The 233333-nt window shown below is 43.0% G+C and overlaps 4 protein-coding genes across 5 annotated transcripts; 2 read left to right on the top strand and 2 right to left on the bottom strand.

The window, feature by feature from the left end:
* Positions 1 to 13976: 13976 nt before the first annotated feature.
* LOC311243768 (intraflagellar transport protein 81 homolog) lies at positions 13977 to 67706 on the top strand (the record flags this gene model as incomplete). Its single annotated transcript, XM_084333110.1, has 18 exons — positions 13977 to 14120; positions 14273 to 14376; positions 14497 to 14677; positions 21690 to 21779; positions 22230 to 22295; positions 22601 to 22711; positions 24726 to 24810; positions 26247 to 26410; positions 26566 to 26661; positions 32038 to 32184; positions 50926 to 51075; positions 53108 to 53236; positions 64655 to 64744; positions 65600 to 65686; positions 66787 to 66858; positions 66941 to 67026; positions 67270 to 67315; positions 67515 to 67706. 18 exons carry the CDS (start codon positions 13977 to 13979, stop codon positions 67704 to 67706), a joined length of 2040 nt encoding a protein of 679 aa, XP_084189236.1.
* A 7939-nt stretch (positions 67707 to 75645) lies between these two features.
* LOC311244928 (sarcoplasmic/endoplasmic reticulum calcium ATPase 2-like) lies at positions 75646 to 142391 on the top strand. 2 transcript variants are annotated; one of them, XM_084334631.1, is made up of 21 exons: positions 75646 to 75781; positions 75948 to 76138; positions 77427 to 77444; positions 77555 to 77637; positions 81487 to 81591; positions 86848 to 86986; positions 111534 to 111614; positions 112182 to 112267; positions 112363 to 112827; positions 121921 to 122009; positions 124930 to 125032; positions 125742 to 125873; positions 127446 to 127565; positions 128040 to 128258; positions 128398 to 128733; positions 128871 to 129091; positions 130811 to 131013; positions 131553 to 131638; positions 134636 to 134769; positions 135234 to 135351; positions 135545 to 142391. In XM_084334631.1, exons 2-21 carry the CDS (start codon positions 76021 to 76023, stop codon positions 135812 to 135814), a joined length of 3126 nt encoding a protein of 1041 aa, XP_084190757.1. In that variant the 5' UTR covers positions 75646 to 75781; positions 75948 to 76020; the 3' UTR covers positions 135815 to 142391. The 2 variants fall into 2 exon arrangements, with proteins under 2 accessions (XP_084190757.1, XP_084190756.1); XM_084334630.1 differs by having other exon boundaries at positions 75652 to 76138.
* Positions 142392 to 143385: 994 nt separating this feature from the next.
* anapc7 (anaphase promoting complex subunit 7) lies at positions 143386 to 164621 on the bottom strand. Its single transcript, XM_084335837.1, has 11 exons — positions 164431 to 164621; positions 160887 to 161073; positions 156291 to 156410; positions 151849 to 151960; positions 151497 to 151650; positions 151255 to 151397; positions 150214 to 150331; positions 146394 to 146590; positions 146028 to 146252; positions 144961 to 145111; positions 143386 to 144084 (listed from the first exon to the last, which is right to left on the bottom strand). The coding sequence occupies exons 1-11, from the start codon at positions 164529 to 164531 to the stop codon at positions 143895 to 143897; spliced, it is 1698 nt and encodes a 565-aa protein (XP_084191963.1). The 5' UTR covers positions 164532 to 164621; the 3' UTR covers positions 143386 to 143894.
* A 12139-nt stretch (positions 164622 to 176760) lies between these two features.
* Positions 176761 to 204114, bottom strand: LOC311223201 (tudor domain-containing 6-like; the record flags this gene model as incomplete). Its single annotated transcript, XM_084307962.1, has 6 exons — positions 176761 to 176766; positions 189765 to 189844; positions 195525 to 195585; positions 195702 to 195779; positions 197790 to 197875; positions 198306 to 204114. The coding sequence occupies 6 exons, from the start codon at positions 204112 to 204114 to the stop codon at positions 176761 to 176763; spliced, it is 6120 nt and encodes a 2039-aa protein (XP_084164088.1).
* Positions 204115 to 233333: the final 29219 nt, after the last annotated feature.

Genomic DNA, 233333 nt, shown 5'->3' with positions numbered 1-233333 from the left:
TGTGTCATCATTCTGGAGCCTTGCAGCCCCCATGGAGGGCTGTGGTCTCCAGGACTGTTCCTCGTTCTCCGTGTGTTCCTGTCAATAAATACCATCGATTGACTTCACATTTGCTTCCTGACTCTCTGTCCAGCTGGCTCATACATATCAATCCAAAGAACTCAGTTTTATACTATCAAATGGAGGCGCTGCTGAGATTGATTTGGGCCAGCTGGCAGGCACCAAGAACGGCCGCTGGTGCTTTTTCTTCAGTGACAGAACGAGAACTCCTGACATTAGAAGGAAACATGGAGAATGGCAAGGAAGACGTTGCAAGAAGATCCAGACATTCAGCAGCTGTCTGTGGCACGTCTTCAGAATCAGCTGTGGCAGAGAGGGAGGTCGGCAGACAGCAGTCTGTGCTGGTCAGGAAGGGGCTCTCTCAGGGGAGAGATGCCAGCAGCAGCCCCTGAGACCCAGACCACCAGACTGCCCTCGCCGTCCTCCGTGGAGACCAACCTACAGGCTGGAGGAGGAGGCAGCTAAAGCCGCAGGGGCCAGCTAAGCCCCATATTTCCTCCACCCAGCAAGGCCAAGCACCACAGCCTGGTAGAGATCATCTACGACGAGAAGGAAAAGACAGCAGCAGGAGAGACACTGCGGCAGAGCTGAAGAAACAGGGTATCAGTTGGGGAGAGGCGGAGAAGACAGCCCAAAAACACTGAGGCAGACCACCAGAAGAGACACCCTGCCTTGGAACCGCACTCTGGAACCTCTCGTTCATAAAGGGGACCTCTCGTTCATAAAGGAGACCTTAGCCTGGGAAGGGAGACCTGCATGCACCTCTGTTGGGGGAAGGGGGTCCGTGGGCGAATGCAAGGCAGCCAAGGCTGGTTGGTTCGACGTAGGATCTACCTGAACCTTTTGGGGGGAGGTGTATCCTAAGTAAGGGAAGGAATGCATCCGAACGGAAGGGGTGTACCTGAGTAAGGGGGGTTCAGGGTCAGGTGTAGTTATTTTGGAGGTTGCAAATCTGTGTCTCTCTTTTCTCTCTCCCTCTCTCGCTCCCCCCCTCTTCTCTCTCTCTCACCTCTCTAACTGTTGTTTAGTTTTCTTGTGTTTAATGGTTGATAATCGGCAAGTATGGTCCATTAATGAACTGTTGTGTTGACATATTTAATTAATGTCAAAAGAGGGGTTGATAGGTATTTTCAGTTCATTAAGGTCTAATATTTTACATCCAGCTCCTCTGGGTGCATAGGTCTCTGGAATGTGGCCAGGGGGTCCGGTGACGAAGCCAGCCAGGAGGCACCCAGGCCAGGCACCCAGAAATACTTTGACCTGATAATAATAATAATAATAATAATAATAATAATAATAATAATAATAATAATAATAATAATAATAATAATAATAATAATAGATTGAATTTGTAATGCGCTTTTTGTTCGCTGGGATCCCAAAGTGCTATACTACAGGGTTAAAACTGTTTTTTTTTTTATCCACTTTTTCTCCCATTTTCTATATTTTTCTCCCATCCCAATTTCGTATCATCCAATTCAACCCTCCCCTGTCACGGACGCTGTTTCTTGCCTCCCACAAGCCGGCTGCAATGTGGACTAAGTCATACATAGCACAAGTCCCCTCCGGTACTTGAGGTAACAGCAGTCGCATCTTTTCACCTGCGCAGCTCGATCTCTCAGTGGCGAGGAGTAACGCGTGGGAGGCTCACGCTGCCCCCGACACTTCCTGATTCTACTGCGCAGGCGCACCAACCGACCTGTAGGAGTCGCTGTCCACAACGCCCGATCCCCACCCATCAGTTTCCCACCCCCTAATACGGCCAATGTGTATTAGTACGGACGACCAGCTAAACTGAAAGCAAATGTGGAGCGCTGGGCTCGAACTGACGAGCCCAGCGTCTCCAGCATTTCGTGGCGAGCGCCTTGCCCACTACGCCACGTAGCCGCCCTGCAGGGTTAAAACAGTTAAAAAATAAAATAGTTATTAGTAAAACAAATAAAATATAGAATAAAAATAAGATAAAAATAGAACATAGTTAATTAAAAACATAGTATAAACAGAAAATTTAAAAACAACGTCCAGATTTTCAGGCCTGCTTTAAAATAGTCCAGGCTCTGTGGTGCCCGCAGCTGGATGGGGAGGCTGTTCCACAGGCGTGGTGCAGCCGTGCAGAAGGCTCGGTCACCCATGGTGCAGAGCCGGATGACCTGTGTGACCTAATGTGCATGCATGGCTCTATCGGTCCTCCGGTCACAGGCCAGTGAGAGGAGCAAGCCAGATTCATCCTTAGACTACCATATACGACCAAGCCTGTCTGATCATTTATTTATTAACCAGTGGCTCGCTAAATTTGGAACCCACATGGTATAAAAGCATGGTTGTGTCATCATTCTGGAGTCTTGCATGGAGGGCTGTGGTCTCCAGGACTGTTCCTCGTTCTCTGTGTGTTCCTGTCAATAAATACCATCGATTGACTTCACATTTGCTTCCTGAATCTCTGTCCAGCTGGCTCATACATATCAATCCAAAGAACTCAGTTTTATACTATCAATATAGTAAACAATGTGTATTTATTTTCAATAAAAGTTGGTGGTCGTTTTTGGTTACACACTATGAAACCTTTTGTGTTGCACCTAAGATCTATGGTATGTATGTACCTCTGGTCACCACATTAGTAGAACACGTTAATGAGAAAATCTAGTCCTTAGTTTGTAAATGGTTTTGTCACATTACATGGGTACAAAGCAACTTAACCTGTTGTGTTTTTGGTACATGTGTCCTACGACTCTACGAGTGACACTGTTCCAATTGTTTGAGTATCTCCCATCAGAAGCAACCTTCCTTCCAAGTTTCAAGTTTCTTTAATAGTTGTCATACAGAATACTTTTATACAAAATGCTTCTTACTGTTACGCTCCAGAGACTGTGCTAGACAAGATAGTATGAAATAAAATAGTATAGCATGTAAAATAGAAGTAAAAAAAAAAAAAGTCACAGTGTTCAGTATAGACATATGTACAATGTTCGATGCAGAATAGAAGTAACTGAGTTACCATACAATATACAATATACTATGCAATGTACTAATACAATACTATATAGTGCAGAGCAGAAATGGGATGAGGTACAATTTAGGTACAATTTACAGTAAGGTGTACGAGTTGTAGTGCAAATCCTTTACCAATAAATGTAAAGTGTGTTTAGGTGATCTAAAGTGTGGAGAGTGGGTGCTGCAGTGTGTTGTTTGTTTAAGTGAGTGTGTGCGTGTGGGTGTGTGTGCTGTGTGCATTTGATGGTTGTTGCATAGTGTTTATTGTTCGTTGAGCAGCCTGATGGCCTGGGGATAGAAGCTTCTTCTGAGTCTTTCTGTGCTCGCCTTAAGACTCCGGTATCGCTTGCCTGACCGCAGCAGTTCAAAGAGGCAGTTGTTTGGGTGGCTGGAGTCCTTGATGATTCTCTTAGCCTTACCCCTGCACCGCTTGTTGTAAATGTTCTGGAGGGTGGGAAGCCCCCCTCCAATTGTGTGTTCGGCTGAACGTGTCACTCTTTGTAGTCTGCTACGGTCTTGTGCAGTGCTATTCCCAAACCAGGAGGTGATGTTGCCAGTCAGGATGCTCTCTATTGTACATGAGTAGAAGTTCTTAAGGATCTTCTGACTGACTTGGAACTTCCGTAGGCGCCTGAGGAAGTAGAGGCGTTGTCGTGCCTTCTTCACAACACTGTCAATGTGTGTGGTCCATGTCAAGTCCTCGGATATGTGGGCTCCGAGGTACTTGAAACTGTTCACTCTCTCAACCGGTGCCCCGTCGATGCTGAGGGGGCTGTAGTCCTTGACCCCCGACCTCCTGAAGTCCACAATCATCTCTTTTGTTTTGCTGACGTTCAGGGAGAGGCAGTTCTCCTGACACCACTGTGACAGATTCTCTACCTCTTCCAGGTAGGCCCTCTCGTCGTTGGCAGAGATCAGGCTTACCACTACTGTGTCATCAGCAAATTTGATGATAGTGTTGTTGTTCCGCTGTGCCACGCAGTCATGTGTGTACAGGGAGTAGAGGAGGGGGCTCAGAACACAGCCCTGGGGGGCCCCTATGTTGAGCGTGATGGATGAGGAGGTGCAGTTGCCTGCTCTCCGGTGATAATACTGTTCCGGGTGCTTCACGGATCCAGAACTGAAAGAACATCTGTACCGGTAGGTTTTGGTGGCCCACCACTAACTTCAAACATAATTTTTCTGCCTCCACTTTGACACATCTTTGAGAATACACTTCCAATCAATGTGTCTAAAGATAACAGCAAACAAAGTGTTGTACTTGAGATGTGGCTGCATTTTGGAATTCTATGGGACCTCCATTGGTTCACACAGGGCAGTGACTGTGCAGATGAACTGGTCAAATATAATTCTACTGGCTTCTATTTTCTACACCATTTCTACCACCCTAAATACGATATGTTCTTAATACTTAAATATTTTTTTACATTAAAACTCAATTTGAAAAAAGTCTGCATTTTAAATGTAAGACAGGTGTTAGCTTATTTTTACATCTGTATTCCTAATAAATCAGACTTGTGTGGTGAAATAATTTATGACTAAAGGCTTATTTATTGATGTATTATAAACATAACTTATGTGACTGGATATCAATACCTCTGTCCATCAATAAATCCCTTTGTCAATGAGGGGACTTCATTCCATATAAGTTAAAGGCTCTATATCAGCAGTTAGCCTGCAAATACAATTGAAGTGGCTCCAACATAGCATTACCAAGCAAGCAGCCTTGTTGTGTTATAATGTAGTGTTGACTTTCCTTTCTAAAATGAGGATGTTTGCAATATGACTTATATATGCTAATTGATTTTGACCAGATTTCCTTGAATAGTGGGTATTCCAAGCATTAGGGTCTAAAATCCCTTGCATGTCTTCCTTTTATTTACAAACTGGGGTAAATGCTTCAGATCAAAACAACAATACACAAAATGTATTTCAATTCTGAACTTCTGGTTATTATAAACCACAAAAGCTTGATCCACCATGCTTACCACAAACACAAAGAAAGATTTGGCTACTTCCCAGTGTTCTCTGCTCCTCGATGGTTTGACCCCTCTCTCAGCACCCCCCACCCCCCACCCCCTCCCTCAGTAACTCAATATATTGCTGACAGCCATAATGCCACAAATGTGGAATCTAGAGGGCAGCTTTATGTATAACCGGGCAGTGTCTTGTTATTACTGTCCAGGGTCAACCTTGTGTTACTTAGGGCCTCATTGTGACATGTCAACACACATGATGCATGACAGTCCTGTGAAGAACCTGTGAATGTTGCCACATGGGGTATCTTTTAACCCACTGCCCTTTGCTGACAACTCAATTTGGCTGCATTTACAGTTGCAATTCATTATTTATTGGGGATGTATGGTCTTCTGACTAAGACTACAGCTGGTTAGTACTGTCAGAATATGTACTTGTTCTCTTGAGCTGGTATGGTGATAATGACAAAAACTCCCAGTCACAGTTATTTGTGGCCTGCTGTGGGCACAATTCGTATTTGGCTCAGCAGAAATGAATGTCTACCTGTATATGCTGCAGCGCACCCGGTCACCTTGGGATTGATTAGTTTCCTCTTGTGAAAACTCATCATACCCTGGCCTTTGATGTGTGTAGACATGAATGAATGAATGAATGAATGAAAACTTTATTTAACAGATTGCAGAATGGGTACAATACAGTACAGCTCAATACATACTATTGTTAAGGGGATGCAGACCAGAGAAAGACGTTTGTCTTGTTTACATCAGGGTCCCCCATTTTCAATTCATAGTGACATTTATGACATACACAACATACATGACATCATGACATTTATGGCATAGGGACATACATGACATACAGGTATATAGTACTGTTACATTTGTGACATATATGATATGCAAATATACAGTACTGTTACCCATAGATCCTGACAGAGTATATACATATGATGGGGAGGAGACTGTACATTAGGAGGGGGTGGGTGGGTGGGAGAGAAATATACACAGTGGGGAGAGAATACATACAGTGCTGAGGAGACTGTACATTAGGAGGGGGTGGGAGAGAAATATACATACAGTGGGGAGAGAATATATACATACGGTGGGGAGGAGACTGTCTATTAGGAGGGGGTGGGGGGGTTTGGACATTTACGGTGGCCAGTTTCGAATTGCAGCCTCCCGTAGGTGCTCTTTTAGAGCGGTTTTGAATGTGGGTAGGGATTCACATTCCTTTACAGCTGTGGGTAGGGCGTTCCACATTGATGTGGCATAATTGTGAAACGTGTTTAGTCCCTTGTTTGAGCCGAATCTTGGTTTAACATGATTTGTTGAGCTTCCTCTGGTGTTGTGGTCGTGGTATTCACTGACCTTTGGGAAGTATTTTGACATGTACAGTACATGGGTACCTTAGTCGTATAGTGTATCTTGTAGACCAGGCCCATTGCAAGTTGCTGTACTCTGTCGTCTACTCTAAGCCATCCTAGGTAGTCAAAGTGGGTAGTGGTGAGGTGGGTTCTAGGAGTAAGGTCAAGTAGTAGTCTGACCAGTTTGTTTTGTGATGTTTGTAATCTTGTTTTTAGCGCCTTTGAGGTGCTTTGGTACCATGAGGTGCAAGCATAGTCGTAGTACCCTTGAATGAGTGCTCCTGCCAGAGTCTTCAGGGTATTCTTGTTTACCAGAGAGGAGATCCGGTACAAGAATCGAGTTTGTTGGTTGACTTTTTTTATTACCTTGGATGCCATTTTGTCACAGGAATGATTTGCCTCTAGGATGGACCCTAGGTTTGTAATTTCATCTTTCCTTGTGACAATATATGATATTCTGTACCCGCAAAAAGCTAAAACAAAAGGCTGGCTGTCACAAAACAGTCACATCTAGAGACCTCAAAACCTACTCTAGCGAGGCCTTTAACCTTGAACTGGAGAGCCTGGACTGGACAACATGACCCCCCTAAGAACCACCAGGGTAAAAAATCGCGCTGAGCCGTGGATGCACACTGAAATACTGTCCGCTATGAAAACCAGAGACACATTTTTTTTCGTAAAAGTCAGTCAAAGCTTACCAAAAGCACGAGCAGTGAACTCCAAGCCCATGTGACTGAACTCAAACTGGAAAGAAACAGACTAAGAAATGACGTAAACTCCATGATCAAAACTGCAAAAAAAAATCATCAATGACAAAACTGAGAAACAAAAACAAACCATGTGAACTTTGGAAATTACTCAATAATCAACTAGGCTGCAGTAAAAAACTTAAAACCAGATTCTCAAACATAAACATAAAGACGGACAACACGCTCATCACAGACAAGCTGGATGTAGGCGGAGCTCTCAGGTGGTCAGGGAGACCATTCCACAGCCTGGGAGCAGCCGAGCAGAAGGCCCGATCTCCCACGGTGCAGAGCCTGGTCCTGGGCTGCTGATCTCCCACGGTGCAGAGCCTGGTCCTGGGTTGCTGATCTCCCACGGTGCCGAGCCTGGTCCTGGGCTGCTGATCTCCCACGGTGCAGAGCCTGGTCCTGGGTTGCTGATCTCCCATGATGCAGAGCCTGGTCCTGGGCTGCTGATCTCCCATGATGCAGAGCCTGGTCCTGGGTTGCTGATCTCCAATGATGCAGAGCCTGGTCCTGGGTTGCTGATCTCCCATGATGCAGAGCCTGGTCCTGGGCTGCTGATCTCCCACAGTGCCGAGCCTGGTCCTGGGTTGCTGATCTCCCACCGTGCAGAGCCTGGTCCTGGGCTGCTGATCTCCCACGGTGCCGAGCCTGGTCCTGGGTTGCTGATCTCCCATGATGCAGAGCCTGGTCCTGGGCTGCTGATCTCCCATGATGAAAACCAGAGACACATTTTTTTTCGTAAAAGTCAGTCAAAGCTTACCAAAAGCACGAGCAGTGAACTCCAAGCCCACGTGACTGAACTCAAACTGGAAAGAAACAGACTAAGAAATGACTTAAACTCCATGATCAAAACTGCAAAAAAAAATCATCAATGACAAAACTGAGGAAAACAAAAACAAACCATGTGAACTTTGGAAATTACTCAATAATCAACTAGGCTGCAGTAAAAAACTTAAAACCAGATTCTCAAACATAAACATAAAGACGGACAACACGCTCATCACAGACAAGCTGGATGTAGGCGGAGCTCTCAGGTGGTCAGGGAGACCATTCCACAGCCTGGGAGCAGCCGAGCAGAAGGCCCGATCTCCCACGGTGCAGAGCCTGGTCCTGGGCTGCTGATCTCCCACGGTGCAGAGCCTGGTCCTGGGTTGCTGATCTCCCACGGTGCAGAGCCTGGTCCTGGGTTGCTGATCTCCCATGATGCAGAGCCTGGTCCTGGGCTGCTGATCTCCCATGATGCAGAGCCTGGTCCTGGGCTGCTGATCTCCCATGATGCAGAGCCTGGTCCTGGGTTGCTGATCTCCAATGATGCAGAGCCTGGTCCTGGGTTGCTGATCTCCCATGATGCAGAGCCTGGTCCTGGGCTGCTGATCTCCCACAGTGCCGAGCCTGGTCCTGGGTTGCTGATCTCCCACCGTGCAGAGCCTGGTCCTGGGCTGCTGATCTCCCACGGTGCCGAGCCTGGTCCTGGGTTGCTGATCTCCCATGATGCAGAGCCTGGTCCTGGGCTGCTGATCTCCCATGATGAAAACCAGAGACACATTTTTTTTCGTAAAAGTCAGTCAAAGCTTACCAAAAGCACGAGCAGTGAACTCCAAGCCCACGTGACTGAACTCAAACTGGAAAGAAACAGACTAAGAAATGACTTAAACTCCATGATCAAAACTGCAAAAAAAAATCATCAATGACAAAACTGAGGAAAACAAAAACAAACCATGTGAACTTTGGAAATTACTCAATAATCAACTAGGCTGCAGTAAAAAACTTAAAACCAGATTCTCAAACATAAACATAAAGACGGACAACACGCTCATCACAGACAAGCTGGATGTAGGCGGAGCTCTCAGGTGGTCAGGGAGACCATTCCACAGCCTGGGAGCAGCCGAGCAGAAGGTCCGATCTCCCACGGTGCAGAGCCTGGTCCTGGGCTGCTGATCTCCCACGGTGCAGAGCCTGGTCCTGGGTTGCTGATCTCCCACGGTGCAGAGCCTGGTCCTGGGTTGCTGATCTCCCATGATGCAGAGCCTGGTCCTGGGCTGCTGATCTCCCATGATGCAGAGCCTGGTCCTGGGCTGCTGATCTCCCATGATGCAGAGCCTGGTCCTGGGTTGCTGATCTCCAATGATGCAGAGCCTGGTCCTGGGTTGCTGATCTCCCATGATGCAGAGCCTGGTCCTGGGCTGCTGATCTCCCACAGTGCCGAGCCTGGTCCTGGGTTGCTGATCTCCCACCGTGCAGAGCCTGGTCCTGGGCTGCTGATCTCCCATGGTGCCGAGCCTGGTCCTGGGTTGCTGATCTCCCATGATGCAGAGCCTGGTCCTGGGTTGCTGATCTCCCACGGTGCAGAGCCTGGTCCTGGGTTGCTGATCTCCCACGGTGCCGAGCCTGGTCCTGGGCTGCTGATCTCCCACGGTGCCGAGTCTGGTCCTGGGTTGCTAATCTCCCATGATGCAGAGCCTGGTCCTGGGTTGCTGATGTCTGCCGAGCCTGGTCCTGGGTTGCTGGAGGAGGTTGGCTGTGCCAGAGTAGAGGATTGGAGGGTGAAGAGTTCCTTAGGGTAGGGGGGGAACTTCCGTGAAGACACTGGTGGGTGAGGAGGGACACCTTAAATACAATCCTGTATTCCACGGGGAGCCAGTGCAGTGTTTTGAGGATGGGAGTGATGTGCTCATATTTGCACACCCTCATCAGGATCCTGGCAGCGCTGTTTTGGACATACTGAGGACATAATGAGAGCTAGAATAACTGGACCACATGATTAGAAAACGATGTCCTCAAAGAACTCTAAACCCACTGGCTCAGTGGGAGTTTTTTTAGTGCATTAAAAGTGCTTAATAATCCTGCAGGAAACATTTTAAGAGATTTATAATATTACGACAAAATATTAAAGAGATTCATTAATTAAAGAGATTGCGGGTGCATTTAACACATTAACTGCCTTTTAGTCTGGATCAAGGTCAGCTGGGGCAAGTGAGCACAGACATATCTCATACTAACATTAGACGAGAGGGTGATTAGAGTGAGCCTTTAGTGTGCTTTTAAACTACAGTATGTGTGTTTTCATATCTCTACTTTGGTGTCTTTAATCCTGAAAATGAAAGTGAAAACCACTCTGAATCTCTTATGAAGACATATTTTGCATTGTAGACCTACCCAAATCTCCTTGGACACTGTTGTCATGTGAGGTCCTACTGGAGGTAGTGGAGTCTCCATCACTGGGCCAGATCTGGCCCGATTTACGCACCCCGATGATGGAGGCCTCAGACACCACCACCTGCTGCTTCAGCCGTTTCTGAGACAGGGGCGTGGGGGGGCTGCTGCTGTCATAGGACTGCTGAGAATGCTGGGAGGGCGAGCGGCTTTTCTCCCTGTACATCTGGTAGGCAGTGGGACTGGGAGATACATGGCTGGACTGGCCAGAGGAGAAGTCCTCCTCGCTGGAAGTAAGGTTCTCATTAGAGCTGCAGTCTGGCGTGTAGCCACCTCCCATATCGTCAAAGCCACCCGACTGGTTTCCTGCAGTCACCTGGGAGAGCCTCCTGAAACCCCATTTCTGTCCATCATAAGTCTTTCTCTCCTTGGCCAGCAGAGTTTGAAGGTAAATCATCCGAAAGCGCTCCTTGTTCACTTCCTTCTCAAAGTGCCTGATAGACGTCTTGCATTTGTCAAGCTCCTGTTCAATGTCCCCCAATGAGTTCAGCTCCATGCCAGGAGGATCTGACTCAGGAAACTGGGCTTTCCATGCTTCCACAAACCCCACCGGTTCAACCATAGTTGTTGTTAGTATCTAATCTGAGTATCTAATCAACTGATATTACAATCAAATAATTTTCTAAAGTAAGACTTGAATATAAATGTATACAACTCTTGCCTTTCATTATTTATATATATGGTTCTAATAATTATTGTGAAGCGTTGTTTCAGACAAAAAAGATCTGCTCGAATAGGAGAATTTGTAATTCTTTAGCTAAATATATTATCTCTCTGCTTTGTTTATACAACTTTAATAACAACCATAAATCCATTAGAGAATGCAGTTCTAGCGCATGTTCAGAAGATCCATAGACGAGGTCCAAGAAAACAAAACTTATCCTTCTCTCTTTCGGTATTCCCCACTCTTCACCGTTGCAGTTGTATCCACTCGTGGTCCCATGTCTTCTTCTGTGTGTCTTGATGTGGGAATGACTGCCACTGATATTGTGCCTCTCAGGGTTGGTGCATAAAGGGGAGGGTCTATGTGGATGTGATTGAAGATTGAAGCTACTCAAGACAACTCTGGATACAGAGCTGGAGAGAGATTTGACTACACACCGTAGTCAACGAAAGGAACTTGCTTGCTATTAATGAAGTAAATTGTTAAAGCCGTGAAATCCGCCCCACGACAGTGAACAGTGTTGATTTGCTGGCAGCGTTCTTGTAACTGGTTGTTTGGATGCAGCAGCTGGGTTCGAATAAAATTTGACAAGTTGTGCCAAACCAATTAGGTTATAAACACAAGATCGTTGTTGAATGTTAGTTAACGTTAGCTGTTAAAAATCTGTCCAAAAACTAACATTACCCAACATCAACCCGACACTATTTAATTAATTCTGGACATTGACTTTTGTGGTGATGAACAAAATAACTCATCTATGTCGCATAGAGTTGGGGCAGTATCTTGGTCGTTTCTAAACTTTGAGCACACGACTTTTTAAATGGATACAATTGAACTGAAATGGCAGAATGTATGTCGCCTTTAAAAAGCCCTCATCTGCAAGAGTCACTTGAAAGTGTCGCCATCTGATGGACGAAGTCCAAACTGGTACAAAGGGGTGCGAGGAATATAAACATCATACATGTATGTGTGTGTGTAGTTGCGCTTTAAAATTCAGTTGGAGATTCATATTCTTAGCTAATGGTTGTGATTTTGTACGTGATTTTACCCCACCCCAGGCCAGAGACCATGTTTTGGCCAATAAATGTGGGAATCTGCACATCTGTGGCGCAAAAGTGCACCCGTGAAAAATATCGACATTTCGGCTATTTCCTGTTAGCAACCAGCTCGCTTGTGTCTGGTTACCAAGACAGACGGAGTTTCACACCAGCGAACCACTCTCCTGTTACAAAATGTTAGTTAGCTAAAGTTATTTTAATATTTCGTTTGATACTCCAGCCAGGTGCTTAGTGTACCAAGTAGAATGCATCCATTTAAACGTATGTCCACATTTTAGCTAACCTTAATACATAGCTGTCAACATTGGGATTTGAAAAAACTGGAGATTTCGCCCCCGCCCCCTCCCAATGTAGTCTCCTCCCCCTCGTATGTATATATTTTCTGTTAGGATGTTTGTTGACAGCTGCTCTCTGCTGAGCTGCCTCGTCGCTGCCATCTGCTGGTCAAAACCTGTATGTACCCAAGGACTGGGTGAACTACTAATTGCTACATTAAATTAATCAGATACCTGGTTGAAAGTGAAATGCTGTGTACATCCCTGCATTAAATGAATGGAAGTGTCAGTGTTTCTGTAGAGGAGATGGAACGCCTGCTCTTGTCCACACTGCGCAGCCGTGGAATCGCAAGGCCATAGATTTAGAATAGATAGAAAGGGCACATTGTGGTGTATCATAATTAATTTGTTGAATACAATAGGATTTTTATAACGTTGACACACAAATTAAGGAATATTTACACTAAGTTCTCTTTTACCTCTTATTTAATTCATTCATTAATTTAATTGTAGGTACTGTTTATATTGTACATAGTCCTGTGTTGTATATTGTGTCCTATGTTACTTTTGTGTTTATTGTCTCTTTCTATATACACCGTGGGAAGGGGGGCACGTAATTGAATTTTTCTGTATGTCTTACACAAATTGGAAAATGACAAAGTTGACTTTGACTTTTAACATGTGTCTATAGTGTCAGACACTAATTGTAATGTTAAAAAAACGGATACTGCTGTAATATAAAGTGAAATTCTACCATGCCTCAATGCATCAACTTTAAACATACACTAAATGTTAATGTTAGAAATGTTAATTTCCATTATTTCCACCATGTGCAACATTTCCTAAGAACAGCAATGTCCATTCTATCAACTCCAAATCTGTGCTATGAGCTCAATTCTCCCGGTGCATGCAGAAGTAGAATTGCTGTCTTGTTTTGATCTTTTTTTTATTAAAGTAGTTTTGACATGTGATATAGATAAAGATATTGTTTCATTGTGTATTGATTAACTTTACATTTGCGCTTCATTACTTTACAAAAGTTATACTGGCACATGGGTCTAATACAGCAATGGATTATGGGTAAATGCAACGTTAAAGCAGTGCTAATGTAAGATTGACTTTACATTAAACGAATGACAATAATATAGTATAAAGTAGGGTATTATTTGGACTAAAGAATGGTGTTGTCTCACCCTACTCGCATGTTGAGGGAGAGCACCATACATTATACCCGTCCCTGAGAAACCACGGCCGAGAGTGAGCTCTCCGGGAACAACCCCACTTTGCCCGACAGTTTCTCAGCGACCATCTCCATGTCTCACTTCCTGTGCTAACGGTCGTCACGGAGGGGAATTGCAGCCATTTCGTATAAATAAATAAAAACTTGGAAAATATGGGAAGATACTTTAACGGGAGGACGGCGTGAGAGAAGGTTGAAATATGAGAGAATCCCGGGAAAAACGGGAGGGTTGACAGGTATGCCAACACGGTACTGCTGCCCTGTCAGACGGCTTGCTAGCTAACGTAACGATACCAGTGCTGGCTAATCATCCAACTAGCTAGCACAGAGGAAAACGACAACTATTTACATAAACCGCGCAAGTACATGTTAAAGTTTCCAAGATGAGTGAACAACTTAAATTTATTGTTGAGCAACTCAACAAAGACCCGTTCAAGAAAAACTTCAACCTCATCACGTTTGACTCCCTCGAACCTATGCAACTGCTGCAGATTCTTAATGATGTCCTGGCTGAAATAGATCCAAAGGTGGGCCAACCTCTTTACCCCTCTAACTAGTGAATATGTAGTCTTACGTGTGATATTCACAATCAATGTCTGATAGCCAAAGTACATGATTCACACTTCTGACATACAGATACACTACAGTGTGTCCAAATCATTTCCCTATCTCTTTTCAGCAAAGCATTGATATCCGAGAAGAGATGTCTGAGCAGACTGCAAAGAGAATGTTTAATTTGCTGGGGATGCTGAAATATAAACCCCCTGGGAGTCATTCTGATGTGTAAGTATATTGATTAGTAAGTTGTTGAGACCTCAGGCATTCCCAAAGCATTTGATCGTACCCATGCTAAAGCAGAAGCTTATTTTTGTTTTTCTTTCTTTTATCACTCATCTCATACAGGAGCAGTTTCAGACAAGGTTTGGTTATAGGTAATAAACCTGTGATCCACCCTATCCTCCACTGGTTGCTACAGAGGGTCACAGAGCTAAAGAAGAGAGCTTACCTGGCCCGTTTTCTTGTTAAACTGGAGGTGCCTGCAGAGTTCTTACAGGACGATGTCATCATTGACACTCATAACCAGGTTTGTCAGCATCTTACCCGACACCCATCATGTTGTTTCTCTGCTAGTCAATGAATTAGGTATGCACCGACACCAGTAGGGGAGAGTGGGGTAATTTGTGCCAAGGGGCAAGAAGTGCCACCCCTGTTATCTATAAAACCATAGAAGAAGTTGGTCATGTGACAACATATATATTTTTTGTTTATCTACTTTTTTCTCCCATTTTTCTATTTTTCTCCCATCCCAATTTCGTATCGTCCAATTCTACCCTCCCCTGTCTCGAACGCTGTTAGGCCATGCCTCCCACAAGCCGGCTGCAATGTGGACGAAGCCTTACATCACGTGTCCCCTCCGGTACTCGAGGAAGCAGCCGTCGCATCTTTTCACCTGCACAGCGCGATCTCTCAGCGGCGGGGGTCTGCGTGGGAGGGACACGCCGCCCCCGTCGCTTCCTGATTCTGCTGCGCAGGCGCACCAACCGACCTGTAGGAGTCGCTGTCCACAACGTCCGATCCCCACCCATCAGCTTTCCCACCCCTAACACTGCCAATTGTGTTAGTATAAACGACCAGCCAAGCTGATAGCAATGCGGAAAGCTGGGCTCGAACCCAGCGTCTCCTGCATTGGTGGCGAGCGCCTTGCCCACTACACCACCTAGCCGCCCCGTGACAACATATTTTTGAAGAGGCATCCATTTCACTCAGCCTGCAAAGAAGGGAGACACATTTAAGCACATTTAAGTTACAAAAACATGGTTTTGCCCTCCAAAGTAAAATTTGTATGATCAAGGTTTTTTTTATTGCTGTGTTTGAACAATTATAGACAACTTTGAAAACAGTTCACACATGTTTTAGTGCTTTGGTAAGCTACACCATGAGTCTATACAGTTAGCATGATGCTAGCTCAAAACAGCTTGGGGATGCATTTTTTTCAAAATGGTAGGCTTGGGGTGATTTGTGCCAAAGGGCCTGGGTTAAGTTGTGCCAGGTGTTCTGTTTGTTAAGTTGCCCCAACTTATAATTATTAACTATATATATTACTTTATTGTATTTTATTGTTATTGTACATTGTAATCTTACATATGATCACTAAAACGATTGATATTCTTAATTTTAGACCAAAATCCATCATGCCACGCAGATATACAAACGGAAGACAGACAGGGTTTCAACTCTTGAGAAGTTGGAAAGAGCAGTGAAAGAGGTGCGACACAGCTAACCTAGACTCTTAAAAACTGTCTTAGGGACATAAAAAGCTGGATGGCCCTCAACTTCCTACAGCTAAATGAAAATAAAACAGATCATTTTGTTTGGCCCCCCCTCTTCCACCAAAACACTCCAACAGCCTAGGACAACTCTCCACCCACCTCAAACCCCACGTCAAGAGCCTGGGTATAATCTTTGACCCAGAGCTCAAATTCGACCAGCAGGTAAATGCCGTAGTAAAATCATGTTTCTTCCAACTCCGCAACATCACTAAAATAAAAACAATCCTTTCACCCGTCGACCTGGAAACAGTAGTCAATGCATTCATCACTTCACGCCTTGACTACTGCAATGCCCTCTACACCGGCATCAGTCAGGCAGCCATGTCCCGCCTTAAAATGGTACAACATTCGGCAGCTAGGTTCCTTACCGGCACCAGAAAGAGAGAGCACATCACACCAGTCCTAGCCTCCCTACACTGGCTCCCAGTCCCACTTAGAATAGACTTCAAAATCCTCCACCTCACCTTTAAGGCACTATAGGGTGCAGCACCCCTATACATCACCGAGCTCATCACCCCTTACGCAGCACCCAGGTCACTAAGATCCTCCAACCAGGCTTGGCTGGTCCCCCCCCCGCACCAGACTCAGAAAGAGGCGATCGCTCCTTCAAACCCACTTTTATTCCCTAGCCTTCAATTAACCCTGATTCTCCCACACCCTAACTCGCACACTCTCATGCCCCCTCCCTCTTGTATCTCTTCTTGTGCTCCTCTGTCCCCTGTGTGCTATACTGTACTTTGTGCTCCCCTATCCGCTTGTTGGCCCACCATTAGCGGGAGCAACGAACACGTCGGATCATGCCGCCATCTTGTTGGTCCCCGCTTACAAACAGAGATCACGTGACGCCGTCGTGTCACGTGAGGTAAAAAAATGGGACGACCAATCAGAGGCCACGCTTCAGGACGCACTAGACGTCGCCGACTGGGGAATATTCGAGAGGAGCACCAGTGACGTCAGCGAGTTCACAGACGCTGTGGTGTCATCCATAACAAAGAACAAAGAAGCTTCTATCCCCAGGCCATCAGGCTGCTCAACGAACAATAAACACTGCAACAACCATCAATTGCACATAGCACACACACCCACACACTCACTTAAACAAACAACACACTGCAGCACCCACTCTCCACACTTTAGATCACACAAACACACTTTATATTTATTGATAAAGGATTTGCACTACAACTCGTACACCTACTGTAAATTGTACCTAAATTGCACCTCATCCCATTTCTGCTTTGCACTATATAGTATTGTATATTAGTACACTGCATAGTATATTGTTATATGGTAACTCAGTTACGTCTATTATGCATCGAACATTGTACATATGTCTATACTGAACACTGACCTCATTTTTTACTTCTAATTTACATGCTATACTATGTTATTTTATTTCATACTTATCTTGTCTTGCACAGTCTCTGGAGCGTAACAGTAAGAAGCATTTTGTATAAAAGTATTCTGTACTTCTGTATGACAACTATTAAAGAAACTTGAAACTTGATAGTATTGTCCCCACAAAGAAGGCGAGGGTGTTCCCAAACCAGAAACCATGGGTGGACAGCACTATCAGAACAGCCCTGAACTCTCGCACCACTGCTTATAACCTGGGCAGAGAGTCAGGAAACATGGAAGAGTACAAGACAACAGTCTACACTCTGCGCAAGGCTGTTAAACTTGCTAAGAGGACGTATGCCGACAAGATGGAGGCACAAATGGCACAGAATGACACAAGAGGCTTATGGCAGGGACTGAGGGCTATAACTGACTACAAAGTCAGCGCCCCCTCAATGGGGAGCGACGACGCCTCCCTTGCAGACCAGCTCAACACCTTCTACGCGCTGTTTGGTGCAAACAGTGGCACTGCTAGCCCAACGGCTAGTGACGTCACTGGTGCGCCGGCTGTTGTGGAGGGGGGGGGGGCATCCGCGGGGGGGCGGGGACGCTCTCTCATTGACGGTACACAGTGTGAGAAGAGCATTTATGCAGGTGAACACCAGGAAGGCGGCTGGCCCAGATGGAATAACAGGACGCATACTCAAGTCCTGTGCTAACCAGCTAGCCCCTGTGTTCACCACCATATTTAATCGATCCCTGAAGAAGTCAGTGGTCCCTGCCTGCTTCAAGATGTCTACCATTATCCCGGTACCAAAGAAACCCTCCCAAGCAGGTCTCAATGACTACAGACCGGTGGCACTCACCTCTGTGGCCATGAAATGTTTCGAGAGGCTGGTCAAGGATCACATTTGTGCCTCCCTCCCCAGCGATATGGACCCTATGCAATTTGCATACAGGCCAAACCGGTCCACTGACGATGCGGTCTCCCAAGTACTGCACAGCACCCTCTCCCACCTGGACCGTCAGAAGGGGGGCTATGTGAGACTGTTGTTCATTGACTACAGCTCAGCGTTCAACACCATAGTCCCCACCAGACTGGTGGACAAGCTGATCGAGCTGGGTCTGAGCTCCGCTCTGAGCGCCTGGGTACTGGACTTTCTGAGTGAAAGACCCCAGGCGGTCAGGGTGGGGGGTCAGACCTCCAACACCATCACCCTGAGCATCGGGTCCCCCCAGGGCTGTGTTCTGAGCCCCCTGCTGTACTCACTATACACACACGACTGTGTGGCCAAGTTCAGCTCCAACTCCATAGTGAAGTTTGCAGACGACACAGTGGTGGTGGGGCTGATCTCGGACAACGACGAGAAGGCCTACCGGGAGGAGGTTGAGGTACTGGAACGCTGGTGCCAGGACAACAGCCTGCTCCTGAACATTGGTAAAACCAAGGAGCTGATCGTGGATTATAGGAGAGGACAGCAGGAGACACACACACCACTGATGATTAACGGGGCTACCGTGGACAGGGTGAGCAGCTTTAAGTACCTGGGGGTCCACATCTCAGAGGATCTGACATGGTCAACACACATAGACACAGTAGTAAAGAAGGCGAAGCAGCGCCTCTACCACCTGAGACAGTTAAGGAAGTTCAGAGTATCGGGGAAGATACTCCAGTCCTTCTACTCAGGAGCTGTAGAGAGCATCTTGACCGGAAACATCACTGCCTGGTATGGAAACAGCACGGCACAGGACAAGAAGGCCCTACAGAGAGTGGTGCGCTCAGCCGAGCGTACCACGGGTATTGCACTACCTCCCCTGCAGGTTCTATACAACAAGAGATGCAAATCCAGAGCCTGCAGAATAATGAAATACCCCCACCACCCCAATAACAGCCTGTTCCAGCTGCTGTGGTCAGGCAGACGCCTGCGAACCCCAGCTACTAGGACAGAGAGGCTTAGGCTCAGCTTCTTCCCCCAAGCCATCAGAGCCTTGAACAATGAACATTGAGTGCCACAGAACACTGAACTATCCACACATGAGCACACACACGACACGCACGCTGTGCACGCTCACACACTAGCAGCCACTTTAACACTTTAACATGAGCGGGCACACACTCATGCCGCACACACCCACTTATGGCCAAAAGGAAAGGCCACTTTAAATTAATATAACAACAGTAACAGTGTATTGCACTACCAAAGCTACCTAGCATGTCCTATATGCTCTGTAAATAACTATGTACAGATACCGAGATGTCACACCATGTTACCTGTTACCTGTTTATTGCACAATGTTGTTTTTATTGGAATCTATTATGTTGTACCACTGTATTGCACATCGTTGCGGGCAAGACCACCCGCATTTCATTGTATACTTGTATGCCGTGACAAATAAAACTCTTGACTTCACTTGACTTGTTGTCCTATTTTCTGAATGTACTGTCCTGTCCTGTTGTGCCTTTTTGTATTTGTGTATTTTATATTAGGACTAGGGCTGACCTTCGATTTTTTTTGGCAATCGAAGCTTCGGGGCCGAGCTTCGATTTTAATTCGAAGCTTCGAATTAAAAAAATAAAATAAAAAATCTTTTTTAATTTTTTTTTTATCTTTTGTGGGACTTGTACAGCACTTTGGTAAACTTTGTTGTTTTTAAATGTGCTCTATAAATAAAGTGGATTGGATTAATGAATTAAGTAGCCCCTTTCGTGACTGTGACGCAGCCAACAGTGTGATTTAATTCACGGTGGATCGCTGTTGTCGTTTGAACAACTTCAGATTTCATGGGAACTACCAATCCCCCAAATCAAGAATGTTTAAGATGAATGAAGTAAGATTTTGATTATTTGAAATATGGCCTGTGTAGACTAAACTATGCACAGAATTATGTCAGTCTACAAGGTCCGGATTCTACATGGTCCGGCAATGTAGACCTTATAGACTCCACTACAGACCAATTATCAGTGAATGTTCATGCATTTTTAAGAAGGGCTACTTCCACAAAAAAACAAAGAACTCACCAAAACATCTCAGTAGCACCTTATCTAAATGTTCTATTTCATATATGGAGATTCATATTTATTTATGTATTGCATGCATTTCTACATTTTATTTCCTATTTTGTTTATTCATCCCAGTATCTTTCTTTCTTATGTGTGAAATTCTACAAGGCATTTACATTCACATTTACATTTAGTCATTTAGCTGACGCTTTTATCCAAAGCGACTTACAAGTTCTGTACGACAGGTCATCAGGAAGGATACAACTCTATCAGCTGAGTAACAATATTCATCAAAGTGTTGCGTGTTACAGTGTAGGTTAGTTTATTAGGACAAGTGCATGACAGTAAGGTTAGTTAGGGTTAGATTTTTTTTATTTTATTTTTTAAATTTTATTTCAGATAATGGTTGAAGAAGTGCGTCTTTAGTCGCCTGCGAAAGATTGGATGGGATTCGGCTGTCCTAACTGGGGTGGGTAGTTCATTCCACCATTGTGGGGCAAGGACTGAGAATAGGCGTGTGTAGGTGGTGTATATGTGTTTGAGGATGATATCCTTCAAACAGGCAATAGTGATGATATAATTTGGGCAGTGCTGAGCTGGGTTACTTTCCTCCAGTATGTTCGAAGCTTCGAAGTATTTAAGACAGCCCTAATTAGGACATTGATTTTATGCTTTGATTGTACAGCACTTTGGTTGGCTCTTGACCTTTTAAACGTGCTTTATAAATAAATTACTTGACTTAACAGGGGAAGACTATACGTCAGGTTGGAAAGGAGATGAACATCTGCAGGATGCTTTTACCGCTTTTGAGATTAAATTATCTGTTTTACTTTAAATTATCAATGGCACAATTTACCCCAGTGTATTCTCTCTAATGTCACAACTTACCCCGCACCAGGGGCAAGTTGTGCCACAAAACCACTTTTTTTTCTAAAGCTATATTTCTGAAACAGTTTATTTAAGATCCAAAGTGATTGTCCCCAGGGATGCACAACATCCTAAACTATATGTACATATTTTAGTTGGGGGCATTACTGTAATCCCCTTGCTTTAAAGGCACTTTAAGTTAAATTTGGCACTTCTTACCCCACTCTCCCCTACTGGTATATGGGATATTGGGGAGATAATAGGGCGGCTATGCACTTTTGGCACATTGAATCTCTATTTGAGAAACATTTATTAAATCGGAATAATCTCTGTCCAGCGACCCCAAATCAATGGTCTTAAGTACTGTCCAATAAGAGCATTGGAATGGATCGGCACTTGGTATCACCACGTAAAGTTTAGGATTCACAATCGGTATCGTCAAAAGGGTATGGGTGCATCCCTACTTTGAATAGTACATGGTACATTGTAACAACAATATGAAATGGGTTATGAAATGGAAATTGTATAACAGACTAAAGAATAATATTGTGCATTTACAGTATGAAGAGCTGGTGGATGGATTTAAGACTTATCACAAGGAGTGTGAGCAGCTGAGGACATCAGGCTTCTCCACAGCAGAAATCAGAAGGGTACAAATTAATAGAAGAAGATTACTTTATTGTCAATTAACACCAGGCAGTTGACATTTGGCTTTTCGCATGTCTCCCTAGATACACGGCCCCTACACATATATTTACCAAAATGTTTGTGTGAGCTCTTACACCCAAATGAGGTTTATAGTATTACTACAAGGTCTGAACAAGAATTAAAAGCAAATTTGGGTGTAAGAGCTCATACAATAATTTTATGGCCTTGTAATGTCCAGAGTCCCATTCATTGTCTATGGTTTAGCCCCAGATTTTACATCCCAGTGACATCATTGATTGGAGGGTTCTCTCTCTGTTTTCTAGCTTTAGGATAGAGTGTAATCAATCATCTTTTTATATTTTATTTTGTAAGCTAGGTTGTTGCAATACCCAGAAAATGCTCATACCAGCAAAAATGTTCCCTGAAGCTATCCGTCTTCTCCCCAACCATAGGACATAAGTGCAATGGAGGAGGAGAAAGATCAGCTCATCAAACGAGTGGAGAGGCTGAAGAAGAGGGTAAGTCAAACTGTCTGAGACTCATAATGCCCGGGAGTCCTTGGGATTCACTGAGGAATGAAAACATGACCTCTAATATATTTTAACAACTTCCTAACGTAATGAGAGCAGCCAGCCATCTGACATACCCAAGGCTTTACCCCTTCTACCAGGCTGTAGAGTGATGGGGTGTTGAATTAGTGGGTCTTACTTTTAGGCCCTGCCAGAAGGGGAAACTTGAGTCGGTCAGAGGTGTTTCGTTATTCCTGCTAACCCTGTGTTGTGCTCTTCTAGAATGCTATCACCTTACCTTGTGTGTCCACTAGGTGGAGACGGTGGCCAACCATCAACGGATGCTGGACATGGCCAGACACCTCCGTGTGGAGAAGGAGAGAGAGGAGTCACTGACTCAGCAGAAGCAAGAACAGAAGAACCAAGTACATTTTCTCAGTTTGTTTGTTATAATTGATCATTTTCTGTCTTTGGTATGTTCTACTGGTCCGTTGGCATTCTATATACCAAACAAACAACTTCATACAAACAACAAGAATACCCTGAAGACTCTAGCAGGAGCACTCATTCAAGGGTACTACGACTATGCTTGCACCTCATGGTACCAAAGCACCTCAAAGGCGCTAAAAACAAAATTACAAACATCTCAAAACAAACTGGTCAGACTACTGCTTGACCTTACTCCTAGAACCCACCTCACCCCTGCCCACTTTGACAACCTAGGATGGCTTAGAGTAGACGACAGAGTACAGCAACTTGCAATGGGCCTGGTCTACAAGATACACTACACGACCAAGGTACCCATGTACATGACTAAATACTTCCCAAAGGTCAGTGAATACCACGATCACAACACCAGAGGGAGCTCCACAAATCATGTTAAACCCAGATTCGGCTCAAACAAGGGACTAAACACGTTTCGCAATTATGCCACATCAATGTGGAACGCCCTACCCAAAGCTGTAAAGGAATGTGAATCACTACCCACTTTCAAAAACACTCTCAAAAAACACCTAAGGGAGACTGCAACTCGAAACTGGCCCCTGTAAATGTCCGAACACAACCCCCGCCAACACCCCCCCCCCCCCCCCCCCCCCCAACCACCTCCAATGTACAGTCCCACCCCCACCTACCCAATCCAATGTACAGTTTCTACGCCTAATGTATATACTCTTTTCTTTCTGGACTCTTTTTGTATCACAAATACAGTACTGTAATTGCAAATCTGGTATGTCATAAATGTATAGATGTAGCAGTACTGTCTATCTGTATGTCATGTATGTCATATATGTTACGATGAATTGGAAATGGGGGACCCTGGTGGAAACAAGACGAAAGTCTTTCTCTGGTCTGCATCCCCTTAACAATTGTATGTATTGAGCTGTACTGCACTGTACCCATTCTGCAATCTGTTAATAAAGTTTTCATTCATTCATTCATTCATTCATCTGACTGTACACTAGAATACTGGAAATGGGCCAACACCTGTGCAGCGTCTTGTATTAAATGAGCAGGTTTTTCCCAACCTCTATAGTCTTAACATTACAGTGATGCTCAAAGCATTTACACCATCTTCTTTTCATGCTATAACATTGTGCTGGTTTGGTGCGGCTAGGTGGTGCAGTGGGCAAGGCGCTCACCACCAATGCAGGAGACGCTGGGTTCGAGCCCAGCTCTCCGCATTGCATTCAGCTTTGCTGGTCGTTCATACTAATACATTTGGCAGTATTAGGGGGTGGGAAGCTGATGGGTGGGGATCGGACGTTGTGGACAGCGACTCCTACAGGTCGGTTGGTGCGCCTGCGCAGTAGAATCAGGAAGCGACGGAGGCGGCGTCCCTCCAAAGCGCAGACCCCCGACGCTGAAAGATCGCGCTGTGCAGGTGAAAAGATGCGACGGCTGCTACCTCGAGTACCGGAGGGGACACGTGCAATGTATGGCTTTGTCCACATTACAGCCGGCTTGTGGGAGGCATGGCCTAACAGCGTTCGAGACAGGGGAGGGTAGAATTGGACGATACGAAATTGGGATGGGAGAAAAATAGAAAATGGGAGAAAAAGTAGATAAAAAAAAAAAATACATTGTGCTGGTTTTCCTTTGAGATAATTGAAGCAGGTTGATGTAATTGCAAGTCAGTGCCACGACGCCTTCAATTAATGTTACAGACCGTGTTGCTGGTGCTGGTTCTGCACCCCGACCTGGAATGATCATAAACACCATTAGAAGTAGTTTGCAACCGCAAAATCATAGCTTTTTGGTCATGAAAGTGTATGGCGGGCAATAAAATGTTGTTTATAGGGCACCAATATGTGGTGAACGGGTATTAAAACCTTTCAAACACATATTCATAAACTGAAACCTAGTATATAAAATAAATGTAGCTAGCCATTAAGTTTTATGACGCTGCACTAAAGGTGGTTGTCATTTGCATGTGCTCAGCTGTTCCAGGCAGAGCGGAGACTCCAGAGGTCCCAGCAGCAGGTGAAGGATTTGCGGCAGGCAGCAGCAGACGCCAAGCCAGAGAGTGAGTAGCCGTGTTCCACTGTCTCCGTCACTGTCTCCGTCACTGTCTCCGTCACTGTCTCCGTCATGGCCACAGCTGGGTGGAGGTTCAAGGACACAGTGAGGTGTTGGAGGCAATAAGCCTCTCGGTTAATTGACTCCCATCTATTAAGGCCCTATGATTATGGTGATACTTTGAAGTGCTCTAATAGAGCTTATCCGGTGTGGAATCTGCTCTTTGTGTTCTTGTCTGGCAGTGGGCTGAGTCCCCATCCACCGGAGAGATTTACACATTTACAGGTTCCAAAATGGCCAATGCTAAACTAATCAGGAGGGGGCTGTGCAAGTGAGCTTGTGTACACAAAAAAAACTCTTAATAAACTCTGTAAACCTCAGTAAACAATAAAACTCTTAATACAACTCGGTAAAGAAACTTGCAAAGAAAAAACCGCTTTCAACCGCTTATTTATTCTCAAGAATACATTGGTTTGCAATGTTGACGAGATTACAGGTATATTAAAACACAAAATAATACTTAAAGTAGTGTAGGGAAGTAGTGTAGTACATTAACAATTAATGTTGTGCAAATTAATATGGATACATCTTGCAGTCAGTGAGTAATGTACAGGTACTAGACAGAGTCCTCCTTTAGGATCCAGATGACTTGTGGGTAGTAGCTTCTCTTGAGCCTCTCTGTGTTGTTGGCCTTAAAGCTGCGGTAGTGTTTGCCTGACCTCAGCAGAGAGAAGCGTCCATTGTTCGGATGGCTGGGATCATTTATAATTCTCTTGGCCTCAGTCCTGCACCGCCTGGTATAGATGTCCTGCAGGTTGGGGAGTAGTTCACCTCCGGTGGTACTCTCAGCCGAGAGATGTGTGTAGTCCATGTCGGGTCCTCTGAGATGTGTGTAGTCCATGTCGGATCCTCTGAGATGTGTGTAGTCCATGTCGGATCCTCTGGGATGTGTGTAGTCCATGTTGGATCCTCTGGGATGTGTGTAGTCCATGTCGGATCCTCTGAGATGTGTGTAGTCCATGTCGGGTCCTCTGGGATGTGTGTAGTCCATGTCGGGTCCTCTGAGATGTGTGTAGTCCATGTCGGGTCCTCTGGGATGTGTGTAGTCCATGTCGGGTCCTCTGGGATGTGTGTAGTCCATGTTGGATCCTCTGGGATGTGTGTAGTCCATGTCGGGTCCTCTGGGATGTGTGTAGTCCATGTCGGGTCCTCTGGGATGTGTGTAGTCCATGTCGGGTCCTCTGGGATGTGTGTAGTCCATGTTGGATCCTCTGGGATGTGTGTAGTCCATGTCGGGTCCTCTGAGATGTGTGTAGTCCATGTCAGGCCAAGGTACCCAATGTTGCTCACCCTCTCCACTAGTGCCCCATTGATCCTGATCACAGTCACTGTTTTTGAGTCGAAACGTATCGGAGAGTGATGACAAAGTTCTCATTCTTTCAGGCTTAATGAAGAGACTAGAAGAGGAGATCAAGATAAACTCTTACATGGTGTTGGATAAAGTCCCCAAGGAGCTGGAGAGTAAGAAGCGCATGGTGAAGTACCTTCAGAAAGTGGTGTCGGAGCCCGCCATGGGCCAGGCCCATCTCCACCAACTGGACCACAAGGTAAGGAATATATGTGTGATGGTCAACAAAGACTCGATGCACGATGTGTTAATGCCATGTGAGAGAATGTCATACAGCCTTTATTCTGTTTGTAGATGTTTTTATCAGTCACCACCCGTTTGAAACTTTTGGTTTGTTTGTCCCTAACCTTGCAGATTAAAGAGGTCAACGGTCAAATAAATCATCTGATTGAGAAGAGGATGATGAGACATGACCCCATGGATGACAAGCTGACCCTTTTCAGGCAACAGGTGATGCCTTTCTTCCGGCTTTATGTTCCTGTGGTCCTTCTTTGTTTTGTGTGAGCCAGACACTTTAATGTTTTGTCACCAAAAAGTGTATTTATGTTTCTGACAAAAATATTTCAGTGGTTTGATTTGTACCCTTTTTATCTGCTGCTCTAGTGATACTGTTGTTCTGCACAACTGTCATTAGTTCCTGTTTCATTAGTTTATTTCCACATAATTTCTAATTCACAAGCAGCGCTTACTGTACTGCAACAATAACCGCAACATTTGGATGGTGTGAACTCCTGTAATTAGTGATGCACCGATGTGAAAATTGTGGCCGATACCGATAACCGATATTAATATTGCTGTTCTGGCCGATACCGATATTTACCGATGTCGATATCTGTATAGAAAACACTTTTTTATGATAATCAAATAAAGAGCTATTTTCCAAAACGCATAATTTCTTTACTTTTGTAACTTATTTTCAGAAATGACTGATATTTTGAAACTATTTAAGGCCAAAACATGTAAAAAGATTTTTTTATTTTTTTTTTAATATCGACCCTATCTTGATATCGGACCGATACCGATGTGTAAAAAAACTGCCATATCGGCCGATATTATATTATATCGGCGGCCGATATATCGTGCATCACTACCTGTAATGTTACTTCACTTTAAGAGAAAGGATACAATTACCCTATTTTACTCTGACGTTACTATGTAAATGGTGTATTTAGCAAAGGGGGTTAATTAATGGGGATTTAGCATTGTTTTGCTAAGTAAATCACTACACCTTGTTAGATCCTGATCAATCTGGCCAGTATCACGTCTTCGTCTGTTTGGCTCTCCATCCACTCCTCTGCGTTGTGTAATTTTAATGGTCCTGACGTCTCCTATACTGGCTGATATAATCCTTATCTCTCCCCGCTAGTACGATCCGCAAACCATAATAATTCTCCACCTTCGTAAGAATTCGACACTTTGACAACGTGAAATACCTTACAAGGAGAAGCATTGTTTATTTGATAAACAGAAGCCTCAGCTCAGATGTTAACAGATTGTATTGTCCTTGAAAAGTCTATTCTAATGATCTTTCGGTGTGTTCAGTCTATCGTCCTCCTGCTATTCAGTCCAATGGTGGTCAGGCCTGGTCTTTAGCCTAAACCCTCCTCGCGTTAGCCGAAGCTAATGATGATGTGTCATTCTCCCCCCCCCCCCTCCCCCCCCCCTCTTCGTGATGAGAGGAGAGAGTCTCTTGGTCTCTTCCCTCCTGTGGGATTCGTTTCTTTGGTCTGCCTCACACCCGGAAACACTGTTCGACTTATAGATCTTCGTCATATCAACAATAGCCCCGCCCCTCTTCTGGTTGTCATGCGACGCGCTGTCATGACAACCGCTAATAACCTTTCACACATTTCAAAACGTTTCTACTGTTTCATTAAAGATGTCACCCCTCTCCCTCGCTCTCTGGGCCCACACTCGCTCTTATCAATGTTGTGTCTTAGATCGGAATGTCAACATCCCCTGCTCAGTGTGCTGCTATTCAGTCACCCTGCTCTACTGAACCACCGTCTCCTGCCTCCACCGTCAGCATGCACTTTGACCTCTCTGGCACCGTTACATGCTACCATCTCCCCCCAATCTATACGTCACATACATTGAATAAACCCTGTTTCTCTCATTCACCCCTTTGATTCTTAATCAACCTTCAGAATCAACAGACTACTTGGTTTTTCAATTAATTATACCCAAAAATAGACTGTGGTTGAAGCAAACCAACCTCATCTCTTGTGCACAAGAAATGAAGACGGCCCGCGGTCAACCCAGTGATCTTGCTGGCTGATGTCCGTTTGCGCCCCCCTTTGTGCACAAAGGGAACCGAAACAGACCACCAACAACATCCAACGACTCATAACAATTAGGGCCCCTCTGTCTGCTCCCAATAATTCTATCCTGTTGTTTTACTGTTTTCCCTCTTATCTACCTTCTATATATATATATATCCTTCTATACATATATCTTATATATGAATCCTCCATCAGGTGTATTTTATATCTCATACTCCTATCAATTATTATCAATGAACACAGGACTTCTCGCTGCCGTCTCGTCTCTCGATCCCATGATTGACTCTGAAAGGAAGTCCCTGTTTGTCCATGATTCATTCAATACACCCGCCCATGCTCTGTTGTTTCAAAACGCCTCAAAACAGCGTCTCCGCAGGAAAGCCCCCTCCGATGTCCGCCTCGTTCTCCCCTGGGCAACACCGCCTGCGACCGCTGGATTCCGCCCCCGTCGGCCGTCTCCGCACCGTTGGCCGTCTCCGCCCCGTCGGTCATCTTGGTTGAGGCTCGTCTCCACCGCCATCGGCCCTCTCCAGACTCTGAAAGCAGAAACACCACGCCAGCAGTTTTTCTGTACACTCGACCCTGTGTTTTCTATTAGTCTACCGTGGCTTTGGGCCTGCAGCTCGTTCCATGGAGTTATCTCCAGTTCTCTATATTTTTCCTCTGCAAGCCCCTGCCATGGCCACGCCCTTTCAGACTGTTGGACGGTGTGAGTGTCCTACAGCCCATGGCGCTATTTGTTCTCTATTAGTCTCCCACCTTCTCAACACCCATATCTGTCCTACAGGGCTGTTCCCTGTTTGTTGTCTTCCGGCGTGACACCCGCAACTAAACCGATTCCCACTTTTCGACGCACTATCTTCATCCCAGGTTGGCCCCTGGCACGCACCAGATCTTCTGGTGACGTGTCTTCAAGACTCTGCCTATTTATTAGGTGTGAGAAGGCCCCACTGGAGATCGAACTCCCTCTTCTTTCATAATTAAACTTATTTAATTAACCGCATCTCATCTCTGTGCAATTCTTATTTAACCCATTCAATAATTAAACTATTTAATTAACCCGTATATCGATATTATTATTATGATAATAACATACAACAGAGCATCGCTCTAACATACAACAGAGCAGGTTGGTTCCCTGCCCCTAACTCACATACACGTACTCGTACTATTATCTAACATACAACAGAGCTGTCCGTTGCTCTACCCTACACGGGGCTGTCTCCGTCGCCCTGGAGCTGTACGTTGCTCTACCCTACACGGGGCTGTCTCCGTCGCCCTGGAGCTGTACGTTGCTCTACCCTACACGGGGCTGTCTCCGTTGCCCTGGAGCTGTACGTTGCTCTACCCTACACAGGGCTGTCTACGTCGCCCTGGAGCTGTACCTTCGCTCTATCCTACACATGGAGCAGTCCGTTACTCTGGAGAGGTCCGTTGCTCTATTCTACACGGAGCAGTCCGTTGCTCTGGAGCGGTCCGTTGCTCTATTCTACACTTTGAGTTCCTTTACAAAGTTCTCACATACACCACCGTGTATACACACAAGCAGTTGGTAATTTGAAAAAATTAAACTCCTTAATTAAATTAAACTCTCCTAACTGGAAACACTAGCATTACTATAAAAATAGCACCCTTTTTGTACTCAATCTGGAGTCACTCCCCCACCCCGCCACTAGATGGTCATAGAGACCTATATCTGAATATTCCCCTATGGGTAATGGAAAACTCCCCAGCACTACCCCCCCTCCGCCACTAGGTGGCGACCTACTCCTCTATGGTGTTTTTAGTTGACGTGTCACTTCCTGGTTCTTATCTGTTGTTATCTCCTCGTGGCTCACGGCCATCTTGTCTCATCCTCCTCGTGGCCCTTTGCGGCCATCTTGTCTCTGTGCCTATTTCTTTCCCACTGTCCCTTTTAATGCCTCAAACATTCTCTCGCTACCGACCACACCCGTAACGTTTGTTCACTGCTCCCTTCACGTCACAGTCCCGCTTCCCGCTTTCTGTGTTTTGAACAGTAATCAACTAAATACGATGTTGCCCCTTTAATTCACTGTGCTCTGTAGATGAGACTCTCGATTTTCCTGTCCCAAAACACACTATTACAGCTGGTGTTCTCTCTGTGTCAAACTAATTACGTTTACGGATGCACTATTGTTCGTGAAGTTGTTGAGAGACTCACTTTATCTTTTCACCGTCAGTTCTGGTCCATGGCGCTGTTTATCTCTCCGGCCTTGCTCGGCTCGCTCGCTGGCTTGGCTCGCGTCCATGGCTACCCCTTCACGCCTCGGCACTGCACACAGTCTCTTCCTTTCAAGCAACTTCAAAGCAAGCAATAATCCGGGACCAAATGGCAACAACTGTTAGATCCTGATCAATCTGGCCAGTATCACGTCTTCGTCTGTTTGGCTCTCCATCCACTCCTCTGCGTTGTGTAATTTTAATTGTACTGACGTCTCCTATACTGGCTGATATAATCCTTATCTCTCCCCGCTAGTACGATCCGCAAACCATAATAATTCTCCACCTTCGTAAGAATTCGACACTTTGACAACGTGAAATACCTTACAAGGAGAAGCGTTGTTTATTTGATAAACAGAAGCCTCAGCTCAGATGTTAACAGATTGTATTGTCCTTGAAAAGTCTATTCTAATGATCTTTCGGTGTGTTCAGTCTATCGTCCTCCTGCTATTCAGTCCAATGGTGGTCAGGCCTGGTCTTTAGCCTAAACCCTCCTCGCGTTAGCCGAAGCTAATGATGATGTGTCATTTGGTCTGCCTCACACCCGGAAACACTGTTCGACTTATAGATCTTCGTCATAGCAACGATAGCCCCGCCCCTCTTCTGGTTGTCATGCGACGCGCTGTCATGACAACCGCTAATAACCTTTCACACATTTCAAAACGTTTCTACTGTTTCATTAAGGATGTCACCCCTCTCCCTCGCTCTCTGGGCCCACACTCGCTCTTATCAATGTTGTGTCTTAGATCGGAATGTCAACATCCCCTGCTCAGTGTGCTGCTATTCAGTCACCCTGCTCTACTGAACCACCGTCTCCTGCCTCCACCGTCAGCATGCACTTCGACCTCTCTGGCACCGTTACATGCTACCATCTCACCCCAATCTATACATCACATACATTGAATAAACCCCGTTTCTCTCAACCTGAAATTAAGAAAATCATTGTGACAGTGATTTGGTCATTTATCAAGACCGCTATTGTTGGCTTAATGAGTGAGCGGTATTTACCCCCCTTCATCCTCAGACAACAGCAATATGCATTCTGTCAATCATAGTGAAATAGGCCAGTTGATATGAACATTATTTTATATGTCCAGATGTTTCAATGACAGAAACTGAAAATTGGTGAGATGTCTGAACTGACTCTAAAAGTAGAAAGAATTTAAGTGAAATATTGCAAATGGCAACTACACAGATGTCTTACTTACTGCAGTATAGAGAATTCCCTCCTGTAGCAGCACTCACAAATGTTCACCTCCACACAATTTGTAATTGATTGTATCCTTTGTAATGTGACTCTCAGGCCTCCATCATCATACGCAAGAAGGAGGCGAAGGTGGAGGAGCTGCAGGAAGTGAGGGAGGAGCTGGCAGCAGCAGATAGGGAGATGGCCCAGAAGACCAGCCAGGCACGAGACCTGGATGGAGGCGAGGTTGTCCCGGGCGATGAGGTATACAGGTGGATCTGTCATACCGCTGAGTTTTGCCGCTTTCATTACCACACTACAGAGAGGGTTAACCTTTTCATTACCACACTACATAGGGTTAACCCTTTCATTACCGCACTACAGATGGTTAACACTTTCATCAGCAACATACAGTGGCTTAACCCTTTCACTACCATACAACAGGGGGTTAACACTTTCACTACCACACTACAGAGGGTTAACCCTTTCATTACCACACAGCAGGGGTTAACCCTTTCACTACCACACTACAGGGGGCTGACCCTTTCACTACCACACTACAGAGGGTTAACCCTTTCATTACCACACCACAGGGGGTTAACCCTTTCACTACCACACTATGGCACATCACTGTCTAATCAGGGGTTCCCAGAGTTTTCAGGCTGTGACCCCCGAAATAACAGTGTCAGAGAGCCGCGACCCCCACTATTATAGGAGGTAAAAAAAAATTACAAAAATAAAAAAGCTATTTCATTATTTTTTTTTTTTAATTTTTTATAAAAGGAAATGTATGGTTGAAACATGCAAACGTTAAAACGCACACACACTAATAAGCATTGGAAGCTTTTAACCAGGGCCGGACTGGGGAAATCATTCAGGCCAGGAAATATAGTGCAAAATATAGCCCCAGTCAGGCCACTTTTTAATTAAGCGGGGGGTCTCGGGGTCCCCCACCAGGACGTTGTTTGTTACAAACACTTAATTTCCTGCATTCTGGTGCAGGCATTTTTTTAATTTGTACCCTTTAAATGCCAGTGTTTGTGATGGCATCACAAATTATTGTTAAAAAACAGGCTAGCATATGTATGATTAGCAACAACACTGATTTTGATGGATTTTCAGTTTTTTTGTAATGTCAGATTGAAAAAAATACTCACTGTTACCATAACGGACTAAATTGTCCTCTTCAAAAACGCCATAAAAATATGACTGTTGAAATAATTTACCACTTTTTCTTTCATAAATCTTTTATTCAACTTCAGCCCTGATCATAACACCACATATCCAATTCATTTTTTTATTCTAACCCTTTAAATGCCAGTGTGTGTGATGGCATATATTTGCAATATATCAAATTTCTTTATTTTTCTGGGGGGGATTATTACAGGCTAGCATGTGTCATTGATTAGCAACAACACTGATTTTGATGGACTTTTAGTTTTTTGTAAGGGTCCCACCTCCAACTTGTGTGAGTTGCAGTGATCTCTGCAACTAGAAACACTGGCCTGTCTTGCTTCTAAGTTCAGTGGCCTGACTGCATTAACAAATAAAAATAATTTAAATTTTTTTGGAAATCATCTCGCGACCCCCCACTTTGGGAACCACTAATCAAGAGTTCTCACCCAGTAGTCTCACCTTGGTGTAGACTAATGGGGATCCACAATAAAACAATAAGTTCACTGTATTAACACATTGGGCGCCGGGCATTGTGCCCATCATTATACCCAGTCTGCCAGCGCTGTAAGCCTATGGAGATGTTTACTTTCTTTGCAGGGCTATAACTTTTTAAATATTATAGCTATATCTGCATTACTATGGCCCATTCAACATCGATTATCTATCGTTCCGGATGTGGGAACGTTATATTTTTTCATTCATACATTGTTGTGTTAATACCGTCTAGAACAGTGTTTCTCAACTGGTGGGCCGCGACCCAAAAGTGGATGTGTGAAAAAAAATATTTTATTTTATTATATTTTTTTGGCACTACCTATCTTTGTGAAAGTGGGTTCTCAGCTCTGGTCCAGCTGAAGATAAAGCAGAGGAACAGATGGACATTGAGCATGACCTCAGAGTTGCTTTGTCTACCATCACCCCAGACTTGGAGACTCTTGTCAGGAGCAAACAACATCCCCAGTTATCCCATTAGTTCCCTGGGATGTTAAGCTAAGTAGTCTGCTAAGAAGGATATATTATTTATTATTATTATTATTTTATTTCATTGTGTTTTTAGCCCTAGTTGCACTTTTGTTGCAACCCCAGTTATCCCATTAGTTCCCCCAAACTTACTGTAGGTCTGTTATGTTAAGCTAAGAAGTCTGCTAAGAAGCATAATTATTTATTATTATTTTATTTCATCTGGTTTTTTAGCCCTAGTTGCACGTTTGTTGCAACCCCAGTTATCCCATTAGTTCGCCCAAAATTAGGTCTGTTATGTTAAGCTAAGAAATCTGCTAAGCTTATATTATTTATTATTATTTTATTTTATTTGGGTTTTTAGCCCTAGTTGCACTTTTGTTGCACTTTTTGTGTTTATTTCATGTTTTTAACAGTGCATGAAAGATTGTGTATTACTGCAAAAAAAATTTGGGTCGCGACTTAATGACTAAGGAAAATGTTGGGTCCCGAGGCTAGACCAGTTGAGAACCACTTGTCTAGAATATAAGTGTTTTTAAGCTTTTCTGCTGTAATTCCAAAAACGCTAGTTATAGGCCCTGATGCATATGATAGATTATCGATTGGCGTTTCTTTCCTATACACGCTATATTAAAAAATTCAAATGTATATGATCGGTATACATTATGCTTCATCATGCGTGAAGGAAAGGGGGGGGGGGTCGTTTATAATTCCTTGATCGTCAGTAACGGCTTTATTTAGTATGGGTTGATATATTGATCAGACTGATTGCAAACAAATAAATGGACAATCGGGCTGAAAATAACGTTAGTGTCCTCTTACCGTTCGCCGATGAGACTGGAGGAAAAAGATCCCAATTATTTGACGTCGATCTCCTAGATCCATTTCCGGTTTGTATGGCGCAATAAACGCCGAAATCATATAGATTATTGCGTTTCGAAAGCGATCCAAATGCACTCGAGTGTTTGTCTGGACCCACGTAACAAGATATTACTGACGGAGGAATTTCCTCGATTCACCGGTCGCCACTTCCGTGAGTGTAACTCGCCCGACCATCCACCAGGCGGCGGTATTGAGGCGTTGCAATCTCAGACAGGGTGCCGCTGCAGTCCGGAGGGAGGCTGGATGAATTATGAATGCCATGGCGAAAAAATTAAATATTGATCCCAAAAACAATTTACGCCATTTATGGCGCACAATGTGTTAACCATTACATTACATTTACCGTAACACAAAACATTTTCAGATTAATTTGAGTTTTGCACTAGCATTGGCTCTAAAACGACATAAGTTCTAAGACTTGTGAATCCCAGACGATTTCCGAAGCCCAGTAAGTATGAGAGGCTATTTCTGCTCCTTATGTACACAAAGAAGGGCTTACTGTCTATTCTTTTTCCTCTTGCTCTCACATTCCCACGTGAGGCTATAAATGGAACACAACAGTGATTCTCCAGAACAAGCGACGGAACTGGAAAAACTGTAAAATGTTAGGCGCCCCCCTCATTTTGAGTGTTAATAAATCTTCTAGTTCAGTTCTGTAAAACATGCAAGCCAAACTGCTGTGTAAATCCCTTCATTCTACATTTAAAGTCCACGATGAAGACATGTTCCTCTCATGAAGAATACATTAATGTATATAATTCTGCATTGCCACACTGTGGAACAAGAACTTATTTATTTTTGCACAAAGCCAGCACTGTCTTGTGTTAGAGCACTTTTGCATACAGTAAGGTCAAGGTTAAATAGTGATTGCTCTTCACATCCTTTATTGTGTTTGAACCAACCATTCGCTATAAACAGGCCTATATTAATAATGGTCACTGATGGACAGAGCCAGACACACGCACACACACGCACACACACACACCCCATATGTCTATACTGAACACTGTGACCTCATTTTCTACTTCTAAATTACATGCTATGTTATTTGATACTATCTTGTCTTGCACAGTCTCTGGAGCGTAACAGTAAGAAGCATTTTGTATGAAAGTATTCTGTACTTCTGTATGACAACTATTAAAGAAACTTAAACTTAACTTAAACCCCCTTGCACTGTGAGCTGGCCAGGCTGCAGAGACCCAGGAGTCATCAAAGCATGTCTGAAATAGCAATGACTTGCTCTCCTCTGTGCCCTGTGTGGGAGTGGGGGGGTCATCACCTCTGGATAGTGTATGTGGGGTTAGGAATGTTGTAAAAGGTGCAGGATGTACATTTGGGGATGCTTCTAAAATGGAATCATGAATTGAGAGAGATTGATAAATATAGTTCCTCAGCTAAATCATGATTGTCAAAGATGATAGACCAGGGACCTTTCTATGGTGCTTTCAAGTGTCTGGATCTGACATCAAAAAGTGTAATTGGTAGCTTGCAACTCAAAGCTAATCTCGATAGCACAGCTTGTGTGTAGCTCTTGTGTGGCTTGGCTGCTTTGAACACATTGATTTTGGTGTCATTGTGAAACATGGATATCTACAGTAACAACAATTTCAGAACCAACAGGTGTTCTCCCAGAGGCAGCAGATTTCTTTAGAAAATTACATACTGCACCTTTTTAAAGGTAACATTTAGTTTTATTTTCAAAAATGTTACACAGAGCCAGTTTTAAATATATAATTTTGAACAGCTTGTTTTTAGGCTTGTTCATTTGAAGACTTTTTAACCCTGACCAAACACCTAAATAAGATTTCAGATGGGCCAAATCCACGCATAGACCAGGCATAACTATTTCCATAATATGTCCCCTTCAAACTAAGTTGGGTTTCTGAAATGTAAATCGCATGCTCTCCGACAGGTTTGCTGAGAAAGAGGGCAGTCGAGTTTGTAGATTAATGTTGTTAATAGAATGGATTAGTCACTTATCAGTCTCCCCCTTGCTGATGTGGGGTTCTTGGCCACGGTGAAAACGATCACCTTATCAGAGGTATTTTCCACTCTGCTGGTGATGTGTCGTCACATCAGCCTACAACTGCAGGGCCTCTCTGAGAGATGACTGCTCAGCTGGTTACATACATACTGTAGAACAATTGTACAAACTAGTCCATTACTTCAATGTTGGTTTACTTGTCTCAGTTCAGTTATAACCCCATCTTTTGATCTAAATGACAATGAAATACAAGCTTATTTAATTTGTTGTGGAATTGGATCAATCAATTATGCAATTATGCACATGGACAGATCTTCACGGTCAATATATATTTATTAAGATCTAAGATTAAGATTTATTAAGACGGAGGAATCAAAGACAATTTGAAGAGATCAATAAGCCTGGCTAAGAGGAGTATGCTGTCTGGCCACCGGAAGCACATTAACCCCCCCCCCCTTTCCTACAGGGAATCTAGCAACCTAGGATGGTTTTAATTTTTAATTTAAATTTTTTTAGGGACAACATACAAAAAAAACATTAGTCCCCGAAGAGAAAAGCTTCATTGCACTAGATTATAGATTTAGCTATTTTACATCTCCAGTGGGATGTAAGGTTGGGGGTCATGAGGGCGGAGTCTTACTCGGGCAATGGAATATGGGAGGAGGCAGAAATTCCCTAGAGTAGATTAAGATTTGTCATGTTGCTGCTGTAACGCCTGCATTTAATTATTCACAGCATTTTCATACACTTGTGTGTGTGTGTGTGTGTGTGTGTGTGTGTGTGTGTGTGTGTGTGTGTGTGTGTGTGTGTGTGTGTGTGTGTGTGTGTGTGTGTGTGTGTGTATGTGTGTGCGCGTGTGTATGCGTGTGCGGCGCGTGTACATGACCTGATCGACCTGCTGGTTGATTTAGCAGCAGTTGTTTTTGGGACATAACTGTAGGTGACAAGCATTATTCGGTCCCGCAAATTCCCCCTCAACCTCGTCTGCCCTTGATGTCCCGAAATATACAAACCACAAACTCTCGGCACACAAGCCTTGTATGTCCCAAGTGATACAGAGCCCATTCTCTGGTTTCTGCGACTTATTCTCCCATGCTTGTGTGTACATTTATAGCCGTGCCCCACTATGGAGGAGTCTCATTGTGCCACCCACAGAAGAGAGTTGAAGTGAGAGCCGTGTCCAGAGGGACAGCCGTTGTTGCGTCTGCCAGGCGAAGATGTTTGTTCTGTGGTATTTTGTATTTGGCGCGGTGTGCCTGAGTGGATTGCTTTAGCGTTTCAGACCATAGTGATGTCCGTCAGGCATATCAGCTTTAGGCGCTCCACCCCTAATTATTCCTCAGGCTCCAACCCTGGTTAAAACCTTTTTTCTTCTCCAACTGCCTCTCGCATTGTTCCAGCAGTGCATGTCACCAAATATAAACGAACGTTTCTTCCCCGCCTTCCCACTTCACTTTGTAAATGAACAGAACCCTGCAAATATCATCATTTTGTACACCACCACAATGGATTTTAAATGAAACAATCAATATGTGCTTTAAGTGTAGACTTTTAACTTTGAGGGTATTTACATCCAAATCAAGTGAACGGTGTAGGAATTACAACAATTACTATATGTGCCTCCTCCTTTTTAAGGGACCAAAAGTGATTGGACAATTGGCTGCTCAGCTGTTCAATGGCCATGTGTGTGTTATTCCCTCATCATTTAATTTACAAGGAGCAGATAAAAGGTCTAGAGTTAATTTCAGGTGTGGTATTTGCATTTGGAATCTGTTGCTGTCAACTCTCAATATGAGGTCCAAAGTTCTGTCAGTGAAGCAAGTCATCATTAGGCTGAACAATTGAAACAACCCCATCAGAGAGATAGCAAAAATATTAGGTGCGGCCAAATCAACCGTTTGGTACATTCATAAAAAGAAAGAATGCACCCGGAAGACCACGGAAAACAACTGTTGGCCAGATCAAGAACACTCCAGGAAGTAGGCGCATCTGTGTTAAAGTCAACAACCAAGAGAAGACTTCACCAGAGTCAATACAGAGGGTTCACCACAAGATGTAAACCATTGGTGAGCCTCAAAAACAGGAAGACCAGATTAGAGTTAGCCAAAATAAAAAGCCTGTACAGTTCTAGAACAACATCCTATGGACAGATGAGACAAAGATCAATTTGTACCAGAATGATGGGAAGAGAAGAGTAAGGAGAAGGAAAGGAACGGTTCATGTTCATGATCCAAAGCATACCACCTCATCAGTGAAGCATGGTGGTGGTAGTGTTATGGCGTGGGCATGTATGGCTGCCAATGGAACTGGTTCCCTGTGTATTTATTGATGATGACTGACTGCTAACAAAAGCAGCAGGATGAATTGTGAAGTGTTTTGGGGAATATGATCTCCTCATATTCAGCCAAATGCTTCAGAAATCATTGGACACAGTGCAGATGGACAATGACCTGAAGCATACTGCGAAAGCAACCAAAGAGTTTTTAAGGCAAAGAAGTGGAATGTTATGCATCACCTGACCTGAATTGAAATTGAGTATGCATTTCACTTGCTGAAGACAAAATTAAAGGGAACTCTCTCATTGACGGAACACAGCGTGAGATTCGCATTCATGGGTGTGAATACTCGAAAAGCAGCTGGCCCAGATGGGATAACAGGACGAATACTTAAGTCCTGTGCAAATCAGCTGGCCCCAGTATTTACATCCATATTCAATCTATCCCTGGCTGAGTCCGTGGTCCCTGCCTGCTTCAAAATGTCTACTATAATCCCTGTGCCAAAAAACTCCTCTCCAGCTGGCCTTAATGACTATAGACCGGTGGCACTCACCTCTGTGGTCATAAAATGCTTTGAGAAGCTGGTCAAGGATTACATCTGTGCCTCCCTCCCCAGTAACATGGACCCATTGCAGTATCGCATACAGGACAAACAGGTCCACTGACGATGCGGTCTCCCAAGTACTACACAACACACTATCTCACCTTGACACTCAGGCTATGTGAGATTGCTGTTCATTGACTATAGTTCAGCTTTCAACACCATAGTCCCCACCAGACTGGTTGACAAGCTGATCGATCTGGGTCTCAGCTCCGCCATGAGCGCCTGGATCCTGGACTTTCTAAGTGACAGGCCCCAGGCGGTCAGGGTGGGTGGTCATACCTTCAGCAAAATCACCCTAGTATCGGGTCCCCCCAGGGCTGCGTTCTGAGCCCCCTGCTGTATTCACTGTACACACATGACTGTGGCCAGGTTCAGCTCCAACTCCATAGTGAAGTTTGCGGACGACACGTGGTAGTGGGGCAGATCTCTAACAACGACGAGAAGGCCTATCGGGAGGAGGTTGATGACTGGCACGCTGGTGCCGGGATAACAGCCTACTCCTGAACATTGGTAAAACCAAAGAGCTGATCGTGGATTTTAGGAGAATACAGCAGGGGACACACGCCACTGTGGATAAACGGGGCCATCGTGGACAGGGTGGCGTCTATGCTTTTACCAACGCGTTCGTGTTTCCAGGTTCCCGTTTTGCGCTCTGATTGGCCAGGTCATGTGACATGTGCGCCAATCGTGGGACGGCAAGTTCTGCGCCTATTTCCGGGTCGAACAGCCTGCAAACTACCTAACGCCTAGTTTATCACTGGTTAAGCTTAGGCGACTCTTTCGAAGTTGGTTAAGGTTAGAGTTTGGAATCAGGGCAGGCGTTCTATTGCCATGCTCTAAGACAAACTAACCTTAACCAACTTCGAAAGAGCGCCTAAGCTTAACCAGTGTAGAAACTTGCGGTCCCACGATTGGGCGTACATGTCACATGATCTGGCCAATCAGAGACGTGGAAACACAAATGCGTTGGTAAAAGCAATCGGGCGACAGGGTGAGCAGTTTCAAGTACCTGGGAGTCCACATCACAGAGGACCTGACATGGTCTACACACAGCTTCTGTGGTGAAAAAGGCGAAACAGCGCCTCACCTGAGACAGCTAAGGAAGTTCAGAGTATCGGGGAAGATATGCCACTCCTTCTATTCCGGGGCTGTAGAGAGCATTCTGACTGGAAACATCACTGCCTGGTTTAGCACGGCACAGGACAGGAAGGCACTCCAGAGAGTGGTGCACTCAGCAGAGCGTACTACGGGTATTGCACTACCACCCCTGCAGGATTTATATAACAGGAGGTGCAAATCCAGAGCCTGCAGAATTATGAAAGACCCCCCCCATCACCCCAACAACAGCCTGTTCAAGCTGCTGCGGTCAGGCAAGCGCCTATGGTCACACGCTGCAAGAACAGAGACTCCGGCTAAGCTTCTTCCCCCAGGCCATCAGAACACTGAACACTGAACTCTCCACTCACAAATACACATGAGCACACACAGACACACACACACACACACACACAACACTCATGCGGCAACCGCTAAAACTATCACTTAAACAAAATGTCACTTTAAAAAATAGAAAGTTACTTTAAAGGAAGGAGGTACTAATAGTATAGTTTAGATACATTAAGAGTTACAATTGTAAATTGTATATTGTATAGTAGTGTATATAGGAACCAGTTTCTCAGCAACTCAGCATGTCTTCTTTTTCTTTTTTTCTTTTTTTAACCATGCATATCTTGTGTCTTACCTATTTAATTTTTTCTATGTTTATTTTTTCTATGCCTATTTTATTGTATTTTGCACAATCAATGCGGGCATGACCACCCGTATTTCACTGTATGCCCTGGTATGTATGTGACAAATAAACCTCTTGATTCTTGAATACCTTCAAATTAAAGCTGAAAGTCTTGAAATTATCCATTGTGGTGGTCTACAGAGCCAAAATTGTATCGATGTGTGTAACTGAGGGGTACAATTCCCTGACTGTATTGATAAGTATGGTATCATTAAACCACTACCGCTTTATGTACTTTAATTACTGGCCATACAGTACATGATATATAAATATGATGAACACTTCCCACAATGAATCGGTTCCACACAAATGGTAATTAAGTATTTATTGCAGCAAAAGGTACATAATATACTTCTCTATCTTACTTTGGATGCGCTTATAAGGCAAAGGAATGTGCGTAGGCAAATCAATAATGAATGTCCATTCTCTGGTTACGCAGGAGGTAATTATACAACCTGAATCTTAGGGAATTATATCTATGGTACACTAGTAATATATAGCGGGAGATACTGGAAGGGTCCCCCCGGTTGTAAGCCAGCAGGGGTAGAGGATCTGTCGGTAGTAGAGAGTCTGGTCAACGATGACTAAAGAGACTCCAAGTACAGGAGACGGTGCAATAGTCTCTTGATCCACAGACGAATACAGCTGTTCTCCGTAGACTGTAGCTCCACAGTGAAGAAAGCTAGCCGGCCTCAGGCTCTCTGAGGCGCAGACTCGACGTGGCTCCTCAGGGTAAATCCCACACGTGTAGGCGTCGGCGATTCTCCGCTCCATAAATCACAGGACCAAAACAAATATAATCCAGCCGCAAAGGGCTATGTAGTCGTCGGGCAGATTAATCCAGTGTACATGTCCACACGGTTCTCGTCTAGGTCTCCTCGGGTGAAAGCGCCATGAAAGCAGCCCAGCCTTGATAAGCACTCTAGCTGGTACGAGGAAGCGTTGGTGATGCTGGTCACTGTAGAACTTTAGCCGCACGATACACTATACACAAATAGACTATTACTGACTTAATAGAAATATGTCGCACTCGACGGTATAGCGCCAAACTCTGACAATTCAGCTATTAATTCGCACGCGGTCTCAATGCTCTATTTGGGGCCAAACAGGCCATACTTCACCGCACGTTGTATCGTGGGTGAGGCTTCAACTTATTGGGTAACTCTACTTCTGTATTCACCTGCGCCATATTTATATGCACGGCGAACAATCTAGTGCCAACCTCATTTCTGTCTCGTATCCCTGGGCAAGGCCGGGCATGTACAGACATGTCTTGACGGTGGCTTTGAACCTGACTCTGGAGGCACGGCCCCGGCGCCTGTGGACCGCTGTCCAATAGGAGAATGAAATATTATGGTCTGTAATAGGCTAAAGGGATATTCCGTGTATATGTACAAGGAATATACAAGGGATATCAAACGATATACAAATACTATGCAATATATATCAATCAATAAATATATATATTCGGTTTAATCTGATCCTTTGTAACAGCCGCCTCCTAATTAGTCCCACCTAATTAGCTAAGCAGAGACAGATTAACCGCACTGTCCACTACTCAATGTCTGTTGTGAGGGGTCGGGCAGTTCACAAAGTCATGGGGTCATGGTCGTCATCGATAGTATCGGGGAGCCTTGGCAGTTATATTAGCCTCGCCACGGGTCGGGTGTAGATCCGTCCTTGGACGAGCACTTCGGCTGCTCGGACCTTTCCGTCGGCACCGGTGATCACTTTGCTTACGCGGCCAGCCGGCCACATAGCTCGGGGTAGTGACTGGTCGATAATCATGACGACTGTTCCTTCTGTCAAATTGTCTCTCTCTTTCACCCATTTCTGGCGGGTCTGTAGAGACGGTAGATAGTGGAGTAGGAAGCTGTTCCAAAACTTGTCAGCCAATACTTGACTGTACCTCCACATTCTTCGGCCGTTCGCTTCTTCAGGCCTGTACATTGTCTGTGGTAGCGCAGGGTCCAGCCGCCCCATCAAGAGTGTGTTGGGGGTGACTGGGTCGACATCTGCTACATCACTTGAGACGTAACCGAGGGGCTTTGAGTTCAATACTCCCTCGATCTCCGTGAGGACTGTCATTAGGACTTCTTCCGCCACGGTCTGGGCCCCAAGCACGGCGTACAGGGCTGTCTTTATTGAACGTACTTCTCGTTCCCAAGTTCCACCGAAGTGAGGTGCGTTCGGGGGATTAAACTGGAAGTCAATCTGGGATGGAGCGAGGTGGGTCTTAAGTTCTGGGCCCATAGCTTGGAAGCTCTCTCTCAGCTCTCTTTCTCCGCCTTTGAAGTTTGTCCCGTGATCAGACAATAATATAGATGGTTTGCCTTTCCGCGATGTGAATCTTCGGAAGGCCATAAGGAATGAGTCTGTGCTCATGGTTGGAAGGAGTTCTATATGCATCGCTCGGGTGGTCATGCATTTGAATACAATACCCCACCGCTTCTCGGTTCCTCTTCCTTTCTTTATATACAGCGGGCCGAAACAGTCCATACCGGTGGAGTGAAAAGGCTTGTCGCCGAGTCGGAGGCGACAGGGAGGTAGGTCAGCCATCCGGGGTATACTGGGCTGCGCTCGCCACTTACGACAGTCTAGACAGGTTCGCTGGAAGCGCCGCACTGCTTCTCTCCCTTGCAGTATCCAATAACGACGTCTGATCTCCGCGAAGACTCTCTCTGCCCCGGCGTGATGCACATCCTCGTCGTATTTCTTTATGATCAGCTCTGTGACCTTGTGTCGGCTGTTTAAGACTATCGGGTACTTGACGTCATCCGGTAAGTCTGGAGCTCTCCGCAGACGACCACCCACTCTGATGAGACCATGGGCGTCGCTCTCGGGGGCTAGGTGGAGCAGTCTGCTGTCTGATGGGACGGGCTTTGCTCCCTGTAGACAGTCTAGCTCATCGGGGAACGAGTCTCTCTGGGCTCGTTGTAGTAGAAGAAGTTCTGCTTCTTCGTAGTCAGCTGCTGTAATGTCAGTAGTGAGCTGAACCTCTGGGTGGTGCCACAGGAATGTCTTTAGCTGCGCACTCTCTAGGGTGAGGCAATCGTCTATGTCGGGGTCTGTGGAGACGAGTGTGTTCAATCCACAGAACATAGATTTCTTGTTTTCGGCCTCCTCTTTACTCGCTTCCCGTGGGGTGGGTGTAGGCCACTCTTCTTCCGGAAGCTTGAGGAACTCTGGCCCGTCACTGTATAGGTTGTGACGGGTGAGGTCATCCAGGGACATTCCCCGGGTGATGACGTCAGCTGGGTTGTGTTTTGTGTCCACATACCTCCAGCTCGCTACTTCTGTTAAATCTTGAATCTCTGTGACTCTGACTCCCACGAAGACCTTGTATCTGCACGAATCAGACCGGATCCATGTGAGTACTGTCGTGGAGTCTGACCACAAGATTGTTCTTTGCACCGGAATGGTGAGTTCACGTTGGATTAACGTGGCGAGTTGCGCTCCTGCTAGGGCTGCGCAGAGCTCTAGACGCGGGATAGATTGTTGCTTTCGTGGGGCTATTCTTGAGCGAGCCAGGATGAAAGCAGTATGTATTTCTCCTCCCTCCTCTCGGGCACGCAAGTAGGCCACCGAACCGTAGGCTACTTCGGAGGCGTCGCTGAAGACGTGCAGGTCCATCTGGCACGTCTCCGGCCTCACTGTGGGTGGGAAGTAGCTGCGGCGTATGTTGACACCTGGGAGTGAGCTGAGTTCCGTCTCCCACTCTCTCCATGTGGATGCAAGGTGTTCGGGTATGGGGTCGTCCCAGCCCTGGTCCTTGTCCCATAACGCTCTTACAATCATCTTTGCCCTGGTGGTGTAAGGTAGAATACATCCCAACGGGTCATATTGTCTGGCGAGTGTTCTGTATACACTCCGTCTGGTGGTCGGTAGTGCAGTCGACCTTCCCTGCTTCTTGGTCAGGGGTGTGTGTTTATAATGGAGCGAGTCTGTTTTGAAGCGCCAAACTAGTCCTAATGTCATTTCTTGGGCTTCTCCTGGGATGGTCGCCATCCAGGTCTCGCTGCTTGCTGCCTTGTCCTCGGGGGAGAGGCTGCGCAATACTTGCGGGTCGCTGCTGGCCCACTGCCTGAGATCAAAGCCGCCTTTGATCAGGGAGGCGCGGAGCTTGAGTAGAAGGGCCTCGGCTTCTTCTGGCGTCGAGACGCTTTGCAGACAGTTGTCCACGTAGAAACTATTTCCTACACTTTGTCGGACCTCTTCATCAGCTGCTGGGTCCTCTGCGACGTGTTTTTGCAGTGCAAACGTAGCACAGCATGGGCTGCATGTGGTTCCGAAAGGGAGGACTTCCCATTGATAGATGGCTGGTTGCTCATCCCCGATCCTCTCTCTCCATAGGAACCGCAGCAGGGGCTTGTCCTCCTCCACTAGTCTCACCTGCAGGAACATCCCTTTGATGTCGCCGCTGATGGCCACCTTGTCTTGGCGGAAACGTAGTAACACGCCTAGTAGAGAGGGGCCGATTGTTGGGCCGGGCAAGAGCTCTTTATTCAGATTTTGTGATCCGATCTGGTAGCTGCAGTTGAACACAATACGATCCTTGCCGTTGTGGTGGACTTTGTGGTGCGGCACGTACCATGATTCGGTCGTCTGATCGGCCTCTTTAATGTCAATTTTCTTTATGTGTCCCGCTGTGATTAGCTTGTTAATCTCAGCGCGGTACACCGTCTCTTGAGCGGGGTCTCTGGCTAGGCGCCGCTCTGTGTTCAATAGATACCGCTCCGTCGCTTCTTTTGGGGCGTGGAAGGTAGGCATACCCTCTCGCCTCAGGAGTGGAGTTGCGTATCTCATCACTCCGTTGACTTTGACTCTCTTTGTCCCCTGCTCGAGGAGGGCTATAGCGTAAATGTCTTCCTTGGAACGAATGTCTTTCTTTTCGTTCTTAAAGGGCATTGTCTCTAGTGTCCATAGCCTCTCGACATGCTGTAGGAGGGTGGTGTCTTCTTCTGTCACTCTGGAGTGGAGGCAGTTAGTGGCTGCTGTTCGGTTAAGAGACTTAGCGAGGGGGCCTTGTAATGTCCATCCTAGGCGGGTCTCGACTGCTGCAGGACAGCCTCTGGGCCCTGTGTGGACCCAGTCTATCGGGACGATGAGGTCTGCATGGTCGGAGCCTATCAGCAGGGTCGGGGTGGCACCGTCTATGAGCGGTATAGGTAGTTGACGCAGGTGCACATATTTATCCATCAGCTTGGCGATGGGGTAGGTGTACTGCGACAGGCCTATTTCTTGGCTGGTGAAAGCGTTAGTAATCCTATACCGTCTCTCTGGCTGCCCGCTTGCTGCGATAGTGAAGGAGACATTCTCGCCCTTTATCGTCTTTAGATCTCTTCTTATTGTCCGAATCGTCATCTGGTTTTCGCTCCCCCGCAGCCCCAGCTGGGCCGCAGCGGACGCGAGGAGAAGGGTCTTCTCTGACCCGTCGTCAAGGACGGCGTAAGTGTCCATGACCTTATCTTGGTAACTCAGTGTTACGCGGACCACCTTTAAGAGCACCCGGGCGCCCCCGCTGCTGGCGGGGTCAATGTACATAACACTTGCCTTTGTGCTGCTTGAGGGTGCAGGCTTTCTTCTGTTACTGTCGTGTAGGACATCTAGGTGGGCTCCGTCACACCGACTACACCTCTTCTTTAAGCGGCAATCGGCTGCCATGTGACTGCGCGCACATCGGTAACAGCGTCGGTTGGACTTTATCCATTGACTCACCTCGTCGGCGGTCATCTTCTTGAATGTGTCACATTGTGACAACCAGTGTTCCTTTTCGCAGTACGGGCACACCATCTTCCACTTCTCTTTCATCGAGGGGGTACTGTGGTTCTTGCTGCTCGGTACTGATTCTGATTGGTGCATGACGGTCACCAATCTTCGGCCATCGTTTGCTCTCCTAGGTCCCTCTCTGGAGCTTGGGGTGCTCCGCATGAACGTATCCAACCGTAGGCTGTTGACTTCTCTCGCCAGGAAGTCGGCTAGGTCTAGGAGGGATGGCTCGGGACCGTTAGGATCACGGTGGTCTCTTTGCCGCCTGAAGCGCTCTTGTCGGGCGGGCGGAAGCTTCTCTAAAATCCTCTCGACATTAGAGTTCGCGTACAGTTCGTGCATACCCTTTTCTCTTTGCGCCCCCAGCATCCCTACCAGGGATTGTACCTTGATAGACAGGTCATCTAGTGAGCGATTGTCTGTGGCTGGGGGTAGGCGGTCAATATGCCTTATCTCTTGTATTACGTAGTCCCATATGCGTCCATATCTTTGGTCGAGTGCTGCTAGAGCCGCTGTGTATGGGGTAGTAGAGGTGGCATAGGCCAGCGCTATATTGTGCGCTCGGGGCACCTTGAGGTGCTTCAGTAGGATAGCATACTTGTACGGTTCATCAGCTACATCGGACATCATTGTCTCTAAGCACATTCGTAGCTCCGTGTACTGTGCTCTGTTCTCGTGGGTGAAGTCCGGAAACGTCGGTGTGCCAATGTATGATGCCATGGATGGCTGGCACATCGGTGAGCGTTGGAAGAGAAGCCTCCTAGGCGAGTCTCCTCTTACGCCTCTTGGTGGGCTGGTACCTGCTGGGTACCATGGCCCGCGTATCCAGGTGCTGTTCCTCGGGGCTGGTCGTGCGTCAAGCTCACCCGTGAATTGAGTCGGGGGTCTGTAGCGCAGAGCCGCGGGGGTAGAGCCTGGGCTGTACTGGACCTCCTGATCCTGTGGAGTACTGTGCTGCTGTCAGGCTTGACTCTCCTCCTCTCCCTCTTCTTCTTCCTCTGGCAGGTCCTCTAGATCCTGTAGTCGTCTATTTAGCCTCTCCGCGGTGTAGACCGTTTCTTCCTTGTAGCTGGGTCTCACTTGGACCGGTCGGGGAAGGGGTTCGGAGGGGGGTATAGGCTCTCTCTGGTGGTCGGGCTCAGGGTCGCTTGATCGGGTAGGGGAGGGTGCCCTTGACCCTTGTCTTGACGAGGCCCTGGAACCCCGTGCGGAGGGAGGGGGTGTTGCCCTGGTGATCAGCTGCTCCATTATCTGCGCTTGTAATCGGTCGCGCTCGGCTTCGCGCTTGGTGAGAGCGAGGTCGCGCTCTGCTTCTCTTTGGGCACCGGCAGCGGCGCGCTGGGCTTCGGCGGCGGCACGCTGGGCTTCGGCCCGGTCCCTTACCATATTCTCTTCCGTCTGAAGGCGTCTAATCTCTAGACGTATACGATCTTCGTCGCTCCGTTGCTGCGCTTGAAGGCGTTCTCTTTCCATGGAAGAATGTTCGCGCTCACTAAGCGTCTGTGCTTGGAGTCGATCGCGCTCTGTTGAGGCTGCTAGGCTGGCGAGGAATGCCTGTGCCAGCATCTTGTCCGCCTCGCTGGGGGAAGACGCTGGTTGAGGTGATCCGCTCCTGGCAGTACTCGTTGGGGATCTGTTCTCCTGTGGCGAGTCCTGGAGATCCATCTCCGGGGTGCTCTCCTCTTCTTGTAGCGGGTAGAGTTCCATCCCTGGAGAGCTGTCTTTATCCTGGAGCTCTCCGGGGACTACTTCTTCGATCTTGGCGGGGGGTAAAGTCATGTCGGGTCCCTCCTGGTCCCTACCGTGAGCTTGGTCAGTTACGTTAGAACCCACTAGGGCCTCTATTGGCGGGGTAGCCTGGTCGATAGGGTCGGACATAATTTTACTATCTACTTTTTCCGCGTTTACCGTCTGTAGAAAGCTAGGTAGTATATTGGCAACGTAATCCTCTAAGTACTGAGGTGTCTGCCGTCTACGCTGCGGGCGATCTACTTTAGGAGAACCGTTTTGTGGAGTGTTCATCATAGGCCATGTCAATATTAATACCACTATATTAATATTACACTAGTTACCCTCCGGCTCGAAGGACCAATTGTAACTGAGGGGTACAATTCCCTGACTGTATTGATAAGTATGGTATCATTAAACCACTACCGCTTTATGTACTTTAATTACTGGCCATACAGTACATGATATATAAATATGATGAACACTTCCCACAATGAATCGGTTCCACACAAATGGTAATTAAGTATTTATTGCAGCAAAAGGTACATAATATACTTCTCTATCTTACTTTGGATGCGCTTATAAGGCAAAGGAATGTGCGTAGGCAAATCAATAATGAATGTCCATTCTCTGGTTACGCAGGAGGTAATTATACAACCTGAATCTTAGGGAATTATATCTATGGTACACTAGTAATATATAGCGGGAGATACTGGAAGGGTCCCCCCGGTTGTAAGCCAGCAGGGGTAGAGGATCTGTCGGTAGTAGAGAGTCTGGTCAACGATGACTAAAGAGACTCCAAGTACAGGAGACGGTGCAATAGTCTCTTGATCCACAGACGAATACAGCTGTTCTCCGTAGACTGTAGCTCCACAGTGAAGAAAGCTAGCCGGCCTCAGGCTCTCTGAGGCGCAGACTCGACGTGGCTCCTCAGGGTAAATCCCACACGTGTAGGCGTCGGCGATTCTCCGCTCCATAAATCACAGGACCAAAACAAATATAATCCAGCCGCAAAGGGCTATGTAGTCGTCGGGCAGATTAATCCAGTGTACATGTCCACACGGTTCTCGTCTAGGTCTCCTCGGGTGAAAGCGCCATGAAAGCAGCCCAGCCTGGATAAGCACTCTAGCTGGTACGAGGAAGCGTTGGTGATGCTGGTCACTGTAGAACTTTAGCCGCACGATACACTATACACAAATAGACTATTACTGACTTAATAGAAATATGTCGCACTCGACGGTATAGCGCCAAACTCTGACAATTCAGCTATTAATTCGCACGCGGTCTCAATGCTCTATTTGGGGCCAAACAGGCCATACTTCACCGCACGTTGTATCGTGGGTGAGGCTTCAACTTATTGGGTAACTCTACTTCTGTATTCACCTGCGCCATATTTATATGCACGGCGAACAATCTAGTGCCAACCTCATTTCTGTCTCGTATCCCTGGGCAAGGCCGGGCATGTACAGACATGTCTTGACGGTGGCTTTGAACCTGACTCTGGAGGCATGGCCCCGGCGCCTGTGGACCGCTGTCCAATAGGAGAATGAAATATTATGGTCTGTAATAGGCTAAAGGGATATTCCGTGTATATGTACAAGGAATATACAAGGGATATCAAACGATATACAAATACTATGCAATATATATCAATCAATAAATATATATATTCGGTTTAATCTGATCCTTTGTAACAATGTGCAAATATTTATGGACCTGACTGTAGGGCCTCCTGTATGTGGCAAGCCCATTTCTTCTTTCTTAAAACTGTCATTTACTTCAGACAATACTTGCCACAAAATATTTTCTAACCCTATTTTCTAATATTGTCTCTTAGTTCAAGCGCTTGGTGGGGAAATTGCGCAGCAAGGGAACTGTGCACAAGAAGAAGCGCCAGGAGATAGCCGAGCTGAAAGCGGAGTTTGGCGTCCTGCAGCGGACGGAGGAGATCCTTAAACAGAGACATGAAGCCATCCAACAACAACTGGTAATAACAAATAACCATACCCTCTCTATTCTCTACCCCACAGTATATCCATCATACTCTCCCCTACTCTCCATATTCATGTTTCAAGGCCGCTATCAAAAAGGATATATTAGCCTTTTGAGATCTTGTAAATTTGTTATGAAAAGCAGCAAGCCACCATTCCGTTTTCTTTACAATTAGCTTAGTTACCAGGACAATGAGCTAGCAGAGTAGATTTAGCTATAGATGCATTATTTATTTGGTTCGTGGCAAATAATCTTTGCCACGAAGTTCAGCGACCAGAAATAAAAATATGACGGCGAAGGTTGGCGGGACGAATAAAGTGAATAGATGAATGCACGTGAGATTTTTCTGTACTGTCCCGACTTGCTGACGCCCTCCTGGCACAGGAAAGGATACGTTGTTGCTATTTATGATGGCTGCATCTGCTCCCCTCTCCACTATCCTACACACCCATGAATGTTTTATCCCTGGTCACAGTGTCTCGCCGCTCGGCACAAGCCCATTCCTGTCCTGGGTAGTACACACATTCCAGTTTATCAGTGGCTGGGCTGTGCATTGTACGTTGGTCATTATAGTGCTTTTTTGGACCGGACAGAAGGAATCAAGTTACAGTTGGCAGGAGGAGTACAGTTGCAGGTGAAGGGAAGGATTCAGTGGGGAATGTAACTACAGAGGTCATCTACAGTGCAGGCCTGCTCCAGATAGCTGTTCACATGTGGGACAGTGTCGCGTGAACCTTTTAGGATGGGATTAGGTTCTTAGGGCAGCCTTGGGTGACATTACGGTTTGCTTATTTTCATACACACCACAGCTTTCACACCCTTGATGTACAATAGACCACACACGAATATGCTATCTCATCCAGCCTGGCTACACAGGGAACAAAGTGGCCTCTAGTCCCAGGTGTCAAGCTGAGCCTGTCCCTGTGAACATAACCCTTCAGTGACTTCTCAACACTGCAGCGGTGACGGAGCCAAGGGTCAGCTGGGCTCCACACTTAAAGGAGCACTTCACCAACTTTTAACCTTAATCCTATTGTTCTGTTGTGAGGAGGACATGTGATCATCTGACACGTCCAACGTTCTGTGTCTCAAGAGCTCTACTGCATTGGTACCCCCGAGAAATTCCTCTGGGTGGCATCACTGAGAGGAGAGCGGACCTCTAGCGAACTGCAGACACTATTTCCTCAACTATTTTCAACTGTAGTAGAACCAACTGGGGGAAGGTTGAAGAAATGGTTGAGGAAATAGTGTCTGCAGTTCTCTAGAGGTCTGCTCTCCTCTCTGACGTCACCGGGAGGAATTTCTCTAGGTGCCGATGCGGCTGAGCTCTCGTAGACACGGAACACGTTGGTCAGTTACATGTCCGATTATCACATGTCCTCCTCACAACAGAACCATAGGATTAAGGTTGAAAATTAAAAGTGCTCTTTTAACTGTGTACATATAATGCTAAGGGTTTCACTTTGGAGATGTTTTAGTTTGTAGTGGTTTTTGCAACTTGGGAGTGTTTGACTGTACAGATTCACAAGCTACGAAAACCATAAACATTTTTGATGGTCAGTGTTTTGTTGAGGTGGTGGTGGAAAAATACGATTAATATAAGAATTAGGATTCTATCTTGTTTTTACATTTTAACGATTGTTAAAATTGTTAATTTTTTAATTTTTTTTTACTAACCTCAGTCAAATGGGGAAAGTAACTAAAATCTGCAATCTAGAATAAAATCTATGCATGTATTGAATCGAGAATCTAATGGTTACACCAATAATCTAATTGTGAGATTCCGGATTCGGTGCACCTCTAGTACTTTTGAGTTATGAAGGTTAGAAAAGGATTATTTTCCACTTGCAAGTCAAATGTTTCAAGAATCGTATCTGCATAGTGTGATTGTTTGGGGCATGGATCTCTCTCTCTCTCTCTCTCCCTCTCCCTCTCTCTTTCTCTCTCTTCTCTCTTTCTCTCTCTCTCTCTCTCTCTTCTCTCTCTCTCTCTCTCTCTCTCTCTTCTCTCTCTCTCTGTGTTTGAAGCAATCCATGGAGGCACAGAAGGGGATCTCTGGGTACAGTGACACCCAGGAGGAGCTGGAGAGGGTGTCGGCCATCAAGAGTGAGCTGGACGAGATGAAGGGCCGCACACTGGACGACATGTCTGAAATGGTGACTAACTCAAAATACACACACACACAAATAAATCTTATACTACTTAAAGGTGCACTATGCCGTTTCAGAGGAGGGGGATTTGTTTGCAGAGCCTGCAAAAGACATGTACTGTAATTCGTAGAATTATTCTATCTTGTGTTCTCATAAATGAAAACAAAATATAATTTTTAGGCACTGTGACCTAAACGTAAGCCTAGAATATGTTTGTTAACAAAATTGCCCTGCCTTGTAAATGACAGCAGTGAAATAGTAATTTCTCAGGTAGCTTAAGCTTCAAACGGTGTTCCAGGGATCCAATTTTCCTCTGAGATGTATCCAGTTGTAAAAATATACCATAAAAAGTATTCACTTCTCTGACTCTCACAAAATTACATAGTGCACCTTTAACAGGTGCTAGGCACATCAACACAAAGCTCCCAAGTAAAATCAATAGAGCCTGTGATCCTGGGTTTATTTTTGATATTTTTTTTACATGACATAAAACTAGACACAAACATTAACAGTAAATATCCACAATAAATCACAGGATATACAGTCCATTATTTGGATCAATATAAATGTAGGTTACAAGATATATACATAATACTTACAATACAATACAATACATACATGTGCTTTTGCTCGCTCTTCTTCCCCCCCCCTCAGGACCCCCCTTGGATAATCCATCCATTATTTAGTTTCTAACCAAGGATTACAATTCATATGCTAACCTTTATTCCCTCCACCACCTCTAACCAGATTGCAATGCTGGCTTCATTGACACCTAAAATTCTTGCGGTAGATATCTCTAGATAAATCACATCGAGATAGGTAAGAACCCATACCTTCCGGCACATTTTATCCGGTTGAATCCAGCGTGATGCTATCAGCTTTTTAGCAGCCGTAAGACCGGACAAAATTAGTCTCTTTAGCTGTATAGAGGCTGCTAACTGAGAAACATCATTCAACAACAATACAGAAGGCAGTACAGGTATGTTCAGAAATAAAAATTCTGATAATTGCGTGGTTACTTCTTCCCAGAATATCTTAACGGGGGCATTCCCAATACATATGCATAAATGTACCGATATCACCCCTTAGACACAAGGAGCATAGAGAGTCTTGTTTAAGCCCCATTCGGTTCAATCTTATAGGAGTCAGGTAAATCCTATGAATAAAATTAATATTAATCTGTTGATGATCTGGGTTGTGTGACGCTAGTCTAACGTTTGCCCAGACTTCATGCCAATCTAAATCTACTTCCAAGTCTGGTATATCCTTCCTCCAAACTGAGTCTAGGGGAAGGATTGCATACGAAGACGTAAGTACCGTACTTTTCGCACTATAAGCCGCACCTGACTATAAGCCGCAGCAGCTAAATTGAATGATGTGTACATATATAAGCCGCACTGGACTATAAGCCGCAGGTGTTTTAATGTTTAATTACCATATGTAATTAGCTTTGGGACACAATACTGTCGGACAAATAACAAGCATTAACTCATTTACAAGTTGTATTAAGTTTAGCAAATAAGGGAACAGATAAATAACATTTCAATGCAGTCAAAAAAGCAATATTTAGATTGGTCTAAAGTTTGGTCACGTCGAGTCACATATAAGCCGCACCGTTATATAAGCCGCACCGTTATATAAGCCGCAGGGTCAAAAAATGGGGAAAAAAGCCGCGGCTTATAGTCCGAAAAGTACGGTAAGTGATGATAAAAGTCAGATATGAAGCCTCTCTGTCTCCCTTTCATAAAATAATTTGTGATATCTGTGGTGCTCAAGTGGTATCTTTAATGGGACTCCATGAGCCTTCAAAGTTGCTAATAACTGTATATAGAAAATAATAAGTGGAGCTGGTGAGGTTAAATTTGTTATGAATATCTTGATAGCTACAGAAACCCCGTTCGTTGAAGATATCTCCCAATGTATGTATGCCCTGCTTTTCCCATTTGGGATATCTGATAGGTCGTTGTGCAATAAGGAGTGCATTGTTATTGAATAGGGGAGAATGGCTATGCCATTTATGTTGGTTAGTAAATTTTTTCTGTGTGTCACGCCATATCCGAATCACATGTGTAATAAGGGCCAAATTTCAAGTCACATTGCTTAATTGATATTTTGGTGTATACTATATCCTGCAGTCTATGTGGTGCCACTATGTTTTCTTCTAATGTTCTCCAGGATACAGATGCTTGAGAATCAAACCAGGTGATCAGTGGTCTTAAAGAGAACGCTTTAAAATAGTGGTGGAAGTCTGGAAATGCTAAACCTCTGTCTGCTTTGTTTCTCTGTGCGTGGATCTTTTTATTCATGGAGGTTTGTTCCAAATAAATGTATATGCGGTGGAGTGTAATTTTTTCCAGTAACCAGCAGGGGGGGGGGGGTAACGGTAACATTGAGCTAAAGAAGTTGATTCTAGGTAAAACATCCATCTTAACTATTGATACTCAGGCCTGTACTGAGTTTTAAAGTTTTGACCACCTGTCAAAGTCATTTGTGATCCTATCTTGGAGTCTTGTATAATTATACTTCACCGTTTGGCATATAGTAGGGAATATTTCAACTCCAAGACATCTAAAGTGTTCTACCATTGGTATATTTTCTGGAAGGAATGTAGCCTTCGCAGAGACATTAAGTGGAAGGAAGGCCGATTTTGGCCAGTTTATCCTAAATCCCGATAGATTGCCAAAATCATCAATCAGCTTGAGAAGATGAGGCAGTGAGGTGGTAGGGTTTTGCATGAACAATATTACGTTGTCCGCATATAAACTAATATGATGCTGTGTGCCCTTAATTGAGATTGGCTCTATGGATTGGGATTGTCTTATATACTGTGCTAAAGGCTCTAAGGATAGAGCAAATAGTCCGGGACTAAGAGGAGAGTATGGAGGTGAATTTACCTGTTATAATCATGGCCGATGGGTCTTTGTATAGCACTTTTATCATATTAATGAATCCGTTTCCTAACCCCATCCTTCCGAGGACTGCCCATAAATAAGACCATTCCAACCTATCAAAGGCCTTCATCGCATCCAAGGATAATACAGCTGTAGGAGGCACGGCATCCTTGCTGGCGTCTAACACATGTAGTAACCGTCTAATATTATCCGTGATCAGGCGGCCTTTTATGAAGCCAGTCTGATCAGGATGAACTAAAGATGTCATATGCTTTTGAAGTCTGATGGGCGTCTATACTTTCCGTAGCCGCATTTCTGCAGGACGCTCTCTGATTGGCCACTGACTGACACTCTCTGATTGGCCACTGACATGTTTGCCCAATCGCGTGACGAGCTGGGTCTTTGACCATTTCCGCGTCGAACCGCCTGCAAACTACCTGGCGTTCTATCGCCATGCTCTAAGACAAACTCTAACCTTAACCAACTTCGAAAGAGTGCCTAAGCTTAACCGTCGAAAGAACTTGCCGTCACGCTCTAAGACAAACTCTAACCTTAACCTACTTCGAAAGAGTGCCTAAGCCTAACCAGTGTAGAAACTGACGTCGGCCAATCAGAGAGCGTCCTGCAGAAATGCGGCTACGGAAAGTATAGACGCGTCTGATGGCTAATACCTTAGCATACAGCTTGATATCGGTTCCGAGGAGGCTTAAGGGTCTATAACTACCACAATAGGTGGGGTCTTTGTCTTTTTTAAGGAGGACAGATATGAGTGCAATATTGTCGTTCCTATGGAAATTCCCCTCTTCGATAGAGTATAAAATCATATCAAGTAATAGGGGTCCAATTACATCCCAACATGAGAGGTACAGTTCTGGAGGGATACCATCCCATCCAGGAGCCTTACCACTTTGCATTTCAGATATAGCCTCCCTAAGTTCCTCTAGTGTAATAGGTGTATCTAACTGTTTAGCGTCTTCCTCTGAGAATTTAGGTAGGTTAATTTGATTAAGAAATGTATCTAGTTTATTTTGATCGAAAACCATTTCTGATTTGTACAAGTTGGAGTAAAACTCTCTGAAAGTCTCGTTAATTTTTTTGGGGTCTAACAAGTCCTTGTTGGTCCTTAATAGTAGGGATATCTGCAAATTGTGCGTTGGATCGTATCTTCATAGCTAGTAGGTGACTTGGTTTAGAACCATGAAAGTAATAATGTTGTCTTGTGCTGCGTATTTGAAATTCAGATTGTTGTCTTAAAATGGATCTTTTTTTAACACATTCATTTGAGACTCCAATCGAACAGAGTAGTTGCGTTGTAAAGAGGAGAATAACGACGAGTAAAGCGTTTCCAGCTCTACCAATTTGGAACAACGATTCTTGCAAAGGTTGGAGGCAAAGACCGTAGTGTAATCCTTGATAAAAACCCTTTACCGACATCCATAACATTCTGGGGTCCTGTACCGAACCCGCATTACTCCGCAGGAATTTAATAAGTTCAACTTTGAATTGTATAATGTATTCATTGTTTTTCAGCAGTGTCGAGTTAAATCGCCATCTTGGGGCTCGGGATGACAGTCTACCAAATGATCCTTTCGGGAGTAAATAGCTGTGATCTGATTGGGCACCATTTCCACGTCATAGCTATCAAATAGTCTAGGGGATGCAAAAACATAATCTATTCTGGAAAATGTCCTGTGTCTTGCAGAACGAAAAGAGTACTCTCGGGCCGTTGGGTTGAGTAATCGCCATAGGTCATTTACACCTGTATTCTTGGCCCAATCCTTTAGTGCATTAGATGCATGTTTCTGATCATTGGAAATGGTGGGATTAGATTTATCCATCAAGGGATCCCAAATAGCATTAAAATCCGCGCCAATTATAAATGAATACTCAGGAAGGTCCAACATTGCTCTAGTGAGTGTAGCGTAGAAGTTAGCGTCGTAAAGATTTGGGGCATAAGCTGCTACCAACGTGATTTTCCTGTTACTGTATTCTATTTTAGCAATGGTTACTCGACCATCCGCATCAGACCATACGTCCAACAATTCAATATTCAACTTCCGTTTTGCGATTATAACAACCCCACGGGATCTCGTTCCAAAAGATGAGTAGCTAATGTTATGATATATTTTGTCCGCCAGTTTTACATTGTCAGCCACTAAAAAGTGCGTTTCGCTTAAAAGAGCCACATCAACCTGTTTGCTTTTCATCAGTGTAAGCACGCTTTTGCGTTTATGTTGTTTGTTTAGTCCCCCAGTATTCCAAATCATTATATTCAAACTAGCCATAATCTAAACATGTTGCTGTATTCTTGTGTATAATTCGTCTGGAGTACCAATTCACAATAGATATATATCCAATTATTGAGGTCCTGTTGAGAGCCGAGCTTGAAAACACACATATAAACCCATACATATAATCCCCTATTCCCCTTTCCCTCCCTCCCTTACACGACCAGTCAGCCCAGAATGAGCCATTTATCCTTAACTTTCCTATGCAAATTGCCATAGGATCTAAAACTCTTAATTGTACCTTAATAGAATGTCAACCGTGGCTTAGCCACTCCCGTTAAAATAATTAAATAAAAATATGCCTCAAATATCATAGTATATTCACTTAAACCTTATACGAACATGTATAAGTTAAAACACACCGAAGAATAAAAGATGTATAGAACTAAATTAGAGAAACCTCAAAGAGTAGAGAACATTTGCTTAAATCTTAAAATAACTTTGCCAAGCTTAAAGGGGAACTCCACTTTTTTTGGAAATTAGCTTATTTAACATCTTCCCTGGAGTTAGACAAGAAGATGCATACCTTTTTTGTCTCTGTGCGTGCATTTTAGCTTTGGGAATAGACGCTACGTTAGCATAGCTTAGCTTCATCACTGGAAGTGAGGCAGGACAGTAGCCTTACAGTGCCTTACAGTGTATTGCAAAGTCTGACATTGACCAAACTTGGTATGCATGACCTTGGTGGGCTCTAGGTCAACTCCTGAAAAGGGGGTCAATGTCAGACCTTGCAATCAAAAGTTAGGGGGCGCACTGAAATTATGGCAAGGGTTATTAGCCCCCTAACTTTTGATTGCAAAGTCTGACATTGACCCCCTTTTCAGGAGTTGACCTAGAGCCCACCAAGGTCATGCATATCAAGTTTGGTCAATGTCAGACCTTGCAATACACTGTAAGGCACTGTAAGGCTACTGTCCTGCCTCACTTCCAGTGATGAAGCTAAGCTATGCTAACGGAGCGTCTATTCCCAAAGCTAAAATGCACGCACAGAGACAAAAAAGGTATGCATCTTCTTGTCTAACTCCAGGGAAGATGTTAAATAAGCTAATTTCCAAAAAAAGTGGAGTTCCCCTTTAAACACCTAGATGAAAAGGAAGGTTTTAAATACTTGTATGCAGTTCGTCCCCCAAACAGGGGTGGGCAGTATTCCGCTGTAAAGGCTGTTGTTCTTCCGGATATGATTCTTGTGTATGGTCACAAATTGTTGTTTATGTTCCAGGGCATTCTGTATGCCACAGAGTGTTATTATTCCAGAATATTCCAATATGACTCTGAGCGTTGAAAAAGTCCAGAGTATTCCAAAATGTCAACAACATAGCTCCTCACATGACTTGCATAAAACCCATAAAACTAGCGGGCCCAAACAGCGAACCTTTACAAAAATACAGTATCTAGCGTCACATTATTAACCTATTTCTACATCAATGTTATCAAAGTTTATTTAACGCAGTTTTTGGTGTCTAAGTTATAACGAAGTAATAAAAAAATAAAAAATAAATAAGAATAAGACATAGCCTCCTCCGCGTAGTGGGTCCCTCATGTAATCCTCGGCGTCTTCAGGTGAGGAGAGCTGGACCCTCATTCCATTTTTATCCATGATGGAAAGTTTCGCAGGGTAGCGTAGTGTGGGTTTGAATTTTTTCTCAAAAAGATGAGACATCACTGATTTGTAACGGGCTCGTAGGGTTACAACCTCGCTGCAATAATCCTCGTAGAAATACACTAGTTTCCCGTTGTGTTGCAGAATACCCCTCTTCTTTCGTGCCGCCCGGATAATCGTATCTCTTATTCCAACTTGACGTAGGCTAGCAATAATTACCCTCGGTTTATTGTTGTTGTCGTCTCGAATGCCAATTCTGTAGCGCTGATCCACTATAGGTGGTGTAGAGAGGATATCTGGTCCTAGAATTTGAGCTAACACTGTCGCGAACGAGTCGTGTGTGCAGTTAACTGATTCATCCAGACCCACTATACGGATATTAAATACGGGAATGATGTTCGATTTCGAATATCTTAGCTGTTAGCTTCTCGTTGTTGTCATATATCTTATCCGCTAGCTAGCTTCTCGTTGACATCTTCTATCTTCTCCGTTAGTTCCACGATGCTGTCATGTAAAGCCCCATCGTCCCTAACGAATCTCAGTGTGTGATCGACCAAGGTGACCAAATCGTAATGTGCGTTCGATATGTTGATAGCGTATGTTGATAGCGTCAACAATTAGCGTCAACCTTATCAACCTTAGCGTCAACCTTATCAACCTTATCGGTTAAGGTCTTTATTAGCTTAGCAAGAGAATCTATGGAACGGACAAGAGAATCAATATCGGTTGAGGTGGCGGGGATGGTGGAAGTCTCAGCTGTTCTTTTCTCGATTTCTCTTGCTATATCTCTCACGGAGCTCGTATCCACAGGCGGATCTTCTGTAGTTAGTTTGGCTCTGCGTTTTCTTTCCGCTGTTTCTTTTCTTGTTGACATCTTGATTCTTTCTGTCGATATAGTTAGTTGAAGATCTTAGTTGATATATACGTCGAGGTTTAAACACATTGGTGTTGTAAAAAGTGGTTTTTGAAGCAAAAATTTAAATAACGGGAGAGGAGCTCTGACCAATGCGACCACTACATGCTGATGCTAAACCGGAAGTCAATCCCCGTAAAAAGTATTCACTTCTCTGACTCTCACAAAATTACATAGTGCACCTTTAACAGGTGCTAGGCACATCAACACAAAGCTCCCAAGTAAAATCAATAGAGCCTGTGATCCTGGGTTTATTTTAGATTTGTATTTACTATTATTATTTTAGTATGTATGCATGCATGTATATCATGCCATGGTTGCATATGCACACTTTCACACACAATGTATATTTATCCCGAAATTCTCCAGGGATATGAGAACCATTTTTGTTTTCAGGACTGCTCTTCTGTAAAATACAGCTCAAATGAGTTTAAAAGCTCAGAGCACATTATGAGTCCAAATTCAGACCACTATTCATTGTCAATAGAGGAGCTACATAAAGTGATACATGATGACATCACTGATTTGATCTTTGTTCTAGCTGTGAAAGAGAGGTTTACGGGCTGTTTGCACATTGATTGAATGGTCCAAGGTCATAGGCCTAGCACACTGTATCTTAAAGGGGAGATGAAGCGTTAAACAATATGAGCCTAGTTTGTTTGTTGTGTACCTTGGGTAAGACATGGTCCTATAATCAAATGTGAAATCCTGCTTATTTGTCTGAAAACTCAAATGTAATTTCCCCGTTTTTGCCATGGGCGCCGCCATTTTAGATTTAGCTGGATGGTGACGTCACAGTGATAGTTTGGGCTGGGTCCCGGTTTATAGTGCTGGTTAGATAGCTACGTAAATATGGAGTGTCGTGAAAGTCAGTCAGTAAATTGTCAACCAAATGTAACGTTACCTACAGATAAAATATATATTGTATGCGAGACTCCCCCCCCCCCCCCCCCCCCCACCCACAGTCTGAGTCAGCGATAGTTCAACTTGACTAAGGTATTAGTTTCCTTTTTTCCCTCCCTCAATAATACAATAATATGTTATTTATGTACGTTATCATTATGTAAACAAATGCACATATGGATTGTTTGCTGCAACATTTCTGAATGAATTGAAGGATTAATAAATAAGCAGATAATTAAATTAGATGTCCATAACATTTGTGTTTTTAATTAGCATAGCCTAAATAAATATGAATTCAAGAAGTTAAATACTGAATTAACGGGCTGAAAGTTAAAACGAATAAAAAAACAATTAGCCTATTTAATAGGCTAAACACTGCGTAAAATATAGGCTAAGCGGTATGGCTATAGGAGGCTATAAACTTTGTTTTGGCTTCTTGAGTTCACATTTCTTTGGTTTGCAGTGGTGCATCTGCGGGCCAATGTTCCGAGACATATTACATTTTATTTGTTAGGCTATTTGAATACACCAGCCCTAAATGGTGGATTCAAATAGCCTAACAATTATACAAATATAGGCTAAACATGCGTAAAAGTGCAATGTTTTTTATGCTGCGCTGTGACAGCACTCCGTCGTGACAGCCAGCTGAAGCGCGTGGGAGCAAAATCGAGACACATAATCGATTGCAAAAAGGTGGCCCACGCTCTCATCTATGACCGTGAATATTTTCACGCGAATCGGAATCACTTTACCGTTTCGGCGAGTTTTTTACACGCTGTCGGCTTTCCTTTTCTAAGCATTTTCGGGACTAGAAGTGGTTGAGTAAAAGTTGCGGAACGCCCAGATGTACCCACGGTAGAAAGCTCGCGTGGATCCCATAATAGGCTCATTTAATACAGCGTTTTTAAAATCACGTTCACCTGTTACTTGCCCTTCTGCTCTACGGCAGGTGTCTGTCCTCCCCGAGCTCGCCTTAGGACACCTGCGTTACCGTTTGACAGGTATTTTCTCTATATATATATATTGTTTTATTTGTAAGATATATATTTACTGTTGACCTGATAGTGTTTTATTGTTTTATTGTTTGCCTGTATATGCTCCTTGTATCGCCGCTGCTTACAGCTCTCATTGGAATGGAGACAAAGTTATACCGTTATTTTTGTATACAGCCGAGCCACTCAACACATATTGAACGGAGAAATCTCAAAGATGACAGAGCATACATATGCAGCATCCCCCTATTGGGGTTGCTCAATGCTGTGAAATATTACATAAATGTGTTTTTATGAATAACGATATTTGAGGAGCCTAATAATATGAGGCATCGATCTGCCGACGGCGACGGGTAGGGGATAACGGAGACAGAATAGACCTTTAGACTGAGTTCGGTTGAGGCTGAACTCGTATAGCAACCAACAGACTTTAGGTGATAGCCTAATCTATACCTTTCTGTTGAACTAATTCTAATTATTAATCTGGACCTTCAGAACATGCAGTATTATTAATTTGCTCAAATGTCGTGGCCTCACACAGTGCCAACTGCAGGTCTCGCCATCTCAGGAGCCAACTGCAGGTCTCGCCATCTCGGGTGCCAACTGCAGGTCTCGCCATCTCAAAGATGACAGAGCATACATATGCAGCATCCCCCTGTTGGGGTTGCTCAATGCTGTAAAATATTACATAAATGTGTTTATATGAATAACGAGATTTGATTTGAGCCTAATAATATTGCTACAGTGTGCAATTCTCTGAGGTGGGAGGCTCCGCCTCCGGGCGAAACCATCTCCATGACGTCGGCAACAAAATGACGGCGCACATGTTGATTTATGCTACATAAATGGACATAACAAATAGTTTTTTCTGTGGTTTATCTAAATACTAATTTGATGCTATGACTATGTTTATATCGCTATGCTTCATCTCCCCTTTAATTACACCCACACAAAGCGCAAGAGGGTATTTTAATCACGTGTGTGGGTGTGTGTCCATAACCATGATATCTTTTTCCTATCCGATTTAGCTCAAACTTGGTGGGTAAGTTGAGCCAACAACCTGCACTATTTGATTTATCATTTATCATTCATAGGAAATTACTTGAATAAAAAATTTGCTTTCCTCCTTTTACCCCGTTTGTCTGCGCTCATCTATTTTATCTACTTCATCTAGTTCTCATCTATTTATCACTATGTGGCCAAAGATTCACACAAATAATTCCCTTTTTATTTTCATATAAAGAAATCTATTGTTTTCTGTTCCTGGAAAACGTACCTACTGCATGTTTCTCTGCACACTGGGTGTACCCCTTAAAAATGTCCAATACATTTCGATTTTGAACTGCGCCCTCCAATGTGTGGGTACTTTATGATGTCAATAAAACTTCAATCAAATCGGCCTCCCACCCCACCCCAAAAGTCTGTTGCATTTGGAAATACGTCAAATTGCAGAAGCTCATAGTACCATAAATGCAGTTTCTGTAGATCTTTAATTAGCTCAAAATATGAACCTACTTTATCATTCTGTCACCCTGTTGCACTGAGGCCCAAATGGAAGCCAGTTGCGGCCGATTAGGCTGTGGTCCAAGATGTTTCAGAGTTCCTTAAACAGTAGTCAGGGTCTGTGATTCGGTTGTTCTTTTAGGCTGGCGGTTTACACATTTGGCAAAAAGCAGGCTGTTCTTAATAATGAATTCCAACATTTCTGGCTGGAAGTAGATTTCCACTCTCCTCTAGAGTGGCTGGATACTTCTTGTTCAGCTCAGCCACATTCCTTTTGGTAGACACAGGGCAGGATAAATCAGTGAGGTTTGATGTTCTATTTGTTCTTTTTCAGGTTAAGAAATTGAACTCTATGATAGTAGAGAAGAAGTCTGCACTGGCCCCGATGATCAAGGAGCTGAGGCCTCTGAGACAGGAGTGTCAGGTGAGATTACTGTAAAACTGCAATGTCACATTAAAGAATCATCACAATCTATGAATTCACACGCTATTACTAGTAGTAAGTCAAACCATCATATGAAAAGGAGCTTTCAAAAGCCATTACAAAAGATAATTTCAACACATAAGGGGGAAACCCGTACAGGGTCTCTGTGAGTCAGCGGATGATGACTTTGTGTGTAATCATGGCAGAATCCATTAACAGTGATTTGCACACAGTCCATAAATAACATGTATTGTAGGGCTTGGGAAAGCCCCCCACATTGCTTAGTTAAAGCAGGGGGCTTATATTTTCCAACATGTGCTGCCAGAGTTGTTCAGCCATCTTACTGGCTAATATGCACTAATGATGACCGCCTATGTCAGGAACATATAAATAGACTTTGCAACAGTGGGGCTCCTGCTCTAGCATTTTGATCTGATGTCTATGTGAATCAGTTTACATTAAGTCAGGGGTCGTCTTTTTGTTTATGAGAGTTTCTTTTGAAAAATGTAAGTTAATGTTATGTGTTATCTAAATGGTAAATGTATGGGGTCTAATCTGAGCCATTTAGGCATCAAGTTGGCCTAACCATACACATGGAGTATGCATACCTAATAAAGGTATGCTATTGAAATTGCAGGATTGCAGGCTATATAATGCATTATTAGCAGGCGTTTTAGGTCGAAATGGGTTAAAAGCAGGCAGTGAGCTCCCGGTAGTTTGCAATCTACTGGTTGGAGACTTCTGCATTAAGTACAGAATGTAAATTATTGGATAGGTGGACACACTATGTATATTTCTTTTGTATTTTTATTCATCTGTTCTTTTGTATGTCAATGGGCATTCCTATCGCAACAGGAGCTAACTCAGGAATATGAGGCAAAGAAGACCCACTATGACAGCTGTGCTGCAGGTCTGGAGAGCGACCGATCGAAATTGGAACAGGTATGACTTTTGTCTTCAAATCAATTTATAGGATCAATCCGGTATTTATAAACCGGGACCCTATTTTTTCCATAATTTGGGATCTAAATACGTAGGTCTAATAGGGACAACAATTTTGGAATTGGTCCAGTATTGAGTGAGATTGCTTCAGCCGGCAGCTGCTAAACGGGCTGCAATGTAATCCTTGGGGCATTTGTGTATGTCAAAGTACGGCCACTAAAAGTGCATGTTTTTGCCACTGACAGGCTCAGGCTATGCTAAGTGTCTTCTATTTCTTTTTATTACCAAAAACATAAATCTCGCTCAAAGAGAAGTCTCACTCTGAAATCACGAGAGGAGTTTGTTGTTGCAGGAAGACTGGAAACGTGAGTGCGAGTTGGAGAGAGGAAGAGTTTGTTGTGTTGGAGAACAGAAAGTGTAGCGTTATCTAAAAGATATAAAACTATACGTTTGCACATATCCTAATTGTATCAACAGAATGTCATGCCAGTTTTCATACACTGCCTTTGTTGGATAGGGACACGCTGAAGTTGTGGCTAGTTGTGCTACAAATGGATGAAAACACTCCTGTCCGTACACTGCACCTTACAGACCATCGAGTAGTGACCAGTTTGACCGGAGAAGAAATCCTATACCAAAGAAAAATGCTATTCCAAAAATGTTTGTCCTGCACACCTACGCGGCCGTCCCGGGTTCGCTTCCTGCTCCCGGTGACATTTGGCGCATGTCTTCCCCGCCTCTTATCCCGTTCATCCTCTCCTCGTCTGTCGGCCATGTCTGACCATGAAAAGCAATAAATGCTCAAAAAAAAATCTTAAAAGAAAATGTGTCCCTATCAGCCATTTAGACCCCAAATGATGGAAGAATAGGGTCCAGGTTTAAAAATACTGGAATTACCCTTTAACATATATATCAATTTAACCATACAGGAAAAATGCTGTGTTGATTCATTCAAATTAATTTATATTGATTTACCCTACATTCTCACCTTCTGAAATGTATCTTCTTTTCCGAACCAATCAAATAGAATAGGCTCTTTGAGCCCAAAAGACATTAAGTCCTTGTGTGTATTCACTACCAGACTACCTTTTCCTTTACAGGAGGTGAAAGCACTGAGGGATGAGGTGGCCCAGGAGGAAAATCGATACCATTACATCAATAGCATGAAGGAGGTAAGCAGCTTGAGAAACAAACTACCTCTACCCCCCTAACAGCTCACCTGTAAACCTGAACCCATGTATCCATTCTCCACAGATCGTTGAGACGCAAATGCAGCGTGCGGTGGATGAGACGAAAGTCTACGTGCCCTCCGATCCGCAAGAGAGGAGAAAGGCCATCAGGTGAGCACGCGGAGCCCAGTCTGCCAGCTGCTGTGGAGATGACACCTTGTTCATCCTCACACGCTCCTGTTACAACACAATCAGGCTTGTGCTACTGTCACTTCACACCGATCTACATGTTTGGTATTACACCTCATGAAATCCAGATAACGCTTTGGACATTTATCAAATCTTTGATTCAACCTGATCCATTCTGATTTCATTTACACTGGCAAACATCTGAAATGTGTTTTGTTTTTTTAGGGAAGTTTACATGAAGAACATTGCAGAGCAGGAGTCACTGGGCAAGGTGAGCAGAGTGTGGCTGTTCCTATGAAACATGGTTGTAAGTTGGAGAAAACATGTAAAAGGACTTGGTAATCAAAAACAAAGGACAATCTGATTTTTTTTTAATAATTTTCTTTCTTTTAAATAGTAAATCCAAGATGGTGATGTAGTCCTTGCTGTGTAAGGTTTTCATGTCTGCTCTCTTTCTCTCTGGACCACAGAAGCTGCGTGAGAAGCAGAAGGCGGTGAGAGAGAGCCACGGCTCCAACATGAACCAGATGAAGCAGATGAAGATGTGGCGCGACCTGGAGAAGCTGATGAAGTGCAAACGGCAGTGCTTCATAAGAGCCCAGAACCAGGCCTCCATTGGCCAGGTCATCCAGGAGGAGGGAGAAGATAGGCTGGTGCTGTGAGGATGCTCCCTGCTAGACAGAGTCATCTCCTGGGGTACCTTTAGTTCACCAGAGACGTTTCAGTCATCTCACTATTGTATGCCGTTATCCAAACTATTACAAGACACAACTGATTATATCATATTGATAGGTATTTTCAGTTCATTAAGGTCTAATATTTTACATCCAGCTCCTCTGGGTGCATAGGTCTCTGGAATGTGGCCAGGGGGTCCGGTGACGAAGCCAGCCAGGAGGCACCCAGGCCAGGCACCCAGAAATACTTTGACCTGATGACCTGTGTGACCTAATGTGCATGCATGGCTCTATCGGTCCTCCGGCCACAGGCCAGTGAGAGGAGCAAACCAGATTCATCCTTAGACTAATTATGACCAAGCCTGTCTGATCATCTATTTATTAACCAGTGGCTCGCTAAATTTGGAACCCACATGGTATAAAAGCATGGTTGTGTCATCATTCTGGAGCCTTGCAGCCCCCATGGAGGGCTGTGGTCTCCAGGACTGTTCCTCGTTCTCCGTCTCTGCTGGTCAGGAAGGGGCTCTCGGGAGAGATGCTAGCAGCAGCCCCTGAGACCCAGACCACCAGACGTCCCTCGCCGTCCTCCGTGGAGACCAACCTACAGGCTGGAGGAGGAGGCAGCTAAAGCCGCAGGGGCCAGCTAAGCCCCATATCTCCTCCACCCAGCAAGGCCAAGCACCACAGCCTGGTAGAGATCATCTACGACGAGAAGGAAAAGACAGCAGCAGGAGAGACACTGCGGCATAGCTGAAGAAACGGGATATCAGCTGGGGAGAGGCGGCGAAGACAGCCCAAAAACACTGAGGCAGACCACCAGAAGAGACACCCTGCCTTGGAACCGCACTCTGGAACCTCTCGTTCATAAAGGGGACCTCTCGTTCATAAAGGAGACCTTAGCCTGGGAAGGGAGACCTGCATGCACCTCTGTTGGGGGAAGGGGGTCCGCGGGCGAATGCAAGGCAGCCAAGGCTGGTTGGTTCGACGTAGGATCTACGTGAACCTTTTGGGGGAGGTGTATCCTAAGTAAGGGAAGGAATGCATCCGAACGGAAGGGGTGTACCTGTGTAAGGGGGGTTCAGGGTCAGGTGTAGTTATTTTGGAGGTTGCAAATCTGTGTCTCTCTTTTCTCTCTCACCTCTCTAACTGTTGTTTAGTTTTCTTATGAGTGTTTAATGGTTGATAATCGGCAGTTGTGTTGACATATTTAATTAATGTCAAAAGAGGGGTTGATAGGTATTTTCAGTTCATTAACACTGGATGCCGGGGCGGTCAGGTCAGAGATTGTGCTCGTCACCAATGCAAGAGGCTGCGGTCTTGACTCCCGGAGAGTCAGCATTGCCTTGGCTTGGGCTGATCGCTATACTAACTCGTTTGGCTGAGTTAGGGGGAGGGAAGCCGTGGGTGGGAAGCCGTGGGTGGGTCCTGGGCGTTGTGGACAGCGACCCCTACAGTTCGGTCGGGGCGCCTGCACAGAGAGGGTAGGATCTGGAGAAAGTTAGTGTGACCTTCCACACGTTACACTCTCCCGGTGAGAATCTGCGCTGCCAGGCTGGCTGCCGGCTGGCTGCACATGTGTCGGAGGAAAGCATGTGACAGTGTCCGGCCTCCCGGACCAACAGTAGGGGGGGTGCGCAACAACCAGGAAGGGGGTTGGGAATTGGCATAATGACTAACAGTGAGATGGGAGAAAAATAGGAGAAAAAAAAGGAGGGGGAAAAAAGAATAAAAAAAAGATAAAAATAAAAACACTTTGGATGCCACGCCTCCCTGTCTCAAAACCTTGTTGCGTGCCACCACCCTCTTCAATGATAGCGCTCTCATATTTGCGAACGCATAAACTACATCTTAAATTATGGCTATGTGTGGGCGGCTACGTGGCGTAGTGGGCAAGGCGCTCGCCACGAAATCTGGAGACGCTGGGCTCGCCTATTCGAGCCCAGCGCTCCACATTTGCTTTCAGTTTAGCTGGTCGTCCGTACTAATACACATTGGCCGTATTAGGGGCCGCCTGGGAGAAATGCGAGGCCCTGTGCGAGATTTAAACGCGAGCCCCTAAAAGGATATTCAACTTTTAATGGAAGAACAAAACAGAAGGAAAAGATAACTTCACAAAGGCAACATGAATATACATAGATCCAAAAGGACAAAGATCAACACTTAAATCCAAAGAGAAGAGGGTCTATACCAGAGAAAACAGCTAAACAGCATTCAGCTAAATAGGCTAGCCAGGTACTGACACCAGGCCACACACAGCTTTGGCCAACGGCCCAACGCTACCCAAGCTACACAAACGACCAAGACAATTCACACACAGCACATGTCGTATCTCCAAATGTTGTGAAGTAACATATGTTTTGCCTGGAAAAAAACATCGTTATTAACAAAACATTCGGGAGGGGAAGGAAGGAAGAGTGGGGTAATGTCATGACATCTTACCTGCACGAGGAACGCAGGGCGAAAGGCCGCAACACAGGTCTCCACGTTGACAAAAGGCCTCTCGCTGGCGGGACAAAAAGAAGCTATGGCCGGAGCCTTGTCATGGTGCAGGCCCGACTACATCTTCTGTCAAAGATGATGTCGTAGTCAGAGTGCCAGAACCCCCTGCTATTCTCACGGCTAATGTCAATGGTCGTAGCACAAGCTAACAGCTAACTCTAGGCTAACTGATAGCATCAAACTAACGTTCCCAGCCGAGCGCAGCCGGCAGCTAACGTCGTAGCTAAACAGCTAACTGGCTAACAGTTAGCTCAACCCGGCTATCGCTAACCATTAGCTAACGCAGAAGCAAGCTATGCGGCTACCACTGAAAAACTGTACAACATGAGAAAAGCAATACAGGTGCTGACACCAGGCCACACACCGTTAGCTACTAGTACTACAACAGCTAGTCGGCCAGTTTGGCTCCAGAGAGAGAGAGAGAGAGAGATATCCACGGCGGGAATAGAATAGAGTGCATTAAAAACTCACCAAACGTCCAAGAGGATGGAGACAACCGTGTGGAGTTGACGAAGTTCATCTGCCGAACGACCATCCTCTTCATCTTGGCATAACAATGCTGCACGCGCTGTCTCTAGGTTAGCTAACGCTAGTTAGCCTTTAGCTAAGCTAGCTACTAGCCGACATCATCATGGCTATATCCCGACTGAACCACACTTAATATTATAACGTAGCTAAAGCTAACTAGCTGTCCCTGTCTTTAGCCGGGATGGCTAGCCTGACTGAACTGTCTAACATGCAACAACTTTCATCTTCAGTCCATCTGCCGAACGATGTCCTCTTCATCTTGGCTGGCATAACCTAGGCTCCAATGCTGCACGCGCGAAATAGTCAGACGCTAGTGATGGGTCGGTCATGAGCGACTCGTTCATAAGAGCCGATTCATTGCCGTGAGCGTGAGTCGAATCGCTCACGTCTGGCAATGAGTCAGTTCACGCCCCCCCCCCCCCCCCCCCCCCGGCACGCACACAGACACACACAATGAACTCAACAGACGCTACCTTACCTGGCTGTAACCCCTCCCCTCATTGAAACCAATTCAGAGCCTCAGAGCCAGGAACGTGTCTAATGTGAAATATATAAGCATATAAGCAAAACTAGATTTTAGGTCTGTGATGAAAAAGGGCCTCGCGGGAAGGGGGGCCTCGCAAAAAAGAAATTTTAATTAAAAAAAAAAATTAAAAAAAATTTAAAAAATAATAAATAAAAAATATATTTTTTTATATTTATTTTTTTTTGTGCGAGGCCCCCCTTCCCGCAAGGCCCTGTGCGACCGCACTGCTCGCACACCCCCTGAGGCGGCCCTGGCTGTTACCTCAAGTACCGGAGGGGACTTGTGCTATGTATGACTTAGTCCACATTGCAGCCGGCTTGTGGGAGGCAAGAAACAGCGTTCGTGACAGGGGAGGGTTGAATTGGATGATACGAAATTGGGATGGGAGAAAATATAGAAAAATGGGAGAAAAAGTGGATCAAAAAAGAATTATGGCTATGTGTCTAATCTGGCCGTCGCTTATCAATGACTTTTTTGCAGTCAACATTGTCGAAACGGATTGTTTTTTAATCGGTTCATTTCCGTTTTATACCATTTTGAAAAAAACGCTTGTTTCTTGAAACTTCCAGAAGATTTCAGAAGATTCTGTGATAAACGCCCTTTACTGTAATACACAAAACACGTTGTCATTTTTCGGCCTATTTATGAATCGTTCTCAAAAGATTATTCCAATTCCTGATCGCCATTCCAAATATCGATCACGTTTATTTATCCAACGCTGGGTGGTCGAAACACCGATTCCACGCTGTTCTGATGGTCCAGAATGAATCCGATCGTCTCGGGTGACTTGTCTGAGAAGTAAAATGAGGCTAGATTGATGAAATATGAATGGAAATCGCTAATAAAAAAAAACGATTAAAAACGAGATTTCTCATGCGCGGTCAGGTAGCGGAGATTGCGCTCGTCACCAATGCAAGAGGCTGCGGTCTCGACTCCCGGAGTCAGCATTGCCTTGGCTTGGGCTGATCGCTATACTAACTTGTTTGGCTGGGTTAGGGGGAGGGAAGCCGTGGGTGGGAAACTGGCGTTGTGGACAGCGACGCCTACACGTCAGGTCTGGGCGCTTGCTCAGCGGAGGCAGGACTTGAGGAAGGCAGTGTGACCTCCCACGCGTTACACTTCACCAATGAGAGCCCTCGCTGCCAGGTGAAAAGAGAGCCACTGGCTGTCGCCGCATGTGTCGGAGGAAGCGTGCGGATACTTCAGGGTTCCCTTGTACCGACCAGTAGGAGAACATGCGCACAACAACCAGGTAGGGGAGTGGGGGGAATTGGCACAATGACTAAATTGGGACGGGGAAAAAACTAAAATCGGAGAAAGAGAGATACAAAAAAAATATATATAGATTTCTCGTCCGTGGCACTCAACGGTCGGCATGAAATAACGAGAATTCTCGTCCGTGGCACGTTACGGTCTAATATTTTACATCCAGCTCCTCTGGGTGCATAGGTCTCTGGAATGTGGCCAGGGGGTCCGGTGACGAAGCCAGCCAGGAGGCACCCAGGCCAGGCACCCAGAAATACTTTGACCTGATGATGATAATAATAATAATAATAATAATAATAATAATAATAATAATAATAATAATAATAATAATAATAATAATAATAATAGATTGAATTTGTAATGCACTTTTTGTTCGCTGGGATCCCAAAGTGCTACACTACAGGGTTAAAACAGTTAAAAATATATATATATAGTTATTAGTAAAACAAATAAAATATAGAATAAAAATAAGATAAAAATAGAACAGTTAATTAAAAACATAGTATAAACAGAAAATTAAAAAAACAACGCCCGCAGCCAGCACAAGAAAATAAAAAAAATTGTGCAGAGCCGGATGACCTGTGTGACCTAATGTGCATGCATGGCTCTATCAGTCCTCCGGCCACAGGCCAGTGAGAGGAGCAAACCAGATTCATCCTTAGACTATATACGACCAAGCCTGCCTGATCATCTGTTTAGTGGCTCGCTAAATTTGGAACCCACATGGTATAAAAGCATGGTTGTGTCATCATTCTGGAGCCTTGCAGCCCCCATGGAGGGCTGTGGTCTCCAGGACTGTTCCTCGTTCTCCGTGTGTTCCTGTCAATAAATACCATCGATTGACTTCACATTTGCTTCCTGAATCCAAATAACTCAGTTTTATACTATCAATATAGTAAACACATGTGTATTTATTTTCAATAAAAGTTGGTGGTCGTTTTTGGTTACACACTATGAAACCTTTTGTGTTGCACCTCAATTATACTAAGATCTATGGTATGTATGTACATCTGGCCACCACATTAGTAGAACACGTTAATGAGAAAATCTAGTCCTTAGTTTGTAAATGGTTTATTACATGGGTACAAAGCAACTTAACCTGTTGTGTTTTTGGTACATGTGTCCTACGACTCTACGAGTGACACTGTTCCAATTGTTTGAGTATCTCCCATCGGAAGCAACCTTCCTTCCGGTGATAATACTGTTCCGGGTGCTTCACGGATCCAGAACTGAAAACATCTGTACCGGTAGGTGTTGGTGGCCCACCACTAACTTCAAACATAATTTTTCGGCCTCCACTTTGACACATTTTTGAGAATACACTTCCAATCAATGTGTCTAAAGATAACAGCAAACAAAGTGTTGTACTTGAGATGTGGCTGCATTTTGGAATTCTATGGGACCTCCATTGGTTCACACAGGGCAGTGACTGTGCAGATGAACTGGTCAAATATAATTCTACTGGCTTCTATTTTCTACACCATTTCTACCACCCTAAATACGATATGTTCTTAATACTTATATTTTTCTACATTAAAACTCAATTTGAAAAAGTGCATTTTAAATGTAAGACAGGTGTTAGCTTATTTTTACATCTGTATTCCTAATAATGAAATAATTTATGACTAAAGGCTTATTTATTGATGTATTATAAACATAACTTGTGTGACTGGATATCAATACCTCTGTCCATCAATAAATCCCTTTGTCAATGAGGGGACTTCATTCCATATAAGTTAAAGGCTCTATATCAGCAGTTAGCCTGAAAATACAATTGAAGTGGCTCCAACATAGCATTAATAGAATAGAATAGAATAGAAATACTTTTATTATCCCGTGGGAAATTTGACACTGCAAATCGCTCAACATTTAAACATTTAGACAGGACAGGTCACAAATTAGAATAATAACACAAATCAAATCAAGTTGCCTAGGATAAGAGTAGAGTAAAATAGGATAAAATGAAAGAAATAAAATATACAGAAATAAATACAGTAAGAATATACTGAGCATACTGAGCATGGGGTAAACAATTTGGTCAATATAATTATAATTTAAATCTAACTAAATGAAATATGAAATATATATTCCATTACCAAGCAAGCAGCCTTGTGTTATAATGTAGTGTTGACTTTCCTTTCTTAAATGAGGATGTTTGTAATATGACTTATATATGCTAATTGAATTTGACCAGATTTCCTTGAATAGTGGGTATTCCAAGCATTAGGGTCTAAAATCCCTTGCATGTCTTCCTTTTATTTACAAACTGGTAAATGCTTCAGATCAAAACAACAATACACAAAATGTATTTCAATTCTTGTTCTGAACTTATGGTTATTATAAACTACAAAAGCTTGAACCACCAAGGTTACCACAAACACAAAAAAAGATTTGGCTACTTCCCAGTGTTCTCTGCTCCTCGATGGTTTGACCCCTCAGCAACTCAATATATTGCTGACAGCCATAATGCCACAAATGTGGATTCTAGAGGGCAGCTTTATGTGTAACCGGGCAGTGTCTTGTTATTACTGTCCAGAGTCAACCTTGTGTTACTTAGGGCCTCATTGTGACATGTCAACACACATGATGCACGACAGTCCTGTGAAGAACCTGTGAACGTTGCCACCTGTGGGGTATCTTTTAACCCACTGCCCTTTGCTGACAACTCAATTTGGCTGCATTTACAGTTGCAATTCATTATTTATTGGGGATGTATGGTCTTCTGACTAAGACTACAGCTGGTTAGTACTGTCGGAATATGTACTTGTTCTCTTGAGCTGGTATGGTGATAATGACAAACTTCCAGTCACAGTTATTTGTGGGCACAATTCGTATTTGGCTCAGCAGAAATGAATGTCTATATGCTGCAGCGCCAGGCTACTTTTCAAAACCGTGAGTATTCTTTGATCCGGTCACCTTGGGATTGATTAGTTTCCTCTTGTGAAAACTCATCATACCCTGGCCTTTGATGTGTGTAGACATCATCCGCCCAGTGGTGTTACTCCAATTTCAGAGCATATGGGAGAGGGGCAGTAGTGAGGCACTTTGATAAAACCTCAATATCAGGACACTGTACTGCCACAGCAGAGATCTGCGCCACGGTGAGGAGGCAGACCAGCGTACGTCGAGGGCAGCGGATTGGACTGGGTGAATGCAGTCCTCGATAGGAGAAATTGCTGCATACTCTTTTCCACCATTTTTTGGAGATAAGGACACTCAAAGTAACCATCGAGAGAGGGAAGAGGTACCTTGCTAACGCAAATATTTCTCGGGATTTTGCCTGGAGATCATTTTAACACGGGGCGGGGGACACGTTTCAATAACGTTACCAATCTACGGTCAATTGCTATCGCTAGCTGTATTGAATGAATTCATATTTCTCAGTTGGCAAACTATTTCTTCTTTTGAAGGGTCGCATTTTAAAGAGACGGGTTTAAACGGAGTATTCACGGTAAACCTGTGGGTAGGAGTCGACCGTCCACCATGGATAACACTCATACGAAGAGTGTTGAAGAAGTTTACAGTTATTTCTGCGTCAATGAAAGCACAGGACTTGCCTTGGACCAGGTGAAGCGACAGAAGGAGAAATGGGGCCTAAATGGTACGTTAAATGAAACGAGAGTCTAAATATAAGTGTAACACTGCCCGGAGTACTTCCTTTGACCAATTAGCCCATAGTCATAGTGCACAATGTAAGTGGGGTAAATGTCACCACCAACAACATCATCTACCGCTGGCTTGTTCATTGAGGGCTTTGGCTGTGACGTCATGACCCTCGTGGGTTTCCACTTCTCAGTCTTTTTTTCTACAGTAACAAGCCAGTCATCTCTGGAAACATTGTCACATTGTTGAAAGTAAAATCTGAAACACTTTATAGCCGTGTCTCTTCTTCTGCAGTGAGGTATATAGCCTTCAAAGCGCAGCCATTAGGGCTTTACTTCACATTACATGAAATATATAAACTACGACTAGAAAATAATAATCTAGCACAGCATTTATAAATTCTTTTTTTTGGGGGTGGTCTTGAGGGCCAGACCAGAACGTTATGATATTGTTACCTTCAAAGACATTCAAGCCTTGCTTACATTAAAAACGGATAACTTTTATAGTAGATCGTATAGAGACGAGTCTATTTTGAGCAAATGGCGAACCCGGATCAACAACTTTCCAGGGACTGTAAAATCACCCCTGGACCGGAGTTGGAGGAAAGAGTCCTAAGAAAAGATGATATTCTCAGAATATCTGAGAACTAAATGAGTTTGAACTCATCCAGTAGCCATTTCAGGATTAAGACCCCAAAACTATATACCCCCAGCCAGGGCCAGACCAAGTATGTATATATTATCTGTTAGGATCTCTGTTTAACAGTACTGTATTGTATATATTTGCATATCTTTTATGTCACAAATGTAACAGTACTGTATGTCATGTATTGTCATAAATGTCATGATATATATCTGTATGGCCCCCGAAATGTACAACCCCCCCCCCCTCCTAATGTAGCTACAGTTTCCTCCCTCTCGTATGTATATATTTTCTGTTAGGATTTGCTGTTAGGATAACTACTGTATATTTGCATATCTTGTATGTCAAGAAATGTAACTACTGTACCTGTATGTCAGAAATGTCAAGTTATATATCTGTATGTTGCGTATGTCATTAATGTCATTATGAATTGAAAATGGGGGACCCTGATGTAAACGAGACGAAAGTCTTTCTCTGGTCTGCATCCCCTTAACAATTGTGTGTATTGAGCCGTACTGTATTGTACCAATTCTGCAATCTGTTAATAAAGTTTTCAATCAATCAATACCTTTCAAAGCTTCAACTGATTATCTCCTTCCCTTCTCTCCTCTTCCTCTTTATGCTCTTTGGATTGACCCACACAGAGTTACCTGCAGAGGAAGGTAATCACGGATACTCTTAATTTAAATATTTTATGAAGATTTAACAATATGGTGTTATTTAATGATATGATGGATTGTTACTGTGATAACAACAATTTGCTTTTCCACAGGCAAATCTCTATGGGAACTTGTTGTTGAACAGTTTGAAGATTTACTTGTTCGAATTCTTCTGCTGGCCGCATGTATATCTTTTGTAAGTAATGCACTTTAAAAAAAAAAATGTAATCCTGACTGTCATATGTAATTTCCTCTTTCTCTCCCATCTTCCTCATCACTAAGAGATGATGAAAATTGATTAAAAAAGAAAGAAAGAGATGATGATATAATCTAAAGGTCAAGTTAGTGCACTGTACTGCAGACACAAAGCCCCTCATCGCCTGAAACACTTGCCGTTATAAAGCTAGACGGTTGGGATTATCACTGCGCACCAGGTTGAGGAATGGAAAGGGAAGCGTTATGCATGGCGGCATATTGTGTTAGACGTGTGAACAGGGAGGGTGGACGTCTTCATTTTGTACATCTGAGCTGGGGTTACACTCACAGGTTAGGAGGCCAAACAGCTGAGGAAGCCTGCGACTCATCTAAAGGAATGGTGACGACGGCAGTTGCTTGTAATGAGTTGCTATCACCATGTGCCAAGTAAGACATTTGAGTCGTCTTGCAGCGTTGCTGTGTAATGACTTCTCCCCCATACCTCTTCATGGTCACTGCTGTCCTCCCGATAGGGTCTAAGGGGGTCGATATTGAACTGACATGAGGTAATGGCATCGTCGATGGGTTGTACTAGAGGCCCATTCACAGGCTCAGTCGATTGAAAGCGGCAAACTATTTGCTGTGGAATCATGTGTAGGCTACATCCAATATTGATGGCTGTACACTGCCCTACAAAGGCAAAAGGCAGTAACTTCAGTTACTATACAGTACTTTCCTTTTGTAGGGCAGTACTGATATAGTGCCGGGTATTAGTACATACTAGTGGTGGGACTTGATACAATTCATTTATCTAATTAATTCGAGACTTTATAGTTAATTAATCACATTTTAATCGCATATCAATATTTGATTCGAAAAAAAGCAATTTTGTTCATTCAAATACATTTTGGTATACGAGTGAATCAATGAATATACATTATACATATGTTTAAGCAGCAAAATCCTGTATTGGCTACTACACAGACCAACAGATCAATGCAATTTTTTAACAAAGTGCAGCAATTTTAGGAATAATATAATATAGCGCAAAGGACCTTTTGTAAACTCAAGCACTTTCCAGGTAAAAGTAAAACGCAGTACTTTCAAGTACATTCCAGAACAGTTGACCATTGAATTTTTTTTCTTTTCTTTTCTTTTTTCTTTTTTTTTTATCCACTTTTTCTCCCATTTTTCTATATTTTCTCCCATCCCAATTTCGTATCATCCAATTCAACCCTCCCCTGTCACGAACGCTGTTTCTTGCCTCCCACAAGCCGGCTGCAATGTGGACTAAGTCATACATAGCACAAGTCCCCTCCGGTACTTGAGGTAACAGCAGTCGCATCTTTTCACCTGCGCAGCTCGATCTCTCAGTGTCGAGGAGTAACGCGTGGGAGGCTCACGCTGCCCCCGACACTTCCTGATTCTACTGCGCAGGCGCACCAACCGACTTGTAGGAGTCGCTTGTTCACAACGCCCGATCCCCACCCTTCAGTTTCCCTCCCCGTAATACGGCCAATGTGTATTACTGCGGACGACCAGCTAAACTGAAAACAATGTGGAGAGCTGGATTCAAACACGCGAATCCTAGCGTCTCCACACTGGTGGCGAGTGCCTTGCCCACTACACCACCTAGCCGCCTTATTTTCTTTTATTTTTTATGAACAAACCAAACTAAGAAAAAAAGTAATTTGCGATTTATTATACTTTATACTTATAGCACATGCATGAGTCTGGTCTCCTTTGAAAGGTAACATTCTTACACAGTAAAGAAAAATCATCATGCGATTAAATACATAAATATTTTTTACTTTAAATTCTTTCTGTAGTTAATTAATCTAAATGAATGTGATAAAGTCCCAGCCCTAGTACATACACATCTAGAGGGATACAGGTGTAGTGGTAGTCATACACATGTGGAGGGGTGAATGGAATTTCTAGGTTTCAGGAGAAGGGGTCTCCTTTTGTAGAAGGAGGGTTTCTGTGATGTGCTTGTAGGCTGGGAGAGCTGGTATGTAGAACTCAGTGCCCCAGTCAGGTGATAGGAGGTGTTAGTGGCTGCTGTCTATCTGATAGTGGGGACAGGGCACCACTCAAGACCAAATTTGGGCCCTGCCCCTCGGTGGAAAGGCACCAGTCAGACAAATGCACACACCCCACCATATGATTAGATTGGCCCAAAGCAGGCTCTTATGTAACAACACTTCCCCTGGTCTGGTATATAGCAAGCGATTTATTTTAAGGATGAGAGGATGTACAGATGTGTTCTAAAGAGTAACATGGCTTTGGTCCAGTTAGGAAAAAAAGTTAAACACAAGATATTGCCCTGGCTTGACGATTACCATCACTCAAAACGTCTTTCAGTGCTTTTCTTGTTTGCATGATTCTGCTTTGCACTGAGAGAGCACAGTCATAGCGTGCACGCTCTCCTATTTTCAGGTGATTTAGATTTGATTAAATGTATTGTCATTGCGCATGTACAAGTACAGAGTACAACAAAATGAGGTTTGCAATCTAACCAGAGTGCAAATGGATAAAAGGATATGCGGATATTATCTATATGAAGGTATATATTTGATATTCTATCTTGTGCATGCAAGTTAGACGAAGAGCACATTGTGGTCTGGTTGGCTAGAGTAAATGTTTGGACTGTGACACATTCCATTATGTATCTAATGTACGGTATTAGGCCAGCCCTCTGTTGTAAGGTGTTAACATAAGTGTCAAAGAGTTATATTTATAATGCAGTTCGTGCCGTTCGAGGGTTCTTTGGCCAAGCAAGTGTTTTTGTTTTGTGAGTATAATGTGCAAGAAAATTAATCTTATGTACCGGTAATTTCATGTTCCGATTTTCCTAATACAAGAAATTATGATAAATGTGTGGGCTGATGCAAGACAAATTAAAACAAACAAGCTCTGCCTTTTGATATTGTGCTGCTGGCAAACAGACAAGCCTCCAGAGTGTTGGACAGCATGCATATTTCCCACACACTACATTCACTTACAGTACATTTGATTGAGTATTGTGTTTTGGTTACCCGATTTTCATCAGGTATCCAGTCCACTATCCTATGATACCTGCAGTCAATAAAGCTGATAACAAGTGAACACCGTGTACAGGACCTTTGGTATGATACCTACTAGGGATGCACCGATCCGACTTTTTCAGTCTCGATACCAATTCCGATACCTGGGCTTTGGGTATCGGCCGATACAGAGTACTGATCTGATACCCATTATTCAATTATAATATATAAACTGTATGCCTCACTGTGTGGAAGAGACTGGGATCATTATTTTGTGCAAGGCAACATCAGGCTTGACTTTAAACATTACATTCCTAACTTGGTGAAACAAAATGTAACAAATTAACACATAGATATGTACTGAATTGTTATTTATTATATTATAATAATTTTTTTATAACCGATCCAGCTATTTTAGTAATCAGGGCCCATATCAATATCGGTGCATCCCTAATACCTACAGTACTCTCCTCCAATGCACCTATCCAAGACATACAAACAGGTGTGCCGAGATGCACGCTTTATAGTGGTCTAACGAAGCAACCTCACAACGATTAATTTCGATTACGATTCTTCAGGCAATGATTCAATGCATCATGAAATCGCTTCATTTGACCACGTTCGATTCGATTAATTTTCAAAAAAAATTCTATCGGTTAATTCCCCAAATATTTATTAATACACAAATGTGGCTGGGGGAACTGATTCACTCAGCATGAATGGACTAGGTCAATAAAAACAATACAAACACAAGATGGGTAATGTATCTTATGCTGCATGAAATGTCTAGAACACATCATGATATGTTTGCTGTATGTTTTCAGGTCTTGGCCTGGTTTGAAGAGGGAGAAGAAACTATCACAGCCTTCGTGGAGCCTTTTGTGATCCTACTCATTCTTATAGCCAACGCCATTGTTGGTGTGTGGCAGGTGAGAAATGTTGAAATATCTTTTTAATTAATTTTATATTTTCTCCTGAAACTGCAATTACTGTGTTATGGTCCCAGTCACTTTACTTACTTACGCCTGCGACCCCTTCTGGGGCATAGGCCGTCAACAAGTGATCTCCAAGCATCTCTGTCTTGAGCTGTTCTCTCCAGTTGGTTCCAGGTCATCTTCATGGTCTTGGTGTCTGCCTCCAGGTCTCTGCGCCAGGTGTTTCTTGGGCGGCCCCTTTTCCGCTTGCCCTGTGGGTTCCATGTTAGGGCGTGTCTGGTGATGGTACTTGTGGGCTTTCGCAGGGTGTGGCCTATCCAGCGCCATCTGCGTTTCTTAGTTTCTTCTTCTGCGGGCAGCTGGTTTGTTCTCTGCCAGAGTTCGCAGTTGCTGATGGTGTCTGGCCATCGGATGTCGATGATCTTCCGCAGGCAGCTGTTAATTATTATAAATAAAATAAGAAATAACCATTCAGTACATTTATATCTATGTGTTAATTTGTTACATTTAGTTTCACTAAGTTAGGAAAGTAATGTTTTAAGTCAAGCCTGGTGTTGCCTTGTTGCACAGAAGAATGACCCCAGTCTCTTCCACACAGTGACAGTGAGGCATACAGTTTAATTGAATGACTGAAGTTTATTTTCTGTCTTTGTTTACAACAAATCAAAAACACACTTGTGATCCTTTACAATTCTTAAAAACAAAATATATTTTAATAATAATAAAAATAAAAAAGACGTGGATAAAAAAACAAATTTCTTAACTTTTTTGTAAAAAGAAAAATTGGACAATGGGTATCGTATCGGTATTGGCCGATACCCAAACCCAGGTATCGGGACTGAAAAAGTCGGATCGGTTCATCCCTACTGTTAATGAAGACCTGCACTTTCCTGATGGTTGCAGCTGTAGTTCTCCACGTCTCTGCTCCGTATAGTAGGACTGCCTTGATGTTGGTGTTAAAGAATCTGACTTTGGTGTTGGAAGTCAGTTCTTTTGAGCACCAGATGTTCCGTAATTGCACGAATGCTGCACATGCTTTCCTCATTCGTGGTCTTACCCCTGACTTGAGGGTTCAGAAAATGCCACTAAAATAGGCATTATGGGTAGAAAATAATTCCCCAGAAAAAACTACTTGTATCTTAGCTTACACTGGCTTATATACTGGCCATGTCATAATTATCATATTGTGAGTTAACCTCTTAAGCCCTAGCCCTATTTTCCCAAAATCCGCCTAAAAACACATACTTAAGTAAATGGAAGATTGCTCCACTTCTACAAGGTCTATTTTCATGTTCTTGGTGGACATCTATCGATCTCGGGTAATGGATTCCCAGTGTCAGAAATATTGTGTCTCTTACTAGGCGTGAGTAGATTGTAATGAACCAAAGGAGAATATACAATTTATTTTTTCATCTTTGACTGTGAATAACACCATGCTAAAATTGACCAGACATGAACATTTTAGCTCATTCAACACCTTCTTGAGATCACGTGTACACAGAATCTAAGCAAATGAATAAAGTGAAGATGATTAAACGTAAGGTTTTGTAGATACAGTACTGAATTCTGCCATCCGGACACATGCAATTTCAAATATGATTATAGAATATAGAATATCAGGCCTATAAATCACCTTATTATAGCCAAGTCGCACATCTATGGATCGGCCAAATCTCCCCTTTCCAATGGCAGAGTTCAATCTGGATTTGGTATCACCAGGCGTGCATAAAAAAAATCTACTGTAAGTACAGTTACTTGTTTCAGGGGATCAACCAGAACGGTTTGGGCTTATTGCATATATTTTATCTATGTTAAAAGACTGGATTATCTTGGAAATGGACGATGTTTAGCGTGTAATAAACTACAAACTAGAGTGTGTGGAAACAAACTTTTACATGTTGGACTAGAAATAGTGTCTGTCAAATGAGCCATACTATTGTCTCCATAGCTATAATATAGAATATACAATAGTGTCTGTCTGCAAAGATCGTGAAATATCACAAATGGTCATGAAAAGCTGGCGTTAGACAGTGAAGGATGGGGGAAGCTTATGGCACCCAATGTGTTAAGAGGTTAAACATTTTTTTTACCACAATATCTTTTGTCAAATTGCCCAATGAAGCTGCCTCGCAACATTTGTGCCTGAGGACTTAAAAAACATCTCCTTCCCTGGGCAGAATAACCATCAGACGGAGATAAAAATACCTGTCTGTCTCTCTTCTCACTGCTGCTTGGCAGACATTTTAAGATCCACACTCCACACCATCTCCTCTGGAGAGGAGAGCACGAGACGGGCCACAGAAAGTGGGTCTAGAATGTGGGTCATTGACAACATTTGAGAAAGCGAAGTCATTTCCCTGTGACACCAAATTCCAATTTTAGCCACCCCCGATTTCTGTTTCATTGTTCAAACACATGGACTCAAAAGTATTGCACTGAAACAATCTTGATCTGAATGTGTTAAAAGTTTATTTCCAAAACCCTATCGGCATCTAAACTGCTGGGAAAGTACTGGTCTGTCAGTTATTGGCCTACTTTGCAGACCTTACTGTCATTTGTGGTTACACCCTATAAACCGCTACTTGGCTTGTACAAACAACAAGCTGCTGTTTTCTTTCATGTGGTTACATTGTTTCTTTGTATAAATAAATAAATAAATATGTGTGTCCTAGTGATGTCACGATACTGGAATTTCGAACTTCGATACGATACCTTGAAAAGTATCGATATTCGATACCATTTTCGATACCATGGGGAAAAAGGTTCAATCTTAAAAAGTAAAAAAAAAAAAAAAAATACATATATATATATATATATATATTTCTTTTTATAAATGTTGCTTTTGTTGCTGGTTGATTCTCCTCAGCTTCTCTCTGGTACTATAAGAGAAGATAAATATAACACTTTTAAAACCCTTTGTTTATCTTTAGATCACACATATAAAAATAACGAAATGATATAATCTTAGAAATTAAGTAAAGTTAATAGTACTGCGTGTTAAGCATAACAGATTGATTGATTGCAAATTGTATTAACAGATTGCAGAATGGGTACAATACAGTACAGCTCAATACACACAATTGTTAACACTTTGGCTGCCATGGGTTAAATTCATTATCAACCGTAGGTTGCCGGCTCTATTTGTCTATAGAGAAAGTCCCCTTCTTTGCAGGGCTATAACTTTTTAAATTCTATTGCTACATTGCCATTATTAGGGCCCATTCAAAGTCCTATATGTATTGTTCATTGTGTAGCAACGTTAAACTTTTTCATTCACATATTCATAGTAAAGTATGGTCTAATGTATAAGTATGTTTTCATCTCTTTCTGCAGCTTTCTCCAGAACGTGATCTATAGCCCCAAATACATTATATTGATGATGCAATACAGTTTTATGGCAATCAGCGCGATATAAAAAATTCCAACTAGACGTACTTCTAGAAGTTACTACACGTCATCTGATGTTGACCGGATGGGCTAGGGGGCGTTTATAATTCCGTGGGCAGCGTTATACCAATCATCTAATGTGGGTCAAATGTTGATAATAGCAGTTAGTATCGAAGACGGTAACTTTACACGCTATAACTCACCCCAGTCTCTGCGCGCCGTTGGGCGATCATCGTAGAGTAGAAATTTTATCATTATGGGATGTAGATTTACCCGGTCCATCTCCAGCTTGTATAATGGTATATACGTCCAAATCATGTTTATCGAGTTATTGGCAATCGATCGCTATGTAGTGTGACGAGCCAGAGTCCTGGGACATGTACCGAGTGCCCGGAAGTAATACGGCCGTCCAGCACAACCTCTACGGCACTTCCTGTTAAGCGATTGCGCCGATCGGCCACCAGATGGCGCTCCTGAACCGCCAGAGAGCTCAGTGGGTCCTCCTGGTGGATCTCAGGCCAGCGGAGGGGACATATGAATCCGATCCCAGATTTTTGAAATATTGATATTAAAGACGCTGTAAAGCGTCTTCGGCAACTTGAGCATGGCCGGGAATGACGTGTTTAAGCGTTTCCCGGCACCCAAAGTGTTAAGGGGATGCAGACCAGAGAAAGACTTTTGTCTTGTTTACATCAGGGTCCCCCATTTTCAATTATCATAACATAATGAATTTTTTTTTATTTATTTATTTTTTATCATTTAATTTATTACCTTTTTTTTCAACTGCAAAGTAAAACTTTGTCAACATGTTTTATCTAATAAAATAAAGTTCAGTCTGTTCATCTCACTTCAATCATTTTTATTGCAGAACATGGTATTTTCTCAAGCAGACAGATGTAAATATACTGTAATCTGTGTTGCATGTATACCTGACAAACTGAACTGTTTGTATTACCGTAGTCATATTCCAACTTAACTGAATGCACGTGTGTGTGTGGACTACTGTACTATTACAGGTATTGAAATGAACAATGCAACTTCCTTATACAAAAAGAAAATATTATAAAAAAAAATATATGAATAATTAAATATCGATATTGTGGGAAATTAGTATTGAAACCGTTTTAAATATTCAGAATCGATATGTATCGAAAAATCGATATTTTTGACAACACTAGTGTGTCCAAACCAGTATTTCTGTTTACTGTGAAATGGTACAAATGGAGAGAAGAGAGGGGTCCTTTTGGGATTGAATAATTTGGAGTGTACTGTACCGTATGTGGTTCCATAGATCTGATTGTCCTTTCATCTGTGCATCTCTGGTTAAATGATCATGGCATCATTCAGATTTATGGTGCTATAAAGACTCGCTGCACATTTTTGTAATTTGAAACAAGGACTCTGACTGTAGACTCTAAATGGGTACAATTACATGGAATAAGTGCAAAAAGGCATTTAAGGAGGCTCTCCCATAAAGAACAGGAAATTATGTTGTTGTCCATCCCTGTTTCAATTGGCTCATGGACTCTTTGTAATGATGAAACGGGCGAGTGAGGGACTTTAGAACGAAGTGTTCTCTTGCAAACTGATAAACACTTGGCATGTGTGTTCGCATGTGCATGCAGGTACTGTGTGCGTTCATATTTAACCGGCCCAGTGAACATGGATGACCCGTGAAGCAGCTCCATGTGATGCAGAGTTGTTGTCTTTTTCAGCCAGTTAAGAGAAGATCTTGACTGGCTGACGCATTCAGTCTGGCCAAGGCATTGACATCCATTCATTAGTTTATGTAACATTATTAATCGGTATGCTTCCAAACAACTCCGTTATAGCATCAACCTCCATCATTTTCGTCCTCACCAGGAACGTAATGCAGAGGACGCCATCGAAGCCCTTAAAGAATATGAGCCAGAGATGGGTAAGGTGTACCGCCAGGACAGGAAAACCGTCCAGAGAATCAAGGCCAAGGACATCGTACCTGGAGACATAGTGGAAGTTGCTGGTAACGAAACTCGTCCATTTCTCTCTCAACTCTGTATTCAGTTGAGCTTTGTTATGCTTTTATATTGGCAAAAGATTGTCTCTGTTTAAGACACGTTTCCATGTGTATATTTTGTAATGATGAACATTGTAGCAGTGGAGAAGAGGGTTATCCATTAAAGGTCCTGTGTCTTATAAATGGCCTTTTCCAGTGTTTAGCATTGTTTTATAGCAATGGGGGTTAGTATCAATGGGTCTGTTTCTCTAATTACCATTTTGGCGGATTGCTCTAATTCAGTTGAGACAATCTCCTCCCCCAGTGAATTAGGTCATTCTGATTTGACTCGCAATGCGACGTAGCAAGGAGCTGATTGAGCTGATTGTGATCTGATTAGCTCTGTGGTTGGACCCAATGCCGGCTCTGTGGTTGTAGTCACCGCCCACAATCAACAATTCGCTCAACAACAGAGCGAGTGGAATTACTTCCTCAAACAGAGGGTGCCGACAGACAACAGAGAACGAGAGAGAGGGAGAGAGAGAGAGAGGGACCGCGCGCAGGAGTTTGTGTAAATGTGTGTGCGCGCGGTGATGGTTCTTCTCCCCGCAGTCGGGGGCACTCGCATATCACTGTCAAAATATCTTTGCGCATGCTCCCACGCACACGCCCATATTCCGATCCGTGCAATAATATTCACAGGGGTATATATTGCCATTTGAAACAAGTTACCAATGCATTGTCCCGTGGGATTATGCCCCCCGCGGCGAAATTAATTAGTATCCCCCTCAATCTTTCTATCTCTCTCTGTCTGCCAGTCGCAGACTGTGGGTGACTGTCACTCAATGCGCTTATGGGCGGAGCCCAGCCCAAAAACGGCTTGAAATCATGAAGTGGAAAAATGCTGCTTTAGAGGGGCGGCTAGGTGGCGCAGTGGGCAAGGCGCTCCCCACCAATGCAGGAGATGCTGGGTTCGAGCCCAGCTCTCGGCGTTGCTACCAGCTTGGCTGGTCGTTCATACTAATACAATTGGCAGTATTAGGGGGTGGGAAGCTGGTGGGTGGGGATCGGATGTTGTGGACAGCGACTCCTACAGGTCGGTTGGTGCGCCTGCGCAGTAGAATCAGGAAGCGACGAGGGCGGCGTGTACCTCCCACGCAGACCCTCGCCGCTGAGAGATTGCGCTGTGCAGGTGAAAAGATGCGACGGCTGCCTCCTCGAGTACCGGAGGGGACACGTGATGCAAGGCTTCGTCCACATTGCAGCCGGCTTGTGGGAGGCATGGCCTAACAACGTTCGAGACAGGGGAGGGTAGAATTGGACAATACGAAATTGGGGACGGGAGAAAAATAGAAAAATAAGGAGAAAAAGTAGATAAAAAAAAAAGAAAAATGCTGCTTTAGAGTAATTGATTAGAAATAGAAAACAATGCATTTTTTTTTTACTTTACAGATGGCAGTTGAGACTCACAGGAATTGTGTAAAGTTGCCCAAATAGTGAAAGGAATAGCAATGCATGTCCCCTTTAAACACACAGCACTATTTAACTGGAAACAAATACTGCTAAGTCAAGCTTACACAGTTTTTTCACTACAATAGAAGACTAATTACTGTGCGGCTAGGTGGTGCAGTGGGCAAGGCGCTCACCACCAATGCAGGGGACGCTGGGTTTGAGCCCAGCTCTCCGCATTGCTATCAGCTTGGCTGGTCGTTCATACTAATACAATTGGCAGTATTAGGGGGTGGGAAGCTGATGGGTTGGGATCGGATGTTGTGGACAGCGACTCCTACAGGTCGGTTGCTGCGCCTGCGCAGCAGAATCAGGAAGCGACGGGGGCAGCGTGCCCTCCAAACGCAGACCCCCGACGCTGAGAGATCGCGCTGTGCAGGTGAAAAGATGCGACTGCTGCTTCCTCGAGTACCGGAGGGGACACGTGATGTAAGGCTTAGTCCACATTGCAGCCGGCTTGTGGGAGGCATGGCCTAACAGCGTTCGAGACAGGGGAGGGTAGAATTGGACGATACGAAATTGGGATGGGAGAAAAATAGAAAAATGGGAGAAAAAGTAGATAAAAAAAAAAGAAGACTAATTACTCAAATATATATATTATTTATTTCCCCTTTCTGTATTTTGATGGTTATTTAGCCTTAGAGCACTCTTGAAAAAACAGGGCAAACTGGTATGCAGGGAAAACTGATATGCATAGCTTGGGTCTCTGGTAATTGTCTCACAAGCATCATGTTCCATGTTTATTTGTCAATTCACTGGGGGAAAAAAAGAAAGTGTTTCAGTCTTTAATTAGGATACTTTTAATTGTGACAACATTTTGTTGATGCTTTTATTACCAAGAGAAGAACCAAAGCATGTCTTTCAGTTTCAAATGGTTCTTTGACTAACGTTAATCTCAGGCAAAATAACCTCCTGAATATCGCATGAAAAAATCATGTTTGAATTTAATTCGCAATTTAGTGTTTAATGAATATGCTACCAAGAAATATTTTCTTTTTTCTATACGTGTACGTGTCGTTTCCCCCTTTTGTGTGGTAAAATAACTCCCTCAAAGCTCTTGTGCTTTGATAGGATGGCCTTGGGTTGCTAGTACTTAGTACTAGCCACTCAGGTAAATGCTATCTATAACCCAGCATGTCGGAGGCGTGGCCAGCCAATGTGTTAAATTTAGCACAAGCACCGTTTGAGTTCCCCTCTCCCAGTACTCACAGTATGAGAGTGGAATATTTTGAGATGTTCCTATTAACCCCATGTCTCAAAGGGCTGGACACTAGCGGTGCTCATCATGTCTGTGAGGGATAGGGAGAGGGGATTCTGCTGCCCAGCACAGAATTGTGTGTATTATGTGTACAACCTTGGATGAGGATCATGTGCAGTTGTTGTTCTTACTCCACTTAAACACGTGGGCGCCTCTTTTATGCCAGGATCAGACTACACGAATTCAGCCAGACTTTTGGCATGATTTTTGTTGTGGCCAACACATTTCCAGCGTCGCTGCCCGATTTATGAATGATGAACGGCCGTGTTTACCCCTTGTAGTGTGGCATAAAAACAGTGATGTGGCATTTGGTGACGCCCCACCGAAAAGTGTAGCATGTTCGATTTCTTTCTTCTAGTGTGATAATTCTTTGACTTTGGACAGGGTGCATAGCTGTAGCTGGAGTGCATATGTTCCCCAGCCATAGAAATTAAAATGTGTTAATCTTTCTGCTAATATGGGTTTCAAACGTGTCAAATTCCTATATCATCTATGAACGTAAATATCTGCAATAATCCAGGGGCAGCAGCATGTTGGAATGATGGCTGCCTAATATAAAGCTACCAAGCGAGACCTATGCATCCCCAACAGCAAGTGACATCATCCACCCTGTTGGATTCTGACAAACCACAATCAGCCACTTATCACCTCTTCATCTGTTGGCTCGTGTAGTTTCTGCGTTGTGTTTATTTCTCCGACGTCTTCTCATACTGGCTGTACATCGTGGTCATTCCCCTTTAACACTTTCCGTGCCGGAGCTCGGTGCCCCAGAACCTCCTTGAATGCCGTGACCCACTTCAATGTTAGCATTAAAAACGCCTAATCTATGTTTTAAATTATGGCTATGTGTCTAATCTGCCCGTCGCTTATCAATGACTCGTTTTCCAGTCAACATTGTCGAAGCGGATTGTTTTTTTATCGGTTCATTTTCCTTTTATAGCATTTTGAAAAGCCCTCGTTTTCAAGGAAAATATAAATATTCCATGATAAAAGACATTTACTGGAATATTCTAGAATACACAAACGTCATTTTTCGGCCTGTTTATCGTTTTCAAATAAACGCTAGATTATCGATAGTATATGTGTACGTATGCACGCTATAGAGGTGATCTGAAAAATCGACTCTTATTTCCTCATCAGCGATCGCGCACAAACAGACACATCACACATAGGGCAAACGCTGAGATCTCAGCGAATACAACTCTGATTATCCCAAGACTGGTCAAATAGATTCCTTACCTCAGATCAGATGTTCTCCAAAAAGATCATTCCAATTCCTGATCGCCATTCCAAATATCGATCACGCTTATTGATTGAGTATTGGCTGCTGTAAATATATATTTCAGTCTGATTCCCGTCCCGCGATGACTTCCATGTTGATCAGACTGCTCGCCAGCACAAGGAACCAGCTGGCTCCGCCCCTACATATCTACAGATCCCAGGTCAGTCTTAGCGACTGACCTGCAGTTACACAGGGATAGATGATAGGGGGCGCTTTTTTCCATTCTGAGCTCCTGTAGGGGCTGCTGTACCAACGGGAGACTCGGTTGATGAAATATGATTTCAGATCGCTAATAAAACGATATTTGTCGTCATCGGCACTCAGTGGGGGGTCTAATAAAACGAGATATGACGTTCCTGGCACTGAAAGTGTTAATGCAATCCGTAATCATAATAATTCACCACCGTCAGACATGTTACCTTTCTTGGAACACGTTGTTTATTACATAAACAAAAGCCTCAGATGTTACCCATTTCTTATTGTCCTGGAAAAGTCTTTGATGGAACACAACATTCATTATTCTATCGTCTCTTCTGCTGTTAGTCCAATGGTGGTTGAGGCCTCGTCGTGGGCCAAAACCCTTCTCTGTTAGCCGAAGCTAATGATGATGTGTCACTCCTCCATTGCCCCCCCCCCCCCCCCCTTTTTTGCGAGGAGAGGAGAGAGCCGTTTCAAAGTCTCTGATCAACGCTTCTCTGTGTGGTTCGTATCAGTCTAACTTACCCCGGAAAGAAACTCTCATCATAACGTCTTCTCCCTAGCAACGGGGGCTCGCCCCTCTCCTCGTTACTATGTGATGTGTGACGAGCTGTCTTTGACCACAGCTATTTGACCCAGATCACTATAGCAACCGCTCAATTGTTGATATTATCCCCCCTAGTTCTCTCTGTTCCACCCAGCTGATAACGGCCCTCTGTCTGCACAGTTTTGACTGGAGACACGCATACATGATGATGATGATGATGATGATGATGATGATGATGATGATATTATCCTCTTAAAACTCATCTATATAGGTTATAAACCAAATGCAAATCATACCCCAACAGCAAACAACATCATCCAGCAACATAGACCACGCATTTCATATTTATCATATTTATATATATAATAGACTTGAGAAACGAGATCTGGAATATGGGCCATTTTGTAGGAGAGACGGACGTGAGCATTTATTTTAAAGGATTTGTTTCTGACTGGAAAACTAGTCTTAGTCATGTTGATGCACTGCACAGCATGAAAATATATAGAATAAACATAATGTGAACAATTATTTATTACCAGTGACATCACAAAAATAGATTTTGTTTGGGGAAGCTGCACAGCCTATGAATAGGGGCGCCAACGGAGAAGTCCAAACCAAACCCCTCCTCCACGATCCCTGGTGAACCTCGTGCCAAAGCGGCATGCGGCGATCTGCCGGGACAAACGTCTAGTGCGCCCTGTCTCCAAGCCAAGACACAGCAAGATTTTATGATGCTATGATAACCCAATCATGGTGACCATTGTGAAAGACGAAAATATCGTTTAGTCTGATCCCGGCATTAGATACAGCCTCAGTGACTGTGTTTCCCCCAACACAGCTTGCGTGAAAGAGCCTGGAATGAGTCATCCCACTGTTATCTAGTCAACGTATAGAGCTGCAATGCTAAAAAGGCTTTGATTGTTTTGAGAGGAATATTCCCCAGAGCAACTGACTGCAACTGTGTGGAGGACGGATGGCACCAGAGACCCATGTAGCGCAGTCCGTGAAGCGCTGGTGTTATCATGATACTTGGTTTAACCCTAAGCCCACCCAGGCGATGCTGTGTTTTACTGTATATAGTGGCAGGTTTTATTTTTAGCCCACATCGCCTGTTTAGATTATGGAATGCCTTTTATTTATAGCTGGCAGTGACACTAGTGAATATGACAGGTGTCACACAGGGACATTACTGCAGTGTGTGACGTGGAGGAAGCTCTCCACGGTCACCTTGACGAGGACAAATATAGCATGGAGTTTTATCAGGGGAAATATTCCATATGGGGGGTTCTTTGGTTGTAAATGTTTGACATTTTGATGCTGGGCTGCAGGTGAGGCTGAAAAGACGATGACTGGGTCAGTTTACGTAGGTCCATCACATTTGGATGATGATATCACTTGACCTTAAAGTGAAGGTCACCTAGGTTTCTTTTGCCACCGGCAGCTGAAGCCTTGTTCAGAAACGCCAGGAGCATATCACCTCAGCTTACTTACTAAATCCTCCCAAAGCTCCTTCATATTGCTTCTTGCCAGGCTCTTTTTATGAATAATATTTCCCCAAAGCTCCAGAGTGACCCCCTGCCAGGCTGTGGGGGAGGTGGGGGGGGGAGGTTGATGACGCAGATGCCAGCCAGCTTACCACTGAGCTGAGGCAGAGGACACTGACACAAGCCCTCTGTGACCAAGCTCAGCCTTGAGAATAATAGTTTCGCGCCAGTCTCTGGCCCTGCCCGTCAGGGTCATTCACCCTGTGGGCCCTTGACACTGCCTTCTGTTCTTCAGCCCACAGAGGATACGAGACACACTGCTTCTTATATGGGAAAATGTGTTTTAACATCCTGGTTGTCTGGAGTATTTGTTTCTTTCATTACTTTGCATTTCTTTGTCTTGTATTCATTTTCAGCTTGCTGCACTCTGGCTCTAGGTCCTTTCTACATGATTTTAGTTTGTCCTTGTACAGCCCAAGCTCTCTGACCTTGACAGTGGTGGAGAGAGTGATGCATGGCTCCTCTGTGCTGTCTGGGCTGTTCTGCAGCTCTGTCCACCTCCCTGACTGCTCTCATAAAAGAGCTGCCTGTCCCTCCACTACACTGTGAAACCTGACCGTTGCCGTGATGCACCTAAAACTAGCCCAGATCCTTCCCAACTGTCATTGACTGTACCCTGAAGAGCTTAGATTAATGAATGGATCTGATTAACAACCATCTGGGTTTTACATTTGACACTTTGTGTGAAGTCTAATCTATTTTTGCTCCAGTCATAACATAGGTTAGTGTAGATGGAAGCTTCTGAGGCTGGCCTCCTCACAGGGCAACACCGCGGACTGGGCTTGGCCCCTGCACCCTAGGAGGTAGTGGAGTGGATAGTGATATGGGGCCTATGTGGGAGGTTGTGGGTAGGATAGGTATTGTGTAGAGGGTGAGATGACCTTGTAGGGAAGTGATTGTGGATAACGAGCCCACCCCCACCAAGCCAACACACTGAGGCCCTACCCATTGGCACCCTCACCCTCTACTGCCTGGGATTCCAGACACCCTGGATGGCATGCAGAATTTTATGCAGCCTGGCCAGCGTCTGTTGTCACCGGGGGGTCTTTTTGGCCAGTGTCTGGTCCAGCCAGGTGTTGGGTGTCCCCAGCCTGTCGGCAAGGTGGACCAAAGTGCCTCAGTCTTAAATACCGGGCAAGGAGGAATCTGAAGCGAATACAACTCTAATGTTGTAAAGTTCTTGACAACATTCACATGAAGTCAACATCTCCTAAATCAACCTCCAGCTAATAACCATTCGTTAAGCTACTGTCAGTTTTATGCCAGATTGTTGTCGTGGTGTAACACTCCAGCATGGCAGCCTAGTTAACCTTGATTCATGTCCCGCATTGACAGACACTAATCCCTGTTATGCTGCCTGGTTCCAGATGGGAGGAGGCTGTAATGGGCAGATATGCTGGTCTGACCCTCAGCAGGGTGTAAAGAGGGGGTCCAGTCCAGTAATGAGAGACTTGTGACCTTAAAGGCCAACTTGCAGGTTAAACCCTACTCTGCAATTATGGGTAGTTTACATCATTGGTATCTAATTTCATTATTTATTTTTTTCCATTTGACGCCGGAAATGCCACTCAGAAAGGGTTAAAAAGGTCCACGCACGAATAACATGCACGGAGCAAATGAAAAATAATCAGACGCTAGCAGGGCTGTGACGTCACTCAAGACAACTTATGCCTTATGCCCGTCCGGGTCATAGTACTACTGGCTATATGGCTCTGGCTAACGTTACCCCGCAAACGTTAGCATTATGTCTACTGTCGTGAACCATTTTAAATCGGGCCATGTAAAAGAGTTTGGGGAACGAGTAAAATGTTCAGGTCCTCTTCTCAGACCTGTGAGGCAAAGCACTGCACGCATCATGCTGGCTAGCAAGCTACACGTCACGGCATGTTGATACGATAGCAGCCCCTCGGATAGCACTCGGTGCATCACAGTCACGAAAGGGGCTACCACGATAGCTATTAGCTAACTAACGTTAACGTTACAAGCTCAAACACCTTATAACTACTACTATTGTCGTGTCCATAAGTTCCCTGGCAGAATACTTGTGAGGACAAAGGTATACAAAGAGGAGAGATGTTAGGAGTTTCGAGAATGCTGGCTACCAAGTTAGCTAACTTAGCTACTAACGTTATAAACACTATGTACAACGACACAATGATTTACATTATTACAAATATGGTAACGTCGTTGTGGCTTTTACAAATAGTGGTTAGCTTTAGAGATGAATGGCTATGATCACGGAGCAATAGTGTTAGGTGAAACAGAGACTAGCTCCTCGGCTAGTAGTAGCAAGGCTCTCTGCTTCCTGCCACTACCTGCTGTGACTCTCAGAGCCCCTCGCTGCCCTGCATCTTGTGTGACGTCATCATTAACACATCCTGCGCCAAAAACGTCGTACAACGTGATTCAAGGTCATGCTAATCCTACCATTCCACGGCGTACAACGTTATTGAGATAATATTTAATTTTTTCGCCATGGTATTCATTATTCCCTCACGGAGCCTGGTCTGATACAGTGGGAGCCTGCACAACTCTGCAACGCTTCAATACTGCCGCCTGGTGGATGATCGGCGAGTTACAACCGGAAATGGATCGAGTCGATCTCGGTGCATCTGGCAAATGCCTCTGGCACTCACATATTGTTGTGGGACTCTAGACACACGTCCGTGTGTAGCGATCACTGCCATAACGCAATAATCGATATGATTTGGGCGTTTATTATGATTATACAAACCGGAAATGGATCTAGGAGATTGCCGTCAAATAAGTGGGATCTTTTTCCTCCAGTCTCATCAGCGAACGGTAAGAGGACGCTGGCGTCATTTTCAGCGCGTTTGTTTATTATTATTAATGCAAACTGCTCTGATCAATATATCACCCATACTACATAAAGCATTTACTGACGATCACGGAATTATAAACGACCACCCCCCCCCCTCCCGCATCCGCGCATGATAAGTCATAACGTTTAGGATCATGTACAGTTGAAATTATAATAATATAGCGTGTATCGCCAACAAAAGGCAGTTGATCATCTATATATGCGTTTATGCCTATAGCTCACGTTCTAGGAATTACTGCAGAAAACGATAAAAACATATTTATATTCTAGACGGTATTTTCGTATGAATCTATGAATGAAAAAGTAAAACGTTCCTACATCCTGAACGATAGATAATCGATGTTGAATGGGCCATAGTAATGTCAATTTAGCAATACAATTAAAAAAGTTATAGCCCTGCAAAGAAGGTAAACATCTCCATAGGCTTAGACTGGTGGCAGTGATCATACATTGATGGATATAAGTGTGGCAGTTAATGTGTTAAGATGACACACGCACGTTATGAACCATGGATTAAAATATGCATGTGCGTGGAGGTTGTGGTTTGGTCGACAAAATGTTTGATAAAAAACGCTAAAACTGGGTCAATTTCGATTTTTTTTCTCCTCTTCATGAAAGTCACCGTTGCCCTAGTGACATTGTTTATTGAACAAAAATACAACCTGCAAGTTGGCGAGAAAGTGACAGACACATTAGTACCTTCGAAGCCCCCCCCCCCCCTGGTAAAATGATGAGTAGGAATTAAACCAATTTTAGACCATCAAATATTATACATTGGGAGTTTTTGGAAGTGACAAAGCCACTTTTGAAAATAATTGCAATTTGTTCAAGAAGACGGTACCTTCAGGAATAAAGAACGAGGACGCTGCACTCTCTCCTGCTTCAACACTGGACCGTTCAGGCCGAGCGGCTTCTTGTTTGACCTGATGACATGTTGGAGCAGAAAAAAGTGTGCAGGTTCTTTGTCCTTTTTATTCAGGAATGAGAATTGTTGCCTCTAAAAAGACAACATTTCACAATGTGATGGGATCTGACATATTTATTTGTCCTTTTTAAATTAGCTTGATATATTTGGCTGTAATGCCATTGCCATCTTTCTTTCACCATCTGTAAATGATCATATCAGAGAGTCATAAGTAATTTAACAGCTTCTACATTTGTAATCCTAAAAGCAGGGAGGTGCAGGGAACGACTGACCCAGCAGCTACTTTCAGTATAGCTGAGCCATGCTAGCATAGATTTTGGCACAAGCAAATTACACAATGAATAAACCCTTTTTGAGTTATATTGAAGCCTCAAGATGTTAGTAGCATGGTGGTTAAGAAAGTGAGAGTATGAGAATTACACTGGATATGACATTGACTCCAGCTGTGTCCTATCTCGCCTGTGTCTACATTTTGTCTTGTTCTTGACTCTGCTAAGCGTCCAACTCCATTTGACCAGAGGGGCTGCAGCAACACATCCTGGGACAAATTATATTACTATGGCAACAGAAACGGTTTCACACTATGTAGAAGCCCAGTCTACTGTTTAAGATACTTAACAGATGCAGTCAGGGCTCCTGAGGAGTAACAGAGAGATGGCGAGGGCGCTCTAGTAGCACGCACACCATGTATCGCGAAGCGGCCGCCCCGGGTTCGCTTCCCACTCCCGGTAACTTCCATTTGTCGCATGTCTTCCCCGCCTCTTCTCCCGTTCATCCTCTCCTCATCTGTCGGTCATTGTCTGACCATGAAAAAAGCGATAAACTAAAAAATTAATCTTTAACAGAGAGATGGCGCTGACACGACCAAGTGAGCAGCATGAGTTTCAAGTCTAGGGGGGGGGGTGCTTTTGCTGTCGCAGCCCCTGACCTCTGGAACAGCATCCCCACGTCCATCAAATCTGCCCCCTCCATCGAGTCTTTTAAATCTAAGCTCAAAACTCACCTATATTCCTTAGCCTTCCCTGACTCACTCCCTCTGACTCTTGCCTTGTTTGTTTTTACGTGTTGTTCTGTTTCTTTGTTTGTCTGTTGGTTGTTTATTTTCTGTTTATTTATACTTTAGGATTACTTTATATATATTTTTTGCTACGTGACCCAATGTGAAGCACTTTGGTTGACAAGTGTCATGTATAAATGTGCTATACAAATAAATTTGATTGATTGATTGCAATCATGTGCATGACTCTTTAACGCAGCAGAGATGGTGTTGCGTGCTGTGAAGGGAGTGTTGTTGGAAAGCTGTAGGATGGGGCACCTGCTGGCTGCTTCTGAAATAGCCTCTTTAAGTGGCAGGAGCTCAGCCTTTTGTTTCAGCTGCCATCGGCACACAGGAGTGTCCTGGCCAGTTGCAAAAAAGCCTAGCCAACCAAAGCACACGTCATTCAGCTATACACCCAGCAGGGGCCTGTGCCGGTCAAAGCTGTCTGCCCTGTTGCCGTGGAAGGCTTGCTTGCTGTTAAAAGTGCGCCCCTGGGAATCCTATCTGACATGGTGTCCCACTCTTCAGGCTTAGGCCTCTCGTGGCAAAGCCTTTGTCACTCAAAGGCATGGAGTCACTCATTAGTTGCTGAGTGCATGGGGGGAAAAGGTGGTTCCGTTTGAGGAGAAGGCTGGACTGCTACCAAGTAGGATGTTGACATTAAGCCTTAAGGGGCAGATGATGTGCTTACACGCTTGGTTTAGTGAAGGGCCTGCAGTGGAACCACAGCGGCAGGACAACGCTAGTGTGTCTCACACTAGTTTTTGCACAAGGCTCGTCATAACACAAATACAAGTGCCATTGTTGGCAGCCTTTCCCATGTTTCTTGGCTCTGCCGACCTTCCCGCCCTTCCTCTATCTCTCTCGGAAATTATGTTTTCTCAAAAAAAAAAAAAAAGAGAGAATGTAATGAATGACACAGGAAGTGTTATGCAACCATCTAGGATACAGCTGTTAAGTTTGTGGCGTCTTGTGGAAACATTTGAATGTGTTCTTGTTTTTTCCTCCTGTTGCCAAAGCCAATCCATTTCATCCTTCCATCCGCAAAGTGGACTGTGTGACCTTCTCGGATGCAAGGGTTCCATGTGCACATTGTTCCACATTTAAACGGTTGAAAGATGCGACTGAGCTTGACCCAAGTATTTCTCAGAAAAGCCGTCACTGATGCCCACGGACAGATCAGCGCTCCTGGCACCACCATCCGTACATTATTTGACACGCATCCAATTGTACACCACCTTCCCTGTCTCTCAACAATGGGGGGGGGGATAGAGTCAGCCCTCGGGGGAGCCAAGGCTGTGCATATGGTGTTGTTGGTGTTGAGGCTTATGTGTCTTAAATTGGAAATATGCGAAAAAGCTGAGAGACATCCACTTGCTAATTGAGGGGTTTTAAAGACAGTGGTCTGAGGTCCAAGAAGGTTTCGGGCAAATGGAACTTTTTCCTTTTCTGTGGAGGGGGCAGTGCTTGGGTTTTGTCCTCCAGTGAGTGATGGTGGCTGGGATTATCTCCCGCCTCTTCCTGTGCTGTGGGGATGACGGGGAAACAGCTGCCATCATGTGTCCACATTTAAACCGATCAGCGCATTGGGGAACATATCGAAATAGTTTTCCCATTTTTGGCCAGGCGCATTGTTGGTCCCCATGCTATTCTCCCCTCCTCTCCCCGTAAGGGCACAGGCTGGACTCGGATCAGTTTTCGTTTCTCCCTGAAAGGGGAATACTGAAGAATAGTTGAGTAGCCGATCTCTGGCCCGGAACATTTATCTTCCCATCTCTCCTGATTTCTAGTAGTTCTTGTTCTTCACACAGCTTGGATAAGTTATTCACTTTCACTTCCGGTTTCTCCGGATGTAGGAAAATAAGTTTATTAAGTCAGAAGTTGGACATTTTTGTTTTGTAACAAGTATGCTTAGTTATGTCTCATCTGCTAAGTCAGTGGGACCTATGTATGAGGCACCAAGTCAAACACTGTTTGCATTTTCAACCAAGCAGTAGCACTAGGTGTGTCATCCTTGATAACACCTTGACAGAGTCATTTCCCATTAAATCTAGAGTAAGACAAGGCTGCATCCTCTCCCCTATTCTGTTCCTGATTACCATCGACTGGGTTATGCGTCAAACTACATCAGACCGTCCCCGTGGAATCCAATGGACCCTGTTCTCCTTTATGGAAGACCTTGACTTTGCAGACGATCTGGCAGTCATGTCATCCACTCGTAGCCACCTCCAGGAGAAGTCTGACCGGCTAAGCAATTATGCAAAGCGAACTGGTCTCTACATCAACCAGAAAAAGACCCAGGTGATGTGCATCAATGCCCCAACAGCACCTCCAATCACCATCGATGGAGAGGCGTTGGAATGTGTAGAAGACTTTACATACCTCGGAAGCCTCATAAGCAGTGAAAGTGGAACGCAAAAAGACATCAAGACGCGTCTCAACAAAGCAAGAGGTGCTTTCAGCCAACTTCGCAACATCTGGAAGTCTAAACAATATAGCCTTAAAACCAAACTCAGGCTCTACAACAGCAATGTTAAGTCTGTCCTGCTATATGGCTCTGAGTGCTGGAGAGTAACAAAACAGGATATGAGAAAGGTTGACGTCTTCCACAATAGCTGCTTACGTAGGATCTGCAACATCTTTTGGCATCTCGAATGAGGAACTTTATAAGAAGACGGGCAGCTTGCATATGTCCCTTGAGATAAGGAGACGGAGGTTAAGATGGCTCGGTCATGTATTGAGGATGCCCAATGAAAGGTTACCCAAAGTTGCCTTGAGATGGACCCCAGTTGGGAAGAGAAAGAGGGGTAGACCAAAGAACATCTGGCGAAGGACAGTGATGATGGAGCTGAAGGAGATGGGTCTTTCCTGGGACGAAGAGCAGGCCAAAGCACGAGACAGGATTCAGTGGCAGTGTATGATTGTGGCCTTATGCCCCAGCCGGGACGAAGAGGATAAGTAAGTAAGTAAGTAGCACTAGGCCTATGTATACAGAGTATGTATGGGAAAGTGTGCCACAACCCGATCTGTTTCCCTAGAGTCCACTGCCTTTATGTACTATTAGGGAGCTGAATTGGGTCACTGCAATTCAGATGTGCCCAAATTAGTATTTTCCTTTGAGACAAGCCTTTTATGGCTCACAAGTCCTCTATTTCCTTCTCTGGCTGTCTTCCTCCATCCCCTACAGCAGTGCTTCTCAAACTTTTTCTGTCGGGCCCCCCTTTGGCGGACCAAAATATTTATTTATATATATATTATATATATATATATATATATTTTTTTTAATACATCTCAAGGCCCCCCCTGTCATGCCTCTGCGCCCCCCCACTTTGAGAAACACTGCCCTACAGCAATAGGTTCAGCCACTTTGTGGCACAGCAAACAACCCTGAACTGAGCTGTGCTTTGTCAGTTTATTACACTGATGCTAAGCATGTGCATCTGTAAATCAGAGTACAACACAGCCAAAATAAAAACCAGTGATATACCAATTAATTGCCAGCTGATTAATGGGGCTGATATCTGGCATTTTTAGATTAATTAGCCAATGGCCGCACCCACCAGGGTGTTTTTAGGGTTAGAAAACATTGGGGGCTTCAGTTATTTAATTTAAAAAAAAATTTATACACAGAAATACGCAATTTTAGAGTAATTAGAGACGAATACTGAATAACTAGATTAGAGTTTTTTAAAGTGAGGTCCAGTCCATGAGAGGGATCTGGGCAGTCCCCATAGAAAATTCAAAGTTAACAGGACCAAATCATCAGTTTCTTATTTATCTATCCTTTATTTAGCCAGATAATACATTGATATGGTCAAAGAGGCCCCAACGAGAGTACAAATATACATATATACACATACATACATACATACATACATACATACATACATATATACATATACATACATACACACATATACACCAATAACAAAATAAAAACTGTTAAGAATCATACACATTGCAGGGATGCAGTGGTGGGTGGACGGGGTGCGTGAATATTAAAGGCAACCAACTTGTGTTCGGCTATTCTCTGATTGGCCCCGCCCCCACGCGCAGGCAAGCGCAGTCGTCCCACGTCCCAAATGAAATCCAAGGAGCGCAAGCGAGCGGCAGCGCGGGCAACCAACTTGTGTCAACCAACTTGTGTTCAGCTGCGGTAACAGTGGAGCGCTATGAAATGCGCTGAACTAGAAAGCGTAACGTTATTATGTTTCGCGTCACTGTACACCAGATTCACTTGTGTATAAACAAAGCCCATACAGTTATGAAATGCGCTGAACTAGAAAGCGTAACGTTATTATGTTTCGCGTCACTGTACATCACTTCAGCTCCAGCAGCAGCAGCAGCACCGTTGTACTACCAGATTCACTCGTGTATAAACAAAGCCCATACAGTTATGCTCATATTTTGCGAATGCATAAACTATATCTTAAATTATGGCTATGTGTCTAATATGGCTGTCGCTTATCAATGACTTCGCGACAGCCATATTAGACACATCGCCATAATTTAAGATATAGTTTATGCATTCGCAAATATGAGAACTCTGTCATTGAAGTGGGTGGTGGCACTAACAGTAGCGATTTTTATTGTTTTGTCATGACCAAACATAATCCCAACATAGATAGGAGGTGTACTGTATGTCAAATGTCGGTCATGTGGGCATGGTGGAAGAGTTTAGTACAGTCACACAACAGAACACCAGTGGCATTAACCAACAAGGGCGCTCCTCTCAAGAGTACCTGGGGGAGCCTCATGCGCATGCGCGTCTGCCGCGTCTCGCCGCGTCTCTCGAGTCTCTCTTGCCGCGAAGGGCGTGTGCTAGTGGATTGATTGATTGGCCGTGTGGCCAATCAGAGAAACGCTGAACGAAAAGCTGAACACAAGTTGGTTGCCTTTAATATTCACGCGGACGGGGTACCACGCCGTCCTAGTAGTTCGCTGAGCAGAAGTACGCGCAATCGCGCACAGATGTGTATGCGCAGTCGCGCACGGATGTGCACGCGCGCACACACAAAAATGCGTTCACAATTGTCACTGGACTCGTCAAGCCGTGCGCCAAGTACCCGGCGGCCGGCACTTATTTATCACCTAGACTTTGCATAATAATAGGATACCGATAGCATAACAAAGAACGAGAAGAGCCAAACCAAAATACAAGCCTGTACCAATTGGTGGGGGTTTGCTTGAGCTGTGGAACCTCTCACTATGTGACAATGGTCCCGACTGGAAGGATCAAGGATGAGGCATTAAGTTGTGCTTCAGAAGGAAACTGTCCTTCTGTAAACTAAGTTACATTGTTAATTTAGTTTGTATTTACTTTTCTAGTTTAAGTTCATTCAATTAAAGAAATTGTAACTACAATTACATTTAAAACATTGTTTGTTTTTCAACCATATCTGTTGACAATATAATTTCTTTATATATTGAAGGCTACATCCTGCTACCTTTTTCAGCTTCTCTATTTCAGGGCAATATTTACAAAAACTAAACTAAAACTAGTAATTTCCTATACAAACATGTTTCCTACTATTTATTCTGCATAATAATAATCTGTTCTGTGCGCATGCACGCGTACCCGCGCACGTGGCGTCCGGGCAGTTCCCATATTATGACTGCACATAAGCAAATAAACAAACAAACATTATGCACAGCCTATGTACAAAAGAAATAAACAGTTAATCTCTAGTCTTTACAGTTTTCTTCGATTGCATAAACACTCAAATCAAAAGTATTACACAATTATCAAAACCTTACACTCAAGGAGCAAAACATAAGCCCAGATTTGCACCCCTATAAGCACAAAGTCATGCTCACACTTTTTGCAAAACAATACACACAGTGATTTGCAAAACACTAAACACACTTGCATTACATTACACATAGAATGTCAAATTACCACACATATGAGCCAATTGGTTAAACACAGCAATCAGATGCACAAACACACCATTGCTTAATTGTAGATACACCAATCAGGTTTAAGCACTATAAAATGCAGCAGGTGAGTTCACCTGTCTTCAACCAAAATCAAATCAAATCAAATTTATTTGTAAGGCCCGACAACACACGTTAATGTCCCCATGGGCCGTACACGTCTTCTTTAAACAAGTCAAGAAGAAACATAACAATAAGTCAAGAACAGAACAAGAACACCATAAGGTCCAACAAATTTAAAATAAATGCAAATAAATGAAAGAATGCAAGCACTCCCAGACATACCCCACGCGAAGGTAAGGAAAAACTCACTAAAACCTAACAATAGGGAAAAATGCTCCACAGGCAGTGTGGAGGAGAGAAACCTTAGAAGGGCCATTCAAGGGGGGGATCTCCCTTCTTAGATGTCAAGTTTTCAAGTTTCTTTAATAGTTGTCATACAGAAGTACAGAATACTTTCATACAAAATGCTTCTTACTGTTACGCTCCAGAGACTGTGCTAGACAAGATAGTATCAAACATAGTATACATGTAATTTAGAAGAAGAAAAAGAGGTCACAGTGTTCGGTATATACATATGTACAATGTTCTGAGTTACCATATAATATACAATACTATGCAGTGTACTAATGTACAGTACTATCTAGTGCAAAGCAGAAATGGGATGAGGTACAATTTAGGTACAATTTACAGTAAGGTGTACGAGTTGTAGTGCAATCCTTCATCAATAAATATAAAGTGTGGGGAGTGGGTGCTACAGTGTGTTTGTTTAAAGTGGGTGTGTGCTATAAAGTGTGTGGAGTGGGTGCTACATGTCGGTGATAGTAGTGTTGCAGACTAACAGTTGGTAAGCATGCACTCAAGTGTGTAGTGAAACACAGATGAGTGCATGCAATAGCAACTGAACATTTTAAAAGATTAAAGATAGAGCTGATAGTGATAGCAACTGAACATTTTGAAAGATTAAAGATAGAGCTGATAGCGAATCTATTTGAGGCACAGGGGCGGCGCAAAGAGGGTCGCGTTCTCCCCGTCTTAATCACGGGACATTCAACACTCCGGTCATTGCTCCGAGACAGCCGGAGACAGGGAGATAGGGGGCGGCGCAGAGAGGGTCGCAACCTCCCTGACATCATCGCGGGACGTCCAGCACTCCGGTCACCACTACGAGGCCGCCGGAGACAGGGAGACAGGAGGGCACGCAGAGAGGGTCGCATCCTCCCGGCCTTCATCACGGGACGTCCGACACTCCGGTCAGCACTCCAGGACAGCAACTCACAGGGAGACGGGACAGGCGTTAGACAGCTCGCGTGATTGTAGTGGGCGGACATAGCAATAGATACAAGTGGTAAGCATTATGTGAATAGAGTAGATATATGAAGTAAGCATATTATGTGAATAGAATAGAAGTACTTAACCCAGCAATGAAACCGCGTTGACAGGCCAGTTGAAATGGAAGGAGAGTGAAGTACTGTACACAGAGAGAACGTCAAAATATACAATACATTCACCAAACACTACACAAGACAACCAATGATGCAGACTGATGAAAATATTAATTTTCTCTCCATACTGGATACAGTATTTTATGTTTGTCTGATATTTGCTGAGCTTACTGTGTTATGCACACTGTAGTAGCATGAAAACTGGGACATGTTTTGTTGTGATTCTCCATGTTGAAATGTTGACTGATTTGGTTATATGGAGAGAAAATTCATATTTTCATCAGTCTGCATCATTGATTTGGGTATATGGAGATAAATAAATTATATTTTCATCAGTCTACAGCATTGGTCTTGTGTAGTGTTTGGTGAATTATTGTATATTTTTATTTGCACATTCTCTGTGTACTTCACTTACAGTACTCTAATCACTGAGAAGTAGAATTGCTAAATGTGTTTTAGGTTAAGCACAGCAGTGTCAAACAGAATTAAGTCATATGAAACGTGTGTTTCATATGGTAACAAAATGTAGTTTTTATAAATTAGTGTATAGTTTGTGTTTAATTTAGCAAAGGATCTGAGGTGTTCTGATAATTGTGTGTGGTTGTGCTAATTGTGTGTAGTGTTTTGAAACACCGGGCCCTGTTTTCAAAATCGTGCTTAAGCAATTGAAGAAATTATATACCGTACTTTTCGGACTATAAGCCGCGGCTTTTTCCCCAATTTTTCGACCCTGCGGCTTATATAACGGTGCGGCTTATATGTGACTCGACGTGACCAAACCCAAAAATGTAAAAATCTAAATATTGCTTTTTTGACTGCATTGAAATGTTATTTATCTGTTCCCTTATTTGCTAAACTTAATACAACTTGTAAATGAGTTAATTCTTGTTATTTGTCCGACAGTATTGTGTCCCAATGGTATAGTAATTAAACATTAAAACACCTGCGGCTTATAGTCCAGTGCGGCTTATATATGTACACATCATTCAATTTAGCTGCTGCGGCTTATAGTCGGGTGCGGCTTATAGTGCGAAAAGTACGGTACATAATGTTTCAGTCTTCTCATAAAAAAAAGATTAGATTTTGGGGTATTTTCCTGCCTTTGGTCCGCTTTGCATTCACATCTCAAATGAACCGCAGCAGGGTTCACTTGCAAGAGTGAATGAGCTTTCACACCACCCCAAACCAACCGGACTAGCCCCGGAAGCCCAGGTCTAACGACGCCACTGGCGCCCACGTGGCTGATTAACAAAAATGTATGTATAATTCAAATTGAGTCAAGTCTTATAGTAAGAAAATGCTATTCCTAGTTGCCAGTTGTAATGTTGGCTAGTGCAAACCTAGTTGTCATCAACCAGCTAAACTAGCAAGCTAATAAATATAAAAAACATTAGAGTGAATTTAAGTTCATCAATTTTGTCTTTGTTTTTATTAAATTGTATTTTATTGGATCAAATAAAATGATTATTCATTGCATCGGCCATTGAAAAAAAAACACATTGGTCAACCACTAATGAAAACTCCCATTTAGTAGGCCCCTAATTTGTAATTTTTGGGTGATAATATTGGTGATACCGGCTGTACGATACTTCGACAATACCTAAGGATTGCGATACCAAACCTTGTCATACCAAAGATTCTGAACTGAAGTATCAAAATGTATGGTCCAGCATCGTGTGTTGGTTACATTAGTATTAAAAATGCCATGATCCCATTATCCAAATGTGATAACCTGGTTAAGGATCTGGCTTGGAGCCAATTTTCTTTCAACATTTCCTTCATCACGGCATGAACTTGAGTATCAAAAAGTTTAATTGTGGTACCTACCATGATGACCTTTCCTGCGATAAGATTTATCTTCAGCTAGCGTGCCGAGTCCCTTATTTTACTCTATTTACACCCACGACTTCACCGCAGTCCACCCCGGCAAGCGATACCGGAGTCTTATGGCGAGCACAGAAAGACTCAGAAGGAGCTTCTATCCCCAGGCCATCAGGCTGCTAAACGAAAATAATCGCTAAACGAACAATAATCACTATGCAACAACCATCAAATGCACACAGCACACACACCCACACGCACACACTCACTCAAACAAACAACACACTGCAGCACCCACTCTCCACACTTTAGATCACACAAACACACTTACACTTTATATTTATTGATAAAGGATTTGCACTACAACTCGTACACCTACTGTGAATTGTACCTAAACTGCACCTCGTCCATTTATGCCTTGCACTATATTGTATTGTATATTAGTACACTGCACAGTATTGTATATTGTATGGTAACTACGTCTACGAACATTGTACATATGTCAAAACTGAACACTGTGACCTCTTTTTTTACTTCTAATTTTTACTATGTTTTTATTTCATACTTATCTTGTCATGCACAGTCTCTGGAGCGCAACAGTAAGAAGCATTTTGTACAAAAGTATTCTGTACTTCTGTATGACAACTATTAAAGAAACTTGAAACTTGAAACCCCAGCAACACCATCATCAAGTTCGCTGACGACACCACCGTGGTGGGCTGTATCTCAAAAGGTGACGAGACCGCGTGCCGCGATGAGGTAGAGCAGCTGTCAGCCCTGTGCAAAATCAACAACCTGCATCTGAATAAGCTAAAAACCCAGAAGATGATCGTGGACTACAGGAGGAAGAAGACCGACATACAGCCACTGTACATCGACGGGGGATGTGTGGAGAGAGTCTCGGTCATCAAATTCCTGGGTGTCCACCTGGAGGATGACCTGACCTGGAGAACCAACACCAAGGCAATCGTGAAGAAGGAACAACAGAGACTCTACTTCCTGAGAATACTCAGGAATTACCACCTTAGACAAGACCTGCTTGTGTCCTTTTACAGCTGCTCCGTGGAAAGCATCCTCTCTGAGCTTTTTTGTGTTCATCCTTGGCAGTATATCCCGACTGTGCTCTTCTGTCACATGTTTATTTTTTATATTGTCAAATAAAGTCATTCATTCATTCACCTACTCCTGCATCAATGTATGGTTCCTCAGCTGCACAGCCGCAGAGAGGAAGGCGCTCCAGAGGGTCGTCAACTCGGCCCAAAAAATCATTGGATGCCCTCTCCCCTCACTGGAAGAACTCTATAACTCCTGCTGTCTTAAAAAAGCAGTGAAAATACTAAAGGACCCACACCACCCTGGCAACAAACACCTCATACGGCTGTGCGCGGGCAGGCATTTTTCAGGGTCATGCCCACCCGGACTAACTGACTGAAGTTTAGTTTTTATCCCAGGGCCATATATGCACTAAACTCAGCTCAAATTTAAAACAACAATCTCCCTACCCCCCCCCTGCTAGAAAGTCTGCCCATTTCCATTATTCTAAGATTTTCTGGCATTTAGGATTTGGCAAATTTGTCTTTTTAGGATTTATCTTTTGTATCTTTAAATGGCATTATAGTAAACATGTGTAGGTCCCTCTTTTTTTTAAACTTAAATTTTTATTAACAGTTTTTAGACAGACAGCACTTACAAAAAATAAATAATCAAAAATAAAGAAACTAGCATCACAATAAAAACAAAAAGAAAAAACAGTGCACATAAATATTTACATGGGTATCATGGTTAGTTGTCTGGTTCCCCTACAGTTGTTTTCTAGGTATTTGATACAAAGGCTGATTGTGTATCTCCCTTAAACAGGCATAAACAGGTAATTCCTACTCAAAGATGATAAATGCTGACTAAGGCTTGTATGTGTGATCTGGATCCAGAGACCCTCCTTGAGCTTCTTTCTTCCCTTCTCCTTCGTCCTTTCTTTTTTTTTTCTCTTGTTTATTAACTTTCACTTTGCCTTTTGGTTCACCCATACACAAACCACATCATCCCTGAATATTTAATATCACACCGTTAAACAGACATAAATAATAAGGTATAAAAACATTCAGCAATTGTAATATCCCAAAAAACAAAATAGAAAATACTAACTAAAGCACAGGTGTGTGACATGGGTTCATAGACCCTCCTTGAACATCTTTCCTCCTTTACCCTTCGCCCTCTTGTGTTGCATTTGGTTCTTCCTCTGTGATGTCGTTCTCGTTCCTTTTATAATCCTCCCACTTTCCCCATCTTTCCCCAAATTTCTCTTCCTGTAACCTCAGCATGTGTGTTATCCTTTCCATATCCTGTATTTCTTCCACTATTCCTACCCATTGTGCTATTGTCGGTGGGTCTTCCTTGTACCACAGTCTCGTTATTGCTTTTCTGGCCGCTATCAACATTATCTTTATTAAATATTTGTCCCCCCCTTGTATTCCCTCGTGTGTCAGGTCTCCTAAGTAAAGCACCAGTCCTGTTTGTGGTAGCCCGTATCCTAATATTCTGATCATTGCTTCCCCTATCTCCTCCCAATACCCCTTCAGCTTCTGACATCCCCAGAATATGTGCGTGTGATTTGCCCCCTCCTTCCCACACATCCTCCAGCATGCTCTTTGTGTTGGTGCATATTTTCCCTTCAGCTCTGGGGTTATAAAGAATCTGATTATGTTTTTCCATCCAAATTCTTTCCATATTCTCGATCCTGTTGTTGAATGTTGTACCTCGCATATGTTCCCCCATTCCTTCCCTGTTATTCCTATCTCTAGTTCTCTCTCCCATTTCTCCCTTATATAATCGCTCGTGTGTCCCTTGCTGGTCATTATAGCCCGGTATATTGCTGATATTACTCTTCCTTGCCCCCCTTCGTATGCCCATACTATCATCTTTATTATTCCATTCTGTTCCTCGTCTTTGGCCCCCCTTATTTCTTTGTTGTAGTAGTCTCTAACCTGTAGATATCTGAAGTGGTCCCTGTTTTCTAGTCCAAATTTCTCCTTTAATTTTTGTAGTGTCTGCATTTCTCCCTTCTCTATCATTTTGCATATCGCTGTTGCCCCCCCCCCCCTCTCCCACCTTCTGAATCCATGGTCTAACCTCCCTGGTTTGAATCTCTTGTCATGTGCTACCCATCTCAGGACCCCTGACTGCTTCTCCAATTTGTGTGTTTTTACTACTCTGTTCCATATGGTCAAGGTGCATTTGGTGATTGGATCTAATAGTCCCTCTTTTTCTTTAAATAGTTCCCTATCTCCCACCAGAGCTTGTACCTTGTATCCCTCCCCTTCTTTTTCAATGTCTTTCCATCTTGCCTCATATCTGTCGTTACACCAGCACGTCACTGCTCTCAGTTGTGCTGCATAGTAATAATCTTGTAGGCTGGGTACTGCCATCCCTCCCTCTTCCTTTGGTAGTTGTAGTGTTTTATATCTGACCCGTGGTCCCTGTGTCCCCCCCTGTCCCCTGCTGGTGGGTGAGGGGTAATTGCCCTCCTAGCGAGGGGCCCCCTCCTGACGGCTTGGGGGTTTGAAACCCTTACCCCCAATCGCTCGTCATATTTGTCCAGCTTTCTTACTGTTTTTTTTTGCTTTCGAGCTCCTGGTCAAAAGCGCTCTGTCCTTCCTTTTGATCAAAGACCCTCTTTTCTTGGTCCCTCTCAATGTGACTCATATGTTTCATTGTCCCTCCTTCCTCCCATATCCGTGTGCGGTGTCTCCCGTGTACCCTTATTACTTTCTTTTCCTCTCCTCTATATTCTATGTGATGTCCATTTATCCCCTTAATCCCTCCCAACTGTGTTACTCACAGCGTGTGTCTATGTATCTGTTTCAGTATGTTCTGTGTCTCGCCTATCTAACCTAGTTATATTTCCATTTATTTCCTCCATCAGCTTGTGTATTATGTGTCCATGTATACGTTACGTTCATTTCTATATCCTGCCTCTACCTGGGAATGTGTGCTTATGATGTTATTTCAGTTTCTATACTTTGTCTCTATTTGAATAGTTTTTTCAATCTCTTGTGCGTGTACTCATCCGTTCGCCTCCTCCCGCCTCCTCTCCGTCTCTGGCCTCCTCATCCGTCTCGTGTAGGTCCCTCTTGACTGTCTGATTCTGATATACTATATGTTGTGTATCCTATTGATGTGTATGGAAAGTTTCAAATTTGTATTTCTAATTATGCTTCCATTTTCCTTTAGTCGGAGACAAGGTTCCCGCTGATATCCGCATCTGTTCAATCATATCCACGACCCTGAGGGTAGACCAGTCCATTCTGACCGGTAAGACACGACCCTGAGGGTAGACCAGTCCATTCTGACCGGTAAGACACGACCCTGAGGGTAGACCAGTCCATTCTGACCGGTAAGACACGACCCTGAGGGTAGACATCATCTGACTACTGCTGTCAGTGTTTTTGTCAATTGGTGTTTCTCAGTTGCCCTTGATAACATTTAACTTTGTGGTAAAGGTTTTATTGGGAATTGTATTTCATAGATGATGCATACTAAAAAGTGAAGCCTAAGCATAGACACAGAGCTGTGTACAATGCCTTACCGGTATCTGTAATTTCTCCCCTCATGCGAGTAAGTACTTGGTTTTAGGTTGCTCCATGTCTTCATACCAAGGCTTTAAATCCACCCGTCCCCCTTATAATCAGAAACTTAAAGGAATTAAACGAATATATGTAATAAATGGCTATACATGCATATTTTTCTCAGGAATTAACAAGTATAATGTGACAACAAAACATGCAATAAAACACAGTAAAAAAGCTCAACAAACGGTAAACGTGCTGGGAATTTACAGTGTAGGTAATCTGACCGGTTGCTCTGTTGTTGTTTTTCTAGGCGAGTCCGTGTCCGTGATCAAGCACACTGACCCAGTGCCCGACCCGCGGGCCGTCAACCAGGACAAGAAGAACATGCTCTTCTCGGTGAGCTACAGTCCTCCATAAGTCCTCATTCATGACATTTGATATGTGCTTAGTGAAATTCACATAATTTGTACTTGAACCAACTCTGTTTTCAGGGCACCAACATTGCAGCTGGCAAGGCAGTGGGCGTGGTGGTGGCCACCGGTGTGAACACGGAGATCGGTAAGATCCGTGACGAGATGGCGGCGACGGAACAGGAGAAGACCCCCCTGCAGAAGAAGCTGGACGAATTTGGCGAGCAACTGTCCAAGGTCATCTCGCTGATCTGCATCGCTGTGTGGCTCATCAACATCGGACACTTCAGCGACCCCGTCCATGGAGGCTCCTGGATCCGCGGAGCCGTCTACTACTTCAAGATCGCTGTGGCCCTGGCTGTGGCCGCCATCCCTGAGGGTCTGCCCGCCGTCATCACCACCTGCCTGGCCCTGGGCACCCGCCGCATGGCCAAGAAGAATGCCATCGTCCGCAGTCTGCCCTCTGTGGAGACGCTGGGCTGTACCTCTGTTATCTGCTCCGACAAGACTGGCACCCTCACCACTAACCAAATGTCAGTCTGCAGGGTGAGTCTTATGCACACACACACACACACGCACGCACGCACACACACACACACACACACACACACACACACACACACACACACACACACACACACACACACACACACACACACAGACTGTACCTGGTGTATTGAGAGGTTTGGTTGTCTGCAGTCTGTCATCTTACTGTAAAACTTCATTTAAAAAACAAGTCCCAATTACATGCAGAGTCTATAATTCTGGCAGGGTATAGCTACACGTTTGGACAAATAAAGGCAAGTCTCAATTAGAAGCCAGGTCTAAATTAATAGTTTTTGCGGTTAGCACAGGTGCAGTTTTGTTTTTATTTTCATCATTTGCAATACTGAGTCACTGCTGACAGTGCTGAGCAAAACTGGGGAAACGCAGCAGTGAGTCATGTCAGTTATCTCTCTAGTCATCTCTCCCCAACTGATTTGGCTTGATGCGCAACTTAGGTTAGGCTAATGGTTAGCTATCATTACATGGGTGTCAATCACCGTTAACAGTAGCTAACATTACCACATCAACCCATATAGATAGGTTTGTTGGTGATGTCTGGACAGACGGATCTGATCACTTGCAAATAAACAGTGCGGACAGTTAAAATATCTGATTTGAGAAACAAATTACACTTGCCTGCAGTTTGAACAAAGCCTAAGTTGCGCATCAAATAAGCCAAATCAGCTGGGGACAAACTGCAGGCAAGCTGTAATTTGTTTCTCAAATCGGATCTTTTAACTGTCCGCACTGTTTATTTGCAGATCTGTCTGTCCAGACATCACCAACGAACCTCTCTATATGGGTTGATGTGGTAATGTTAGCTACTGTTAACGGTAATTGACACCCATGTAATGATAGCTAACCATTAGCCAATGCTATGTAATGTTACTGTAATGTAGTTTGCCTAACTGTATAACATTAATGATAAAATAATAAACCGAACGTGAGACGTGACATATTCAGCCACAACAACTTTTACTAAGTTGTAAAGGTAAAAGCAACTCAAAGGGACAAATGCCTCCCTAGCTACTTCTGTCTCATTTAATTTAAAATACAACTGAGGCTTCCCTAATTTACAATCACGTCGAGTGTACATAACAGAAATAAGCATTAAAGTTTGTAAAATCACACGGCAAATAAAATCATAACAATAAGACGACAAGATGGAGTAGACGTAAGCAAGGATAACTAATCATTTAAAAGACATACAACTTGATTGACAAAGGTTGGAGATCAAGGTCTTAAACGCTGCAACAGAGGAGAATCTCAAGCTTTAAGGACTGTTGAGTTTCATGCACTAGGGGTATTGTAGCGAAATGCAGATTTACCCTGTTCCGAGCTAACTCAGGGGATCTTAAGGACCAGCCAGTCACTAGAAGGGGTTCCATAGGTTCCAAAATTCCATTCTAATAATGATGTAGTATAAGGAGGTAGCTAAATAGCCTTAAAAATGAACAAATACCAGTGTTTGTTGTGCCTCTCTGTCAGAGAGGGCTAACCAACTTTCTTGTTCAAGTTCAAGTTTCTTTATTAGTTGACATGCAAAAATACAGAATACCTTCACATGGAATGCTTTTTTCTGTTATGCTCCTATGAGGATCGTAGGACGCTTGGATCATACACATACAGCTCATTACAGTAATATTCCACAATTATTACATTTTAGATAGTAATAATGGTACAGAGCCTTGAGACATATGCGTATTCACCACCGCAAACAGACTGGCAGCCGTCATAGGCAGCGCCATGTACGGAAGGAGGGGGGAGTGGGTTGGGGTTGTTACAGGGCTGGATGAGACAGTCTTAGGCTCCCCCCCTCCAGCGCGCGTACTAGTCGGCTGCCGTCACCATCGTGGGAGTGGCGCCGGGCGTACACGCGGGAGGGGGGATTGGGTAGGGATTGGGGGTGGGGGAAGCCGCTTGCCACTCTTATCTCCCAGAAGGCCTTCGACTCCAGCAGCTCATGGTTCGACCTTGGTCCAGGAATTTGTTTTGTCTGACTGACTGGCACATTTATCCCAGCCACGTCACTTTAAATTTGATTTGAATAGAGTGAAATATAACTCTATTGATTTGAGTGGAGTGAGTTTTAACAACTCCGTCCAAATGACTGAATGCATTATTAGTCCAAGTGTCCAAGTGTCTTAATCAGTTCATTTGGTAGGTCCTGTGCGCGGTAAACAGATCCAAAATCTTCTTATTGCAGTCCAAAAGCTTCGATAATCCAAAAATGACCACGTCTTCAAGTTGGTAGCCCGATTATGATGTCCCAATAGGCAGAGAGGGTTAGCCTTATTCTGCTTCTTGAAAAAAATATGCAATCCACTGATTAGATCCATTTAGAGTTGATTTGAGTATAGTCCGGCAACCGGCACGAAGCAGAGCATAGCAGCGTCGGGCTCCATGGAGCAGTAGAGGCGGCGGTAGGAACGGCCTTGAGGAGCCTGGGGAGAGGAGAGAAATGCGACTGTCTCTGGGAAGGGCTGGGAAGGACACAGTGATGCGTGTTGTATCTTATCACCAGTGATGAATCTGAGGGCAGAGTGATAAAGAGTCCAAGGATTTAAGGGTTTAGGCTCTCAATGGCTAACTGTACTGAGTCAGCAATGCAATACACAACAGTATCATCTGCATACAGATGGAATTGACAATCATTCAGCGAAGACACTATATCATTAAGGTCGCTTTCACATATAGTTTTGGTGGACTGACTGGACTCGGTGCGGTTCTGGTGGTGAAGTTGCAACATTGTTGCATTCTTCATTTGGTTCGCCTGCGTTCACATAGAAATCTGTGAGGCGCACCGAACCTTCTGAACAATGTCACGCGGTCGAAAAGGGCGCTCGGCTATTGGACAGTGGAAATGTGTGTGTGGCTGCGAGCCCGTGTGCGCGTGCGTGTGTGTGTCTGGACTGCGAGCCCTCCAGATCAGCGGAGAGCCCTCCAGATCAGCGGAGGCGAGTTTTGACATGGCATTGATCCATTGTTCTATTGAAGCACATTACCACCATCCTCTCGCTAAACAACTTGTACCACGTTGTTTTTATGAGTGCCCACAAGTAGTTGTTTTATTAATAATATAATAAGCCGCGTTTTTTCTTCCTTCTTCCCAAGATGCACAGATATATAGATATATAGATAGATAGATAGAGAGATAGATGCAGTGTGGTTGTTTTGCAGTGAATGAATGCTGCGAGCAGTGGTAAGGACCGGTAATAATAAGCACTTCCTATATTTGGTTCGCGTTTGGTTCGATGAAGCCGAACCGAGACCTATGTTTTCAGGCGGACCAGAGTTTGTGTGTTTGGTCCGCGAACCGAGTTCGACGCGCATTCACACAAATCCGAAAAACCGGACTATCGAATTCTGGTCCGATAATCCGGACCAAACAGCCCCTGTGTGAAAGCGACCTACTATGAATAGTGAAGAGGACAGGACCTAGAATTGAGTCCTGTGGCACACTTTTAGTTATTGATAAAAATTCAGATTGGGCATAACCTGACTTTACCTGATTGATAATCTTGGAACGCATGCATTTCTATCGAAACCAATAGAAGCTAAGCTTTTTAAGAGTAAATGGTGATCAACTGTATCAACAGCTTTTGATGGATCAATAAAGAGGGAAGCACAGTGTTTCTTCTTGTCTAAAGCCGATAGTATGTCATTAGTGACTAATGAGATGGCTGATGTGCTATGGTTGGCTCTGAATCCAGATTGGTGTGGGTTTAGTACAGAGTGATTTTAAAGAAAGGACTTAAGTTGATTATTCACTAAAGACTCCCAAGACTTTCGCTAAGCAGAGTAACTTTAAGATAGGACGGAAATTATTTAAATCATCTCTAACACCACCTTTTATGCAACAAGATCACATGGGCAGATCACATCCAGACACGAGGGAATCTTCCCATTGAGATAGAAAGATAAAAAATATATGTCAATTGTAATTACAGGAGCAGACACTTTTAGTACACATTATCCTCACCAGTAGAGTTCCTGGGATCTATGGATTGTAGCCCATCTCTCTCTCTCCCTCTGTACGTTCAATGATTTGAAGTAGCGTTACACTATAAAAACGAACTGGATAGTGATAATAAATATTTCACTTCATTAGCAAAAATATTGTAAAATCTGTTTTAAGCTATTCTCCCTCATGTGTGTGTATACATTTACTATAGGCTACTCTTTTTGACATGGCTAATTAGCACAATCCTGATTCCTGAGCCTAGTTTATTCAAAAAGAAGATATTGATGTAATGTATAGCCTATATATATATATATATATATATATATATATATATATATATATTAGTGCTGTCAATCGATTAAAATATTTAACTCGATTAATCGCATGATTGTCCATAGTTTTGCGATTAATCGCATTTTTTTTTCTACCTTAACACTTTGATGACCGTTCGGCGCCGTCTAATATGGTGCTAGAGGACCAAGGTTTGTCAACAAACTGATGTACTTTCAAAGAGCTTTATATATCATTTATAGTATTGCTATCTGTCCATTCTCATTGTCACTTGAGTGCATAAACCGTGCCTTCATAATGGCTTAAAGAAAATAAAAATCCATCGGTTGGTTGTCATTTTATAGCGTCGTGAATATAAGGTATAACACACTTTTCGTCTAGGCTTTTTTCCCGGGAGCTAGATAATAGGCTAAACGTTGGCGCTGTTATATCAAACGCCATTTCTGCTGTATATATACGAATGAAATAAAACAAACTGCGTAGCATCCAGACTATTACAGAGCATCTATGGATGAAATGGGGGCAGCGGGGAATGCCGATTACTATTATTGATCTGCAATACAGTGTGCGTTCAATATAGCATTTTCATTGACCAATCACGTTACGTTATAAAACAATGTCCAATCCAGCTGTAATTTGGGGTAATATTATCCTACCTTCAGGCCATGTGATCGCCGGCAGCATTTCCTCACCACTCATCGGATTCTGGTAGATCGATATGCACATTGGCTAATCATAAATCCCATTATTCCACACTGAAAAAAACGCTCGCCAAACTAATCCAAGATGGAGGATGTTCGGCTGGGATCAGGGAACTATGATCCGCCCACAGAACTGTACTTTAAAAAAAAAATGTAATTCACAATGATACTGCAGTGGAGCGATCGCGCCCCTAAGCGGGTTTGGCCGGTACTGCATGTTTCGAAAATCAAATATCTGAAAAGATAATGGTAGTGGATCGGGTACCTAAGAAGCGCTATAAATATGGAATAAAACAATAACAACTCGTCACGTATATACTCGTGGCTCTGGTCCACATCGCGCTTTTTCAAAACACGTATGTACTCGTGGACGGAAGCCATAGTGTTAAACGGATCTTTTTCAAGTTCCAAGTTTTAATACTCTTATCAACATGCGAGTCAACAAATGCTTGCTTTATGCAGCCATTTAACACAAAAGGATGACCCTCATGCATTGCAAATTTGCATCAAATTCAAAACAGAGTGATGCACAAAATAACTTAAAAGAAAATAATGATTTAAAACGATGAATAAAGTGTGCATGAAATAATAGGGGAAAGAAAACGTTAGGAACTTGTTACATTCACCCACACAAGGGCTGAGTAATCACACCCCCCCTCTCTCTCTCTCACACACACACTCTCCCAGCTCTCTTTCTCTCTTGCCCCTTCCTCATCTCTCTCACCCCCCTCTCTCTCTATATATCTCACACACACACACACACACACTTCAGAAACAAACATAGTATCAATGAGAGCATCAACAATACACCTGAGTGAAGTCTAGTAAAAGAAAATATATATTTCTTAAAAGTTAATCGTGAGTTAAAGAAAATAGTGGCGTTAATAGAATCGGGCGATAACGCGTTAATACTGCGTTAACTTTGACAGCCTTAATATATATATATATATATATATATATATATATATATATATATATATATATATATATATATATATATAAAAAGATTTCATAGTAACAGGCAGATGCTATATTATTTCAAGATAATAAAGTAGCTATAATGAGTCAATAGATAAAAAGCAGTAATGGAATGTAGGTTACTCACCCTACTCATGTACAGTAGGCATCCACACTACACAGCATTTATAGACATAAATAAACTTCATGGCTCATCTCCTACTCTGGGTATTCAGTAGGTGGTGTCGAAGAGGCCTCTACCCATGTGACTTGAGGATATTAGTAAAACATTTTGAAATATTAAATTGCAAATACCGGTAGAATCAATTGTTGTTGGTAAATTAATTGTTTAGATTAATCGATAAAATAATTGACAGATTAATCGATCACAAAATAATCGTTAGTGACAGCCCTAGCAGTGATTCCCGCTGCATGTTAATACTTTGGGGGGGCCCCCAAAGTATAATGGCTCCCCCCAAAGTATAATTTGTGTGTGTTTTTCTTTTTAGAGTGAGCACTCATTTGCATTACCATAAATTATACTTTTTGATATAGATCATGTTCTGTTGGTTTGTGAGGATGTTAATACACACTTGGTAAGATGTGTGTATGAAAGAAGACTACAAAAAACAGCAGTGACTGCTCTCAGCTGTTTAACACTTAAAGAAGACCTAGACACCATCACCAGTTGTAGGTTGTCTGAAGTGCAGTGTTACTATGAAAATTCACTAGAATGCAGGATTCTAGTTCTGCAGGTCGTCGTCCCAAAGTATATTTCATTTCTGCGGGAATCGCTGCCTAGTGTAATACTTCATCATGTGAAAAGGGACGAAAGGAGAATTGAGGCGTGTGATCCACGGGACTCACACAATCCGTGTCTATCAACATGAACAGGAATAAGTCTGAATAAGGAATAAGTCTATCAAACAGGTGCCCAGCTACTGCAAAGTGCTCATTAAATGCAACACAAATTTAATTCTGGCTAGAAATTGTCTAATACTGCCGTCACCAATAAGCAGACCTGGAACTTTATAAAATGAATGGAGTGAGACGTAAAATAGCTTAAACTAGTAAAAGTAGTGGAGCAACAGATTTACCATGTTTAGGTTCTACGGTCTTGCCATTTTAAACTCAATGTCATTGAGCTGATCTTTTAAAAAATATATATTGTTCTATTTTGGGTGCATACTTTCTGACTATTTACAGTCAACGAAGGTAAGCTGGGCTAACGTTTTAATTCGTTTTGACATCAAATTGAGAAAATATTTGATTTACAATATTGAAATTGACATTCCTGATATTAAAGCAGTTGATTGCCATTGCACATGTTGGTTTGACTTGAAGGAGGTGTGTTGAGTTTTAAGTGAGGACATTGCCTCCTATAACTTTTTACAGCGTTTATCCCTCTTCCTATATATTACCCTCTTTGGCACAATGACCAGGAAGGGAATTGGCATAACAACTAAATTGAGGGAGATGGGAGAAAAGGTAAAAAGGCACCAAAAAAAACAACACTTCTCCTCGTCATCACAACAATGCTCACTAGTACATAATTTTATCAACTACAAATATACAGGACGCCTGCATGACAACAGTCATTTAGGTACTCACAACGAGTAGCACACTTATAAGACTGAGTGAAACTGCATGACGTTGGTGCTAGCATAGCCATTTGTTACCAGAGTTTGGCCAGGTTGAGGTTTTGAAACCTCACTATCCCAAACTCCACTATCATGATTCGTAAATTTATGTTTTTCGATAACCTCTATTTTTTGGTAATATTCATACATTTGGTTTAAAATAAACAATTTGATGGCATTTCTCATCTTTGCTGAGCAAAAGTTGTTGACAAAAAAAATGAATGACCCCGTCTCTTCTAGACACCTGTCCCAAATATAGGCCGGTCATATTTAATGATTTGAAGCAAATAAAAGAGCGACCTATTCATTTCTGTTTTCCGGGTAGTTGGGCTCCCTGGCCGGTGTTTAAACACTGAGCAGGATGTTCTTTGTTGAGGAGAATAAAGGCAGCGTGGTGCTACTGCTGTAATCTACATTCAGCTGTTGGATGACTTGCAGTGCTGCTGTTGCATAACTGACCTTGCGTCACCGCCGTGCTGCAAAGCAGCCAGCCTGTAGTTCCTTTCCCTCCCGGTCTGTGACTGGCACCCCAATGCAGTACGCTCCCACATTATCAAGACATTCCTGCATTTATTAATGTTTAATTATCATTGTTGTTTATGCATACATCTCCTTGGCTCAGTTCCTTCTTTTAGAATTTCTGAAAATGACCAGCGGCGTTACTTTACATCATTTATCAAATATATTTTCACAGCTAGGTGTTGCCAGGGGACCTCATCATAATACATGTTACGTTTGCCTCGGTACAATAGTATTAGTATTTTCAACAATACACAGTTGCCATTGGAGTTTAAATGAATTGCGATGCCTTCCATTCCTGGCACAATATCCTGTATATCCACAGTGACATAAGCCTGTGCGTTTATTTTATAAATGTTTTAAAGGGCATAACCAGCATAAAGGTGGACATGTGTGTGTGCCAGAAATAATTGCAATAGAATGCAAATGTTCCATAATCATTAGACATCAGAGCTCCAGTCTTTTGGCTGGACCAGACCAGGACCCGTCTGATTGTCATCACACGCACGCTTGTGCTTCCTGTGGGAGCAGGCTGAGCCCCAGCAGCCTCCTCTGGGTGCCACTGATCTCTTTCCTTGGACTTCCTGACAGCTTCCACTGTTTACTCACATATGAGGAAACCAAATATTTCCTTTACTGCAAGCAGCTAGTTGTTCATCTTGGTCATCACACACTCTAGAGGAGCATACACACACACACACACACACACACACACACACACACACACACACACACACACACACACACACACACACACACACACACACACCACACACCACACACCACACACACACTGCAGACTGATCTCATGTCTTTAACTCCAGAGATACTTTGGTTCTACTGCTCAGAGATCCAGCAGGGCTTTCTCTGGCGTCTGCTGCCATCTACTGAGTCAGTGACAAAACGAGCCAGCTGGCAAACGAGCAACCTTGTCCACACAGTAAAATGACTGTGTGGACAAGATCAGAGGTTGATTGTTCTGTTATAAACCATGTCCGTGTCTGTATGTCTTGCTCTCCAGATGTTTATCATCAATAAAGCTGAAGGAGACGGCTGCTCTCTGAATGAGTTCACCATCACAGGCTCTACCTATGCCCCAGAAGGAGAAGTGTAAGTACTCTATCCCCACTTTAAACGCATGCACACAAAACAATTGTTCTAAATCGAAGGATTTGCCCTCAAGCACTTGCAAAAAGATTCAATTAATTTATTTCTCAATGGATGTGTTTTTACTTTCAAACTGATGCTTTTCTGAAATATAATGCTTGTTTTCTGCTCTCTTTTCATCTTTTTACATAATGTATAAAGCATTTGTTTTAAATATAAGCGTTTAGATTAACTAATTTCTTAAAAGCATAGTTGACTAAGCAGGTCAAATAGGCCAAATGGCTGAGCAGCAGAAACACTGCTGGAGTGAACTGAAATTGTAGGCTGATAGAAATGGTTGTTACTGGGCGCTTACATCAAATTTGGTAAATCCGAGACAAGGTTTTCAGCACCATGGAGTGCAGTGCGCCATATAGGCCTTTTGAGAAATTCAAATTTCTTGCTAGACAGCGCTGCTTAGAACCTTCTGACAAAGAGAATGTTTATAAAACTCATGGCATGTCAGATTGAAATTCGCTTTGACGTGAAACCCACTCTTTGCGAGATCCACGCTCCATCAAATACTCTGGTCCGTTCACTCACCAGTCCGAGTATCAGCTGTAGCGCAGAGGCCAGTGAAACAAAGTGCCGGGATGTAGTTACTCAAACTGCAGCCAACAACACGGCTCACAGTAGCCAGCAGTTTGTTGTCCCAGTGAGAGGAGGCGCTAGCGAGCAGGGAGATGCTGGTGTGCAGAAGGCTGACTATTCTGAGAAATGAATTCAAATGCAAGAAAGAATAATAATATATTTGATTTGTAGTGCGCTTTATAGTTGTGGAGCAAATTTCAAAGCGCTACATTTTAAAAGAGACATAAAAACTAGCAAGAGTAAAAAAGAGAGAATATAAAATAAGCAGGACTAAAAGTAGTAAGGAGTCAAAAGAACACTAGAAATAGTAAAAGAGTAAAAAAGAAAATAAATAAGAAGGGCTAAAACTGGTAAAAGAACATAAAATGTGTGGAGCTAAAACTAGATAAAAACCAACAAAAGGCTCTATTAAAAAGGTGAGTTTTGAGGCCCTTTTTAACACTTTGAGTGCCACGCCTCTTCCGGGAAGTTAAGTCCTCATGCCACCCATTAAATCAATGTAATCAATCACCTTGTTTGTAGAGCTATAACCATATTCTATATTATAGCTATGGATACAGTACTATAGTCATTTGACACTGGGTTTCTTCTGGTCAAGATGTAAAAAAGAAAGAAAATGTCCATCCATACGTTCCCGTGTTATACCGTGGTGAATATAAGTATGGTTTTAGAGCGGTCTGGCATAATTCATGAAATGCTGGGTTATAGCCCTACATGTCGATTACATTGTAGACGCTAGCGTTCCTCGCCTGAACCCACTATTGTTCCGGATTCAAATCCACATATTATCGTTTCTGATTATTCGAGCGTCGGTAACGGCATTCGCATTGAACACTAAAAACGGTTATCAGCCCGATCGCTATGAAAGCATTGCAGGATAAAGCTAGAATTGACGTCAAATCGCCCTTACCTTTGGCCGGGAGTAATCGAAAAAGAATATTCCAATTTTGTGATCGCCATCTGGTAGATACAATCCCCATTTGCTCGACGTTATAAAAGACCATAACATGGATCGGGCATAGTTGACGGGCTTCGATGTAACCAGCAGAACTGAAGAAAATATTAAATCCGAGACCTGGGGTCATTCCACAGCCCAGGATACAATGTTAGGGGTGATGAGTTCTCTTTTTCTTTTTATTATCTTTTCCCCCCTCCTTTTTCCGTTTTTCTCCCATCCCAATGTTAGTCGTTATGCCAATTCCCAATCCCCTTCCTGGTCGTTGCGCACTCTACCCCCTACCGTCGGTCTGGGAGGGCGGAGACTATCACATGCTTCCTCCGATACATGTGTAGCCAGCCCACCGCTTCTTTTCACCTGGCAGCGCGGACTCTCACTGGGGAAGTGTAACGTGTGGAAGGATCACACTACCTTCCCCAGATCCTTCCCTCGCTGTGCAGGCGCCCCGACCGAACTGTAGGAGTCGCTGTTTACAACGACCCGTACCCACCCCACCGGCTTTCCCACCCGCTGACACTGCCAATTGTGCCAGTATGGACGGCCGACCAAGCCGGAGGTACCGCAGCTGGATTCGATCCCACTGTCTCTGCGGTGGTAGACAGACGCTTAGTCCGCTGTGCTACCCGGCCATCCGGGTGATGAGTTCTTTGAGGTAGAGGGGGGGGGGGGGGGGGGGAGCCAGTGAAGGGACTTGAGGATAGATGGAACCATATGATATGAATGGGCGATAAGTCGTATCAACTCGGGCGGCTAGGTGGTGTAGTGGGCAAGGCGCTCGCCATCAACGCTGGAGACGCTGGGTTCGAGTCCAGCTCTCGGCGTTGCTATCAGCTTGGCTGGTCGTTCATACTAACACAATTGGCAGTGTTAGGGGTGGGAAAGCTGATGGGTGGGTCCTGGGCGTTGTGGACACCGACCCCTACAGTTCGGTCGGGGCGCCTGCACAGCGAGGGTAGGATCTGGAGGGAGGTAGTGTGACTTTCCACACGTTACACTCTCCCGGTGAGAAGCTGCGCTGCCAGGCTGGCTGCCGGCTGGCTGCACATGCGTCGGAGGAAAGCATGTGACAGTCTCCGGCCTCCCGGACCAACAGTAGGGGGGAGTGCGCAACAACCAGGAAGGGGGTTGGGAATTGGCATAACGACTAACAGTGGGAGAAAAATCGGAAAAAGGAGGGGGGGGAAAAATCGTATCAAATCCGGGGATACAAATGAACGACCAGAGGTAGAGACGTGAAAAGCAGAGGTAGGGAAATCCCCACCATCCCCTCCTGCAAATCACACCCTGTATATACATATATATACACACACACTGATTCTCTATGCATGCCCCCAGGTTCCAGGATGGTAGACCAGTGACGAGCTCCCAGTACGATGGTCTGGTTGAGATAGCCACCATCTGTGCCCTGTGCAATGACTCCTCCCTGGACTTCAATGAGGTCAGGACTCCCGCCTGCTCTTCACCCTACATGCTGGGTTTCAATGGAAATTGATAATAAGGGCATTTGGGCTGGGGCAATAATTCAATATTATGAATTATGAAATGATGATACTGTTGCTTGTTAGTATATATAATGCTACACATTTCTGTTGGGGGGAAATAATGATTACAAGAAATTGGGAGTTTTGGTTTGATATCATATATATATATATATATATATATATATATATATATATATATATATATAAACTAAAAGGAGAAAACCTTCAAGGGAAAGAAGGGACCGCACACTCCACAGGACTCGTTTTTGCTTATTTATTGTTTGCACAACGCGTTTCGCTGTCGCTTCCTCAGGTGCTATGCTAAGCACCTGAGGAAGCGACAGCGAAACGCGTTGTGCAAACAATAAATAAGCAAAAACCAGTCCTGTGGAGTGTGCGGTCCCTTCTTTCCCTTGAAGGTTTTCTCCTTTTAGTTTATTTATCTCTCTTGCGCTGACCTGCACCTCCAGTCGGGGTCCAACCAGATGTGCACGAGTCTTATCTAGTTTAATATATATATATATATATATATATATATATATATATATATATATATATATATATATATATATATATATATATATGGATCAATAAAGGAATGTCTTATCTGATATAAAATGTTCCTAGTGATTAGCCTTTTGTTAACATGTATGTTGTTGCTGTCAGTCAAAGGGTGTGTACGAGAAGGTTGGTGAAGCCACAGAGACTGCTCTAACCTGTTTGGTGGAGAAGATGAATGCCTTCGACACAGACACACGGAACCTGTCGAAGATTGACAGGGCCAATGCATGCAACTCAGTGAGTTAGAACAACTCTCTTTTTACAATGATGTTTTGGATTTTGCTTATTGTGGAATGTTACTGTAGTATAGTTTATTTCAGCTTCAGATGTATCATTTGATTTGTTATAACTATCTTAGTGCACCCTCTCTGAGCACAGCCAATTCTCTGTATGTTGAATGAGGGGGTGTGGATTTCTGTTAATTGAAAGGAGATATCAAGTTGGTACCCTACTGTAATACATGAAGCTTTCAAATGTAAACCAATTCATGACCCCTGTATGATCAGTTGCTATGAGAGATTAACATACTGGGTTAGCGGGTGATTAATTAATTGTCACGGTTTCTGTGGATGTTTTCTAGACACTAAAATTGACAAGATTTGCAAACTAGTTTCATTACTTGTTTGTGGACTAGCTAGCCGATATCCTTTACAACTACAACTACTGACAAGGACACACAGACGGAGGAAGACTAAAGATAGGCTGCCTGTAAGACATAAGCTATACTAAAACACAAGAGTGATGGAACCTTGCCTATACTACTACCTACTATGCTACTATGTCTATCCTACTACATACTATGATAATATGTCTATCCTACTACATACTATGATAATATGTCTATCCTACTACATACTATGATAATATGTCTATACTACTACCTACTATGCTACTATGTCTATACTACTATGCTAATATGTCTATCTATACTACTACCTACTATGCTACTATGTCTATATACTACTATGCTAATGTCTATACTACTATGCACTCAAGTCTGTAGCACTCAAGTTAAACACTGTTTTCACGAACAATCTCACCCTTAGCTGCCAGAGTTGTAACCTTCCTGCTGACTTGTTGTACAGAACTTGTAAGTCGCTTTGGATAAAAGAGTCAGCTAAATGACTAAATATAAATATAACTGACAGACTGACTGATGGGCCAATCAGGGTAGGAAGTGGATTGGATATCTGAAATAGCTTGATTATGTTGATATCCAGGGGGATGGACATCAAAGGGCTTTAGTCATCATTTTCACAACATCAGCTCATTCATATTTCAGCAGAATGGCATACAGTATAGTTGTAGCTGCTGAGGTAAGTGTAGTGCGTACCAAGTAGTGCCTTAGTCCAGTGTACCATAAGGACTTGTACTGAATGAGTTAGAGGAAAGTGTAGTGAGTATCTTTCCAGTACTAGTGCTTTAGTCCAGTGTACCATAAGGACTTGTACTGAATGAGTTAGAGGAAAGTGTAGTGAGTATCTATCCAGTAGTGCTTTAGTCCAGTGTACCATAAGGAAGTTGTACAGAATGAGTTGTTTTCGCACGTGCAATTTGTCACAATTCTAATTAAATGGAATGGAATAGACTGAGGGACACAAAATGGCTGTGGATAATATAGTTAGTAGCTCTACACTGAATGTCTTCACAAGATGTGACAATATTAATACCCTACAAAGTATAGACTAGTGAAAGTCAAATTGTGAGCAGATTATTGAGGCTGTAAACTGGAATTGTGTGTAAAGTGGCACAGGGTTGTGTGGAAATTTAAAGTAGTGCAAATAACGTGTCTCTTTGTTTTGGTTCCAGGTGATCAAGCAGCTGATGAAGAAGGAGTTCACCCTGGAGTTCTCCAGAGACAGGAAGTCCATGTCGGTCTACTGCACCCCCAACAAGGCCCGCTCCTCCACGGGCAAGATGTTTGTAAAGGTAGAAATACTTGTCTCCTTCCTTATCCTATATTACTGCTCTACTAAGGCGAAACACAATAACAGTAGTTCAAATGATAACAATGTTTTCAAAGTTTGTTTCCTGTTTCACAGGAAACCTGTGGTGTTGTTGGTACAAAAGTAATTCATAATATACTTGCCGTGTTTTGCCATAGAAAAAGGTGCAATGCCACAGCTCATTGGCCATGGTTGTCATTTAATGATGATAACCTGCTATTTGATTACAATCACCTGTTTTCTACCAAGATGTCTGCGATCAAATACTGTGAATAGTCACGGCTGGACAGGAGATGAACTTAATAGTAATTTTTCTTAGTTTTACTCATGCAGTTACTGCTGTTTGACTTTGTAGGTCAGTGTAGTTTCTATTCAGAACTTTTAAACCGTACAGTATTTATACTGCAGTCAAGCTTTTTCACTCTGTCAACCTTCCACCATATTCTCTGTCCCCCAGGGCGCCCCAGAGGGAGTGATTGACAGATGCACCCATGTCAGAATGGGCAATAGCAAAGTTCCCCTCAGCCAAGGAATCAAGGACAAGATCCTGTCTGTGATCCGCGATTACGGGACGGGCCGCGACACCCTGCGCTGCCTCGCTCTGGCCACACGAGACAACCCGCCAGATAGGGATGACATGCTGCTGACCGAAACGGCCAAGTTCTCAGAGTATGAGGTGAACCTTCATTTCAATGCCGGTGTAATCATCATAACCTGTAAAATAACGTTGCTCTGGTATGTTTGATCATGAAAAGGGAGACCAAGAAAGTATTGAATGTAGCTAAAATAGTTGTGTTTTATTTGTCTCCGGCCAGTCTGACCTGACCTTTGTAGGCTGCGTTGGTATGCTGGACCCACCCAGACAGGAAGTGGCAGCCGCCATCAAGCTGTGCCGTAAGGCCGGCATCCGTGTCATCATGATCACCGGGGACAACAAGGGCACCGCTGTGGCCATCTGCCGCCGCATCGGCATCATAGGCGAGAACGACGATGTCTCCCGCATGGCTTTCACTGGACGCGAGTTTGACGACCTCAGCCCTTACGACCAGGGAGAGGCCGTGACCCACGGGCGCTGCTTTGCGCGTGTCGAACCTTCCCACAAGTCTAAGATCATTGAGTTCCTACAGAGCTTCGATGAGATTACGGCGATGGTATGCACACCATTGATTATCCTTCTTGGTCGCTGTATTGTTTTTGCTGTTGATATGATGGCGTCCTAGAGCATTGCCTATTCCCTCTTCTGAACTTGTGAGCTGTGTACCAGAACTGATGCCCTCTTCCTCCACAGACGGGTGACGGAGTGAACGATGCCCCTGCCTTAAAGAAGGCAGAGATCGGCATCGCCATGGGCTCTGGCACTGCAGTGGCCAAGTCCGCCTCAGAGATGGTCCTTGCCGATGACAACTTCACTTCTATCGTGGCTGCCGTTGAGGAAGGAAGAGCGATCTACAACAACATGAAGCAGTTCATCAGATACCTCATCTCCTCCAATGTGGGGGAGGTCGTCTGGTAAGTCTCCCCTCTGGGATGGGTGGGAGCACCTTCTCATTGGTCCTCCTCCATAGGGTATGTTGTCACCAGCATGTACCGATACCACGTATTCACTAAACCTTTTAGTAGTAACCGTGTACTGATCCAATCCATTACTTCTACAGAACCGTATAGGTGTGACCATTAGTTTGGGGTCAATGGACAAAAATGATTGAGATTGAATAACCTGCTTCTCCATTAGAGATCTAACATGCCTCGTATGTGCCAGAATTGTAAAAAAAAAAAAAAATCCACTTTTTCTCCTTATTTTCTATTTTTCACCCATCCCAATCTTGTGTTTCCAATTCTCCCCTCCCCTGTCTTGAACGTTGCTCGCATATGCCCCCCACTGGTCGGTTGTAGGGAGGATAGAAGCCTTGCATCACGTGTTCCCTCCGGTACACGAGGAGGCAGCCAGCGCGGATTCTCATTGGCGAGGTGTAACGTGTGGGAGGCTCACACTACCCCCGCTACTTCCTGTCTCTGCTGTGCAGGCGTCCCCCAACCGACCTGTAGGAGTCGCTGTCCACAACGTCCAGCTTACCACCCATCGACTTCCACCCGCTGACTCTGCCAATTGAGCCAGTATGAAGGCCGGCCCAAGCCGGAGGCAATGCTGACACCTGGATTCGAGACCGGAGTCTCTTGCATTGGTGACGAGCACAATCTCCGCTGCGCCACCCAGCTGCCGCAATTGTCGAAAATTTTTAAGAAATTTTTATAATTATGTTTTATTTTTATTTTATTTTTATTTCTTTTTGCGGGCGGCTGGGTAGCGCAGTTGAGAATGCACTCGCCTACCACCGCAGAGACTCTGGGTTCGAATCCAGCTGTCAGCGGTACCTCCGGCTTGGTCAGTCATCCCTACTAACACAATTGGCAGTGTTAGCGGGTGGGAAGCCGGCGGGGTATGTATGTGTCCTGGTCGTTGTAAACTGCGGTTCCTACTGGTCGGTCGGGGCGCCTGTTCAGCAGGGAGGGGATCGGGAGGAAATAGTGTGAACCTCCGCATGCGTTACATTCCCCCAGTGAGACTCCTCGCTGTTCAGGTGAAAAGAAGCGGCTGGCTGACTCCACATGTCAGCCAGCGAAACACAATAACAGTAGTTCAAATGATAACAATGTTTTCAAAGTTTGTTTCCTGTTTCACATGTGGTAGTCTTCACCCTCCCTAGGCCGACAGTGGGGCTATGCGTGCAACGACCAGGAAGGGAATTGGCATAACGACTAAATTGGGATGGGAGAAAAAAAACGGATAAAAAAAAGAAATTATGTTTTTTCATCTCCATTTCATTGAACTGTAATTAAGGATTCAGCGTCCTCTGACATCACTGGTGGCCATATTCAAACTTAACTCTCAATAAATGTCGAACTAAATTAATGTACTGAACCAACGTTATTTTATTTCCATTCCATATGAGGAATGCAAAAAGAGGAGGTGCTCAAGGAACACGGTGCTGGACCCCCTGGTCAGTTTGACGGGCCACGTACGTCAAACACAAGAACATCAAGACCAGAACAGTTATGAACATAATGTGTGCAAAACTGTTCACGGTTTTGGGAGATGTGTGAGATTATGTGCAAAATAGATCAACATTGTTTGTCTGTGTTTTCTGTTTTGGCCTGGCGTCTGCCTGATATGGGATTCTAGTATCGGTGCAACCCTTATTGTCACTAACAGAGTATCTCTCTGGGCAGTATCTTCCTGACTGCTGCATTGGGCTTCCCTGAGGCTCTGATCCCAGTTCAGCTGTTGTGGGTCAACCTGGTGACTGATGGTCTCCCTGCCACGGCCCTGGGCTTCAACCCTCCCGATCTGGACATCATGGACAAGCCACCCCGTAATGCTAAGGAGCCCCTCATCTCTGGCTGGCTCTTCTTCAGATACATGGCCATCGGAAGTAAGTTAACGGTACCTTTTTCAACAAGGCAACACAACAGAACAACGTACCCAGCTAATTCAGTTGTCCATATTACCAAGTACGAACCAATTAGAAAACCTAGAAATCAATATGAGTCGACTATTTCAATTAGATTAATTCTGAGCCAAAACATACAGCCTCACACGCATACAAAACGTACAGCCTCACACACATACAAAACATACAGCCTCACACACATACAAAACATACAGCCTCACACATACAAAGACATCCCCTAGGATGCTCTTGCCATCCTTACCATGTTTCTGAAGCTGTTAAACTAGCGGCTCCAGGTTGTACATCTCCATGACAGGTTCAAGTTCACTGGTAGAAGAATTTTCATGTTCACGAATATGAATAAAACTATTAAAATCCCTTTTGATGTGAGTTTTTTTTCATCTCCTTTTTTCCCTTTTTTTTGAGAGGGAGAGAGAGAATGTATGTCTTTGTACTTTGCTTCATAGAACTAGATTGCTTATGTAATGTATGGTAATGAGCTATCTGTGTCTTTGCGCCAGGCTATGTGGGTGCTGCTACTGTTGGAGCTGCTGCCTGGTGGTTTACCGTCTCTGAAGATGGACCACAGATCACCCTGTACCAGCTGGTGAGTGGTTTGTGTGTCTGACGCCACAACACCACAAAACGACACAGAAACACAACACCACAAAATGACACAGAAACACAACACTACAAAACAACACACCTCTCATTTCAGTAGAGTACACGTACAAGTGTTATGATTATTGATTTGGAAATGCCAATGCCAGGTACATATTTACGGTTTTGGAAGTGTGACAAGGATAGGAAGTGGGATAGCAGAATGGCTGGATAAAAGAGGCATATGTTGGCGCTAGAGCCCACAAATCACTGTTGCTGTTTCAAAGAGGTCATATTATGCTTTTTGTGTTTTCCTCTTACCTTTTAGTGTGTTTATATATAGTAGCTGGAGGAGGTGCATGTAGAACATCTGCAGAGTTACAAAATCCAGTCCAGCCAAATGGAAAAGACTGCTCCTGTGGGCGGCTGGGTGGTGTAGAGGTCTCTGTTGTCCCTGTGAACACTATTGGCAGTGTTAAAATACAAAAAAATAAACACTGCCCCTGAACGGCCTGAAACACCTAATTTGTAGTTCAGCCTTTCTTGCTAGAATGCCTTGTTTTTAGTCCATAATATGTTTTTCAATGTGGCAGCTCGTTCATAAACGTATTGTATGTTTCAAAATAATATTACAATATGTTTCTGACAACATTTTAGGTGAGATTATGTACCGGTAATTGCTGGATCTTCATTTATATTTGATCTGCAATGCCTAGTTTGACAGTTTGATCTGAAGTTTGTGAGATGGAAGCTTCCATTCAGCAGCAGCATCCCATTTACATTTGAAGAGACGGAAACCAAAACACAGCCTGTTTCAGGCTGAGTGACACACAGCCTGTACAGCTATAACTAGGTGCTTTTTGACCATAAAACATGTTTGTAAGTAGACCACGAAAATATTAAACTGGGCATAATATGGGTTCTTTAATGCATTCTAGAGTCACTGCGAGTGAATCTCCCAGTTTAATCCCTACCCATCCATGAGTGGAGCTCTGAGCTGGGTGCATACAGTGCTGACAACAGTGCCTATTAACATGGGCACTGAAGTGAAGCGGTGCCATTCTGCATGAGGTTCTGTGCCCATCACGCTTCCAGTCTGTTTCAAGGGTCTGGGTGGGATGCTGGAAGCCGATAGAGAGCCATCCCCCAACCAGATATGAAATATCGCCCTAGGATCATCTGTCATTTTTGAAACTGTGAATTCAGAAAAACAGTGCAGTGCCTTTCTATTTCCAATCGGTAATCAGATAAGATGATCCTTTATTAATCCCCTTGGGGAAATTTGGGCATCAAAGCAGCATGGGGGGGGGGGGGGGGATACAGGGTGGGGGATACATAGCTTCACAGTCCTATACAGTCCAGTATCTATATACACTACAGATACACTTAAAGTATAGATACAAATACAATATAATATAAAAAAGTACAAACGCAGGGCGGCTAGGTGGTGTAGTGGGCAAGGCACTCGCCACCAGTGTGGAGACGCTAGGATTCGCGTGTTCGAATCCAGCTCTCCACATTGTTTTCAGTTTAGCTGGTCGTCCGCAGTAATACACATTGGCCGTATTACGGGGAGGGAAAACTGAAGGGTGGGGATCGAACGTTGTGAACAAGCGACTCCTACAAGTCGGTTGGTGCGCCTGCGCAGTAGAATCAGGAAGTGTCGGGGGCAGCGTGAGCCTCCCACGCGTTACTCCTCGACACTGAGAGATCGAGCTGCGCAGGTGAAAAGATGCGACTGCTGTTACCTCAAGTACCGGAGGGGACTTGTGCTATGTATGACTTAGTCCACATTGCAGCCGGCTTGTGGGAGGCAAGAAACAGCGTTCGTGACAGGGGAGGGTTGAATTGGATGATACGAAATTGGGATGGGAGAAAATATAGAAAAATGGGAGAAAAAGTGGACCAAAAAAAAAAAAAAAGTACAAACGCAAGTGAAACGGAGGGCTAGGGCCTCCACAGGGTGCGTTTGATAGAGCTGGCGGACACTATGGGGTTGTGACTCCGATTAAAGAATCACACAGAGGCGTGCTGCAGTTAATGGTTGTATTTGGGAATTTGCATGTGTGTGGTTGTCTACAAAGGAATACAATACAGTATACATTAGTAAACACAAAGGAACACAATACAGTATACATTAGTAAACACAGTAGTGACGTACATAAACATAATGTCATAAACATGTGGTCTATAGCTACAATAATATTCATTCGTAATATAGTGCAACTAGTAACTAAGACATTCACTTAACCAGAGTTATTATATATAACCTACATAGCCTATGCAGGGAATTACTCATGCAATGCATGTAAACAATATAGGTAGGCGGACTGTAAACCAGGTGTAAAGATACATTCAATTCACTAGAGGTAATGAGTGAGTTATAGTTATATAGCCTAGGCTAGCTAAGCTAACCATGCAGCACATCACTAGCAGAGGCAGCCTAGGCTGGCTAACATGCGGCTAAGCTAACGGCGCAGCCTCTCGAGAACAGAGATAAACAACGTCAACAGGAATGGATCAATGTGAACATACTGTAAGTGTAGAGTAAGCTGAGTGAATGAATACGCAGGAACTAAACATAAGTACTGTACTCACGTGTCATTTACGCACACGTTCCTCAAAGGGACAGATGTTTCTACAGCCGCACCATCAGGCAGCAACACGGAGACCAACTCGCCCACGTTAGAGGGAGAAACTCTTAAAGGGCCAGTAACCTTATCAGAAGACTAGAGTGCGACACTAGCTGGGGCACATCACGCTGAATGATTACACTGGCATAAATCAATTACCCTTTCCTGTCAACAACAACATATTAAAGGGCTATTACAGAACAAAGTAGTCTTATTAACAGGGCTTTCCTACAGCAAGATAGTCCAGTGAGAACTAATACCAGACACGTATAGGTGAAGCTCTACTACATTAGATGCATGTTGTTTCATCGCATCGCCTTCCTTTTCTAAATGTTCTGCCCTCAACTGACTCCTCTCCTCCTGTCCTTCAGAGCCACTTCCTCCAGTGCTCCCCAGACAACCCAGAGTTTGAGGACCTGGATTGTCACGTGTTCGAGTCCCCCTACCCCATGACCATGGCTCTGTCAGTGCTCGTCACCATCGAGATGTGCAACGCTCTTAACAGGTGAGTCCCCTGCAGAGAGATGAAAACTTGTCTTCTAAGGATAATTTGTATGATTCGGTACATGAATGGTAGGCGTGTAACGATCTCAATCAAAGATTGTTTGATTCGAGAACACAGAAAATGAAAACTGTAAAAAAAATCAAATAAAAAAATCTACAATTCTTCTCTTGTTCTTTTCCCTAAATCTACTGTGTTCTCTTCCCTAAGTCTATTGGCATAATTGTTTTAAAGCAATTTTCATTGGTTACGACTTATTAGATATATTATATATTATATAATTATTTTCTGAGCCAAGTCAGAAAGTATGTGTGTATATATATAGTATTATGTATATATGCATGTGTGTGTGTGTGTGTGTGTATTGTTCCCATCAGAAAATGTGTGTATTGTTACACCGCTAATTGTCAAAAATTAAAATGAATGAAGTGCTAGCTGTGTTCATCTTTTCCCTCTCCCATCTCCAGTCTGTCTGAGAACCAGTCCCTGCTGCGCATGCCTCCCTGGGACAACATCTGGCTGCTGGGGGCCATCTGCCTCTCCATGTCCCTCCACTTCCTCATCCTCTATGTGGAGCCTCTGCCTGTAAGTCCGCTACCCAACAACTCTTTTTTCAGTCCCCACACCAAGTCAACCATGTTCCCCATTGACCATAATCGGGAACAGGGTGGAAAGGAATCCCAACCTGAGCACGACATAAGAGCAAAATGGCCACCGTGTGAATATGATCAATTCATACTCTCTCTCCTACCCCCCACTCTCTCGTCTTCCCTCCTAGGTCATCTTCCAGATAACCCCCCTGGATATGACCCAGTGGGTGATGGTGCTGAAGATCTCCCTGCCCGTCATCCTGCTGGATGAGTTGCTTAAGTTTGCGGCCAGGAACTACCTGGAATCTGGTAAACAGCGGGACAGTTCGTCCAGAAAAGGCTGCTCCCTGTCTGCATGCATGGAGGGGATCTCCTGGCCCTTCGTGGCCGTCTCCCTCCCCCTGCTGGTGTGGATCTACAGCATCGACACTAACGTGTCTGACATGTTCTGGTCCTGACTGACTCCTGTGCACTCCCCCCCCCCCCCCCCCTCACCCTGTGCACCGGTGTGAAGTGGAGATTAACACACGTCTAACACCGTTTTCATTAACCTCCGGAACAACTGCTGTACTACTACTATAACTACAGAGCTCCAGTCAGAGCACTTGTACCATTGTCAGTGGGCGTGGTCTGTCCAGCCGCCAGGCCATTGTATCAGACATTTTCACCATTCCTTTTATTTATTTCTGTAATTTTTATTTCTTTAAATGGATGTATTTTAATTGCTTGTGGTCTGTCATGTCCATATGTCTTACTTTTATGTCAAGCTTTTGTTTTTGATCCCCCCCCCTCCCCCTTTTTTATGGGTTGAGGCCAACCATGGAGGAGCTTGGCTAAAGGTTAATGTACAGAGAATTTACACTATTTTATGAAGAGCGACATTTTTGTAATTTTGGGTGTTCGGATGTGGGGAACAAGAATTACGTGCATGTGCAATGACTATAAAGGACCACATAGTGCAGATTTACAGTTCTGAGGCTGTAGAAAGAAATGCATTACTTTTGCCCTGGTGTGAGTAGCATTCTCTATCCTGCCCTTTTTAGTTTTTTGAGCTCTATGTACCTTTTTTGTGGATTCTTTTCTGCACTAGGCAGAGCACAGCTACCTCAGTGCTATTGATATGGCTATTATTATTATCCATTTGTCTCTGTAGGTTGTTTCATAAAGATTGGCATATTATTAATTGTCAAGGTATTCACCATTTTGCTTTTGCAAAAGACGCAAGCGTAAAACCCTCACATGCCTTTTTAAAGGAACACACCAACATTAGGGGAAATGTGCTTACAGTCTTCTCCAGAGTAGACAAGAAGATGGATACCAATTTCCACTCTGTGCGTTCAGTAGAAAGCTGTTTGGCTGCAAGCGGATACGGACCAGCTAGCTGTTGGCCAAAAACACCTCTCCCGGAGTTTTAAGCTAGGCTAGTGGTCTGTATCCGCTTCCATTCATTTGTGCAAAGCTAGACTAGCTTGTAGCCAGATAGCTTTCTACTGAACACTGAGAGACAATTGGTATTCTATCTATCTATCTTGTCTGACTGGAGAAGATGGTAAGCACATTTCCCATAATGTTGGCATGTTCCTTTAAGTTGAATTATATTGTTACTATTTTTTTCCTTGAAAGAAGGAGGAGGGGACAAGGATGTAAATGTTACCTTTAGTTTGATTCAAAGCAATTTTTGGATATATAGACGAGCCTGTTTACTTGAACAGAACACATTACGACTTATTTCTTTAAAGGATCACTTTTTAGATTTTAGTCTCAATTTACAGGCACTGTAGTGTCTTAAATTACAATAATCTTTCTAGGTTATGTATAATGTGCACATACTGTACTTGAATATATAAACGCACGAAGAAGCTGATGGTCTCATCAGCTGAGCACAAAATGGCGACTTTGTTGTAACCAGTATGTGATCTAGACTCTGTGTTTAGTACGTTACCAACTAGCAGAGACTATTGGCCACAACGCTGGCCATACTGAAAGAACACAGAGCCTGTATATCTGTATTATAGCACACAAGATGGTAGACTATGTATAGAAACATTTGTTTTTAAAATGCTCCATACTTTGACACTAGTTTTGCTTGGGTGTGTTTTTAGGCTGTAGGTAGGTGTCCCTGCATGCCCTCCACAGTAATACCAGGCCAGTAAGTGCTTGAGCTTTTCTCAAACCTAACTCTTGTTTCTTCCCATGCCTTCCATCTGTTTTACCAACAGAGTGAGTACCCTCTTATCTGCATGCCCCCTGGTGTTCACGTTCTTTACATGGTTACACACCAAGCCTTGCAGTCTGTCATTGCTTAAGTTACTTAACACTTTCAGTGCCCAGCAGGGGGCGCACATTTAGTGCTTGAATGCCCACCATCCACTGCAATGTTGGCATTAATATCGCCTAATCTATGTTTTAAATTATGGCTATGTGTCTAATCTGCCCGTCGTATTATCAATGACTCATTTCCAGTCAACATTGTCGAAGCGGATTGTTTTTTTATCGGTTAATTTCCGTTTTTATAGCATTTTGAAAAGCCCTCGTTTTCACAAAAAAAAAATCCATGATAATCGCCCTGTACTGTAATATTCTAGAACGTTGTCATTTTTCTGCCTATTTATGAATAGTTTTCAAAAACGCTAGATTATCGATAGTATATGTGTACGTGTGCAAGCTGGTGCCGCGCGCTGAAAATCGATTCTCTCACAGCCATATCACATTATAGGGGAAAAGCTTATATCTCCGTGAAAACGGGTCTGATTATCCTAAGACTGGTAAAATAGATTCCTTACCTGAGATCAGATGGATTATGCCAATTCCTGATCGCCATTCCAAAAATCTATCCTTTTATTGATCCAACGTGTATACTGTAAAACACATATTACACGCTGTGCTGAGGCTCCAGAATGAATCTGATCGGCTCCGGTTACATGCGTGAGAAGTAAAATGTGGATTCCGGAGTTTTTTTTTCTCATCCATTTTCATTGAGTCCAATCCAAAATGGTGCATTACCATCTGGGAGACATAGGGGGCGCTTTTTTCACATCTGAGCGCCTGGCGGGGCAGGGTAGGGTTACCAACGGTAGACTCGGTTGATGAAATATGAATTCAGATCGCTAATAAAAAAAAGAAAACGAGAATTCTCGTGATGGGCATTCAACCCGCGGGCTGATAACCTGAGATATCTCGTGATGGGCATTCAAAGTGTTAAGAGGTTTTGTTGCTTTAAAATGACGTAATTTTGTCAACACCATCCTGTTATATCCATTACTATAACTAAATATACTTAGATGGTCATGAGTATGTCAGGCCATCAATATAAGTAATATAGAGGAAAATGTAAGTTCATGGATTCATTTCAAAATGCCTCCTTTGTCAGCAAGTGCCAGTTACACATTGTGTAGAGTAGAGGCCTTTGGTATTGACTTCTTGGCAAAATGACCTTTTGCCTGTTCTTTTATGATTGTTTGTAGGACCATTTTGGTAGCATCACTGGCAGAGGCAGCTTCTCCCACATTCCAGAGCACATGGTGTTTATTGAATATTGCTAATTGTGTTCAGTCCTTATTTTCTTGCATGTGGCATGGCCTTTTCCCATGTTAGCTGTATTTATAAAAAGGAGGCAATGGATAAGTGTGCTGTTCACAATGCTGGATGATTATACCTTTTTATATTTGTCCATTAATTTGTTTCTCCCTGTCTTCTCTCTGCAGTTCAGGCCCAGTAAGCCCATCTCTCCTCTAAATTCCTCAAAGGAACTTCAAGGTTTTCGTTTAGTGTTGTGCATGTGTGTTTTGAGCAGCGCCACATCTTTCAAGACCTGCATGTCAAATAAAAATAGTCCAAAAGACATGGATCACACGTTTTCCATAAATACATGAGTCATAGTATATTTTTATTGAACAATGGGCATAAATCATTATGAAAATGTTTCATTCAAATTAGCCGGTTCCATGTTGTCAAGTCTTTCCAACCTCCTGCATGAAGAGCCTTTAGACTAGCCTTCAGTCTGGAGAGGACGGGCCTCAACGCCGTCTCAGTAAATCTAGGTGTACAGTAACTTATATACAGTAACTGTACAATATTCCATGGTGCATGTCCTTTTGAGTCCATCATATGTTCTACCACATTTGTGTAATGGGAAATGTATAGTATTGATAAATAGAATAGCCATTAGTCAAACAATAGTGCAAATGTTAAATAAGCTCAAAAACACTGGTCATCTTTTCCTAAGGAAATAATTTTATGGGATATGTATAATAACCAAACAGACTTTTCTTTTTGCACTGATGTGCAACATGTTGGCAGCAGACTTTGTAAGGAAGGAAGGTGCAGTGATGCATGTATTACAGTGAGGAACGCAAGTCCCTTCAGTGGCATGTTTGCCAAAAAGTCCCTTCAGTGGCATGTTTGCCAAACCTGCTGTACTGTAATTTCAGAGATGATTGTAAAATGTATCACATGAATTGTGGTTTCAGGTAAATAAATCTGTTATACATTAACTGTTTGCGACCCATTTCCTACATCCCTGATGTTAGTTGATAACATTTTAGAAAGTCCCGTCAAATGTAATATTTGCAGAAGTAATATTTATGATTGTCAGATTAATTGGAAGTATTTTGAATGGATTGCTGATGTATTAACTACTGTGTACCAACACTTAAGTGAATGTAAAACTCAAAACCCTTGACACATTTCTCAATTTATTATAATTTCAAAAATATGTACAAAACACTATATTTGCTTTGACAGGGTTTAGTGACATTTGAAAAACTCAGGAAATACCCCCATTATATAGACAGGAAAAAGGCAAACTCAACTGAAATAGAAACCCAAACAATCTTTATGAAAAGAATTCTGACATGACAAAACTAAAAAGTAACAATAATAAAAGAGCAGCAACAATATAGAGCTTGTGAGATGAGAAGCAAACTAACGGCAATTTAATGAACCCATTACTTTCACGTGTTGTTTCATTTAAGCCCCCATCCAGTGATCTCAACAACTAAGTATTCTCTGTAAATAATTTGTTTTATGAGGCAAAGTAGGGGTAACGACTCATTCCTGTCGATAGGCAACCGTCTATGCAAAACATCTTAACGTCCACTTTTTCTATTGGCTACTGTAGTGTCATTCCCAACAACCCAGACATTAGCCCCTATGTTTGGTAGCCATGTTAACGATAACACTAGCGAACAGCAAATGTGGATGTTAAGTGTGGGGTCAATGACGATTAAATTATATCGAACTGGGGCAGACAACTTTAAAAGGGGAAATATGGAAAATGTTTTGCCTAGTCTTCGTAAGGACTTGGTCTGACATTTTATTTAGGTGCTGGTGGAAAATTATTCAATGTCATTTGGACAGGGTTAGAAGTCTCAAGCAATGAATTAGCTTTGATTTATGAAGCCAGGAGCCCGGTTTGTAAAATGTTTTACATGTGGGTGTGGGGTAGCCCGGCAGCGTCCATGCTTTCTACAACGGAGTTCGGCGATTTGCGAATCTGATTGGCCACTTGCCCATTTCCACGTCGAACAGCCTGCAAAGCACCTGGCGTTCTATCGCCATGCTCTAAGACAAACTCTAACCTTAACCAACTTCGAAAGAGCGCCTAAGCTTAACCAGTGTAGACACTTGCGGTCCCACGATTGGGCGTACATGTCACATGACCAGAAATGAATCGCCGAACTCCGTTGTAGAAAGCATACAAGCCTCCCGCGTCAGGGAAGGACATAATTAATCTACACCCACCAAAGTGGGCGTGTTTAACTCATTCTGTGCCATTCACGTATATATACACGCGTTTGCTCGCCAACCGTTGAGTGCCAATCATGTATATATATGTTATTTGGTCCGTTTTCGATTTTAATATTCTATGCCGTCTCACAGACCTCTATGTTACCGTTAAAAGCCATACTGAGACCCCGAGAGTGCAGTATCGCCCACCCTTTGAAACCCTGTTCCAGACTGTGTGTCGCATCTAATGTCGTCCGGGCGGAGAATTTTGGCCCAGGCAAGTCTAGCGGTTCATCGGAGCACATTGGAACGTGTCCAGGACACTCGATGCATGTGTTGTGCCAGATTATGTTGGGGACCCGATGGACATCAATACTGGAAATCCCCATTATTAGTTTTATTAGCATGTCCAGGTGAGAAACGCGAACGACTTTAGCAAAATTCACATAACGCTCCAAAACCCAGCTTTCAGGAATTAGCCCAGATCACTCTGAAACTATACAATATTCACCACGAGATAACACGCAAAAACGTATACATGAAAATATTTACTCCTTTTTGCATGTTGGACGATAGATAGTTACTGTCAAATGAGCCATAGTATTGTCTCCATAGCTAGAATATAGATATAGCTATGCAAACATTGTGACGCACGGTGAAAATGCCTATCTTTTAGCGTGGCCCAGTGAGAATGGGATAAGGATAATAGCTGGCAGTGAATGAGTTAAGATGCCCATTGAAACGGGCACAGCTGTGCCTCCCCACACTGACACCCCGCCGCATACCTGAATCCAATTCTGACAGGGACTGTGAATTATAGACATAATCATACATTACTTTTTGAGATGCAGTGTTCTCAGAGATGCTTAAAAGGGGAACTACGCCCAATTTCTCAAGTTCTACATGTTATTCCTCTGGTCTAAGCCAAATCCAAAACTAGAGTGCTGAAACCCATCAAGTATAAAGTATGGAGCTGCTCCATAGACAATGAATTGAGAAAGATTTGTATAGATGACACTGAGAACACCCAGGGGAATGTTCTGAGATCATGGGAACAGTTTATGTTTCAGAACAGAATAATAAAAAAAAAAAAAAAAAAAAGGAAACACTTTCTGTGGCTCCACAAAATCAGTCTCCCATTCATGTCAGTGGAACAGCTCCAGACGTTATACCTGATTATACAACGGCATGCAAATTTCTCTATTCTGATTGGCTGAAACAGTCCATTTACACGTATGTATCCTTCATAATCCACGCTCCTGGTCCCAGGACCCGCCCACCACCGAATCACATCACTCCGCCGGATCACTCCGTCGGAAAAAACAAGATGGCGGACAATAATCTTTAACAAATGGATATGTTGATAGCGTCATAACGACTAAATATAAAGCGATTCTGTCAAGGGGAACGTGTTAGTATTTTAAACAATGTTGGATGATGTAATTGATGGGTCTTGACTCAATCTAGAACAAAAGAAAAATCGCGGATTGATTGATAGATTAATTGATTGATTTAAATTTCTTCCTTCCTACTTTCCGACTGCAGCGTTCTCTCTCACACTGTCCGACGCTGGCGTACCCACAAACACACACATACACACACACACACACACACACACACACACACACACACACACACACACATACACACACACACACGCACACACACACACACACACACACACGCACACACACACACACACACTCCTGTCTGCAACAGCGGGGGAGTCAGACTGAGAGAGAAGCAGCGCTGTTTTAAGTGAGCATGGTCTATTGAATTGATTGATTGGTTGATTGCTAATTTTATTACTGTACCCCTGGTTTCCAACTGGTTAAGTTTAGGCTAAAAGAAATAAATAAAAAAATAGGGCGAAGAAAACGTTTTTTTCCTATAGGGCAAAGAAAACGTTTTAATAAATTTTCAATCAATCATTCCAATAATACACAGTTGGATGTGTTAGTTGGTTGGATGCACTTCAAGCTGCTTCCACATGAGGCAACTTCTCTCAATCATTCCAATAATACACAGTTGGATGTGTTAGTTTGGTTGGATGCACTTCAAGCTGCTTCCACATGGAGTTGTGGGAACTACTTTTTCTGGCGGATGGTTTTTTCAATAAATCTTCGATTAATGTGTGTTTATTGTATAGAAATAAGGTTGGATGAATCTGGCAGTTGTATAAAAGCTTTACACCACGTGCAGTCGTGGTTTGTGACCAATAAACCATGCCTAGGGGGGTCTAACGACCCTCGGCTGCGCCTCGGGCCTAACAACCACCCCTAGGCATGGTTTATTGGTCACAAACCACTCCTGCGTGTGATGTAATGCTTAATGACATCACAAGTTGGATTCTTACTTCTCTGGTTTCTGGCTCATGTTCACAAATATTGATTGAACTTTCATGGAAATAACATTAAAATTATTAAAGATTTGAACTGGATGATAAGGTCACTGGAGGACAGCTATAACCTCTGGCCAAAACGGTGGGCTCAGACAAAAATGTACACAAAGAATTGAAATTGCCTCTCCCCCTCCCCCCTTGAACACTTAAGTGCTTGAACTGCATTCTCCACAGTCATTGAGGTCCAGTTTAACCTACTCAATGTCTGCCCGTCAGTTCATCATCCATGGATGTCAACACGGATACTTTCATGCGTTTGTGAATCCCAGCCGTCGTCTCTATGATCACTTTACGACAGAGAGAATCCCCAACAGGCATACAGCGCGCTGACTTGTTGTCGATGGCCTCCAAATCCTTCTCCAGCCGCTTCAACCCCTCTCCTCCCTTCATGTCCCTGCAGTAAGCCTGGGTCACTGCATCCCAAACCACTGCTCTTGGTCGGCCCACTGGGCCGCTTCACTGTCGCTGCCCTCCAGGTCTCCGTCCTCCCCGCTGCCGTCCATGTCGTCTCCGTCCAGCTCCACCGTGGCATCCGTGGGGCTCTCCTCTTTCTCCATCTTCTGCATGCCTTCCAGAGACTTCTGGTCATTTGGGTCCAGGCTTTCATGGGGGAAAAAAATTGAGAAAAGCATACAGGTTGAACTTGTATGGAGAGATGGAATCCGAGCCAGACAGTGAAGAGAGACGGGTCACTGGTCAAGATGACATGGAATGAACATACTGAACACATGGGGAGATTCATTATCTGGTCAGTGTAGGTGGCTTGGTAGACTGCTGCCCATATTATACATTATCTGGTCAGTGTAGGTGGCTTGGTAGACTGCTGCCCATATTATACATTATCTGGTCAGTGTAGGTGGCTTGGTAGACTGCTGCCCATATTATACATTATCTGGTCAGTGTAGGTGGTTTGGTAGACTGCTGCCCATATTATACATTATCTGGTCAGTGTAGGTGGCTTGGTAGACTGTTGCCCACATTATACATTATCTGGTCAGTGTTTGTGGCTTGGTAGACTGTTGCCCACATTATACAGAGTATCTACATCCAAATCATTGAGAATTTCAATGTGCACATACTTAATTATGAGTTGTAGATTCAATACTGGGTTATAACATAATTACTGGCAGCCATATCCTGAGCTTCTTTGCAAAGAGGGAAACTGGCAGTATCAATATTGGCATTAATGAAACATTGGTAATTGTGGTTACCTTAGTGCTATGCTGTATTGGTTACCTTAGTGCTATGCTGTATTGGTTACCTTAGTGCTATGCTGTATTGGTTACCTTAGTGCTATGCTGTATTGGTTACCTTAGTGCTATGCTGTATTGGTTACCTTAGTGCTATGCTGTATTGGTTACCTTAGTGCTATGCTATCCTGTATTGGTTACCTTAGTGCTATGCTATCCTGTATTGGTTACCTTAGTGCTATGCTATCCTGTATTGGTTACCTTAGTGCTATGCTGTATTGGTTACCTTAGTGCTATGCTGTATTGGTCCATTGCCTCTTGATAATCATTGACCGCCACCAGGAAGTCTCCAAGCATTCTGTGCAGGACACAATCACTCTGGTTCGCCAGGGCATTTCGCAGGAGTGCAATTCCTTCTTCATATTTCTGTTCACGGCCTTCAAAATAGGACAAAACAATATTAGCATGTGGGGCGGCTACGTGGCGTAGTGGGCAAGGCGCTCGCCACGAATGACGGAGACGCTGGGCTTGCCTGTTCGAGCCCAGCACTCCACATTGCTTTCAGTTTAGCTGGTCGTTCATACTAATACACATTGGCCGTATTAGGGGGTGGGAAACTGATGGGTGGGGATCGGGCGTTGTGGACAGCGACTCCTACAGGTCGGTTGGTGCACCTGCGCAGTAGAATCAGGAAGTGTCGGGGGCAGCGTGAGCCTCCCACGCGTTACTCCTCGCCACTGAGAGATCGAGCTGCGCAGGTGAAAAGATGCGACTGCTGTTACCTCAAGTACCGGAGGGGACTTGTGCTATGTATGACTTAGTCCACATTGCAGCCGGCTTGTGGGAGGCAAGAAACAGCGTTCGTGACAGGGGAGGGTTGAATTGGATGATACGAAATTGGGATGGGAGAAAATATAGAAAAATTGGAGAAAAAGTGGATCAACAACAATATTAGCATGTATACTAGAGCCTCAGTGCACCGGAACCAGCGTTTTTTACAAGTTCAGCGGATCTGAGTATTTCTGAGTCATTCGTGTGGTGCGGCCCTTTTCCAAAACAAGTGCATCAATAAGAATAAGTGTTTATTTATTCATATGATCAAATTTACGCAGTGACAATTGAATACAAATTTCCGGTCATATAGAGAATAATTTCATAAATAATCAAATAGGAAGTAGAAACACAATGAGGTACAAGGACAACTTCACACCGAGGAGCTGCTCCTGGATCGACACTGATACTACAGATTCTGTCGGTGCATCTCCCATTTCTACATTAAAATTTGAATTTTAGGTGGTAATGGAATATGATTATACATGATTATAAACTCATGCCAGCAGTAAAAGGACATACTTAGCAGTTCTGCTTTTTTGACCACAGCCTTGGTGTAGTCCGGCCTCTGGGCAAGTGCTTTGTCTAGCAGAGTCTTGGCCTTCTCCTGGGTCACAGGGTCTTCAAGGCACACTGTAGCCAGGATGGTCAAAGTCTGGGCATTGGCCCCCAGAGTCTTATAGATGTTATTGGCCATCCCCATAGCTTCTCGGATCCCATTGGACGCCAGGTAACAGTCAATCAGACCTGGGAGGGGAGAAGCGAGATTATTGTACTCCATTGTCTCTGGAAACTAAGCCAATAATAAAAAGTATGTATTTCAACAAACAACATTACATCTGGAAGCAGACTCTTAGAAAACCAGAGGTTAACAGAAGCAGGACTTGCCTTCGTAACAGTCCAGGCGGCAGGGTGCCAGGCGCATCGCCTCTCTGAAATGGATGATGGCCTCCTGCACACGGCCCATGTTCCTCAGTGCTGCCCCCTTCAGGAGGAGTGCCTGCACACTGTTACTGTTCAACTGAATGGCCTTGGCACCCAGGTAGAGCGCCCGGGAATAACGCTTGCTGTAAAAGCTGTGACAACTGATCCACAAAACATATGACAAAAACAAGTCACGTAAATAGTCATATCATGTAGATCATATCAACCAGCAGAACTAACACAAGTATTACAATGGTATATAATAATAATAATAACAATAATTAATTACATTTATATAGCGCTTTCCTCAGACTCAAATCGCTCCCCACAATGTAGGGTGGAAAGGAAATTGCCTCCTTCACCACCACTGGTAGCACCCAACTGTGGGCTATGCAGGCTCAATGGCTGCCACACACTGGCACCAGGCACACATCACATTACACAATGGCTGAATGGCTCAGGAGACAGGGATTAATATCAGCCAATTAAGGGGAAGGGATGATTAGCCCCAGAAAGAATCCATCTACCAATGCCATGTATCAACTTGGCAAAATACAAGGTTTCAAAGCATGCCATCTAAACACCCGGAGCCTCACCCCCAAGCTGGACGGAATTAAATGAATGCTTCTGCATTCAAAAGCACATATGACAATTTCTGAAACATGGTTAAACTCTACCATCCCCGATTATTTTCTTGACATAGAAAACTAGAGACCGCACTGATAAAATTGGTGGTGGTGTGGCTCTTTACGCGAGTCAAAATTATGTACAATTATGTAGATGGCAGCATCCCCATTGTCTGTGCTGAATGTTTGGTATTTTTTGTTGGTTTTTAGTACTTTTAAACATCCATTTTTAGTAAGTAGTAGTCTTCATTCACTGATTTGTGGACCTTTTGGAGTTTCTACTTGTGCTGTGGACTGTGGCCTGGATTTCTTCCCCTGATCGTTGGGGAGCTGTCCTGCTGTGCTGCTGTGCTCTGTTTCCACCTGCCCTACTCTGCTGCTGTAGCTGAGGTCTGTTTCCACCTGCTCTGCTCTAATCTGCTGTAGTAGCTTGAGACCTGCTTCCACCTGCCCTGCTCTAATCTGCTGTTGTAGCTTGAGGCCTGCTTCCACCTGCCCTGCTCTAATCTGCTGTTGTAGCTTGAGGCCTGTTTCCATCTGCCCTGCTCTAATCTGCTGTTGTAGCTTGAGGCCTGCTTCCACCTGCCCTGCTCTAATCTGCTGCAGTAGCTTGAGGCCTGCTTCCACCTGCCCTGCTCTAATCTGCTGTTGTAGCTTGAGGTCTGCTTCCACCTGCCCTGCCCTACTCTGCTGCTGTAGCTGAAGCCTGCTTCCACCTGCCCTGCCCTACTCTGCTGTAGTAGCTTGAGGCCTGCTTCCATCTGCCCTGCCCTACTCTGCTGTAGTAGCTTGAGGCCTGCTTCCATCTGCCCTGCCCTACTCTGCTGCTCTGCTGTAGATTGACTCTTACCAGTCATGCTGCTTGTGAGTATGACTTACTATCATTAGTGTCTTTGTTCATCGTCACGTCACTTCCGACTGAGAGAACGTTGTGCGCGCGTTTGGCTGCCGCTCATCGGAGTTTGTTTGCGTCGACACGTTAAAGTCCATGTACTGTGTCTGTCCATGTACTATAATTCAATGTCTGTAAAGTGCTTTGAGATACCTTATGTAAGGCGCTATATAAAATACATTTATTATTATTACACTCTGTAACACAAATGGACCTGTCTCAAACCCTGCCCTCTTTTCTTGATCCTCCAATCACAACTGTCGCTTACCTCGGACAAACCAAGTTTGTCCGAGGTAAGCGACAGTTGTGATTGGAGGATCAAGAAAAGGGGCAGGGTTTGAGACAGGTCTATTGAAACGGAGACGTTACAGTTGGTTGTCAATTTTACGTGTCAGCATGTGATCACTATCATTGTTACATATAAGCCTCCGGACAAAAACACTAGCATATAACTAGCATATCACAAATCACCAATCTCATCAAATCTATCAAAACAAAGGAACTTATTATCTTAGGTGATTTTAACCAAGATTGGCATGACAGCTCATCAAACTGGCTAAAGGTCTACATCAGCTAATAAAGGAATCAACTAGAATCAGCAACACTCTGAACTCTGTCCTTGACCTTATCTTCACTAACCAACCTGCTAAATATGCAATGTCTGGTGTAATTCATACTGCTATATCTTATTTATGCAATTAGAAAACCTCTCAACCCACAGAGCGCACATCTGTCATATTGTAAATAAAATACCGAACTCAAAATTACCTCAGTATAATTGACTGGAGCAATGAATTGCTACTTGAAAACCCAGAACACATACTGGATCAGTTCCATGACAAAGTAGAAACAACTCGAAGAAAATACATCACTGCCTACAAGATACGACCACGACAGTCTAGAATAGATTACCTTGGATAAACTAAAATAATGCAACTACTGAAACAGAAGGCACTCTCCCATAAAGTATACAGGTCCTCAAAAACAGAGGATAATAAAACACATTTTATAGAGATTAGAAATATATGTGCTACTGAAATACACAAAGCAAAAACGGTCATTCAAACTGCTTCTAATCCCAAAGCTTTGTCGCCAACCGTTGAGCGCCAAACCAGACTATACTCGGGTTTTGATCCTTTGATATTTTTCCTTTGATCCCGATTCTAAACACTCGCGCAGACCTCCCTGTATCATCCCTTGCACCGCTGCCTACGTTAAAATTGCAATGACGATCGAATCCTGCCAGGTGGCAGTATCGCCTACCTTTTGAACTGGGATAGTTTAGTGTGGGGCCACTTTAGTGTGGGGAGTGTCTGCAAGAACTCCTCCCCCTCAGAGGGAATCAGGACAGAGCGATCGCTCTGAGATTTTATCGCCTCAAACCTATTGTTTCCCATATACACGAGTATACACATATACACGAGTAATCGCGATCACGATGGGATCACTTGGATTATTCTTTTTGGAGTACCTTCTGGCTAAGGTAAGGTCTATTCTATGTCTATTTTACCGAACCTGAAACATGTTTTTGTACCGATCACAATGTTGTATTTTACCGGACTTAAAACATGCTTTTGGTAACGATCGCAGTTTCGGTGTAAGACGACCCCCCCCCCCCTTGATTTTGTGAAGACACATATGTATATGGTATATACTAGGGAGGTCCCGATGCGATCACGTGATTTTCCGAAGATCGGGATAGGCAAAAAAAAATAATCTTTATTTTTTTTATTCAACAAACATGACCATGTTCACGTCTTAAACTCATACTGAGGTCTTAGTTTTGGTTTTAAATTGCATATCATCATTCATTTATTTATTGTCACACAGAGCAGAAGAATTTTGCCAAAACAAACCAATAGTATCCAGCTGCAGAACGGCAGACCAGCCACACTCTCAGACCCAAATACATTTCTTTATTTATTTTTTTTATCCCAATTTCTCACATTACATTCACCCTGAATGTTGACGTTATCCCGGTGAAAAGTTAACTTCATTGCAATCCTTGACATAAATCATTTGATGTATAATTAAATTAAAGGAAATGCTGAGAGTGGCTGGTCTGCCGTTCTGCAGCTGGATACTATTGGTTTGTTTTGGCAAAATTCTTCTGCTCTGTGTGACAATAAATAAATGAATGATGATATGCAATTTAAAACCAAAACTAAGGGTGCCAACACATGCTCGTCACAGTTGGGGGTTCAGTGTCTCGCTCAAAGATCCTGCGTTTACCCTGTGTTTCCATCTTCTCACTGAGACGACTCACCCAGAGATGACCCAGGGTTCAGCGTGCTGGTCTGAGATGTTGAAGAGTCTTCCTCCCAGGACCTCCACGTCCTCCAGGTGTCCCTCTCGGGCCATTAGATAGCCATAGACATCCATGCCTGACAGACAGAGACAGCAAAGACAACAACCATTAGATAGCCATAGACATCCATGCCTGACAGACAGAGACAGCAAAGACAACAACCATTAGATAGCCATAGACACCCATGTCTGACAGACAAGAGACAGCAAAGACAACAACAACAACCATTAGATAGCCATAGACACCCATGTCTGACAGACAGAGACAGCAAAGACAACAACCATTAGATAGCCATAGACATCCATGTGACAGACAGAGACAGCAAAAGACAACAATAACAACCATTAGATAGCCATAGACATCCATGCCTGACAGACAGAGACAGCAAAGACAACAACCATTAGATAGCCATAGACACCCATGTCTGACAGACAAGAGACAGCAAAGACAACAACAACCATTAGATAGCCATAGACACCCATGTCTGACAGACAGAGACAGCAAAGACAACAACCATAACCATAGACATCCATGTGACAGACAGAGACAGCAAAAGACAACAACCATTAGATAGCCATAGATATCCATGCCCGACAGATAAGAGACAGCAAAGACAACAACAACCATTAAATAGCCATAGACACCCATGTCTGACAGACAGCAAAGACAACAACAACCAATAGATAGCCATAGACATCTACACCCCCTAAAATAAATCCATGCCATCTAGAAAGACGCACTTGTTCCACTAGAAATTTACAACAAAGTCACAAAGAGAACAATATAGCCTACAAGAACAACATATAGCTAATCTTAGGTGTTGAGGGACTTGTCTTAGATAATACGTAGGACTTTTCTTTCTCTGAAACATCTCTTGTGGGTGATATCAAACAAAACGTATCTTACTGTAAAGTAGACAGCTATGAAAATAACACCTAAGACAATCCTATCTTCAGGTCTCGGTAGAGGGTGTGGCTCATAACACACGCCACACTGTACCTTTGATGAGGTATGGGTCCATCATCTGAGCTTGCTCAAACTTCAGGATGGAGTTCTTGGTGTCGCCTGCCCTGAAATAGACATCGGCCAGGCTCACCAGCAGGTCCACGTTGTCCCTCAGCAGAGACTTCTTCTCCAGGGAGCTGAGGGAGGCGGAGACACGTTAAAAAAAAGAGATGTAAGAGAGATGTAAGATTATTTAATAGTCCCACCATTCAATGTAGAATCACTGATCTGCTCACCAAATGGTGTTGATGGCCCGGTGGTTGTCTCCTGCATGTATGAAGGCATACGCTTTGATCCACATAGAGAGCCAGTCCAGGTTGGGAACACTCTGGATCACGTCCATAGTCATAGAGGCCACCTCAGCACCCTTCACCGACAGAGACAGGAGGCCTAGAGGATAGACATGATGAGAGCCTCACTTAGGCAACGTTATACTGTATATATCCTAGCAAGGAATGTGTGCTGCGGTCAGGTGCAAAGCATACCAAAGCTACGTAATAACATCTATGTGGCGATAGATCGATAGATAGAGGCACAATATATAAAAGAATCAAGAACATTGAAAGTGGCTGTAGATTGCATGCTCACCGATGATTGCGTCCAGAGCCAGAGGACACTGTCTCAGCACCTCTTTGTAGCTTGTGACAGCAGAGCGCTCCTGCCCAGCCTTCCTGTAGAGGTTAGCTAGCATCATGTTGATCTAAGGCAAGAGGAAAACACATTATCTTCCTGTACAGGTAGCTAGCATCATGTTGATCTGAGGCTAGAGGAAAACACATTATCTTCCTGTACAGGTTAGCTAGCATCATGTTGATCTGAGGCTATAGGAAAACACATTATCTTCCTGTACAGGTTAGCTAGCATCGTGTTGATCTGAGGCAAGAGAAAAACACATTCTCTTCCTGTACAGGGCCCTATTCCCCATACCTGGTTCAACTAAGTCGATCAAAAGTCCCATTCTCCAGATTCAATTAACCCAATGTTTGAATCCAGGCTTTCCCTGTTCCTCGAACGCTGATTCACTCTTGTTAATTCGAACCAGACTTGATACTCAGGATAAGTGCGCACGGCCACCTCACCTGAAAAGACAGCGGGTGTCGATCGCAGAAATCCTGATTTTCTAACGGCAAAGGCATTGATTGATTGATTGAAAACTTTATTAACATATTGCAGAATGGGTACAATACAGTACGGCTGAATAGCCTCGCCGACAAGTTAAATGCATAATATATAGGCTAATGTTAAGTCCCTCATTACCCCAATCAATCAGATTATATTTCTTTAAATGTGCCTGCTGGCAGTAGAATGAATAATCAAATGAGATCTTGCTAGCGAAAATAATTAGTTCAACTCTTTCAGAATAAGTAGATACAAACAAGCCCAAAGAGTATCTAATTGATACAAATTAATAGATACTTATGAGGATATCTGTACTGTATGCGCTCGGCTTAGGTATAATGTACTTTATATAAAATACATGGTTCCAAAAAGTTTTCAAGGCGCGACCCCCGAAATAACGTGTCAGAGAGGCTTGGAGGGAGGCTATACAGTTTCACTATTAATCAGGTTTTAATCTGTTTCGGACATCATCCATACATGCATTGAATTGATTAACCTTTGGTTTATACCAGTGACACCTCATGTTCATCATCAGATAACAGTGCTTGAACAGATGAATGCATTCTCAAATTCATAAATCAAAACGCCAAAGGCTCATTCAATTTCTCAAATCCGTCAAACAGCGCATCTCGGGACATTTTAATCCCAGTTACAATATCACAATAACGTGCGAGTGACAGTGATACAATTCAACAATCCACAGATTTGGATTTGTCGTAATTCATATCCACAGTCCACGCATAAAGACGTTTCAATTTATGCTTGAATGAAACACAATCCAGGCGCTCCGTTAAGCAAATACATCAACAGCAAAGAATATGAAACGAATCAGAGCCAACGGTTTCATCCATTAAAAATATCCCAGCGGGATTCACATTTGCAATGCTCCATTATTAACACTTTGACGACCGTTCGGCGCCGTCTAATATGGTGCTAGAGGACCAAGGTTTGTTGACAAACCGATGTCTTTGTAGAGCTATATATCTATACTTTATAGTATTGCTATCTGTCCATTCTCATTGTCACTTGAGTTCATAAAGAGTCCCTTCAAAATGGCTTAAAGAAAAAAAAATCCATCAATAGGTTGTCATTTTATAGCGCCGTGAATATAAGCTTTATCGCAGATTTCGTCTCATATTTTCTGGAAAGCTACTTATAGAGCTAAAGGCTACTAACGTTATATTCAACGGCATTTCTGTTGTATATATTCTAATGAAATAACACACACTGCTTATGAACTGGACTATCCCATAGCATCTATGGATGAAAGGGGGGCGGCGGGGAACGTCGATTAGTATTATTGATTACCAATAGAGTGTCCGTGGAAGTAGCCACATTCACTGATCGAATGCTTGTGTCTCACAACAATGTCTAATCCGGCTGTAATTTAGGTGAATAAGGTCGTACCGTCACCCGGTGGTATCCCCTCCAGCATTTCCCCGTTATCGACCGGCATCTGGTAGATCGATATGTCCATTGGTTGATGATAAATGCCCTTATTCCATGGCGATTCGAAACGTGATCCATGGTGCATAGTGTTGCTTTGGGATCAGGGTAATATCAGGCTCCGTTGGAGGTAAAAAAGAAAAGAAAAAAAAATCCTATCGCCCACAATGATACTGCAGATGGCGCCCCTAAGAAGATCTGGCCGGTATTGCATGTTGGCGAGTCCACAGAGGAGGGTAATTCTGCAGAGCCGATGGGGGATGTTGATCTGGTTATTAATATGGAATAAAACAATAACAACTTGCCACGGCTATATACGTGGCTCTGGTCCACAACGCATGGCACCGAAACCCGTATAAAGTCATGGCTGGTCCTTAATGTGTTAAAATAACCACATAGTATGTGTTGCGACGCGCGAGCGCCGTATCCGTATATGACGTGCATTATTTAGGACAAAGTAAATCTATAGGCTGAATATGATTTATTATCAGCATTTTAGGTATATTATTTTACATTTAAAAAGCCTCCTCTAGAAAAACGAAGCACAAAAACATAATTCAGAATGGTATAATGAGATCTAGACTGAGAATTATTTCAGGAAGGGAGCTGGCATTTCTTTGCAAGGTTATGTGTAAGATTATAACTGTTTGTTGGTTTCCTTAAACATATACGTGAATGAACAAAATTAAGTTAAAAATAAATAAATAAAATAGAATTCTAATTTATTTATTTATAAATTGTTTCCTTTTCGAGTAATACACGATCACTCGAGTATAGCATGCGATCAATCGGTCTGGATTTTTCTTAAAAATGCCCATCCCTAATTAATTTCCACCCTGGAAAGGAACCCTTGCAACGACTAACCATATAACTCAGTTTTAGGTTTTTAGGTGAACAATGTTTTCAACTCTAATGAGTAATTACAAGTAAAATCTTGTTATTACGTTACCATTGACTGAAGGAGTGCTCGTCGTCTTTTCAATATAAAATAATTAGGAAACGGTAGCCAAAGTAACCAAAAAAGATATTTAATTATATTTACCATGGGTTTGTAACCAAAAGGAATAACATAAAATAACGACAAAACACAGGACTGTACAAACAGGATCAGCCACAGGGGAGGACAAAACATTTATACACGAGGGAATGACGAGACAAGACACACCTGGGCCGATTACAAATGGGTACACCTGGGAGGGGAACGATAAGGAACTACAAGACCAGGACAGGGAACTACAACTAGACATTACACATCACACTGGGAACACCTGATCAGGGTACAACACACCCACACGTAACACTTGTAAAGTGGAGTGTTGCCGACATTCATGCTTAACACATTCCCGGCCAACCACGTATATATACGTGTTTTGAAGCCGATGCTTGACGGCCAACCATGTGTATATATATATATATATATATATATATATATATACACACACGTGTTAAGCTTGTTTTTGCTTTTATTCCATTTTAATATCCCGGATGTTGTCACAGAGCTGTATTTTGGCTGGAAAAGGCATAGTGGGACTCCGAAAGTGCAGTACCGGCCAGATCCTGGTATTGGCGCCGTCTCGAGAATTTGTTGCAGACGGGTGTCACTTTTTTTTCACTCCGGGTGGACTTTTCTGTTAGCCTAAAGCTAACGCACCAGATCGCCTGGAATACTTTTTGCGACGCCGAATTCAGTATGCAGTAAAGGAATATAGCATCAGCCAATGGACATATCGATCTACCAGATGGCAATCAAATAACTGGGAAATTCTTTTTGGAATCCAACCGGCCACAGGTAAGAGCGATTTGACATCAATTTCAGCCTGATCTGCCTTGTTCTCATAGCCATCCACACAGTCAGCGTACGTTGTTGCAATAACAAATGCCGTTATTGGTAATCAATAATCAGAAACGACTTCCCCCGCCCCCCCCCCCCCTTTCATGCATACATGGTGGAACATGATACCGATCATATGCATTTTGATTTTTAACTCTAGCTTGTGTAGGGCCGAAACGCCAATCGATTTAACGTTATTAGCTTAGCGCCCTATAACTAGCTTTGCAGGAAATACCCCAGACCATTCCAATATAACGTTCATATTCACGACGCTATAAAACGGGAATGTATTGATGAAAACAAATTTTCTTTATGGCATATTGAAGGGAAGTTTTATAGTGTCAATTGACAATGACAATGGACACATAGCAATAATATAAAATATAGATTTAGCTCTACAAACAACCTCACGCACAGTGAACAGTTCTAATGAACTCTAATCCCAATGGCCCCGAATGTGTTAAAGACAGTATAGATTAAGTCCTTGATATATCACATTTACACTCCTAATAATTAGATTGACTTCAGAACTCCAACTACATGGTTCTTCGTTGCAACTCTGGCTCAATTATACATCCTACATGAATACAATGTGTGTCTCTCTCGGGTGGGGACCACAACTTGCGATAACTACCTTTGGAGTTCTCTGCCTGGATGGAATCCCGTCAAGCACTGCAATGGCGTCTTTATCCAGTTTCAAGATGGTGTAGCACTCTGCTATCTTGTACTTCACCTCAATCTCTGAGGGCAAACTCTATGAAAGACAGTTAAATACATTACATTTAAAAGAGCCTTTTTTCCTGTGAGGTATGTGCCAAGTTAAAGGAAAACTCCAACATTTTGGGAAATTAGCTTATTTGCCATCTACCCTGGAGTTAGACAAGAAGATACATACATTTTTCTTCTCTGTGCATGCAGTAGGAGTAGGAAGACGTTGGGAACTAGGCTAATGGAGGAACCTACTTCCAGTGACTGACGCTAAGCAAGGCTAATGGTGCGCGTCTTCATACTCCTACTGCATGCACAGAGAAGAAAAGGGTATGTATCTTCTTGTCTAACTCCAGGGTAGATGGCAAATAATCTAATTTCCCAAAATGTTGGAGTGTTCCTTTAATAAGTAAACTGTGAAATTTATGAAACAGAATTTAGAATCTCTTTATTTGCCATGTGCATTTGATTTTTTTCATATACCAGGAATTCATCCTCTGTATTTAACCCATCATAACTATTTAGGAGCAGTGGGTATTCATAGTCCAGTGCCCGGGGATGTTCTAACGCCAGTGCCTTGGTCAAGGGCAATGGCAGAACCTAGCTGTCTTTTATGGTGTGGAAGGAAATCATAGTACGAAACCCCAAAGCGAACACAGGGAGAACATGCCAAGTCCACACAGACCCCCCCCCCAGTCAGGTTGGGAGCCAGGACCTTGCTGTGAGGTAGCAGTGTTAACAAGGACCTTGCTGTGAGGTAGCAGTGTTAACAAGGACCTTGCTGTGAGGTAGCAGTGTTAACAAGGACCTTGCTGTGAGGTAGCAGTGTTAACAAGGACCTTGCTGTGAGGTAGCAGTGTTAACAAGGACCTTGCTGTGAGGTAGCAGTGTTAACCAGGACCTTGCTGTGAGGTAGCAGTGTTAACAAGGACCTTGCTGTGAGGTAGCAGTGTTAACAAGGACCTTGCTGTGAGGTAGCAGTGTGCCACAGGCCGAAAAATAAGGCTGGAGAGAAAGTGTTGGGCAAGTTCTAAAAAAAGAAGAGCAAACTTAGCAATCTATAAAAATATTAAGAATTAAGAGCAATCATTAACTGATTACTCCGCCCAATATTTATGCTCCATGAGGTGGCAAACAGTGTTTCTCATTCAATTTGGTAATGTATTATTCACATAACACTTATGATCGACTGTGGATAAACATCCAAAGATTTCTGGTTCACCCCGTCACTAGTGTGGTCTCAATACGTAGTGCAGTGCTGCCCTTCAGGGAGAAACCGTGCACACATGGGGGAAGAAGACCATGAGCTATACCGTTCGTGTTGTATTCTATTAAAGGTTTTGTATATAATTTAATGGTATAACGTCTGAAGCTTTGACTTTATGTTAAGTAACCCGGCTTGATTAAAATAAATACAATGTTGTGATCCGATTATGTAATTGAAGGATTACATTATTTATATGTTTTGGAATTTTAGAGTACTCTATTGCAATATTACACAGTGTAATAGGGACATTGTTTACACACACATACATGTAGGCATTTCAACAAACACAGTTGGAACAGAACAGATCACGGGATCAAACTTGTGACCTTCCGGGACATTTAAGACCAGAAGTAGAATAGAGGCCAGTCACAGAATGTTTGTGTAGTTCTTTCTTCCAACATGGCTGCCTGTAACAATTGGTAACCACTTTCAAACTAAAACAACCATTGTGCAATGGTAGAGTATGTAAAACATTCAAATGTAAACATGCATGAAGTTACTGTGACACTGTAAGTTGTTTAACTCATTCCCTGCCAACAACGATTTTATACGAACCACGTACAGTGTTTCCCATTAATTACCTAGACTGTGGTAATTAATGTTAATTGTAGCGTGTATAGGGACGAAATGCCAATGGATTAAGTATAATATACGTCGCAGGCTATTACTAGCCTCCCAGGAATGACCCTAAACCGCTCTAAAACCATACTTATATTCACCACGGTATAAAACGGGAATGTATGGATGGAAAAATTATTTATTTTTCACATCTTGAACGATAGATACTCTATGTCAAATGGGCCATAGTATTGTATCCATAGCTATAATATAGAATATAGTTATAGTTATAGCCCTGCAAACAAGGTGACCGCCTCCATTGGTCTAATGCGTTCCCAGCGTGGCAGAGAAAGAGTTAAAAGATCCAGTAATAATAATAATAATAATACATTTTTAATGCATGTCTAAAAATCCTGCTGTTTTGCACATAGCAACCAATGGTTGTATGGTGGATAAGTGGGCATTCTAAACATTCTGTGAAAGGCCTAAACTGGCTTGACACTGGTCTCTCTAACCACCCTGTTGCCAGTAGACGTTTAAATGTCCAACTTGACAACATAAACATGGATTTATTGATTGAAAACTTTATTAACAGATTGCAGAATGGGTACTGATGAAATATAGCACATAATGCTGCAGAGACATTCCTCGACACACACACACACACACTCTCTCTCTCTGTCCCTCCCCCCCCATCCCCCGTACAAGACACACCTTGACCATAAATCTGGCCATTCCGGAACAGGTGAGGGTCGCCAAGATAAGAATACAGATCTCTCTCTTTCTCTCAACTGACACTTAAACTGTAAACACAGTGACCTCAAACTCACTCTACACACACACACACACACACACACACACACGCTATGCCTCGTTTGCCCCCCACTCATTACACATTTTACAGCTGGCAAAACTCCGGAACACACTCTTACCTAAAAAGCAACCTGGTCACTATGACAGAATTCCAGAAACTATTGACTGGGTGAAGGACACTTTCTAGCCTCAGATCAAAGAGACATTTAACAGCTAGTTGCCAAGATAAGAACACATACACCACATTTACACACACACAGCACCCCCCTGTTCTTTCTCTCTCTCTCTCCATCACACACAAACACATTTACACACACACAGCACCCCCCCTGGTTCTCTCTCTCTCCATCACACACACACATGCAAACACGCACACACATTTACACACACAGCACCCCCCCCCCCCTTTTCTCTCTCTCTCTCTCCATCACACACACGCTCACACACACACACCAAGTGACAAATGCCATAAAAGGACAACAACACCAGAGGAGACCTCGCATCCACGCTGATTTCTTGACTTTTCACTTTCGTTTTGCTTTTGACTGGCCGGTCAGGAAAACTCTGTGTTCCATATAGAAACTGTGCTTTGCTCATTCACTTTTTATAATAAACTACCTCAAAAGTGTTTAATCTTTTACTTCTTTTTAATCTAATTACCGATCAGGTTTTCAAGCTTAAATACCCTACAGTACAATACAGTATGGCTCAATACACACAATTGTTAACCCTTTCTCTGCCACGCTTGTTCACCTACTTTGCAGGGCTATAACTTTTTAAATATTGCTAAATTGACATTACTATGGCCCATTCAACATCGATTAGCTATCGTTCAGGGTGTAGGAACGTTTTACTTTTTCATTCACACATTCATACAAAAATACGGTCTAGAGTATAAATATATTTTTATCATTTTCTGCAGTATTTCATAGAACGTGAGATATAGCCATTTATGCATATATTAGATCATCAAATGCAGTTTGATAGCGATTGATGCCAGATTAAAAATTTCAATTGTACAAGGTCCTAAACGTCATGACTCATCATCTGCTGGTGACCGGAGGGGGGGGGGGTCGTTTATAATGCAATGACCGACGTTAAATGAATCATGTAGTATGGGTGATATATTGATCATAGCAGTTTGTATGGATAATAATAATCAAAAACGCTGAAACTCATCGCAGCTTCCTCGTAGCGATGGGGGATGATACTGGAGCAAAAAGATCGGGGATGATACTGGAGCAAAAAGATCGCTATTATGGGATGTTGATCTATGCGATCCATTTCCAGGTTGTATAATACTATATACGTCCAAATAATGTTGTTTATCGAGTTATGGCAACGGATCGATTATCCAGTGTGTCCAGATGGAGTCCCGTGAGCGATAGCGAGTGGCAGACGGAATAGGGGGGACACCAAGGACTCCGGCCCAACTTCTGGTTTGGCAACTCGCCGATCGGCCACCAGGTGGCGGTATTGAAGCGCTGGAGAGTTGAGCGGAGTCCTACAGCACCAGTCAAGGATCCGTTGGTGAAATATGAATACCATGACAGAAATTTGAAATATTGATCTCAAAGACGCTGTAAAACATCATTGGCAGATTACGCATGGCGAGGAATGACGTCTTAACACGTCATTGGCAATTAAAGGGTTAAGGGGATGCAGACCAGCAAAAGACTTTCGTCTTGTTTACATCAGGGTCCCCCATTTTCAATTCATAATCATAATGGACCCAAGTTTACTTCCTGTTGCAGTGTTTGCTAATATCAATAACGGACAGGAAATTAAACATGGGTCCAAGGTGTTCCCTAGCAACATAATTCCAGCGAAACAGTCAGATAGTTCCCACACAAACCCAGGATAAAGTCAAGCGTAGCCGCCTACCTGTGCCTGCATGTTGGACGCGCCTCCACCTAAAGATGTACGGACTTTAGACGTTTTGCTCAGAACCTTCTTCTGCTGGAGCGCCATACTGTATTTGCAGGCAGCGTTGCGGTACTCCTTGTCGTGGAAGATGGCATCAGCATGATAAACCAACAGTTGGTACTTCTGAGACGGAGAGAACAGCTCTCTGCGGGAAAATAAATATACACAGCGGTAGAATCAAGGAAAGTCCGGTTGAAATAAAGTAGTGAACTACAATCTGGTTAGTAATAGCATAGTAGAAAAGTACTTTATTGATCCCGAGGGAAATATAGATGCTCAATTTCAACCTTGATTGAAAACTTTACACAATTGTTAAGGGGATGCAGACCAGAGAAAGACTTTTGTCTTGTTTACATCAGGGTCCCCCATTTTTTATTCATGACATACAGATATATCATGACATTTATGACATACATGACATACAGATATACAGTAGTACTGTTACATTTGTGACATACACGATATATGCAAATATACAGTACTGTTAAGCAGAGATCCTAACAGAAAATATATACATACGAGGGGGAGGAAACTGTACATTGGGAGGGGGTGGGTGGGGGGGAGGGGGATGCACCCTATGTATATATTTTCTCCCACCCACCCACCCACCCACCCCCTCCTACATTAATGTACAGTCTCCTCCCCATCATATATTATCTGTTAGGATTCTGGGTAACAGTACTCACTGTATATTTGCATATCGTATATGTCACAAAGGTAACAGTACTATATGTCATGTATGTCCCGACCCCCTATGTCATAAATGTCATGATGAGCGATGACCGGAGTGTTGAACGTCCCGTGATTAAGACGGGGAGGACGCGACCCTCTTTGCGCCGCCCCTGTGCCTCAAATAGATTCGCTATCAGCTCTATCTTTAATCTTTCAAAATGTTCAGTTGCTATCGCTAATTCGCTATCAGCTCTATCTTTAATTTTTCAAAATGTTCAGTTGCTATTGCATGCACTCATCTGTGTTTCACTACACACATGAGTGCATGCTTACCACTGTCAGTCTGCAACACTACTATCACCGACATCTAAGAAGGGAGATCCCCCCTTGAATGGCCCTTCTAAGGTTTCTCTCCTCCACACTGCCTATGGTGCATTTTTCCCTATTGTTAGGTTTTAGTGAGTTTTTCCTTACCTTCGCGTGGGGTATGTCTGGGAGTGCTTGCATTCATTCATTTATTTGCATTTATTTTAAATTGGTTGGACCTTATGGTGTTATGTTTGTTCTTGACTTGTTTAAAGAAGACGTGTCCGGCCCATGGGGACATTAACGTGTGTTGTCGGGCCTTACAAATACATTTGATTTGATTTGATTTATGTATGTCATAAATGTCACTATGAATTGAAAATGGCGGACCCTGATGTAAACAAGACAAACGTCTTTATCTGGTCTGCATCCCCTTAACCCTTTCACTGCCGCACTACCAAAACGGTTAACCCTTTCACTGCGACAATACACAGGTTAACCCTTTCACTGCCACACAACAGCCGGTTAACCCTTTCACTGCCACACGGCAGCAGGTTAACCCTTTACTATCACACAACCGACGGTCGTAAAGGGTTAACCTTCTGTCGTGTGGCAGTGAAAGGGTTAACAATTGCGTGTATTGAGCCGTACTGTATTGTACCCATTCTGCAATCTGTTAAATAACGTTTTCATTCATTCAAGGTGCAAGCATAGGGAGGGGGGGTTTGGACATTTACGGGGGCCAGTTTCGAATTGCAGCCTCCCGTAGGTGCTCTTTGAGAGCAGTTTTGAAGGAGGGTAGGGATTCACCTTTTTTTTACGGCTGTGGGTAGAGCGTTCCACATTGATGTGGCCTAATTGCTAAACGTGTTTAGTCCCTTGTTTGAGCCGAATCTGGGTTTAACATGATTTGTGGAGCTCCCTCTGTTGTGGTCGTGGAATTCACCGACCTTTGGGAAGTATTTTGACATGTACATGGGTACCACTACCTTGGTTGTGTAGTGTGATTGATTGATTGATTGAAAGGTTTATTAACAGATTGCAGAATGGGTACAGTACAGTACAGCTCAATACATACAATTGTTAAGAGGATGCAGACCTGAGAAAGACTTTCGTCTTGTTTCCATCAGGGTCCCCCATTTTCAATTCATCATATGACACACATGACATACAGATAGACAGTACTGCTACATCTATACATTTATGACATACCAGATTTTCAAATACAGTACTGTTTGTGATACTAAAAAAATCCAGAAGAAGAGTATATACATTTGACATAGAAACTGTGCATTGGGGGAGGTTGGGTAGGTGGGGTGGGGCTGTACATTGGAGGTGGGGGGGGGGGGGGTTTGGGTAGGGGGGGGGGGACACACTGTACATTGGAATACTGACATACATTTGACATGGAAACTGTACATTGGAGGAGCTTGGGTAGGTGGGGTGGGGTTGGGTGGGGCTGTACATTGGAATACTGACAAAGCCATGCTTGGTCTTTATTGTACAACTGGGTTAGGACATTTGTAGGGGCCAGTTTTGAATTGCAGTCTCCCGTAGGTGTTCTTTGAGAGTGCTTTTGAAGGTGGGTAGTGATTTACATTCCTTTACAGCTTTGGGTAGGGCGTTCCACATTGTTGTGGCATAATTGCGAAACGTGTTTAGTCCCTTGTTTGAGCCGAATCTGGGTTTTACATGATTTGTGGAGCTCCCTCTGGTGTTGTGATCGTGGTATTCACTGACCTTTGGGAAGTATTTTGACATGTACATGGGTACCTTGGTCGTGTAGTGTATCTTGTAGACCAGGCCCATTGCAAGTTGCTGTACTCTGTAGTCTACTCTAAGCCATCCTAGGTTGGCAAAGTGTGCAGGGGTGAGGTGGGTTCTAGGAGTCAGGTCAAGCAGTAGTCTGACCAGTTTGTTTTGTGATGTTTGTAATCTTGTTTTTAGTGCCTTTGAGGTGCTTAGTGCTCGAGCCATCTAGTCTTCTAAGATATTGCCACTCGAAAACCCACGGGGAAACAAGTGTACCCATTTTCTTACTGCAGATGTATGTCTAGACTATACATCTACGTCTGCGTTACATGATTATTTCAAATTGTACTGTAGCAGCATCATCACTGGTCCACAGTGGGGTGGAAGCAATGGAGGTTAACTCCGTTAAATTACAGTCACTACGTGAAAGATCCGTTGGAGCAGTTTGTTGATAAAATATTCAAGTACTGTACCACAACATGGTGATTGCATTATTTGGAGGGGGCGACCAACGTAACGTTATTTCTGGGAGAAAACTGACAGTGGTAAGGCTAGCTAGCTTGCTCGTACCTAGCAAAGTTCCACCGCCCCATATCGACCAATAATGTTGATCTAAAAACATTTTAGCTGACATCGGAAGCATAAAATAAATTAAGATTAAAATTGTGTAAGTGCGAGTTACCACTAACTAAAGCTTATATAGACTAACGGTAGTAAAATCCCGTAGATCAGGACTATCCAGCAAATAGACGGAGGCCGTATTGGTACTTACGGGTTGTTATTGCTCATCGTCAGCAGCAAACTGCTCATAATCCGAACGTTTGAATGCAGACCCGCGGCTGCCATGTCCCGTACGTGGTCTATCACATTCATGTTGATGATCTGCTTTATGTCAACGTTTGAAGTTAAAGGTTAGCCGTTTCCAAACAGCTCTCAGGTAGCTTGTTATTTCGACCAAGTATGTGCGCTGCGCGTTGTATTAAATATGGCGCCGTAAAAAATAAAGCTTTCGTCCATCTTCATCTCAGACACTAGATGGCGCCATTTAACCTGTCGTTGGGGGTTACACCATATCCGCATTCCGCAATTTACCTTTGACGCAGCACAAAAGGCCAAGAAAAGGGACGGCTGTCAGAAAAATAGAAAATCTATACTCAAGCTGATTGACATAGCCATAGGCTATAATACTGTTGTACACCAGATACCCGATAGTTGTACAGAGCAATTCAGTCACTTTTACTACATGGCACAGTGCTACTAAATCCATAACACAACCCCCTCCAATGTACAGTAAATTACCAAGTATGGTCTTGTCAATATTCCAATGTACAGTTTTGCTTGTACAGTTGTAGTGTCCCCCACCCACCCACCCCTCCTACCCAACCTCCCCCCCCCCACCCAACCACCTCCAATGTAGTCCCCCACCTACCCAACCTCCTCCAATGTACAGTTTCTACGTCAAATGTATACTCTCTTTTCTGGACTCTTTTCGTATCACAAACAGTACCGTATTTGCAAATCTGGTATGTCATAAATGTATAGATGTAGCAGTACTGTCTATCTGTATGTCATGTATGTCATGTATGTCATGTTATGATGAATTGAAAATGGGGGACCCTGATGTAAACAGGACGAAAGTCTTTCTCTGGTCTGCATCCCCTTAACAATTGTATGTATTGAGCTGTACTGTACTGTACCCATTCTGCAATCTGTTAATAAAGTTTTCAATCAATCAATCAATTCACATTTCCTATGTTGCGTTTATAAACCCCCATTGTTTTATTGACTACTAGATTCCATTAGTTTGCCTTTAGACATAATGACCATGTGTGCCAATTATACCATGTCATTTTGGGGGTGTCCCTCTTTTTGTGCACAGGGAGAACATGCAAACTCCACACAGAAAGGCCCTTTACTGGGGTTCGAACCCAGGACCTTCTCGCTGTGAGGCAGCAGTGCTACCACTGTGCCACCATGTCGCTCAGGGCCATATGCCCCAGGGGGCAGGAGAAACCACTCAGAATAGGTCAAGGCAGAGCAGGTAAGGTTCGATGCTACAGATCAGACAGAAGGCGGTATGAAGCTGTTCCATGGGACCGGTGGTGCTCATGTCCAGTATGAGGTAGAAGGTCACTGGAATGTCTATATCGATAAATTCACTCAGAGAGACAGGGACAGGGGTTAAAAAAATCTCCCATGTCACATGGGAGCAGGTCAGTCCCCAACCAGGTGAGATCAGGGTAGCTTGAAGGAGAGAGAAAAGATGGGTCTCTTAAGCAAGGATTTAAAGGCTTCGACAGAGCAGATAGCCCTGAGAGATAGAAAAAAATTTGGTGTGGCCAAATCATCCGTTTGGTACATTCTTAAAAAGAAACAACGCACTGGTGTGCTCAGCAACACCAAAAGACCCGGAACACCACTGAAAACTGTGGTGAATGACAGAAGTATTCTTTCCCTGGTGAACAAAAACCCCTTCACAACAGTTGGCCAGATCAAGAACACTCTCCAGGAGGTAGGTGCATCTGTGTCAAAGTCAACAATCAAGAGAAGACCTCACCAGAGTGAATACAGAGGGTTCACCACAAGATGTAAACCATTGGTGAGCCTCAAAAACAGGAAGACCAAAAAAGTTAGCAAAATAAAAACATCTAAAAAAGCCTGTAGCCTAGTTCTGAAACATCCTATGGACAGATGAGACAAAGATACACGTGTACCAAAAAGGTGGGAAGAGAAGAGTATGGAGGATAGGAACTGTTCATGATCCAAAGCATACCACCCCATCAGTGAAGCATGGTGGTGGTAGTGTTATGCCCCAAGAACAAGCAGGAACTGAAGACCGTTGCAGTAGAGGTCTGGCAGAGCATCACCAGGGACAAACCCAGTGTCTGGTGATGTCTGTGTTCCAGACTTCAGGATGTCATCGACTGCAAAGGATTTGCAACCAAGTATTAAAAGTGACTATTTGTGTATCGTTAGTTAGTCCAATTACTTTTGGTATCTTAAAAAGGGGGGCGTACAGGTAGAAACTGTTGTAATTCCTACTGTTCACCTGATTTGGATGTAAATACCCTCAAAGTAAAGCTGAAAGTCTGCACTTAAAGCACACCATGATCGTTTAATTTCCAGTCCATTGTGGTGGTGTAGTGACAAACATTTCCAAATATTTATGGCCCCAACTGTAGGTTCATATACTCCCATGCAGTGGCAGGCGTTTTTGTTGAAGCCCATCATTATGTCTCCAAATGTTAGTTCCCTGTTGAATATAGCTTAATATAGTATAATTATTTTGTCAATTGCATATACTAGGTAATAATATGCAATAGGTTCCTTTGTTTTAATTTCAGTTCTATTTTCTGTGTCCGTTTCTTGAAATGTTTTATTACGAAAATCACAGAATGTGAGGTTGACACTCAAGTTCCTGACTGTCCATATATTAAAACAATGTACAACTTAAAGAATATATATAATATGTATTGTTTTGGTGATGTTTTTAAATTGCAGGTAGCTATGCTGATGGCTGCTTTTTCTTCCAGTGGATGTAGTTTTCTCCAGGGGACGGAGGGCACCATGGAGTGTTGTGGCTATTGTGTAGTCAGTGGATCAGTTTTTCCGGTAAGCAAATTGTAGCTGTGTCCAACTCCGAGCAGCATACGTCAGGTTACGTCAGACCTATTCAACACAGAACCCCCCTTTATTGGATCCACTATGCCCATCTGAACCAGCTTGTCAACCTGATTAGTCACCAGTTCTCAGGTCCGTCCTCCCCTATCCATTCTACATTGTCTTCTGGATAACTTTACAAATTACTAGGAATCTACAGTATTCATTATTTAGATGAAGATGGCAATGAGACTGCCCTACATATTTACAAGACTTTTCTCCTAGGCACTGAAGGGCCTGGAACTTTAAGATCTTGGCTTGTATTTTAGAGACATGTTCTAGGTATTTAAAGGAACGTTTAAGATCTTACTGATCACGTTTTAAGGTTTTGTTGGACTAACACCTAGGTATACCTCTTTTAATCCCCTATGAGCCTACTGTAGCTGCCACATCATCCCAGCTTGCTAGCTACTATGCCTATACCCCAGCCTGAGATCCTGGGGCAGGGAATTCTTAAAGTCACTCCAATCTAGGTTGAAAATTAAGGCTGATCTACCCTTCTCAGTTAGGGCACGTGCTTTGGAACCATAGACTTGTATATAAACAATGTACAGTGTATATATACATATACATATATAGAACAAACTGCCAGAGGAGATGGGCTGACTGCCTCAGTATAGTTTAGTAGATTTCCGTTTAATTGTTTTTGGATTGGCTTTTATCATTGTTCTTTTACTTGGATCAGTTTGTATTTGTACAGTTCTTACCTACCATCTCCATTATTAAACTTCTCAAATCCCCAACATGAGGGTATCCATCCTGTTCCCCCATATGTGCACTGGTCTTGTCCAAATACACTGGACAATAATGAAACAGGACTAAAGTTTGGAGCTGCATATCATGTATTGTGCAAATGCAATATTCAAAAAAAAATTGCTTGTAGAATCAATTAGTAGTTAAGCATTATGAAAACAAATTAAAATAAAGATGATCTACAAAACCAAGTCCAACAAAAATAATGTGAAAAGGTGACAAAACTAAAACAGTGAAAGTTTCATTTTACAGAACAAATTCAAATTGATCAGCTTTCATCCTTTGTGTCTGGAAAAGAACCATACAAAAACAGTGGATGTAATGAAAGACAACTTTCACTTTCTATCATTAGTAGCTACTCCTTTTGTTGTTGCGGCTTGAACTCGCAGACAAATATGACGCTGTCATCAAAGTTGTCATCAATTAGAGAGCCAGTGGTCAGCATTGAAGTCTGCTTCTCTGAAAGGCAAAAAGAAAGTAGGGATGTTATGCTTGACACTTTTGGGGAGTAACAGAAAGCGTTGGTAAAGAAGCAACTGAAAACAATGTGAAAGAAATATTTTAAAGAAAAGAATCTCATGGACCTCATTCTCGAATGCAGTTACAAAAAAGTTAAGAAAATCCTGAATAGTTTATTATCTGGAATTCATTCTTAGCCAAGGACAGGATTTAAGAACGTGGAAAAGCAGTCATAGATAGCCCAGTTCATATCGATTCTATAGACATCCTCGGATTTAAATAATAAATACCATTATATTTGTATCAAAATGTATAGTCGTGATTCAACGAGGCATTATGATGTCATAAAATAAATAAAGGCACTACACAAACACTGCAAATGGCACACAAAAAAAGCACTAAACTAAAATCACACGGATATAGCTATAGTGGAATAGAATGGACAGATCTACATTCTGCTATCAGCACATCCCATTCATTTCATGTAAGTTAGGCTATATATTTGCCATTTTGTATTAATAGTCCATGTACCGTCTTGTTGTCTATCGTTATTTTTTATTGTTGGTTTTATTTTTTCCCCTTCCTTAGTGTGCACATTGTAAGACCCAGTGGAGAAACATTCCACTGCTCATCTTACTGGTATGTTGCTGCATGTGACAAATAAAACATTGAACTTGCACGTGGAATTGAACATCAATCATGTTAATTTAACCATGCCATCCAATAATCAGTGATCAATTGTGCTATTTAAAAGGACCATGTCTACAGCCGAGGCCTAGACACACAATATGGCATATCTACTGCTGCTGGAAGATTGGAAGATATCGCTGATCGTGCGCAGAGGATGGAGCACAAATACTGTGACCATGCCGACCTATTCACAAAGTGACGAGTACCTAGTGGGACGCTTAACCGTGACCATGCTGACCTATTCACAGAGTGACGAGTACCTAGTGGGACGCTTAACCTTGACCATGCTGACCTATTCACAGAGTGACGAGTACTTAGTGGGACGCTTAACCGTGACCATGCTGACCTATTCACAGAGTGACGAGTACCTAGTGGGACGCTTAACCGTGACCATGCTGACCTATTCACAGAGTGACGAGTACCTAGTGGGACGCTTAGAGGGCTCTACATGCTACAGCAACTGCGACGCGACTGCAACGCAACATGGTTGCAGATGTTGCAGAGGGTGTTGTAGAGGGTGTTGCGAGGATGTTGCGTACCTTTCACACAAATCTAATCTGAACAACTGTTGCGTTGATGTTGCGTAGCATTGATTGGTTGGTTAGTGAATGGGGGCGGGGCTGTCATAATAATATTGGTCCCGCAGACAGGAATACTATCCTCGATAGTTAACGTAATTTATACAAATGGAAGTATTGATTTCGTCGTAACGAATCATTAAAAAAATACCGTTAACTGGAATATGTTAGTTTCTTACACATATGTTGGATTATGTAATTTGTTTGTCATGACAAACCAATAAAAAAATCGCGAATTAACCGGTGGTTATCCTATAGCCCTAGTTATATGTACATTTCAACAAAGTGGAGCCGCAGGGGACTTCCATAGCATACGCCTTCAAATCCGAGAATTCGTTGTAGCCACCCAACTAACGTTAATGCCATTCAGTAGGGATGCCCCGATCACGTTTTTTGCCACCGATACCGATCACCGATCGTCGTGAGCCATATCGGCCGATACCGATCCGATACCGATCGTTTTTGATTAAAAAGAAATTAAAAATTATTTTATATAAAAAAAATTTTCTTTTTTTTTAATAAAATATATATATTATATAATTAGACTTGTACTTGTATTATCTGCGAGACATCGCCACCACGCAACAAGCTCCACTGTCTGTGTGTACTCTAGTAGCCTCCAGCTACAGCCAGGATTCCCCGGAGCTGCACCTGGACCCTATTGGCATAACGTTACTTAACTCTTTCAGTGCCACTCACGAGATTTCTCTGGTTTTTTTATAGGTGGTTGCGTGCCACTCACGAGATTTCTCGGAATTATTATAATTTTTTTTTTTTGCGATCTGAAAAATTATTGCATCACCCGAGCCTACCCGAGTATAGCCGAGCTGCGCCGGTGATCACTGTGGAAAAAAGCGCCCCCTGTCGTCTCCCAGATGACATAAGTGATTTTGGAATGGACTCAATGAAAATGAAGGGGAAAAAAATCCGGTACTCCACATTTTCCAGTTCACTGATCCAGCCGGGGTTACCAGAGTTCATTCTGGAGCCTCAGAGCCCCGCGGATCATGGAGATCTATTGTGTCGCGTTGGATCCATACACGTATCGATTTTTTCGAATGGTGATCAGGAATTGGAATATACCAGTTGGATACCATCTGATGTCAGGTAAGGACTCTATGTTATCAGTGGTAGGATAATCGGAGTAAGTTTGATGAAGTTATAAGCTGTTTTGTGAAATGTCTTCTTTCGGTTTCACTGTAAAAGTCTGTGAGGAAATCAACGGAGCGATTATCAGTGCGCGGCCGTAATGTGCTTGCGTGCACGTATAATATTGATCATCTAGCGTTTATTTGAAAACGATTCATAAAAAGGCCGACGAATATCAACGTTGTGGAATATTCCACTAAAAGACGATTTTCATAGAATGCTCCAGAATGAGCTGTTTTTTATATCAAAACGGGGGCTTTTCTAACTGCTCTGAAACGGAAACGACACGATAAAAAAACAATCCGTCTTCACAGCACTGACGATGGGCAGATTAGACACATAGCCATAATTTAAAACATAGATTAGGCGATATTAACGTTAACATTGGCGCCGATGGTGGCATTCAAGCAGTAAAACGGAAAACCAGGCGTGGCACTGAAAGAGTTAACTGTGCTCAGCAAGCCCTCAGCTCGAATACGCATCGAATCAGTGTTATAAGACATTGATATCAGGAGCTATCTGTAGCTACTGCTAGCCGGATATATAACGTTAATACAACGCCTCAGTGAATTATTTAGTTCAATGGGACATTTCGTTTTGAACGGTGAACTAACTTGCGCTAACGTGAGCTAACAGGTAGCATACACGTCTCTACTAGACTTTGTGGAGCGTTTGTTGATGTCAGGAGCTATCGGTAGCTGGCCGACTAGATGTTATAAGACATTGATAAGACATTGATATAAGACATTGATATCAGGAGCTATCTGTAGCTACTGCTAGCCGGCTAGATGACGTTAAGACAACTATTTAGTTCAATCGGACATTTCGTTTTGAACGGTGAACTAACGTCAGCTAACGCAAGCTAACGGAGATATCAACATGGACCACTAGACTTCTGGGGCATTTGTTGATATCCGGAGCTATCAGTAGCTAGCCGGCTAAATACCGTTAGACAATGCCTACTAAAAGTGAATAGTTGACTGGGTAATTTTGTTTAAACAGTAACGATAGCTAGGTAGCTAACGTTAGCTCAGGTCGAATGCACTATCTAGACTCAGCAGAGGAGGTCCGCCTCCTCTGTGTTTACAAACTCTACACGGGTACGGGCGGGGCTAGGGAGGAGGAGCAGTTTGCAGGTCCTGTGCGTCTGAGACAAGCGAGTGAGATATCCACTTGATCAGTTTCCGCGATCGGCGAATATGACTAATTATCGGAATTCCCCGATCGCATATTTATACTAATTATCGGCCGATAACGATCGGTGGCCGATCGATCGGGGCATCCCTACCATTCAGAATTTATTAACATAGCTAGAACACACAGTAACGTTAATATAATTACATGTATCATTGTTTACAATGAACGGGTGGGGCTAATTGAAAAGACTGAACACAGGGACACGTTAAACGGCAATCAATTAATTTTATACAACAGGTAGTTCGAGCTGCATTTGTGCCTACGACCGCACCACAGCCACAGGGATATACGGCTTGTCGAGCTCTCTCTCTCGTGTCGATTAACGTCAGCAGCTCTTCCTCGAGTGCCTGCCGTCAGATCAAAAACACTGAACCGGCAGCATCAATAATACTTCCAGTCGGGGTTTTCAAAATAAAAAGACGTCTAAAACACAGGAAAATATGTTTTTGTACATTAATTTAACTTTTTTTTTTATCCTTTTCCCCCCTCCTTTTTTCCGATTTTTCTCCCATCCCACTGTTAGTCGTTATGCCAATTCCCAACCCCCTTCCTGTTGGTCCGGGAGGCCGGAGACTGTCGCATGGTTTCCTCCGACGCATGTGCAGCCAGCCGGCAGCCAGCCTGGCAGCGCAGATTCTCACCGGGAGAGTGTAACGTGTGGAAGGTCACACTACCTCCCTCCAGATCCTATCCTTGCTGTGCAGGCGCACCAACCGACCTGTAGGAGTCGCTGTCCACAACGCCCGATCCCCACCCACCAGCTTCCCAACCCTAACACTGCCAATTGCGTTAGTATGAACGACCAGCCAAGCTGGTAGCAATGCCGAGAGCTGGGCTCGAACCCAGCATCTCCTGCATTAGTCGCGAGCGCCTTGCCCACTGCACCACTTAGCCGCCCTCGAACAGGGCTTCTCGTAGAATACCAAGGGACATCACAAGCGACAGGGGCCCCCAGTTCACTTCGGAGCTCTGGACTGCGGTTGCGGAGCACCTGGGGGTGAAGATCCACGCACTACGGCGTACAACCCGCAAGGCAACAGACTTTGCGAGCGGTTCCATGAAGGCCACTCTTCGGGCTGGCCTTACAGATGGCGACTGGGTTGACCGCCTTTCACAGGTCTTGCTTGGTCTTTGCTCTGCCCCCAAAGAGGACCTCCAGGCGGTGTACGGCCAGCCACTGCGGTTCCCTGGGGAGTTTCTTCCGGAGGCCACAGCTTCCTGGTCGGTCATCAAACGGTGTCCCGGGGTGTCGCCGATGCCCTTATTCCCATTCCGACATCCCGCCACTGCCTTTCCCAGTACTACGTCCCCAGGGACCTGCCATTGGCCAAATATGTTTTCATCCGACACGACAGCCATCGGACCCCACTTGCAGCCCCCTTATAACGGTCCCTTCCGTGTCCTGGAGGCCTGTATTCTTAACCCAAACGGTGCATGCTTCCGCGTTCCCGTTTTGCGCTCCGATTGGCCACTGATGTTTCTAGTCGCACCAATCGTGTGACGGCAAGTTCTTTCCCCGGTTAAGCTTAAGCACTCTTTCGAAGTTGGTTAAGGTTAGAGTTTGTCTTAGAGCATGGCGATAGAACGGTTAGGGTTAGGGTTTGCTGCTGGTCGAGGCGGAAATGGGCGTGTCACGCGATTGGGCGCACATGTCACATAACCATAAACGTCAGTGGCCAATCAGATTTGCAAAACGCATGAACCGCTTGGGTTAAGAATAGACGCATCCTGGAGACAGGCACTAAAAACTTTGTTGTGGACATGGGGGGCAGGCCAGAGCGTGTCACTATAGACCGTCTTAAGCCTGCTCACTTGGACAAGGACGAACCAGTTCAGTTGGCCCTACCCCCGCGGCGGGGGCGCCCACCGGTTTCGGCCCAGACCCCTGCCCCTGCCTCTGTTCCGGCCTTGGCCCCTTCCATGGCCCAGCCGCTGGTCCCACTTCTCTCCCTTAATCCCCCTCGTTAAGTGCAGTCGTTTCGGCCGCTGATCCGTCCCCCACCACGTTGACTATTTAATTTTGTAGTCTGTTCACTGATTGACTGTTCACTTGCTATTATTTAGTTGCAGTTTTTGTTTTGGTGAATTCTGGATATACCTGCATATAATCCTTTTTACATGCGACGTATCCTTTTTACAAGCCTTTTAAGAAATGTATTAATGTAAATGCTTATATTTTAATCAAATGATTTATACATGATGTAAACCTTATTCTTACATATTATATTTATGTCCCGCAAAATCGCCATGCTGTCCTGCATTTGGTCACCCTACAAGATGAAGGGAGCAGCAAACTATTGCATTATATTTCATAAAGCATCAGTTTGAAAGTAAAATATAGCCTGTTGAGAATACGTTAATTTAATCTCTTTGCAAGTGCTTGAAGGCAAATCCCTTGATTTAGAAAAATGGAAACAAACTAAACAGAAAACGACCTTCTGTTGCATATTTTTATGAGATGTGCATGTTTTATATGGATATAACTGTATATAATTGTTTGACATTTTCTATATTACATTTGAAGCTTAATCTTTCCACATTCACCAAACCACCAATGCTTCGTGTCAAAATCAAATGGGATTGCAGGTCTCAAAACATAACTCAGTTCAAACTCGTCTGCAGGTGTGTGTACGTATATGCATTTGAGTAGTATATCACAACATTTGCAACGGGATCCGAGAAGTGTTGAAACTTCAGATCAAGGCATAAGCACTTACCAAGACTTTCATCAGAAAACTGGGTCTCTGCCTCAAACTCATCATCTTTTAAAACCTGTAAAACAGCAACATCAGACCACGGGTTGGGTGTTTTATTTGAGTGTGAAGCACTGGGGAATCAGCACTGAATTCCAGGCTTCGGAAAAATATTGTCCTTATATTAATCAGTATTATTATAACATCTCCTTCAGTCTAGTTTTTACCCACCCCTTAGTCTGTGACGTCACACCAAATTAACTCACTGCGACAGCACTCTTATGATATAAAGTTATTTTCTACTTAAGGAATCGCCAAAGCTTTTTGAACATGTAGCCATTTTCCATAACTTGTCCTGGAAAACACAATTATGAAATTACTGAAACTATTCCAGTTTTTCTATGTCTATAGAAACCCCTGTATTTAAAAGTAAAATCTGTAATAGTGGGAAACTATAAATTTTAGGAAAAAGAGCCCCCCTTGGTACTGCACCTTGTTTACAAATGTTTTGATCTGATGTGTGGGAGGCGTTGTGTGTGTGTGTGAGGGTACAGCTAAATAAAAGTATTGCCCCCCCCCAAAACAATGATTGATTAATGAATTTATTATTTTAAAATGTTGGGGGTCCAAAATGAATGTTGTTCACATGTTGTGCATACATCCTCTCAAAATTGAACTTGAACTAGAATGAGGTTCACTAACACTATGCGTGGAGGTGGGAGATTTGATGAGGGGGTCGGCTCCATGGTGAGGGACTCACTCAAAGAAACTGTAGAAGTCGTAGTTTCCCACCATTACAGATTCTACTTTTAATATCCAAATGAAGGATGGAAAGTGAAAGTAAGGAGGGTGGAGAAGCAGTGTCAGTGGTTGGTGATGGGAATGGGATTCAGAAAGGAAATGCGTGTAAAGTAAAGCTGTAGATTGTGTTGATCGACATACTTTACTTACAGCGTGCTCAGTGGGAGATCTAGACTCCAAACCTTCTTGCACTGGAGATGCTTCTTCTGTTGCAGCTTGGACTGCCGACACAAAAAAAGCTTTTAATCATGATTTATTAATTAGGAAAAAAAGCAGCAATCCATTCCACACCCCGCACAACATACCCAGCTGATCTTCTAGACTGCAAACCTGCTGCGGAAGGCACTGAAAATAAACAGAGCAATGAGTAAGTCAGCCCGATTCAGCCATCAATTATCACTGTTCATGTTAGCTCAAAAGAGTGCCACTGAATTTCAGCAGTTAAATGTTAATCCCTTGACATAGCACAGTTCAGTCTCTATTGTGATTAGGGGACCGTCCTTGGCTATAACAACATAATCTGAACATTTACATTCAGAATTATTTCCTTTTAAAGCACATTCCTTGAATTTAAGGCATCACTTTGTGAGACAGAGGCTGGAATGCTTACCATACTACATTCATGTCTACAAAAATAAATAAAAAAGGAATCATTATTTATTCTACCGTATTGGATATACCTGCATATAATCCTTTTTACATGCGACGTATCCTTTTTACAAGCCTTTTAAGAAATGTATTATTATATTACCGTATTGAGAGTGGGAACTGCATGGTCACGCTGTTCACCACCCTCTGCTTCACTGTGGTCACCACCCTCTGCTTCACTGTGGTCACCACCCTCTGCTTCACTGTGGTCACCACCCTCTGCTTCACTGTGGTCACCACCCTCCGCTTCACTGTGGTCACCACCCTCTGCTTCACTGTGGTCACCACCCTCTGCTTCACGCTGCTCACCACCCTCTGCTTCACTGTGGTCACCACCCTCTGATTCACTCTCTGCTTCACTCTGAGCATCAGGTCCAACTCCATAGTGAAGTTTGCGGACGATACAGTGGTGGTGGGTCTGATCTCCAACACTGTGGTCATGCTGCTCATCACCCTCTGCTTCACTCTCAGCTACTACATCTGTGGACACAAAAGGCAGGTGAGAGAAAATGACACAAGAACTTCAGGAATACAGCTGAATTTCATTCCATTTGTTTCCATTTTTAGCACACATTCATTAGTGTCCCATACAGCTGGAAACAAGACTATCCGTTACTCCCGTCTGTGTGTCTATGTATGTTACTCCTGTCTGTGTGTTTATTTATCTGTTACTCCCGTCTGTGTGTCCGTATCGGTCACTCCTGTCTGTGGGTCTGTATCTGTCACTCCTGTCTGTGGGTCTGTATCTGTCACTCCTGTCTGTGGGTCTGTATCCGTCACTCCTGTCTGTATCTGTATCTGTCACTCCCGTCTGTGTGTCCGTATCGGTCACTCCTGTCTGTGGGTCTGTATCGGTCACTCCTGTCTGTGGGTCTGTATCGGTCACTCCTGTCTGTGGGTCCGTATCGGTCACTCCTGTCTGTGGGTCTGTATCGGTCACTCCTGTCTGTGGGTCTGTATCGGTCACTCCTGTCTGTGGGTCTGTATCTGTCACTCCTGTCTGTGGGTCTGTATCTGTCACTCCTGTCTGTGGGTCTGTATCCGTCACTCCTGTCTGTGGGTCTGTATCTGTCACTCCTGTCTGTGGGTCTGTATCCGTCACTCCTGTCTGTGGGTCTGTATCTGTCACTCCTGTCTGTGGGTCTGTATCCGTCACTCCTGTCTGTATCTGTATCTGTCACTCCTGTCTGTGGGTCTGTATCTGTCACTCCTGTCTGTGGGTCTGTATCTGTCACTCCTGTCTGTGGGTCTGTATCTGTCACTCCTGTCTGTGGGTCTGTATCTGTCACTCCTGTCTGTGGGTCTGTATCTGTCACTCCTGTCTGTGGGTCTGTATCTGTCACTCCTGTCTGTGGGTCTGTATCCGTTACTCCGATTCAATTTGGATGAAATTTCTAGGGCTGACCTTAGAAAAAAAAATTGTCATTCGAAGCTTCGGGGCTGAGATGTTGTGGGACTTGCACAGCACTTGGTAAACTTTGTTGTTTTTAAATGTGCTCTATAAATAAAGTGGATTGGATTGGATTAATTAATTAAATTAATAATGAGTCGGGAGCTGCGCTGCCTGGGCGGTAGCCCCTTTCGTGACTGTGATGCAAGCCTTGCTTGAATACGCAGTCACTTAGTCACGATAGTAGCCAGGTTAATGTGCACCATCAAGCACTGGTTAAAGACGAGCGGTGGGTCCAAAATATATCAGATATAGATTTCAAAAGGTACTCACCGTTGCATTAGGGTTTCACACACACAGGGTTTGAAAGCTCGGCGTTGCTAATAAACATTTAAAAAAAGAAATTATAAACGAGTAAAAAAAAATCACTGAGCTAGCCTTGGCTAAAATGGCTGCTTCCGCATTTTGACGCAGTAGCGCTGCGATTGCTGGCTGCTTTGTCACGTGCCTGGTGCGCCCAGCAATCGCAGCGCTCCTGCGTCAAAATGCGGAAGCAGCCATTTTAGCCAAGGCTAGCTCAAGTGATATATTTTTTTTTATCCACTTTTTCTCCCATTTTCTATATTTTTCTCCCATCCCAATTTTGTATCATCCAATTCAACCCTCCCCTGTCACGAACGCTGTTTCTTGCCTCCCACAAGCCGGCTGCAATGTGGACTAAGTCATACATAGCACAAGTCCCCTCCGGTACTTGAGGTAACAGCAGTCGCATCTTTTCACCTGCGCAGCTCGATCTCTCAGTGGCGAGGAGTAACGCGTGGGAGGCTCACGCTGCCCCCGACACTTCCTGATTCTACTGCGCAGGCGCACCAACCGACCTGTAGGAGTCGCTGTCCACAACGCCCGATCCCCACCCATCAGTTTCCCACCCCCTAATACGGCCACAATGTGTATTAGTATGAACGACCAGCTAAACTGAAAGCAATGTGGAGCGCTGGGCTCGAACAGGCAAGCCCAGCGTCTCCGTCATTCGTGGCGAGCGCCTTGCCCACTACGCCACGTAGCCGCCCAGCTCAGTGATATTTTATTGTTTATTAGCAACGCTTTCAAACCCTGCCGCGTGTGTGTGAAACCCTAATGCAATGGTGAGTACCTTTGAAATCTATATCCGATATATTTTGGACCCACCGCTCGTCTTTAACCAGTGCTTGATGGTGCCCATTAACCTGGCTATTATCGTCGAATAAGTGACTACGTATTCAAGCAAGGCTTGCATCACAGTCACGAAAGTGGCTACCTGGGCGGCTGCTCTCCGTTACACAGCCAACAACATTACATAATTATGTTGCAACCTTCGTCTATAAAGCAAACATATATAAATATTTATATGTAGTTAATAGAGACAAAAGGCAGAATTCGACTTAATTTTTTATTAAGACATGTTTTTATATGGGTCGGGACACTATAAAAAATACTATAGAGAATTGTCAGTGCTGTAAAGTTTAAACCTTTTTAAATCTTAGACAAACTAAACACTTTGCTTTCATGAAATATTGTAAGCCGTCATTTGAGGCTTTATAAAAGCAGCACAATAAACACAAAATTATTGATCACCATTGTAGCCAACGAGTGTCTGCTCCAAAAGAGACTGCAGCCGAGCGGGTGAGAGTGGGGGAAGGTGGTGAAAGTTGACGAAGAAGTCCGTTGTTGTGACTCAAGCGTCAGAATGAATTTAAGTCGACGGCCATCTTGGATAATCCTGCTGTATTTTTACCAGTACACACGTTACCAAATCTCAAGCTCAAATTTTTTTATGGATTCGTTATCAAATTTGGACCTGTACTACTACATAAGACTTTAGGCTATGGAACCGCAGTGTTTTCCAGCTCATACCTCTATGCTGGAACTTAAAAACAGGAATCTGGCAACCACTAAACAGAAATGTGAGTACAAACAACTTTTACTTCAGCGTGTTCAAACCTGTTACTCTTATTTCATTAGCACTCAGTCATTCTTCTTTTTTGCTTTAGCAACTTCAGAATGTTACCTTTCAAAAGAGACCAGGCTCATGCATGTGCTATAAGTATAAAGTATAAAGCTAAGCTTTGCAAAAAAAGTATGCAGTCGTCAAAAACAAAAACGGCCCCATTTTGGGGGTGATGCTTAACACTTTCTGCGCCATAAGCTGTCCCCATCTCTGCCACTTCAAGGCCAGCTTAAAATGGTCATTTTCGTGGTGTTTCACAATGTTTGCAGAGCTGTGTGTGTGTTCTGTATTATAGCTGTGGAGACAATGGTGTGGCTCATTTGACAGACACTACTTGTAGTCCAACGTGGAAAAAAGTTTATAAAAAAAGAGATATCCGATCGGCATTGCAATTCCAACGTAGGGAAAAGAGCCAGGGACGGCTAGAATGATCCGGATGATGATTTAGAACGGGGATCAGAGGAAAAAGATCAAAGGATCTAAAAACGAGTTTACTCGTTATTGGTGCTCAACGCTTGTCGGCCAATAACGAGTTTACTCGTGATTGGCGCTGAATGTGTTAAGAGGTTAAGGGTGGATTTTCACTTTAACTCTCAAATAAGAATAAAAGATAACCATATCTGTTGGCAAGAATAATATGCATGATTAACAATGACATTAGCCAAAATGATTATCACGTATGAGCAGAATTCTGCACATGTACACAAAGAGGAAAATAATTAAGACGATCACAACAAACCAGAATGTTCTTCCTCATGAGAGGTCTCCTCTTCAATCACGTTGTCCTAAAATAAAATACAACATAATTGCCATCATGTTACTGTAGGATTTGTGTAGCGTTTTCTTAGAAGATAAAACCATTACGACAATTATATGTTCACTTGGACCTTAAGCCGAGTGTGGATATGAAAATAACTATTCTATTCTTATTTCTGACCTGATATTACGTCAAGTGTCAGTTAGCTAGACTAGATAGGTATCCAGATGGCGTCTCTCGCAAGTGGAACACATCTAGGAGAACCAAGGTTGTGTTGAACTTTAGGCGCCAGAAAGGGTGATAACCAAAGGAGAGGGTGATAACAAATGGGCATATTATGCCAGGAGTAGGCATGGGCCGGTTACCGGTTCCACGGTTTGAAAACGTTGCGGTGTCAAAACCACTAAAATTACGTTCAGACGGTAGGCGCTGACGGTATAAGTTACATTTTGAATCATGAACTTCGGAACATGCCCGTCAGAAATGTCAACTGGAATAGTTGGGAGTTACCATGGCTAGCTAGTTAGTTGTAAGTGATAATACATGACATGGTTATGACATGCTGTTATCTGAAAATAATGCTCATCGCAGAGTGGTTTGCCTGGAAAGTAACGTTAGCTACATATCTAGAAAAGCGATACAAAAATAAAGTTTAATAAAGATCTAGTGAGCTAGTATCAGAATATTCCTTCAAACTTCAAATATAAATAATGTAACGTTTTGACGGGAGCTAGCTAACATTAGCTAGTTAGTCAGCTAGCTAATAGTACAAGTGACATGTTGCGAATTGATTTCGGTCGACTAACGTTAGCGAGATTGGCCTACATATTCATAATCATGAAAGTTTATTTGAAAGTATATTTTATTCTGTACTTAGAGGGAACTGTACTGTGTGTAATACAGACAGTCTTCACACATTCATAAATAACACTTACAGGAAAGCTGATTGTGCGTGTTTGTGCACTGTAATAAAAGACGTTTTGTTCAATGGGGGAAAAATTGGATTTTTTTTTTTATATACAGTGATATACCGTGAAACCGTGGTATTTTTACTAGGGATGCACGATATTGATTTTTTGACACCGATACCGATAACTTTATGCTCCTCAAGCCGATATCCGATATTTATTGTATTATAATTTTTTTTTTTTATGTAGCCTATATATATTTTTTTTGATCATTTTTTTTTTATTTTTTTTAGTATTTATAAACTCCGACGTCATCGGTACTGCTATCGGTACTCGAGAAATTATGAATTTTTTTTTTTCCACTTTTTCTCCCATTTTTCTATATTTTTCTCCCATCCCAATTTCGTATCATCCAATTCAACCCTCCCCTGTCACGAACGCCGTTTCTTGCCTCCCACAAGCCGGCTGCAATGTGGACTAAGTCATACATAGCACAAGTCCCCTCCGGTACTTGAGGTAACAGCAGTCGCATCTTTTCACCTGCGCAGCTCGATCTCTCAGTGGCGAGGAGTAACGCGTGTGAGGCTCACGCTGCCCCCGACACTTCCTGATTCTACTGCGCAGGCGCACCAACCGACCTGTAGGAGTCGCTGTCCACAACGCCCGATCCCCACCCATCAGTTTCCCACCCCCTAATACGGCCAATGTGTATTAGTACGGACGACCAGCTAAACTGAAAGCAAATGTGGAGCGCTGGGCTCGAACAGGCGAGCCCAGCGTCTCCAGATTTTGTGGCGAGCGCCTTGCCCACTACGCCACGTAGCCGCCCTAAATTCTGGAGTTTTTTTTTGAGGAATTTAAACGTCGCAAACTAATCTTGTTGGCCGTTTTCTATAACGTTATCTCTCCTGCCTCGGTGTCTCTGCCTGCGCGAGGAGCGGGCTGTGCACACACACACACACACACACACACTCACACACACACACACACACACACACACACACACACGGGTGCTGCCGAGTACAGACAGCTCTGCTCTCATCATGGCGGACAGAACGAAACGTTCAAAAATCTGGGTCTATTTGACTAAAGTCGATGCTGACAACGCTCGTTGCCACAAGTGCAACAAGACATTTGCCAGTAATGTATAAGCGCTGGTACTTGTCAATGTGGCTGGCGGGGAGCTAACGTTATTAGCCTGAGCTCCGAGTAGAGTAATGGCTGACAATCCGGAGGTAAATAAACGAACGAGAGCTTCTGATTGGTGGTAAGAAGAAGAGGTGGGTGCAAGCGGTGGGACGTAATTGGCAGATCGACTGTCTGCCTCCGAATGTAACGTGACTACGTCACAGCCAAGAAAGGGAGCGCTGGATTTGTGAAAAACTCCGTTCCTAAACCACACGCTATCAATCGTACCACAGTACTGGCAAAACGGGAGGCTATAATAAAAACAAGCGCCCTTCATCCAAATCCACCCACACCGGATTTCTTTTAACCAAAAAATTTATTATCGGAGCTATCAATAACGTTATCGGGTTTATCGGGATGATGTCATAATTGCTGATATCGGCCCGATAATTATCGTGCATCCCTAATTTTTACCCATGGTTATCATACCATCAAAATGTCATACCGGCACATGCCTAGCCAGGAGGAGAGAGATAATCTTGGTTTCTTGGGTATTTCTCCTTGGAGGGCTTCTTCGGTAGGTATTCAACTCAGAGTTGAGTGTATCTCAACTGCTCAGCTTAATGATGTTGTAACTGTTTATGTTAATAAACCTGTGTTATAAAGAGAATACCGGGAGCCTGTATGTTGTATATTATAGCAAGGGGAGATTTCATTCCAGTGACTTCACTTCAACATCCAACAAAAGAACACAGAGTCCTATCCTGATGGAAGACGAGATAAATAACATGAATTAAAAGTAGGGATGCTCGATATCGTCTTTTTTACCGATATAGTCCAACTCTTAATTTCCGATACCGATATCAACCGATACCGATATATGCAGGGTTTCCCCCCCCCCCCCCCCCCCCCCCCCAAAAAACTGAATAATTTCAGGTAATTAACATTACATATCTCTTGTCGTGGAATTAACACAACATTATGCATACTTTGACAATAAATAAAAATTATAATTTGTTCTTACTTGCTTGCCTGGGTAAATACATTTCCGTAGGCCGATAATATCGGACATCCCTAATTAAAAGTCACCGAAGTCAACTAACATTACCTTTTGTTCAGCAGGGACGAGGGGCACAGGCTCCACAACGCCCGACTCAGTTGACTGGTCTGTAATTAAAATGTCATGAATGTTAACAAGTGTTGCCTTCCTCCGTCAAGCTAAGATAGGGCAGAACTTGTGATCGACCAATTCAGTGGACAAGGATTAGGAAAATAAAGATGACATAATTTGGTCCTCCTGGCCCATCCATCCCACAATGAAATGTTCTCCAAGCGTTTCTATTGGTTTCCAAACACGCAAGGTCTTATGTATCGACCTTCAGATATTGTCCTGTGGGACAGGCAACACTGGTACAGTCAAACCAGGAAGCCACCATTGTTATACACCTGGTATATTCAACAAGAGTTCTACAGTGTCTGCATCTTTTCTAGCTCAGGGATTATTTTCTCTATGACTATAAAACAAATTTTAAGATATTTCCACAACAGTATTTTATTCAGCCTACGCTAACTCACATTGTATATCCTTCAATACAATGACATCATTACATAGCCAATGGCTTTATACAGATCTTCGTTTCACTGGAACAATTTGGAAGACCAAATGTAAACATCACATGACCAAACTGTGGGTCCTGACTCAGTCTCTGAGAAATACTGGATCAGATTACACTTAGAACCTAGAATATGATTGCTTTTCATACAAACAGTTTTTCTACTGGAATATTTATAGTCATGGTGTGTTTTGATGTTGTGATTTTATGTGGTGAGAATTGCTTACAGACTGATTGCTCTAATGGTGCACAGAAGGACAGCGGGGGTTCCTCCTGGACCTGCAATGAATAAGTGCAACATTATAATGAATGCATGTAGTAACATAAATCACATACTGTACATACAGTCAAGACAAAAATACACTCTCCGTTACTCCAGGGATTCATACAGTATGTATAATGAAGCAAATAAAGAATACCAATTTGAAAATGCTGTATGCAGTAGGGATGGGTACCTTTCACATTTTAACCGATACCGGTACCTGTGAATCGATACCGGTACCCAACGGTACCTTTTTTCTGTACTTTAGTCTCTAAAAATGTAATCTACCTACCTCAGTTGTAAAAAGAAATTACAAACTTAATATTTAATAAATAAATAATGTATTATTACTTTATTATTATTTACATCTTACTGATGTAAATCACTTTGAACTGCAATCCACTGTATGAAAGGTGCTATAAAAATAGTTACTATTATTTATTTAGAACATATATACAATACAGTCACACATCTTTAAATAAATGTTATGTTCATTTAAAAAAATATGTTTTACAAATTAACTAAAAAAGGTACACATCTATATATTTAAATACAAAATAAATAAAAGTATTGTATTTTACAAAATAACAAGTATAAAACAAGGGTAAACAAACCACTCTAGCAGCAATTAACACTTTGGATGCCAGCCACGCGTTTTGTCGTTAGTTCATGCCGACCGTTGAGTGCCCGCCACTCTTTTTATTGGTGATTTGAATTCATATTTCATCAATCGAGCCTCAGGTTAGTGTTGCAGACTCTCTCGGAGCTCAATTGGCAAGATACCGCCCCCTATCGTCTCTCCCTGTGTAATGCACCCCATTACTTTAGACTGCTGAAGGGGGGGGGGGCTTGGATTCTTCAAGCCAACTGAAGAATCCATTGTGATGGCCGGCCCTGAAAACGCGTGGATTATGTATTTACAGTACCCAATGCTGAATTAATAAACGTGATCGATATTTGGAATGGCGATCAGGAATTGGAATAATCTTTTTGGATAACATCTGATCTGAGGTAAGGAATCTATTTGAACAGTCTTTGGATAATCAGAGCTATTTTCACCTATATATCAGCGTTTGCCCTATGCGTGTGTATGTGTGTGTGTGGCTGTGCGAGCGATCAGGAAATGAGATAATCGATATTTCAGCCCGCTTCTATAGCGTGCATAAGTACACATACTATCAATAATCTAGCGTTTATTTGAAAACGATTCTAAATAGGCCAAAAAATTACAACTGTGACGTACGTGGGTTGGTCATTATCATTATTACTGTATTTGGAAGACCATGTGAACATCAGATTAGTATCATTTGTATGTGTGTGTGTGTGTGAACATGAGAGCTAATGATATCTCTTCTTCTCTTCCTGTCAGGTGCTGCCCGTCCCTACACTGAAGGGTGCTGATTGCCTAATGAGGGACAGCTGATGGCAATCACATCGAGAGGGACGGGTGCACAAGTAGCTGACAGCACACACACGTCGGGGCGCCTCATTGTGACTTTCCAGTGTCCACCGTGTATGAGGTTGCCTTTGTTTGCCACTGCGTGTGGACATATATATGTATATACATATAATGTATGAGCGAGTATGTATATGCAGTTAGCCCTATTGCCATATACCTGATGGACTGATGATTGTGCCAGCCTTTTCTGCACATTGTGTATGGAACCGTGTGCTCTTTGATGTTCACACGGCCACATAGTACAGTAGCCTCAAGGTTTGTCTATCTTGGCTTGAGTTGTTATATGCAGGGAACAAACTTAACTTTTTGACTTACCAGCCATTTGGCTGGTAGATTTTAAAAACTACCAGCCAGGCAGATTTTTTACCAGCCAAAAATTAAAAATAGCTTTTTAGTATATCGCCATGTGTTATTATTACTATATAATACTCTCATATGCTATTTTCAATTAATATCATAAACAACATAAGGAATATTAGCATAATTTTGAGTGGACTGAAGGAATGAGTCAGCGTTAATAGTTTTAAATGCAAATAATTTATTGAAATATAGAAGTGGGGTCGGGGACACACACCGTTTCAACTCACCACCCCCGCATCATATTGTAGTCTAGTCTGTCTTCAAACTTCCACTCCTCTCGAAACCTTTTTATATTTGAATATCAACATTATCTGTGCATCCTCAGTAATCCTGAGTTTACTACAATATACTCCTCTCCCGAGTCCTGACTAGTGACTTCATCGTCTTTCCAAACGCACGCACACACACAGAGAAAGGGAGAGTGCCGCCCCCCATTTCCCTTTCCCCAGTCCACACTGTCTGCTGTTCTCTATGGCTCTGCCGCTGATCAGGATTAGCTTGTTAGCTTACGCTAACATAACGTTCATTTCGGGCGATGTGGGCATAAAGGAATGGCGACGATGCAATGCATGTTAGATGCATTTGACCCCGTTGTGAGAAGAAGAAAAAAACCACAGACTTATTTCGGCTCGCAAAATAGGCGCACTGCTGTGTAGCTCTGCTCTCAGGGAACAAACTTAACTTTTTGACTTACCAGCCATTTGGCTGGTAGATTTTAAAAACTACCAGCCAGGCAGATTTTTTACCAGCCATTGGCGGTTGGCTGGTACTTATTTTGTTCCCTGGTTATATGTATGTCTTGTTTGTCCTCCCCTACCTTTTTCCCTGTGCACCATGGAGGAGGTTTAAATCCCTACCTCCATTCAATATATAATTTACTATTTGGAAAACGTCTTGTGTTGTGTCTTTTTTACCTACCTGGGACATTGTTTTGAACGCATTTACTGAGAGGCTGCTTTTGCTCATGTGCAGCCATCTCCAGTTGTTATTCTGTGTGGTCCTTAGACCTTCGTACATAACAACGTATGTGTATTCCAGAATATTCCAGTAAATGCCTTTTTATCACGGAATCTTTATATTTTCCTTGAAAACGAGGGCTTTTCAAAATGCTATAAAACGGAAATGAAGAGATTAAAAAAACAATCCGTTTCGACAATGTTGACTGCAAACAAGTCATTGATAAACGACGGGCAGATTAGACACATAGCCATAACTTAAGACAGAGACTATGCGTTCACAACGCTATCATTGAAGTGGCTGGTGGCATTCAGACACGTTTTACCATGTTAACCAGTGGCACTGGAAGTGTTAAAGGTACCTACCGAAACACGTCGGTACTACCGTGTATCGATTCACGTGAGATCAAACGGTGGCAATTTTCAGGTAATGCAAAAAAATTATAAAAAAAAGTCTGATGACGTCACGTTGTTTACCGCAAAACGAAACCGCACGTTAACACTTTGGATGCCACGCCGTGTTTTCCTTTTTACCCCCTTGATGCCCAAACCCACTCCAATGTTAATATTGGCTATGTGTCTAATCTGCCCGTCGCTTATCAAAGACTCATTTTCCAGTCAACATTGTCAAGGCAGATTGTTTTTTTATCGCTTCATTTCCGTTTGAAAATCACTCGTTTGTGGAAAAAACGACCCATTCTATGATAATCGCCTTTTACTGGAATATTCCAGAACGTTGTCATTTGTCGGCCTATTTATGAATCGTTTTCAAATAAACGCTAGATGATCGATAGTATATGTGTGCGCACGCACGCTCGTGCCGCGTGCTGATAATCGCTGCTCTTATTTCCTCATGGCTTTTACAGTGAAACAGCAATATCACATATAGTGGAAACGCTTATATATCCGTGAAAATGAGTCTGATTATCCTAAGACTGATAACATAGATTCCTTACCTGACATCAGATGGTATCCAAATGGTATATTCCAATTCCTGATCACCATTCGAAAAAATCGATAATTGTATTGATCAACCGTGTATACAGTATAACACATGATCCCCGCGTCTCAGCGGCTCCAGAATGAACTCTGGTAACCCCGGCTGCATCAGTGAGACGTAAAATGTGGAGTCAGAAATCCTTTATCCCATTCACTTTCATTGAGTCCAATCCAAAAGGGTGATTTACCATCTGGGAGACGATAGGGGGCGCTTTTTTCACATCCGAGAGCCTGGGGTGACTGGATATCCAACGGTAGGCTTGCTTGATTCAATATGATTTCAGATCGCTTATATATTTAAAAAAAAAAAAATCTCGTGATGGGCATTCAACGGTCGGGGGGGGGGGGGGGGGTAAACCAGAGAAATCTCGGGCGTGGCATCCAAAGTGTTAAGTACCGAATTCGGTAACCATCCCCAGCCACACTCTAGCTTCAGAATTCCATCAACCAATATGCAAAAAGATTGCATGTAATTTTTGTTTAACAATTTTTATTCAATTTCCACCCGCCACACGAGAAAAGTCGGGTTAACTCGCCATGCGTTGAGCGCCAATCGCGAGAAAAGTCGGGTGAACTCGCCATGCGTTGAGCGCCAATCACGAGAAGTCGGGTTTTAATCGTTATTTCTTTTATTCGCTATATCCATTAATTTTTCATCCATCCAGCGTGATGTTATCATTGGGAATGGGTCTGAGCTCGCAAAAGGCCAATACCGCCGCCTAACGCCTTCCGGCCGGTATTGCACATCATTGGAATCCCTCCCCCTTGGGCTGTACGCTGATCTAAGAAGTCCGGTCCAGGTTTTCCTTCTCAGGCATGCAGTATCGTTATAACACATGGACTGGGGAGACTGGGAGCAGCGTGGATTATGCGTTTTTGGACATATAACGTTGGATCAATAAACGTGATCAATATTTGTAATGGTGATCAGGAATTAGATTAATCTTTTTACAGTACATCAGATGCGAGGTAAGGACTATGTTACCAATCTTGGGTTAATCTGATGTTTCTTTCGTAACGATCACGCATGTGTGTGTGTGTGTGCGTACGGTTGGCTGCGACCAAGGCACAGAGAAGACTTTTCAGCCCCGCTTCCGTTAGTGCATGAGGACACATAATACCGATAATCTAGCATTATTTTCAGAACGATTCATAAATCAAGCGACAAATGGCATGATTTCTAAGGAAATACATTGAAGCACGGTTTGCTCCAGTTTCTTGAGATTAGACAGAATCGCTCTGGAACTATATTCATATTCACCACGGTATAAAACGGAAATGTATATGAAAAAATTATCAGTTTTTTGCATGTTGACTGGAAGAAACTCACCGACAATCAACGTGTTTATTAGATCCATAGCTATAATATTTCATATAGTTTTAGCACTCGCAAACACGGCATTCTTCCCCATTGCATTACAGCGATGGCGTTCTAACCAGAAGGTAAACAGCGCCCCCTTGGCGTCCATTGACTTAAAGCGTACATAACACCATATATTACCTGGTTTGATTTCACAGGAATCATATCGAACGTCTTGTGCAAATCAAATTTTGTTTCAGGAACACAGTCATCTGGAAACTAAAAAAAAAAAAATTACCGGTATACAAATTAAAGATAAAAATTCAGTGGCGAGTTTCACGACAAATTACAGAAATTACCATTTCCTCTGCAGCCACAGTGTTCAGAGAGTCATCTCCAATAATGGTGTCTTCACTATCATCACTGTGTTCATCAGAGTCTACAAAACACAAGAAATCACAAAACACTAAAGCAAAGAAAAGCAATTCACCATAACATTGTATTGCATTCTCTACTAATATGGCATATTAAATGAGAATCGCTGGTTATTAAAGACTACAATCCCCTTCCGTTTGCCTGCTGGTCTGGCTATGAGGTGATGTACTGGAAATTTATACTATAAATTAGTAGGGAGGTTAAGTGACTTTTGACTTCAAGTCATGATGCAAAGGTCCCCTTTGGTATGGAAGTACCTTAGGGTCATAGAAATAAATCTATCCAAAGAAGACACAAGTGAGATCACATTTTGAATCCGAAATACATAGGTTCTTTTCCAAATGGCTGCCGGCAATACACTAGAGCCCATATATTTGGGGTCAAGGAACTAAATAAATATATATCAATAGTTTCCTCCTTACCATGACAATTGGGGGTCAAATATGCACATTTTATTAAAGAACGTATGCTTTCAAAAGTCCATTCACTGAAATAACAAAAAAAATCGAAATGAGTATTATGTAGCGAGTAGTGAGACAACAAATTAATAACTATGTTTACAGTTTCATTGAGATGCAATGCTTGACAGAAAAACTTGAGGCAAATATTTCCTGTCAATAGTAAGAAGTAGTCAACCTACAATGTTGTAGTGGTGAAAACTAATAGTTTAGTGTTCATACATCGCTAAGCACATTTTCCATTTAGATATCTGCACCACTGTGGGAGCATGAACCATGACATTCACAGAGACATGCAGGGCAGCCTCTGTATGCAGCATTTACAAGATGCCTTAGGGGTCTTCTGCTACAAATGCATGGCTTTTGGCCTAATCTCCACCCCAGCCGCTTCCAAAAGACCATGGCCTCCATCTTCGCTGGGATCCCGGGTGTGGCAATCTATCTTGACGACATTATGGTTCATGGGACCACAGGAGCCACGACGAGTGAGAATGGTCAGTCCTGGCGCCATCTTTGATCTTGAACAGCTGCTGTCACAGCCCCTGGTGTGTTGTTGCAGCAGCAACTGATTTGCATAGACAACGTCAACATCTCATGCTACTAAAGGATAAATGTAATGTATAGAAGTAGCTGTACTGCTTAAAAAACTAAAATATTTTTAATTTTTTTTTTATCCACTTTTTCTCCCATTTTCTATATTTTCTCCCATCGCAATTTCGTATCATCCAATTCAACCCTCCCCTGTCACGAACGCTGTTTCTTGCCTCCCACAAGCCGGCTGCAATGTGGACTAAGTTACATACATAGCATAAGTCCCCTCCGGTACTTGAGGTAACAGCAGTCGCATCTTTTCACCTGCGCAGCTCAATCCCTCAGTGGCGAGGAGTAACGCGTGGGAGGCTCACGCTGCCCCCGACACTTCCTGATTCTACTGCGCTGGCGCACCAACCGACCTGTAGGAGTCGCTGTCCACAACGCCCGATCCCCACCCATCAGTTTCCCACCCCCTAATACGGCCAATGTGTATTAGTATGAACGACCAGCTAAACTGAAAGCAATGTGGAGCGCTGGGTGCCCAGCGTCTCCGCATTCGTGGCGAGCGCCTTGCCCACTACGCCACGTAGCCGCCCTACTAAAATAACGTTTTTAAAAGAACCTCACCCTGACAACATTTATTATTTTATGAAATGTGCAAATTTATGGTGTGCACTGAACGGTCCGTTACGAGATTGATATCATGCAGGGAACAAAATAAGCACCCGCCAATGGCGTGTAGATTTAAGGTTTGGCAAGTAAAAATGAGAGGTCTGCCCGCCACCTGGCGTGTAGTTCATATCGATACTCTTATTTTGAAAATCCTGTGCGGGTCTCATTTCCGCCCCAAGCGCAGCTCCAGTCATAATATCTATGGCTCCGGCAGCTAGCAACGTTCGGTTCATATGATACTCTTATTTTGAAAAACCGTGTAGCAACTCCGCAAGTCATATCCGCCCAGTCCGTGCTTCTGAAAGCAGAGCAGCGCTACACAGCAGTGCGCCTACACGACCCGAAATAAGTCCGTGGTGTTTTTTTTCTTCTCACAACGGGTCAAATGCATCTACATGCTTTGCACCGTCGCCATTCCTTTATGCGCACATCGCCCGAAATTAACGTTTATGTACCATTACAATCACTACAACGTTAGCGTAAGCTAACAAGCTAATCCTGATCAGAGGCAGAGGCGCAGAGCCATAGAGAACAGCAGTGTGGACTTGGGAAAGGGAAATGGGGGGGCACTCTGCCCTTCCCTGTGTGTGTGTGTGCGTGCGTTTGGAAAGACGATGAAGTCACTAGTCAGGACTCAGGACAGGAGTATATTATAGTAAACTGAGGATTACTGAGGATGGACAGATAATGTTGATATTCAAATATAAAAAAGTTCCGAGAGGAGTGGAAGTTTAAAGACGGACTACAATATGATGCGGGGGTGGTGAGTTGAAACAGTGTGTGTGTGTGTGTGTGTGTGTGTGTCCCGACCCCACTTCTATGTTTCAATAAATTATTTGCATTTTGCATATTTGCTGGTAAGTCAAAAAGTTAAGTTTGTTCCCTGATATCATGCTATAAATAGATGAATACGTAACGTATTAATTAATGTGGCTTTCATAAAACTACACTTCCCAGCTCACGCCAGCCCCGGTCAATCATCTGACTTCCAGTGTGAAGCTTTTTAATTTATCTCACGGGTCGAACAAACCTGAACTTTATTGCCATAACATTTTACGTAGTTAGTTTCTTTAGTTTCTGTGAACGTCTAGCAAAAAAACGTGTTGCAATCTGATGAAAACTGGCGGATATTTACATTATAAAAAAGTAACTGTACTCCACACATTGGGCGCCAAACCCAAGAAAAGTCTGTTTTTTTATCGTCATTTCTTTTATTCGATATTCCCATTCATAATCCATCGAGGGAGCCTGTGTTATCATTGGGGATGAGTCTGAGATCGCAAACGTCCAATACCGCCGCCTGCCGCCTTGCGGCCGGTATTGCACAAGCTTGGAAACTCTCTAGCTTGGGCTGTAAAAAGTCCAGTCCGGGTTTTCCCTAGTCGGGCATGGCGAGCGGTTATAACACATGGATTGAGGATAATCAAGCACTCCCGGTTCATGTTCTTTGGTGGATTATGTTGGCAACACGATCGACATCAATACTTGGAATTTGAGGTGGACGGTATAAACGGTATGAATTTGCTCTACGGTATGGATTTTGACTATACCTTGTAACCGGTAGAGCAGCTCTAAAATATAAAATAGCAATGACGTCATGTAACCACAGCGCGACTATTTCACTCGCATTTGCCCCTAAAAATGTATAGAATTAGTCATAGATAGATATGTGCAAACTGGAAAGTTATTTAGGAGCACAGAGGTTTCGCGCAGTGGGCGTGTCAACACGCAATTGTCATTTCATAATAGACAAACCGCCCTGCGTTTGAAGGCTGTGTGACAACTTCTCTCGCAAGTCGCACAGTTTCTATGTGTAATGTAAACTCTGCGACGAGTCCGATGGTCTAATCGCCATTCTGGAATGCCCACGTCGCGCTAAAACCTTATGTAATGTTAACTGTCGATGTACTAGTAGCCTCAGCAAGCTAACGTTAGCTGGCTCCACTAGCAGCATGTTGATGTACTAGTAGCCTCAGCAAGCTAACGTTAGCTGGCTCCACTAGCAGCATGTCGATGTACTAGTAGCCTCAGCAAGCTAACGTTAGCTGGCTCCACTAGCAGCATGTCGATGTACTAGTAGCCTCAGCAAGCTAACGTTAGCTGGCTCCACTAGCAGCATGTTGATGTACTAGTAGCCTCAGCAAGCTAACGTTAGCTGGCTCCACTAGCAGCATGTCGATGTACTAGTAGCCTCAACAAGCTAACGTTAGCTGGCTCCACTAGCAGCATGTCGATGTACTAGTAGCCTCAGCAAGCTAACGTTAGCTGGCTCCACTAGCAGCATGTCGATGTACTAGTAGCCTCAGCAAGCTAACGTTAGCTGGCTCCACTAGCAGCATGTCGATGTACTAGTAGCCTCAGCAAGCTAACGTTAGCTGGCTCCACTAGCAGCATGTCGATGTACTAGTAGCCTCAGCAAGCTAACGTTAGCTGGCTCCACTAGCAGCATGTCGATGTACTAGTAGCCTCAGCAAGCTAACGTTAGCTGGCTCCACTAGCAGCATGTCGATGTACTAGTAGCCTCAGCAAGCTAACGTTAACTGGCTCCACTAGCAGCATGTCGATGTACTAGTAGCCTCAGCAAGCTAACGTTAGCTGGCTCCACTAGCAGCCTCCTTCCTCCCTCTCTCTCTGCTAACAATCCTGATTCGATTCTTGAACCTATTTAATTAAAAGGGAAGATATTGATGGACATTAGCTATAGTATAGCTCAGCAGCTGTAACAGAATAACAGCTGCCATACCAGTGTTTTACCCCTTCAGAAGCATTTATATAGACATTTTAAGATAAGTTAATATACTGTGATATATACCGTTACCGTCTATGCTTCAAATTATACAGTGATATACATTTTAGACCATACCGTCCAGCCCTACTTGGAATGGCGATCAGATAATTGGAATATTCTTTTTGCAGTACATCCTGCAAGGTAACCTAGTCCTAGGTCAAGGTAGGGGCTATATGGTATCAATCTTGCGTTGATCGAAGAATCCCTTCCCCGCGATCCTAACGTATGTGTGTAATGTCTGTGTGTAATGTATTCCGTTGGTGACGATCGAAGCATAGAACCCCCCCACCCTTTCATGCATGCATGATGAAACATAATACCGATAATATAGCGTTGATTTCAGATTGATTGTTGATCCAGGCGAGGAACGCCACGGTTTCTAGTGAAATGCACTAAACGCTGCATAGCGGCGTTTCCTGGGATCAGAGAGAATTACTCTAAAACTATACTCATATTCACCAAGGTATAAAACGGGAATGTACAGTATGGATGAAAAAAAAAAAAATCACAAATTGAACGATAGATACTCGATGTCAAATGGGCAATAGTTTTATATCCATAGCTATGATATTTAATATAGTTTTAGCCCTGCAAACACTGGCATGTTGCCCTATTCTTTAAAGCCCTGGCATTCTTGCCACACAGCCCACAGCGACCTCTGGCGCTGAAAGTGTTAAAGTAGATTTCATTCACAGTTTTTGCTGCCCCGTCAGGGGCGCCTGGTGTTACTAAATCCAGATTGAAATAAGAATATAGAATATCAGGCCTATAATTCAAATTGGATGTGGCCAAATTCAGTACTGTATCTACAAAACCTCCTGTAAATCATCTGCCCTTTATTAATTTGCTTAGATTCTTTTGTACATGCGGTCTCAAGAAGGTGCTGAATGAGCTCAGTGGCAATTTTTCACATCTGGTCAATGTTAGCATGGTGTTATTCACCATCAAAGATGAAAAAGAAGATTGAAAATTTATATTCTCCTTTGGTTCATTACAATTTACTCAAACCTAGTAAGTAGTAACACAATATTTCTGACATTGGGAATACATTCTGTGAGATCCATAGATGTCCCTAGATACCAAGAACATGCAAATGGAGTGGACCTTGTAAATTTACTTATGTATTTTAGGCGAATTTCCTGAAAATATGGCTAGGTTAACCTCCTTACTAAATACTGTAACGTTGGTTCTGGTACTTAAAATGAGACATGCTAGGGTTCTGAAAAACATACCTTCCTGCGACTCTCTATGTGACGATGATGTGTCAGGGTCAGCGTTGTCCTCAGTATCACACTGCAAAGAGCACAATATTTAAATTAACTCAAGTACCCCATAAGGTTACAAAATAGCAGTTTGATAGTAGTATATTATCATGATGGGAGGGGGTAAAAATCACTTATTTTACTAACTTGATCTGACGACACCGTCTCAAAGAAGAGATCATCAGGATGCACTATCACCTCAGTATCCTGATCAATCAGCAGAACCTAGCAATAAGGGGGAAACCTTTAAAAATAACTACACATTCTATTAGCCACTTAACTGGCAACGGCCCTTGAGGACGATTTGCCCACCGGCGCGATGTGCCACTTTGCTGGTCTGCATTTTTTTTCAATTGCCCTTTCAGGCGACAAAATCTGTTCAGCGGTTCTTGAGTTACATGCGAGTTGTGCGCCAAAGTACACAGCAGAGCTTTTTTTTTTTTATATATATATATATATATATATATATATATTTTTTTTTTATTACCACCCCCGATTCCCGGGGCTCTAGCTCCGTCAATCATTTGGCTATCTCGAAAATGATTGGACAGGGTTGTAGCCAATGAGTGGCTTTCAAAATCTGCGAATCAGGGATCTAGGTGAAAAGTCACGAGTGAAAACAGGAAGAGAAAAAGCCGCAGAAAGTCAATGAGGAAATGGTTTACTGGAGAGCTTTTTTCCCCCTCTACAGTTTACCAAAATCAATTTCTGAATGGATTTTTATTAAATTTGGACATGTACTACATAAGACTTCAGGCTATGGACCCAGGGTGTTTTCCAGCTCATACCAATTTCTTTGGAAATACTATATTTGGATATTGCAACTACTACAGAAAAACGTGAGTAACCAGTTTTTCTACAACTCAAGTTCAGACCTATGTTACTCTATTTCATTAGCACTAAAAGTGATCTCTCTTTATTGTATCAGAAACTTCAGAATGTTATCTTTCAAAGGAGACCAGGCTTATGCATGTGCTATAAGTATAAAGATACGCTTTTCAAGAAAAGTATGCAGTCCTCAAGTTCAAGTTTAAAAATGGCAACTTTTCTGGGCGCCAGTTAGTACACTAGCAGGTCCAAATTAACACTTTGAGTGCCACTCACGGCTTATCTCGGGTTTACACCCCGAACGTTGAATGCCACTCACGAGATTTCTCAGATTTTTTTTTTTTTTCGTACTGAAATCATATTGCATCACGCGAGCCTACCCTAGCCTACCCAAGGGCCGCCGGCGATCAGATGTGAAAAAAGCGCCCCCTATCGTCTCCCAGATGACATCAGGGATTTTGGAATGGACTCAATGAAAATGGATGGGGGAAAAAAAATATTCCAGTCCACATTTTCCAGTCCACTGATGCAGCCGGGGTTACCAGAGTTCATTCTGGATCCTCTGAGCGCCGCGGATCATGAGTTCTACTGTATACACGTTACACTTATCGATTTTTTCGAATGGTGATCATGAATTGGAATATACCAGTTGGATACCATCTGATGTCAGGTAAGGAATCTATGTTATCAGTGTTAGGATAATCAGACTCGTTTTGATGAAGATATACGCTTTTTTCTGATTTGCTCCAGCAGTTTCACTGTAAAATTCATGAGGAAATGAAAACGGCTATTATCAGCGCGCGCCTCGAATGTGCGTGCATGCACGTATACTATTGATCATCTAGCGTTTATTTGAAAACGATTCATAAATAGGCCGACAAATATCAACGTTCTGGAATATTCCAGTAAAAGGCGATTATCACAGAATGGGCTGTTTTTTTTACCTCAAAACGGGTGCTTTTCAAAATGCTCTCAAACGGAAATGAAGCGATAAAAAACCAATCTGCCTTGACAGCACTGACTGGAAAATGATTCTTTGATAAGCGACGGGCAGATTAGACACAGCCATAATTTAAAACATAGATTAGGCGATATTAACGTTAACATTGGCGCCGATGGTGGCATTCAAGCACTAAGTCGTGTGCCCCCTGGTGGCACTGAAAGTGTTAAGTAGCGAATTTACAAACAAGCCATTGCATTGACTATGAAGATATACATCAAAACAATTTCTCCAGACTTTCGCACACTAATTTCTTCTATCCGAACAAAATTGACAAACAAAATGGCCACCGTGTGAATATGGTCAATAGCCTAAAGCGTTTTCAATCCAGTCTACCTTGCTACACTCCCTTCCAAAAGAATCAACCAAACAATTATTAATACTGCAGTCCCCCCCCCCCCAGTTACCCGAGTGCAGTCCTTCATTTTCTTCAAGACCTTTGCTTTGCACCAGGAGTTAATAACATCTGACCAGGTAATACAGATAGAGCCAACTAAAACAGACAATAGGGAGAGAACAACCAGTCAATTAACAAGGCTGTGCTCAAATATCAACAAACCTACATATTCACAAGTACTATACAGGCAAAATCCTGATTTATCTTAAGACTATTTTGAATTATATAACTTGAACAAAATGGCATTTCAAGTGATACATAAACAAAAAAACATTTAAAGTGCTATACAGACCAAATCCTGGTTCAAGATTGATGACAAATTTCAATTTCATTTCACAACTAATAACATTAATTATGGTTATGTTCCATTTAGGTGTGCCAGGGCCCTGGTACTGTGCATGCCAGCTCACTGGAGTGGCTCTGACATAACCATAATTAATGTTGCTAGTTAGATCCGTTTACTCTGCTATGACACATCAAAATGGCTGCTGTGAAAAGAGTCTATGATTAGGACAGTATGTCTTACCAGAGACTGGACCAGAGTTTTCTTCCTCGTCTTTGGTCTCAAGCTCTTCAGGCACGGCTTCCAACCCTGCAATCAAAGTCTCTGACTTGGCCTCTCCAGCATGGCTACACTCTCCCTTTGTTCCCATCATCTGGGCTTGGTCGATATATGAAGCAGTAGCCCCCACAATGTTATTTTCTGTGTATAGTGAGGCATCAAAATCATCTGGAACTAATGCCTTTTCCATCAATGACACAATCTCTTTTTCACCACCTTTGTCCATTTCCACAGCATTAACTGTGCTTGAAATCAAGGTCTCTTGTTCACAGTATTTGGCTGGTGGAGATGGTGTGGTCTGATCTTCATGGACATATCGGAGGATAAGTTCTATGGCTCCAGTATCACTGGGTTCAGCAGCAGATATCACTATAGTGGGAATTGACTTAATCTCGTCCATTTCTTTCAGACTCTGGCTCTGTGTAACTGCATGGGTTGTGTTAGTTGCATTACATTCTAATGGAATCTGATCACTCATTTCTTTTTGGGCATCTGCAATCACCTCGGATCTGCTACAGTCATCAGAGCAATCACTGTTGTTGAGGGTACTTGCCGGTTCTGACGTCTCATCTGCTGCTTGAATGATCACATGCTCATCCTGCTGATCTTTTTGAGCCACTGTGAACAAAATACCACCGTCTCCTTGTGGCATTATCAGGTTCTGAGATGTTCTCAGATACCCATCTGAAAGATGAGACTCTGGCTCTGCAGTCTCATTGATGGCCGATTGATCACATGCCAACAATGGCATCTCGCATGAAGCCAACACTCCAGTGCCATCAGGCTTTTTTTCCATCGAGGCGCTCTTCCAGTGTGCTCTCATCGTCTCATTAATTACTTGGCCTTTGCATTCTACCTGGACAAAGCATGTCTGCCTAGTCCCACTCTCTTTCTCTGTTGAAACTTTTACAACAGTCAGTTGAAGCAACTTGTCCATTATGAGCTCCGATAGCCGGTCCAGCGCACCATCATCCCAGGAGCTGTGTGAGGCATTGAACCCTTCGAGCTGGCAAAGAAATGCCTGTGATGGAGATTCGACTAGATCAAGTGGTATTTCTCTTACATCCTCCAAATTGACTTGGGACTCGTTTCCATAGTCCACAAACAGAATGGACAGGACGTCTCCATCTTTGCTGAGGACTTCAGCACGATACCACTGCTCATCCTCTTTGAATAGAGCAACACACGAGCTGCCGGGGGAGAGCGAGTTAGTACCGACAGGCTTGCACTGAACTGCACTCACCACCTCTGAGACACGTTCTGTGATCAAGTCAAGTTCTTCTGAGTTGGCCGACTGACACCAAAAGGACTGAGGGCCTGTTATGTTTGCAACATAAGCTTCTAAACTCTGTCCCACAGTGAAGTCAATGGTGAGGTAATGCAGAGGCCCACTATTTAATTTAGACTTCTCAGTTGGTATCTCTCTGGTGGTGGTAGTGCTTGAGCCAGGCTTTGCCTTCACTTCGCCAGAGCTCTCAGGAGTAACATCAGATATGGTCATTGGACCTCTGCTAGGTATTTTACACATGACCTTCCTTCCACCGTCCTCAAGGCGGACCTCCCACAGAGGCCCAGACTGCCTGACAAATCTGCACTTCAGTTTTTTGTCCCCGTTACTGCCAATGTCTTCTTTAAAAGTTGACACAATCTCTGGGTCCAGCTCCTCTTCATTTCCATGAGCTGCAGCTCCACTCAGAAGACAATGTGTACTGAATCTGGGAGTTTGCAGAAAGGGCCTGAGGAGTCTGCACATCTTGGAAATTGAAACTATTGCCGTGTTTCCAAAGTCAATAAACTCCACAAGAGCTGTCCCTCCATGGATTTCTCTTACAACTGCACGGTACCAGGAGGAATCATCTGGGAACTCTGCATTAACAAGGTCACCTGGATGCAAGTCTTCAATGCCAATGATTTCAGTGGCTGTCTGTTCATCATTGAGTTTGTCCACAATGGAGATGATGTCATCTTCCTCTTTGACTAACTGCACATAGAAACTCAGCAGACTGTTGCAGTGTGAGACAAAGACATCCGCTTCCATACCCGATGTTACGGATTTTGAGGGCAGGTCTGTTAGTTTAGGGAGGGCTTTCACATTGGGTTCGGGAGCCACATATACTTTCTTCTTTGCTTGTGTGGCAGGCAAATTGGGAACGATAGGTTTCTTAAGTTCGGTCAGAGTATTCTGATTCATTGGTTTGGTATAGACTTCTGTTGGGCTAGACTCGTTTCTCAAACAACTTGGCGTCCTGCCAGACAACTGCCTTTGGTGTGGAGCTCTATATGGCTCAGAGAGTGGAGCAAGGCATTTCCGTGGTAGTGGAGCCATGGTCTTCTGGCAGTTTTCATCTATTTGGCGTAAAGGCTTTGGAGCAGATCGCCAATTGGCCTCACAAGACTTTGTCTCATCTCCCATTGGGTTAACTTTTGAAGTTTTGGCTTTGTCCTTCAGAACCTGGCAGACAACCTGCTCCTTGCTGGTCGCCTCGATGCAAAACTTCTCCTTGATCTTGGCATTGACCTGAGTCTTTCCTTCATACAGCTCAACTAGAAGTTTACCATTAGCTTCTTTGGCCACCACAAGCGCGCTGAATGAATGCCCTGATGCAGTGGTCTCAAACCAGCTATTCACCTCACTTGGGACATTAAAAGGGATATCAATATCAGAGAGACTGCACTGAACAGCTTGCACAGGCACAGACATGATGTCACTAGCCTCCTTGGGAATTCGGAGCAGGTCAGACATGTCTACCTCAATGGTGTTGCCATAATCTACAAAGTGGATCAGGACTGATGGCTCTGTGGCCTTAATTTGTCCCCTGTACCAATGTCCATCTGTGTATTTTGCAAAACACACAGTTCCTATGGCCTTCTGGTGGTTTAGGTTCTTAAGCTGGTGGCACAGACTTTCTACGTTGACTACAAGATTGTCCAGCACATCTGCATTCCTCTCCAGCTGGCAGTAGAAGTGATTGACATTTTCCACACTTGTCACAGTGACTTTTTCTTCTGCCCCCATTTTGATGTTGTGTGTTGCGTAGCAGTATGTGTCTAGATAGAAGAAAGGAGTAGGGGATTTGCTGAGAGGTGCACAATGGACCATCTGGTTGCTGATGCTTTCAAATGGGGTTTCCAGGCCCACTATGTTGAAAACAATCCCGTTATCATTGTACATGACAACATATATGGTGCACTTCAAGGTCTCATGGTTTGATTCTGCAGTGTCCACAAACTCTTGAAACTGAGCCATTGCATCCTTGCCCCAGTCATTCATGACTGATGTGGGGTTGACAGGGTTATACAGGCTGCATCGAAAAGCTTGACTTTCCAGCTTCAGAAACGTTGGGCTTATCCTCCGCAGGTCATGCAGGGATACTGTCTTTTTCTGGCCATAGTCTACCAACAGAACATCAACATGGGGTGTCACATGTTTCTGGATAACAAAGGCTCTGTACCACATCCCATTGTCTGGATGGCGGGCAACACATGCTTCTTCCTCCACAGGATGCTGGAATTGGCTGTCCATATAGTAAGTCTGCATGTCTTTCATAAGAAAATTCAGGTACCCCCGACTCTGTACAAGGCTGCACCAGAAGTCATTCAGACTTTCAATGAAAGACACTTCAACATCGAAGGTACTTCCTGTGGGAAACATGTGCTCCTTAAATCTAGGTATGTTTTCAGTCCAGGTGGGGTCAGTAGTTAGGCAGTTACCTACATCATTCAATGTTGTGGGCATAATGGCAGGTCGAATGGTCACCTTGGCAGTAGGCTTTTTCTGGGCCTCATCCTTCTCAGCAAAGCCAGAATTGCACATGAGCATACCGACATCTTTCTCTCCACATGCTTCAGAGTCTATGACCTGAACAACATAATAATCATCCATTTTGGCCTTCACATGTACATCCAGGAATTTATCTGCAACCGTTTTTGTGAAATGTTCAGTGGCATTGTGGCTCCATGTCTCATCATTTGGCTTAACATCAGCAAGCTTACATTTCAATGCAAGCTGCGGAAGCTCTTTGAACTTGTCAGGAAGGACCCTAATGCTGCTCCTGGCAATCATATCAGTGTCTCCGTAATCAACAAAGTAGACCTTGATTTGGGTCTTGGCGACTTCAGTCACTGTAGCTCTGTAGAAAGCATCATCTTGTGCTTTGGCAGCACAGTAGAGGCCAACAGTGGGATTTCCTAACACATCTTCACAAGCTGGATCGCCGTACAGATCAGCAATGCAATCAGTTAGCTCATTAAACTCATTTGCGTAATTCTGAGTTTGGATCCAGAATTCAGATGGGTTGGACACATGCTGTACAACTGCCACATGTGAAGAGTTAAGCGGGAGGTCTTCCACAGGCAACTTCACAGAGACCTTTGTCACAGCTTTCTCCTCAGTTTCCTTCATAGCCTTCAGAGGGGCTGGTATATTTCCCTGATTTTCCAATAGAGCCGGATGCTGAGGTTTGAATGGATTGATGTGTATGGCGTAATCTCTGAATAATTTCTCTACCTCCAGGAGACACTTCTCTTTACAGCCGAAGAGATGGTTAATGCTTGTTTTGTCCTCCCCATAGAGCGTGACATAGTGAACACCTTCAGAGACACTTTGGTACTCAAATTTGGCAATCACAGTTCTATACAAGAGTAAGGACCTGAGGTGGTCAACCTGGGAAGCCGTCCATCCCAAGCCTTTGTCAATGATGCCGTGGAGAGAGCACACATATGCCACAACTGGCATCCTGAAGAACTCTGGAGCCAGTGGTCTTATGTTCTCCATCGGTACAACCTGTTTCTGTCCATAGTCAACATGCAGTACTTCTACTACATTTCTGGCAGGGATGATCTGCTGTAGAATAGACCGATACCACTGACCGTCACTTCCTCTTGTAGCACACGGGGACCCCAGCATATCAAGTCTCACTGCATTAGTGCCCAGTTTGTCCTCATAGTGTTGCATGATTAGCTCCGTCTGTTTCTTCAGCTCTTGTGAGAAAACCTTCAACTGGCAGAAAATCCGCAGGGGGTTTGTCACTTCTGTAACAATGACAGTCTCCACTGTTCCTGTCTGCAACTCAGGGTACATGAACTGCTCTTGCTTTAGCGCACTCATCTTACGGGGTTCATTTCCCATCTCTGTGGACATTACAGCACTGCTGCTGTGTGACTGCAGTGACACAAGTACAAAGTCCTTGAACTCTTTGGGGGACAACCGCTTGGCAAATCCCATCTCGTACATTTGTCTGGATATGCAGGGGATGTCCAGGAGAAATATTCTGTGGTGCACCAACACATCCTGGACGTATGCCGTGACAGACTTGCCAGATAACAATCTCAAAAACTCCAAGGCATTAGGGGTCCACCTGCTCTCAGAGGACAACGGTTGAATGTTGGACAATACGCAGTATTTCACTTGAGGTGGCAGGTGGAAGAAATCCTCCTGGCCCCACGCCAGCATGCTTGTATCAGCACTTCTGGTGAGCCCTTTGTCAACAAGGTACACACTGTAATTTGTGCCATTTCTTGAGACTATCCGTGCCCTGTACCAGGTTTCATCCACCCGAACCAAGCAGAAGTCTCCAGGACTTCCTTCCTCCAGATCATGGAATCTTTTTCTGGGACACTGAATGTCTTCTGCTAAGTGTTCATAGGCTGCTTTCTTTTCCTGGTCAAAGTTGCACCAGAGCTCCACAAGCACAGAGAGGGGATCCAAGTTCACCTTTGTTATGAGAATTGTTACAGGTGATACTGATGGACGTCCACAGGGGATTGAAGACATATTGTGGCTTTCCATCCAATACCGCTTACATGTTAGGATCAGCAGTGTCTAGAAAAACACACATATCTGGATTAACTGACTGTCAAGATATAATCATCAAAGAGACACGCATGCACATATCTGTATTCACGGTCTTATTTTTTTTCATTTATCACAATACATTTTTTATTTATTACACAGTAAATCACACATTACCATGCCATACCTAATTGCCTATCTGAATTACTGTATGTTCACCATTACTATAATTAGAAAGCTTCATAAACTTGATGTTATACACATGCATACAACAGAAATAGTTTGGTGAGCAATAGTAGTAGGCAAATTTATGCTAATTAATCAATAAGAATCATTACGCTAAGAGCATAGGGAAGTTACCGTGATGGGGTTCTTTGTACATGTTTAGTTCCTACCAAACTCAGTCAGGATACAATGAGTCTGAAAACACAAACCACAACACAGTATAAGAGCCTTTCCCTCTTGCATCAACAACATTCAAGCACTAGTCTACCAGACAATTATACTGAATAGAGGCCTTTCACAGAATGTTCACAATGCCCTTTTGTCCTCCATGTTGGAAGAGACAATGTGTTGATATAGGTAGAGCCATATGAAATCCGCGATCACGGAATCGCGGAATTGAGCAATAAAAGTGGAATCAACTGTAATTTTTTTTTTTTTTTTTTATGTTGTGGCACTTTGTTCAACTTTGTCAGTGCTGTAAAGTTTAAACCTTTGTAAATCTTAGACAAACAAAACACTTTGCTTTCATGAAATATTGTAAGCCGTCATTTGAGGCTTTATAAAAGCAGCACAATGAACACAAATCTGTCAGTGCCGAGTCCGACCTCGTCTTAAATAACAAACAGCATTGCTTGTTGTAGTTAACAAAGAGAGGCAGAGTTGATTTTGCAAAAAAATATATATATCATTTATATTTTTATATTTTTTAATAATCAAATTTTATTTTCATATTCGAATCCCATGCCCATCGAACGAAGCTTCGAAGCTTCGAAGTATTTAAGACAGCCCTATTAAATGGACTGTTATATCTTATTAAATTGTAGACATTTATTCATTCCCACTTATTAGACACTTTTTCTGATGGTAAAATGAGCGTACAAAGCAAAATACAGAATTCTGAAATATTAAAACGGAAAAAACAAAATTTGGGAAAAAATAAAATGGAATTTGGGAAAAAATTAAACGGATTTCATATGGCTCTAATATAGGCTACAAGATCATATATGAACAAAGATGTAATAATGTGATGTCTTTTTACTGGATCTTGTAAACAAGTCACAATGGAACAGTAATATTATGCTACAACTACTTATGTTAGTTATGTTTTAACTAGGCATTTTCTTTTGAAAGTGGTTACTAGGCTTGGGCAGCATGACGGTATACTAGGGCAGTGGTTCTCAAACTTTTTACACCAAGTACCACCTGAGAACGTAGCTGGCTCTCCAAGTACCACCATATGACCGGCGTTAAAATACAGTCTATTCAGCTATGCACAGTTCACGCAGGAGGCAAATGTATTCCTAATACCATTATTTATTGTTAACTTTTGTCAGACACAGCCACAATAGCACTAGAACTAGCAAACGCTTCCACACAACTCATACAATGCAAGGGGCATTGAGAACATAATAACTAACATTCTCACATAGCAAGTGAGAAAATTAAGAACAACTGTATTTCAGCAAACGTACTTAATTCTCTCTCTCTCTCACACAGCAAGCAATTGTCCGTCATTCTCTCGCTCTCACACACACACAATTATTGTAAAAGAGAAAAGGAAACACATATTCAATACATTTTTGAATGTTTACCCTTTAAATGCCAGTTTGTGTGATGGCATCACAAATTATTGTTAAAAAGAACACAAAAAGTAAAATATTTTCAATATATCAAATGCAAAGTACATTTTTCTGGGGGGGGATTATTACAGGCTAGGCATGTGTCAATGATTAGCAGCAACACAGATTTTAATGGATTTTTTGTAATATCAGATTTAACACCAACTCTTTTCAGAAAAGTAGTAGTATTTCATTTTTTATCTGACATTACAAAAAATCTAAAAATAAATGGTTATGATCAGGGCTGAAGTTAAATTAAGATTTATGACTGTTTAGACCGCATTACTCTCTGTCACAGTGATCTCCTGGTTGTTCCCCACTTAGGTTATCTAACTATCGCGCCGCCGCAACTAGAAACACTGGCCTGGCCTGCTTCTAAGTTCAGTGGCCTGACTGCAAAAAAAACAATATATATATATATATATATATATATATATATATATATATATATATATATATATTTTTTTATTTTTTTTTGTAAATGTTTTCAAGTACCACCAGCAGTACCACCAAGTACCACTAGTGGTACGCGTACCACAGTTTGAGAACCACTGTACTAGGGTATTTAGAAATCCCGACGGTATGATTTTCAATACCATCAAAAATACAGATGTTTCTTTCTAGATGGGATCGTTGCAGCGAGCGTGACGTCACATAGTGTGCGTGCGCCAGGGTTTCCGTTAGAAAAAATTGTTGCCGGTCTCCGTGACCTGCAAGATTTCAATCTACCGGACAAATGAGATTAATTCCGGTCATAGTTTATTGAGCTTTAAAACAATTGATAGGCAGGCTATATAAAGAATGTCATCCTCAAGGCATGTAGATTTATAATATTATTACTTAAGGCTACTTTTGCGTATAGTCATTAATATATTCCAAATAAAATAAGTCCCTCGATACTCCGTGCTGCTGCTGACTTGAAATAAAATAGACCGCGTATGTGGGCAGTCGGTCCGACACTAAACAGCAGTCTGTTATAATCACATTTTTATGAGCTAACGAATTCCGTTATATTGGACATTTGTATTAATTATATCAAGCGAAGAACTGAGAAATTTTGCAGAGAGAGACGGCAACATTATCGTGGGTTTGCGTGATGTATATCTCCACCTCCCAACGACTTGGTGCTGGTCATAATGTCCGGTGAAAACAACTCCCTCCAAGCACAACTTGACCACCCGAACCGTACCAAAACAGGCCAAAATTAAATAGCCCATGCGACGAACGATTCATTACATTCGTTTCATCGTTGCTCCACCAAGCAGCCGGTCCAACAATGAAAGCTGTTATCAGTGCGAGCCGGCCGCAGTTAGTTTGCAAGAAGCATCCAGCTGCAGACCCGCAGAGCAGCTTTCCAGGTCTGGGGACCGCACTGTGCCAGCAAAGCTGGTGGGTTCTGTGGGTCTGCAGCTGCATGCCTTCCGCAAATCCAGCAGCAAGCTCTCGCTGAGCGAAGCAACGACAACAAACGCAATGATTGTTTCGTTCATCGCATAGGCCACCCAACATCCAAATACAATTCAAATAATCAAACTGTGCCCAGAGGGAACTATTTTCACCGGACACTATGACCGGAGAGATTAAATATGTCGGACTTCAACAGATTTTGCCGGTCAAATACCGGTAATTACCGGCTAACGGAAACGCTGGCGTGCGCCACGCAACGTTATAGAATGCAGTTATGGACCGATGGCCGTCCCGTTTATTAAGGTCAGATGGACCATGGGTGTTGGCCGATTACAGTGTGTTTTAACTTCCAGACATCGGATGATTGTGTATTCGGGTATCGGAGAGTTTTTCTAACGTTTTAACTCTTTCAGTGCCACTCACGAGATTTCTCTGGTTTTTTTATAGGTGGTTGCGTGCCACTCACGAGATTTCTCGGAATTATTATAATTTATTTTTTTTGCGATCTGAAAGATTATTGCATCACCCGAGCCTACCCGAGTATAGCCGAGCTGCGCCGGTGATCACTGTGGAAAAAAGCGCCCCCTGTCGCCTCCCAGATGACATAAGTGATTTTGGAATGGACTCAATGAAAATGTGGGGGAAAAAATCCGGTACTCCACATTTTCCAGTTCACTGATCCAGCCGGGGTTACCAGAGTTCATTCTGGAGCCTCAGAGCCCCGCGGATCATGGAGATCTATTGTGTCGCGTTGGATCCATACACGTATCGATTTTTTCGAATGGTGATCAAGAATTGGAATATACCAGTTGGATACCATCTGATGTCAGGTAAGGACTCTATGTTATCAGTGGTAGGATAATCGGAGTAAGTTTGATGAAGTTATAAGCTGTTTTGTGAAATGTCTTCTTTCGGTTTCACTGTAAAAGTCTGTGAGGAAATCAACGGAGCGATTATCAGTGCGCGGCCGTAATGTGCTTGCGTGCACGTATAATATTGATCATCTAGCGTTTATTTGAAAACGATTCATAAAAAGGCCGACGAATATCAACGTTGTGGAATATTCCACTAAAAGACGATGTTCATAGAATGCTCCAGAATGAGCTGTTTTTTATATCAAAACGGGGGCTTTTCTAACTGCTCTGAAACGGAAACGACGCGATAAAAAAACAATCCGTCTTCACAGCACTGACTGGAAAATAGTCTTTGATAATGCGATGGGCAGATTAGACACATAGCCATAATTTAAAACATAGATTAGGCGATATTTACGTTAACATTGGCGCCGATGGTGGCATTCAAGCGGTAAAACGGAAAACCAGGCGTGGCACTGAAAGAGTTAAGAGTACGGATTCATGCGTGAATGTGGACTCTGGAACACGTTGTTTGGATATCGTTAAGCGTATGGAAGATGAACGTATGAGGGTCGGGATTAGGGATGGGCATTTTTAAGAAGAATCCAGATCGATTGATCACATGCTATACTCGAGTGATCGTGTATTACTCGAAAAGGGGAAAAAAAACAAAAAATGAAACTTACTTTTGTTCATTCACATATATGTTGAAGGGAACCAACAAACAGTTATAATCTTACACATACATGTGAAACAAATATGTAAAAAAAAAATCAAAAAATCTAAAATATTTTTTTCTCATAAAAATTTATAATTTAAGATCGATTTCTCATAGCTACGAGTAATCGATTACTCACGCCCATCCCTAGTCCGGATATCTTTTCTTATAACGCGGTACGTTCGTATGGATAATTGTCGAGGTTATGAATGCCGGGAGTGTATGGTAGAGCCATATGGAATCCGCGATCACGGAATCGCGGAATTGAGCAATAAAAATGGAATCCAATATATAAAAAAAAAAAAAAAAGAAAAAAAAATTTACTTTTTTTTTTTATGTTGTGGGACTTGTACAGCACTTTGTTCAACTTTGTCAGTGCTGTAACGTTTAAACCTTTTAAAATCTTAGACAAACAAAACACTTTGCTTTCATGAAATATTGTAAGCCGTCATTTGAGGCTTTATAAAAGCAGCACAATGAACACAAATCTGTCAGTGCCGAGTCCGACCTCATCTTAAATAACAAACAGCATTGCTTGTTGTAGTTAACAAAGAGAGGCAGAGTTGATTTTGCTAAAATATATATATATATATATTTTTTTAAATAATCAAATTTTATTTTCATATTCGAATCCCATGCCCATCGAACGAAGCTTCGAAGCTTCAAAGTATTTAAGACGGCCCTATTAAATGGACTGTTATATCTTATTAAATTGTGGACATTTATTCATTCCCACTCATTAGACACTATTTCTGATGGTAAAATGAGCGTACAAAGCAAAATACAGAATTCTGAAATATTAAAACGAAAAAAACGGAATTTGGAAAAAAATAAAATGGAATTTGGAAAAAAATAAAACGGATTTCATATGGCTCTATGTATGGTTGGTAAACCGTTCCAGTTTGACTGATTGTGTGCCTATTGGCTTCGGTGATTCGGTACAGGGGTTTACCGGCTTCAGCTGGGTTTTGATTATCAGTTAATCAATGCAGATAAAATTGTGTGTCTGTATGTGTACTGTCGTGAGTTTGTGAGTCACGTTGGTCTCATTTCAGCCTCCGTTATTTGTTCCGTATTTCGTTTCATATCTGTGTCTCTATTGTGTGAGCTGTGCAGTTTGTTTGTTTACGTTGGTAACACAGGTCGCTAAGGAATTAGAGTTTACTTGCGGCCATTTTAGATGGCGTATTTCCGGGTTCACGGAGGATTGGGGAAGTAGAATGGGATTGTGCGGTGACGTAATGAGAAGTGCGCCGCGCCGTATCAAATGGTTAAATAGATTGTATCGCCGCGTGCCCAGGCCTCTAGGTCTGGATGTGCACGTTTAGGTTCGAACCGCGTGCACGTTTAGGTTCTAGGTTGAAGTGCACGTTTAGGTTGAAAGAACGGCCCTAATGTCAAAGCGTTTCTAATATAAGCGTCTTGTATTTTAACTCATTGGACGCCACCGCTTAAGTGTGCGAGAGGGCGCTAGAGCACCACCGCTTTAATCAATGGGAGGACTGGGAGATTTGCGAGTGCTTAAAATATATCTTAAATTATGGCAATGGGTCTAATACACCCGTCGATTATCAGTGAGTTGCTTGCAGTAAACATGTACAAAACGGATTGTTTTTTTCATCTGTACATTTCCGTTTGATACCATTTTGAATACGAGTATAGTTTGTGATTTCTAGTAATTCCAGAGAAAGACGCGATAATAGCCCTAGTGGACACGTTGTCATTTTTCGCCTGATCATCGAATCGTCCTGAAATCAACGCTAGATCATCATTATTATCCTTCCTCGTGCAAGAATGAAAATAGCCTCGTAGCGCGAGGCTCCCCCAGTCCCCTCCTGCACACAGCCACAGAGACAGCTTCGATCGGGGTAGAAAGACATGTCTTTCTACCCCGATCGAAGCCGTCTCCGTGTGTGATATTATCAGATCAACGCAAGCTTTTATATATAGTGTTCTTACCTGGTATCTGATGTAATGCAAAAGAAATAATCCAATTATCTGATCGCCATTCCAAATACTGCTCGTGGAGGTCCATTTCGCACATTACCGAGCGTTACACACTGACGGGCGGGCGGGGTTACTGTTCCATGCCATCGTTGTATAGGCCTACCTCGCCTGAGCACCTAAACCCCACCCGCACGGCTCGGATCGTCCCAGATAAGAAACTACACCATTCCTAATGGAGTGCAATACCAGCTGGAAGGTAGGCGGCGGTATTTGCCCTTTTGCGAGCTCAGACCCATTCCCAATGATAACATCAGGCTGGATGGATGAAAATGAATGGATATCGCTAATAAAAGAAATAACGATTAAAACCCGACTATACTCGTGATTGGCGCTGAACGGTCGGCGAGTTAACCAGACTATCATCGGGTCTGGCGTTGAATGAGTTAAGGGCACCGGGGATTAGCCTTATCCTCGTAGCTAGAGCGCCAGCTATCTAGAGCAGTGGTCACCAACCCGTCGATCTTGATCGACTGGTCGATCTTTGAGACTGTCCCTGTAGATCTTTCCATGAAAATTGAATCTTACCCTAAGAGTCCACATTACAGTTCTACCTTTGTTTTGATGTGAAAAGTGATGCTGCACTTAGCACTGACTGAGAAAGTACACACAGTTCTACTTTTGTTTTGATGTGAAAATGATGCTGCACTTAGCACTGACTGCACTTAGCACTGACTGCACTTAGCACTGACTGAGAAAGTACACACAGTTCTACTTTTGTTTTGATGTGAAAATGATGCTGCACTTAGCACTGACTGCACTTAGCACTGACTGCACTTAGCACTGACTGAGAAAGTAAACATTACAGTTCTACTTTATAAAATGCTAATTGTAAATATGTTTGTCAATGTTAATAATATGAGAAAGTCCACATTACAGTTCTACTTTTGTTTTGATGTGAAAAGTGATGCTGCATAACTGCACTTAGCACTAGGGCTGTCTTAAATACTTCGAAGCTTCGTTCGATGGCACAAGCTTCGAACATTTAAAAAAAAATCGAAGTTACAAAAAATAAAAAAATATTATTTTTTTAACTTCGATTTTTTTTCTGTTCGAAGCTTGTGCCATCGAAATAACGTGTATCCATTCAACTAGCTGCTGTACTGCTATGGTAGCTAGCCTAGCCGCAATGCTATGGCCGATCCCATTCACGTTAGCATGTAAGCTAACAACAAGAGCTTTAGGTTTAGTCTCTCGCTTTTTGAGAGACATAAACTCTCCGCTCTTGGTGGTACATTGTGTTGATGACTCTGCACCCCCCCTTAACAACTGTTTGTATTGAGCCGTATTGTATTGGACCCATTCTGCAATGTTAAATAACGTTTATCCATTCAACTAGCTGCTGTACTGCTATGGTAGCTAGCCTAGCCGCAATGCTATGGTCGATCCCATTCACGTTAGCATGTAAGCTAACAACAACAGGTTTAGGGCGCGTTCACACCTACCCTGTTTGGTCCACTTTAAGTGGACCATGGTCCCTTTAAGTGGACCATGGTCCCTTTAGATCGATAGTCCGTTTGGTTTGTACAGGTATGAACGCAAACCGAACTATAATGAGGACCAAACAACCGGACCATGGTCGTCTTGAAAAGTTGGGACTCGGTTCGTTTCAAAGTGGACCATGGTTCGTTTGCTGTTGGTGTGAACGCAAAACGAACTTTATATAGTATCTAATCTAGAGCAAATGAGTGACAGGTGCCTAGTGGCGGCGGTCGCGCGACCCAACTTGACAGCGCCAAGTGACAGCTTGCGCGCACGTTGCAACCCAACTCAAATGAATGACAGGCGCGCGGACAGTCTCTCACTTCCTCTCTCTCGCTCTCTCTCTCTCTGTCTGTCTCTCTAGACTGGCGCCGCGCGCGGACAGTCTCTCTCTTCCTCTCTGTCTCTCTAGATGAATGAGCAGTCGCGCGAGTCGCGACCAAACTCTTCCCCAAAGAGCGCGCAGGCGCAACTCCACCTAATAACTTCATCCTCACATTAGCAGCCTTGTCTGTATCTCACAGCGGCTAAAAATAAAAAAGACAGCAATGAGTCGAGGATCAACGTGGGGTAACGACGAGGTGACGGCTCTTTCCCTCGCGCGCTAAACCCGCAAATGTTAATACGTCACTTGTGACAGGCATAGCAACAAGCATAGCAACCAGGCATGAGAGTGACAGCTAGACAAATGAAATCTAAACAGTCGGCGTGTGGGCGAGGTGTGTCAATACGCTGGCGGCAACTGTTTACGTTTGAGTGCTAGTCCAATAGATGAACGACTTGGCGACAGCATGTCCTTTGTTTACAAATTAGATCCGCACCAAACAGGGTAGTGTGAACGCAGACCAAAAGCAAACAATGTATCATTTTCACATTTGGTCCACCAGAAAGTCCGGACTATCCACGGAAAGTCCGGACTTTCAGATGTGAACACACCCTTAGTCTCTCGCTTTTCGATTTTAATTTTTTATTTAAATTTTTTACTTCGATTTGTGTGTGTGTGTGTGTGAACAATCCACTTTATTTATAGAGCACATTTAAAAACAACAAAGTTTACCAAAGTGCTGTACAAGTCCCACAACATAAGATAAAAAAATAAATAAGAAATAATTTTTTTTTTTTTAATCGAAGCTTCGAATTAAAATCGAAGCTCGGCCCCGAAGCTTCGATTGCCAAAAAAAGCTTCGAAGGTCAGCCCTACTTAGCACTGACTGAGAAAGTACATAATAGTTCTACTTTGACGTTTTAATGTTGGACCAAAGCATTGCATGTAATTAGAATACAGGCAAATAAAAGTAATTTAGTTTAAAGTACAATCTTGGCTGTCTTTTTCTCTCAACGCTTCAATAGGTAGATCTTGTCTTCACAAAAAAAAAAAATGATCTTGGGCTTAAAAAGGTTGGTGACCACTAGGGGTGTAACGGTACACAAAATCCACGGTTCGGTACGTACCTCGGTTTTGAAGTCACGGTTCGGTATTTTTTCGGTACAGTGGGGGGGGGGGGGGTGATACCAGTGCATACATAAAAAAATTTAAAATAAATATATATATAAATTATACTTTTTTTTTTATACAGCTACTGTTTTATATATACTGTTTTTTAGTAATAACTAGAAAGTAATGGTATTTATTCAACAACAGGTGATTGATTATGATACTAATACAAATCTATACACGGAGTATGGGGCTGCAGCACTGCAGATATACCCTACTCCAACGATCCACACGGACATTACACAGTGTTGCACTCGTTACCAAGTGGCTCTGCAGATATACCCTACTCGTCTACAAGGCTCCGTTGGAGGGGATCTGTTGTGATTTTTGCACAATAAATATTCAACATTCTCTTTTGAGACTCCGCCTCAGACTCTTATCATTTGGCACTAAAAGCTAAACATTGTCACCGATATGGCTGTCCGCAACATGTCATTAATTGTGTACGCGAGGTGGTTCAGTGACGACGCTAACGTGAGCTAGGTTAGCTAGCATGAGCTACCGGCAGATGGAAAGACTGTAACTTTACTGGTGAAAATGTGATTTACGTTGGAATACTCCTTTGCCAACTTGCTGTACTTTGCTTGCAGGTCTGCAGCCAGGGAGCGAAATTAACTTTTTGACTCACCGGCCAGTGGCGGGTAGATGGGAAGAATCTACCCGCCAAGCAGATTTCTTACCTGCCAACTTTTTTTTGATAATTTTTTTTTTTTTTTTATATAAAAATTATTTTTTTAATAAAATATATATATTATATAATCATACTTGTAGTTGTATTATCTGCGAGACATCGCCACCTCGCTGTCTGCAAACAGCTCCACTGTCTGTGTGTATACTCTAGTGGCCTCCAGCTCCAGCAAGGATTCTCCGGCGCTACAGCTGGACCCTAAACTCTTACATTCAGCATGAAAGGATTCTCCTACCCTGCACCTGGACCCTAGTCAGCAGCGCTGCAGCCCTCATGCGATGTAACTGGACACTTGCAGTTGTTTATGTCGGGAGCTATCAGAAGCTAGCCAGCTGGATAACGTTACACAATGCACAATGTATTAAACTAAAAGTGAATAGTTGACTGGGTCATTTTGTAACAGTAGCTAACATCAGCTCACGGAGGTCTCTCTGACTAGAGTAGACTAACATCAGTCACGGTGACTGTGTGTTTACACATGCAGCATACAGAAACAGGTAGGGGAGGTTTAGGAGCAGCAATGTGCTCAGACAGCGAGTGAGAACTGCGCTCAGAATTGGATCATGATTTTCGGTTTTCACATGACCATTTGATTGGCCGCCACACGGCGGTCAGTCCTCTAAGTGGGAGGCGCCAAACGTAAAAACTGCCCGCAAATGGCGGGCGGCGCTCTCTAGTTTCGGTCCCTGTCTGCAGCCATTATTGCTGGATTATGAATAGTCCCAACTTTAGCCAAGGTAACGTTAAGCTAAAACTAGCTCTTCAGCTAATGCTAACACCAGCAAGCGAACCCATCAGAGCTCCCCGTCACACTGCTCTGTTGGGAGGATGGCATTTAAGAAAGTATCTGCTGAAAGTATCTGCTGTTAAAATGACAAACAGCATTGACACTTTAATTCACGGTCGGTTAAACACACGTTTGTTTTATAATGCTCACAGCAGACCGCAGTGTTGTTGATAAATTACGTGGGGCCGGGGGGATTTAAGTTCTGCAAAAAAAGGTTCCGCACCGTTGCAATCGTACGGTGCACAGCCCATACTGTACCGGAGGACCATATTGACGCGGTACAGTACGTATCCGCGTACCGTTACACCCCTAGTGACCACTGATCTAGAGCCTATTTTCACTGGAGATGTTCCGATACCATTTTTTCCTTTCCGATCCGATTCCGATACCTAAGCTTTGGGTATCGGCCGACACCGATCCGATACCAGTGCATACATTAAAAAATAAATTATATAAATTATAATTTTTTATACAGCTACTGTTTTATATATACTGTTTTTTAGTAATAACTAGAAAGTAATGGTATTTATTCAACAACAGGTGATTGTATAGATTTGTATTAGTATCATTAATCAATGAGTATGGGGCTGCAGCACTGCAGATATACCCTACTCCAATGATCCACACAGACATTATTCGTTGCTGCTAGTGATGCACCGATGTGAAAATTGTGGCCGATACCGATAACCGATATTAATATTGCTGTTCTGGCCGATACCGATATTTACCGATGTCGATATCTCTGTATAGAAAACACTTTTTTATGATAATCAAATAAAGAGCTATTTTCCAAAACGCATAATTTTTTTTACTTTTGTAACTTATTTTCAGAAATGACTGATATTTTGAAACTATTTAAGACCAAAACATGTAAAAAGAAAAAAAATATTATAAAAAAAAAAAAAAAAAAAAAAAAAAAAAAAATTATATCGGCCCTATCTTGATATCGGACCGATACCGATGTGTAAAAAAACGGCCATATCGGCCGATATTATATCGGCGGCCGATATATCGTGCATCACTAGTTGCTGCACTTGCTTCCAGAATGCTCCGTTGAAGTAGAAAAGGATCTGTTGTGATTTTTGCACAATAAATATTAGGGCTGACCTTCGAAGCTTTTTTTGGCAATCGAAGCTTCGGGGCAGAGCTTCGATTTTAATTCGAAGCTTCGAAAGAAAGAAGAAAAAAAAAGAAAAAAAAAAAAAAAAAATTAATCTTATGTTGTGGGACTTGTACAGCACTTTCGTAAACGTTGTTCTTTTTAAATGTGCTCTATAAATAAAGTGGGTTGGATTAATTAATTAAGTAGCCCCTTTCGTGACTGACGCATCCAACAAGGTTTCACTCGGCTGTGTGATTTAATTCAAGGTGGATCGCTGTTGTCGTTTGAACAACTTCAGATTTCATGGGAACTACCAATCCCCCAAATCAAGAGTGTTTAAGATGAATGAAGTAAGATTTTGATTATTTGAAATATGGCCTGTGTAGACTAAACTATGCACAGAATTATGTCAGTCTACAAGGTCCGGATTCTACATGGTCCGGCAATGTAGACCTTGTAGACTCCATACAGACCAATTATCAGTGAATGTTCATGCATTTTTAAGAAGGGCAACTTCCACAAAAAAACAAAGAACTCACCAAAACATCTCAGTAGCACCTTATCTAAATGTTATATTTCATACATGGAGATTCATATTTATTTATGTATTGCATGCATTTCTACATTTTATTTCCTATTTTGTTTATTCATCCCAGTATCTTTCTTTCTTATGTGTGGAATTCTACAAGGTGCGCGCACACACACACACACACACACACACACACACACTTACATTTAGTCATTTAGCTGACGCTTTTATCCAAAGCGACTTACAAGTTCTGTACGACAAGACAGCAAGAAGGGTACAACTCTATCAGCTGAGTAACAATGTTCATCAAAGTGTTGCGTGTTACAGTGTAGGTTAGTTTATTAGGACAAGTGCATGTAAGGTTAGTCACGGTTAGATTTTTTTTTTTTTTTTTTTTATCATTTCAGATAATGGTTGAAGAAGTGAGTCTTTAGTCGACGGCGAAAGATTGGACAAGATTCGGCTGTCCTAACTGGGATGGGTAGTTCACACACACACAGCTCGAAGTAAAAAAAAAATTTTTTTATTTTTTTTTAGATTTTTTTTTTTTTTTTTTAACTTCGATTTTTTTTTAATGTTCGAAGCTTGTGCCATCGAATCGAACGTTCGAAGCTTCGAAGCATTTAAGACAGCCCTACTGGATTATGAATAGCCCCAACTTTAGCCAAGGTAACGTTTTGGCTAAACCTTTAACGTTAGTTAACGCTAGCTTTCGGTTAGCTGTTCAATGCTAATAACACAACCAAGCGAACCCATCAGAGGCTGAGCTCCCCGTCAACACCGCTCTGTCGGGAGGATGGCATTTAAGAAAGTATCTGCTGTTAAAATGACAAACAGCATTGACACTTTAATTCACGGTCTGTTAAACACACGTTTGTTTTATAATGCTCACAGCAGACCGCAGTGTTGTTGATAAATTACGTGGTATCGGAGCGCAAAATTAGAGGGTATTTGCCGATACCAGCATTTTAGGCAGTATCGGCGGCATTTCTGATACTGGTATCGGTTTCGGAACAACTCTAATTTTCACTGTGCATGACTGTGTTTGCCGAGCTATATCTATATTCTATATTATAGCTATGGATACAATACTATTGTCATTTGACAGTAACTATCTTCTGTCCAAGATGCAAAAAATAATTAACTTTTTCATGTATACGTTTGCACGTTATCTCGTGGTGAATATTGTATAGTTTAGGAGTGATCCGGGATCATTCCTGAAAAGCTGAGTTATAGGCGTTATCTCGTGGTGAATATTGTATAGTTTAGGAGTGATCCGGGATCATTCCTGAAAAGCTGAGTTATAGGGCACTACGTGAATTCTACTATAAGCGTTGGCGTTTCTTGCCTGGACACGCTACTATTTCTAGGGCTGTCTTAAATACTTCGAAGCTTCGTTCGATGGCACAAGCTTCGAACATAAAAAAAAATCGAAGTTAAAAAAATAAAAATAATTTTCTTTAATATTTTTAAATTATTATTATTATTTTGCCTCCAAAATCTTGCGCCTCCATTCCAATGAAACGAAAGTAAGCGGCGCCTTCCCCCCTCCATTCCAATGAAACGAAAGTAAGCAGCGCCTCGACTCCACCTCTCTACAACAAGCACATGGAGAAAACAACAAGGACATGTGCAGCAGACATGTTGACGAAGAAGCGAAGCAATGCCGTTTGTTATTTAAGACTATGTCGGACAGATGTGTGTTCATTGTAGGGCTGCAACGATTAGTCGACATAATAGACTACGTCGATCATAAAAACTTGTCGATTAGTCATAATTTTTTTTTTTTTTTTTTTTTATATATATTTTTTTGTGCACTACCTATCTTTGTGAAAGTGGCTTCTCAGCTCTGGTCCAGCTGAAGACAAAGCAGAGGAACAGATTGGACATTGAGCATGACCTCAGAGTTGCTTTGTCTACCATCACCCCAGACTTTGAGACTCTTGTCAGGAGCAAACAACATCTCCAGTTATCCCATTAGTTCCCTGGGATGTTAAGCTAAGAAGTCTGCTATATATTTTTTCTAGTTATTTAACACTATGATCGCCGATGACGAGTTAAGACGTCATTCCTACCCATGCTCATTCTGCCGAAGACACCAAACTTCACAAACTTCAAATAACTACAATTTCGACAGTTTTCGGCTTGTCATTGCTCCGACTGCTTTGTTGTTGAATCAAGTCAAATCCTAGGTAAGCATATATTGTGCGTGTGAACGTTGACATGAAAAGAAAAAAGTTTAAAAAAAAAAAAAAAAAAAAAAAAAATCGGTTTCTCACTTGATTCGATACTCGGTAGTACCGACGTGTTTCGGTTCGGTACCTCAAAAGTACCGAATTCGGTACCCATCCCTAGTAGCCGGACTCCATCTCAACACACTGGATGATCAATCGCTCGCCCTAACTCAATAAACAACGTTATTTGGACGTATATAGTATTATACAACCTGGAAATGGTTCATCAGGATCAACATCCCATAATCGAAAACGGTCTACTCCATGCTGATCGTCCAACGGCGCGAGGAACATATGGTAAGATTCAGCGTTATTTTCTAACGTATTCCATATAAACTGCTATGATGAACATATGACCCACTCTGGATGAATCATCTAACGCTGCCCACGGAATTATAAACGATCCCCCGCCCATCCGGTCATAATCAGATCATACGTAGATCATTCTAGAAGTACGTCCAGTTGAAATTTTTCGATAAAAACATACTTATACTTTAGACCATATTTTAGTATGAATATGTGAATGAAAAAGTTTAACGTTGCTACACCCTGAACAATACATATAGGACATTGAATGGGCCATAATAATGGCAATGTAGCAATAGAATTTAAAAAGTTATAGCCCTGCAAAGGGGAACTTCTCCATAGACAAATAGAGCTGGCGAGGGATGGTAAATTATGAATTTAACCCATGGCGATCAAAGTGTTTAACACTTCCACTTTAATTTGTATTATTTAATTTATTTATCTTGTTATGAGTGATTGTTGTATTGTTCAAATACATTTTGATTAAAAGTTGCTTAAGATCCAAATTCAAATGTTTCATGAGTCATTATTTTAATTTGCTATGGGATCATCATGTTATGGTAAGTTAACTGTTAAGGCAGAGGGACTGGACAACAGGGTGACATTCACAGGTGTGCAGACTTGAGCATGTGAGGTAAAACATGCATTGGAGAAGGAGCCATGCCCACAGGAAGCAGAGATTGAGGGTGTGACAAAAATAATCGTTAGATTAGTCGACTAATCGAAAAAATAAGACAGATTAGTCGATTACCAAAATAATCGTTAAGTTGCAGCCCTAGTTCATTGTGCTGCTTTTTTAAAGTGTCCCGACCCATATAAAAATGTCTTAAAGGAAAACTCCAACATTTTAGGAAATAGTTAGACAAGAAGATAGATACCTTTTTTGTCTCTGTGCGTGCATTTAGCTTAGGAGCTAATACTAAAGCTAATATGACTTCCTTTCTGGGGGTTTTCAAAATAAAAGAGCGACGTCTATAGCAGCGGAATACGTTTATTTTGTACATTATCTAACGTTAACACGAACCTAAACTAACGTTACAACTAGGGCTGCAACGATTAGTCGACATAATCGACGATGTATTGTTGCGTCGATTAGTCATTAAAATTCTATTTTTTTTTATTTATTATTATTATTCTATTTTTTTTGCACTACCTATCTTTGTGAAAGTGGCTTCTCAGCTCTGGTCCAGCCAGCTGAAGACTTCTTAGCTTAACATAACAGACCGACAGTAAGTTTGGGGTAGGCCTGCCACGATAACACATTTTGCTGGGCGATTAATTGCCCCCGAAAATATCGCGATAAGTGATATTATTGCGACCGGTTAGAGAATTTTTTTTGAGAAATTTATTTCCCAAAACTTTTATTTTGAAGCCCACCGCTCCGTCTTTTCCGGTTTTAGACTTTTATTTTGAAGCCCACCGACCGGACCGGAAGTATTGTTGTGATTATCCTAAGCAGAACATATGAGCCGACAACTTGTCTCGTCCGGTTGTTTTTGAGCTAATAACAAATGTTGAGATTGTTGGTGAACAACTAACTTTAGGTTAGTTTTAACGTTAGCTACTAACGTTAGATGCAGCTACTACAGGCAATCAACGATGAGGAGGAAGCGTCAAAGCAGTATATAATAGAATAGCTGTGGTGCGTAAGCACTGCAGCACGACTCGAAACTACCGGAGTGTTATAATAAATTAATTCATGTTTAACTTGTCCCCGTGTCCAGTCCTTTGACTAGCCCCACCCGTTCATTGTAAACAATGATGCATGTAATTGTATTAACGTTATTCTGTGTTGTACTTGTAGCTATGCTATACGTTGTATTTCGTTTGTTAGCTTTAGCTAATGTTGTTGGCATGGAATGAGAATCAAAGCTCTATCTTTCATCTTTATTTAGCAGTCCAGTTTCTCCGGGCAGTAGCGAGTAACTACTTGGGTCTAAAAATAGCTAACGTTACACTACAAATAATGCTACTTGGTTAAAAGGAGCAACACTATTGAGAAATGTAGTTAAGCTGTGGCGTTGCCCCACGGAGCTCCCGTGCTGTACTCTAGTAACGTCAGCGGCCCGCCTCCCAACACGGACAGTGACTGACAAGCGGCACTGGTTCCGCCTCATTAAAACAAACGCGCAAATAGCAATTAATCGCGCCCGTCAAAATCATTGCATTCATTTTAATTATCGCAGCAATTAATCGATTTATTGCTTATCGCGGCAGGCCTAGTTTGGGGGAACTAATGGGATAACTGGGGATGTTGTTTGGTCCTGACAAGAGTCTCAAAGCAACTCCGAGGTCATGCTCAATGTCCAATCTGTTCCTCTGCTCTGTCTTCAGCTGGACCAGAGCTGAGAAGCCACTTTCACAAAGATAGGTAGTGCAAAAGAAAAATATATATATATATTTTTTTTTATTATTATTATTTTTTTTATATAATTGTTTTTCGATTAGTCGACTAATCGAAAAAAGACAGATTAGTCGACTACCAAAATAGTCATTAGTTACAACTAACCTAAAGTTAGTTTAGGTTTGTGTTAACGTTAGATAATGTACAAAATAAACGTATTCCGCTGCTATAGACGTCGCTCTTTTATTTTGAAAACCCCCAGAAAGGAAGTCATTATATTAGCTTTAGTATTAGCTCCGGTTAGCTCCGAGCGTACAGTAGTTAGTAGTAGTATATTATCAATACCAGCCATTGGATTACTGTTTTCTAAATTGGGGAGGCTTTTAATCGTCAAGGTAAGAGGATTTTAAGTCATGGTATCCATAAACTTCAATCGGTTCGGATCCTTTGAATGAATGAGAATGTAAACAAACACGGCTTCCACGTAGAAATCACTGACTGTGCGCAGAGAGGAGTCGTTCGGCAAAAAATAGTTCAGAGTATATCTGCTTAGAAAACGTAATTGTCGAATTAAATTATTTTTTATTTCTCCACGTGATAAATACACAGGTCACAACATGTTTACAGGAACGTTTTGGAGTTGTATTTGGAGACTGTAGGGAACGTCAGGCTCTAAAACCCCCCCACTTCCAGTGATGAAGCTAAGCTATGCTAACGGAGCGACTGTTCCCCAAGCTAAATGCACGCACAGAGACAAAAAAGGTATGCATCTTCTTGTCCAACTCCAGGGAAGATGTTAAATAAGCTAATTTCCCAAAATGTTGGAGTTTTCCTTTAATAAAACGTGCTTAATTAAGTCGAATTCTGCCTTTATCTCTATCAACTACATATAAATATTTATATAATTGTTTGCTTGATAGACGAAGGTTGCAACATAATTATGTAATGTCATGTCGTTGGCTGTGAGAGCAGCCCCACTGCACCCAGGCAGGGCAGCCGAGTGAAACCTTGTTGGCTGCGTCACAGTCACGAAAGGGGCTACTTAATTAATTAATCCAATCCACTTTATTTATAGAGCACATTTAAAAACAACAAAGTTTACCAAAGTGCTGTACAAGTCCCACAACATAAGATAAAAAAAAAATCTCAAAGCTTCGAATTAAAATCGGAGCTCGGCCCCGAAGCTTCGATTGCCAAAAAAAGCTTCGAAGGACAGCCCTAACTATTTCCAAATAAAATGTATATAATAGGTATTATGTTTCATCATGAATGCATGAAAGGTGGGGGGTGGTCGTTTTTTTATGCTTTGATGGCCAGTAACGGCATTTGTCTTGAACACCAGTTAACAATATAACTAGGGATGCCCCGATCACGTTTTTTGCCACCGATACCGATCGTCGTGAGCCATATCGGCCAATACCGATCAGATACCGATCATTTTTTGGCACAAGCTTCGAACATTAAAAAAAATCGAAGTTAAAAAAATTAAAAAAAATCTTAATTTTAAAAAATCTAATTTTTTTCTTTTCAAAATTTTTATTTTATTTTTATTTTTACTTCGGTGTGTGTGTGTGTGTGTGTGCATGGGACCATTGGGTGGGGCCGGGGGACAAATACACTGGAGGAAAGTAACCCAGCTCAGCACTGCCCAAATTATATCATCACTATTGCCTGTTTGAAGGATATCATCCTCAAACACATATACACCACCTACACGCCTATTCTCAGTCCTTGCCCCACAATGGTGGAATGAACTACCCACCAGTGCATGTGAGCGGATCGGAGCGTGAGCGGCGCGGGGCGCGGAGCGGCCGGTTTTGACGTGAGCGAGGAGTGGGTTTTAAAATGAGTCGGCGCGACGTCCGGAGCGAGAGTTCTCCTCCTCTCCAATCCACTCCAGGCCGCGTGTAGCTTTATGCCAAGCAAGCAGTGCAAAAATGTACCGTAGTGGCATGCAGTAATGCGCCTTTCATTTTCCGCCGCCCAGCGCCCAGGTCGCGCGGAAATAGGCTGTCTATTGCCATTCTCTTTGACAAACTCTAACCTTAACCAGCTCCTTAACAACGCCTAAACTTAACCGTTCTAACCTTAACCAACTCCGAAACAATGCCTAACCTTAACCTTAACCTTAACCATGCCTAACCTTAACCATAGAAATTATATTGCCATTCTCTTTGACAAACTCTAACCTTAACCAGCTCCTTAACAGCGCCTAAACTTAACCGTTCTAACCTTAACCAACTCCGAAACAATGCCTAACCTTAACCTTAACCTTAACCATGCCTAACCTTAACCGGCGAAAGAATACACGTTAAAAAAAAATCACGTTAAAAAATATTTTCGATGGGATTCGAACTCGCCAGCAAACAAGCCATAGGATCCACAGCCATGTGTCCTTGCCAATTGAGCTATTGCTAGATACTGAATAAGGGGCGGTGACTTATATATATTGAGCTCCGCTCGTGTCGGATCTCATGCGCATGCGCACGCACGCACCTGAGCGAGCACGCCGCCGCCGCCGGTGCACGCACGGTAGCATTTGTCTGAAAAGAAGGGCGCTTTACCGCACTAGCGTGCGGTGACGAATGCGGAAGCATTTTTGCACTGCTTGCTTGGCATTAACGTACAGGCCTCCAGGCCGCTCACAGTGGTTTAACACTGATGTAATATATACATGCAGTACAATGCCAAAGCAACAGATGGCGATGTACAAACATGAAGGCCATTTTCAACCAATGAGAAGGGTGAACCTGTGATAGGCTGTTTGTTCAGGCTTTGTCACTGTAGAGACGCCCACACTCACTCCAGTTAGAAAAAGTATATCGACGCCATTGTTGTTGACGTTAGCTTACATGCTAACGTTAATGGCAGCGACCATAGCATTGTGGCTCGGCTAGCCTATCATCGCTTAATAGAGATAGTGAATGGATAAACAACGTTATTTAACATTGCAGAATGGCTACAATTACAATGCGGCTCAATACAAACAATTGTTAAGGGGCCCAGGGGGTGTAGACTGTTGTAGTTTGAGCTCATTTACACCATGCTCCAAAAAAAGAAGAAAAAAAACTGCCGAGCGATCTGGCGCGGGGAGCGGGGAGCGCTCGATTCAAGGTGAGCGGGGAGCGAGCGGAGAGCGACTTGGGGGCGGGGTCAACATGAGTGATTAGCGGAGCGGACCAAGCTTTAAAGAGCGAAGAGCGGATTTCTCGGCCGCGCCGATCCGCTCACGTGGTCTGCTACCCACCCCAGTTAGGACAGCCGAATCCCATCCAATCTTTCGCCGTCGACTAAAGACGCACTTCTTCAACCATTATCTGAAATAAAATTTTAAAAATAAAATAAAAAAAAATCTAACCCCAACTAACCTTACCGTCATGCACTTGTCCTAATAAACTAACCTACACTGTAACACGCAACACTTTGATGAATATTGTTACTCAGCTGATAGAGTTGTATCCTTCCTAGGGATGGGAATTGATAGGATTGTATCGATACGATTCCATTATCGATTCTGCTTATCGATTCGATTCTTTATCGATTCCCTTATCGATACCTGATCAATTTATAATTTAAATAAATAAATTGGAAATGCAACAGAACTACATTTAGTCATTTAGCTGACGCTTTTATCCAAAGCGACTTACAAGTTCTGTACGACAAGCCATCAGGAAGGGCACAACTCTATCAGCTGAGCAACAATGTTCATCAAAGTGTTGAGTGCTACAGTGTAGGTTAGTTTATTAGGACAAGTGCATGACAGTACGGTTAGTTAGGGTTAGATATATATTTTTTTATTCAGATAATGGTTGAAGAAGTGCGTCTTTAGTCGACGGCGAAAGATTGGACGTGATTCGGCTGTCCTAACTGGGGTGGGTAGTTCATTCCACCATTGTGGGGCAAGGACTGAGAATAGGCGACTTCTCTTTGATGACCCTCCCGGAGCTCGGATAGGAGTAGGTCTGAGGCGTCCAGAAGATGCAGAGCGTCAGGGTCTAAGCTGGTTAGAATAACAACATGCAACTTGACATTTCTGATTGTCATTTATTGTTGAGCCCCCATGTCAGAAAAATACAAAAACTGTAAAAAATAAAACATTAACTATAGCCTACACTTAAATAAAATAATGTATTTGAGATTCTCTTAAAATGTATTTATTTTTTTATTCTTAAACTAATTTAATCTATTGAATAACAGGTTGTTATTCCTCTGACTTCTGTCTCTCACACTATCTCTCACACACACACACACACACACACACACACACACACACACACACACAGAGAGAGAGAGCTCCCTCCCCGGGCCCCTGTCCTTTATGTATTGGCTTGTGTTGCTACACGGACACATTTGTATGTTGCACCACTGTACTTCCTGGTTTACAGACATGTAAACAAGCACTCACGTCTCTCATTATATGTGAACTAAAGAGTACAAGGTTTACACAACAGCCCCCACCTGCTGTTTTATTGTATTTGTACCTGTACTATCCGCTGTCAGCTGTTTATCTCTCTTTGTGAGCTTGATTAAATAGCGTTAGCTCACGTTAGCTCCGCGGCTAATTTTAGCTCACCCTGATCTAAATCAATGACTAGGCTCTAAAGCATTCAAGTAGTTTTCACTGCACATAGAAGTAGCTAAACAGCGGGAGCATTTCGGGAGCATATTACCAAAACCCAGGCAATTTCGAGCCCTTAAGGAATCAAATAGAGTCTGCCATGGCCATGCTAACGTAACGTTATTGCGCAACTGTAGGCAGCGATAAGGGAATCGAAAGTCACAGGAGCCACACGGTTCCAGGCATCGGCCAATTAGGAACCGGTTCCCAATGGGAACCGGTTTTCGATTCCCATCCCTAATCCTTCCTGATGACCTGTCGTACAGAACTTGTAAGTCGCTTTGGATAAAAGCGTCAGCTAAATGACTAAATGTAAATGTGAATGTAAATGCCTTGCAGAATTCCACACATAAGAAAGAAAGATACTGGGATGAATAAACAAAATAGGAAATAAAATGTAGAAATGCATGCAATACATAAATAAATATGAATCTCCATATATGAAATAGAACATTTAGATAAGGTGCTACTGAGATGTTTTGGTGAGTTCTTTGTTTTTTTGTGGAAGTAGCCCTTGCATGAACATTCACTGATAATTGGTCTGTAGTGGAGTCTACAAGGTCTACATTGCCGGACCATGTAGAATCCGGACCTTGTAGACTGACATAATTCTGTGCATAGTTTAGTCTACACAGGCCATATTTCAAATAATCAAAATCTTACTTCATTCATCTTAAACATTCTTGATTTGGGGGATTGGTAGTTCCCATGAAATCTGAAGTTGTTCAAACGACAACAGCGATCCACCTTGAATTAAATCACACTGTGTTGGCTGCGTCACAGTCACGAAAGGGGCTACTTAATTCATTAATCCAATCCACTTTATTTATAGAGCACATTTAAAAACAACAAAGTTTACCAAAGTGCTGTACAAGTCCCACAACATAAGATAAAAAAAATATATATAAAAAAGAAAAAAAATTCGAAGGTCAGCCCTACTAATGTGAGCTAACAGAGGTATCAACATGCACTACTAGACTTGCTGGAGCATTTGTTGATATCAGGAGCTATCAGTAGCTAGCCGGCTAAATACCGTTAGACAATGCCTACTAAAAGTGAATAGTTGACTGGGTAATTTCTGTTTAAACAGTAACGATAGCTAGGTAGCTAACGTTAGCTCACGTCGAATGCACTATAGACTCGAGCAGAGCCTCCTCTCAGTCCTCTGTGTTTACAAACTGTACACGGGTGCGGGCGGGGCAAGAGAGGAGGGAGGAGGAGCAGCGGCAGTTTGCAGGTCCTGTGTGTCTGAGACAGACAGCGAGTGAGATCTCCGCTTGATCGGTTTCCGTAATCGGCGAATATGACTCATTATCGGAATTCACCGATCGCATATTTATTAGGGATGCACGATAATTATCGGGCCGATAATTATCGGGCCGATATCAGCAATTATGACGTCATCCCGATAAACCCGATAACGTTATTAATAGCTCCGATAATATAATATATTTTTTGGTAAAAGAAAATGCTGTGTGGGTGAATTGGAATGAAGTGCGTTTGTTTTGACTGTAGGCTCGTCCCGTTTTGCCAGTACTGTGGTACGAGTCGTACGACTGACAGCGTGTGGTTTAAGAACAGGGCGTTTTACACAAATCGAGCGCTCCCTTTCTTGGCTGTGACGTAGGCACGTAAGTTTCTGAATCAGCGGGGACGTTAAAAACAAAGATGGCCGCGTCGGTACTCGGAATTTCAGAGGAAAAAGATCGCTTGCTATTTGTAATAAATGCAATGGAGAAGTTCCACAAGGAGGGAAAAGGGCAACAACTTGTAATACATCCAGCCTGACAGGTCACCTGCGGCATCACCACCGCTACTGTTGTGAAGGATCAGATTAAACCGAATATATATATTTATTTATGGATATATATTTAATAGTATTTGTATATCGTTTGATATCCCTTGTATATTCTTTGTACATATACACTGAATATCCCTTTAGTCTACTACAGCCCATAATAGTTCATTCTCTCATTGGACAAGAACCTGGCGCCAGCAGACAAGCCCCTTGAGTCAAGTTCAATAGTGCCGACGAACATGTCCCAACTAGCCCCGGTTCCGCGTAGGAATACGGCTACCGAAATACGAATGGTACTATTTGTTCACCGTGCATATAAATATGGCGCAAGTAAAGTAGAACTTTTTTTTAGTCCATTAGTCCTTTACCCTCCAACCTAGTAACAGACGTGAAGCCTCACCCACGACCCACGTGTGGTGCAGTATGGCCTATTTGGCCCCAGAATAGGCATTGAGACCTCGTGTAAATTCATAGCTGAATTGTCATAGTTTGGCACTGTACCGTCGAGTGGGACGTATTTCTATTAAGTTAATAATAGTCTATTATGTATGGTGCATCGTGCGGTATCGAGTTCTAAAGTGAGTAGCACCCCCATCGCCTCCTCGTGTTATCTAGAAGCTTAACCAGGCTGGGCAGACCACGTGTGGTGCTTGCATCCGAGGAGTTCTAGACGAGGACCGAGGGGGACCTGCACATTGGATTACCTACCCGGACGACTGCTGAGCCTATACGGCATGGAATATCTATTTGCTTTGGGTGCTTTGATTTGTGGAGCGGATAACAGCCAACGCCGGTGAGTGTTGGAATTACCCCCGAGAGGAGCCCAGGTGAGACGGCGCTCAACCCAGACCGAGGCCGCCTCGCTTCTCCTTCGTTGTGGACCTACAGCTACCGTCTACAAGAGGGCCCAAGTGTATTCATCTGTGGATCAAGATCCTGCGGGCACTGTGTTCTGTACCTGAATTCTCCCCAGGAATCGTTGGCCAGATGGGATGCAGCTGACGGCTCTCCAAACCCCCCCCCCCCTTACTGACTTACAACCAGCAGGACCCCTTTTAGTATCCCGCTATAATCCTTAAGTACCATCGCTATAGTTCCCTAAAGAACCAGGTTGTATACTTGCTTCCTGCATAACCAGAGATTGGACATTCAGTGTTGATTTGCCTACGAATACTCATTTGCCTTACAAGTGCATTCAAATCATAAATGTAATTAAGTGAATGTTGTATATACCTTTTGCTATATTAAACCTTCGACTGTTATATTTGTGTGGACCTGATTTCATATGTGGGAAAGTGTTCATCATACTTAGATATCGTGTACTGTATGGCCAGAAGTTAAAGTACATCAAGCGGTAGTGGTTTAATGATACCATACTTATCAATACAGTCAGGGAATTGTACCCCTCAGTTACAGCTACGATGGTGTGTTATTGTGTTAACTTAGAAGCCTACGACGACGCGAGGAGCTAAGCAAAGCTAGCCCCTTCCATGGCTGTGATGCAACCCTCGGTTGAACGCAGTCACTTATTGCTCCATAGTAGCCAGGTTAATTTGCACCACCAAGGACTGCTTAAAAGCTAGCGGCTTGAGCCCTTGGGTCATTTCTGTCAAACTTCTTTAATTTAGCAAACGACTCGTCAATAGCTGGCTTTGGATTCACAGCAGCTTCTAGCTTCTAGGTTCTAGCTTCTAGCTTGTTGCAGGTGACTTGTTGTGGTGGTGATGTGTCCACTCAAAGCCTTTTTTTCAAGGCTCCACTTTGAAAAAAGAAGAACAAAAAGCTTTGAGCGTCTTAGGTTGGATGTATTATAAGTTGTTGACGGATTGTGAATTTTCATTTGGAAAAATAAATATGGTCACTTTATCAGTCAATACTGTTGTCTTGGCTTTTGTTTCTGTTGTCTGGTTAGGTCACATTTAAGTTGGTGTTAAGTTATTGTCCTGGGAAGTCTTTTTATGTATTATTATTGTATTGTGATATGTTTTGTTTCATGTTGAAAAAAAAAAGATAAAAAATAATATATACATTAAGAAAAAAGATTATAATACAATAAATATCGGTTATCGATATCGGTTATCGGCCTGAGGAGCATAAAGTTATCGATATCGGTGTCAAAAAATCAATATCGTGCATTATACTGATTATCGGCCGATAACGATCGGTGGCCGATCCATCGGGGCATCCCTAAATATTATATAACGTTGACAATTATTATTACTATACCATTACAAATGACACAAATCACAAGACACTTCTGTTGGATAGATTGGTAAAAATTAGGGGTGGACGGTATAAACGGTACGGTATGAATTTGCGCTACGGTATGGATTTTGATTATACCTTCATACCTTGTGACCGGTAGACTAGAGCTAGTGCTAGTCACAGCAGTAGCAATGACGTTAACGTTACTTGACGATTCACTCGACGTTTGCAGTGTGTTTAATTGTACTGAGTTTTTCTCCACTTGCTCACGGACCTTGTCATATAGTTTGGGCATTTCAATTTGGCTAAGGAGGCTGAGAGGAGACTTGCTTTAGCGCATTTTAAGATAAATTAATATACCGCAATATATACCGTTACCGTCTATGCTTCAAATTATACCGCGATATACATTTTTGACCATACCGTCCAGCCCTAGTACAAATAGATAATTGATTGAAAACTTTATTAACAGAGAGATTGCAGAATGGGTACAATACAGTACAGCTCAATACACACAATTGTTAAGGGGATGCAGACCAGAGAAAGACTTTCGTCTTGTTTACATCAGGGTCCCCCATTTCACTCTGCCTCTGGCTACAGATTTGATTTAACAGTCACACACTCAGCCCGGTCTGACTTGTTCCCCCAGTGATGGGCTTTATAGCTGCACCCTTACCATGGATACCCTAGTGGTATTAAATGTGAAATATAAAATAACAGCATAAAAATATGAAAATAACACAATTATGTACACCTTACAACTATTGATGAAAAGGTAAAGTTACTGATAAAGATTTTGATAGACATAATAACCATTTAAAGTTCAAATTAGGGATGCTCGATATTGGCTTTTTTACCGATACCGATATTGTCCAACTCTTAATTTCCGATACCGATATCAACCGATACCGATATATGCAGGGTTTCCCCCCCCCCCAAAAAACGGAATAATTTCAGGTAATTAACATTATCTCTTGTCGTGTAATTAACACAACATTATGCATACTTTTGACAATAAATAAAATCAGAATCTGTTGCTTGCCTGGGTAAATAAGTTTTTATTTTTTTAAACCGATACCGATATTTTCCGATATCACATTTTAATGGCAATATCTGCCGATAATATCGGACATCCCTAGTTCAAAATGTATTTAATGTTGAGGCATATGTTACACTTTGTTGGAAGAAAGTTCCATTCCGTGCAAGGCCTATTACAAAGCTGTGAATCACATTTGTGAATTACAATTTCTTTTAAAAATAGTAGCCCAACCGTGGCTCTGCTGCAATGAATGTAAAATAGTCAGCCGATCACAAGATAGGCTATAGCGAGTCCTAAACCATGCAAGCTATTTGAACAACATTGTTCTGAATTATAAAAATTTCTTGAATTATACATAGGATTTGGACTGTTTGGGACAAATAAAACTGTAGTTTAGGACAGTTCCCAGACGCGTGTAGCTTTATGCCAAGCAAGCAGTGCAAAAATTTACCGTAGTGGCGTGCAGTAATGCGCCTTTCATTTTCCGCCGCCCAGCGCCCAGGTCGCGCGGAAATAGGCTGTCTATTGCCATTCTCTTTGACAAACTCTAACCTTAACCAGCTCCTTAACAACGCCTAAACTTAACCGTTCTAACCTTAACCAACTCCGAAACAATGCCTAACCTTAACCTTAACCATGCCTAACCTTAACCATAGAAATTATATTGCCATTCTCTTTGACAAACTCTAACCTTAACCAGCTCCTTAACAGCGCCTAAACTTAACCGTTCTAACCTTAACCAACTCCGAAACAATGCCTAACCTTAACCTTAACCATGCCTAACCTTAACCGGCGAAAGAATACACGTTAAAAAAAAATCACGTTAAAAAATATTTTCGATGGGATTCGAACTCGCCAGCAAACGAGCCATAGGATCCACAGCCATGTGTCCTTGCCAATTGAGCTATTGCTAGATACTGAATAAGGGGCGGTGACTTATATATATTGAGCTCCGCTCGTGTCGAACCAAGGCGGGATCTCATGCGCATGCGCGGGCACCTCGCGCGAGCACGCCGGCGCACGCACGCACCTGAGCGAGCACGCCGCCGCCGGTGCACGCACGGTAGCATTTGTCTGAAAAGAAGGGCGCTTTACCGCACTAGCGTGCGGTGACGAATGCGGAAGCATTTTTGCACTGCTTGCTTGGCATTAAGGAAAACGCTTCCCAGACAGCGGTTACATTACTTTTTGGATTGATTGATTTAAAACTTTATTAACAGATTGCAGAATGGGTACAATACAGTACAGCTCAATACACACAATTGTTAAGGGCATGCAGACCAGAGAAAGACTTTCGTCTTGTTTACATCAGGGTCCCCCAAATGTTAAGATTTCAATGCATCTATGAGGATTCAGCTGTGACTGTGCTTAGACATAGTTTGACGGTTATACATTGTACTGTATGGATTTCTTAATCAGAAAGGTCTTTATTGCCAAGTAAGTTTGCACATGCAATGAATTTGTTTTGGTCGGTTGGTGCAATATTAACAGACAATTAAATACAAATCAAATCAAATGTATTTGTAAGGCCGACAACACACGTTAATGTCCCCATGGGCCGTACGTCAAAGTCAAGAAGAAACATCACAATAAGTCAAGAACAAAACAACACCATAAGGTCCAAATTTTTTTTTTAAATAAATGCAACACTGCATTTATTAGTTAGTAGGGGAGCATGGATGAAAGGTCAATCAAAAAATTGATTGAAGGTAAGGAAAAACTCACTAAAACCTACCAATAGGATAAT

The sequence above is a fragment of the Notolepis coatsorum genome (genome assembly GCF_963971535.1).
Source record: "Notolepis coatsorum genome assembly, chromosome: 1".
In the NCBI taxonomy this organism is placed as follows: domain Eukaryota; kingdom Metazoa; phylum Chordata; class Actinopteri; order Aulopiformes; family Paralepididae; genus Notolepis; species Notolepis coatsorum.
The sequence above is the reverse complement of the archived record's forward strand: the minus strand, read 5'-3'. Positions and strand labels throughout refer to the sequence as shown.

Bases quoted from the DNA above. Each gene is read 5' to 3' on its own strand.
- anapc7 (XM_084335837.1), bottom strand. From the start codon at position 164,531: ATGAATGTGATAGACCACGTACGGGACATGGCAGCCGCGGGTCTGCAT. The intron at 161,074-164,430 runs GTAAGTACCAAT...ATTTTCCCGCAG, and splicing joins ACGATGAGCAATAACAACCC to AGAGCTGTTCTCTCCGTCTC. The intron at 151,961-156,290 runs GTAGTTATCGCA...CTCTTGCCTTAG, and splicing joins CCAGGCAGAGAACTCCAAAG to ATCAACATGATGCTAGCTAA.
- LOC311244928 (XM_084334631.1), top strand. From the start codon at position 76,021: ATGGATAACACTCATACGAAGAGTGTTGAAGAAGTTTACAGTTATTTC. The intron at 122,010-124,929 runs GTAAGTACTCTA...GCATGCCCCCAG, and splicing joins TATGCCCCAGAAGGAGAAGT to GTTCCAGGATGGTAGACCAG. The intron at 125,033-125,741 runs GTCAGGACTCCC...TGTTGCTGTCAG, and splicing joins CCTCCCTGGACTTCAATGAG to TCAAAGGGTGTGTACGAGAA.